This window comes from Aquila chrysaetos, chromosome 12, assembly GCF_900496995.4.
Source record: "Aquila chrysaetos chrysaetos chromosome 12, bAquChr1.4, whole genome shotgun sequence".
NCBI classification, from domain to species: Eukaryota; Metazoa; Chordata; class Aves; order Accipitriformes; family Accipitridae; genus Aquila; species Aquila chrysaetos.
The window spans coordinates 5,972,751-6,233,656 of record NC_044015.1 but is presented as its reverse complement, the minus strand read 5'-3'; the positions used below and the strand labels follow the sequence as shown (position 1 = coordinate 6,233,656).

The 260,906-nt window shown below is 46.1% G+C and overlaps 11 protein-coding genes and 1 long non-coding RNA gene across 37 annotated transcripts; 5 read left to right on the top strand and 7 right to left on the bottom strand.

Moving 5' to 3' along the window:
- Positions 1-14,715: 14,715 nt before the first annotated feature.
- On the top strand, positions 14,716-17,804 carry RPL36 (ribosomal protein L36). Of its 2 annotated transcripts, XM_030032447.2 has the most exons (4): positions 14,716-14,832; positions 14,911-15,005; positions 16,935-17,069; positions 17,673-17,804. In XM_030032447.2, exons 2-4 carry the CDS (start codon positions 14,913-14,915, stop codon positions 17,760-17,762), a joined length of 318 nt encoding a protein of 105 aa, XP_029888307.1. In that variant the 5' UTR covers positions 14,716-14,832; positions 14,911-14,912; the 3' UTR covers positions 17,763-17,804. The 2 variants fall into 2 exon arrangements, with proteins under 2 accessions (XP_029888307.1, XP_029888306.1); XM_030032446.2 differs by having other exon boundaries at positions 14,799-15,005.
- Positions 17,805-19,007: 1,203 nt separating this feature from the next.
- LONP1 (lon peptidase 1, mitochondrial) lies at positions 19,008-42,775 on the bottom strand. The gene is made up of 18 exons (XM_030032445.2): positions 42,378-42,775; positions 40,097-40,185; positions 39,409-39,528; positions 36,689-36,917; positions 36,078-36,139; positions 35,375-35,504; positions 34,901-34,984; positions 32,983-33,203; positions 30,322-30,460; positions 28,011-28,189; positions 26,753-26,840; positions 25,191-25,313; positions 24,274-24,390; positions 23,847-23,987; positions 23,596-23,761; positions 22,369-22,577; positions 20,889-21,053; positions 19,008-19,391 (listed from the first exon to the last, which is right to left on the bottom strand). The coding sequence occupies exons 1-18, from the start codon at positions 42,762-42,764 to the stop codon at positions 19,227-19,229; spliced, it is 2,814 nt and encodes a 937-aa protein (XP_029888305.1). The 5' UTR covers positions 42,765-42,775; the 3' UTR covers positions 19,008-19,226.
- A 3,443-nt stretch (positions 42,776-46,218) lies between these two features.
- On the bottom strand, positions 46,219-71,783 carry SLC1A6 (solute carrier family 1 member 6). Of its 11 annotated transcripts, none has more exons than XR_005933743.1 (12): positions 71,619-71,783; positions 60,769-61,026; positions 59,760-59,897; positions 58,748-58,952; positions 57,820-57,862; positions 56,875-57,215; positions 54,345-54,578; positions 53,095-53,289; positions 52,507-52,641; positions 50,206-51,078; positions 48,606-48,633; positions 46,219-47,944 (listed from the first exon to the last, which is right to left on the bottom strand). XR_005933743.1 is itself a non-coding variant. In XM_041128038.1 (12 exons), the coding sequence occupies exons 1-12, from the start codon at positions 64,814-64,816 to the stop codon at positions 47,913-47,915; spliced, it is 1,776 nt and encodes a 591-aa protein (XP_040983972.1). In that variant the 5' UTR covers positions 64,817-64,876; the 3' UTR covers positions 46,219-47,912. The 11 variants fall into 11 exon arrangements, 5 of the variants coding, with proteins under 5 accessions (XP_040983972.1, XP_029889662.1, XP_029889661.1 ...); XR_005933746.1 differs by having other exon boundaries at positions 60,769-61,021; XR_005933742.1 differs by lacking the exon at positions 71,619-71,783 and adding an exon at positions 64,709-64,876.
- A 25,367-nt stretch (positions 71,784-97,150) lies between these two features.
- Positions 97,151-155,035, top strand: RANBP3 (RAN binding protein 3). 5 transcript variants are annotated; one of them, XM_030032542.2, is made up of 18 exons: positions 97,151-97,252; positions 107,704-107,759; positions 120,733-120,936; positions 126,633-126,669; positions 126,757-126,843; positions 129,572-129,643; positions 130,863-130,928; positions 132,480-132,572; positions 133,704-133,807; positions 140,079-140,198; positions 140,856-140,959; positions 143,329-143,407; positions 144,325-144,427; positions 145,336-145,460; positions 147,423-147,543; positions 148,205-148,347; positions 150,225-150,405; positions 151,355-155,035. In XM_030032542.2, the coding sequence occupies exons 1-18, from the start codon at positions 97,231-97,233 to the stop codon at positions 151,396-151,398; spliced, it is 1,761 nt and encodes a 586-aa protein (XP_029888402.1). In that variant the 5' UTR covers positions 97,151-97,230; the 3' UTR covers positions 151,399-155,035. The 5 variants fall into 5 exon arrangements, with proteins under 5 accessions (XP_029888402.1, XP_029888404.1, XP_029888400.1 ...); XM_030032540.1 differs by lacking the exon at positions 97,151-97,252 and adding an exon at positions 98,447-98,489; XM_030032544.2 differs by lacking the exon at positions 120,733-120,936 and having other exon boundaries at positions 97,152-97,252.
- On the bottom strand, positions 151,221-169,151 carry LOC121233705. The gene is made up of 3 exons (XR_005933690.1): positions 168,394-169,151; positions 165,546-165,549; positions 151,221-151,233 (listed from the first exon to the last, which is right to left on the bottom strand). It is a non-coding gene; the product is annotated as an uncharacterized LOC121233705 (long non-coding RNA).
- Positions 158,043-162,031, top strand: NDUFA11 (NADH:ubiquinone oxidoreductase subunit A11). The gene is made up of 4 exons (XM_030033773.2): positions 158,043-158,177; positions 158,336-158,428; positions 160,845-160,967; positions 161,838-162,031. The coding sequence occupies exons 1-4, from the start codon at positions 158,096-158,098 to the stop codon at positions 161,948-161,950; spliced, it is 411 nt and encodes a 136-aa protein (XP_029889633.1). The 5' UTR covers positions 158,043-158,095; the 3' UTR covers positions 161,951-162,031.
- Positions 163,773-168,269, top strand: KLHL33 (kelch like family member 33). The gene is given in 6 exon segments (XM_030031647.2): positions 163,773-163,789; positions 164,495-165,022; positions 165,275-166,208; positions 166,633-166,803; positions 167,385-167,736; positions 167,738-168,269. Coding segments are annotated over 5 exon segments (2,205 nt in total). The 5' UTR covers positions 163,773-163,789; positions 164,495-164,499; the 3' UTR covers positions 167,963-168,269.
- A 1,461-nt stretch (positions 169,152-170,612) lies between the features above and the next one.
- GP1BA (glycoprotein Ib platelet subunit alpha) lies at positions 170,613-174,366 on the bottom strand. Of its 3 annotated transcripts, none has more exons than XM_030031648.2 (2): positions 174,218-174,366; positions 170,613-173,129 (listed from the first exon to the last, which is right to left on the bottom strand). In XM_030031648.2, exon 2 carries the CDS (start codon positions 173,125-173,127, stop codon positions 170,989-170,991), a length of 2,139 nt encoding a protein of 712 aa, XP_029887508.1. In that variant the 5' UTR covers positions 173,128-173,129; positions 174,218-174,366; the 3' UTR covers positions 170,613-170,988. The 3 variants fall into 3 exon arrangements, with proteins under 3 accessions (XP_029887508.1, XP_040983799.1, XP_029887509.1); XM_041127865.1 differs by lacking the exon at positions 174,218-174,366 and adding an exon at positions 173,718-174,211 and having other exon boundaries at positions 170,613-173,268; XM_030031649.2 differs by lacking the exon at positions 174,218-174,366 and adding an exon at positions 173,718-174,211.
- A 1,291-nt stretch (positions 174,367-175,657) lies between these two features.
- LOC115348666 (butyrophilin subfamily 1 member A1-like) lies at positions 175,658-185,794 on the bottom strand. Of its 3 annotated transcripts, XM_041127870.1 has the most exons (12): positions 185,330-185,794; positions 184,521-184,625; positions 183,115-183,462; positions 182,277-182,558; positions 181,126-181,230; positions 180,506-180,526; positions 179,831-179,851; positions 179,169-179,189; positions 178,621-178,710; positions 178,179-178,211; positions 177,595-177,776; positions 175,658-175,748 (listed from the first exon to the last, which is right to left on the bottom strand). In XM_041127870.1, exons 1-12 carry the CDS (start codon positions 185,346-185,348, stop codon positions 175,728-175,730), a joined length of 1,248 nt encoding a protein of 415 aa, XP_040983804.1. In that variant the 5' UTR covers positions 185,349-185,794; the 3' UTR covers positions 175,658-175,727. The 3 variants fall into 3 exon arrangements, with proteins under 3 accessions (XP_040983804.1, XP_029887510.1, XP_040983803.1); XM_030031650.2 differs by lacking the exon at positions 175,658-175,748 and having other exon boundaries at positions 176,851-177,776; positions 178,690-178,710; positions 185,330-185,789; XM_041127869.1 differs by lacking the exons at positions 175,658-175,748; positions 184,521-184,625 and having other exon boundaries at positions 176,851-177,776; positions 185,330-185,793.
- Positions 185,795-187,535: 1,741 nt separating this feature from the next.
- Positions 187,536-191,228, top strand: LOC115348668 (thaicobrin-like). Of its 3 annotated transcripts, XR_003925895.2 has the most exons (4): positions 187,536-187,856; positions 187,970-188,079; positions 188,748-189,465; positions 190,442-191,228. XR_003925895.2 is itself a non-coding variant. In XM_030031660.2 (3 exons), exons 2-3 carry the CDS (start codon positions 188,022-188,024, stop codon positions 189,266-189,268), a joined length of 579 nt encoding a protein of 192 aa, XP_029887520.1. In that variant the 5' UTR covers positions 187,536-187,856; positions 187,970-188,021; the 3' UTR covers positions 189,269-191,228. The 3 variants fall into 3 exon arrangements, 2 of the variants coding, with proteins under 2 accessions (XP_029887520.1, XP_040983808.1); XM_030031660.2 differs by having other exon boundaries at positions 188,748-191,228; XM_041127874.1 differs by having other exon boundaries at positions 187,637-187,856; positions 188,005-188,079; positions 188,748-191,228.
- Positions 191,229-199,675: 8,447 nt separating this feature from the next.
- Positions 199,676-237,898, bottom strand: MARCHF2 (membrane associated ring-CH-type finger 2). 5 transcript variants are annotated; one of them, XM_041127873.1, is made up of 7 exons: positions 237,803-237,898; positions 230,966-231,181; positions 225,196-225,395; positions 224,097-224,314; positions 219,508-219,703; positions 205,744-205,953; positions 199,676-202,667 (listed from the first exon to the last, which is right to left on the bottom strand). In XM_041127873.1, exons 3-7 carry the CDS (start codon positions 225,286-225,288, stop codon positions 202,509-202,511), a joined length of 876 nt encoding a protein of 291 aa, XP_040983807.1. In that variant the 5' UTR covers positions 225,289-225,395; positions 230,966-231,181; positions 237,803-237,898; the 3' UTR covers positions 199,676-202,508. The 5 variants fall into 5 exon arrangements, 4 of the variants coding, with proteins under 4 accessions (XP_040983807.1, XP_029887518.1, XP_029887519.1 ...); XR_003925894.2 differs by lacking the exons at positions 230,966-231,181; positions 237,803-237,898 and having other exon boundaries at positions 199,676-201,744; positions 202,435-202,667; positions 225,196-225,679; XM_030031658.2 differs by lacking the exon at positions 225,196-225,395.
- A 944-nt stretch (positions 237,899-238,842) lies between these two features.
- Positions 238,843-257,984, bottom strand: RAB11B (RAB11B, member RAS oncogene family). Its single transcript, XM_030032498.1, has 5 exons — positions 257,855-257,984; positions 251,191-251,386; positions 249,020-249,213; positions 247,274-247,354; positions 238,843-243,809 (listed from the first exon to the last, which is right to left on the bottom strand). The coding sequence occupies exons 1-5, from the start codon at positions 257,892-257,894 to the stop codon at positions 243,664-243,666; spliced, it is 657 nt and encodes a 218-aa protein (XP_029888358.1). The 5' UTR covers positions 257,895-257,984; the 3' UTR covers positions 238,843-243,663.
- Positions 257,985-260,906: the final 2,922 nt, after the last annotated feature.

Sequence of the window (260,906 nt, the reverse complement as noted above, 5' to 3'; positions counted from 1 at the left end):
ACATACTTTTACTGAATATGCCCCAACTTCTGTCAGTTCTTGTGGGCTAACCAGTATAAAGTGGATTACCATTCCCATGAGCTAATTCCTCATGTCCCAAAACTTTGGAGGCTGAAAAACTCTTACTGCCATTGTGCCTTTCGGCTACCAGGGAAGGCTGAGAAAAGTGAGATTTTCTGCCTGAAAAGTAGAAAAAACCAGATTAAAAATCTGTTGTCCATATACATCGACAGCAAAGAAAAAAAGCAGCATGAGCATAATGCAAAGAAGGGCTCTACATGAGAAGAAGGACAGATCTAGATAGAGAAACAGGAAAGAGAGCAAGAATATACTGCACGCGATACACGAAAAGAAACTTACGGAGCCAGGCTGAACAAATCGGTGCAAATGGCTTTATCCTCAAAACACAACCTAGACGATCCTCATGTTAGAGGATCTCGGATCCTAATATCGAGTACACCTCAAACTGGAAAAACTCAGAATAAATCCAGGAATTCTGGATGCTCAATACCCTTGATGCCAAAGAGCTCTAAGTCCCTCTTGCAACACTGCATATCTTTAGCAGCTGACCCATGTAACTAGTAGGTTTTCACCTGAATGCATTTGTTTCAAAATACGCATCCAATATGAAAAGAGTTGTCCTGGCTTAACAGAGTGCTCATCCCAGCTGGCTTGGGCATCATCTTTCCTAGGACAGTATTGACTGCTCCTTCACCTCTACCTCCTACAGAGAGCTGAGCACAGGGATTTCCACATGGAGTCTGCAAAGCTGGGGGTATCAGTGGGTTACTTGGAGGGAGTTTACGGGGGATAGCTAAAATGAAAGTAAGCCTATAGATCACTGCATGTGCCCTTCCTGTAGGCATTTACACAACCTCCATATTTGAAGGTCACAGTTATCAGATCTTTATCAGTGAGATCTGATAATATGTTATACAACTCAGTGTGAAACTCAGCGTTCTGACGGAATCCAAGTTGGTTTTGACTTGAATTTTCTGGAAAAGGAAGCAGAAAGAAGAGACTACAAATCCCAGAGTGCTGTGGCCTCTTTCCTCAGCAGGGCGGTCAGATCCTGCTCCATTAGCCTGCTCCGGGCAGGGAGCTACACCAAGGACAGCCCAGGAGCCCTTGGGGCCGCCTCCTTCCTCATTGTTTTCATCCGCGTCTCTGGATTTGAAGTACAGTGCGTTTTTTGAATTTTGGCGCCTGTCTGCAAACTGTAAACCAACTGCTCCTGGATCGGCTCCAGCCCCCAGCCCTGTGCCTCTTGCCGGAGCTGCCTGTGTGCAATCTGTATCATTTCAAACATCGCCACCTTCCCCCGAGCAAAGCAAAAAAGTGCCTGTAAGCATCGAGCCATGCACTTAGATTGAACTTTTTCTCTCTCAACATGCAGTTTCCAACACCAGCAAATTCGTGGAAGACCAGTTATAAACTTCGGTTACGTTAAGCCAGAAAAAAATATTTAAGGAATGCTGAAAGCCTCTGTGTAAGCATTTTTGGGTTAGCTCATGTCTTCTCTTGTGATTTGACGTGATATTCTGCGCATCTGTCATATTTTGGAAATTCTTTTAAACCTTTTGCCTAATTTTGATTGATAATGTAATCCAGATGTCAATCCCCTTTGTTCACGGAGTTTAGACCAAACTCCCCCATTATTTTTTCTTTCAGGTTTTTTAGATAATGGCTTAGAAACTTTGAAAGTTTCAAGTGTTTGGGGGGGGGGGGTGCTTTCTAATGTTACCAGTTATTTTCATAGTGCTGATACCAACTGTGTTGCAGTAAAATATTTTTTTCTAAATATACTTCCTGAAATACGCCTCAATAATAATACCTAATATTTTCTACATTTTTTAGAAGGTGCCTTTCTTTAGCAGTAACCAGAACACTTGCACACTTTCAACCTTGGCACTGGTCTCCCCTCCTTGTTAACTGGACATGTATGTTCACTTTTCCTATCTCTGCGAAAAAGAAGAGAACAGTTTGGGGGTGGGATGGGGAGAGGAAAGCATCAAGGGAGGAGGGGAAGTGCAAAAGCTGAGCGCCCACTAGACAACTGTGTTTTACAGGGAGTACGATCCATGCTTTAGTCGTGGAATTGGCATCTGTTCAAATAGGGGTCCTCTTGGATCACTCTGATGATATAGGTTAGTATTGAACCAGAGTCAGTGCTGTCATTTGTCTCTCAATATTTAGCAATTCATTTTTCATTAAGGACCGTGACAGTTCAGTGCTACCCACAGCAATTTTATAATAAACTCCCTCTGTGCTTTCAGAAGGTAGAATTGATTTGTTAGCCCAGGACACAATCATTCAGTGTTTAACAAAGGGACAATCTAGGGATATGTCAGCCTTACCTGACTGGGGTGGCAGAGGGCCATGGCAATCCCTGGGGCTGCATTCCCTGGGCTTTTCAGATTGGCAACCTGTTCGGAGCACATCAAGGTTCCTGCCTCACCCACTCCCGCAGGTTTACTTTTTGTGGAAAGCAGAGCACAGGAGAAAGCTGGTGCATGTACAGGTTCCACCCTGATACAAAGTCAGGAACTTGGAAGTGCCCTGGGCTCAGTATTGGAGCTCTAGCTCAAAGGTACTTGCAACATATCTGACTGGATAGGGTAAGAATAAATTTTTGGGATGTCAGAGAACACAGACAGCAGTAATAGGCTCTGCCTAGCACTGGAGTGCTTCTCCTATCAGATAAATGAAGCGATTACTTACAGTATGTAGTAAAGACAGAGGAAAACCTTGCGTATCCTTTGATGCAAAGCAACTTCTCGGTTGTTGACCAGTTTCCTGTACAGTTGGGTGTAACATGTTTTCTGATGATGTCTGGGATTTCATAATGACTCTGACATTTTCACAGATTTGGGGATGCAGGATTTCCACCGGTATTTCTTGCCTCAACTGCTTTAGTTTTCCAGCAGCTGCTGCCATGCCCTCCCCTTTCTCATTCTACACTTTATTGTTTGTATGTGTTTAATAGCAGGATTATTTCTGTCTTTTCTGTACTCACCTAACTTCCCCTCTGCCTCATATTCCTTATCTCACTCTCAACAGCCTGTCAATGTTTAATCGATTGTCTCAGATATTTTCATTAATTTCAGGAAGGGGCAAGGATTGAACATATAGCACAGAACATTTTCCTATCAGTCCAAATTCAATCCAGCCTCAGCATTAGTGCTTAAAACATTGCTAGCAATGACTGCAAGTCTGGAAGAAGCACTCGTACCTCACCACAGATTTCTGCTCCAGAATTTCAGCTTTCATTGAATAAAATTGCTTCCAGCAGTGTCAAGACAGAAAGCACCAAAGGAAGTAGAGAAAATTAATAGTATGTCATGTGTCATGGATGAGATCTTCTTCATCTGCTCTGAGAAAGTTTGCTAAGAAACATGTAAAAAAGAGCAAAAGGAACACAGTGCACAGTTGTGGGATTAAAGCAGACAGACAGCAGACTGTATGTAGAACAAGGATTTTTTTCAAGACAAGATACCATGCTGTAATGTGTAGAGGGTGTATTTATTTCTAATTCCAGGCATATAATGATTGGCAGGAGCCTTGAACAATAATATTCTTCTGCTACAGCATTCACCTCCTTACTGAGGCAGAATTCAACCTGTATCACACTGGGGGAAGCATTAACCAAGCCTGGGGAGCAGAATTCAGGTCTGTGCTTGGGATTGTTCACTCCTTTGTCGCAGGAAGGTGAGTGACTTTCACGGTCAGGAGGGCCTGGGTGGCCCTTTAGACTCTTGTACTGGAATCAGACCCTGGTCTCATGTGACCAAAAAGAAATGAGAATTTCATTAAAAAACCCTCTCATATTTTCCCCCTCATCTCAACAGCAAAGTGGCAAAGGAAGAAGCTGGGGGGATCAGTGCTCAGGGCTCCTCAGCTTTCCACAACTCCCCTTCGTCACTTTTCCACACAGTGATTTGCTTATAATACCACATGCTAAAAAGAGCCATGTCTGTAACACAAGAGCAATGGAGAGGCTTTCTACAGTACACTTCATTTACAGCCTTTATCAGGCAAAGGAAGTGTTGTAGTGTGTGATACACCACAGCCTTCAGTGTAGTATTAGCTACTGAGTCTTCCCCTCACTAGCTTCTCCATAGCTCAGGAATTCTTCCAAAGTAATAGGAAGACAGACTTCTTGGCAATAAAATACTGGGAAAACACCACTGAAAACAGATGAGGTGGCCAGGTAGGAACAATATCACCATTTCCTTCTAGGCAGGCTGCTGGCAGCCCTGGAGTCTGTGGAGATGGAGCCACAGGCGTTCATGTGCCTAAGTAGCTGCTATTTATATAGGTAAATAGCAAAATTAATCTAAGATGAAGGAAGGGGTTATTCATATCACCTTTAATGAAATATTGGGCCAATAATCTCTAACATTATGAGTTTTGACTTTCACATACAGAGCTGAATTTTATTCTAGTTATACTTTCAGGGATCCCAAGATAAAAGACTCCTATGCAGCCTGTCAGGGTAGCCCCAGGTTCTCAGCGCTCCATGGAGTTCAGGTTCCCTCATAACACAAGCAAGCCCCTAATCTTTTAGCCATTTGGCAGTTTGGAGAGCGTAGTGGAGGAGGGTGGGGACTGGCTCTGAAATACAGTTCCTCTGAGTTCACAAAGCTTGCTTTATCAGCCAGAAGCAATCCCAGCTCTGCTCTGAGAATCACTTGAAGCATTGCTACTCCAGTGGAGCTGTGGGAGGGGAGTATGCAGTGCTCACATCCCCGCACTGTTATTATATAAAACCTGGCACTGATCTCCAAGTTAATGAAAACAAACCCAGTGTTTTTTTCAAAACAACCATTTGGCGCCTAATTTTCAAATCCGCAGACCAACTGCAGCTGGCTCAGTGCCCATCACCATAGAGCTATTTACATATTTTCCTCCAGCAGCTGCAGTAACCTGTTATGTACTCATGTCTGGCCAGGCTGGGTCAGCCTCTGTCATGCTCTTACTGGAGATGGGTTAAGATTTCAATTTTATTCTGTTAAACAAACAAACCCCCAGTGTGTTAGGAGCTCAGTTTTTAGCAAAGAAAGGTGAAAGCAGAAACATTTGGCTCCCCTTTGAAAGATAATTAGCCCATTGTGCACTGTAACATGAGAAATGCTGCATACATCTGGGAGTGCTGAGATTCCTTAAGACAAAGCCTCTGTCAAAGGGGAAGTTTACAGAGTAAAACATATGTGAGAGGGGAGAAGACAGGTCTATGGACATCAAGAGGTATGTGCATGGGATCAATCTCTCTTGTGCATATTACATGATTAATAAAGGAGATGAAAGGAATGCTTTCTGCAGTTCCAAAGCACACTCCACCCAAGACCTCAAAAGTATTTTACAAAGGATAATTTATCAAGTTTTGTGACAAAATCAAGATGACTGTGAAGATTACTTAGGTAATGTCTGTATGTCTTGAGCTTCACAGAGTAGCTCGGTGGACCTGGCTTTCAGGTCCTATCAATGCATCTGTCTCATTGGAAAACATTTTTCCAGTCCACAGCTGGTAACAACAGTAAAGTGCCGGCCGGGGGCACAGGCTCAGTTAGCACTTGTGTTGGAGCTGCATGCCCTTAACAGGAGGGACAGCTCCGACTAACCATGAACCTACAACAGGAAGCCACTCGCTGTCTTGAGTTTGGTACCTGACTGTACAAACCTTGCCCTACCCCGCTCTCCTGCAGCCTGTGCTATGTACTGAATTTTGAAGGCCAGCAGCACCACATCATTTCTTTCTCTACCACCAGCGCACTGTGGGTGGGTGTGGGTGGGTGGGTGCAAGAATCAGATGTTTTGGGCAGCTGTGAAAGAGATTTGCTTGGATGGAGTAAATGAGCAGGAGCTACAGCAAATGAGGAGAAGCTTTAGGTTGATGGAGATATTTGCAGGCTACCTCAACACTGCTAAACTCCATTTCTGGCTATCAGACTATCATAGCTTTGTAGGATTTATTGTTTTACAGTGTCTACAGAAATCTTGCACGTAAAAGGAAAATCAGTTTCAGCTTGGCCCTGCATGGTGCAGTGTGGACAGAGTTGCATGCAGTTTTGCCCACTGGAAAGGTTGGGGCCATTACACAGTGGGAGCTGGAGAGATGTCATTTCTCGGTGGGTAATCCGCCCAAGTGCAGGAATTTCAAAGCTGGGCCTGCTCTGACTGAACCTCTGAGCTCCCTCAAGTGCAAGAGATTATACATAACTCCATGGAATCCAGAGAAATAACTGGTGAGTTAAAGCATTGAGCTTCCCAACCTGCAGAGAACTAATAAATGACATGAATTCACTAGCTGATGGTTCTTCCCATGCACCAAAGAGACCTGGCCAGTTCTCCCTCAGTACATCAGGAAAGATTGCCTCAGTTTACCAGCATGGTGTCCACCTCTGTCACTCCCAGTAGTGTGGACAGGTTCTCTGAACGGGTCTGCGATACTGCCATCATAAATGATTCAGGGCTTCATCAGTCTCTGGGGATTTACTCACACCATTAACGGACATGCTAACCCCAGGCATAATCCCCCTGCCGTAGCGTACACAGCCCAGTGCAGATGTGTGCAACCCCCGTGGCACATGCGGATGTGTCCTTAATGCCTACTTGGGGTCTAGCACCACTTTGGTGGTTGTCTTGGAGAGTGGTCTACCTGAAAACACCTGCCTGATGTGTGAGACCTGGACTCTGCTCAGCTTTAACCAGTGAGATTAATCTGGTATCTGCTGGATAATAAAGAAGCAGTTGACAAACCGTTACGCAACTGTTGCTGGGTTTGCATTTTATAACACATTTGGAGTTGAAGGCCGATGAGTGCGAGGAAACTGTGAACTGCTAAATGACCTCAGGTATGCAGGAAGGCAGAGAGATTGGTGTGGGGTTACGTGGTTAGTGAGGCCATTGGCAGCTTATACTGACAATTAAAAAAGCAGTAAAGAGTTAAGTCAGTGATGCATCCGTGTAGGGGAACACCACATCGTGTAGATAAACTGCCACTTGCAGGAGTCAGCATGCTGGAAGTGTGCATCCTCTTTCCTGTGCCGGTATCATGCTGGTCTGAACTGGTTTGGAGGGACAGAAGCGCCAGTGTGTGCAAGCCTGTCATGTCTGTGTGTTGCAGAATAGAAATCACTATCCACCCACTATACCCCACCTGCTAAGCAAATATATTTTGATCATACCTCACTCAGTGGTTCTGGTTCAGTGGCCACCCCACCCAGTTTCCCAGTGGCAGGGGCTGGGTCTGCAGGACTGGCTTAAGGCCAGAGGGGAGAATACCTCCACCCTACACTCTGCAAGGAGCTGGGAGTCCTTCCAGTGTAGTGACTGGGCACCTCAGGTGCCCAGAGCTGCTCAGCCAACCTCAGGACATCTTTGGCTGCATGACCAGAAAGCAGGACTCCCACAAGGAGAAAATCCTGTGTGAAGAATCTACATTTATATGGGCCACCCATGGGCGCTATGACTGCTTAGCCCTTTGCCTTTGCTCTCTCTTTACACAAATCTCTTGAATTCTGTTTACTTTTTCTTTCAAATAGTTTTCTCCTTCCCGCCCTGCACATTTCTCCTTCGGTGTCAACAACAGGCAGCACCCTGGCCACACCAACCAATTCATGACCAATTTTCCTGTTCGTTCTTGTCAAAAATGCCTTCTTATGTAAAAGAAATAGCAACATTTGCTTTCTACAGGACTCTAGTGTTGGCATACATACAAGGAAGGACCGACACCTCCTTGGAAGGTAGATACCCCCATTAGTCCCTTCTTCTCAGGAACAGTCTTGTAGGGTTGTCCCTGCAATCCTTGGCCTCTTGGTGGGTCTTCTTCCTAAATAACTCACTTTGGGAAGGACCTCCCGTTTGTAGTCCCCCCATCTTCCTCAACCCTTGCATCATTCTTGCTGCTTTTCTGGCTTCCTTTGGCCTGAGGACCTCGGTGACCAGTGGCTGCTCCCTGCCCTGCAGGAGGTCACAGGTATGCCCCGGACTCTGCAGATGTCCCCACCCTCCAAGGATAAAGCGTGGGCAGGTAATCCATCCATGCAAGCAAGGACTGGGAAATGTTAGAGCTCAAAGCCTTTGCTGAACATACTGTGTCATGAGATCAGTCATGTAAAAACGCTTCGTAGCTGTCTGGTGGCATACAGTGCAAGCAGACAGCACAGCTGAGAGCCAGCTCACACGCAGCTGCTCCTCTGGAATGGTGTCACTGGAGAAATGAAGGGGAGGCTCTATGCTGGGGAGTCCTTCTCGCCTCCAATGGGGCATGCCGGTCAAAGCCCTCTTGGGGTGGGTAAGAGACGTGTCCTTGCTTAGTGAGACCAGGTCTGGGTAGGTAGTGTCCAACCACAGATAGTGCCAGTTAGCTTCTCTTACGAGAAGCACCAGGGCCTGCTCGGGTAAATGCACAGGTCACCTCAGGGCTGCGGGAAAGCCTATGCCGGAGTGGTGAAGGATCCTTCACACAGGCACTCCGCAGCTTGGGACATGCCTCCTTCCCCTGCAGCACCTACACGCATCCGCCTGCATAGGGCACAGCGGTTCGTAGCAGTCGTCCCATTTGCTGGCTGTGACTGATGCCCATGTCTCTTGTCCATTCCACAGACCGAGCACCTCACCCCACCTTCCCCTCCGACCTTCTCTTCACCAGCGGGTCCTCGGCACCCCAAGGGCCTCCCGCAGGCTCCCGTGTTGGCAGCCCCTTCTCCTGTGCCCTGTTACTGCACAGGTGAGAGCTGCACCCTGGCACTGGAGCTGCGCTCCTCCCAGTCCAGAACAGCATGCCCAGGCAAAGGAGAGCCATGGAGGGCCAAGAACCTGCTGAACTAGAAATGAGAACCAGCTCCAAACCTCCATCTGAACTTTGAGGTCCTCACAGGCTCCACTGAGATGCCAGTCTGGGCTTCTGCCTCCCTCCAGGAGGCTTCTCATGGCTGGGACCATCCATGGGACCATCATCCTCTCAGCCCAAGATCCCACCAGCACAGAATGACAATTGGGCTGAGCTCATCTGGCCTCCCAGCGCTGCCCAAAGGGGCAATGCACCCTCGCTGCCCCAACCACACCATCCAGCCTTCTCCCTTATGCCTGCAGTGACACTCAGGTGGCCCACCAAGGGACTGGGGCATGGGCTCATCCCCATGGAACCCACGCATATCTATATGGCATTCGGCCATTGCAAAACATTGGCTGTCTTGTAAAAGGCACCAGTAACGCAAATGGTGGTTGCATTTGTCTAAAGTGGCTAATTCTGAGGGAATTCCGTAGGGCTGTAAATGGCCTTTCCCTCCTGATAGGGGTGAAACCTTTCCAACCCCAGGAACAGCAGCAGGTAGGGAAGGAAGGTGAGTCACTGCGGTTCTACTGAAAGGTGCGCTGGCACAGCGGGGAAGCAGCATGTGATACACCAGCACAGCGGCTGCAGGAGAAAATGAGGTTCTCTATGTGGTCCCCTACAAGAAGGCAGGAAATTTGCTTCCCAGTGACAGAAATAATAGAATATATTTACCCAAACATCCTTTTCACTTGGAAGTGATGAGCAACTTACAAGGAAGACCAAAGCTGAAGCACCTATAATTGCAGAAGTGGATACAAAATTAAGGCATTCCATTGCATGGCAACAGAGGTGAATTAGATTAGCCCAGACTGTAAAATCCAAGCATTGTAAGCCCCAGTGCAGCCTCAGAAGGGTTAAATCCTTTCCTTCAGCAGATGGAAGCAGCCTGCCTGAACTCGCAGCTGCAGATGGTGCCTCTGCTCAGGCAGAGCAGGCAGTTGGACTGGCCAGGTGGATGAAAACCATCATTCAGCAGAAGCTCCAAGGAACAGGCAGGGGTTGTTTCCCAATTCTTCCTGGAGCAGGTGGACTCGGGAACAGATGCCAGTCTGTGGCAGCATGGGTGACGCAGTGAGCCTGTGCTATAAAAGAAGCCTTTGCACAAAACATAACATTAGAAATACACATATCCTTCCCTGTTCATTGATGTTACACATAGTGATAGGGGAACTGCTGCAGGGTCGTCTGCCTTTCCTCTCTCACGAGTGCAGTTTTCGTGGCTTCCCTGTGCGTGTCTGTATGCCCATGCACACGTGCTGCATCAGAGGGGATACCACGGCTTGAGTGGAGCCGCTGGTGCCCTTGCTTATGGGGTGATGTAGGAGAAGGATTTAGCCTACTGTTTCCTCTCCTGGTTTTGGTGGTAAAAGCTGTTGGTTTCTGCTGTGGAAAGTCTTGCAAGTTACCAAATAGTTCTGGGGGGTATTGTCTGGACCCCAGTTTACTTACCAAGACCAGAGTTTTCTTTAAAGTCAGGTTCAAACTACTTCAGCTGGAAGAACGAAGGATGAATGTGAAAATTGCCCTATGATGTGCAAAGCAGTGTTTTGTTTAATAATATGCTTAAACGTAACTAATAAACCACCACCAAAGAAAGTGGTTAGAGTCTCTGATTGCCTCAAAGCAGGGCTTTAAAACTATGTGAGAGAGACAGCAAGCAACACAGTAACTGTCCGGCAGAAGGCAGCCAGAGGTTAGCCTGGCTGGGCTTAGACTGATGCAGCACGTTCCCCTGTGCTGTTGCTTGCTTGGCAAACACTACGTAGGAGAGAGACAAAGCATCCAAAGGCAGCAGAGTCATTCCAGTGGGAGAAGGATGTTTTTATTAAAAGAGGTAGTGGGGACTCTGCAGCAACCTTCACTTCCGTCCCAAGAAGCTTAAGGAAAGGCCACCTCGGTTTGGCTCTGATTGCTCCCTGGACAGCCCTGTCACACAGCAGGGACTCCACCACCACCAGCATCTCACCCAGAGAGGCTGGACGGACCCCTTCCCTAGCTCTCTCCTCCCCCCTCAAAAGAGCACAGTGGAGCATTGGTGGCAACTACTAAGTGCCCAAGCAGTGCCAGCATAGCACTGCATGCCTGTGAGAGGGGCCTTGCTCATAATCACAAGCTTCTGTGTCTAACAGCCACAGCCACTTCTTAGCTGGCAGAGAGAGATGTTATCACTTATGCTGTTCCCACATCCTCTTTTCAGAGCCCTGTTCTATCTTGGTGCATGGGGGTATTTCCATCCTTGACGGGGTCTCAGTTGCAGAAATATTGCATATGATGAACGCTGTGCAGGGATTTTTGCTGGTTGCTGTTGTGAGTAATTATTTCCTGGAAGACAGTGAGGCTCCATCACATGCAGAAACACCCTGCATGAACATGTGAAGTTGAGCTAATGAAGCACAGCGCAGACCTCAGTGCAGAACCAAACAGCCCTGAACCTTGCAGAAGTGAGTGGGGCTTTCAGGTGTTTGAGGTCCAGAAGCCTCTAGTGGGACAGCCAGGATGCACTGGGGAAGGGGCATTTCCAGAAGAAACCAGTGCACTGAGAGCAACAAGGTCTCAGCTCAAAGGGGAGGCCTCTGGCTACCTATGGGACTGGTGCTGAAGTGCTTTCACATTGGCTGCTATGCATATTTTTGTTAATTAACATAAGACAGTAGCCTCTGAATTTAAAGTAGCCTGGATTTAGGCATGAGGCTGAGCCTGTCTCCTGCTTGCCTTCCCAATGCCCAGCCCTACCAGCCTACCTGGGTCTGCTGGCTTGCAGGGTGACCCACATCGCTTGCTAGAAGACATCTGGCAGAAAAACATGGCTGGATCTTGGCAAATGCAAACACCTGCATCTTGCAAGGCCTTGGCCAAGGAGGGGTAAGAGAGGAAAGTGGAGCTATGCTGGACAGCAGCAGGCTACAGCTTCCTGACTGTCCTCCTCACTTCCAGGGAGGTGGTTAAGTTCATGCTTGGAATTACTGGGTAAAGGGCCTCCACCATTGTGCCAGCTATGGGAGTGCATCCTGTGAGAGCATCTTTAATCTGATGTTACACAACAGCTTGTTGGTGGGTATAGGCTCCACAGTGACCCTCTGGGAATTCTGGCTCCCCTAGCAGGAGGGAAGGGACCTCTGCCTTTCCATGGTTGCAAGTGGTGGATCTCAGCAAGCGTGTGTGGCTTTTTGGCCATGACAGCATGCAGGGGGCTGCCTGAAAGAGGGATGCAGTAAAATAAGCGGGTTGAGATGAGTTTGGACCTGACTTGGCTGCCTGCCTTGAAGGCCCATACCTCTGCAGTGAGCAGGATGAGCTTCAGCTTCAGAAGATGATGGGATCTAAAGCATCATCATTCAGCGGTGCATCCTGCGCCTCTGTGAGGTAGACCATGGATTGTGCTGATTCTATACTTGGAAAAGAGGAGGGAGACTAAGATGAGCCTCCTCTGACTTGTGGCAGAGAATGGTGCTCTCTTTATAAACCTGGAGCAGATGGGAGAAGGGCAAGGTGTTCACATGCTGAACTTTTCCTTCTTCCCTTGGTCTCCAGCCGAGTCCAGCTGAACTCTGGCTTTTCCAGTTCTGTCCCTGCATGTCCATGCGATGTTTGTGTATGTCTCTTGGGTAGTTCGATGCTGCTTCCATCTCCCATGCTCTGCATTTTTGCATTTAAACTCAATCCAGAATTCCCCATGCAGCCAGTCTGGCCTCCTGCTGTACTTGCTCGACTTCTGGCACACCGGAGTGGATCGTTCTCATACTCGTTCTTCTCCATTAGTTAATCGGAAATTCAGGTGGCTGCTTCATACCTACCTCAGCTCACTTCTGCTTCTCCTCTAGGCTGAAAAAGCCTCATTCCTTCTACCACTCCTCACAGGACATGTTCTCCAGGCCTCAAACATCTTCATGGCCCCCCTCTGAACTCAATCTAGTTTATCAATATTTTTCTTACACTGTGAGGCCTGAACCTAAACACAGTACTCCAGATGTGATCTAATGAGTGCTGAGTGAAGGGTACAATCACTTCCTTTAACCTACCAGGTGCACTTCTGTTAATAAAGCCCAGCATGTTCACCACAGCCAGGACACACTGCAGACGTTCAGCCTATTGTCCACAAGGACCCCCATGTCCTTCTCAGAAGAGCCAGTCAGTCCCAAGCTGGGGCTTCTGATTCAGCCCCAATCAGGTGGTTTCCTTTACCTTATCTCCCTTTTTTCTCCCTCCCATGCCCACCTGTTGGGGTCTTTACTCGTAACGGTTCTGGGAAAGTAATAAGGCAAAGAGCGTGGGGACTTAATGCAGAATACAAAGAAAGGGGGAAATTCAGATGAGATGCAAACCATTTGCAAATGCTGGGAATGTGGGAGAAGGCATTTACCACTGTTGGAATGGGGCAAAAGCTTCTGGAAACTGAAAAACTGGATTTTCTAATAGGGACTTGTGAAGGCAATGATGGGAGGCAAAGGGTCTGAAAGAACCTTTTCCTGGGGGAAAGGCAGTGTTTTGGGGGGCATTCAATGAAGAATAGGAAGGTAAAATGAGGAGCAACCTAAAGAGAGTTTGGAAACTGTACGTCTATGTGTTTGCACATTGAGTGGAAAAGAAAGTGTCATGAGTGGAATATAGCAATAGCCAGGGCGAGTCAGGGAAGAGCCCCGTGTCTGCAGCAGCTGGGTGGTTTGTGCTCACAGACCAGGCAGCAGAAAGCAGCAGCCTCCTCCTCTGGGCAAGTGTTTATTTCAGGGCCACCGTACCTGGTGGTGGTCACAGAGACAAAGCAGGTAGGGTCCCCTTCTTCTGCATACCCAGAGCTGATGTAAGCAGCCACCGTAAGATAGCTCCATGCACAACGGCAGTGGCAGGAGAGGTGACACCTCCTTCTCCAGCCTGGGGTGTGTGGCCGCTTCTCCTGAAAGAAAACCAGAGCTTAGGGATGGCAGGACCATTAGCTGCCCCGTACGATAGTTCTCATCAGTAAAGATGATATCAAACTTGGGTTGATTTTAGAGGTGCAAATAACAAATTTGGCATCCCTAATTTTTTTTGCTTGACTTTCAGGAATGTTAGAAGGGAGCAGATTGGGGGTTCCTTTTGTCTGTGTAGGACAGTCACCTTCACCCTGCAAGTGTCTGTCCATATTCTGCCCTCCTGTGGAGAAAAGCGTTAGAGCGAGACCTGTTTTATGATCTAAGGGATGAATATTCCTCACTGCTTGAATTTGTGCCCTGAGCTGGGTGACAGAGTCCAACGAGACTTTGTGTGTTAGCTGGGACAACTGCCCTGGTACGGCAGGAACAAGTCCTGCGAAGACTAGTTCTCTGGTGTGTCTAACAGCAAGATGTAAAATTCTGTAATTTGTTTAAAAACTCAAGATCTTCAATTTTTCAATTAAATTTACATTTTCAATTAAGTATTTTCAATTTTAAGAAATCAAATGGAATTGCCGTTGACAGCAGGAAACAGTTCTTTGGGTTGAACAGCACGTTCACCTCAGCTCCTTTTCAGAGGTAAGGATTTGTCCCGGCAAGAAAATCGCAACCTCCTTCATTTCAACAAAATCGTCTAACCTCTTTCTTTTGTCTGTCAAACGTGGCCAAACCGTAAAGTCCTTCCCGCGCTGGGGGCGGGCGCCTGAGGGCCCACCCCCCCCGCCCCGCCCAGGCCCGTCCTGGCTTTGGCCCCGTCTGTCCCATCCGAAACTGAGCCCGAGGCTCCGTCGGGCCCTTCCCGGGGGCGCCGGGACCCCCCCGTGTGGCCGGGACCCCCCCGTGTGGCCGGGACCCCCCCAGGCCGGGGACGCCGCGCGGGGTCGCGGCCTTCGGTCCCTCCGCCGGCGGCGGCGGCGGCGAGGGCACCGCCCGCCCCCAGGGGCCGCCCTCCCGGCTCGCGTCTGTGGTCACGGCGGTAGATAGAGCGCCCTCGGCCCCGCGTGGGCGGCCCGGAAGAGGCGCTCTCCCAGCGTTCTGCGGGTGCTCCCTCCTTCCGGTGCGGCGCCATCAGCGGAGCTGCAGGTGAGGGCCGGGGCCCGGGGATCCGCGGTTGCGGATCCGCGGCCATCCGCGGCGGGGCTGACCGCTCTCTCCCCGCAGGCATGGCGATCCGCTACCCCATGGCCGTTGGCCTCAACAAGGGCTACAAGGTGACGAAGAACGTGTCCAAGCCCAGGCAGTGCCGCCGCCGCGGGGTGAGTATGAGGCGAGCGAGGGCCCGGCTGGGCCTGCCGGCACCGGCGCAGGCCCGCTGCCCCTCCGGAGCCCGCCGGCTGGCGGAGGTTGCGGGCAGGGGCCTGTTGCTGCTGGGGTCCGCGGTTCGTGTTGCGGTGGCGTGTGTGGCGTGGAACCGGGCGCCGCCGGAGAAGGCCCGCCGATCCAACTCCGTCCCCGTTCCCCGGCGGTGGGAGGCAGACCGGCTGAAAGGGATGAGCTGCGGTTCGCAGCAGCTCAGGACAGCGGTCAGGGAGAGGTACCGTGCTGCAGCTCGGCTCCTTCTCCGGCTGCCGAGGAGAGACGGGAAGGTTCCGAACCCACGCAGCGCCTGGTGATGGCGTGGCCGTGGTAGGCTTGTCAGTGCGGCGCTGGGAGGGGCGGTGGGCCCGTGAAGGCTGCAACTGGCAGTCTAAGATCTAACTGGAGGCCTAGACTGTCTCAGTGCAAGGTGGGTGTCTGCCTACAGTAGCAGTCGGTGTAGGAGTCGAACGTGTCTTTCTGGTGGGTTGCAGAAGTATGTGCTTTGTGGGTCTTCTCCTTTCGTGGTCTCAGGGGTGCAGAGCCCTCTTCGGCCCTGAACTGCAGTGACTGGGAGCAACAGAAAACCTGCAGGAAACAGTGCTTTAAGGGTTTAGAAAGCTGGTGATGTTACACATGGAGCAGGGGATTAAATCATGGAGAGTATTGAATCTGGGAAGGTGGGTGTGGAGTGAAAGAGCTGGTTATAGGAGAATTGGCAGTAGAGCAGTCTGTAATGGAAGAATAAGATAGATGCATTTCAAACACAGCTTAAATTGAATTAGCAGTTTGTTGTGGTTTAACCCCAGCCGGCAACTAAGCACCACACAGCCGCTCTCTCACTCCCCCGCCCCGTGAGATGGATGAGGGAATCAGAAAAGTAAAAGTGAGAAAACTCGTGGGTTGAGATAAAGACAGTTTAATAAGTAAAACAAAAGGTGTGCACACAAGCAAAGCAAAGCAAACCAAGGAATTAATTCACCACTTCCCATTGGCAGGCAGGTGTTCAGTCATGTCCAGCAAAGCAGGGCTCCATGATGCGTAACCGTTATTTGGGATGACAAACGCCGTTATTCCAGACATCCCCCCCCACTTCTTCTTCCCCCAGCTTTATATGCTGAGCATGACATCATATGGTATGGAACATCCCTTGGGTCAGCTGTACCAGCTGTATCGCCTCCCAACTTCTTGTGCACCCCCAGCCTCCTCGCTGGTGTGAAGCAGAAAAGGCCTTGACACTGTGTAAGCACTGCTTAGCAATAACGAAAACATGCCTGTGTTATCAACACTGTTTTCAGCACAAATCCAAAACATAGTCCCATACTAGCTACTATGAAAAAAATTAACTCTATCCCAGCCAAAACCAGCACACAGTGAAATAGAAAATAGGCTGGGTGACTTCTGAAGTCCCTCCTAGTCTGGTTCTCTTGGTTACAACAGGTGTACCCCGCTAAACTGCCCCATAGTGACAAATACTGGGAGTTATCCAGGTTTAATGAACATGTGTGTCAATACAAGAGATTAATGCAGTTTGCATCTTTTATCCCATTTGATTAAATGCTGTGTCTAGACGTGGTGTCTGAGATGTGTAGCAATGCAAACCCTGGCTATCTAATGGTCCTGCTTTTTTAAAAAATGTTGGTGCATGCAAATGTGCAAAGTACCCAGTACTGTGATTAAAATGAAAAGATTAGCAGGTCTTGTTGCGATCACTGCGCTGCATAGCACCTACCGGGGGATTGTACTTCCTTGGGACGTGCTAATAGCATAAGCTGGTTTTGGGGCCTTAGCTCAGAGTTTGCCACAACCCTTTGTGGTCCTGTCTGGGTAAAGCAGCACTTACATTCGTTGTGATCCATACATGTTTTTCCCTCCCCCCTTTCTTATAGCGCCTGACCAAACACACCAAGTTTGTGCGAGACATGATCAGGGAAGTCTGTGGCTTTGCACCCTATGAGAGACGTGCTATGGAATTGCTGAAAGTTTCCAAAGATAAACGTGCTCTGAAGTTCATAAAGAAAAGGGTAGGTCAATCTGCCATCTTAATGAGGCTGGCAAAAACTCTGCTATTGTTAACTTTGTTTTCTGTCCTTTGCTAGGGATACTTTGTTTTTTAATTAATTCTCTTATTTTCTCAGTTGTTTGGGAAGTTACTGGTCTAATCTGAGGGAGTGGAGGGAACGTTCCTTGGGTTGGGTGGGAGAGCAGGAGATGGACATAAAGGTACTTTGCCAAAAAGGCCCTGAGCTACACGAAGCCAGACTTGCCCTGCTATTTTTGCATTATTTGCAAATCTGGTCTGGGGAAGAGGAGGGCAATACTGACGGAGGTTGGGTACCATTAACCAGGTAACTTGAAATGGAGTTCATTGAGGGCAGCCATGAGAGCTGAAAGCAGCTTCTACCTTTCCCAGAATAATTGAGTAGAACTACTACTGAGATGGGATGGTATGTAGTTCCTGGCTGGCCAGTCAAGGTGGATGGGGTTTGAGTCCATGTTTACCAGAACTTTACCATCCTGCCTGCTTTTTGAGTAAAGCAGCCTTCAGTGAATGCCTGAAGCAGCCAAGAAGTGTTAGTTGTCCTCTGCTGGGATGAATGCTGACTGCACTGCTCTCTCCCCTGCAGGTTGGCACTCACATTCGGGCCAAGCGAAAGCGGGAAGAACTCAGTAACGTCCTGGCAGCCATGAGGAAAGCTGCTGCGAAGAAGGATTGAGTTGTACAGGCTGTAACTCAATAAAGTCCTTTCTCACAAAAACAGTGTAGTGAGTTGATGGCACATCTGCTTCAGCCTGTAGGAATGGGGTATTCGGGGGCTGCTGAGGAACTGTGCTGACAAGGCCCTGAACTGCAGTAATCCAGAACTTGCATTGCTATTCTATTTTACCTGCTACTGGAGTTGCTGATATTAGAGTTGCTGGTACTAGCCTGTGATACGTTCTAGACGGGGAATCCTCCTCCTCCAGACCTTGCGGAGCTAGCCTTTCTCAGAACATGGAAGCCTCTGCAATAGCTAAGCTTGTGAAGGCTGCGATACCTCCACCTCCCAGTCCATCTCCAAACCTAGATGCTGGTAGGAGAGACATCAGTGGACAAAAATTGCTGTTGAAAATAGTAGTAACTTTGCACTCCTTCCCCATGGCACTTCATCCTGTTCCTTGTGCAGCTTTTCTTGCTCATGCATTTCCATGTGTACCCTCCATTCGTGCCCTACTTTCTACAGTATGTTATCAAATCATGGAAGAATTGCAGTCAGTAAGAGCTCCCTGAATTTCAGTGGGATGATTCTTCATTCTCCACTAAGGGCTACCTTGCTGCAAGACAGGACGAGTGCTGTTCTTCCTGCACAAGGACATGCATTTCAAGTAGACTTCATGTAACTCCTCTTCCCCTGTTTAAATTCAGTTTTTCTAGTATTTGCCTTAAGATGAAGTACTCAAGTTCTCTCGCCCAAGCCTGTGCTTACTGATGTACAACAGTCATGCTAAGACATTTAGTTCATTTTTTCACTTGGTGAACGTAATACAGCTCCTGCAGGGGCAAAGACAGTCTATGGTAGAGTGCAGTGCTAACTGCTGCTACTGAGCACATGGCTCTTCTGTCTGTGTCTGCTCTCTTTAAGGCTGGAGTTGTTTCTGATGGTATTGACCTGTGATTTAATCTGGAGAACCATGTCCCTCAGGAGCTGAATGTGCTAGCTCTGCTGAACTGTCCTAAAATTTCACAGTTTCCCCTCCAGCCTAGTACAGGCTTATAAGCCGAGACAGGGAGAGGCTTCTGAGAGCTACTCATCTACCAGCCCATCAGGAACACTATGTCAATCATAGCCCTAGTTCTGTAGAGTTAAATGTTTTTGCATAAGCATTGTTTAGAATTACAGTGAAGTAACTGAAACATCTTTAATTAGAAAAGACTAGACTAGCTCCACTGCTGGTAGCAGGTAACATGCACATTCCTTAGGTAAAATTTCACAAATTTATTGGAAATACTTAATGTGGATCATAATTCAATATTAAAGAGTGAGAAATACTTTATTCTAGCAAAGCCGTAATTCATTTCAGCAGCTGCGCAGCAGCAATAGCTCCATGTCCCACTTCAGGATTGCCCCATGTCAGCCCATTTCTGGGTGGGGTTGAGCATTAAGGGACAGACCACCTTCCAGCCATCAGGTTGTTGAATGTCATCCTCCAGTGGAATCCAGCTTTGAAAATGCTATATCAAATACCTCTTTGTAGTGCTCAACAAAATGCACTTCTAGTCCTTCTGTAATGAATCCAGCAAGGTCGTAATAATCCTTTTTATTCTCTGATGGCAGAATGATGCAGGTAACACCTGCCCTCTTCGCCTATGGGGAAAAGAAAGTTATGCCATTTGTTGAGTCCTAGAAATCCATCAATCTACTAGAAACACACTCTTCCGCTTTAGAAACCAAGAACAAGAGCAGTTATTTAGGAGCATGATCTGGCTTTACTTTGGAGAGCAGCAAGGGCATTACTTACAGAAGATGTCACTAAGAATGGATCATGTTCTAGATCTCCCCAGGCCCCCAAAACACACACCCTCTAGTCCCACCTTCTCAGCTGCAGGGACAGCTCAAGTGGCAGCAGATATTTTAGAAGGGCTATGTCAGCACATTGGGGGATTGTTTAGAACAATTCGAAAGTCTTTTCCAACTTGGGTGAGGATAAACCCTAGAATCAAAGGAGGAATTAGAAACAGCTTATGAGACCAACCCACCACATCAACATGCATGGCCCATAGCACCTTTCTACAGAACCTTTTGATATGGACATCTGCATTGGAAGGAGCACAGAAAGTGGAGCCCACTCATGAAGTGGCAGGTTTGTACCCCCTCACTTTGTGGGTGATCCTGCATTTATCCCTGTGTGGCCACTCGCACTCCTGCAAGTGCAGCCAGTCATCAGTGCCACAGACATCCCTACCATATATTAGTCCTTCTGTAATGACTACTACAGAACAAAATGCAGAATTGCCCATTTTAAAGCCACATGAGGAAAAGGAATCCCATTGCACAAGGCTGTAGCCCAAACAGATTTGGGGACAGAACACTGATGTGAATCCCCAGCTCAACAGGCTACTGAAAGAGCTAATACCATTCTTGAAGACACAAAAATGTGTGTAATGCAAGGCTTATGTAGGCAAGAGCTGTGCAGATGAAAAGTACAGAGAGAGATGCAATGCTTGGAAAAGAATTCTGAAAACTGCAAATGGTTGAAACCAAAAAAACAAGCACCATTATAAATCCAGTGCTTGCAAGAGTGCTTCAGAGAACTCGATCTGTATAGCTTACTAAAACAAACTTCACAATGGAAAATGCAAGACATTAAAAGTTCCTTCCATCTAAAACCAGAAAAACATAGGGATATCTATGTGAAATTTCAAGTCAGACAAATTCAAGCTGGAACTAGGCAACACAGCCTTAATGTTAAGGACGGTACCTTATGGATACTGTCAAATCTACACTGGATGCCCTCCTTAAACAGGTACTTCAACCCAGCACAGATTATTGGACCATGCCAGTCTGTGTTAGAGAAGACAGCTTTAACAGCCAGATGATACCTTCTACCCTTAATTCTACCAGTCTAGTAACTAGATCAACACAGATGCCCTGGCACAAAGCCTGGGGTCCCATCTCCTTCCTCACAGCCAGAGACACAGGCAAGATCCCCATGTTCCCCCAGCAGGCTTTTCCACAGTGTGTATTGAATCAGGGCTTCTCCCACTACGGGAGCAATCACTCCGGGTGTCCCAGTCACTGCTGAGCCCAGTCCAGGGCTCTCTCCCACAGATGATGGCGCAGAGACAAGAGAAGAGCTCTTACCGCAATAGTTTTCTCCTTGATTCCACCAACGGGAAGAATTTTTCCAGTTAATGACACCTCTCCAGTCATGGCCACGTTCTGCCTCACTGGGCAATTCATGGCCAGCGACAGCAAAGCTGTTACTATAGTACATCCTGCACTTGGTCCATCCTTTGGTGTTGCTCCCTGTTTTAAAGAAAAAAAAAAAAAAAAAAAAAGCACAAACCCCCTACCTTTAGCTCATTCAAAGAGTAGCAAAGCCAGACGCTACCTTTGTCATTGCTGTTTGAACATGGCCCCAATTTCATGGTGTCTCATGAAGGTTTTTTGCAAAGTGTCACTGATGGAATCCTGCTATTTGAATTGGCTGATCTATTAACAACTATGTCAATCCTCACCTTATTCGTGAGGAATAATCCATGAGTCTACAGTTTGGTTTCTGGCCCAACGCCACCACAATACTCATCAGGCTCAGGACTTTGAATAAGCAACATGAGCAAAAAAACAGAGCATGAATGCTTTGAAGCTTTTTGTTGACTTAAGTCAACCATGGAAACAAGGAGAAGAGGTCAGCATCACAAGGGAAGTGAGCATCAAGAGTTACAAAATAGTGGAGGACAATACTGAAAATCATTCAAGGCAGAGAAGATCATCCAGTTTAGAAAACCCAACAAAATCCAGGCCTAAACTAGTGACAAGTCTGGATTTATCTGAGACCAAACAGATCTTTGAGGTAAGAGCAGAAGAAATGAATGTTTGAGAGGGATTAGAGGCAAAGATAATGTCTGATGTTTTCTGATCCTCCAGGAAATGAACACACAGATAACATGAAGTACTTGGACAGACACAGAGCAAGCTGCGACAAGGAGACTGTGGACTAGGTTAAAGCATGCAATAGGTCAGAATCAAAGCTTGGGCACAATCATAATACAAAATCTGTCTAAGGTAATGCACCTGGCAAAGCCTGTTAGAGTGTATGAGCCCCTCTGAGCATTGTGAGCATTTATTTTCAGTCCCAAACACTGGGAAAATGCAATCACTGCCATTATATGGACTAGAAACCATGGCACAGAGGCCAAGAGTAGTATTTTCAATTAAGTGTAAATGACCTGAAGCCTTTATGAAGGCCTGGTAACAGAGACCTAAACTTTGGTTTCCTTGTAGCTGCATACAAGCTTTTATTCAAATTGCTTATCTCTATGCCACGGTTTCCCCACCAGCACGACAGGGCCAACAGCTACAACAAAAGTCTAGGATTCCTTACAGCATTATCCAAGCCCCTGTATTCTTGCCACATGCTTGCTGCAGAAAGGAATGGAAACATAGCTCATAAGAATGCTTTCACAAGATCCTGAGGAAAGTGTTGTCTTCTCTAGGTTTTACTGCTAAAAGGGCATTCTGTACAACATATGGACAAATGAAGTGCTTTCCAGCTTCATGTCTAGGCGGAGCAAACCAGCCTAGCTGCTATGCATGCTCTGTGAATTCTGCATCAGTTTACCTCTGGCACATGCAAGTGGATATGGGAAGACATAAGAAAGTCATTGTTGGGGTCCTTCTGCATCAGAAAGGCTCTTGCAAATGTGTAAGCTATTTTGGCACTCTCTTTCATTACATCTCCCAGTTGCCCTGTTACTTCAAGGGACCCATCCTTGTTCTCCTTGTCTTTAGGTCGCCTCAGGGATGTTTCAACAAACAGAGTGGAACCTCCTAAGAAGAAAAGAAAAACAACATCCTGAGAAAAGTTAAAGGAAAAATCAAACCAGGAGGTTTTGGTGATGCAGAAGCAATGTCAGGAATTTGGAACTGGGGCTCTCTGATGAGACACTAGCTCTTGGGTAAAGAGCAGTTGAAACCTGCTCTCTGAATCCCTTCAGGAAGGCTAGCTAGAAATCTCAACAGCACTGCACTGACAGTCTCCATTCATTGCTCTTTTGGACTTCACACTCCACCAATACGGATGCAATCCCTACTTAGTGGAAATAATCAGTTCTTATAATGGTTTCAGGCTCTTCATAACTGAAAAGTAAGATGAGCTCATACCATAACACCCTTCTAGCCAGTTCAGCCTTCCAGTATTAAGACATCTATTCAACTTCTCCACCATACTGATCATTTCCCTCTTAACTACTTCAGTTCTACCCAAGGTCAATTAGGGTATGCAGGGGTCATATCCTTTGCTGTGTGCTGTATTTCCATACTGTGGTGCATATAAGTCCCCAAGTTACCAGGGGAGTAATCCAATGAATGGTAAACTAGCCAACTGCACCCACCCCAACAGAGTGCTAGAATACCTGTATCTGCCCTTGACATTGAAAGCCAAGTCAGTGGTGCAACATCACTCAAGAGATATAGAATGCCTCAGCTGTGCCATAAGTCAGAACGGCACCTCCTGCTTTTAAGGAAGCAGACAAGGTCTTGTCCTCTCTGAAAAGGCTTATGCTTTTAGTTATTGCTGTTCCTAATGTACATGGTTCATACGGGATATGGAGCATAAAGAGAAAACATGCTGGCCTGAAGCTAAAATGAGCCTGGGTAAGGGAATAAGAAAGGGTCCTTTCTTCAAGAAGAAGTAGTCAGGATCTAAAAAGCCACAGAAGTTAATTTTACTGGTGCCAGCGGAAGAACTTCACTGGACTCAGCAGGGAAAATTCAGTTTGACTATCACATTCAATTTCTGAAAATTATACGAAGTGTAGACATTAACCCAAACGTAATTTTGTCTCACCCATAGCTGTCCAGGCCAGACCCATCACCACTCCTGGAGGAGTGGTTTCATACATGCGATCCACAGTGAAGATTGGCTTTCCTACGAAGTCCTGCAGGTTTTCAGGTGTTACTTGGACCATCTCTGCTTCTCCACTCACAATTTTATAGGCAGATTTCCTCAATACCTGAGTGAGACAGTAATTTGTTTCTGTAGAAAAAGCTGAGAAGGCTGAAGCACAGTGGTCATGGTTACACACAACTTTCCCTCACCTTTTCTACTTGTTTCTGCAGATTCCTCACCCCACTCTCTCTGCAGTACTGCTTGATGAGAACAGTCAGGACATCTGATGTGATTTTGGCTTTGTTTTCATCCAAGCCACACAGAACTCGTGCTTGAGGGACTAAGTACCTCTGAAAGAAATAATCCCCCACATACTTCTGTTAGTATTTGTGACAAAAGCCTGGTGGTCCCAATTCACTCAACTTCATTCTACTATTAGCTCAATGCCATTTTCTGGAGTCCACAGCCTAAGGAACACCCGCGTTACTTTAACTGGCTGTTCAAATCAGAGGAACTCTGTCCAAAATGCAATGTGCCTAATTTTTTTGGACACAGTTGGTTGTAAATATGTAAGCCTCAATCTGCCAAAAACATTTTATCAGATGTAATTCACAGCACACCAGTGGTTTCTCTTACCTCTGCAATTGCAAGTTTCTCTTCTGCTACGTATCCCGATACATTGATCACTTCCATTCTGTCCCGCAGTGGCTCTGGAATGGTTTCTGTTACATTGGCAGTACAAATAAAAAGTACCTGGAAGTATTACAAGATCCTATTAAGCATTTTCATTAATCTGCTGCTTTACTCCAATCAATAGTTCCTCAGGTCTGTGTTTCTCTGCCTGAAGGGCTGGAGCAAGATCACCTCTGTGGAATCTAGTTTTTATTACAGGAAAGGGTTTGGATTTTAGAACTATGTAGTAGGATGTTCCTTACCCCCCAAAATAAATGTTTAGAAATACACACAGCACAAACTGTGGAATCGGAATGGTCCGATATGGACCAGGAAACTATTTGCCTGGGGAGATCTAGATCTCACTTCTAAGTTATTTCTACCTTCTATTAAGTTAGCACAGAAGTGACCAAATTATATATATATATATATATATATATATATATATATATATTTCTAATCCATCAATTCTGCAATTAATGTAAGCTGCACAAAAAGTGCAACAGTGTGCAAAGACAACCAATTTCAAAAGCTTGACAGCAGCACGAGGCTACCTTACTTTATAGCAACTCTGCCAATCATTACATAGAAGAAAAGCTCCTGCCTTTTCTACCTGATACCACGCATCTTTGTGTCCCTAGCTCTACAGGAAGTTAGGGCTATAGGACATATGCTGGTCATTGTGTTCTGTTAAGCACGTACAGACACTTCAATTAAAGCCAACTCCTGCAGAGACAAAACTATACCACTCGTGTCTCAATCCCATCTGTCTGACTTTCCAACAGACTAAAATATGAACATCTTTTCATGGACAGGAAATCTCTGCATTGATACACATTCATAAATTCCAGCTCTACAACCTCTGCAGAAGAGAGAAATACCTTTGATAAATCCACAGGAACATCAAGGTAATGATCCAAGAAGTTAGAGTTCTGTTCTGGGTCCAACAGCTCTAGAAGGGCTGAGGATGGATCCCCTTGATATCCTCTTCCTATTTTATCCACCTATGGGAGAAAAACTTTAAATACTCTAAGAAGTTTCTCACCACAATAAATTCTCACTCAAAGATTCTTTCCAGACTCCATCTGAAAATCTTCATGTGTTTGTTCATAAACAGCCACCACCAGTCTATCTGTTTTCTGTGCATTCACCCAAGTCCCCACTATCCTACCATGTGAGCTCATGACACACCTGACAAGACACAGGACTAACAGTGTTGTAGAGAAGCACTGTGAAGTCTCACAGAATGTGCATACAATCAAAAGCAAGTGAGTTATCATGGATTAGTAGGTTACTACATGTTAAGCTAAGATAAGCTGTATTCACAGACCGAAATACTTATTCCACAGTGGGAGGACTACAGGGTGCTAGCTTGTACCACTTCCCTAATAGGTAAGCTAAGACACTCTCCTTACTCTGCCCAAAGTGCAAAGTGCCTATACACAGCCACTCGTCACAGCTCAGCTAGTGACCTTTGCTGCTTTCACAGAATCATAGGCTGAGTGAGGCTGGTAGGGACTTTGAGGTCATCTTGTCCAACCCCACTGCTCAAGCAGGGCCACTTAAGAGCCGGCTGCCCGGGACCGTGTCCAAGGTTGTCGTCTCTTTCAGCATGTTCATGTCCCTCAGAAGGAGAGGTCACAACAGGGCCACTCTCCACTGCTTTTTCTCCCTAAAAGTAGCGTTAACTAGATGAACATAATGCAATTTGCTAATACAGCCAACACAAGGCTCCTCACCAACACCACTTAAGTAAAAGTGCCATGACCTACAGCTTTCATTACCTTTTGAATCAGGATACTCGTTGGTTACATTACACTGCGACTCATTACCCAGTTTCTTGGTCCCCCATACCATTCCCAAGGCAGCTGCTGCTGGTCTTTCCCAGGCGTGGCACACAAGGAGACTAGAGAGACCTTTCGTCTGTTCTGAACACCTGCCATTATATCCTGTCCTTATTTGCTTTTCCACAAAGCAGTACGCTGGTAGCCCTGACTCACTTTATTCTCAAATCAGACCACAAATTGACTGCATCTACTCCTTACAGTCTTGCTTTAGATGTGCTGAGAGAGTGACTCTTTCTAATAATCACATAAGCAATAATGTTTTTGTACACAATGATGTTCCCACACCTAGGTAGGAACACGAGAGCTGCTGAAGCCTCTGAATATCCAGCCAGCTCCATTAGGATCCTCGCAATCCAAATAGCTACAATTTAATGAGAAGGGCACAACTGAGATATTAAAGTTGAAGTCCATTATAGGAAGAGAAAACAAAGGGTCTAAGGCATCACTGTCATCCAAAGAACTTGAGAGCCCAGCCTCATTTAAATAAAAAAACCCTGGGATTTTTAGGAGAGTTACTGCTTCACCTTTCCTATTGGGGTCAAGAATTGATACATGTTTTTAAGAGCAAAAACTAGAAGAAAGACCAGGTACATCACCTCATCGATCAGTATAAGTGGATTCTCTGTCTTGGTCTTCTTCAGACACTGGATGATTTTTCCTGGCATGGCTCCAACATATGTCCTCCTGTTTTACCAGAGACTGTATTTAGGGAACCACTGTGAACTACAGCACACATCACACAACACAGCATGCAGCTGATAGAACAGGTATATCCTGCTGGGAAACAAGTCTCTATTTCTTCTACATATATCAAAAGGATTCTCTACCACCATACAAACCACCAAGACCCACCTAGTCTGTTTCTAGTAGAGATCAGACATGCATTTTGGCAGAATACTCCTGGACTGCAGTTTTTTTTCTTTAGTTTTAACCACTTTTATATTAGAGGGAAGCAAAGAGGTACGGCTGAGAACAGAGATGTTTGAATAGTGACTTCTTGGGTTTTGGGTAAAGAAACATTAGAAAAGGGAACGCTGCATTCCCTCACTTGATAGGGACAAAAACCGGAAGATCAGTGTAAATCAAAAGATACACTGAAGGAACAAACTGCTAACAGCAAAACACAATCTTTATGCTAGAGGGAACCGGCATCCAGGAACATGCAGAAGCAGAACAAGAGGGTAACAACAGAGTGAATGCCAAGAAGCACAGAGGAGAGAACACCCTGAGAAGTATAAAATACTTTGCTTCTGCATCATATAGGGCAGAACCTCACAAGTTCAATTAACACCACAGAACAGCTACTCTTACTAGTTTGAAAACACTGCCAGTTTTGTTTTATGGTGTATGTGGAAGGAAAATAAACCTGTGGCAGGGTCTGATCTACTGATTTTTGTATTCACGTCATCTTGTTCTCCCCATGAATATTCTTGTTCCCAAGTTTTCCTCATGCAGCACCTCCCTCCTTGTTATTCAGAAACCAAGTCTCAATCACACCTGAACATGTGAATGGCCCTGTCCAAACTGTCACCATTCCCTAGCGCTGGCATTTATAGACAGACATGAATTAGCATTTGGCATCAGTCCAATGCTTTTGGGTAGCTCACGCAGTTTTTCAAAGACCTCCCATAAGCATACAAAAGAAGCAGGAAGTGACTGCGCTTAGAATATGATTATGTTCCAAACTCTGCCCTTTGCTATCCTTTTCACCTCTTCCTATATCCCAACTCCTGTTAGCAAGGGTTGGCAGAACAGTGATGAAAATTACAGACATAGTCCAACTTCAGTTAGATTCCTATTTTGACAACATTAGTAAAAATTGCTGGATAGAGAAACTGCTCAAGTTACACTGACCTGTGTCCTTTTATTTCTGCTACATCAGTCATCCCTCCAACACTGAAGCGGAAGTACTCTCTGTTTAGGGCTCTGGCAATGGAGCGGGCAATGCTGGTTTTGCCGACCCCAGGGGGTCCATAAAAACACAGGATCTTCCCTTGGGTGGATCCTCGCAGCTGGCTGACTGCTATAAATTCCTGCAGAACAGACAAAACACCAGTAGTGAAAAAAGGGCAACTGCAGCAACACCAAAACACATTTGTTATTAGGTCAAGCAATGATTACAAAATGAGCATCATATTCAAAACTGGTCCTCAAATTTGTTGGGGAGGGCAAGGGGAGAAGCTAAGTAAGGATACTGTACTGGTGCACCTCTTTTCCCTCTGGTTATTTACACACTTGGTTGTCCCTGGGTTTTGTGCTCTGTACTCATCTCACTGGCAGAAGTAGTCTCGCTCTCTCTCCACTGTCTTGGAGTGGGAAGACAGACTTCTAGTTCTTCTCCCAGCTTCCCTAGTTCTCACCTGAGTCTCTAAAGCTACAAGTTATCATCTCCTACTGTACCACTTCTTTGCCAAGTTAAGCTTGCACCTTTTCACACCCCTATGCTAGGCAACCCTCAAATAACACTCAGCAGTTGAGAAATGAAAAGATCATGGTTCAGAACTGACGTCTCAACTGCTCATGTGCTTACAGTGACGAAATCACTGTGCAAGTGAACAGAGATGTGATTCCCTTGTAACAAGCCAACTATTTAGCAAAGATGAGCCTTGATCTCTTCCCCGTACAGCACTGAACTCCACAGCAATACTATACAAGGACAATAGCACTAATCTAATTAAGGCTCAAACCTGTGTAGGTATTTCTCAGTACCTTAAAATCATCTACCTTGCTTGCATTGCTACAACTGGGGAATCTCCTATGTGTTGAATTAATCACATCAATAATCAAAGCCACAGACCTGTATGATGCAACTCTATCTATTTCTGTATAAAGGCTGGGCCTAGTCAGCATGAATAGCGCTGACAAGCAACCTAAGAGACTGATATTCAAAAGGGGTTATCTGCTTGCAAGTGTTCAACAACAGCCTTACCACAAATCATTTAAAATAATACATCAGATAGAGGGATTTAGTCACAAGTCTTGGGCATTACTAGGGAAAGAAGCCCCCTTTGGCTGTCAGCGAGGAGATACTTCACAACCTTTATCTTTTTCTAGAAGAGACTGGAACAAAACAATTTCATAAAAGCAGAATTCCAGGATGTCTAAGAGTTTACTATTCATTATATATAATGACATCGTACTGTTAGCTTAGGAGATGCCTATATGGCTTCTGTGCACAATAATTACTGAGGAGGCCTAAGTGCTGTCCCCAAGGTAACACAAAGCTCTGCTACATAGAGCATGTGGGAACACTAAGAGAAACTGCCTTACTACACTCTTTGGAAGGAAATGCCCAAGTTGAAGGCTAGCTACTCTCAACAGCTTCACCAAATCTGCTAAGCTCTCGCCACGATTTGTTAATGCAAAGTCAGTTACTGCACTGGTCTCCCCTCCCCTGGGCACTTTCATGCACTTGCCCAGTATGATACAAATCCTGCCAGCACTGGGATTGTCTTTCACTGCTTGAATGCGTTAGCTGGCTACAAGGAGGAGCCTATTCCTGTCCCCTGGAAATGAAGGCAGTTCCCACAGAAAGTCATTGAAGCTGCTGCAACCTGTTGCAAGTATCTAGTCTTACCTAAAATAGCTTCCCTAACCACAGCAAGCACAGGCAGGACATCCTCAAGCAAAAGTGACACAAGTTGTGGAACAAGGCAACACTGAAAACTACCCTGTCTGCTTATTATGAGGGCTGTATTGCACAGACTATAAACCCTTTAGCATCAAACACAACTCTGAGGGATAGGTAAAGGTTGTGAGGCAAACATGCATCTTGGTTAACTTACGCCCTCTTAATTTTGGAGTTGAGTAGAGGTTCAGTATGTTTTGGAAAGGCAGTACCTTTGCCAGTCAAGCAGAACAATTTTAATAGTCTCTGAACAAATTGATTAAAATCCAGAGACTGCTTCCCTTGGACACTTACTCACTTGCTCAGCATTAAGTAGCAGAACAGTATATTGCAGTTCAAAATCAGAATATGACCTTCATTGCCTCAAGTAATTAAACACATTTAAGTGAACATCAGAACATTCTGTTCTTTCATGCAGCTTTATGTTTGATCCATGAATTAACACAATTCAATGGAGAGCTGCAGTGTGAAACACATGCAAAATGCTCAACGCTAAGCACAGTGTCAAATGGGACACACTGCCTATTCCTGCCTTACCAGAATTCGCTTCTTGACATCATCCATTCCATAATGATCCTCCTCCAGAACTGCTCGGGCTCTGGTCAGCTCCAGGTTCTCCTCACTACACTTACCCCACGGGATGGAAGTCAGCCAGTCCAAGTAGTTCCGTGTAACACTAAGAGAAATACACAAGTGAGAGTGATTTGACAACAACCAGCTCACGACTTCCTCCCCTGCCTTCCAAAATAATCTCATCCAGAACAAGTGGGATATGAACTACTCATGGAAGGGAGACTATGAAAAGAACATCATTATCTGGGCAGCCATTGCTAACCTTTTGTTATGGTCTTCATTCCCTTGTCCGTCCATCCCTGCCCCCCTCCAAAATCAAAGCTTTTTTTCACAGCTTTTGCTTTCCCAAGACAAAGAACCTCCAACATACCATGCAAAGACCTAGATTTCTGCACACAAATTCCCTGTATGATTTTTTGGTCTTGGGCTGGTTCCTGTCTGAAGATGAGCAGGATTGTTTGTAAGCTCTGCACTACTCTCAGCTGTTTGGATCAAGTAATGAAACTTAAAAGGTAGAAAACCAGTTTCCTCTTGTTTCCCCAGTGGACCAAGACAACGTAAAGAAGAAAGATTCCTGGCTCAGAAGCAAGGAAACACAGCTGGATGTACAACACGACAGAGAAAGATTTAAGACTGGGGGGTAAGGATGTTAATGCGGAAGCTAACAGTAGAGATAATCAGTTTAAACAGACTGTTACTGAGAACACAAGTGTGTAAAAGCAGCGCTCATCTGTTCTAAAACTGCACACCCAGATCAGCGATTCAAATGTACAGGGAGGTCTGCAAGATGCACTAAACAGTAAATTGTGCACAGTCATGAACACAGAGAAGCACAGCCTCCTCGTGCTTGGCCGGCTGGTCCCAGGATTCACTCTAGGGCAATTGCCACACCAAGAGCTTTGGCTTTTTTCTCCCAAGTACTTCCTTTGCAAACTTCCTACCACTGTTACTACTTGGAGGGAAAGGTACTATGCTGGCTGTGAAGCCCAGTGTGTCCTTCCTAGCTTCCTCCCTCCTCCTCCTCGTGTATGATTATCAAGATGTTTCTCATCCAAATTACGTCTGCTCTCAAACACAGTCTTTTACTCCATAAAAGATACTTTATTCTAGAAGCAAAGATCCAGGACATTAAAGTGCTGATGACTACACTGACTGCTGTAGCACAAACCACCTCAACAGACAAACGTTCAAAGAAAGCTCAGGTTCTGACAATCTATGTCATGGATTATGTGGCAAAAGCTATTCACTCCTTTGCAATTCCAGCCCTGCCCCAACACTTCAGGGGCCACCCCAGGTAGCTTAGCCAATGTCATGTGTCAGCAACTAGCTTCTCTTCTCTCACATCTAATGAAAACACCTAAGTACAAGAGAGAAGAGCCAAAATTCAGGGCCGAAGGAATCACTGCACATTTCTTGAGGTGGAACAGACTGCACAGTTCCTATCTACAGCGTTAGGCTGCAAGAGAAGACCTAAAACGATCAAAAGAATCACAGAATCGTTTAGGTTGGAAAAGACCTTTAAGATCACCCGAGTCCAACTGTCAACCCAACGCCACCATGCCCACTAAACCATGTCCTGAAGTGCCACGTCTACATGTGTTTTAAACACCTCCAGGGATGGTGACTCAACCACTTCCCTGGGCAGCCTGTTCCAATGCCTGACAACCCTTTCAGTAAAGAAATTTTTTCTAATATCCAATCTAAACCTCCCCTGGTGCAACTTGAGGCCACTTCCTCTTGTCCTATCACTTGTTACTTGGAAGAAGAGACCAACACTCACCTCACTACAACCTCCTTTCAGCACAATAAGGTCTCCCCTCAGCCTCCTTTTCTCCAGACTAAACAATTCCAGTTCCCTCAGCCGCTCCTCATAAGACTTGTGCTCCAGGCCCTTCACCAGCTTTGTTGCCCTTCTCTGGACATGCTCCAGCAACTCAATGTCTTTCCTGTAGTTAGGGGCCCAAAACTGAACACAGTACTCAAGGTGCGGCCTCACCAGTGCTGAGTACAGGGGGACAATCACTTCCCTGCTCCTGCTGGCCACACTATCTCTGATACAGGCCAGACATACTCTTACGACAGTGGCCAGATTGAGTTCTAGCCGAGCTTTTGCCTTTCTAATTTTCTCTCTGCATGACCTAACAAGATCCCTGTACTCTTCCCGAGTTGCCTGCCCTTTCTTCCAAAGATGGTAAACTCTCCTTTTTTTCCTGACTCCCAACAAAAGCTCCCTGTTCAGCCAGGCCAGTCGTCTTCCCCAATGGTTGATCTTGCAGCGCATGGGAATAGCCTGCTCCTGAGCCTTGAAGACTTCCTTCTTGAAGAACGTCCAGCCTTCCTGGACCCCTTTGCCCTTCAGGACTGTATCCCAAGGGACTCTCTCAACCAGTGTCCTGAACAGGCCAAAGTTTGCCCTCCGGAAGTCCACAGAGGTAAACTACGATAAAACAGGAGATCTGGAGAACAATCCCTATAGCTAGGATGTGATCACATGCTACATTCAGGGAAAACAACTATGACAAAAAGAGAAAAGAAACCATTAAGGTAAAAGCTTCACAGAATTATATTCATTTCTCTCATTCTCCCAACTAACCCTGACAGCAGAGGACACAGCCATGCACTCACTTGAATTCTGAGGAGTGATTATCCAGCAAGCCCAACTTGTTCAACTCTTCGTCAATCACATCCATGACATGTTTTGGCACTACCAGCTCCTTTAGTCGCTCACGGAATTTCTCTTCTATAGCATCCTTGTCCTCTTTTTCCAGACCTAGCTCTTTCTTAATGATCTTCAATTGCTCTTGGAGAAGATATTTGCGATGTGTTTGCTTGATCTTCTCTTCAACCTAGACAAAGCACCAAATACAGTAACTATTCTGTTCCTGGTACAACCCGTCGAACATGAAATGCTTCCAAATACTTCTCCGTTATGACCTTCTCAGCAACTGAAAATACTACCTGGAAATAATTTGCAGCATGTTCTAATATAAAAAGTGACTCTGTGACATACTCTAACTCCCTCCACATCTCAGTGGCCTCCACTGGCCATGATTCAGTACTTCAATGTTTTGTTTACACTGGGGAGACCAAAAGCTGGGCAGAGTAAGCCAGACGTGATCTCCCTAGCACCAAATAGAGGGGAATAACCACTTCTCTTGACCTGCTGTCTACCCAACTGCAAATAGAGCCCAGTATGCAGCTGGCCTTCCTTGCCACAAGGACAGACTGCTAATTCATGGTCAGCTTCCTGTACATCAGGGCCTCAAAGTCCTTTTCTGCAAAGCTATTTTCTATTTGGTTGGCACCCAGCCTGTCCTGTTGTACTGGGTTATTCCAACCCAGGTGTGGGATTATGAATTTCTCTTTGCTGAACTTGAGGAGGTTCTTACTGACTCCCTGAGGGGGACCACTAGTAGCTAGTTGCAGTTAGACTTTACAGTGTCGATCATAACCTTTTCTGCCCAGTAGTCTAGCCAATTTTTTCACTCACCTTATACTACTTCCTTCCAGTCTGTAACATCCCAATTTGGTTGTAAGAATACTATGGCTGACCACAACAAAGGCTTATTAATGTCAAGGTATACAACAGTCATTGTTCTCCCTTTGTGCTCTAGGCCTTCCTATTAAAGAAGTCAAGAAGGTTGATGAGGCACAGTTTGCTCTTGGAAAAATCCCTTCTGGCTCTTCCAAATCATGTCCTCCTTCATTTGCCTGCACAGGGCTTCCAGGAGGATTTTCCCCACAATCTTCCCAGGGATTGAGGGCAGGCTGACATGTCTGTAATCTCCCTGATTCTCCTTCTTGAAGATGGGCATGGCATTTACCTTTTTTCACTTACCAGGAACCTCCCCAATCACCACAGTGTTTTAAAAATGATTGATGCAACAAAATGACATTGGTAAGCCCTCTCAGTATCCTTGGATGCATCCCATCTGGACCCACAGACTGCATGTGTCCAATTTGCTTAAGAATTCTCCAACAATTCCTACCCCGGTCCAAAAGCATTTTGCACTTAACATGAATTTTAAAAGCCCCAACTATTGGGAGTTAATAAACACGGGAACTTTTAGCTTAGTATACACAAATCTTTGTACTACTTATACTTCGTTACCATTTCGATGCAGTTATTGTATTCTGATTAAAACTTACAACAGTCTGGAACTACTGCAGTTCACAGTGGTTAGCAGAGGGTCTTTTAAAATAACATTGTGCTATTTACACTATTATGTGCTATATACAGTATTATGCTGTATATTTTTACACAGATGTTTGGTAAACTGCAGTCCTCTAGGATTTACCTGCTTGCATGAAATTACAACTTGGACACAATTTAACAGCAGATGCTATAGCCTCATGTCTTGTTACTTTTACAATGTGCATGAAAAGTCGCATTTCTAATGGAAGAAGAATATAAAATCTTAACTCTAAAATGACCTCCCTTTACAGTGTGTACCATTGTCTTGCTTTAAAATTCATCACTGGCCATACTAAGCATCACAGTGGTGGACATGATATAAATACATACAAGGTAAGGAAAACTTACCTCCCTTCCAAGACGCTGCTGAAGTTTGCTCAGCTCATACTCCTTCTTTAGAAGGGACAGGGCTTTGTAAAGCCGTTTGGGAATCTGGAAAAGATAGACACAAAATGAGTTTTCAGACACAATATTCTTGTCAACTCCCAGTGAGAAAGGGAGAATGAAAAGCTCCAACAGGTTGTCTGGGAGAACTCTCCAGCACCTGCAGATGTGGAAAGATGAAACATGTAGCAATTCCACAGCATGCAACCAATGCGCAAAAGAAAATTATTTGCCACCAAAGATGCAGAGCATCCAGCCCTTCCCTTAAGTCAAGTTATTAATGACTTACTATATCATTCAACAGGAACCTAGTCACTGGTATTAATCTATCAACAAACATAGCGCTGAAGTCACCTCTGTACCGAGGCTGGTAAAGAACATATAACAGACATACTTTTGATTCAGTTAGCATAGCTTTAGTTAAAAGCTTCATCTTACACTGGTTTCTTCCAAGATGTCTTGAAGTTCGTGCGACTCTGCCCCTGTTAGTGCTGCACCCATGTCACTCAGATAGATAGGGTTATCTACCACACGTTGTCCAGCCTGCATCATCTGAAGTACAGACTCTCTGAAAAAATGGTAATAAAACCCAAAATGCTCTGTGAACTTTTACATTCACAAGGGAGTACCCTTATGGAGTGATTTACTTGTTATGACAGAGTAAAGAAATTAAACACAGCTCAGTTTCATAGCAAAATAACTCTTTTTTTTTAAATTTGACTAAGCCAGTACTCAGTAACAAACACATCAATCACTCGATGAAAGGAACGATTGCTGATAAATAAAACCAAATATATGAAATGCTCTCTTACAAGTTATGTAAATTTTTTTGTTAGCATGCTAAGACTCTTACTATGCTCATATTACATGGATCAGACCATGACACTTATTGCAATGACCTTCACTTAGACCCAGATCACCTGCCATAGGACTTATCATCCTACCTTGTATTTTAAGTTTCACATCAGGTTTTCACAACTTCCCCTCTGTTTCCAACAATGGATAATAAATCTTACATCCCAAGACAAAATTCTAGGTGACAATTCATCAAATATCTCTTCTTCCTTACAGCAAAAGGACAAGGCATACTCCAACCTGAGAACACGATGCTCCCAAAGCAGGACAGCATGGGAAAACATACCTGTACAAGGGGTTCAAGGCAATGATATCCCGGATTGTTTTGACAATTTCTGCAGTAAGTGCCTATAAACACAATAAAAATTTAATCAACAAAGACTGGAAAAGGACAGACAAGGCCTCAGTACAAACATGACACTCCCCAACCTCTCCAGCATGGGAGCACAGAACTACAACCCCTGGTCACCCATCTGCAAGAGAGTTCTGTAATGGTACTTGGTGTTGGGGCAGTTATTCCTTCTGGGAGGCAAGGAAGGGTAAGAACGGCTATAGGCTGGCTTCCTGCATGCACAAAACTTAACTGGTTCTTGGCTAGAAGATATGATCAGGTTGACCACTCAAGTCACTTTGGAGCAGTTTGATAGAGGCTATTACACAGATTTAAGCACAGCTCAACCTCTTCATTCAGCAACTTTTTGAAGTGAACAGTTCTAAGGAATTGAGCTGTTGTAATGAAAAATCATTATTTTCATATAATCCCCTCTGTGACTGTGAGAAGGAACTGGTTTCTGAAGCCTGAAATTAAAGCCCGATTTTAGAACTCTTCCTTTTAAGCATGAAATGTAGGTGCAACTCTACAGGACAAGTCCAGGCTTGTATGATTAATTCACTCACTTTAACCTCTTCTGTAATCTGAAAATCTTCATGAACCACATTCTCTACTTCTACCATGAGAACTTCCTGCGAGGAAGCAGCTACAGGATCTAGTACCACTTCCACAGGTTGGTCCTTTGCTCCAGGCTCCTCTTCAGCCTCTTTCTTAGAGCGCTTCTGTTTCCTTCTAATTTTCTGTTTGTTCTCAGGCTCCTCAGGCTCAACCTCTAGTTGCTTGCTTATACGAATCCTGAAAGCCAGAAGAAACCAGCTACAGTCAACTGCCCTCTGTTATATGTGATTTCAGCTCTTCAGCATGAAAAGGAGTCTAAATTCTATTTTGAGTAAATTAAAATTTCAAACTTTGACAAAGGTGACTGATTGTACATGTTTTGACAAGGTTTAGCTTTTGGTTCATTTTGTCAAAATAAGGCTTGATTTAGTAAAACAGTAATAATCAAGTGGTAGATACTGATAGGACTTACTAAGTAAATTTACAGTGAGTAAGTTGCCACACAAAAAAGTTAACAGACCACTGAATTAGCCTATTGGTGCATGAATGAGAGGCCAAGAGCAGCTGACAGCACCTTTATCATAAACCGTGTTAGCTTTTTTGCAGAACTACAAAACCAGATTTCTAATGATTAAAAGAAAAATAATCTAAATAATGTTGGTGAATATACACATGCACACAAAGCTCAGTATCACAGACTGACTTCTCAGTGACAAGTTGCAGCACAAGGGCAGAACAATTAATAAAGCATCACGGTTAGTATGTCTGCTCAGGAGCTAGTTTCTGTAGCTACATGAACCAGTAACTCTGATGTGGATTCATACACTCTTCCTGTCTCTCGTGAAAAGCAAGTTCACTGTTTCACTTTAATTCTGAATATAATGTTCTGCTTTTTCAGTTTTCTGATTCTCAACAATCAGTCTCTCTGCTTTAAACCACATCTGCTGCATTATCTACTGTAATACTAAATATTATATACCATGTGTATAATGGACCTTGAAGTCATTCCATACCTAGACATTTGAAATTTTAGTCCATCACACAAAGAGATTTCCTAGATTATGATTTTTAAAGAGATCAAACCCACAATATAGTCCACAACAATTAATTGAGTATTAATCCCTAAAAGGGACAGGCTAGATCACACAGCATAATCACCTTCCAAAAAAATTAGTTTCCCTGTTACTGTTTTTAAACTTCTCTGAATTTTGCCTGCTGTGCATAGAACCTCATGTCAGATGTTTTCAATACAGATTATGACCTACAGTTCTCCAGAAAGGGATCCAAATCTTGCCCCCTCCACTGGCTTAAAAGATGAGTGCTAGACAAACACTCAGGAACTGCAATAGCCTTTGACAAAGTTGTCTTTCTTGGCTGTGAATATGGAGTCCAAAGAAATCTTCTGGTGTAGCAGACTCCCAGCTCACGGGATAATTGCAATTACGCACAGGGTGTAGGTCTTATTTTCCATGTGATCTCCTTCAAAAAATAAGTCCTCCTCAACTACTCCGACTGTCTGCCACCAGCAACTTTTGACTACTCTTGTCAACAGAATAGAGTCACAGACAATTAAGTTCAAAAACGTTTTCTGGAGGATGGGGTTGCTGGTGGTGGAAATCAGTTCCTGGGTAGAAGAACATCCCCTCGCAGTGCAACTGGAACGGAGTTTGGCAGCAGCCAGCAGGCCAGTCAGCATGTAAACAGCTCCAGATTGACTACAGAAGCTGCTGCTCTGACCCTGAAAGCATGCTAGAAGGTTTATGGGGAGAGCCAAGGGAAGGATTTAGAAATGAGAGGACCCACACTTGCAGGACACCATATTTCATTATTTTGGCTGCTGATATAAGAGTTTCCTTTCTATATTTTCATCCTGTAAATGCAGCATGCTTCTCAGATCTGATACCCAGTGTGGTTCCTATGGACATGACTTACCAGTGTTCTGTGTCTCAATCAAATAAATAAAGAACAATTTCCAACACCTTCCAAGTTATAGTGAAATATTTCTATTCCAAGTAAACCAAAACCAATAGCTGCCTATTTCCAAAATCTAATCAAACAAGGTTGTGCTTTGATAATGCAGCAGGAGGTCTAAGACTTCATTTGGAAAGGAGTTGACTTGCAAACTCACACCAATTCAGCTTCAAGAAGTACTGCCCATTCTTTGCTGTCCAGAACAAATGCAACTGAAGCAAAGCGAGTGGGAGGAAAAAAGCAACGCTTCAAAGCAAAACCCACCCTGAATCTGTCTCTCCCGCCATGTTTCTGTCCTTGTATTTTCCCTTATAATCCTATTCTCTTCAATTCAGTTCTAGGACAGGACATAATTACCGTTCTGGAATGCTTTTTTTTTTTTTCTTTAAAAAAGCAAAAATACTGGCTTGAATTAGTTCCAGAGAACTTTTTTCACCGTTACTAAACCTTGCTGTACTTGTCAAAGAAACTGCTAAACTTCAGCTTCACAAATGTTTGCTTGCATCACATGACAATTTATATGAGAATGACAGGCACTAGCTACTCCTTTTTGTGACTAACCTGTTGCATCTGCAATAATACACAGAATATTGGGGCTGGAGCACTAGAGCACTATCAGGATACATTGTGGTAACAAAGCAAAAGCTTGCCATACACAAGTTGTGTACAAGATTGCATATATGTGGTGAAAACAATAAAGGGATATATCTGTTCATAAAGAAGTCTGGTGAGATGCCGTGGAAGTACAAGGAATTACCTTCGGTGTCCCATGACTATCATACGCAACTTGTCTCCAAGGTCCTGCATTTCATGGATCTGTACAAAAGTTCCCATCTGGTAGATTTCATTCAGATCTTCCACCACATCAGATTCATTGCTGTTGAGGAAAAAAATTGGAGTAGATATTCAGAATCTTGAGAAAGCAGGTAATATTAAAAAAGAAAGAAACAACCACTGGTTGCAGAACTTTAAACTGGACTCTGTACAAAAGTTCCCATCTGGTAGATTTCATTCAGATCTTCCACCACATCAGATTCATTGCTGTTGAGGAAAAAAATTGGAGTAGATATTCAGAATCTTGAGAAAGCAGGTAATATTAAAAAAGAAAGAAACAACCACTGGTTGCAGAACTTTAAACTGGACTCAGGAGTTAAAACACTTCATCCCCACTGTTACCACCATGTAGCCCCCTTCCAAATCACCCAACTACCTGGATGGTTCATCTCCCTCCCAAATAATAACAGCCTTTTCTAAAGCAAGACTCAAGCTCCTAGCAGTGCTGGTGGTGGCAATGAAAACTGTCATAGTAAGAGGATGGTCCAAGCCTATAGACAATTTCTGTAATACTATCCAAGGCAGGGAATTTGAGATCATAGCTTTTAGTGTAAATGCAGCCTAGTCACAAAAATAGCTTATTTTTAAAAAGATCAAGAGAAACAACTTACTTATCATCCTTTTTAAGAAAAACACCAGCATAAGGCTGGGCAAGACGAACTTTCCTCCTCAGCAGCTCAACCAGCTTCTTATTTTTTACCTAGGACAACAATAGGTATGAAGTCAGAGGTGGGTTTTCCAAAAGCTTTGCACCCTCAGTGTGTAAGGCCAGGCATGGTGAAACCCTATGACAGAATTATGAAGTCTAATCTTGGATTTTTCTAGTCTTGCCCTCATTAGGGGACAGTGATATGGAAGCAGAAGAATATTAGAGAAGCATGAAATTTGAGTATTTAAAACAAGTCACTGAGTACATAAGACAAGCAAGAAGGCTGGGGGAGAAACTAGGCCTAATCTGTACAAGTCTTAGGAGCAAGAAACCTCTCAGTCACTTGAACAACACTTTGTAAGAGTTTCTGTTGCTATCACTGTTCCCTTCCCCTTCCATACCTGTATGTCCCAGCTCTCCACTCCTACTGAGGAGCTAGTCCAATCTTCCCCATCAATTGCCTGAATTCTGCCCACCCACCCTAGCTTAAACCCTCTTCTCCAAAGCCCCCTCTGCTCAATTGCTCTCCTACTCCCACCAGACTACCTGAGTCCCTGCTTTGAGTCCCAGCCAGTATTTCTTCCTGTTTTACTTTCTTATTCTCCTCTGCTCTCTCGATGCCACACATCTGCCCCTGGCAGATCTCCCAGCACCACTGTAACTGTTATCACAGCAGGCTGAACCCTCAGTGACCGAAAAAATACCTCCTCGTGAATTTTACTGTTGCACAAAGTCACACTACTGACCACTGAGTGTTCTTTCAAAGTGACGGACATAAGCTGCATTGCTCAACAATTTTGAGAATAAACACCATAGTCTTGACAGAGCAGCGTGAGCAGTACCACTGTTGTTGGCCTATTCTAATCTTGGCATACCTATTTTAATTTTGCACAACGTCTAGCAAAACTATGCTTGCCAGTGTCACAGACATTAACAGAGAGAAGAAAATTAGTAATTCCATATTCACTGTAGAGACTTCACACTGTCAGGAAATGAAGTATTAAATGGCAGCACAATGAATTTGCAGGATAAGAGAGAGCACTTAACAGTTACCTTAATGTAAGACACTGTTGACCTATGCATTGAAATTAATGACTTTTATGTAAAAGTGTCATAGGATTGCATGCCCAAAGATCATAACAGTATAAAATCTTCTCCTGCCCCCAACACATCTATGAAGATACTGAAAGTTTCACATATTAGATTTGGACATGCAGAAAAATACCACAGTAGAAATAACATTATGATAAATAACACTACTGGAATAGGAAAATATTGCTTCAGTTCTTGTTACATTTACTCCAAAATCAGATTGGTAAAATACTAGTGAGGTGCAAATATATGAGTACTTGTTCCAAAATGGCTGCATTTCAGGAGGGAAAAGTATTTCTGGTCTGTAAGCTCAAGTCACATATCAAAGATCAATTTTATGGCTCTTATATATACATATAGGGGTACAGAGGGGAAAGATCACACTCTGAAATTTTGAGATTACCATCCCCATCTCTCAGCATGCTCTCCCACCGTAGCAGCATTGCTCTATACCGAATTCATGCTTTCTTCTTGCAGCTCACAGTTTACTGCCTTCACAAATACTGTTCTCAGTGCTATGACACAAGCCCATGAAGCTAAACCAAGGACACATTTGCTTAACCTTCAGCAAAAGAACACAGAGAAGACAGCAAACTCTGAAAGACTTTCTGCACGAATCACTGCCCTTGCCCGTTAGAAGCATTACTGACTGATGCAATACTTAGGAAACCCAAAGTCTGTAACTATCCCCAAACAAACTACTATTCCAGTGTGGGCAGGCTATATAGTTAGAAATAAACACTAAGAAGCAGAAGGCTGTAGAGCGTTATACACCTTTCCACCCTCCCCAGCGCTCTACGACTAAAAGAAACCTGAAGAGACGAAGAGTGTGGCTTTGAGGAGACAAGCAGCCCTGGGAGGGCTATAGCTCATGCACCTGTGCGCATGGTCAAGGACGGTTACACCGCCCACCAGAAAACCCCGGCCGAAGGGCTGCCGCCCCCCTTCAAGGGCTCCCAGCCAAGGCCAGGCAAAGGCACGCTCGGCAACCCGCCGCAAAACCGCCCCGGAGCCGTCGCCCGCCCCACGGCCCCGACACCCCTGGCGGCGGTCGGCTCGCTCCTTCCAGCCGAGCCGGCCGGGGCGGCGAGAGCGAACGCCCGGCCCCGGGACCGCCCCGCCGGGCCGGGCTGGGCTCGGCGGCCCCTCACCTCGATGATCTTGATGAAGCGCGGGAAGACGGGGTTGCGCGTCACGGCGATGAGGGGGACGTTGGGGAAATGCTCCGGGACGAGCAGGGGCGTCAGCGCCGTCATGACCGGCCCGGCCCCGCCAGCGTCCGCCCCGCCGCCGCCGCCGCCGCTACCGTCCTCGCCGCCGCCGCCGCCGCCCTCCAGCGCGTCGCCCCCCGCCAGACCGCCAGAGCTCCGCTGGTGCCATCGCGGGCCAACGCTGAAGGCGGCGCGGGCCGGCGGCGCGGAGCCCAGCGGGGCCGGGGGAGCCGCGGAGGAGGCGGCCGCCAAGAGGCGGCGCCGCGCGGGTCCCAGCAGCGCCGGCCGCCAGCGCCCGCACAGCCGCAAGCAGCGGGCGGCCGCCATGCTGCCGGCGCGCGCGCCTGCGACACTTCCTCCGCCGCGGCGGCGCAAGCGCCGGCAGCGCCAGGGGCCCGCCTTGCCCAGGGGCGCGTGGCGGCGCGCACGTCCGAGCTCACCTGGGGGTCGCGGGTTCGCGCCCCGGCGCCGGCCGAGCGTGCGGTCTTGCGTGCGGGAGCGCGGCGGGGGCTGGGCGGGAATTCTGAGGGGACGGACGGCGGCCGAGTGCCCGCGCCCTCCTGAGGTGCCCCCTCACCGCGGCCGTTGTGTCAGCCCGGCCACCGGTGAGCCTCTCTGGTCCCCAGCAGGGGGTAGCAGGTGTGCAGAAGCTGAACCATCCCGGGTGAAACGAGTGGAGAGACGTGGAGGGAAAGGGGTGTGCAGCCAAAAAGCCAAAAATGAAAGCAGCTCCCACTGGAGAAAGGGCCCTGCTCGGGGGATCCCGTGGTTGTGTCTTCGGGCACTGCACCATCCGTTTCCTCAGTAGGCCAAGACCTCAGTGGTCACCTAGACCCGGTTGCCCAGGACCATGTCCAGACAGCTTTTGAATACCTCCACGAATGGAGACCCCCCACAACCTCTCTGGGCAACCTGTGCCAGTGCTCAGTCACCCTCACAGTAAAAAAGTGTATCCTTGTGTTAAGAGGTAACCTCCTGTGTTTGTGGCTGTTGCCTCTTGCCCTGTCGCTGGGCTCTACTGAGAAGAGCCTGGCTCCATCTTCTTTACACCCTCCCTTCAGGTATTTATATACATTGATAAGATCCCCTTGAACCTTCTCTTCTCCAGGCTGAACAGTCCCAGCTCTCTCAGCCTTTCCTCGTGGGAGATGCTCCAGTCCCTTCATCATCTTCATGGCCCTTCCTTGGACTCTCCAGTATGTCCATGTCTCTTGTACTGAGGAGCCCAGAACTGGACACAGCACACCAGGTGGTGTCACTGTGGCCTCACCAGTGCTGAGCAGAGGGGAAGGATCACCTCCTTTGACCTGCTGGCAACACTCCTTCTAATGCAGCCCCCATTAGCTGCCTTTGTGGTAAAGGCACATTGCTGTCTTGTGTTCAACTTGGTGTCCACCAGGACTTCCAGGTCCTTTTCTGCAAAGCTGCTTTCCAGCTGGGTGGCCCTCAGCATGTACTGGTGCATGGAATTATTCCTTCCCAGGTGCAGGACTTTGCATTTCTTTATGCTGAACTTCATGAGGTTCCTGACAGCCCATTTCTCCAGCCTGTTGAAAGATTAAATGAAATTTAAAGATTCAAGGGAGCCTTGAGACTTGTCTCAGTGGTATCCAATGACAGGACAAGACGCAATGGGCACAAATTGAAATACAAGAAGTTCTATTTAAACAAAGAAAAGCTTCTTTACTGTGGGAGTGACTGAACACTGGAACAGGTTGCCCAGGAAGTTGTGGAACCTACATCCTTGGAGATGTTCAAAATTCAGCTGGACAAAGTCCTGAGCAACCTGCTCTTGTTGACCCTGCTTTGAGCAGAGGGGTTTGACTAGATGATCTCCAGAGATCCCTCAGCCAAACTACCTGTACCACACAGGAGAGTCTGCATGGCTGGGAGGACAGGAGGTGTGGACTTGATTGCATATGCACCCCAAGTGCACTAATAGGCCTTAATGGCCCTGGGTAGCCTCACTTAGGGCCCCTACCTCAGACCTGCTTCATCACCATGCTATTGTCTTATGGTCTGGACTCTTGGCTGGACCTGGCCATCATCTCTGAGTCTGTGCTGCTTGCCTTTCTTGCGTACTGTGGGACTGGGCCCTGACTGGTGATGACCTTGCCCCATCAGCCATGTTACTCACCTCAGTTCCTGTCCCTTAGGGAACAGAAGACAAAAAAAAGGGATATCAAGGGGAGAACAACTAACAGCTTTCACTTTGCTCAAATACCACATCATTAATGGAATGTTTCAGCGAGTAATGTAAACTTATTATTGTTTAAGCCTCAGAGATGTCTTCCATACAACCTTTGTTTGGGGTGGATTTCATAGATGGAAGTACATGCTTGTGTGCTGTGTATGTGAAGTAAGCTTCGTGCAGCTTTGCCAGTACACTGGAGAAGGTGTATCTCTGAGGGCGTTGTGGCCCATGGATAAGGCCACACTGAAACAAGTGCACCTCAAAGTGACTGTGGCTGTGGATATGTCTATGGCACAGCAGGTAGGTATATTTCTGACGACACTGTGGCTCATAGATAAGGCTCCACTTGGAGCAGGTACAACCCTAAGGGACTGCAGTCTGTGGATAAGTCCTAGCCAGGCTGGGAGCAAGAGGAGGAGTTCATTGAAATGTTACTCCCTATAACCTGGCCCGAAGGGACCAGGGGTAGAGATTGTAATGGAAATACCTTTAAATTGTTGTAACCCATGATTTGAGTTGCGTGTTAGAGGAATTACTATAGCAGGAACCACCCAAAACAATGGAGGACAAGCCTTATAAGAAGCTGTGCAAGTGCAGCAGTGACCTGACCTAAACTGGCTTTGGTGCCCCATAACTCTATGCAACACACCATCTATCCTGTCCTGAGTGACCACCATAACAGATGGAACCCATAGTCATGGACTAAATGAACTCAGTGGACATTTTGTGGACATCTGTGGACATTTTAAAGACATTTTATAGGGGTGGTCCATAGACTAAGGGAATGATATCTCTGTATTATATCAAAGGATGGGAAGAGGGGGTGGTGGTTAATGAGGTTGTATTGGATAGTGTGGGACCTGAGCATGATGTAAATGGTATGGAATTAGGGGTGGAGAATGTGCTGGTTTTGGCTGGGATAGAGTTAATTTTCTTCATGTACCTGGTATAGGGCTACGTTTTGGATTTGTGCTGAAAACAGTGCTGATAATACAGAGATGTTTTTGTTATTGCTAGGGGTGCATAAGAAGTTGGGAGGGCATACAGCTGGGACAGGGATATTCCATACCATATGATGTCATGCTCAGCATATAAAGCTGGGCGAAGAAGAAGGAGGCGGGGGGACATTTGGAGTTGTGGCGTTGTGTCTTCCCAAGTAACCATTATGAGTGATGGAGCCCTGCTTTCCTGCAGAAGGCTGAACACCTGCCAGCCGATGGGACGTGGTGAACGAATTCCTTATTTTGCTTTGCTTGCATGCATGGGTTTTGCTTTACCTATTAAACTGTCTTTATCTCAACCCATGAGTTTTCTCACTTCTACTCATCTGATTCTCTCCCACATCCCGGCATGGGGGGAGTGAGTGAGCAGCCAGCTGTGTGGTGCTTAGTTGCCAGCTAGGGTTAAACCATGACATGGACATATGCAAAAGATGGCATCAAAGAAAAAGCTTTCGGGAAAGGCCTTGTAAAAATATGAATTTGGTATTTGACCCATGACATAGGCACATGGAGATAAGGAAGTGTAATACGTAATGCCCCTAACTTTGTAAGTCATGGTCCTGAGGAAAAAAAATAGAAAAAAACATCGTGGAAAAAATTCCCTTTATTTTTCAAATATGCAAACTATCTTTATTAACACTGAAACTCACAGCATGAAGAAAAAAGCCCTTGGGAATTAACATAGTCAAACTGTCAGAATGCTATGAACACACTGTACAGCACTGATTTCCAGCTATCTCTTTCTTCTTTGGGCAGAGGAAAAGAAGTACATACAATTTCAGGGCAGTTTTCATGGGCAGATCTGACTCCTGAAACAATGTGCACATATCACATACGTAATGTGACACATGGCCTATCATCCGAAAATCCATATTCTTCATGGATTTTCGCTCTTAAAATTAATTTTGAAGAGATGTGTCCTAATCCAAGAGCTCCTCATTTATGTATGCATTGAGATAGCTCTCTATTTCATCCCAAATGTTGCCCATCTAATCATTAGGAATAAATCTGTCTGCAAATAGGAGAAACTTGGAAAGTTTCTGCAAGTAGAAGCAGCAAGACTACAGTAAAGAAAAGACTGCATAAACTCTCAAATATCTGGTAATTTAAAAAGACAGTTGATAAAATGATTTAATAATTTCAGTTATCCAGTTTTGAAGGCTGAGTTAGTACAAGGTCAGTGTTGGGTTTGGAAGGAGTACAAACACTTCTGTATTCTTGGCTGAGCTCTTAAAGCCTGCCTCCTTGCCAAGTCAGATGCAGTGGGGATGTGGGTCCTTGGGATATGCGCTGGGAAGTCAAAGACAAAGTGGAGAATTTTGTCTATACATTGAGAAGTTCTCTTTATATCACCAGCAGGTACAACTTCAAATCAGCATGCACTATGCTCCTTCCTGGTAAACCTTGCTTTGGAAGACTTATTACTGGAATAAAGTAAAATATTCTCTGTTTTTTTAAGGATGGGATTAGTTGGGTAAATCAAGGTGGCCATCAAAATGAAGTATGCAGCTTTACAGAGTGAGACTTTAGTATTGCCTTTCCTTCTTGGATTAGCAAAAAAAAAAACCCCTCTGTGTATATGTATGTTTGTGCACATGTGCCCCTTTCATATATATATATATACAGAGGTATATATATCTATATATATATATATGCAAATTCCTGACAATACTTTACTGTTTGGGTACCGTAAGCAGATAGATAATCCCAGTCATAAACTGCTTAATGACATGGATAAACACCAGAGCTAAAAACTATCAGCTGAATTCTGAAATTCCCCATGGGAGACTCATTTGCAGTATTTGAAAATGAGGCCTCTACTTGTTTGTGCTCCATTAATCTTGTGTTGAAAGCAGGAAATCACAAATGTGAAGGCTTGGAGTGTACTACTTTGTGGGAACATCTGAGATCATGTTGATGCAATGTGGTATGGAGAGCCCCTTTTTTGATATGTTCACATGTCTGCTAACAGCAACTGAAAACAGGTTAGACTCCTGCTGAGTTTTATTAAAGTATCATTAGGATCCTTCCAGACACCTTTTAAAAATGATCAGGCTGGAAGGACCCTTTGCAATATCTCTAAACCAGAAAGCACGTGCATATATTATAAAGCCAGAAGGGACCCTTATGATCATCTAGTTTGGCTGTCTGTATAACCCAAGCCATAGGACTTCCCAGAATTAATTCCCATTTGAGCTAGAGTTCAATCCAACAATCTTTTCTTCCAATTCATCCATCAGTTTGCCCTTTATATACAGGAAGTCTCTTCAGGATTAGAATTCAATGCTTTCTTGAAAAGTTGGACAAATAGTCTGGAAAAAAAAAAAAGATGCAGTTCAATATGGACAAATAAAAATTACTGTACTTAGGTAACAATAATCAACTGCACAAACACAGGCTGGGAAATTACTGGCTAGGCAGGAGTTCTGCTTAAAATAATGTACGAATTATCATGTATTACCACTGGAGTGGAGTCAATGCTATCATGCTGTTGTGAAAAAATAAGGCACTTTATTGAGTTTTATAAGCAGGTCTGTTCTTTATGAAGGTTACACTCATATCAGCTGAGCTGTGTTAATGATAAGCTAGTGCTGTCTTAGCCCACTATAGATACAAGCTACTGCAGAGTATCTTAAAACTCTTTGATTAAGATCCAGTCTTTAGATACGGCCGTCTCCTCAAAGTAAGAGTCTAACCTCACTAAGATTTAAGATAAGATGAATAGACTTGAATTCCTTGTATGTATGCATCATGGGCATCAGCCTGATGAGCTGATGCACAGCATGCTGTTAAACTGTGGCAACTTGAGACTAAGATCTAAATCTTAATGTGCATGAAATATTCTTTCCTCAGTGCTCAGCACTAATAAATCTTTAGTTGGATTGTTGTGTCAAGTTTTAGCTACTCCACTTTAAGAAAGATGTGGAACAGCGAGGAAAAAGTCCAGAGGAGAGGAACATGAATGATTATTACCTGAGAGGGTATACAGGGTCTGTTTAGTCTAGAAAGGAGAAGAGCAGACATTATAATCGTATTCATACAAGATAAAAAAATGCTGCAAAGAGGAGGATAATAATTTGTTATCCTGCTCACTTGCCCCCTGCTAGAGCAGATCTCTTGTCAGGATAAGCAACCTGCCTCCCACAGTCAGGAAACAGCCTGCTGCTTTAGGGTCTGGAACAAAATACTACTAAATGGAGCTACAATACATTTCTATTTACCCTGCTCTATTATCCACTTTTATGTGAGATGCATTTGTCTCAGATTCCCAACAATTGCCCAGCCCATAAAAATAGAATACTCTGCCCACAGGATGTGGAATGTGGCAGCACCAACATATAATCCTGCAATTCCTGAAGGACCAAAAAGAGCCTCAGGATCTGGCTTTGGACATCTCCAGAAATGTGTTTTAGGAAGCTTTGTTAGTGCTTGGGAGCTAAGCATGGGCACTTGTGCAGTTGTGGTTGGCAAAGTTGACTCCAGATGACACCTCTGAGGTCTTCCTTCCTGAGGTCCACTTAGGTGCACCTCTGAGTTTATGGCTAGGCCTTCTGGATGAAAAGAATCAGTATGGAAAGCCAGGGTAGAGGGGTTTAAGGGATATACTGGGTTTGGAATAATGAGCAGATCTCAAGTAAAAGCTACCCAGTGTAGCTAGATCGGCTGTGCAACAGGAGGTTGCTTGCTGCTGTTTCTGAGCTTAGCCATTTCTAAAGCAGGACAGCTACTCTGTAGTAGCCCAAGAACTGCGGATCCTTTACATCCTCCTGTTTGTGTCTAGACATTCATCTACTGGACGTTCATGGACCAGGATATTATGGAGCAAGCCCTATTGGTCCTGTTCACTGGAGTGAGAGATACAGGCTGTGTTCCTGGCCACGCCAGGGAAAGGGGATAGAGCATGGATGAAGCAGGTCTCTACTTCTTGCTCGCGCCTCTTGAGATGTTTTGGATGTTGTATGGGCTTATGTCCAAGTGTGTTAAACAGAAGCTGAGCTCCATTTGGTAGGAACTGAGAAATTTGTCCTGCATTTATAAGTTTAGTGTCCGGCAAACTTGTACAAGTGCTGAGAAGTGATTGGGTACTGCCTATAAAAGATAAGGAGCTGTAGAAAGACAGAGATATTTGGAAGCACAGTCTGGAGCAATGTGACTGAAGGGAAGTCACTTCTGAAAATAGCCAAAGATGAGCAAAGGAACAGTTCCCTTAGGAGTCTTATAATGAGGAGTGAAACTGTTTTCTGAGCAAATCTCGGGTAGCAGGGAGTCATTCCTGGCATGGAGGTACCACCCAGCTGCTCAGGTGGGCAAACTGTTCTTAAACTTTGCATTTCCCCTTCTGGTTTCACCAAGAGGAGAACAGTTTGCTAAAGAGAAATGAAGTTAACTGGTGTTTGGCAGAGTTTGGTAGAGGGGAGACCTGTTTCAGAGGATGCATAATGGAGATAATAAATTCTTTAATTGTTCGCTGCTTTCACAGTCCTTTGGCAGCTTCCACTACTGAAACACCTATTGACCCCTATTTGTGCTACCAGCCAGCACAGTAAACCCTGTCCCTGCTGTATGGTCTCACATTCCTTCAGGAGCTGGGTGACTCCAGTATCTGCAGCCAGAAGGGTTGCTGGAGGAGTGAGAAGCTCTCAGGATGCGTCATCCGCATATCTGTGCAAACACCAGGACTGTGAGCAAGGAGGACACTGTGTTTATGATAAACACTCTTGGCAGTGAAGAGCTTAAACAGGAGTGCTGGGGCTCTCCAGAGATCTCCAAATGGCCAATGCTAAAAGCTTTATGTGCTTGGGGGAAAGCACCGACCAAGTGAAGGCTTTGCAGCTGTATCCTGCAGGGCAGAGTCATCATGGCAACATTTTGGTGCCAGCCCACAGGTTTTGGTGTCCCCGACCCACCTTGCCACTTAGCTGTGCTCATACTTTAGCTCAGAAACGAAGGAGCTCCTAGTCCAGCTCATTCACTGAGTCTTCTTTACTCAGGTCTAACTCTTGGACACCATAAGAATGACTAAATCAGGCTTCTGTGGAATAAAACTTTCTTTGCAGTTTAATTTCCTCCTCTTTAATGCCAGTCAGAAAGAGATGGGGGAGAAACGGGATCAGGGAAGACTGCGTGTGGCAGAGGTGGGGAGAAAAGTGTGCATCTTGGAGAGTGGATCTTTCTCTGTCCTCTACTATGGACTTCTGTTTCAAGTCTTCGCTTTTATAGCATTGATCTGCACTCTGCTGCCCAGTTTCACAGTGCTGTCTCACTCCTGGGGTGCCTGTGGATGTCATTGTGTGGGCAAACCAGGTGGGAGAGCTGCTCTTTCTCCTCTGTCACAGAATTACCAAGTTCGCAGTCCTGCGCATCCAGCTCACGCCGGGAGAGATGCTCCACAATGCCAGCCCCCAGAGAATCCCCCAGAACATTGGTGGTCGTTCTAAGGCGGTCCCTGAAAAATCAGAGAGAAAAATATGAAATATAGCTTCTTAGCAACAGCTAAGGGGATGAAGACTATTTCAAGAAACATCTTCAATGAAACCTTTTCTACTTTTCAAGTCACTCTAATAATTGACACTTCAACACTGACAGGAAAATAACTCCCAGAAAGCCTTCCTTGATTGATAGCCCTGAGCACAGGCTTCACATTCATTCCTGCTCTATTGCATTCCTAGTTTCTCACTGAAAATTTTTGACTTGCCACAAAATGAGAGAAATGTTACTGTGGTTCCACATGGACAGTTTGCTTTCCAAAGGGCTGCTAAGGCCTTTCTGCAGACTCAGATGAGCCTCGCTACATCTGTTACACTTGAGCTGCATTTTGTTTTACAAGAAGTGCAGAAATTCTGGTGCAAACCTACGACTTAGTGCTGCTGTGGAGCCAAATTTCCTCAGGATGGACAGTATACACTAAGACAAGGCACCAGATTCTTTGTGCAAAATAGCAAATCTAAAACACCCTTTTCAATGAGATATTCTCCACAACCACAACTGTATGTAAGAGCTGAAGCTATCACCAGTCCAGCAATCCATCATATACTTCAGCGGTAACAACAGATAAGACTTTTGGTACCTGATTGAAACCAACCTTTCTGGGTCAGTACAAGAGGTAACCTGGCATCTTAGGAGGCAGGGCTTTTTCCAGCCAAGTCTGTTCTTATGCACAGTTCACAGGAGAAGTGGAGGTGTTGGGTAAGACTCTGTTTCCAACTGCTCAGCCATGGCTGGGAGCAGACTTCGGCTGCTTTGGCTACAAACCAGCAATACAAGATACAGAAGAACAGAGGAAACACTGACAGTGTGTCCCTGAGTCGGGATTTTGTTCTGTTTGAGAAGACTGAGAGAGCGAGGACTGTGCACAAATGCATTCTTCAACCTAGTTCCTAAGAGCAGTCCTGTGAAATCACTTGTCCCAAGGTTTAAAAAGGAAAGAAAGCTGAAATGGAGCAAAGTAGCTGACTAGCTGCACCCATCTAAACACTCCTCAACTTTGCACAGCCCAGTTTCATCCCACTTTCCATGTTTGGTAACACAGAACCATCACTCTGCAGTGAGAATTTTCTTATTATTGGCACAACCTGTCCCTATCATTCTGGAGATAGTTTCTGGGTGCCTTTTAAGACAAAGCAAACTAAGGACATTCTGCCTGGTGACTAGGCAAGTGACCTCTGATGCCTTGGGTCATGGAAGTACATGGTGAAGTCTCCAGCATGGGCAGAATGTGCTACTGTGCAGAGGTCTCATGGATACAGGTGTGTTTTAAGCTTAATGATACAGGTTACTGAGACTGCTTTTAGCAGAGACATTGGGAGTACAGGCGAACTCTGTAAGCACTGGCAGCGAGCGCACAGCAGTGCATGCTGCTGAGCAGAGAACTTACAGAAACCAGTCCACAGCGATGATCAGCGTAATGTCTTCAGTAGGCAGCCCCACTGATGTCAACACTATAACCATTGTCACCAGTCCTGCCTGGGGAATACCTGCGGCTCCAATGCTGGCTGCTGTGGCAGTGATGCTGGAGGGAACAAGAAAGCACAGCTATCAGCAAAGGGAAGAAAAGAGGTAGTCGCATTTGCAAAAATGTCAGGAAGTAGCTCAAACTCATAGTCTACAAAACACCTTGGCAGCCTTTCTGCCCTGATCACCGAGCAGCATGGTGACACGTGGGACATCAACACAGCAGCCAGGCTCCCACCTGCCAGGCACCCATCCATAACAGACTGCACACTGCAGCTTTAGCTAAGGGATGGCCCAGACCTGGAAATGCAATAAGGCCTCAAGTGGAGCCTTAAAATTGTGGTCCCCAAATCATGTGTGCTTCTATACCTAGAGGTGTAGTGCACCCTTCCTTTCCATACTTTTTTTTTCTCATTGTATCTTCTGAGCAAAAGAGGAACCTGATCACACTTCAGATAAGACAACAAAACTGAAGCCCTTCCTGTAGTCCCCAAACCCTTTCAAAAGTCACCTTATTGTGATGATCTGCCCGAAGTCAAGTTCATAGTTGTTGACTTGTGCAATAAAGATGGCTGCAAGGGCCTCGTACAGAGCAGTGCCATCCATGTTAATTGTAGCTCCCACAGGCAGAACAAACCTCGTGATGCGCCTGTCCACACCATTATTTTCTTCCAGGCACCTGAAGGTGATGGGTAGAGTTGCTGAGCTGAAAGGAATTTACAAAATAACATGAATTCAGTACATGCTGACTTTGAAAGAGGGACTAAGCCTCTGCCTGGTTTATGACCTTACCCACCTGCTTTTTCACCCTGCCATGTGAGCCAGAGGCCAGAAGCTGCTAGGAGAAAGAACAGTCTAAGCAAGGCTTCCTCAGATATGGTGCATGCTGCAGTTGCACGTTCAGACATGGCTTTCCTCAGGGGGCTGGGACAGGGGCTGTGTAACCCTGAGGCTGATGATGCTGGTATAACACCAAAAGAAGGTGATGCTGGAGGATTCAGGGTACATAGGACAGAGCCTCAAGACCAAAACTCCTTTTCCAGCTATTTAAAAAACTTGAGCCCTTTCTCACCCCCCTCAGTGCATAAGACAAGAATAACGCATGTGAGAGAATATATCTTGCAGAAAAAGCAGAGAATTGTTTCTGAAAGAGAACATGAGCAGGAAAAATGCTGTGTGTTTCAGTATGAGAACACATGTGGGAAAGACTGTTATGTGCTTGCCAGGAAACGAATATAGCAAGAAACATGGCATCTAGTGAAACGACAGCTACCTACAATCCCTTGCTTTGGCTGTGTTGCATGGCAGTGTGAGTCATTGAACATATGGGTGTTTATGCCCAGGCCTCCGGTGAGTTTAATGCCAGCTGCATACAGTATTTGTGCTTGGGAGAGAGAAATGTGCAAATGTGTGAGTACATGTGTGTGAGGTATGTGCATGTGGAATGCTGCTGCAATTTAGTGGGATTTGATATTTGTCCTGAGCTCAGCATTTCAGTGCTGCAAGCAGAGTCACCACCGTGTTTGGTAAGGAAGAATACAGGCCACGCACCGATGGTTAGAGGTGGCCACATGATTAGGGCTCCTGAGCAGGGGAATGGGAATCTTTCCACTCTCGGATGAGCTTGGCTGGACCAGTGCAAAAGCTGCTAGTGCTAGAAATTGTGAGACCACAGTGCTGCACTGAGGGCAATGGAGTGCTAAGAAGCAGCCCCAGAGTATCCACACCAGCCCCAACCCTATTCCTATGTAGCCATCGTACCTTGAGGAGGTGCCCAGGGCTGTGATGAGGGCCTGCAGAAGCCCTGCAATGAATACCCAGGGGTTTCTGTGAGTGACGATGAAGTAAAGCAGTGGCAGGATGCAGAGGGCATGAATGAGGAGTCCAACGATGACAGTGAGCGTGTACATCCCCAGCTGACCTCCCATCACTGCTAGGTCATCCATCTCCAGGATTTTGCCGGCAATTAAAAACATGATTCCAACTGGAGCGTACCTGTGGCAGAAACACAAGGGCAATGCTCAGAACTGGCACTCACACTTTCACACCAGCTTTAATGCATGCTGTCTGGACAAATCCCCAATAAGACAGCATACCAGAAGTGCTCATTGAGCCTAATTGTTGGATGATACTTCTGGTTTCTTTTCTGGAAACCTGGAGAGAGCTGGCACTTGTTCACCACATGGTCAAAAAACAGCTCTTGTTGCATTGTCAGGGACCCCAGCACTGTTGTGTGCACAGCTTGGGCACTGGTGGAGGTTTCCTCCTCCTTCTGGGTTCCCTACATGTTTCTACAACACTCCTTGTAGAATTGATAGGGGAGGTTACGTAGATGAGTCTTCAGAGTCCCCTCCTTTCCTAACAGACCTTGGGCTGAGAGTATTTTTTTTACTGAGAGGCACAGGGAAGTACAGGATAAACAGGGAATTGGGGAGTAAAAGAAATAGTGTCCTATAGGCTCTGGGATATCAGCCTTGCTATCTTCAGATGTTCACATTTAGGGAATAGGAACATATAGGGAATCCACATCTGGTGGAGCAAGGACTCAGCACACCAACACCTGTGAAAGCAGCCATGGCTTATATAAAAACCCATTTTGAGGTACACTGCTATCCTTTATATTCCTTATGTTTTTTTTCCCCCTCCATAACAATGCATCTCATGAGCAGCAGTGAGGCTCCACAGAAAGGAAGCCATAACACAGACATGGAGAATATCATGGGCACTAAACTAAACATGGACAAATAACTGGACCAAAGAAAATCCCAGCTCCACGGCCACACCTTTCAGGGCTGGGCCTCTACAGCTCAAGAGCTCACATGCAATTCATGCACAAGGCTCAGAGGTCCACATGCCGAACTCCAACTTAGCCTGGGAGGTTTGGAAAAGTTTCAGGAAAGGATTTCACAAATATTTCATTTCCTCTGACCTTCCTCTTAGAAGACATCCTTGGCTGCAGCTAGTGACCAGATGTCCCTAGGAAAAACAAGCTCCTGGGAGATGCTCTGCAGACTGTGGCTTCAGGAAGGAGTGCTGGGCTGCAGCTGACAGTCCTACCTCCTATACCAGCTGGATTTTCTAAGTCAGGAGGTCTCTCCAGACAGTACCTACTATATGCGCACAGGCAGTTTCCTGAGTGTAACCAATGTTCTATACATCAGTGCCCTGCCTTCTTTCACTGTAAGGGGGAGCTGAGGAGGGGATGTTGAAGGCACCTTGAAATTGTCTCTGGGAGGAGTGTGCAGGTCTACTTGTTCCACTGTGCTTGTGTTCTCCCTTCTGTGCCCTCGGGCAACTCTTATCTTTTCTTAAAAAAGCAAGGCCCCAAGTTCTGGCTCATCCATGGAGGAAAAGATCCCAGAAGGACTGGGGCTCCCCAACACTCTGCTATGAGCTCAGGGTTGTTCTTTCCCTTTGTGTTTTTCTGTGTAAGGCCTGTCCCCCTATGCTGAGGATGCTGTTCTGAGATACAAGACTGTGACTAGAAGACCAGGGAAAGGAAGCTGGAGTGATCTAAAATGGGAGAGAGTGCGGGGCTGACAGATCCCTTCCCTGTCAGACATTTCCATGTATTCTGTCAGCCCTGCATCTCTCCTGTCTCGTGGTAGCTACCACAAACTGTTATTTAGATCTTGAACCCTAGATGGGTAAAGAGCTTAAAGTAACAAGATTTGGTAAAATGCTGCCTTCTAGAGAAGACTCATCTCAGCAATGCCGTGCTTATCTGGACCACGTAGCACAGGCAGCCTTACACAGAAAGCAACAAGCAGCTGAGCTCTAGAGGAGTTGGGATCTTGGACACCTCATATTGAAAGGGAGTAACTTCGAGCTGACCTTGTCAACCCAGCTCAGCTCTCAGAGCTTATGCATACAGATGCCACCCTGAGTAGCAGGAAAGTGGCAATAGGTTGTTGTGCTTCATAGCTAAGTCAGACTCCTGGAACATAGCTGGAAGGAAAGCTTTTGGTGGGAAAGCCTCACACCCTACCCCTGTTGGTAAGGCTAAGAGATCTTCCACTCCAGCTCTGTGGTCTTCCAAGGATGTTTCCAGCAGCCTCAAGGAAAGCAAGTCCTGGTGTACCTGATATTTCTAAGGTAAAAACAAAAAACAGGAAATGAAATGTGAACAAATATCCCATCCAGACTTTTCCCTCCAGCCTGATGGAGCCAAAGGAGAGCTGTGCCCATCTGCTTTTCCTGTGCATGTCATCCTTAAAGCTACCCCACTTCTCATCAGGTCAGTGGAAACTGCACCTGCAGACCTCCTGCTCCAACCGGCCGTGCTCCTCACCAGATGATAATGGCCACCAGCCTCATGATGGCTTCGTTGAGGCAGTTAAAGAACTCCCGCAGGGCCCGTCCCTTCTGCTTCATGCTGCCGATCACCAAACCGAAGCACATGGAGAACACTACCAGCCCCAGCGCGTTCACCCCATTGGCTGAGCCCGGGATGGGAATGACTTCTTCAAAGGTCAGCACCTCGGAGATGGTCCCCAGGGCATGAGTGACGTTCTCCAGGATGCTGGTGAAGTTCTCAGGCACAGGGATCTGAGTGGTTGTCACACCTGCTGTGACATTGGTGCTGTGGAGGACGGTTCTGGTGAAGACCCTGGTGCTGTACTGCGTCTTGTACTGAAAAGACACAGATTATCAGACACACTCACAGGCCCTGGTTCAGGAGCTCAGGACAACATGCTAGGCTCTTGCATCCCTTCCTAAAGAAAGGAGAGTACTGCAAGTTCCTGCTGACCTGTGTGGGAAACTTGCCTTGCCTGTTCTCAAGCTCCCCAGCTTAGTGATTTCATCAAAAAGTTCATAGAGCTGAAGGTCAAAAGAGACCATTGGAGCATCTCAAATCCCTAGGACAGAGGTATTCTGGCTTCTCTGATAACCCTTTATGCTGTTTCCAAGGGCACTAGCACTACAGAAGTGAAATATACTTGGAGAATCTGCTCCCATTTCACTGCCAGTCCAAGACTGCTACCTGAGATCACATAAACCCTTTCTGACTCTGAGCGTGGGATGGGGCAGAGGTTGAAGCCTCCATCTACAGACAGCTTGAAAAGCTTTCGTGGGGGATGATATAATACAGACTAATGACTGCAATGCCTCCTGGAGCAGTCAGATTTGGGGAAGTGTGAAGGCAGTATAAAGCAATTGCTCAGAGAAGTAGGCTGGACCATGGTCTAGGGCACAGGGTGCGAAGGGAAGTTATAGGCTAGGTGGGATTTCATACCTGTTTGAAGCAGGCTTCTACCAGGTTGGGTGGGAACATATTCCTGCAGTAGATAAAACAAGGAAAGAGTTATTGTCCTGTTTGACTAGCAAGAAAACATGGGCTTCCTGGCCAATGCCTCTGTCCTGGAGCAGTGTCTCAGGTCACAACTCTCACAATGCCAGCTCAGGCTACAGAGCAGATGGGCCTTTTCTGTTTGACTGACAGACAGAAGATGGGAATATGCTGATCTGGACCCAGGCACTCTCCTGCATCTTTTCAGACTCCCGCCGCATCCTTTCAGAAGGTTGTATTTCAGGTATGTGGAAGGAGACTACACACATACAGCACTGGGATATGGGTCCATTGTAAAAGCATCATCAAACCCAACCAAACCTTGAAACAATACCATATTACAATTTTTAATATACTGCCTTGCTCTCAGCCTCCTGTCTACAGGTGTCCTTTGAGCTCTGTTACCTTGTACCTCAGAAACATAGCTTCATACCACTTGAGATGGTACAGCTTTGCAATTCACTGTGTAAGGTCACAGCAAGGGAGGGAGAGACAATGTCTCAGGAACCACTTCCTTGATTTCCTTGGATCAGTGAAGATGGATATTTGGAGTAGCCTTTTCTGGGTGAATTTCTGAAGGACATGCAGTCATTGACAGTTTTCATTACTTGTTTTGCTGAGCACGCCTTGGCCTCTTGCATTAATACCTCTAACAGAAGAGCTGGACTACAGAGTTCTAGGTCAAGCACACAATCTCAGAGTGGCAAAGCCAGTTAGCTAGACTAAGCTAGAAGTAGTAGGCTGGGCAAGACACAGCCATAATCTCTTTCCCTAGGAGCATATGCCTAAAGCTGTGACACTTCCGAAACACATTCCGTGGAGGAGCGTAATCTCACTGATATGGTCTCAACATGAGACCATCTTGTTCACCTACCTCACCAAGTCCATGAAGGCATCTGTGGTCTGCACCTGCTCAATTCTGCCTTCTCGGTGAAGCTTGTCCTTAGATCCTTTTCCTGGGTGGATGATGATCACCATGAGGATGCCAATGAAGACTGCTATGATTGTGGTCACCATGTAGTAGACGACAGCCCGCATCCCCATCTTCCCTGAGGCTCTGCCATCCAGCGAGGCCATTCCTGGGGAATCACATAGAGAGACAAGGTGAGAAGGTCTATTGTCTTAGAAGGAAGGGGGAAGCCCGAGAAAGATTCAAAGTGTGCAGGGCACATGTGTAAGTTGGACGGGGAGCTGGGGTCTCTAGGAAGCACAACATACAAGGGGCAGACTTTGGAGCTCCGGGGTGATGTCAATATGGGAGAATGTGGCTTGTGGTTACGAAGAAGCATAGCACTGGTCTTAGGCTGCATTTGAGCAGCTCCTAAAGCTCTCAGAAGGGAAATAATCCCCTCTCAGTGCACTGGGCCTTTAAGTCCCCACTGGTGGGATGTTTCAGCAGGTGGAATGCCTTGCAATACCTTCTGCTGTCTGAAAGCTTGGATGGCTGGCATGTCTTCTATGAAGACCTAGATGAAACAAGCTCTCCAGCCAGTGATCAACTCCAGCTCTTTTGGACTGACACGAATTAACCTTCCCTAGGCTGGAGGAAACCTGAAGCTGACTTGGGCAACAAACTTGTTGACGTTTAAGGTTACATAGGATGAAATCCTTGTTAGTGCTCAAGTGTTGGGGATTGGAAACACCACATTGTGTCCTCCCCAGTCTTCCGAGAAAGCACAAGGCCTTCTGCTTCTCTTCCCCACTACTGAGCCAGCAGGAGTATGAGTGCAAATCATGTTCACTACAGCTGTAGGTTCAGGCTTGTCACTATTAGCCAAGCTAATCCAAGCACCTCCAGCTGGGGCACAAAGGGGTACTCCAACAATAGCTAGCATCTGTCTTTGCTGATTATTGCCTTGGCTGAAAGCAGCAGAAAGCATCCTCACCTGTAATCAAGCTAGAGACAATGAGAGGAAGAACCAACATCTGGAGCATACGCATCAGCAGCTCGCCGGGGAAGGAGAAATACTTGATCTGGCGATAGGTCAGCTGGTAGGGCCGAAGGGAAAATGCCAGGATGATCCCTGTGGATCAGCAAGGGATGAGAATGGAAATGGGACAGTGTGATCCAGTGGTCTGTCCCTCAGTCCTACAGTGTGGCTTTTCTCTTTCTCATCTCCTTTCAGCTCCTCCTCTCCCCAAAGGAGCAAATGCTCTTTCTTTTTCTAAAAGGCCATGATCCAGTTTTTGCTGTATGCTCTCTCTCTCCCTCTGACATATTTATATGCACAGGAGCCTTGAGCTAAACCACAGGTTTCCTCGTTGCTCTGTCTGCTGTTCCTTTGGGGTCTGTTCCCAGAAAGTTCATGACCACAAAAATGCTGTGACCAGAGATATGATCTGCCAGCCTAACCTAAGTGTGACTACACAGTTCAGAGACTTTGTCCGCCCACCTCTTAAAGCTGAGTTCAGCCAGTGAGTTAGAGACATATAGCCTGGATCAAAAGCTAGGGACAATCCACTCACTGCTGGGCAGATTTAGTTTGCATTGTATCACCTTTGCATCAGTTACCCCTTCTGGTCCTGTCAGGCTAAAGCTGTGGGATGAATCTGAAGAGCCCTTGTGCCTATAGCTGCAGTCACAAGAAGCCTCTGAAAAAACCTGGATGATTTTTATGAGGGTAGGTAGAGCTGGATCATCAAACCCTTTCTTTTGTAGACTGTTTGTAAGCTGCAGCCAGAAAGGATCAACAAGGACTTCCTCACACACACCCTCTGCAAGGTCTGTTGCTCTTGCACACAAAGGTACTCCTGATGTGAACAGCACTTTGAGCTGTCAGCTCATCAGCTTCACCTTCCCAGCCAAATCGTTATGATAAAATAAAATCTTTGTAGAATAAACAAACTTTTCCCCACATTTATAAATGGTGCCCAGTGTTGCCACCAGCTCCATACCTAGTAAGACTGCAGCAATGGTGAAGAGGACGAAGGCATTTCTCCTGAAGAAGCTTTTAGCGCTGTCGGCAGTGATGCTGTGCATCCGCTTCTTGGCCCGTGCTGCCCGCTTCTGCACCGCCTGCCGTAAGCGCTGCACCCGGCTCTCGGCATTGAGCCGCTTGGCTGCGTCCTCGTTGAGGAACAGGCTGTTGACATGGCTCTGCTCGCTCATGGTCAGCACGGCTGCTCAGTCCCCAAGGCACGGCTCTGCCTACGCTGGGCAGGGAGAAGCACAGGCAGGAAAGCATAAGCTGCAGCACCCGCACCTCGCCTTCATTTTTAGGTCATTTCCCTGGGGCCCTAAGCAGGTTTAGTGTTGATTAATGAGCTCTTCTGCTGCTCTGCAAGGAGCAGACCCCGGGGCAAGGCATCTAGAGGGCTGCCAGGGTCTTGTCACAACTGCTCTGGTGTCTCTGGAGAGGCTCTGGCCTCTGTAGCACCCAACCTGCACTGAGGAGTGGCTTGTGGTGGCCTGGGCAGACAGAAAAGGTTCCACAGCCACCCAGGCTTGTTTGTAGGAGTTTTATCAGTTTGGACAGGAATGATTTTTTATCACTTGGCAATAAAACCAGTTCCTGTACACGAACGGTTCCAAACAAGACCAAGCAGCAAACAACATTTCTGACATACCTCCTAGAAGGACAGGCCCCTACCAAAGCAGCTATCCCCATGACAGCAAGTGGCACCGGCTGTTTCTGCAGAAAGGAACATAATCCCTTTGCCTTCTGTGGAGCATCAGAATAATGCTTTACTGATTTTCCTTTAAAGCACAACAGGACTTTCAAGTAGTATCTCTTGTCAAACTCCACTGATGGGGTTAACTTGCTGTCCTGTCTTCACAAATACTAAGGTTGAGTTCAAACCTACTCCAAAGAGGTAAATAAAAACCCAGTTCTGCTCCATTACCTACTGGCTGCAAGACCTGGAGCAGCCTACTGTTCTTTAACTGTTTATTTTTTACTATTATTCCCATATTCCTCAGAACAAAAGAACAAGGGGGCTACACAGGCATAGCAGTCCACTCGAGTGCTGGAAGGCACCAGCAATCCAACAGTTCTTATCATTAGGAGGATTATTGCCTGACTATGCAGGTGCCATTTTCCTACTGTCACTGTGCCTTGACAGATACAAGGTCTGAAAATGATTCTTGTTCCCAGGAGTTTGCAAAGATAATACAAGACTAGATGAAACCAAAGAAGAACAAAGTCACCTTAGCACATCAGCAGGTGCTGAAAGACCTTTCTTTGGTGTTGCAAGTCATTTGCAATCCTAAATTTAAGTCAAAGAAACCATCACAATTGGGATTACATTCTCTATAAAGTACACATCTAGCATCTGCCATTTGGACCCAGATAAATGCCTATCATGAACTGAAGACATCGCCTTAAAGTGGAATTGGTGCATGGTACAACATTCAAGGTCATTTCCAACAGACAGATGGAGGAAAACCTCCATTCTGATAGAAGATTTGTTTGCACAGATGCTAATGCCTTCATGAGGTTCAGAGCAGTGGAGAGACACCTGAGGTGGCCCAGCCAAGTCACTCTAAGCCCTCCCAAGGCTAAGCTGTGTGAAGGCCACTGGCAAAGATTCTGGGCTTTTGCTGCAGGAAACTTGCAGTGCTGCTGTGGTCACCCAAGCTTTTGGATTAGCAAACAGCATTCTGTGGATTTTGGTCTGCTGATTCCAGCTTGACCACGCTTTCCCTTTCTTATTACACCACCTTGCTATTATCTGTTGATGGAGCCAATATACATCAGACTAAGTGAAAACTTTGCCTGTCTTCCTCCTTTTCACTGCCAGTCCTACTTTTCACAGCCACATATGAGAGAAAAAAACTGCAATGTACATATTGCTTCAGTTCATTAAGTTTGTGCCTCCTGAACTCCACAGTAGTTTAAGAAACTATGGATTCAATCCCCTGTGCCCCAGAATAGACTTGTATTATTTATTTAGTAGCTGCCCAGATATAGGGTTGGACAAACAAAATTATTAGCTGTCGGGTTCCAATGAGCCAGGACTTTCACACATCTCGTATCCTCCTGTCTTGCCAGTTACTGGCATCACTGGCTCTACAAGGAAGAGGACACCTCTCAGATCTCACCCTTTACTATCACAGACTCACTGAATAATCCCTTTTGTGATCCATCTTATCTTCTTTTGTCTGCAGGATTTCCAGAAGTCTGTCCCAGAGCTTACTGCCCTTATGGTGAGAAAAGTAACTGTCTGCACTGTCAGCGGCTGGAGGGATAGAATAGAATAGAATAGACTCTTTCAGTTAGAAAGGACCTACAATGATCATCTAGTCCAACTGCCTGACCAATTCAGTACTGACCAAGTTAAAGCGTGTTATTAAGAGCATTATCCAAATGCCTTTCAAACACTGACAGGCATGGGTCATCGACCACCTCTCGAGGAAGCCTGTTCCAGTGTTTGAATACCCTCTTGGTAAAGAAATGCTCCCTAATGTCAAGCCTGAACCTCCCCTGGCGCAGCTTTGAACCATTCCCAGGCGTCCTACCACTGCATCCCAGGGAGAAGAGATCAGCACCTCCTTCTCCATGTCCCCTCCTCAGGAAGCCGCAGAGAGCAATGAGGTCATGCCTCAGCCTCCTTTTCTCCAAACTACACAAGCCCAAAGTCCTTAGCCCCTCCTCATAGGACATGCCTTCCAGCCCCATCACCAGCATTGTGGCCCTCCTCTGGACACATTCAAGGACCTTCATGTCCTTCTCAAATGGTGGGGCCCAGCACTGCACACAGTACTCCAGGTGAGGCTGCACCAACACCAAAACCTCTCTTGACCGTCTGGTTATGCTGTGTTTGATGTACCCCAGGATGTGGTTCAATTTCATCCCATGAATGCTGGGATGTGGCCGAATGCTCGACTCTATCTAGATCCCTCTGCAAGGCCTCTTGTCCCTCAAGAAAGTCAACAGCACCTCCCAGTTTGGTATCGTCAGCAGCTTGCTAATGGGGCATTCAACTCCTGCATCCAGATAATAGATTAAAATATTGAACAGCACTGGCCCTAGGATTGAGCCCTGAGGAACGCCGGCCAGCCAGATGTAGCCCCATTCACTACAACCCTTTGAACTCTGCCATCCAGCTAGTTCTTCACCCAGTGCACCATCAACCTGCTCACCCCGCAGCTGGACAACTTGTCCAGAAGGATGCTGTGAGGGACAGTATCAAAAGCCTTACTAAAATCCAGAGAAACTACATCCACTGCCTTCCCTTCATCCACTGGGTGGGAGACCTTATTGTAGAAGGATATAATTTTCCTTTATGAACTCCTGTTGACTGTGCCTGATGATTGCATTATCCTTTAAATGCCTTTCAGTAGTACTCAGTATAATCTTCTCCATAATTTTTCCAGGAACTGAGGTTAGACTCCCAAGTCTGTAATTCCCTGGGTTTTCCCTTTTTGTAGATTGCAATAACATTGGCTAGCTTCCAGTCAGCAGGGATGCGGTGCAACTTCCTACAGCAGAATGGATTATCACTCAGCAATCACTTCTAAAAGCAGAACCATCAAAGAAAGTTTCAAACCCCAAAGACTCTCTTTCTTACTCCCAAACCACTCACGCTTCATCAGACAACCCAGCACACCTTGGTAAGGTGAAGTGCTACCTTACTTTGACATGCAAAGTTCCCATCTCTTTAGTGAAGTGAAAACAGTCGCTCTGATGGCTCTGAAATCACCCATCACGGGCTTGCTACATGCAAACCAGGCTTCCCATTCCCCATGGTGACCTGAGGAGACCCGCGCTGAACCAGGACTATGGAAATGGAGACTCACCTCTCCTCCAAACCTTCTCTTTCTTAGAGTTGGACCATACCACAGCAACGGCATGAATTCCTGTATGGGGAAGGTGGGAGCAGAACCCACACTCACCTGCTCTTTTCTCCGGATGTCTCCCCATCCACATGCACTGGAAAATGTGTTCTTGTGCAAAGAAAATGAAATTTCTATTTTGATATGGGAAAGTTCAGGATTAGTCATTAGATCCCATGTTCCTCCATGTGCTCAGCAGCCTTCTCAGAGCAAAATTTATTGCACAGAAGGAACTCACCAGCAGAACTTGCTCCTGTGATGTCCCCACCCTCTTGCTGACTTGCTCCCTTTCTCCATCTGCATATTTTGCAATACAGTGGCCCCCTCCACAGCACATTCCCTCCGCATCGCTTGCCTGAAATTGCGTAAATATTTTCTATTGCATCAGCTGGAAGTTCTCAGACTGCCACAGTAAGTCATCAAAATACTCTTGCAGATTAACAGTCTGTCAATGGTTTGGATTTTCCTTCTTCTGAGGAAGAAGGTGGCTTGGCTCTCTTGGTGAAGATTCTCCTATTTATGGCTGCTTCTCCAGGCTCCACTCTGCCAGAAACACTCAGGGAGCGCATTTTTGGAGGTAACTTCAAGGTTGGACCAGGAAGCACAGGATATTTTGCAAGAAAGTTCAGTGTTGCAAAACTAATGCCTAGTTCCTGGCAATGAGGTTTCACATAAACAGTGGAATTATGGCTATTTTAGTGACACCAGTCAGAAGATGGTGAAAGTAAAAAATGGGGAAGGAAGACTTTTGCACTATATTTTTTTGTCTTGCTCTTTGCAGATTTTTGTGTTGTTATCTTCCCATCTACACAGGGAGAAGATTTCCAACATGGGGGGAGGATGGCAATAGTGCTTAAGGACCTATAAAGAGATAGGAAACAGGAAATCTCTGAATCAGCTGAGATGTATCTGTTCCAACTTGTACTGTATGTTGAAGAACACCTCTCCTCTTTAAGCCTTGTCTCTGCTAAAGCAGCCAACATCAGAAAAGCTGAAACCATCCAGTGTGCAGCACCTTCCCATGAGCATTTTTTAAAGAGAGAAGGTAATAAAATCCTGGCTGAAGGGAAAGAGGAGCTAGCCATTGCACACTCGCCAGGAGGCAGTTTTGCTGGAGGGCTAAGTGTGGTAGCGTCAGGGCAGATTTGCATCCCCTTGTCACAAATTGCATACTTTTGGCCCCCACATGCACCCTTGTCCTTAAATACCGCTTTATTGTAAAAAGGACATAAGCAATGTCAGGACATGAAAATAATTTCATTTTCCAAAGGGTATCCTAGCTCTTCTCAGATCTGTGACAAGGGGATGCAAATATGCCCATATGCTACAACCTACTGAGTGGTTTTTTGCAAGTTTGTCTGACATTTGCACAACGGGGAATGCTAGGCACAAACCTGAGTCTGCCCATCCACTGTGGTGGTAAGGACAGTGATGGAACAGCCCTGGGAGATGGGCTGAGCTCTCTGCTCTGCATCCATCCTCCCGCTGCAGCCCAGTGGCACGTGGGGAGAGTCTCATCCCCCGAACCACCAGGAACTGAACAGCTCCAAACTTAGAAACTGAGACTAAAATATTGCACGCAGCAGAGAAACTTCTTGAAATATTATCTTGACTGTATGCTTTGACTACAGACTCTTTAAAGGCACACAGGCCCCCACATCCTTCTCCATGCCCCTCACCCAGAGAAAAGGCCAGCTTGTTAAAATTGAGAACTAGGGAGAGCAGTAGAAGACGATCTTCAAATGCATCTAATTGAAGAAAAAACCACATCAGTAAGGATATAACCTCAGTGTCAGATCAACCACATTTTAAAAAAAATATTTTGGCAAGGATCCCATACGAAAGGTTTTTAAAGCAATAGATATCTCATGGGATGAAAGGGAAGATTCCCTTATGATCACTTGTGGTGACAGACAAAACCAAAATGGGTGGAATTTCATGGCTATTTATGCCAATAGAGAGATTTCAGTTGTGAGGTCCAATAAGAAACTCTGCAGAGCGCAGAGCTATTAATCTGCTCACAAGTGACGTGGAAGATGAACTGCTCTGCAAATAAGTAAAAAGCAGTAAACACAGGAAGGATAACTCTTAAATGCATACTCTAGTGATTCAAAAAGATATTGGAAATATCACATGAAAGCACAGGCTGACAGCAAAACAGTGTTAGAAATTATTATGGAAGAAATTAGGGGACAGAAAAGAAAACGGTCGTATGATGACCTACAAATATAGAGCATACTCCACCTCTGAGAGCATGAGTGGCATCCCCAGGCCTGCCCTGCTTGACTTGCTCCGACACCATGTGGCTACGTCCTTGCTGGCCAGACCCTGCCCTGCCGCCACCTATTTGTGCTTGGCTCCCAGTCCCTTTGGGAGCTACAAGCCCATGCTGCTCCCTGACAAGGCTTTCTTGGAGGCCAGATATTTGGAGTTGACCCCTGAGGGTGTAGTGTTAACATTTCAGACTTTGTCTTGCGATAAAGTGGAAGTGCCCAGGCATGAATTATGCTTGTGGGGAATAATACAGCTTTCATGTTGCAACATGAAATGCTCAAAACTGTTTTTTTTTTTTTTTTAGTATTCAGAAATCCATATGCACATCTTAAATATTGCTATGTCACAACAACAGAAAAAAATCAAATTGTTGGGGAAAATTTTAAGTTGTTTGCTGAAGGAATTTTGCATTTATCTCAGATGCTAAGAAAGCAATTGTGAAAGCCTTCATTTTCTTCTTACTGTGTTTTTTGTGCAGGCTGAACTTCAGAAACTGATGTTTGACTTTTATAGTGCTGCCATCACTGAAATGCTCCTGCACTCAGTTATTCAAACAGCAGCATCAAGAAGCAGGCTGTAAGTATTTCTTGGGGTTTTTTTTCACGTGATGAAAGATTTTGCACTTCTGTATTGAGGCAGTTTGCATCCATGGGAGCCCACAAGCAAGTTCCTCCTAGGCGCTGCACGTGTCAGACTGTCAGCAGGGGTTAAGGGGAGTCTTTCTGCAGGAATGCATGGGCCATAAATCTGGTCTGTGCACTGGGCAGGCATGTAGACTTTCTGTCTACCTGTTTCATGGTGTCTGGGGTAGCCCTGCAGAGCCCTACGGGAATGGTGTCTAAAACTGAGGTTTGGTGCAGTGTAGTGCCCAATGCTATACATCTGTAGGGCTGCACCTGAGGGCAGGATTGTGGGGGGAGCTGGAGATGGGCTGCATCTGCTTATGCAGAGCTACACAGGTGAGAGAGGGCCCAGTTCCACGTGGAAAACGGCTCCCAAGAGGTCAGGGCAGTGGTGCTGGCCAGAGAAGGTCAGTTCTGTGTGGCAGTGATGCCCTGAGTTTCTGCCAGGGAGAACAGGCAGAGTTTGTGCTGCCCAGAGAACCCGTTTCACTGTTATGTTTGTAACCAGCAGGGGAAATTCACTGTCCAAACAGAGCTTCACATGCCTTAGCACTCCTTCACAACAGGAACAGAAACTACATTTAAGTCTACAGAAAATAAACCTACTCCATGCCTGTGCACATCTCTGCCCTCACTCCAGTCACATGCAGCAGCCTCTGCAGTCATGGGGCTGCAAACTTTCTGAGCATGAGGGGAAAATGCAGAAGATCTTTGGTCTGGTTTTGTTCAGGCAACAGTCAGGGTTAGGCTGTGCTTGGTGGAAAGGAAATGCATTTGACTACTTTACATGGTCCAGATGAAACTAAATGCTTGCAAACCCCTAACAACAGTGCAGCCTTTTCTTAGGGCCTCCATCCAGTACATCACCCCTGGGATGCCAGAGCTCTCTGGAGGTCCCAGGTGGGACAAGCACCAGGGTCCAGAAACTCTGCTCTGTTTGTGGCCAGCAGGTCAAAGGAGGTGATCCTTCCCCTCTGCTCAGCACTGGTGAGGCCACACCTGGTGTGCTGTGTCCAGTTCTGGGCTCCACAGTACAAGAGACATGGACATACTGGAGAGTCCAAGGAAGGGCCATGAAGATGATGAGGGGACTGTCAGACAAGGAGAGGCTGAGAGAGCTGGGACTGTTCAGCCTGGAAGAGAGAAGGCTCAGCAGGATCTTATCAACGTATACCTGAAGGGAGGGTGTAAAGAAGACAGTGCCAGACCCTTCTCAGTGCTGCCCAGTGACCAGATGAGAGGTGGTGGACACAAACTGAAGTAACAGGAAATTCTTCTGAAGCATAAGGAAAGGCTTTTTAACTGTAAGGCAGACTGAACACTGCAGCAGGTTGCCCAGAGATGTTCTCTGGAGGGTCTCCCTCCTTGGAGATATTCAAAAGCTGACTGGACGTGGTCCTGAGCAACCAGCTGTGGTTGACTCTGCTTTGACCAGGGGGGTTGGACTAGATGACCTCCAGAGGTCCCTGCCAACCTCAGCCATGCTGTGATCCCTCCACCTTCTGCTGATGTCCTGTGAGACAAGGCTTTACAGGACTTTTCAGACAGCACTGACACACCCTGTCCCTGGCAGTGTCCTGGAGCTGATTTACATGCATAATTAGTACACGGCCACAGTCTGGTTCCCCACTCTTCTCTCACCCCCTAACCCCTGCACAGCACTCTTGCACCACACTGAAAGATAAACAAGAAAATGCTACTTCATAGAAGTGGCCAAGTGCCATTGGTGGCTGTCGGACAGATCATGAGGACCCCAGGGGTGTCTCAGCAGAGGGGGAGCTATTGGTCAAGTGGTTCTACTGTGAGATACTCCTCTGGAACAAGGAAGGTCCTGCCCATTGGCAGGATATGGCATTATAGGGCACTTTTGCCATGGTGTGCGGGGTTGGAAAAAGTAAATGAAAAGTTCAAGTGAAGACTTAATCTGCCTTCTTGCCCTGCATTTTGTTCTCTCATGAGGCAGAGCATCAGCAATCGGCCCATGCCATGCTCCCTCTGCCTACATATAGCGCACTTGCATGGCTTTCTGATTGTTATCGTGTCCAAGAGATGTCAGCCGATTATCACATAACCAACCCTAAGGAAAGCAAAAAACTGTGTGGCCAACACAGCAGAGGAGAGCTCCAGTCTCCAGAGGGTTCAGGCTCTTGGCCGGGACAAATCCAGCTGTCACTACTCAGAACAAATGGATGAGACAGTGATTGAAATGCTGGTGCTTTACATCATTGTCCCACTATTGCTGATATCTGCGTAGAAGAACACACAAGGGGTTAATCTAATTAGTCAGTTTTACTCCTGGGACTAACAGAAGTTAGCCAAATTAGAAATGCCCACCGCAAAGTCTCTCCCAGGTTTACCAGCCTCCAGGGACTGGGGGAAAAGTGGCAATAAAATCCCAAAGCAGCGATGTTTAGTACAGCATGTACTGTCACGCCACTGCCATGGGCACAGAGTGTGGCACTCAGGTAAGCCTTGCTGCTAAAGGGATGACACTGGAAAAGCGTGTCAGAGTCAGGCATCCCCCCTCAACAACGGTTACCCCAGGCTCCCTCTTCCCTCTACTAATGCAACTCTCTTGGGTATTTTTCGTTGCTGAAAGCCAGGCAGAGACTGTGAAATATTCAGCACTTTTGAGCCCACTGCTTCTCTTGTCTCCAAGGAAACTCTGCTATTATGTTCAATATCAAAACCAGCAGGATTTTCAAGGAGGGAAGTCTTCACAGGTAGCAGCAGGGAAGCACCCTAAGGGGGAGAAAAAGGAGGAATCTCTGCAGGAGGAGAGGGGTTGGGAAGAGCTTTGCACAAGCTAGGCAGATACAGAGGGGCAAGGCATGGGGTCACTCAGAAAATTGTACTAGTCTTTCCAAGGTGGACAGCTTCTGGTGCTGGGTCACCTAGTGAGAGGGCAGAAGTTAAATAGCCCATCCTTGCGTGGAGGGAGGGAAGGCTCAGTGCTTGCGAGGAAGGGATGTGCTAGGCTGTTCAAGGGAAGGCAGGCAGGGCCATGCTTTGCCCTCAGGACTCTGCTCAGTGGCCTGACAATTGCAGTTAGCAGCTATCAAGACCTATTTGCTTTTTGGGCAGATCGTTGGCACTTCAGAGTAGGAAGCTCCAGCCCCTCCACCACCAGGTGAGTAAAACAGGTGCTTTGCAAGGACCATCTTTGCAAGGATGGCAAAGGACGAGTGGATGTCTCCACTCCCGCCTCACTTTCCCCCATCAGTAGCTCAGTGTCTGTGGCCAGGAGCATTGAATCCAGCCACTGTGCTATTAGCCGGGTTTTTTCAGTCCTGAGGACCAGGATAGAGAGACCTCACAGACCCCCTGCCTGGAGGCATCCTCAGCCCTCATGCTGTTGGTTCCTTTGCAGCCTGGCCCACTGCTTGCCTTTGGGAAGGGCAGTACAGGCTGAAAGCAAGGCAGCCAAAGTGCCTATGCTGAAAATTTCCATTCACAAGCCCAACTGGGGTGAACTCAGCCATCTTTGTGTTGCTATAGCAGCCCCTGGCAGGGCTTTCTACTCAGTGAAGTGCTAGGGCATCTCCATTTTCCACTCGCTATCTGGCAGCCAGCTCCCTCCCAGCCAACTGCTACCACGACAACAGACCCAGGAGGAGAACGGATCTGCCCAGGGTCCAGCCACTGACCCATCTCTGTAAGAGAGCACCAGCTAAGGGGAGAGGAATCTGCCACAGGCAGGAATTTCAGTCCAGCTAAGCTCTAGAGTGACAAAGTGATCATCAGCTGGTCAGCTGGTTTGGGGCCTAAGTCCGATACTCGGAGGACAAGTGCTGCTCTCCCCATTGCTCCCTACTCGTGCTAAGGTCCTCTGATAAGGTTGTCTCTCTCTAGCTGTCCACCAGGCATTTCACCCCAGCCCAGAACATACAGTCCCACTTCTAAAGCACTCCCCTCTGGGCAGTCCCCTCTCCTAAAGCAGGGTGAGACTATCCCTGTTGCTCTCTCATGCATATGCTCAGGGAAATCTCCTGCCATCCTCCTGTACTGGTTCAGCCCCTGGACCTGGCACTGCTCTTATTCATGCATTCAGATTTGCTGACAAAACCACTCACCTGGAACAAGTGCCGGTTGTCAAGCAGGAAGGGCGGCGGGTCTTTTTCGTCTTGGGGGATTATTCTGAGTTGTTTCGTTCTTTAATTCTTTAAGCTCAAAGGCAGGATGCAGGATTTTCTCCTTAGAAAGGTACAGCATTAGCAGAGAGCTCTGAGCAGTACCTCCTGAGAGAGGAAAGGAAGACTGTAATATGCTCAGGATACATGGCAGTAGGGGGTGGGGGAGTGGCATGTAGGAGGAGACTGAAAAAATCTTCGATGATTGCAGGAGACGAGAGGACAGAAAGCACCTGTCACCATGATGTTGCATACAGCCCATACTGGATGTAACACTACCAGTGTTTTTGCACTCTCTTCTGCCTCCTCACATAAGCTGCAAAGAGAGTTAGCCGTAACAGAGAGCAGGGCAAGCTGTTAAATGAGAACCAGATCTCATCCCCATCCCACTCCTGTCCCTCAGTCTGTTCCTTCCACGAGGGTGGCTGTGTGCAGAAATCCATCCAGCAGCAACAGCTGGATACCCTGAACGGGCAGGTCCTTCACCAGTCCAGTCTGTGTAAGCAGGACCTCAGAGATCCAGACATACCCCTATGGTTTGTCCAGATCAGCGCGAGGGGATGGACATGTGTCTATGCCTCAGCTGAATCACTGTAATTTCCCATTGGTGTATTAGGCAAGTCACAAGGAGGAATCATTTCATTGAGTCTGCAAAGGAAATACGTTAGCAATACAGTCTGTCAGGGAGCCAGACTCTGCTTGCAAGGAAGCAGGCAAAACTTCCACTGTCTTTACTCACTGGTCTTTTAAATATTGATTCCCGCTGCAGTTTCTTTGATAGAAGTCCTGCATTTCAAAATTTCCATTAATGCACTATGCTAAAAACACAAGTCAGGTTGCAGGTGTGAGCACCACACAGCCCATGCTGGCCTCTGAATGGGGCAGAGTGAAAAATTATGTCCAAAAAACAAGCCCCAGCACCAAGGTTACAACAGCACCTCTGTTTCTGCATGACTCACAGGGGACATAACAGTTGTTTCCTGACAGTAGCCTTCTCCTTAATTCAGGTGGCACCAGCACAGGGGCTTTGCTGCATGCTCCAGCTTCAGCATACCAACAGCGATGCATTGTGTCTGCAGCTAGAACTTGCCACACAGTTTGAACTCATCCAGCAAGGGGGAGGTCAAAGCCAAAGTGTCAGGTTATTCTGACAGAGAGTCGTGGAACTGAAATCCCCCCAAGCCCTATGTCCCCATCAGACTCTGTGGGAAGAGGAGAGCTAGACCTCTTCAGCCCAGGTTACAGAGACCAGCTCCCAACACCGACTGGCTTTTTGCAGACATTAATCATAGAATCATAGCATCATTTACATTGGAAAAGACCTTTAAGATCACTGAGTCCAATCGTAAATCAGGACGCTGATTAGATGGGACTTTGCTGGACGGGCCATTTGGAGCCTGGGGTCTTGACTCTCTCTATCATTCTCCCTTCTTTTAACTTGCTCCATCTGCCACATCAGCATGGACACAGGCCATTACTGCATCAGGAAACAAGGACACACTGTCTGCAACCAACAAATTGCTTGGTCTTCACACGACTCAGTTGCTCACATGTAAATGGAATTAATCTTCCTATTGAAGGCTGCACAAGTTCAGTGAGGTCTCAGTCATGCAAGTGTCAGCTGGGGACTGGAAACCCAAGCCCTGTACCTTGCAAAGTTTCAGTCATCTTTCCAGCAAAGCACATATTGGAATGGGCTACGCAAGATGATAATTTTATTCCAAAATTAATGTCTCTGGTTATAGGGAATAGACTACGGCGCCCTGCCTGCACCATTTATCCAAAACACTCCTGCAGAAACGTGGCTGAGAGCCAGTCCAGCCACAGAGGGAAAAGGAGGCAGATCGTGGCAGCGCAGCCTGGTACACGGCTGATCTCCTTTGCCTCCGCTGCTGGGTCCACAACACCGGCTGCCGGTGGGGCAGTCCCAGAGAAAGGACATCTCTGATTCCTTGTGCCCTTGCTTCTCTCAGTGGCTTAGCCAGCAGCTTTTCTTACAGAAGGGTACCTGACTTCACTCTTATCTGTTTGCTGGAGGTTCGGGTGACCTGCAGCAAAGAAAGAGAGCTCTTTTACTGGACAAGTGCATTTCTGACACTACCCAGAGAGGGGCAGAGCTGCCACGCACTTGGCCATCCCTCGACCAACCGCTGCACATTTCTCCCTGAATCTACCTCAGGGAGAAATGGTTGGCTACCAGTAAATAATTGTCCTTCTCCACTTCCTATGCCTGAAGCTCAGCTTGGCTCCTAGAATCTGCACTAATTCCTACCCAGTTTTTTAATCCCCTGGTTTATACCCCTAGGCCTTTTTTAGCCATAAATTCACAGTGACAAATGCCTTAAACCTTCTCCTTCAGCAACTTTTTCCATGTTTCATTTTGACTTGCACCTGTGGCAAATTCCAGACACCTTCAAGTTATTAAATAGGACACAGAGCAGCAGTCTGAAGCTATGGAGGAGGTGAAGAGCTCTGCTCCCTTGGGATGGAGATGCCTGATGCCCAGGCAGAGACTTTCCAGGGTGGAGCAGTCCTTGGGGAACAAACCCCACGGTGACCTAACTCCCCCAGGTCTCTCCTCTTTCTACGAGTGCCAGGCACACTTGATCATCCACATCACACAGAGGCCATGTGATAACCGTAAGTTATCAACAACGGGTAAAAAGGAAACTCACAATGTCAGTCTTGTGAGAGGCAATGAGAAAAGACATGACAACTGCACCTCATGTCACTTAGGCACCTTATAAAGGGTCTTCTGATGCTATCCTTGCACAGCCGTTTGAAGATAAAGGAAGGGCTTGTTGGTAAACAGCCTGGAATAGCTTTCCCAAATTAGCTCCCTGGTGATTCTCTCCAGAAAGCACCTTTCAAAATTATTTATGCTAATCTCACAAGTGGACTAAAAATGTTACATAGGGACAGGGCAGTTTTTCACCCATTCCCTCTTTAAACATGCCCTCAGTCTGTATCTCTGCCCAACTTGGAAAGACCTCAGTCCTAAACAAGTGAAGTTCTGGGCAAAGGACTCTTGAGACAGATTTTTACAGAGTGTTTGTGTGTCTAAAAGAGAGGTTTGCAGGTCCAGTAGAACAACTACTTGTTTATCATCTCTTTGTTTTTTAAGAAAGATATTGATTATCTATTGGATCTTTAAAAAGCAAAACACCTAAAGATGGGCTAAGGGTTGATTTATAATGTAATGATAAGGAAAAAACCCACATGTGAATCTCTGTTAGCATGCAGTTATGGCAAATTCAGTTTGCTGTACATAACCTGGATGAGGCATTGCAGGGCTGGGTTAGAAAAACCCAAGCAGATGGCTGTGTCCACCATCCCACGGTTTCACTGTCTTCCAATAAGCACTTACTGCATTAGCCTTTTGAAAGGCTTCAATTTGTCTGAACTGCTGGAAAAAAACCACCACATTAAGGAGCATGCTGTAATGAATCGCAGGTATAAGTGTGCGCAGCCCTGTCACCTGAACATGCAGGTGACTGGGAGAATGTACGTGAACCATCCTTACCTGGACGTGTCATAGGAACATGGATGTTTTCTGCTGGAGTGCAGAAAGCTACTGGGATATTCCTAGTTGCTAATTGTCGCAGGGAAAGATGTGATTTTCTTGTATGTTAAGCAATCCTTCAACCCTTCCTTTCCTGGATTTTGCAATTCTGTAGTCTTGTTCTCCTTGTTACAGTAACCTTAATTTGGGGGTTGGGACTAATTTTGTATCCTGCACTGCTGGCTTGGCCCAGGGAGCAGAGTCCAATTATGCAGCTGTGACCTTGATTCCAAGTTAGCAGAGTTTCTGCAAATGAATCTCCTCTGTGTTTCATAGAGCTGCTCAAATAATGGAATTTCCTTCCTATGGGAAATGCCAATATTTCAACATTTATTTTTGCCCTATTTTGGAATAAAAAGTCAAAATTTCAACTCTTGTAACACATGAAGTTCAGGGAAATTCAGAAATGTAAATAAATGTTTTGGATCAGACTGATGTACATCTACTCCTACCTGAGCTGTAATATTTCTTAATGTGAGTGCCTCTCATGATAATTTTTTTACCTCCTTGGATAGACTGCAGCTCTCATGATACTCTGCAGTGTCCCCCTGTAGCCGAGCTGCTATGGTGCATCATCCTCGATGCAGCCTGGAGGGAGAGCAAAGGCCAAGGAGAACAGGACCAGGAGGGCTAAAAAAGAAAGAGCATGTGATGCAGTTCTCACTGATGGCACCTACTGGGACATTTTGGTTAGAATTTCTGATGGGACAACGAAACAAAGAAAGTGATAGTTAAAAAATGGTATATCCAATGACAAAAATTATTACCCTAAATTTTTGACTGCGTCGTTTCAACTGATGAATGAGACAAACTCCTGAAGTTTCTGTTGTTCAAAAGGGCCCTCATTTTCTCCTTGGTTCTGCTAAGAGGGCCCTCATTTTCTGCTTGGTTCTGCTAAGAGTGTATGTGATTGAGACGTTTCAGCTATTTTGAATTGCAGCTCATGTTCCCTGCTTCTACCAGGTGCACAGGGAACTTGTGCTGCACATTTCTAGGGGGCAGTTGTGCTTCAGGAGTTTGTGTGATTTGTTTTGTACCATTTTTTTAATAAATCTCAGTATATCACTATACAGGCCCAGCCAGGGCGAACTGCAGATGCCTAAGGTGGTTGCTCTGGTGATGCCTGAAGTCTTAAAAACATCATTTTGTCAAACTGTTTAACAAATTTTACTGACACTTCCACTGGAGAATGAATCCCCTCCTCCCTCCCTGGTGGAAACTCACCCGGATTCCCCCAGCATGACAATAGGTGTGAGGAGTCATTTAGCTTTTCTTCGCTGCCCTAATCCACCTCTGACACTTCCTTCCAGCCCCATACTTTTCTACTGGCACTACAAACTGCCTAGCAGTTTTTCTGCCCAATGTATTTGAAAGAGGCTTAATTTAAGTTTCATGCCATAAACAAGTTCTTTCTAAAGACCTTTGTTTTGGCTTGCCTTACTGTATTTGTACATTTAACTCTACCCTATTTTATATTTCACACATGACTTGGGAAGGCAGCTTTCTTCCATGGTTTGTGCAGCACAGAGACAGTTCTAATGGCAATGTGGCACTGTTTTTTCATTTCTTTTTTCCCATGAGCAGACTGCGTCTATCCTTTCTTCCCACCACCGCTCTGCCTCCTGCAGTCTGTGCTTGGCTGTGCTTTGTACAGCACAAAGAGCTTCCCCAGTTCTCATGCTCCCAGGTTTTGCAGCTCTCTCCCTGTTCACTGTTCCAGTTTCTGTGCGCAGTGGAGTTTCAGCACAGATGCTAACAGCCATCAGCTGCCTGTTTGTATATTAGCACAGAGTTTGTGTTCTTTGTTGAGATGGACAGAAAATCACTTTCTGCTTCTGCAGTAGATCAGTCACAAAAGCAAAGTACCAGAGCTGTCGCTTCTATGCTCTACTGGCATTTTAGCTATTGACCAACTGTTTTACACATACTATGAGATGTGTCTTTTTGCACTAGGCGGTTCTCTCACAGTCACTTACTCACAAGTTTTGACAGCTGAATTCCAGATGTGCCCAATTGCTCTGGCTGCTCTGGGGACAGATGAGTACTGCAACCTCACAAGTGAAGTCACAGCACGTAGGAGCATTTCTCAGGGCCCATCTTCATACACCATTTGAAGCACTATGAAACACATCCTGCCAGAATGAGGGATGGCATCACTCCCAGGGATTGCCCTTACAAAGATACTACTTCTTACCGAAACTCTCACATGCAAATTCATTCAATGAGAATATTTCCTGCTGTGGAGAAGGGTAGTGTTCAATACAGCACAAGATGGATGTGCCTTGCCACAGCTGCACTGGGAGGAGGGAGAAGCCAGGGTAGATATGATCGCTGGGCCTTTCCCTGTCCCTTTCTCCACACCCTTATTTCTGAAAACCACTATCTGCCCAGCAAGAGGCAATTCAGACTGGCAGGTTATCTGAATGCCCATAATAGACTGAAATTAGTGTGATCTGTTCTTATCTCTTCATCTCCTGCCTTTGATCCCACTCCATTCCTTCTGAGTGATGCTTTTCAAATAGTGAGGCTCAAAACTGAGGTGGTTTCTTCCATGGTCCAGGATCTTTTCTGGGGATAGAATCATAGAATTGTTTAGGCTGGGAAAGACCTTTAAGATCATCAAGTCCAACTGTTAACCTAACACTGCCAAGGCCCCCACTAAACCACGTCCCTAAGCACCACATCTATATCTTTTAAATACCTTCAGGGATGGTGACTCAACCACTTCCCTGGGCAGCCTGTTCCAATGCCTGACAACCCTTTCAGTAAAGAAATTTTTCCTAATGTCCAGTCTAAACCTCCTCTGGCACAACTTGAGGCTGTTTCCTCTTGTCCTATCGCTTGTTACCAAGGAAAAGAGACCGACTCCCACCTCGCTACAACCTCCTTTCAGGTAGTTGTAGAGAGCGATAAGGTCTCCCCTCAGCCTCCTTTTCTCCAGGCTGAACAACGCCGGTTCCCTCAGCCGCTCCTCGTAAGATTTGTGCTCCAGGCCCCTCACCAGCTCGGTTGCCCTTCTCTGGACACGCTCCAGCACCTCAACGTCTTTCCTGTAGTGAGGGGCCCAAAACTGAACACAGCACTCGAGGTGCGGCCTCACCAGTGCCCAGTACAGGGGGACGATCACCTCCCTGCTCCTGCTGGCCACACTATTTCTGATACAGGCCAGGATGCCGTTGGCCTTCTTGGCCACCTGGGCACACTGCTGGCTCATCTTCAGCCGGCTGTTGACCAACAACCCCAGGTCTTTCTCTGCCGGGCAGCTTTCCAGCCACTCTTCCCCAAGCCTGTAGCGCTGCATGGGGTTGTTGTGACCCAAGTGCAGGACCCGGCACTTGGCCTTGTTGAACCTCATACAACTGGTCTGGGTCCATCGATCCAGCCTGTCCAGATCCCTCCGTAGAGCCTTCCTACCCTCGAGCAGATCAACCCTCCCTCCCAACTTGGTGTCATCTGCGAACTTACTGAGAGTGCACTCAATCCTCTCGTCTGGATCATTAATAAAGGTATTAAAGAGAACTGGCCCCAAAACTGAGCCCTGGGGAGCACCACTTGTGACTGGCTGCCAACTGGATTTAACTCCATTCACCACAACTCTTTGGGCCGGGCCACCCAGCCAGTTTTTTACCCAGTGAAGCATATACACGTCCAAGCCATGAGCTGCTCCAGTTTCTCCAGGAGAACGCTGTGGGAAATGGTGTCGAAGGCTTTACTAAAGTCTAGGTAGACAGCAACCACAGCCTTTCCCTCATCCACTAAGCGGGTTACCCTGTCATAGAAGGAGATCAGGTTGGTCAAGCAGGACCTGCCGTTTCATAAACCCACGCTGACTGGGTCTGATCACCTGGTTGTCCTGTACATGCCATGTGATGGCAGTCGGGATGATCTGCTCCATAACCTTCTCCAGCACCAAGGTCAGACTGACAGGCCTGTAGTTCCCTGGATCCTCCTTCCAGCTCTTCTTGTAGATGGGCGTCCCATTTGCTAACCTCCAGTCAACTGGGACCTCCCTGGTTAGCCAGGACTGCTGATAAATGATTGAAAGTGTCTTGGTGAGCACTTCCATCAGCTCCCTCAGTACCCTTGGGTGGATCCCATCCAGCCCCATGGACTTGTGTGCGTCTAAGTGGTGTAGCAGGTTGCTAACCATTTCCCCTTGGATTATGGTGGTTTTATTCTACTCCCCGTCCCTGTCTTCCAGCTCCGGGGGCTGCGTACCTGCAGAACAACTGGTCTTACTATTAAAGACTGAGGCAAAGAAAGCATTAAGTACCTCAGCCTTTTCCTCATCCTTTGTCACTATGTTTCCCCTGCATCCAATAAAGGATGGAGATTCTCCTTAGCCCTCCTTTTGTTGCTAATGTATTTATAAAAATATTTTTTATTGTCTTTTACAGCAGTAGCCAGATTAAGTTCTACTTGGGCTTTGGCACGTCTAATTTTCTCCCTGCATAACCTCATGACATCCTTGTAGTCCTCCTGAATTGTTTGCCCCTTCTTCCAAAGGTCATAAACTCTCCTTTTTTCCTGAGTTCCAGCCAAAGCTCTCTGTTCAGCCAGGCTGGTCTTCCCTGCTGGCTCGTCTTTCGGCACATGGGAATGGCCTGCTCCTGTGCCTTTAAGATTTTCTTCTTGAAGAATGTCCAGCCTTCCTGGACTACTTTGCCCTTCAGGACTGCCTCCCAAGGGACTCTCTCAACCAGGCCCCTCAACAGGCCAAAGTCTGTCCTCCAGAAGTCCAGGGTGGCAGTTCTGCTGACCCCACTCCTTACTTCTCAGAGAATCGAAAACTCTACCATTTCCTGATCACTATGCCCAAGATGGCCTCCAACCATCCCATCACCCACAAGTCCTTCTCTGTTCACAAACAACAGGTCCAGTGGGGCACCTTCCCTAGTTGGCTCACTCACCAGCTGTGTCAGGAAGTCATCTTCCACACACTCCAGAAACCTCCTAGACTGTTTCTTCTGTGCTGTATTGTATTTCCAGCACACATCCAGTAAGTTGAAGTCCCCCACGAGAACAAGGGCTAGCGATTCTGAGACTTCTCCCAGCTGCTTATAGAATGTTTTATCTGCCTCTTCATCCTGGTTGGGTGGTCTGTAACAGACTCCCACTATCATACCTGCCTTCCCCTGATTCTTACCCATAAACGCTCAACCATATCATCACCATCATTAAGCTCTAGACAATCAAAACACTCCCTAACATACAGGGCTACCCCACCGCCTCTCCTTCTTTGCCTATCCCTTCTGAAGAGTTTAAAACCATCCATTGCAGCACTCCAGTTGTGCAAGTCATCCCACCATGTTTCCATGATGGCAACTATATCATAGTTTTCCTGCTGCACAATGGCTTCCAGCTCCTCCTGTTTGTTGCCCATGCTGTGTGCATTGGTGTAGATGCACTTCAGTTGGTCTATTGATCCCGCCACCTTTTTGCAGGGAGAAGGCCTAATTCCTATGTGACTGTTCTCAGGCGCTTCCATGGTTTCTAACACATCAATAACCCTTGCATCTTTGCTGCCACATGGATCTCCATCCCCTGCCTCCACTGACACGGCAGACTGAAGCATTTCGCTAGCACACTGTCCCTCAAACATTGCCATGCTGCCCCCAGGCTTACCTCTAGCGAGCCTGGGATATTCACCTTTACAGAGTTTTTCTCATTTTGCTCTTTCTCTTCTCTGTTCCCTCCACAGCAGCTCTTTCCTGCTGTTCTTCCCCAGCTCCCCAGCCTCCCTGCCACCACAGCTGAGTGATGTTGGGGCAACCAAGAATGGTTGGGGAGAAGGGAATGCCACCAAATTTCGGAATAAGAGTTGGGCTCTCAGGAAACACAGGTTATTAGGTTGGAAGCAGTCACTGTGGAACAGCCTCTGGCTTGAGTGATGTTAGCAGGTCCCTGGGAAGCCACGGAGGGGGAAATTTAATCTTCAGTGCAGGGTAATGGCATCCCATAGGACAGCCGTGGTAGCAGGAAGGCCAAAACTGAAAGAGCAGCTGTGTTGAGAAGAAGCTGCAGAGCTGCATGTAGGGTATACCATATTGTTTGACTGCCATTTTTATGTAGTCAAGCAATACAAAAATATTAAACAATACTTCTTGGCAGCAGCAGCAGTCCTCTAAACACTAGTGGACATTATTATTATTTGTTCCGAGTGTGGTTTGTTTTGGCGCATGAGACACTGCAATACAGCACCTTCATGTACACCCTCCTTCATATTAATAACCTGAAATGTCTGAACTGGCAATTAATTACTTCAGGGGAATGGCTTGCATGGCTTTTCAACACCAGCATGCGACTTTCTTTTGGGCATCCTGTATTAGTGAGTTGTACAAACTGGAGAAAGTCAAAAAGCCCTACTGTTGCTTCAATTAGCTTTCTCTGATACTACTGTGGGCTAAGTCTGCCTTCTCTGAGCTGGGAAAACAGGATGGAAATGCTTTACTTCTGCTGCTCTGATGATTTATTTGTCCAAATTTAACTTGGCCCATTTTCTTTGGCATTCTCTGCCTGGTATTACCATTAGCGTTGTGCTCTTCTCCAACGCTCCCAACGCTGTATGTGTGTATATGTATTACAAGGACAAAAGGGACCAATTGTGATCATCTAGTCTGACCTCCTTTTTCAGGACAGGAATAGCCCTGTGTTAATTAATTTTCTTTTAAGTAGAATATACTATTTAGAAAAAATTCTGAACCTGCATTACTCTCTTCTGGTGGCGATGAATTCACCACAATTCCAGGCAAATTATATAAGCCTGGGTCTACCTGACCCTGGAAATTATGCATGATAATTAGGAAGAAGCAGTCAGCTGCTGCTGTAGAGGAGCTGAAATGAACTTACTAATGTTAATGGTAATACTGTCATTGACACACCAAGAGGCTGTAGTTTAATCAATGTGGATATGCAAACACTCATGCATACAGCACCTGCAGACACAGTCTTAGAGGCTAAAATGCAAATGAGATCTGGCATATGAAAAGCTTAGTCAAGGTGGATGACCCTGCAGCAGTCACTGGGACAGCAGCACCTCCAAGTTTCTTCCAGATGCCCCCTCAAATCATCGCTTCCCTCAGTGTAGATTCATGTGGTTCCTCCTCCCAAGTGAGATCTTAAGACTACAGACCCAAGTGCTGTGTTGACTTCTGGGGTCTGACTTTGCAATTTGCTTTCCATTGGGAGTCTATCCAGTTTCTCAGTGGCTTTCTGGAAGGAGAAAAATTCAAAACTACAGGACTTCAGAGAAAGCAGAGCTCTAGAGGAAATCTACACCCTTGGCTTTCCTTCACTGAATTGCAGAATCCTCTGAAACCAGCTGCTTTCAGCCACTCCTGATGGACTTTGTTTTTCATTCTCTCAAGTTCTCTCTAGGAAAAGCACACTCTACCTCTCTCTTCTTGAGAGACTTCATTTCACTCTTTTTATGACACCCTTCTGTCATGTTTCTTAGGCTCCTAATTTGACAAAACATCTGTTCACCTTGGGATAGAGCCTTGCCGTAAGACCCTCAGGCGGAGAACTCAAAGGTTCCCAGATCCAGCAGGAATATTTTCATCTTCCCCACTGTGGAGCATCTCCTGGAAGCTGTATCAGAAAGATACAGAATCTCCTCTTAAGGACTGCAGGTGATATTAAATGCATCTCTTTGCCTATCTGCCTTTGTAGTCAGAGAGTGGTATCTTATATCAAAGTTGTATTTAGCTATCTGCCTATCTTTGGATCTTGTCCAGTCAGCAAGATCTCTGCCAGATGACTCTTTTATAGGTGTAAATACATTAATGAAGTCTTAAGTCAATAAATCATCTTTCAGATTAACAGTTGAATACGTTGAGCTTCATAAGCTTTTCCCCTCCTGTTACATCTTTGATCACTTTGAACCATTTCAGGGGCAAGTATGGCCTTCCCTTCAAGCATTTCTCCAGAGCTGGTGTCTCAGTGATAGTTTTGCCCCATTTGGTGCTACAGTAGGATCTGCTGGGCATCCTTCACCCACTGAGACTGAACGGATTTGATGCCTGGGTCTCCCTGGCACACGCAGGCAGCATGCACACACAGTACCGGGCTGTGATTCAGAAGGTCTACGTACGTGTGGAGGGTGCTCTGAGCTGGCCGTCCCCTGCCAGCACGCAGCATAGCCATGTAAGGGATCCCTTCTGCCTCTAACTCAGTGTCCTTGCCGAGTTCCCAGACAGGGACTTTTCTCCCCATCCCCTATCACGGATCATAAAGCAGACGGGTGAAGTGGTGGCCCCACATGCCTGTGGGTGTCAGGCTGAGCTCACGCAGGGCCCAAGTCCTTGCACAGAGAAGCTTGGAGTGGTGCTGGCTGCACGCTGTCAACAGAGGCAACGCAAACTGTCTCACAGCTCATTACAGAAACTGAGCCAAAGGGAAGGCACGTTCCCAGCTTATCAGGCCACCTCCTCTGTGAGCTCTCTGATCTACTTTTCCAGTGATTGTTCCTGACCTAGGAGAAGCCCCTGAGAAATCTCACAGTTCATAGCCTGCAGCTAAACGGGCATCCGCAAGCAGCCACGGTGGGGAGCCAGGAGCATGGCACATGCAGTCTGACTAATCAGTTGGAAAATTCCACTCCTCTTCGACGCAGCAGACCATGCTGAAGTGCTTGGGAAGCAAACCTTGCCAGCGGTGTGTTTATCTCCTCACCAGGCTGCTGCTCTGCTTTGCTCCCATGAATTGTGTCATATTTGCCAGGATACCTGCGCTATCTGCTCAGCCCTCTTTTAGCACTGCGATAAGTAGCAGCCCTGGAACGGCGTCCTGCCTACTTTGCTCTGCTTTATAATATTTTTTTTTTAGCACTGACAGTCAATACAGAGTGACATGAAGAGTGAGGCTCCAGAATGGGGACGCCAGCAGACCTGACCTCTCCTCCAGCTCTGGCTAAGCTGAGCACCAGCAACGAGTTCCTCTGATGCTTTCACTCCTTGCACCTCTGCTAAGTGATCAGCTCTAGACAACCTCTCTTTGCCCCAGATAAACTAAAAACTTGCTAACTTGTGTAAAATTGGTCAAACAATTTACAACGGTCTCTTCTTACTTGAAGACCATGAATGATAAGGTAATGCTGATAAATGCTAGCCTTTCAACACTGAAGGAATCCCAACTGGCTGAGGATCTGAAAGCTTTCATGTGCTCCCAGCCCCCATCTCTCCCTCTGCCTTATTTGCGCACATTTTCCCTCTTCTTGGTGCATTCACACGCACGCACACGCTCTTACCTTCTGAATTTGTGGCTGTGCTCGCTGTAGGTTTGTTTAATCCCCAGTTAGGAGGTGAGAAAAGCCTGCGAGTGTCTGGGCAGAAAGCCGCATGCTACAATGTCGCTCAGGTCACCAGCATACACCCAGTGCTAACCAATGGGAATAAATCTCATGGGAATTACACAGCTGTAAATCCTGGAAACTATGCTTCACACTTTGAATGTACTGTTGCTCGTTTTCTTGCAGTACTATGCAATGAAATAATACAGAAACCTATGGATTTAAGCAGCAAATAAAGAAATAAACTTTATTCAGACTTTCCCCCCTAACACTCCTAAAACATGGTGTGTCTCACTTGCTAATGGTCACAAGGCACCCTGCTGCTTCTGATCATGGGACGCACAAGGAAATGCAGAGCAAGCGGGTCCACAATTATCCAAGGGACCAAACGTCCACCTTGCAGCAGTAACATGCTCTTGATGCTGAAGGGGAGCGAGGCACAGGCAAGAAGCGCTCTCTGAAGGATTTTACTTAGGTACTCAGTAACAAGGTTATTTGATAAGGCTTCAATTCCATGATATGCTTCCCCTTAGACAGGTTTTTAGATGCATATATAAGTTTCATCCACATGTTCAAAACATTACCTCAAAAAAGAGTTGATGGGGGAGGTCTGTTAGCACTTTCCAGGTCAGCTAATTTAAAATACGGTATCAGAAGAGAGACTGAAATTTAAAGAAGTGATGCTTGCTCAGTCTAACCAACATTTCCAGGCATCTAGCACAAAAATTAATTCTTGAGTTCTGGTTAAAATGCGTATCTTGCATAGCTGTGGTAGAAAATGTGAAAGACTAGACCGAGTGAAGTGACACAGTCAATATCCTGCCTTTATTTACGTGAAGCCCCAAAGCAAAGCTGCTTCTCAGTTAGAAGTGTGTGAGGTTCTGTTCACAAAACCTGGATTTGTGTAAACTTTGTAAGAACAAATTATATTAGAGATATCCCACACCCTCATCACCTATTCCTGTGACAATGGGAAATCACACAAAATCTCTGAAAACCAGAAATAAGAAGGAGTATTTCCTGGTCTGTGCAAGTCCCTTAGCACCTTTAATGCTTCCCTGGATCAGGAGTCCTGCCCACATTTGGGATCTCCTGTATGAATAACAAAGTCTTCATGCAAAATTGAGCAGCAATCTAAGTATTACCTTTACAGGGTTCTCACCATCCCTTCACACTGTAGATGTAGAGTAAAGCCTGGGGAGGGTTCAGGAGGCAGGGGAGAGCCCAAATTGGCTCAGGAACCAATGTCTGCCTGCTCAGATTGAATGACAGCATCTGCAAACTCCCAACTGCAGAGTAAAGCCAGGCACCAAGCTTTTGAAGATGGGAAGAAATCCTTTGGAGAGGAGCAGTTAGCCACAAGCGTCCCATCCACAGCTTGCTCCTTATTCCTTCTTGTGCCTGTGACTTCTGCTGGCCCCTGTGTGCGAGGCCCTCTGCCACCCCTCCAGCACCCGGCCACTGCCCAGGGCCAGGCTGGGAGCCAGGGCCAGGACAAGCTGTGGTGGGGAATGGATATCTCCCGGCTGAGCGCTATGCACAGATAGCAGCACAGCGAGAGCAGATGGCTGGCAGGGCTCAGATCCCGCTCACTTGCTGCTGGGAGATGTTGGGCAATGGTGGCTGACGGCAGCAGGAGCTGCTGGAGGGGAGAAGCAGAAAGGAGCCAGGAGGCCTGAAGTCAGGTCTTGCAATGCTGAGAGCTGAGGGAGACGGAACTTGTCCTGGGGATAAAATTGACTACAGCTGATAGTAATGCTCTCTGCTATTAATAATGAACCATTTGCAAAGTCAAAACACAGGAGGATCTTCTCAGAGCGCACAGGGGTCCCTGGGAAAGGCCAAATGAACTCCATCCCGAGCCCTGAACGCTAGTTGTGACTTGCAGCATGGGGATGGCACCGACGCCATTCTTGCTACCATGTCTGCTGGCCCAGGCTGATCCAGCTGCAGAGCTGCTCACCATGCGTTTGCTCTTGCATGGTGCTGTGTGGCCTCTTGCAGATGCACTGCCTTACTGGGAACGCAATCCCGGACAGCTTAGGTGATGCTACATTGTGTGGTGCTTCTATATCCCACATACCGATGTATGAGAGTGTTGCTTATTTTTCTTTCAAGAGATTGACCACTTCCCTTAACTCAGGCTGCCTTGGCACCACAAGGTCCTCACTGAAGGCTATGGTGGGATCCTTCTAGAAAGGTCTTGCTGTGCAGCAGGTCATCAGTGGAGACAGACAGTATATCTGACCTCCAGCAGAGTGTCCTGTACAACTGTGTAAACATGGGCTCTACAGCCAGCAGCCACAGCACAAACTCCCACACACAGTATCACAGGGTGCTGCATGTATAAATGCTTTTCAGCAAATGTTCCTTTTCTCCTTGGGTAAGAATGATCATTTCCATATCTACAGTGAATGATCACCTTAGAAAAATGCAAGAATAGTCTAAGACGCCAGCACTGTTTCAACAGAGAAATTACCTTTATTGTAATATGCCTTTGAGAAACAGCTTTACAGATAAATGGTTTTTCTTTTTTTTCCCTGCCAAAATAATAAATACCTTACTGAAGGACCCATTTGTGCCTCACCATCCTTATCAGCAGAATGGCAACAATGATCTGAATACCCTTTGTAAAAGATGCCCACTTCTACTGGTTTAAAGCAAGAAAAGTTTAGCTAGTGGAGTCTGATACTGGATTTGGACAGAGTATTGCTGTGAAACTCGGTGTAAGGCTGTTTTGCAAAACTGAGGAAGGAGGCTGATAGTACATTTTGGTCATGTTTATACTGAACTTTAAAAGTTCTGAAAGTTTTTTGTTAAAAAAGATCAGCAAAAGTGTGTTCTTTTGGGCCTTGTTTACATCAAAATCCATGTTTTTGTCTTTCAGGAAACTCTTTTTGTTGTACAGAGACAGTTGCCTCCTCCGCATAAAACTCGCAACTGAAAACTTGTGTCATCCACCCTAGCACTTCATCAGTGCGAGTCTGCATGTTAGTACTTAGCTTGGAAAAAGGGGGACTGACCTTCCTTTAACCCAAGATGGCACCCAGCAGACGTGATGCAGAAGAAAACAGACTCAGATAAACAGGTAAGATAGTTCATCTCCAGCGTATGAAGTGACACCCATCTGCATATGTGGCTTTGGGATGAAGGAGTGCTGCAGCTATGCGCATTGATATGTAAAGCGTGTCACTTTAATAATGTGGATAACTGTGATATTTACTGAACTGCTGAGATAAGGGCATCTTTGCTCCAGAATCAGTCTCTGTAGTTACAAACACTGTCCTCACTCTGGGTCCCAGACAGGAGTGCAAAACCCTGTGCTTGCTGCACAGCTTGCAAGCAGCTGCTGGGGTCTAACCCTGCTATCCTCTAGGGAAGCCTATTCCATATTTTAAAGCCTTTTACAAAGCTCTGGTAGAGCTGTGGGGCTCTTTGGTGCTCAGGGGTCTCTCTGCAAAGACCCCTATACTTACAGCTGCAGACCCCTCCTCACAGGGGCAGGTTGCAAAGGGTTGTCCAGTTCAGCTCCCTGAATGGTGCTGTTTTCTGGCAGAGGTGGCAAATGCAGTGTCACTGGTTTCTTTAAGTTTCCACTGCCCAGTCCAGGAGCACAGGGTGTGTTTTGGCCAGGAATATTTGGTGTCATCTACCCTGGTCAATAGGAGATGCCTGCATTATCCCAGTTGGTATGTTGCTGCTGCCCCTGATTGGCCCCAGAGTAAAATTTTAGGGGTGGGTGATAGAGATAGTCCCAACTTGTCAGTGAGGTAGGAGTTTGTTGCTCATCTTGTGTCACTGCATGAATCTATCATTATTGACTATATCCTTTCCCTGTACAGGTCTGGTATGCTGACGTTTCCCCATAGCTTCTCCAGTATGATGTCTCTTGGGCAGTGCCTCCTATAATCTTCCTGGAGATAAGATGTGCTGGTGTAAGTGGTGGCAGAAGCAGTGTCAAGAGAGACTTCTGACAAGTTGCCTGGCCTCTCTGCTCCTGCCCTCTCCTGTGGCCATAAATGAGGGCAGGTGTGCTGCCATCTGGGTACCTTGGGATCTTCCCCCACGCCCTGACCTAAGCATCTCCAGTGCCCTGACACTTCATGCTAGCTGGTGTGAGACCATGTGCCCAGCTCATCCACTTTGGCCGAGCAGAAAGTTGCTGTGTCCATACCTAATGCCTCCCAGGGGCTAAACTGCATAGGGCTGTTAACCAAGGAGGAGTGTGTTTGGGTTAATACTGGGAAGGCAGAAACACATCTGAAGCCCGTGGTGACTTGCAGCTGCCCAGGCCGGGTCCTGAGAGGGGTCAGTGTTGCTGTAGTTGGTGGTTAACATAGGTATAGTGCCCTGGTTGACAAAGGTATAGTGCCCTGCTCGACAAAGGTATAGTGCCCTGCTCAGCATGGCTAGGGGACCAAATACTTACCCTGAGCTGGAGTCAGAGCTGATCATGCAGGGCCCCTCTGAGAGGTCTTTAGCCAGATGCCTTTGTGCGCCTCATGCTCTACTTACTTCAGATTTTTCACTGACATTTCAAGTCTAGGAAGGTGCCATTTAGAATAAAAATTGGAATCCACATTAATCAGTGATTTCCCAAGAAAGCATTCTAACCACCTAATCACAAAATTGTTGTGGGAAAAGTCATGATAGCTGACAATCCCAACTAGTGACACCCTTAGGGACAGACACTGATTATGAGACACATTGGCACCACATCCCAAAGCTTTTATTTTGTCCTTAATATACACTACAGTTTTGAATGTCCGCAGTTTATATTTCTAATTTTCCCAATTGTTTTTGATGATATTTTTTTCAGTGCTAGATTTTGAAGCCAAGACAGGCCTCAACTGCTTTTATGACAGGCAAAAACGCTCCAGACTGCTGGAGACTCTTTAAAACATAATGGAAGTAAAGACAGAAGAAACCAAAGGTATGGACTCTTTGCAGGTGTATCCGCAAACTTGTTTGTTAAATAATTGCCCTGGAAGAGCCACCCTCCTGCTATACAGCCCTTGCAGACTTGAACCTGTGCACTATATGCCTCCAGATTTATGGCCTTTCTTTTGTCGATTAGTACAGCACCTCTAAACTAAGATAGGCTGAAATCCTGTGATCCGGTGCTACAGCACCGGGTACTAGAGCAGGTAGCCATTTAGAGATGCTGAACAGAGAGGCAAGAACACAGTGAAGTGTATGAGCATAGCCAAAACCAAAGAAATGAAATTTTTCAGTAAGAAATTGTGAAAAATCAAGTGCTTGCTTCCCCATCTAGTGGTTATGTTCAGAAGGAAGAATACTCCAGTAAAAATCAGCTGCTGGCCTCTGGAGGCTGGGGCTGTGTGCATGCACCTTTGGGAGAGAACTCTAGTATCAAACACCACAAATGTGGTCTTACATGTTTTTGCATATTGATCCTATTCAGATGGACAGGCAGTTGCAGTTATAACTGTCCACATCCTCTTCTCCTTCTATTTGCACATCTCATTTCAGACAGTCTTTTAAGAATGAAAAAGATCAAATATATCACAGAATCATAGAAAGGTATAGGTAGGGCAGGACATTTTGTGCTTTAACTTGCTGCTTGAAACAAGGCTGGCTTCAAAGTTAGATCAGGTTACTCAGTCGAATTTGGTCCAGTTGAATTTGAAACTCTCCAGGGATGGCAATTCACCACCTCACTGGTCTGTATGCCAGTACTGCTCCACCACCTTGGGAAAGCACTTCAAGAAAACAAAGTCCTAGGAAAAAAATGCTCTCCAGTCCTGTCAGAGAATGGGTGTAAAACTCCCCTTTTTGCTTGCATGCTGTGCTGGCTGCAGAGGAAAATGCTGTTTGCACTTCAGCTCTTAGGTTTTGCCAAGCACAGGCTCAAACTGCCAGGGTCTCCCAGCAATGCAGGGAGGTGAGTGAGATTTCTAAGCCTTTTAGTTCAGCCCCTGAATAGCCCTAATTACTGAAAGCCTTGCTCACAGTTTCAGGCTCTATCGTCATGCAGAACCCACACAGAGCTATGACGACCACGAGCGCATTGATTCAAGTCCTGGACCAGTGTGCCTGCAGGGTCAAAGCTCAGGAGCAGCATTCACGTTGCAAGTGAGAGACGTGAACTACAGCCTATGAACCCTTCTAAGGCATTTCTTTGTGAGTGGGCTTAGTTGCCCTTGCACACGTACACTTTGCTGGAAGCGAGCCACAACTTGGAGCAACCCAGCTTGCTTCCTCCGAGAGAAAACATCAGCTTTTCCCAGGAAGGCAGCTTCAGTGATCCCCCATGGCATTTTAGGACTGTGCCCACAGATCCGGTGTTTTGACATCCCTCGTGGCAAGCAACACCTGGCCCTCTGATCTCAGGGCCCAGGAAGCCTCCTTGTTATTATCCTAGACCACCATCTAGTGGGTGCTGGTGATCACAGCCACAGGAGAGGGCTACACGATGGCCCGTGGAGACCAAGTTGCTCTTCTGAGCTGACCCATAAGCAATGCCTGGATGAGCAGGGCTGTGTGCCAGCAGGAAGCCATTTAAATTGTAGAGTTTCGCTCAGCTGGGCTATTTGTTACATGCAAAGCAATTAACACAAAAACATTCCCCTTCATGTCAGTGGTGCACTGCCCTATGCTGTTACAGGGTCTGCAGTCAAACGTGCATACAGTTCCTCAAAATTCTGTGTAAGCTCCCCAATATTCCCATTTTTTTATAAGCCAGGTGCAGTTCTACAGTGCATTGAGCATGTGAGTAGCTTCACTCATGAATCAATCCACTGATAGGACCTATTGATCCTTTCACCGTAGCAAGTATTTTACCTCGTAGATTTTCACTCTGAAATCATTGTGAATCCTTGCAGAGGCGGCTATTAGAAGGAACTGAATTTAATAACAGCCTGAAAGCCTTCTGAAACTATACCAGATGCCAGAGAAAAGGCAAGGTGTAGGCTGTATAGGTGGTTGGTTCCTCACATGGGCTTCCTGAAAACTGCCAGAAGATGACCTCTTTCCTTACAGCTGGAGAAAGATTGATGGCTTTCCTTCCTCAGCAAAAAAACTTATGGCTCAGTCCTCCCTAAGGGGGAAATAAATGTTTCATAAGAAATCAACCTGCTGAGTTAGAACCCCTGAAAATATTAATGGTGGTAACCAACATCTCTGTCACATTGTTAAGGACCCTCACAACAGCTTATGTGCAACTATTAGTTTCCAATGACAAACCACTGCCTTCATAGTTGCAGGTGCCTTGAAATCAGGCCAACAGATGTGTTTTCTTTATTGTTGTAATTTCCAGCAAGCAAATGTTTGTAAATCTGTGGCTTGGCAGATGTTCAATAACCCAATGTCATTAACACAGCAGTTTCTGGCTGAGCGTCATGATACCACAGAACATCTCAGCCATAACAAGAGGGATCAGGATTCTAACAAAACATTCTGAAGTAGGTCTAGAAGACCCACAGAAATTGCCTGGGAGGTGGGAAAGACTGTGACACTGGTCAACTGAGTTTGACATAAAGCCATGCTGCTGTTGAAAAAGGAAGCCCTATCCTTCTTGAGGTTGCTTGTCCCTGCCAGATCTCTCGTGCCATAAGGAATGAGTCCTCTGAGAAATAACCCCATCAGTGCAGAGACAAGTTTAAAAAAACAGGTTTTCAACTGGATCGATTCCAGCAGAACCTGACTTACACAGAGTCCTGGATATGCTTCCCAATTAATAATGGTCACTGTATCACTGAAAATCATAGAAGTGCTGGTAGAAGGGACCTCTGGAGGCCTCTAGTACAACTTTCTGCTTGAGCCAGGTCTACTACCAACAGCAGACAAGGTGGTATATCTACTGACCCACACGGTGTGAACATTTAGTGATTACCTTCTTGTCCAAGGCACTGATAGAGCAATAGAGTTGGAAATGAGATCATGATTACCTGTGGTGCTGTCTTCACTCTAGAGTCTCTGTTTCTTTCCCTGGTGATGAATGCTTACAGCTATGGATCAAAATGCCAAGTGATGTTATTACTATCATGCTATGGAACACAACACTATGTAAATCTTTCAGGGTCTCAGCTCATCCAGATTACAGAGTCTCAGAAGTAGAAAGCCTTCAAACAGTGTGAATTGAGGTTTTTTTTTTTTTTTTTTTTGAGAGCTCTACCATGGAAAAATATTTAATTTGTCAAAGTCATAGTGACTTTTAGGCCATGTCCCTTTAGAAATGCTGACCTAACAATAGTACTAATCAGAAAGTATGGCATTTATAGTATCTTAATGGCATGCACCCAAAATAGATTCTAGTTATATCAGCAAGTTGACAAGCTCACAGGGTACAGATAACTCTTGTAATTAATTTCTAAAAGTCACAGGAACTGTAAAGTTGGTGTGGGTGGAATTTACTTTTTATTGAAATAGTAAAGTGCCAGGATCACATTTACCCTGGTATTATTATAGACATACTTGGCAAATTAAATCAGAATCTGGCCTCCAAACTCAGTTAGGATAAAACTGTTAATTTTCCTCTCTTATGTTAATGATGCTGGAGAAGTATGGGCTCTAATTAGAACATGAATAGAGAACACACTGTGACCTGCTGGCTCTTGAGGTCTAGTGAGTGTAACTTTCTGAGGTAGGTTCTTGCTAAATCACTTCCCTTAACTAGGTCACACCACCCACTATGCTAGTACCACGGTAGCACAGTACAGTAATTCCTATAATTAAAGTTGCCCGACATTTCCATGACAAAAGCATGTTCACAGTTTTTTATAGGTTTAACAGGCTTTAATGCTCTGAAGTGAAATTTTCTGTAATGGATATCTGTATCAGAATAAGGGCTTAAATTAAAAATGTAATTATTGTTTTTTAGATAATCACATAATGGGTAATTACTCTCACACCTTTTCAATATTAGTGTTTGGCTCAGTTTGTAGGACATGTCTGCTTTGGGACAGGAACTTAATTCCATAAAAACTGGAGCTAAGTCAGCCACATTGCGTATCCCTGAAAATTATGGTTCCCGCATGATTAGAGACATGCTAATGTTTTTGGCTAAATTCTCTGCAAATTGTCTGCACCAAATGTGATCCAGTTCTCCAGGGAAGAGGCACAGACAAGGTCTAGACCCATACATAGACTCAGGCTGCCATTTGGACATCACACAGCTGCCAGCACTGGTCTCTAGCCCTGTAAGCTGCCAGTGGACATGCACAAAAGGAAAAAATCTTACAAAGCTGTTCAAAGTCTAAGGCAATGATCAGAGGAGATGATAAAGTCAGCTTTAAGTCAGCTGGGATCAAATAAAAAACGCTGCAGCCTAATGACCAGAGTTTCAGTAGTATTGCCTGGGGCTAATTCTGATTTAGCAGTGTTGGTGTTCTCCATTGGCTCACTATGACAACAGGTATTCAAAGACCTGACCTAAAGGCCTGTCTGCCAGCTACTTTCTCCTTGCTTTCTGCCCTGCCTGCTCTCAGATTCCAGTACTTGCACTGTTGGGTAGGTGATCTGAGACCTCAGACCTCCTATTCTCTTAGGTGCTTGCTGGATATTTTCTTGGCTGTTGTTAGTTGTCAAAAGTTGCATTTAGTCTCTGAAAAGTTATCTTTAGTCTCTCAGTGCAGCTGCAGCTTTACCCATCATGATGAAAATCCTGTTTGTGTGTATAAGACTAACACTCAAAATCTTACACGAAGAGGGCATTAAGGTTGCTCAGCTTTTCATAGTTGCCTTGTGAATAGGATGTTTGATAGACAGTAACGATAGCCCAGTTCTTTCAAAGTTTTTTCCTCTTCAGGGAGCAGATGCAATGGTGTTCACTGAAGAGTTAACTGTCCAACCTCCCTTTTTAGCCTCCTTACAGAGATTATGCATCTGGCTTTGCATTCAAATACTTTGTAGTCAGACTCTGCTCCAAACACAGAATAATTAATTAATATTAATTATTATTAATTTCCTTGAACGATTTTCTCTGCCATGTCCCTTTTCAGTCTTGGATCCTCTCCAGAATTTAGATGCTTAATCCCCACAGGAATAAATGTGTTCAGCAGCCTTGAGAATCCAGGACTTTTTCTAGACAAACAATAATTTTCCAAATGTCTTTCCCATTCTTAGCTCCAGAAAGGAGAATTTTCTGCTCAGGCCTAACCCAAATGTTTCTGAAGCTTTGCTATATGTCCTCCAGGTATCTGTGGATACCACGGCCAGAGCCATACTTTCAGAAACCCTGGGGATGACTTGCTCAGGACCATGTAACACATCAAATAGTGGCAAGTTTATTTAAGCCAGGGAAGGATGGCAGGACCCATCTCGGGTGAAAAGCAACACTCTTAATAGTATTTTTTTCTGCCTTGGTAGCCTGCTGAGTGCGAGATTAAAGAGAGTCTTCTGTTGCTTAAAGTGCCCCCCTGAATGCAGATGTGGTGTTCCCTGATCTCCACAACCTTCTGAAGATGATAGAGCATGTCTGCTCAGAGACATCCACCAGCTTTCAGACCCCTCCGACACAGCCCACTGGTTCCATGGACTTGTGTGGGCTGAGAGTTCTCAAGAGATTCTTGACTTGATCCTGTCTCTGTCTGAACCCTGTCTCTAAGCACAGAGGCCTGGGAGACTTCCTTGGTGGAGGGTGAGACAAAGAAAGCATTTGATGTCCCTTGCAAGTTTCAACTCTACTTGAGCTTTGGCTTTCCTAACAACATCCCTGCATGCTGAAGAAGTATTTCTATATTCCTCTTTAGTAGTTTGTCCTTGCTTCCGTCTCCTGTACACATATTCTTTTGTTCATTCACAAGTTCTATGTTTAGCCATGTTTGTCTCCCCACACATCTACTTAATTCCCTGATTGCTGGGACAGACTGCTCTTGTGCTTGGAGGAAGAGGTCCTTAATGAGCTGACAGCTCTCTTGAGCTCCTTTGTCTTTCAGAGCTGCCTCCCACAGAATCTCACCTCACCTATTCCCGAATAACCCAAAGTCAATTCTCTTGAAGGGTCTGTAGTCTGCCATTTGCCTTTCTCACTCCCCTCAGGATCCTGAATGCCACAATTTCATGGTTGCTACAGCCAACACTACCATTGATTATCACATCCCCAAACAGTCCTTCCTTGGTTATGAGTACCAGATCCAGGAGGGGGTCCAGCTGAACCGGATGGCCTGTCCAGCAAGCCTGCTAAGTATTTGTCCCTAACACCATTTAGAAACCACCTGGATTTCTTGTGCACACTGTGTTGCTGATTCAATAGATAATGCAGCTTGCACTAGTAATCATACAACTCCAAATAGTATTGTTTGATCTACAGAAAAGTTCGACCAAATGCTGACAACAGATATTGATTTAAAGATAGGTATCCTGTATTTTTTTAAATCAGTGCCATTCATTTTTTTCTTACTAACTTTTGCCAGTTCTACTATTGTATTCCTGATGGAAAATTCTCCTAGCAGTTAAACCAGATGGTTTAGATACATGGTACTTGCAAAAGTGATCAGGACCCGGGCCCTCAGATTCTGCTCTGCGCTAGCATGATAGCTTGAGGGATGTATTCAAATGATCAGGCACCATGCACGCTGTTCTTACACTGTGCCACCACCTTGAAGCAATCATTAGGGGTAAGACTAAAGTCTGCCTCTGAGCTAGCTGCTGACTCCCTTGCTAGTGAGTAAAGACCTAGTCAATGCAGTCAGGGGAGCTTCGGTGCGCTGACCGAGGAAGCCAGCAACACATGGGGCACCATCAAGAGAACAAGAGCACCAGAGTGTGGCTATATACTGCATTGTACTGTATACAATATACAGCATCATTCTGTGGCCATATAAAGCCTTGGTTCACCTACATTTTGAGCAGAGTGTGCAGTTCTGGCAACAGTAGAGTTGGAAGTCACAGAGAATAGCAAATATTGATCTTTGGGATGGAGCAGCAGCCTTCCATAAACTGAAAGTGTTCTAACTCTTCTGCCTGGAGAAAAGGCTAGGAAAGGTATAGTCAAGGCCTATCCAGTCACAGAATAGTTAGCTGAATGGAGAATTACTGTCCGGTAAATCCCACAGGACTGTAACTGCGAGGCACTAATGAAAGCAGTAAACGGGAATCGAGGATCCATTTAACTCATGGAGTGAAATTCTGGGTCCTGCAGCCATGGGAGGCTACAGAGGCAGGCCAGAGGGCAGGGCCAAGCAGGGAACAGAAAGATCTGTGGGCATCCGGTCTCAAAGGCCCCAGACCGATGAGTGCGGCTGCTAGGGGCCTGCACGGGGAGCGGGCCGCAGAGAGCGATCGATCGGGCTCAAGTGGGTCCCCATAACCTGCCGCCACAGACGAACCGCAGCCAGGCTACCCGCTCGAGCCCGGCCCAACCGGCACCGCGGAGACCTCGGGCTCAGTCGGTCCACCCTGCCGAGCCGGAGACGGCACCCGAGGGACGCCCGCACCGCCGCACCTCGGCCGGCCCGGGACAACCCGACTCCGCCGCCCCGGCACCTCAGCCGGCTGACGAGCCCCAGCCCGCGCACTACACTGCGCCCCGCCCCGCCCCACCCCCGCGCATGCGCAGCGGCGCGCCCCGCCCGCCCCTGGGCTGCCGAGCGCGCCCCGCCCGCTGCCCAGCCGAGCCACCCGCGCATGCGCGATACCGCCACGGAGCGGCGTAATTGCCGCATGCGCTGCCCGGCGGGGCCCGCTGTAAGTGGAAGCCGTCCGGCCGCGCGATGCATTGTGGGCGTGATTGAGGAAGTAAAATGGCGGACCTAGCGAACGAAGGTAGGCGGGCGCTGGCGGTGCGCAGCGGTGCCGGCCGCGGGCCTGCCGCCGGTCTGGCCCGGCGCCGCCGCGGTCCCGGCTCCGACGCTGGCCCCGCGATCGGCTCTCAGAGGCGCGCCCGGGCGCGGGCCCGCCCTCGGAAGCGCCCCCTCCCCGCGGCCTCTCCGTGCCCCGGCCCCTCTGGGGCGAGCGGCCGGACAAAGGGAGCGCCCGGCCGGGCCGCCGCGCTCCCCGCCGGCCCCGCTCTGCCCTGCGGGGCCAGCTGCGGGGCGGGCGTCCGCGCTGCCGCGGGGGTCGGCGGCGGCGGGCAGCGCGGGGCGGCGGTCTTGGCGCTGCGCTGGCAGGTGCCTCCCGCCGGGCGGTGGCACCGGGCTGGCGGCGCGGCGGCTCCCGGGGGCGGCGGCTCCGGCGGGTCCGTCCTGCCGCGCTCCCTGCGTGCGGAAAGCGTGCCCTGCCGCCCCCGGGCGCCGGGGAGGGAGCCCCGCCGCTGCCGGAGCGTGGCGGTGAGCGCCGCGCTTCTCCCCTGGGGGAGTTCTGAGCCGCTTTGTGGCCCTTCTTGTCCGGTTGCTTTTTGCGGTCGTTCTCCACAACTTTGGGGCTGTTGCAAATCTTTCCTTAACTTCCACTCACGTTAATCCTTCCTCTAGCTAAGGGAATAGTCGAGGCGATTATGTAAACCTAGGTGAGGTATAATAGCACGTAAGTTATTTTTTAGCTGAAAACTTCTGAAGTAAAGAAATAGTGGTTTTGTTCTTCTCTGAAGAGGGTCAGGAAGACATGGGCTGCACTACTGTACGATATGGGTATTCTGCTTCGAGGTGTGTGGAATGTTGTTTAAGCGACAGTGGGCATCAGCAGTTTGCCTTTGAGAATTCCTAACTTTCTGCAAAGTCTCTGCAAAACCAAGTTAGCCCCAGCTGTCTCTGTTGTTTCTCATCATTCTTCTCGGCTAACAAAAGAGGAGGGGAAATGCCCAGAACGAGGGGAATGAAAGTGTGTGAGGCCCCTTCTTTCAAGAGTGTTTCTTACATATGAACTCTGTACCAGTGGCAATTACAGTTCTGATGTTAAACAGCAGGAAGCAAATGTCTATTGTAGGTGTAGCTTTTGAAGATGAATTCTACAAGCACTAACCACATAATTACACTTAAGTTATTTGACAAATTCTATGATGCAGCATGTCTTGGGCTTTTGGCTCCCAAACTCAAGATGAGCTGTCGGTGCCCAAAGAGGCATGGTAAGTGGTCTCAAGAATGGTAGTAAGTAGTCAGATGTGTAATGACTATAATGACCTTATAATAAATTTTGAGGATTTATTGTGGTTTTTTTTAGAACCAGAAGTTTGGGAATGGCTATCTTAAGTCGTGCAAGCCCCTAACTTTACCTCCCCATTCTAGTGGGAAATGTTAAGCTCAACCATGAATTGCAAGTTATTAATGTTTATTACATCTTTTGGTGCTGACTTGTCACGTGTTTCTACTACTACCTCTATATTTCTGCAGAATCGTGTAGACTGTCTTGGGGGGGCTGGGGGCGTGTGTGGTGCCATCCTTACTTTTTCACCTGATTGTCCTTTTTCTCTGTTCTCTTCAGCCCCTTTCCTGACTCCAGTGACATCCCTCACCTGCTGATCTCTTTAGTTTGTGCTCGCATCTCCTTCCAGAGTTCTCATCTTCATCCTTTGCTGTTCTGTTTCTTCTTGCAATAAGAATGTGATATAATCTTTTGTAAGATTAAGCAAGATCAGCTTGCTTCTGAACTGTTGTCTCTTCTGCTCATTCTGTTATCATTGGCTGCATTGTCTGGTGTTAGTTTTCCTTCCTCTGGTTCCATTTTTGAGGTGTCTGTTCTTTGTATATCAGTGCAAATACACATACTTTCTGGAATTAGCATTCTTCTGCTGAAAGTCAGTGGATTCCCTAGTCTTTGTTTGCCTTCTTTGCTGTCTGACATGGCAATGATCTTCTCAGGTGAATTTGATTGTTTTCTCCTCATTCTTAAACACATCAGTCTGTTAATTTTTCCAGTACTGTAGGTGAATGTTTTATTTCCTTGTACCCAGGTATTTTCATTTGAATACATAAAGTGACTATTTTGGTACTGATAATTCTTTGATCTTCTGTTTCATATCAATCGTCTTTTGTTTGAAGTATTTGATAGCTAAATGTTCATGTTCACAAACTAAGCGTGGTTAAAACAAAGCTCTTAATATTCCTTAATCTTGGTTGATCTCTACAACAGTGCTGTCTCAATCACACTTCATTGTGAGGTGTGAAGCTAATTATTCTTTGACACATAGTAGACACAAGTACCTAGAAAGAGGTTTCAGTCATTCTTGCAGATTGGTTTTGCTTAGCGTGTTTGAACAATAGCTTTTCTTGTCTGTTCATGCAAGTGAAACTCACTTAGACTCTTTACCTGTTTGATTACTGCAACCAACCTTCTCCTGGCCTTGAAAAGTGCTTTTGTTCTGCCTCTGTCCTTTCATCTTACTAACGCAAAGCTCTTTTAACCTGTTGCTTTTACCATGGCACCCCTTTGTTTCAATTAATTAATTGTTTTTTCCTTTTCCAACAGTGTATTAGTTATCTTTACCTTCTAGATTCTGATGTCTCTCTTGGTCTATTGTCTGTCTTAAATCACCACTGAGATGTCAGTACTGCCTCCAAGTAACTATTCTACCAACGTCCTTTAAGCCTTCAAAATATTTTAATGGATGATCTTTCTGTGATGCATTTCTTCAAAACTACAAGCATTCCCTCTGATGTTCTCATAACTACTTAATTTTCTTCATTCTAATTGTTCGTGAATTTTTTCCATTCACTTGTCTTTCCTTTTTCTCTAGTGAGTTGGTGAAACTGTATACCTACCTCTTTGTAGTGGTTTGATGGCAAGCTGTATCTTGGCAGAAGGTTGTTGGATTAAGGGTGTCCTCTGCTGCAGAGAAGGGGGGTGAAGGATGGTCCCCCTTCACTTGGTGAAGGTGGTCCAAGTGCCACTTTCGAAAGAAGTTTGTACTGTGAAGTTTCCTAGGAAAAGGTCCTGGTCTTGGCATTGCCCCTCATCTTGAGAGATTAGCTGGTAAGTGTGGAGCTAATGAAGAGGAGGCGAGAGTACCTTCTCCCCGGCTGTGTGAAGTTCAATTGATTTTTGTCACAAAGATTTAGTGACATTGTGATAAAGGCTTTGGGGACTGGTGTTTTGAGAAGTTTGATTATTGAAAACCAGGATTTTGGAATGGTAGGCATAATTGTTATTGTTACTGTTGTATAAAGTAGTTACTGAATGGTATTAGAAATTTTACCTGAAGTCTTTGGTATTATGTTCTTTGTTGGTATTCTAGCTGGATCATGTCTTAAAACTGACACCTCACACATGTGGCAGTGAAGTATCATGGAGAACTAGACAACTTCCTGTCAGGCATATATTCACGTGAATCTGCATGCTTTTCTCATTAATTTGCTGTTAATACACAACCAGTAATTTGTTTGTATATAACTTGCTGCTGAAGCTGCTCCTTAGATGATAGGATCTCCTTGTGTTGAGAATGAATTACTTGTACCTTTTCCATGACTGAAAAATGATAAAGTTTTTCTCAGGGCTAAAATTTATGGCTTTCTTCACATTTCCCTTTCAGGAGGCGCGTGCACCGCCTGTGTTGGCAAACTCTCTCCTTAGACACCAAACACAATTTATTTTACTTTGTGAAATTGCTAAGCATATAGTTCATGATCGTAACAAGCTTACTGTGTGTATAACTGCCTTAAATGTACAGAAGATGAGAGAATTGAAGCAGTTCCTCAAAAAGTATCATTCCTTTGCCAGACTTGTATGATGCTGACATCACTTCTGTGCTGTTTCTGGTTTTTTTGTTTGTTTGTTTGGGTTTTTGTTTTGGTTTTTTCTCTCCCCCGACTGTATAATTCTACTTGCCTTATGGTAACTTTTGGAGAGAGGAAGTTCTGTTGTTACTTTGAGGGGAAAAGCTGGCATGGACCAATGTCCCTGACATTTGTAGACCCTATAAACAAGATCTTTTTTCCAATGGTGATTTACTTCAGATAAACTAGTGGACGCAAAGTTAGGCTGAGTGATTTGGTTTGTTGTTTTTTGATTTTTTTTTTTTTTGAGATGTCCTAATAATTCACACCCAAATGCCATAAAGTACTATTTAATTTACAAGAGAGAACTAAATACTTTAACAATTTTTGTCAATGCTTTTTGGAGTTCTTTATAAATATTTTATCCACATTGCAAAGTAGTTGGGCTGCCTCATGGTTTTCTTCTTCCTGTCATGTGAAAATAAGCTACTTTTTCCATTTCTGACTTGTAACATTTGCTTTATGTGAAGTACCTGAGCTGAAATAGTAAAATTACCTAATACAGAGGGCAATTTATTTCTATTAATGCCAGAAGGGCTTGGGAAATGAAATAACATGTGCTCTGCAAACGCAAAAGGTTTGTGCTTTAAATATGGTGTGTAGAGTTCTTATTTCATCTTAAATATGTAAAAGGCATTCTACCTTCCCATGCCAGCTGTGGAAGTACTGTCTGGAAGTAGCCTGCTTACTCATACTCTAGGAGACAAAAAAATAAAGGGTTTGAAGGTGAACGAGAACATCAGATGTTTTGTCATAAAAAGCAACTTATCAAAGTTTTGAAATGGAAGTTAAGTATCTTTTTTTCCAATGTCATTTATAGTCACCATGACACCACTTGTGAAGTCTGGCTATAAATGAGCCAGTCATACTTCATGTCAGAAAGTACAAGAAACGTGATTGGACTTTGCTTGTGGGATCTTTTTGGATATTAGCTGTTGGTATGGTAGCTTGCTCATTGCTTTTGGTCTATTCGTAGCTATTGGAAGAGAAGAGTCTTACTTTATTATCAACACCTTTAGAATTGTATAATGCTGCAAATTGCCCGTATCTCTTAATATGTTTTTTAAGCATGATTATTCTGTTCTTTATAACTTAAATAGTATTAAGGTGAAAAAACATTTTTGCAACCTGAGCTGTTCAAATAAGCATAATTAAACTTAACTTTGAACTTAAATTTTTCTTGACCCTCAGATAAACCTTTCACAGGCAATAAATTACCACTGAATATTTTTGGTGAGTTAACAACCTAATTGCTGTTCTCCTTTTTAAGGCTCTTTCATTGTTCACAGGTATGATCTACTTTTTCTCTCAGGTGATGTATTATAAGGAGAACAACTGCTCTGACTTTAACTTAACTTGTATGCCTTTAGTGTTGAAGATTGCTTCTTCAGATCTAAGCAAGGACTTGCTTGCCTGGAAGTTTGTCAGTCGTTTTTTTTTTTCTGCCTCTCATACAGGTTTCCATGTAGTCAGGCACTATTGCACTTTAAATGTAATTTGGAGTAAATTTTAAAAGAAAATATTTGAAACGGTGTAGTTCTTGGCTTTAAAAATAGATTCACTGCATACTAAACTTGCTGCAGTGGTCTGGTGAGGGCTTGAGAGTTGTTTTCATGACATGGGGCCTGGGTTCCTTCTAAAATCTTAAGATTAACTTGAGTTGCCAGGGTGGCTGGTGGTCTGGGTTGCCTGACCTGTGAGGAGAGGCTGAAGGAACTGGGCTTGTTCAGCCTAGAGAAGAGGAAGCTTCAGAGAGGCACATTTGGAACTTTCCAGGGTCTATGAGGAGGTTATTGAAAAGGCAGAGCCAGGCTCATCACAGTGGTGTATGTTGGAAGGACAAAAGACAAAAGGTGAGAGGTGGAACAAGATGTTCAGACTGGATATAGGGAAAAAATGGGGGGTTGGTTATTTTTTTCATTATAGGGACAGTCAAGGAATAGAAGAGATTACCCTGGGAGGCTGCTCAGCCTCCATCCTTCGAAGTTAAGACCAGACTGGATAACCTGATTAACCTGGTCTGACTTCATAGCTGACCTTACTTGGAGCAGGAGGTTGGACTAGAGACCTCCTGTGGTCCCTTCTAACCTCAATTATCCTGTACTCTTATGGTCGAGACACAATGGTCTCGGTGGCAGAGGAGAAGAATGCTTTCTTGGCCTTTGTCACTGCTTTGCCATGGAATTTACTCTGTGAGCCTGGTAACTATACAGGGAAACGCACCTCTACAGTATACCAGGGTTGTTTTTTTTCCCATTTTGTGCAGTATTACATTGTCTTCTCTTAATTTATGTGGCCTTCAAATGTGGATTCAAAAGGGACATGGTTTTTGCATCTCTGCACTCAAAATACCAGTTGGATTTTTCAATAATGGGTCATTTCATGCTGCAGTGAAGGTTTAAAACTGTGTGTTGCAAAAATAACTATTGTGGCCGCCAGAGGTGCCACCAACTGCTATGGTTACATTGGTGTGAAGGGGGGGAGAGGTAAAACAAAGCCGTGTTTTGTCCAGTTGCAGAAAACATGGTTGACATCACAGAATTTGGTACAGCTACAAATGGTCATGTATCTGAGTTAAAAATCTCACATTACAATATGACTTGAAGACGATACTTCTGCCTGAGCCACTGAGGTAATATTTTCTGTTTCTGTGGTTTGGTTTCCAAGGCTTGTGAAGCAAGCTGAGTAGGTTTAATAGTACATACATTTTTCTGACAGCAGGTAGGGCATATATAGATAGTTAATGACTCAACAGTGAAATATGCTAAAGGAATTTAGCCTGTGAAAGCCAGCTCTTGAGGTTTTTGTAATTATTCATGCAGGTTGAAATGTCTGAGACTTATGAATAAACTGCAGGAAGATTAGGGACTTACTGTCTCAGTAAGTATGATAGTAATTACTGAAGGTCTGCTTTCCTTCTTACATGCGTGGGCTTTCTCAGAACACCTTTACTGAGACTGACTTGGTTAGAAAATTGACACTGTTTCTGCATCTCCAGCTCCTTGTTTTGCCTTGTTTCTGTCTGTTTATCTGGAGAAAAACCAAGTCTGTTCCACAATTTTTAAGAACTATATACTGTGTCTGTTCATCTCTCAGGTGAAGGAGAAGCTGTATTCTTTTACACGTATTGTACCTGAAGTTTGAAGGTTGAGGTGGTTTTTTTTGTTGTTGTTGTTTCCTTTCCTTTATCCTGCTTTATTTTCCCTTTAACTTGATGACAGTCCTGTGGACCTAATGGATCCATTTTTCTGTAGGTCATCCTTCAGATACCTGGGATGGAAACATGCTCGCTAAGTGAGAACATGACTGTCTACCTCTGATCTTGGCTAGTACAAATGACAGTGTAATTCTCATTTTCAAGTAGCACTTAATAAACTGCCATGTTCACCATGTGGGGAAAAAAACCCCAGTAACTATGTAACTATGCATTTCTGTTCCACAAAAATAAAACCTGTTGTAGTGGTTCTTCAGTTGATAGGAAAACATGGTTTGTGTAAGTGCTTTCATAGGAAAAACTTTAAATACTAGAGAGCTTTTTATCTAGTACATAAATGCATTCAAAAAACATAACTAGGAATCAGAACTGAAAGCTGAAGCCAGACATTTGAATGGGAAATTTGGCACTGGAGTTTTTTATGAGGTAATGGATGATCAAGGGCAATAATACTTTGCTTTTAATGTCTTCAGTAATTGATGTCTTTGAAAATGTTTCCCCAAAACAATAAGGCTCAGAAAAATATGCAGTGTTTAATGAAGGTGGTCAGATTCGGTGATCTAGTGATCCCTTCTTGCCTTGGGCTAGAATTAGGGTCACGTTTCCAGCATTGTGGTCTTGTTGCAGACTTTAGAGAAGACACGGTGAACAAATGTTTCCCTGTAAAGAATGTGCCTGACTAAGCACTGGTATAGTTGGTAGCCATGGGTGCCTGCTATCTTGTCATTGTTCCTGCCAGATGCCATCATATTGGTTGGTCTCACAGCCAGCAAGAGTAGTAGGAGATTCCTAGATCTTGAGTACTGGAGGACTGTGTTCCTTCAGTGGATAGAAACTCTCATATGTTGCACAAGAGTGTTTTCTTTTCCACCTTGACTAACAGGACTGGTCATAGTTTGTTTTACTAGCTTCTTTTCCCAGTCTCATTTGCCATAGCTGGACACAATCTCAAATATTTTATTTTTTTCACTCAGTTTTCTTCTTTGGTTCTTCCATCCAACGATTTATTTTTTTTTGTGAGCTTTCTGCTGTTCCTGGCATCCCTGTTCTTTTTTTGCTGAATACTCAGTTTTCCATCACCAGATTCCATCTCCTATTTTGTCCTGTTCCTTTGCATCAACTTCTTTGGCTCCCCATTCTAGTCTTTTGCCAGCCATCCCATGTTTCCTCTGCACTTTGCATTGTTCTTGGATCTGTTTTTTGGTTTTTTGTTTTTTTTTTTTTTATTGTTTGCTTTCTACTCTCTCAGTACTTCAGTCCTTTCTTAAGCACTAAATAGACAAGTAGTTCTTTTCTGTTTGGTCCTCTTTGGTAACTTTGGTAACTGTGGGATTTGGTACAGGAGTCTCTTGTATGTTGTGCATTACACAATGAAGTCCTGCTTTTGAACAGATCTCCAAAAGGGAAGAAGACCAATACAGCATTTTATTGACTGGTTTGGCAGTCTTGGATAAAAGTAGTTTGGTAGAATGCATGCTACTTGTTGGTGTAATTACAGCATTAATGAATACTAAAGTGTACCAAACATGGTATAAAGAAATTAACATCACTTTGAAGTAAAGGGTTAAAAGCTTGGACCTTACATGAGCAGAGCCTCTGACAAGCAGGTTATACTGAGGCCAAGGGAATCAACAGGCATCCCTGGCTTGTTTCAATAAACTGGTTTTTGGGACAGGTATAGCAGTTAAGTCTTTGTTGATGACCTTCGTTAGTTAGTAGATTATTTTTCATTTTTGAAATAGATTGTCTGCATTGTTCTCATTAATGAGCATTTCTAAGATTCAGCAGTATTTGATGGATAGAAGAACTTAGGGAAAGAAGAGCAGGAAAAATGCTGAAGTAAGGAGCTTTATTTCACTATTATTTTACCTTTTGTAGAATAAGTTACGCTAGTCTTGCAAAATCAGTCTTGCAGTGGTCTTGCAGGGTTATCCCTCTGAGTTAGACCCACAGAAGAGTGGAAAGAGGCTTTTCCACCCTCACAAATAAATGCACAGAGCTCTTGGAATAATTTTAATGACTTTTACATATTTGTCAGGTAAAGTTTCACTTTTTCAGCTAAGCTGATCTAATAGCTAGCAGTTCCCAAATGGACAGTCTCATCCCCTTTTCCTTACATGCTGACCCAAGTGCTTTACTGATGCTGCAACTGACTTATGGAGGATTTTGTGATGCTGTCTTTTTTTTTTTTTTTTGCAATGTAATTCTTCTTGATGGCTTTATTTCTTTTTTGTGGTAGCCTTTCAAGTTCTAAAAGTTATAACATTTTGATTTTATTAAATGTCTAGTCTTGTTTGTAAGATTGAATAATTGCAAAGGTAGAACTTTTGCAAAGAAATTAGCCAAAATGCAGCTCTTCCAGAATCCCATTGTTTCACAGCAGTGTCACTCTCAAGACAGACTTAAATGTTGTACTCATCTTTAGCCCTACAAACATATAGGAGGGTTGCTGACTGCATAGTCTATGTGCAGTTTCTCTTCAAATATAACTCATGCACAAGGTCTATCAGTTTAAGCTCTCAGGAAAGCTCACTTCTGCTTTATTCCCCCTCCCCCTATTTTTTTTTTGTCATTAAGGACACTGAGGTAGTTTTGAGGCCATTAAGGACAATGGAAAGCATACATTCATTCTAGAAATTCATTCTGTTCTTGAAGACTAAATGTTGATGTGCTTATTTAGAAAATAGTGTCCCTCTAATATTTGAATCAGAACTTCAAGTAGAAAGCAGATGTGCTCTTAAATTATGCAGAAAGAGTGGTTCCCTCTGTAATAATATGCATGGAATATTTGGTTTAAATTGTAGACCTGCAAATGTTGAAGATTTAGGACTTTTCTAAAGGTTTCAATGATAATGAAATACAAATATAATCAAGTATCAGAGTTAGGTGACCTTCAAGAAAGGGGTATGTGGGCATGTACAGCAAAACTCCCTTTACATTAATGCATTACTATGGGGAAGGAAAAGCCTTTGCCAGCAAAACTTATGTTCATGTGTTGTTATGAACTTATGAACATGTGTTCAAAAAGTAAATTACTGCAGCAAAGGGCCTTTTCCTCCTGATATATCTAAGTACGGTAAAAGTACTGGTTTGAAATTAAGAGATCTGGAGGGAAAAGACAAATAGCTTTCAGATATCAGTTGTATTGTTGTTCTTAAAACACTCCTTTTTCCTTTTGAAGATCAAGTTCTTTATAATTATATAATGTTGCCAGGAACCAGTGGAAACAATTTGTGTAACTGAGATTTAACTGATTTAGGGATTCATTTTGGTAAAAGCATCATGGAACATAACATTTTCATATTAGTCAGTAATGAATGCGGTTGGAAAAAAACCAATGATTTCTTTTTTTACAGAAAAGCCTGCCATTGCTCCACCTGTCTTTGTATTTCAGAAGGATAAAGCACAGAAGGTAAGGAGATGTTGATATGTTTTTTGTTTGTTTGTTTTGTTCTGTAGCCCTGAATCATTCCATGGTGAGCAACTGTTTGTCTATATTGTTTTGAAGTTGAAGATGGATAATAGAGCATTAACATAATTAATAGGCATAGAGTGAAGAGGTACTGGAGGGCTAAAAGTGGGAAGATGTATGATGGTGGCATGAAATGGGTAGCTCTTCAGACAGAAGATGGACCAAGTCTGGCAGAAAAAGTATCTTCAAAACTGTATCATGAAAGGAACAGGTGGCAAAGGAGTGCTGACAGTTGCAGTTGCATGAGAAAACTCTGTTATCAGAAAAAGAAATGTTATGGTTAAGACAAAGCAAAGCATGGTCTAGATTATTGCTTTTCACCTTAGTATATTTAAATGTATCTCATTTCTTTAGTTAGTAAGCTGTGAAGTGTCTAATTACCTTGGAAAAAGGTAATCCTGTTCCCTCACCTGTCCCTCTACCCCTGCCATGTGTTCCTGTCCCCTGCCTTTGGGTCTGTGGTAGCGGTTCCCTCACCTGTCCCTCTACCCCTGCCATGTGTTCCTGTCCCCTGCCTTTGGGTCTGTGGTAGCAGTTATACAGCACAGCTCCAACTTACCTCAACACTGTAATCTGCTGGAAGGCGTTCCATGGGTGAGCTTGTGTTGTACCAAGAGGTTGATAAAACTCATCCTGTGGCTGCAGAAGGAGTAGAGCTCAGGAGAGAAATGAGAGCTGAAGGAAGGAGCAGGACCTTCCCTTCAACAGAAATTGCTATTAAATTGAAAGAGGTGTAATGGAAAACCATGGCCATGTGGACCAAGTGCAGTATAGTTTGCATTCCTTTTCACTTTGAAAGTGATATACAAAATGTTATGGTGTAATGCTAGGGTGTAGTTTTTCTTACTTTTTTTTTTTTCCAAACAGTAAGCCTTCCAGTTTCTTATATTGTAAAAAATATTTTTGGTAGAAGAAATTGATAAGAATCCCAATATATTGCGGTATTTAATTCTGCCTGATTAATAGTAAAAGCTGTTAACATTTGGCAAACAAAAATCATGGTTACCCTTGTTTCAGCTGAAGCTGGTAGGAATCAAGAGAAGTGTACTCATGTACACATAATTAAGTTTTTGTTGAATCACTGGATTGTTATATTATCTGTGCAATCAGAAAATCTTCTCAAATGTTTGAATAGAAATACTGAAGCATTTTGCAGTTGGTAGCTTGCTTTGGTTTGGAACAAGTATGACTCAAACTTTCTCATGGGTTTAGTAGGCATATTCCTCAGCAGGAGCTTGAAATCTTTTGCAGCTTGGAAAGGATTTAAATCTGCCATTCTTCTAATATTAGCTAATCAAATATATCTTGGAGTAAATAGTTTTGAGACGTTCCTTCCAATTCCATTTTTTACAATCACTGTTTACAAGTACTTTGGAACAAAGGGAGGGCTAGTATTTGTGCTATCAGTTTGGATCACACTGTTTCCTTCTAGGAAACAGCTCCCAATCACCTTCTGTTGCTTAGACTGTTCCTGAAGTCCCTTCTGAGTTGCACTATGGTGAGTTTTCTCCCCAGGTGTCCTTTAACCTGGCAGTGCTTCCACAGTTAGTCTGGAAGCAGTGATCATAGCAATGTGCAACCCGGGCAGAGCAACATGGTCCTGTGTCCTTTCTTTGCTGGCCTGGTCCTTCAGTGCTAAGCTGGCAGGTCTCAAGTTCCTTCGTGTTGTACCTTCTGCTTCTGCGCAGAGTTCATACCTGCAGTGGCCTGCATACAGTGCATGCCTTCAGTGTTAGGCTGTGCAAGCTCCTATGTTGGGCTGTGGGACAAACCTGTTGCACTCTGGTATGTCTCAAGAAAATATTTGTAAAAAATCTTAACTAAAGGCTTAATGGTTTTTTGGGCTGGCAGAGAGGATCCAGAGTTCCAGGAAGAGGGATCTGTGATTTAGTCTTCCCAACTGCTTCTGATGATGCTGAGGACTATGGTGATGTTGAGTAGTTATCTGTGTGCAGGACAGCCTCTGCCAAGGCACAGCCAGAAAGCCTGACAGGTGGGGTGGAGGGGACTGTGTGTATTGAGGCCTGTGGGTGAGCAAAGCATCTTAAAGGCACAGGGGTTAGAACTGAGTTAGAAATTGATCTAAATGCTAAGTGGTATTGGTGCTCAAGAGGGGGCTAGCCATGGTCAGTATGGGCATGGAATAGGTGTAGCTTGGCTGGACAACAGGGCTTGTTCCTTGAAGCAGATCGTGAGGAGTCTACCAGTGGCATCTGGCATTTGGTTGCAAGTTTCCAAAGTGTATTACATCTATTAACAAACAAATGCTTATGTTAAACTGTGTAATGTGTGGAGATGTACAACTTTCTTATGGGGGGGTGGGGTGGTGGTTAATAATCATTTTAGTTGCTTATATTGTGTGTATTTGAAACTGGAGAAAAAGAGTGAGAGAAGCATCAGTGCTGTGCTTCTTGCCATTTTATTAAATAAAGGGCCAAAGCCTGCTTGCTGCTTGTGCCAGTAGCTGTTTTTGGTAGTGTTGACACAATAGTAATAGAGTCAGAATGCGGTGCTGTCAGCCGAAAGTAACAGCCACTTAATATACGCTGTATATATCAGAACCTAGTGTTCAGGCCAGCTGAGTGTCCCTTTAATCAACTTAATCAAGAAAAGGTCACTCAGGTTACACACTGATCGAGTCCTTTCACTGTATTTTTGGAGAGACTAACAGCTAACTCTGACCTTTAATGGTTAACTCCATTACTGTTTCCATACAAGGTGCCTGGTTAAGTGCATTGCCTCCCACAAAAGATTATCCTTATTAAAGTTAACAGGGGAAATCTATTAACAGAGGAGTTCTTCCTAGAGCAATGTTTTGAAGAAAATGCAAAAGTAACTTCAAAATAGTTGACAAACAACACAATTCTAAAATATGTAATTTTTCTATGTACATTACAATTTTAATTTAGCAAAATGTCTGTCTAGTCAAGTTGGCTTTCTTCTGGAGCTGTAAGCAAAGTGTTCATGGAGGCTTTTTGGTGCCAACACAGCAATCTGACAGTAAGCTGAGAGTGAGGAGAAGGCATTGCATTGTGTATTCAAATAACTGTCTGTGATGATTGTTTAGATGTTTGCCTAGTGGTCTTCTGCATCAAACAGGACATCCCAAGCAGAATTATTTTGTTGCAGTGTCTCCAGGCCCTCTCAGTATTAGGACCTGTTCAGTGGTCTTAACTGACTTTTCTGGAGCTAACATTGTCTACTATTAAGTTAAACAACATTACTTTTTCTAGAAATCTCTACTGAAGTTTGTGCTCGTAAGGTGTCAGACATCTATTTCTCCATTAGAAGTTGGAAAATACTCAGCATGTTGTAGGACAAAATGCATACTGGTCTGGAAACTAATTTTTTAGCTGGCTGTTCCAGCTAAGGTTGTACACATTTTAGTAAACTTAGTGTAACTAAGAAAAGGTGACTGTCTTCTGAGAGGTATGGAGGGTGCTGCTTACCAGGGGCTTGTGTCAGGGATGTAACTGAGAGACTACCAAACTTCGTACAGTCCACTGACTGTTATCCACTGCTGTTTTTTCACGTGGGCACTGGTGATACAGCTGGGAGCAGTCTGAGGAATATCAAAAAGGATTACAGAGCCCTGGGAGTGATGGTAAGGGACTCTGGTGTGCAGGTAGTTTTTTCATCAATCCTCCTGGTCAAAGGGAAGGGGTTTGAAAGGGCCAGTTGAATCTGGTGAACCAACAAATGGTTACGGGACTGGTGCCACAGCCACAGGTTCAGCTACTTAGACCATGGGACTTAATTTGAGAAACCTGGTCTACTGGAGGCTGAAAGGGTCCATATGTCAGAGAAGGGGAAGAGCATCTGCAGTCATAGACTTGCCAAGCTGGTGAAGAGGGCTTTAAACTAAAGTTGCCAGGGGAGGGGAACTTCAATCCATCCCGCTCCTACCAGTTTAATGCCAGTGCCATTAATAGATGCCCAGAGACTGAAGAGGGATCACAGGTCAGCAGGAGAACACCTGAAGAGCAGTACAAAGGAACGTCAGCCAGTAAGTCAGCTTCATCAGGGGCCCAACTTAAATGCCTCTAGGCAAATACATGTAGCATGGGGAATAAACAAGAGGAGTTAGAGACATGCACATGCTTGCAGGGCTATGATCTTATTTGCATCATGGACATGTGGTGAGATGGCTCCTATGACTGGAGTGTTGGAATGAAAGGATACAGGCTTTTTAGGAAGGACAGGCAGGGGAGATGAGAAGGGGGTGTTGCCCTCTGGCCAGCTGGAGTGCATGGACCTCTGCCTGAGAATGACTGAGAGCCTATGAGTCAGGATTAAAGGGAGGGCAGGGACAGGTGACATTATAGTGGGGGTCTGCTACAGGCCACCCGACCAGGAAGACCAAGCGGATAAGGCCTTCTATAGACAGATAGGAGCAGACTCACATTCACAAGCCCTGGTCCTTATGGGAGACTTCAACCACCTTGATATCTGTTGGAGGGACAACATGGCAGGGCGTAAGTAATCCAGGAGGTTCCTGGAATGTGTTGATGACAGCTTCCTTCTCCAAGTGATAGAGGAGCCAACGAGGAGAGGTGCTATGGTGGACCTTGCTCTCACCAGCAGGGAGGGGCTGGTGGGGAGTGTGAAGCTCAAGGGCAGCCTTGGCTGCAGTGCCCATGAAACGGTGGATTTCAAGATCCTTAGGGAGGAGGGCGCACAGCAGGCTTGCTACCCTGGACTTCAGGAGAGCAGACTTTGGCCTCTTCAGGGATCTGCTTGGTAGAGTACCATGGGATACAGCCCTGGATGGAAGAGGGGCCCAAGAAAGCTGGTTAATATTCAAAGATCACCTCCTCCAAGCTTAGGAGCAGTGCATCCCAACAAAGAAGAAGTCAGGCAAAAACACCGTGAGGCCTGCATGGATGAACAAGGAGCTCCTGGACAAACTCAAAACACAAAAAGGAAGCCTCCAGAAGGGTGGAAGCAAGGACAGGTAGCCTGGGAGGAGTACAGAGAAATTGTCTGAGCACCCAGGGATGAAGTTAGGAAAGCTAAAGCCCTGATAGAATTAAATCTGGCCAGGGAAGTCAAGGGCAACAAGAAAAGCTTCTATAGGTATGTTGGTGATAAAAGGAAGACTAGGGAAAATGTGGGCCCTCTCCAGGAGGAAACAGGAGACCTGGTTACCTGGGATATGGAGAAGGCTGAGGCACTCAACTTTTTTGCCTCAGTCTTCACTGGCAAGTGCTCCAGCCACACCACCCAAGTCACAGAAGGCAAAGGCAGGGACTGGGAGAATGAAGAACCATCCACTGTAGGAGACAACCAGGTTCAAGTCGATCTGAAGGTGTGCAAATCCATGAGACCTGGTGAGATGCATCTGTGGGTCCTGAGGGAACTGGCGGGTGAAGTGGCTAAGCCACTATCCGCCATATTTGAGAAGTCGTGGCAGTCTGGGGAAGTTCCCACTGACTGGAAAAGGGGAAACGTAACCCCCATTTTTAAAAATGGGAAAAAAAGGAAGACCTGGGGAGCTACAGGCCAGTCTCACCTCTGTGCCCAGCAAGATCATGGAGCAGATCCTCCTGGAAACCATGCTAGGGCACATGGAAAATAAGGATGTGATTGGTGGCAGCCAACGTGGCTTCACTAAGGGCAAATTGTGCCTGACAAATTTGGTGGCCTTCTACAAGGGGTTACAGCATTGGTGGATAAGGGAAGAGCAACGGACATCGTCTGCCTGGATTTGTGCAGAGCATTTGACACTGTCCTGCACGACATCCTTGTCTCTAAATTGGAGAGACATGGATTTGACAGATGGACCACTGGGTGGATAAGGAATTGGCTGGATGGTTGCACTCAAAGAGTTGCAGTCAGTGGCTCAATGTCCAGGTGGAGAGCAGTGATGAGTGGTGTTCCTCAGGGGTCAGTATTGGGACAGGTGCTATTTAACATCTTTGTCAGAGACATGGACAGTGGGATTGAGTGCACCCTCAGGAATTTTGCTGACAACACCAAGCTGTGTGGTGCGGTCAACACGCTGGAGGGAAGGGGTGCCATCCAGAGGAATCCTGACAGGCTTGAGAGGTGGGCCCATGGGAACCTCATGAAGGCCAAGTGCAAGGTCCTGCACATGAGTCGGGGCAATCCCAAGCACAAATACAAGCTGGGGTGATGAGTGGATTGAGAGCAGCCCTGTGGAGAAGGACTTGGGGGTATTAGTGGATGAAAAACTGAGTATCAGCCAGCAACGTGTGCTCACAACCCAGAAAGCCAGTCGCATTCTGGGCTGCATCAAAAGAAGTGTGGCTAGCAGGTCGAGGTTCTATTCCACTCTTGTGAGACCCCACCTGCAGTACTGTGTTCAGCTCTGGAGCCCCCAGCATAAGAAAGACATAGACCTGCTCAAGGAGGTCCAGAGGAGGGACATGAAGATGATCAGAGGGCTGGAGAACCTCTCCTATGAGGACAGGCTGAGAGAGTTGGGGTTGTTGAGCCTGGAGAAGAGAAGGCTCTGGGGGCAACCTTATAGTGGCCTTCCAGTACTTAAAGGGGGCCTTCAGGAAAGATGGGGAGGGACTCTTTATTGGGGAGTGTAGTGATAGGATGAGGGGTAACAGTTTTAAACTGGAAGAGGGTAGATTTAGATTGGACATAAGGAAGAAATGTTTTACTGTGAGGGTGGTGAGGCACTGGAACAGGTTGCCCGGAGAAGTTGTGGATGCCCCATCTGTGGAAGTGTTCAAGGCTGGGCTGGATGGGGCTTTGAGCAACCTGCTCTAGTGGAAGGTGTCCTTGCCCATGGCAAGGGGGTTGGAACTAGATGATCTTGAAGGTCACTTCCAACCTAAAACATTATGATTCTATGATCAGAACCTGCGGTTTGTCATGTTTATTTAGAGGGGACAAAAAGCACATCGTGTTCAGAATGATGCCTCTTAATTTTTACTTTCAGTAAGGAGGTTCTGGTTGTCTTCTTTCACAGGTAAAAAAAATAGGATTAGTCTATCTGTTCTGATTTTCATTATAGATATCAATTAATGGTGGTTGTAAAGTTGGCTGTTTCCACATTTGTCGAGTGAGTCTCCATTTTCATTATTTTCATATCTCCTTAACTCTTTGAGAACTATTTTTACAATGTGTGAAATAGAGTTCTTGCAAATATCTGAATGATAGCATCCAAATATCATCCTTGTTTATACACTGCTATTCATTTTTCTGACAAGCAGAGCTTCTAGTGGTGATACTGGTTGGAAAATTGCATCAGCTTAGGAAGACTCATAGCTGTTAAGATCTGAAAGCAACATGAAGTCCTAACCTTGCTATGTTAAGCATAGAATGTTACTGTTACTCCATTATCTGTCCTGATAACTTGTACATGAACTATACTGTGCTTTTCATAGCACTTTTTGAATTAAAGTTTTCAATTGATAGATATAACTTTTTCTATGATTAATTTTTGTCTCTTGTTAGACTTGTGTTTCTGCTCTGAAACTAACTTTAACTTCTGCCATAAAACCATTTCATGACAGTTTCTGGCTGTAGGTTACTTGAAGTCATTTTATGAAGTTAACTTTTAACTTGCGTTTCTGAGGTCAAAGTATGCTGAAGTCTTTCTTGCATTTACACATTAAGTAGGTATAATAGCTCAAACAAATTTAGCCAGTAGTGTTGTAAAGAAACAATTTGTCAAAAAATGCTTTTAAATTAGTGTCCTTTGTTCTGTGTGAGCTGTGGTATTCTTCCAGTCGTTGATTGCTGCAATACGAGGATCATCATGACTCCTTAGTCATGAGTACTACAAAAGGTACTCAATTCAGCTTTAAAAAATGTTTTTGCACTTTAAAACAAGACATGATCTAATATGTAGCTTGCACTGTGTCCTCTTCCCTCCACCAGCCTGGGTTGGAGGTAATGGTAGAATATAGAAAAGACGACTTTATTTCTAGCTTGTTATGTAACTAGTTTTGCTCAGTGTACTGCTTCCTATAGGTGAGTTGGTAGTGACGAGCTTTTAAGGATGGCTCTGAAGGAAGATAAGTTACACGATATTTTGGTCATGTCCCATACGTAAGTGGTGCTGCAAAATTAAGGTATAACTGGCAGCTAGGTGGTAAAGGGGTGGTCCTTGGAGCGAACAAGGATTTACGTCTTTAAGTTGTTAGATCTGTTGTCGTGGTTTTAACTGTGGAGCTTTAAAAATAGATGTGGAGTTGTAAAAGTGATTTAAGTGATTAGAAAGATGGCATTCCCATGTAGTCTGGAGAGCAAGATCATGAATTTAGAAAAGAGGAAGTTGTATTAGACAATACATAAAGTAGGGATTGGTTGAAGTCCTGGTTTGATATAGTGTGATTTGGAAATGCCTGGGTTTTGGTGGTTTGAGGAGATGGATGATTAGAAAATGTTGTTTGTGCTATGGGCATGACTTGTAGGTTTAGGATGGTGGCAGAGAGAGAACTGTGGAGGAAGTCACTTGGTTAGGGAGAGGCAACAATATTTCATTTTCCAGGCTCTCTTAGCATTGTTAGCACAGCTGCCAAGAGGTTTTGTTAGGAAGACCTAGTTGAACTGTGTTGTAAGTCAATAGTATACTTAAGGAATTAAAATTAATGCTTAAGACTTCATGATTGTGAATATATTGCTACCCTGCTGCACTTAGAAGAGCAATCATAAACATATTTGGAGAGGACAGTTGTACAAGGCAAAGCTTAGAGGCATATAGAGAGGCTGATAATGTCAAAGGCTACCGAGATTACCAGCAAGAGTTGTCCTCAGCTCTAAGCAGGTGAAGATTGTGAAAAGATATACCAAGGGTAGTCTTTTTCGGCCATTGGATATGGGTGCTAGTTTGGGGAAAATGAGGAAAGGAGGCATAAATAGCTCAGCTTAGAATTGGGAGGAAAAACTGACCCAAGTGTTTGTGCCAGTCCTTATAAAAAAGGAATATTATTTCCTTGCCTATATTTGGTGGTTTTAGCATCACGTTAATCTTAGCTCTTATGTATTTCTTCATGTCTCTCCTTATTTCCTGCAATGCAGAGGAAGCCAAATCTCCAAGTAGACTCTTACATATTTAGTCTAGGTGTGTTATTTTTGTGTTTTAATAAAATAGATGTTGTTTGATCTGGCTGAGCAAGGTGAGTTTGTGTAGCTGGCTTTCTAACATTATTAATATCTCCATTGATCTTTGCCTTAGTATTTAAGAGACAGGAACAGATTTCTGCCAAGTTCTTCCTAGAGGTGTACTTATAAGGAATGATTCCTCTAGAGAAGAGGAGGCTCAAAAAGACACACAAATTATCATAGACATAAAACATGACAGCAAAAAGGAAGAGAATGAACTGTTTTTCACCAGCTCCAAAGAACTTCAAACAAGAACTTAGATCAGAATTTATGAAGTTAAGAGATTAGAAAACACTTCCAATAGTAAACATGACTGAAGACTAAAATTAATTTGAAGAGCTTGCAATTTCCCTTGGATGTGCTTTTTTGAGAACAGCTGTACAAACTTCTGTCTGGAGCAGTTTTGGTTTGACATATCCTTGAGGTCTTTGTTGGTTTTGTCTTCCATGTCTGAAATCACATACTATTCACAAAATTCTGAAACTTGCAGTAGTTTTTGATCCACCTAATATGTATTTTTTTTTAAATATAATTTTATGTATTGACCTGGCCAAGAAATTCTCATCTTGGCATCAGATTTTTCTGCATAAAAGTGGTGATTGGCAATAATTGTTATTTTTGGTTTGTTTCTTTTCTGAGTCTTGAAGCACATATTCCAGTTTTGCTTAAGATAGAATTCAGATTTATGCTGGAAGCTTACCTTGCTTATTTCACTTATTAAAATACTCACCATGTATTACAAAAATTACTAAAATCTGATGCAAGTTTACTTAGCCTACTTTGAGATGTTCTGAACTGTATTGATATGAATTACTTGCAAAATAATTTGTCATTTTCACTTCTAAGTATATAGCGCAAGTGTGCATGGAATGTTCTTGCCTCTTCTTGCATTATTAGTAATTTTATGATCTGTAGCTAGAAGTCAGCATTAATTGCTGGTAAGGCTTTTTTTTTTCCTTTGAATTTTTCCTATTCCTTGCTGAACTCAAGCATGTGAGCTACTACCATCCACATGATCCTCTGACAAGGGGTTCAGCAGGATGGGGTTTTGTCTCCTTTAGTTTTGTTGGGGTTTTTTTTGAACCTGTTATAGCCTGGTTTAATTTGATGCCTTCCAGCTCTTGCTCTGTGGGAGTCACTGCATTGCCATCCTATATGGCACTCCTGTTTTCATAGTTATATTCCTGCTCATTTTCCCTCCAAATTCTGTGTGTTATGGCTGAAGAATAAGGTCTTTAGCTATTTTTATGTGGAAACACTTCCATACCCTCTTCCTATGCATTATTTTGCTTCTTATGGGCACTGAATCTTCTTAGTCATCTTCAGCCCCAGAGTCTGTCTGTCTACAGTTTCCTCATCATTCCCTGTTGCCTCCAGATCCCTGGTGATGGTTCGCTCATCCTGAGGTTCATTCTGGCTGTTGACAAGGATGGTCTCCCCCATCCCCATTTCCTAGTACCATTCTGGTTATAGCTTTCAGATTTTCCCCACTGTGGTTTTTAGGGTGTCTGTCGCCCCTACCCCAGCCCCCCAGGTTCTTCAAAGGCTGTGTGAATAATGGCAGGGTTGCCTTCATCGCCTGTACGGCAGTTGGACTACGGCTGTGGTCTGTTCAGTCCTACTGCAGTCATCTCTTCTGTAGTGGTCTGGCACTCTTGACCACTGGAGAAGTGGGAAGTCTTTCAGCTAGGAAGCCAAGTGAAGTTGGTTATGCTGCCAGCTCTCTTCTGATCCTCAGGCTGAAAGCTTGCAGATTCCAGTAACTATTGACAAGGTGATACAGGTTTAAATGTTTAAACTGTTCTGCATGTACCTGAAAACTAGAAACCTGACTGGATCAGCGAGACCTGAATGACCTCCCTTGCAGAGGGAGAGCTGCTGTTGTATGTGTGGCCCTGCTATCTCTGCTCATTGCAGATGAACTGCCTCTGGCCCTGTGGATGGCCAGAGAATCTGGTTTGGTGAAATCGAAGAGAGATGGGCGAGAGGTTTGTGTTGTGAGGTACGTGGGGAGGATTTGGGGTAGCAGAGTGAGAGGACCAGAGGACACATGCAATGTAAGCTGAGAGAAAAATCCCATCTTCAGTGCTGCTGCTTGCAAAATTGCTTTTGTGGTTAGTGTGATGCAGGTAACTTGTGACTTAGTTCTTGTACTTTTTTTATGGCTGTCTCCCCTTGAAGGGAAAGAAAACAGTTTGAGTGACATTTGGAATACTGTTAAGTTTGAAAGTGAGGGTTAGCACAAAAAAGGGACTAGGAGTAATGGGTATAAAACATCGAGTGGAGGACTGAGGTGTCTACCCCTTGTCTTTATGTATGAATAACATACGTATGTTGTAAGTGCTGTGGCCAGTTCCAGAGAGCCTTTTCATGCTCTTCTGAGCCAAAGAGGTAAGAATAGCAGAATGCTAGACTTGTCACCAAAAATTAAACCAAAACATTTCTTTAACTCTTCTCTCTTGTTCTGTGGGATTTTAAGTTAGTGTTTGGGTCTGTTAGTAACAGCTTCATAGTAAAACCAGAAAATTTTGAAAATACAAAAATCCAGCATCCTCAGCTTTACCTGACATAATGTTATCCCCCTTAAATATATTTTGACTATTTTGAGCCTAAATTATAGTAATTTCTTGCAAGATTTAAAACTTGAGTAACTTCACTGAACTGAAATGAACCTGCTGATAAAATTGCATGTTTTGCTGTCTTTTAATAATTGCTTCTGTTTGAGGACAGGCCAAGTCATAGCTGAAGAACTTTGGGCCCTTAAGATTTAAAAGCTGCTGTTTATTTTTGAGGTTGCTGTTTACTATGGCTTGCATGGACCTGGGCAATGATGAGCATTTTTAGTCTCTCTTCATTCTACTGAATGCTTTCTGAGAGCAAGCAAAGGTCACTCAGAAGCACGTAACATCTTTGCCGAACCACTTGAATCTCCAGATACTTCACCATAAGATACCAGGAGGCTTGGCCCACAGATTGCAGCTGGGAGAACGTCTTTGGCCTGCATGTTATCCATGGGCTATAACTTAGTCCTTTATCACAATACAGTTGTTCAGGCTCAAAACCTTTAACTTTTTCATTCTTCAAATGTGTGCAGAATATGGTAATGCTTAACTTCTGTTCTACAAGTGGAGACCTGCAGTATTAAATGATCTGAGGAAATGTAAAGAGTCTGTGGCAGAAGTTCAGCAAATATAAAATTCCATTAGAGTGCACTAGCTATCCTATCACCACCCTCCTTGAAATAGATATGCAAACTTTTTAATTTACAAAAGAAAACATTGGTGTTGCTTTTCAGATAATTTACTGTCACATGAATATGAAAGGATTGTGTGTCTTGTGAATGTTATAATAATGAATTTCTGTGGAGAATTTTATAATCAATCCCACCTCCCTCAAACATTGTCTGAAGAAGCAGTGAAGGACAGTTACTTACAGTAATTGTCTGTTTAATTCTTATGTCTGAATCTGAGGGTAAAAACAATTAGCTGTCCTTTAGGCGTTGAGAGAAGGAGGAGTTAAACCCCAACAACCCCATGGCTGGCAAAATGCTCTTTTGCCAGGGACACTGACATTTTTAGCTAACTTTCAAAAAAGTGCATTTGTTCCAACTGGTGCTTTTTGTGGGGAGGGGAAGCTAATTCAGTCAGCAGGTTCTGTTACCTGGTTTGTGTGTATTTTAATTGGTGTCTCAGCAGCAAGCAATTCCTTCCGCCATACTGTGAAAACAGTGGAATTTAAAAAGGGATTAGCAGATCCTCTCACTAGGACGACTGCTCTCTCATGTTGCAGCCTTGCATTGAAGGGACGTTGTCTTTTCTGCTCCCAGTCCCCTGCAGAGCAAAAAGGTTTGTCGGATTCAGGCGAGGACCCCCAGGGAGAGGTTGAGCCCCCCCACCATGGTCTGGGTCACAAAGAATCAGCTGGTGAGTGCGACTCTGAGCACCCTGCTCCCGCTGTTGCCTCAGTCAGTGCTACCCCGAGTCCCACTTCTGAAGCCCAGCTTGCTCCTATTCAACAAGAACTGGCAGGGGTAAGTGTGAACCTACCAAGTACTTCTGCTGCTGAGGGGATTAAAGAAAAAAAGTCCCTTTAACTAGGAGGAAACTGTTACTGTTAACTTTAGGTAGTGCAGCTCACTATCTGTCTAGTTCTTTGATCTCAAGCGTTAGTCCGCTCTAAGCTGTTGTTCCAATTAGTAGAAACGAAATTTGTTTGGGACTCCCTAGCGGGTATAATTATAGAAGATGCATCAAGTATTAATTTTAAAATTTAGGGTGTAAACTGTGTTTGTTAAGGAAAAGAGCTCTTCTAAATGAGTGAGAAAGTGGGTATATATGAGGGATTTGCTTCAAGCAGTTAGAGAAGGATTGTTTATTCCCTCTGAGCCGTAATGCTGCAGCTTGATAAAGTGAGCAGCTAATGCTGTGTTTCCATTAGATATAAACAGGAGCTTGTCATGCCAACCTGTAATGTACTTAACAGATTAAAAGCAGCAAGAAAGATGCTAAAGCAAAATTTTTCAATTTAGGTACTTGGGGGGGGGGGAAAAACCAATCAGTACCTTGAGGTAGGAAAAGCTGTCAGTGCTGTTAATTTAAGATTTTTCTACTGGTGGTACAGCAAAATATTTTTTGAAAGATTAGATGACTAAATGACTGCTACCATACAGTCTTTTGGAGTGATTTTACAAGTGTTCCTATCTTTCTGGTTGGTGGAGCGTGTTGTCTTGGTGCAGTTGAATGTCACTGCTCATTGTGACTGCACACTAGGCATGTACTCTTTCATAGATCTTTCCCTGTTAAGGCTGCTCCACACAATACCTGCACCCTTTTCTTGCATTAGGGGGTTGGGGAGGGGGGGGTGTTTTGTTTTTTCCCAAGAATGGGCCATTTCAAGTAAACCCAGTGCCGAATGGATTGTCATGACAAGGTACAAACAGCTGTAGGTTAAGCACCTTTCAGTGTCCAGACTTCTGCTTGATGACCTGCTGCAGAAATTTTTCTATTTCAATTTTCTTTTGAAGGTTAAAGTTTTCAAGGGTTGATATTTTACAATATAGGTGGTAAATGTAGTCACAGACTTTTATTTCAGTTTTCTATCGTTTGAAATTGCCAGTGTTACTAGAATTGGCCGAGAGAACTGTATTAACCAGACTTTCAGGAAAACTGCAGCAAGTGGTCATTATCTTACACTTGTTCTTAAAGAGCAGAAAATCTTACCCCAGTTAACCCAGGTCTGAAAGAAATTTAAGAACCAAAAATGCTGTTGGGGAATGTATGCAGTAATTCTTGGCTGCATCCTTGAACTTTACTCCATTCACTTAAATTTATGGAATAGTACAGTGCTCGGTATAGGCACGTAGCTGGCCTTCATATGCACTGGCAAATGTTCTTCAAATTATCCCAGTTTCTTAGGGTAAAACTGTCTCTTGCATCGACCTTCTGTATATTTCAAGGTATCTTCAGAGTGCTCATACTGGTTTGCTGGAGCAGAAAGCTTCATGTAATCTTCCCAGGACCTCAGGAAGATAGATGAATTGAGACTGAGTTCTGAAGAAGAGACACTGCATATTTCTTGTTTACTTGGTATTGTCTGTACACAGACAGGCAGATATTTTTGCTAAGACATTAATACAGTGTGGCCAGAGATATGGCCTTCTGCAGAGCCGATTGATGTCTTGACTTCCAGCTGACCCAAGTGAGCCTAAAGCAACATGTAGCTGTGCCAGCAGGACTCCATTGTTTAAGAGATTCTGGAACAGCCTTTAAGAAACAGCCATGGCAGTTCAATAATGTTTATATATGTGCAGAGTGTCTGGATTGCAGACTTGCTGTACCATGCTCTGAAGTCCTTCTATATATGACTTTTTGCATCTTAAATGTATTTTTCAAACATAAATGCTGTAAGTGTACTCCTACAGATTTCACCTAATTATGTTGACTTTTTTTGCTTTACCTGAATTCTCCCTTGCCTGTTTCTGCTCATTATTGTGAATAAACAAAAACTGACAGATTTGTTGATGTTTGTGTAAGTTCTTCTCTTAGTTTGTTGTAATGACTGTGTGAGGAAGTAATGGGTATAAAGAAGCAGTGTTTATACTTCAGTATGGGATGGTTAAATTGCTTTCATCTGCACTTTTAAAAAGCAGTTGGTAGCCTTTAAAAAGGTAATTTGGTTAATCAGAAATGTGTCAGAGTTCTAGGAGCCTCTATTTAGAAATAGTTGTAACTTTTCTGTAGCTGGATTTCTAAAAGTAGGGGGAGAAGGGAATAAGTGAAAAGTGGCTTCTATTAAATGAGGAGTAAATTGTAGGTTGGATTTTGATGTTACTGGTTTAAGTGTCTCTTCAGCTTCTAATTTCAAAGAACTGAATGGAGAGAAGTTGAGTCGCCCCAATGGTTCCTTATAGGATGAGATGGTCCTGGCTTTCATTTCTGGTGTATAGTATACTTGTGTAAAACATGTATTGCTGTAAAGTACGGATTGAGTAACCTGGAAAGAGAGGCCTGAAATGGAAAGGCTGGACTGCTGTTTATAATCACTGATTGTAATCTGATGGTTTTGCAGTCTGTCAGGTAAACTGTTTGTCATGCCTATATTCTCCCTATTTTTGTTTAGTCTCCCCAGCTTCTCCCGAATAAGCAATGCTGGTAAGCAACTTCTGGCTGCAGCAGTAACTTACTTGATAGTATGGCTTCATAAGAAAATGAAGCTTGTGCTAATATCGTATATCTATGTACCCCCACCCCCATGCCATTTACCTTTAACTCTCTGTCAGGGCTGTCCAAAGGTGCTGAGAGGTATGGAGAGCTTGGCTCTAGATTCCTCTATGGTTTGTGGGTAGAGGCAGATGAGAGAGGAGAGAAAACATCTCGCTGCCTCAAGCATTTGACTTCTCATTGCAGGTTATCCCACATTGTTTGTCATCTAGGTAGGATATGTGGGAAATAAGGCTTCATTAGGTCATGTGCATACAGCTTTATTTTCTTGAAAGCCTTTCGTCAAGGATGAAGGATTTAGGAATATTTTTTCAAGATCTGTAAGAGCAAATTGGTCATTGGTGAAAGCATTATTATAGTGAAAAAGCATGAGATTTATCCAAGGTTGGGACGACCTGATAGGTGAATGACCAAGTAACAGGGAGTGAATATTGACAGCAAGTTTTTTAATAAAAGCAAGGAAACAGAGTGGTGTGGGTCTCTTACTGGATGCTGAGTATAACAAAATTAAAAAATAGTTCCCAGTAGTGTTGGTGACTCTGCAGTGGAGTAACTTGTGTGTATTCTCATTCATTTGAAAACAGAAAATTGAACCTGGATATCTTAAATGCTCAGGTAGGAGTTTCAGTACTGAGGTAGACATAAATGAGGTTCTTTGGCCTGTCTGTGCTTGGGGATCAACCTAAGGGATTATGACTTTTTCTTCCCTGGCCTTTAAATTCCTGAGTCCATAAAAAAATTTAAATCTGTTGTTGCATTTTTCTGGTGGGAGTTATTTGCAAGGTCTGTCCCAACTTCCCCAAGCAATAATTGACAGTGTGAGCTGTGTGTGAATGGGTAAGGATGGGAGGTAACATACCAAATGATCTAGATATTTAGATGCCCATGTAGGAAAAAATACATTTGGGAGAATGGGAAGTCCTTTTTTAATTCTGTGCAGCATCTACTTTGACTAGGGTTGGCAATGTCAGTAACAGCTGTAACACTTGTCATGTGGACTCTTGCACAGCTTTAATCTCCTAAAACTCTTGAACTAGGAAGCATGGAAATCATTCAGAGAGAGTAGATACTTAGCTCTGCTTTGTCTTCAGTAGGATACAGAGTTGCTTTTGGATATTGATGCTCCTTGCCCACTAAATGTAGTGATGGTATATTTAGTTGTACTTGATCAGTTAATGAAATTATAATGATGTGATAATTTGAAGCTTGTGCTATACAGGTTTGACTTTTTCGTCTGTGTTACTTGAGCATTGAGAATACAGTACGTATTAGTAACAGCTTAAGAAGTTTTTGAAGTTCAGGGGGAAATCATTTGTTGATTTTTTTTTTTAAAGGATTTTTGCACATAGAGATCTGCAGTTCCATTCATGCAAATTTTTTACCAAATGGTTTCCTTTTGCTTTCAGGATTTTTGCTAAAAATTGAAACAAATTGCTGGTGTATGTGACAACCCTTTCTGTGCAAAATAGAATTTTTTCCAACTTCAGATGCTGATTGCTGAAACAGATAGATGACATCATGGTTTTCCACTTTAGCCTTATCTTTTGGGAAACTAGTGTATGTTGGCAAGGGAGATGCCTAATAAGATCATCTTCCAATAGTGTGGAGTACTTCACCAATTATCTAGGAAGAACATGGATCATCAAATACAGTATGAATGCAGTTGGGCTGATAGATATGTGTGGAGGTTGTGTTCCAGAACTGTCAATAGCTTTTCATTCCCCACGCTGAAGGTTTCAAAAGTACTTGACTAGGATGCTAGTGAGGTAGCTATTAGTTTTTCTGTTAATGTAAAACAGAACAGAAAACCCCTTAAACTTAATTGCATAGGCAAAATGCAGTGTAAATGGGTTTTTATTAGCATTGAGTGAAATACTGATAGTATGGTAATATCTGGTTTCTAAATATATGCAGTGCTAAATAGAAAGTTTTGTACTTTCTGGTGTTCTTACATCCAAGGTATGTCTTTCAGATCATAGTCCTGTGCAGCCTTAACCAGTCCTGTTGTGTGTTGCCCGATCCTTCTGTGTCTGCCTGTTCTCCATGCCGAAGTATGACTAGTTGCAGTGGGGAAGGCTGAGTTCTGGGGCTGCAGCAGGCTCTGTCCGTGAGCAGAGCTTGGCTGACTTGGGGAGGAAGAGCAGAAGTGAGACTATGTGAAGAGGAGGTGTCTGTCTGTGTGGCCTGGGGCAGGAGTGGGATGAAAGGGTAGTGTTGGACTGGGGAGAAGGTCCAGTATGTTAAGAGGTTTTGTAATGACATGAAGATGGTAATGCTGCCCTAGTCACCTTCTGTAGGAATCCATCATGGGATTATGTTTTGCAGGAACAAGGGAAATTATATCAGCTGAGGAACTGGCAGAGCAAGTAGGAGGAGAGACACCTAGAAATCCTCAGGAAAGATGTGAAACCTTTGTTCAAAGACTTCTTGAATATTGTGATAGACGGTAGCCTGTGATGTTTCCTGTTCTGTTCCTGGTACTGTGGAAGATGCTAGGAGCCTATCCATTGCTAATTTCTATCAACACATCATAGTACTGGTTTATAGAGTGCCCTTTGAAAGATATTCCTCCAGTCAGTTACATTAGTTAGGAAGAGTGCTTTGGAATGAACTCTCAAATAATGGGTATGTTCATGATAAGCTTGGAACTTCTATGATATTTTTCAAAATCAAACCAAATTTGAAAATTGTCATTTTCAGATTTTCAATGTGTAGAAGATGTAACTGTAATAATCATTGCATACTCTCTAAGGATATTAGTGTTTGGATATGAATTTTCAGGTATCTTATTTGTAAATGAAATATTTTGAATTAATATTATTTAATAGTGTCTGGGTAAAACTCAATATGCCTACATGTAAGTCATAAAAAAAATGCTTTGCCTTGAGTGTGTATCACTGACAGTAAAGAAAATCTCTAAACTGATGATTAAAACATTTGGATGTGTCCAAAGAGATTGAAATGTTCAGTATGTGATTTTTGTTTTATCACTGTCATCTGATTTCAGAGATCAGCAGATGGATCAAGTCCAGAAGATGGAGATGGTAAGAGATTTGATTGTCAGATTAAAAAACACAAGTATTTGTCTCTCCAGGATTTTGTGCATTTTCTCTAATTGCTTTTTTCTGCAGAATCTGATCGAGAGGATGGGAGCTACTGTCCACCTGTAAAGCGTGAGAGGACTTCATCCTTAACTCAGTTCCCTCCTTCTCAGTCAGGTAAATGTTGCTACACTATTATATATGAGGTGGGTTTCCTTCTTACACTTTTTTTTTCCCCCAGTCATGTCAGCAGTCTTACTACTGTATGCTGTGCTTTGGCTGAAGACCACAGCAGCCGTGTACTCTTGACTTTTTCTATGGTCTGTGTTAGCAAATTCAGTGAAGCCCAAAGGAGTTGATAGATACGTTTTTTAAAATATTTTCTATCTGTAAGTTTATATATATTTGTAGTTTCAGCTTTTAATCTTACACTGTTAAATTGAAGAATTTACCAGAAATCTTTTTGATTTGTTGTGATCAGGTTGCTTCTTAACAAATTCATATAAATGCTACCTTTTTCTTAGTTACTTTGCTGCCAGGCAAATCTTCCAAGTCTCAGGTCGTGCCTAAGTTGTTTTTTTTTTTTTTTTTCCTCCCATTCCTTTAAAGTGGAGAGAATTCAGTGCATTTCAGCAACATTCTCACCTGGCAAATGCAAGAGAGAATGACTGCTGCCTGTTTGTGTATACAGTCAAGGCAGCAAAATCACTGGGAAGGCCAGGGGTATATTTCTGCAATTCACTTACACGGGAATGGTCATGTTTGATGTTTGTGTTCACCCACAGGAACAGTCTTTAAAATTTATGCCTTCTCTCTTCACAGACAATATGAAGTTTTTAGCTTTGGTCAAGAATTATTTTAGCTGAGATACGTCAGTGCTAGGAGCAGGTTTGGAGACTTAAGTTACTTTGTTTCTGCCATCTTAGTTGAAATAATGGAGATGAGAAAAACAGTAAAGGAGAGAACAGTAAAAAATATTCCTCTAACATACAGCACATTTGGGAAGTGTGACTAAAAGATGAAAACCTAGTTATTTTGCTCTTAATTTTAAAGAAATAAGTGATTATGGAATTTAAAATGTAGTTGCTGATATTTTATGGGCACAATATTCTCATTTCATGCTGCCAGTGCTAGTCAAGGGAAGAATCCCATCTTAAGATCTAGTTTTTCTGGTGTGCAGCTTAGTGGGTTTCAAGGTGTAGTCCTGTTAATTGAGTACTGTTCAGGGGACCAATGTTGCTGCTGTCTGCATGCCAATCACTCTTAGTAAAAGAACACTGTCTGCACAAAAATAACAAATAGGGGTTTTTTGTCTGTAGACTTTCTGTTAGGATAACAGAATGTGTATAGCCTGTTAGGAGCTTGCTTGCTTATTAACTGGACCTTAGATTCCGAGGTTCCCTGCAATCACTAACTCTTCTAGTCTGTAATGCCTTTACGTTTTGAGATTAGAATCTGTAAAATCTCAGATTTTGCTTAATGCTAACATTTGTGAAGAAGTGGAGGAAAACAATTTATTTGACACTCTTACGGTTAAATACTGGATGTTTCAGGATTCCACGTACTTTCTCAAGCATTTGCTTGGCTAATGCATTTTGACTACATACAGTCATTTGACTGACTACATACATCCCTATTTGACTCCCTTGCTCTCTTCTGATGTGTGGTGTTGTCAAGCAGTGTCAACTTTGATTGGAATTGCGACTTCCATAAAGGCTTCTTTGAATATTGCTGACAGTATTTGATGGCCTTGGTTTACAGAAAATCTTTCATTTTCCAAACCTCTTAAATTTTTTGTGGGGTTATGTTTCTCTTAAGGGTAGGGAAATTTTGCTTAGATGAAACCTGCATCATGTTTAAGATTAAGGCAGACCATAATAAAAAGAGAGAAGATGGAATTAAAGGAAAGAGACAAACATTAAAAAAAAAAACCAAACTCTAAAACTTAATTACAAAAGGCAAGTGCTGCATCTTATGGTATAAAGGTGTTCAGAGATGAGTTTCCTTTTTCTTTTCAACATACTTAAGCTTCTTCCATGGCCTCATAAAAGCTAAAAGAGCCGATAAATATAGTTGTACTTTACCTCATGCAAGATAATCTCTTGGAGGCAAAAAACCCCAGCCTACTGTTGTTGCCTTGTGACTCTTTATGCATCTACCTCCTGCTCTGGTCATCATATTTCATAAACTGCATTGTCTGTGATCCTTTGTACAACACCAAAAGTACTTCAACTGCTGAACAGGGCCTTGACCAAACTACTTATTATTCGCTTCTCTAGGTCCCAGCAAAGTGTGGAAAAGAAACACTGTCCTTTGTTCTTTTCAAACATTTTTTGCTCTTTTGTTGACTGTTATGCTTAAGTGTGACATCTGCAAATACTCTGATGTACTCTCCTTTGTTCTGTAGAAATTTTGTCCTTGCAGGCCAGTTCAAACAAGTTGCTTAGCTCTTAGGGCAAACTATGCTATCCCTCTTAAGCCTTTTGAGGAGCACAGGTGTTAGCTTCCACTATTTAGCAGGCATTACACTCCTTTCTGCCCTTTCTGCAGAGGCCTTTTGAAATGTTATATGTATTTTGTAATGATACTATACATTCTAACATCACTTTTAATTCCTACTTCAGATACAGTTCAGACCAGGAATCCTGTGTTTATCTTCCCTCCAGAATAAATGAAATTTGCTCTTTCTCTGTTTCAGGAGAAACTAAGGGGATTTTATGGACAATAACCTGTTACTTCTGTGGCTGTAATGCTGTTTTAGTTTAGAAGAAAGAAAAGTCTAAAATAAAACAAATTACTAGAAAAATAATTTTCAATTTGCAGCCTTAATATGTCTGGGAACAGAGTTTATAATTAAGAACAACATACACAACTTTTCTTTATTTTTCTTTTTCCTTGACTGCAGTAACAAAGAACAATGTCTTTATGCCATCAAGCTTCTGCGAACCCTCGACAGGCAATTCTGACTCAGAACCAGGTGAGATTCCTCATTTTTCTGATTTTTCTCAGCAAACTGCTGTTAGTCTGTCATGATCCAAAGTATTCTGATACTTCAGAAGTAAGACCCTATCTGGGAGAACGGAAGTGGTAATGATTCTGATCTTAGAGTTGTTCTCTTGCTCGTTTCATTGCTTGATTTCATGCTTGCTGGAGGTAATTAAAATAACAAGTATCAAAATTCTTAAATGCTTTGGGAGTGGTGGTGGAAGACTGCAATGTGACTCTATGCCTGCCTGTTAACCTTAAGATAAAACTTAAGGGAAATTTTCATTTATCTACTTTGGATGCTGGGTTTTTTGATGCTGAAAATCAAATCAACCATAATCTATGGTCATGATGATGTTCAGCCATGACCTGTGAACTCTGTGTTGACAGTACCACTTACTTTGTTGTTATTCTGCAGTTTGGTTGTGTTGGTATTGCTGTATAGCAGGACATTTGTTATCTTATGCCTAAATGGCATGAGAATAATTAAGTACAGTAAGATGGTAAGGTGCTGAGTTGTCTTATTCTGAGCACAGCCATTATGCCCCTAAAATGAAACATTTTATAATTATACCTTGTAAGTTCTTAGGAACTAATTTTGTAATAGCTGTGGATTTATGAATATTATTTTTTTGAGATTTTGGTATTTTCTCTGAAAGCCTTAACTGTAGTGAGTGCAAGCAAAGGAATTTTTTACCTTCATACTATAAAAGCATAAGGTAAAAGCTAATGGAATTACAAGAAACTAATATTAACCAATTAATTTTAATTTAATTTATGATAATTAGCAGTTGTGTGCTTGTTAGCAGCTGTCATGTTCAGTGATGCTTTTGATTGTCCTTTCTTTAGTTTGATTCTCACTTAAAACCTCTGCTGCCTCTGTTAAACCTCTATTAAGTCCTTCATGGAAGGAACTCCATTTCTCTTATGAAAATAGTCTGTTTCGTGTTTCTCCTGAAAAACAATTTTTTTTTTTTCTTGCAACAACTTGTGTTTCTGTCTTTGTGATGTATATTTGCTATGATGATCACTGGAAATCCAGACTTATTCTGGAGGAAGGGAATTTGTTCTTTGGAAATCTCCTTATGACTTTGGATATTTGTATAACTTGTGGGTTGCTACAGTAAGGAAAGCATGAGGAATTCTGTGACGGACTGAATGTATGTAGTACGTTACAGCTATGTCCTTGCAATTTTGTATTTTGCTTCTAGAGGAAAAGAGCAGTGGATTCCGGCTAAAGCCACCAATACTTATCCATGGTCAGGCACCTAGTGCAGGTGAGTTCAATGTTTTCTGCAGCAGTAAAAAGAAACCAGTTCAAGCATCTTATTTGAGTTTCCTCAAGCTGCTGTTATAACTGGAAGGTAGCAATACCTGTGTTTATGCAGAAAAAAATCTTGTATTCTCCAGAGTGGTTATGCCCATATCCACTGTGTAATGTGTATGGATGCATTGAAATTTTGGCTTGTATCAGTCATGCATTTCTGAAATGTATCTCCCAGTTGTCTCTGCTTAGCATGCTTTGATTCAATTCTTAAGAGTAGTCCTGGGCTTTGTGAACTCAATTTCTTTGGTAGCAAACTGGAACAAAAGGAGTGTTCCAGGAATGCACTGAACAAGTTCCAGCCATTAATGGGCGCTCAGTCTAGGACAGGCCTAGAGCAAAGTCTGAAATGTTGTTCACTCCCCACTTTTTCCTCTCCCTGACTTTTGACGATAGTGTGGAAGTCGGGTCCTTGACCCTACCTGTTCTGCTGTACAGTTTGGCTTTTAATGAGTTTCCTGTTTGCTGATGTAGACCTAGCCAGTATGGGAAAGACATTAATATTACAGCTCCTTAGGAGTTTGAGGAAACAAACCAAAAACTATTTTGGTAATGGAAGCTATTATTTGTTATATATGGAAACTGTTTATTTTGTTTGCAGGAAGAGTAGTAAATTTTAAAAAAAACAAACAAGTGTTTTTGAGCTGACATGTGAATGTTTGAACTTAGGATAGTTGTTATATTTTGGTTGTTGTCATGTCCTTTGAATATGGGTGGCCTGAAATGGAACTAGTTGTAGAATATTCAGCTGAGTTGCTATGAGTGATTTCTGTTGCAGTATTTTATTGGATCAAGAGTTCATCTTTATTTTGTTCAATGAAGAAAACTCAACCTTTTGGGATTGCCATAACCTTACAGAGTTGATGTTAAGGTGGTTTTGGTTCTGTGGGGTTTTTTTTGGTTTGGTTTTGTTTTTTTTATTAGGGTGTTCAAGGTCAGTTGGCTTTTTGAATCAGTGCGGAATTGAAGAGTTGTAGTGCTGTGTATCTTACTATAGCAAACCAAGGAGGCCAGGTTAATTAAAAAAGCCAAAAGGTTGTTAAATGAAACAACATGTAAGACTATTACACTACCAATACATTTGATTGTATGAAGAACAAAAAAAAATAATGGTTTACCAGTATCTGGAAATGACTTCATTGGAAGGAGAAAAGACTTGGAATGTGTAGTTGAGTAATATGTCAGTCAAATAGGATTGCTTGTGTACTGTTCATTTCTCTTACATTTTGACTTTTATTTCTGAGTCAGTCATAGACTCTCTCTGCTTTCCTGGATAAGGTAGAGAATATATTTTTAAAGTGTCTTTTAAGGCTATGAAGTTGTCTTCTCTATTTGGGACTAATTCTATCTTGAGGCTGAGTGAGGGATGGGAAAGAAGCGGGCGGAAGCTTCTTAAATGTCTGGTTTTCCATTGTATGTTCTGTTGGAAACAGAGAAGATTAGATGAAGCTGAATTTTTCAACTTTAAAGGTTTATATCTCTTGAAAAAACTTTGTACTTGCAGGTCTCCCTAGCCAGAAACCGAAGGAACAGCAGCGAAGTGTGCTGCGTCCAGCAGTATTACAGGCACCACAGCCAAAAACTTTCTCGCAGATGGGTGAGTAATGCTTTTGCTTTCTAGAATAGTGCGGAGGGAGAACAAAAATACAAAATCTGTTTAGTGTAGCACTTTGTTTTCATTCAGCATCTGCCCTTGTTTTTCTAGGTTTTTCCTTTAAGAAAAGAAGCATCTTAAATGTTAAGTATATCTGTGTTATATAAGGGATAACACAGTCAAACCTTCAATTTTTGTGTAGGATGACTGTCTTATATTGCCAGGCCTCTAACTTTGGTGTAGTCCATGCTTGGTTTTTGGAATAAAAAGACTTTTAAGGGTGTGGACTGGCAATCTCAAATGACAGCATTGACCATGGTGTAATAAGCTACTGCTGATCGATTGAACAGTACTGATAGACTTCAGGTAGCTGCACAGTGATGTAAAATGCCTAAATCACTAGGAGATGCCTTTAGGCTTGGGGACCATTTTGGAGTTGAGACTTCAAGATACGATTTTAATTCTTAAGTTTGGTCATTTATATTATGCTCATTGTATTGTTATGGAATTTGATACAGCTAATAAAAATAGGCAAGATTGAAAACTGGAAGTTAAAGCAAAAAAACTTTTCAAGGTGTCTATGTCTCCTAAACTCCTATGTTTCCCTAGTACCCCACCTTTTGTTATTTGGAAGTTCAGTTGAACTGAAACAGAAGTAACTTCAGTTAATGCTGAATCTGGCATAGAATCAAACATTTCTAGCTTGATTTCTTGGCGTGCCTGTTGGCACAGATTGGATTCTACATAGGACTTAATATTGGGGTACAAATTTTCAGTGGGAGTTCAGTATGTAAGTAGCTAGATCAGTCCAAAGAGGAGCCCTGCTGGCTGTGAACAGTATTAGATAGGAGCAGGGCGGTTGTTTGAAGTTGTATATGTTGAAGTCACTGCAGCATTTGTATAGATTAAGTGACTTTTTGCTGACTTAGTTTTCTGCATTTGGAATTTTGATTCTGCTAAGAATTGCTGAATTGTGGTCCTTGTCTCTTGCAAAATAGTATGGGAACTCTGGAGTTTACACTGCAATGTTTCATGGGCTTAAACAACAAAACAGCATACAATTTGCTATAGAAAACTTTTAGGACAATCTAATTAGCTAGAGAATTTATGTCATTTTCTCATTTCTTATTGCAGTTCTCAGCAGTGGCACTAATGGTGTAAATATCCCGCCAGATTCTGCAGCCACATCAGAATCACTAAGTAATGCGACACTGAAAAGTTCTGACTCTGAAGACAAGGTGAGTTGAAGAAGGATTGGAAGCACACTCAAGGTGACAGACCTTAAAATAGTATTCTCTGAACAGTGCAGTTTCATCAGTGATAGCCCCCTTATCTATCCATATTATGGTAGTACACTTCAGGTGTAGTAGTGGATTTTATACTGTCCTAATAGTATGCTATATTTATCTTTACTAACTGAAGAACTGTAATAAAGATTTACTGAATCCACAGTTTAGGATGGTTTTTCATACCTACTTTCCTTCACAAAATATAAAAAAATTGCTCAGTTCTGCTTCTGCTCTCATTGATTCCTTTTAATCTTTCTAACTTTTTCTAGTCTTGCTGTAAAATCTTACTACTGCTTGAGTGATGCCATTCCTACCATAGACGTTGAATTCCTGTAATTCAGGCATCTTGGTTCAGTGGACTGATAGTCAGAATACTACTTTTTCATCTGATCAGATTGCATGAAGAAATACAGCTTCCTCCTGCAGATTCATCTCTTACTCTGTGTGCAGGGAGTCAGGAGAGTAGGGATTCGTCTTCAATGAGGCGGGGGGAAAAGCTATCATCTCCTCCAGTGGCTGTCACCAGGTCTGACTGGTGGTCCTGTCAGGCCAGTGACTAGGAAGCATTTACTGAATTCCTGTTCCCATCTGAAAAGGCTTTGTTTTTGAGCTGGGCAAACTGAGCGGTTTATGCTGCATGTGTTCAGTCTTCCTTCTCAGACTGCCTAGCGAAAAGTGATCCCCTGCCCACAGATGATGGCTTTACTGGTGTCTTGATTTCTAACAATTGAATGTGGAATGGTGTTGGGAAATGTGAGAGTGGAAAGCACAGAGGCAACTGAAGTGAACGAGTAACACAAAGAAGCTTAGAGACAGGAGCTGATAGTAGGTAAAAAAGCAGAGGCAGCAAATAAATTTCCTAAGGAAATGGTGGAGGGAGAATGCAGGTATGGAGGAGCTGAAAAGCTTCAACTAGAGGGAAAGGCATCTAAGTGCATTAAGAGTTGTTTGTTTGGTATCTTGAAAGGAAAGTAATGAAATAATTTCTTCCCTGTTCTGTGTAAAGTGTGTCCAGTCCTTTCCTTCCTGCAGGTATTGAGCTAACTGTTGGCATCTTAAGATATGTTGACTGGGAGCATGAAGAGGATGTTTGGGGATTTTGAAGGGTGTGTGGGTTTTGGGGTTTTTTTTTGGTAGCTTCATTAGACAGTGGGTTGCTTTTTGATGTCACACTGAGCATAGAAGTAGTATTGTTAACAGTGCAAGAGTGTGCAACAGTTTACTTGAAGTCTCAATTTTGAAATCTGAATATCTCGGCAGAAAGACTTCCAAGTGTGAATGGCTTTTTAAGGTTTAGTGAAAGACTACTGCCATAATTAAGTAGCAATAAGTAAGTTCATTGCATGGATCAATATGAAGTCTTTGTGGGCCATGCTTGTTAACCTCTGTGTATGTCATTAGGGAGACCCTCTATACATTTTTAACATCCAGAAGTCCTCTTGACTTTTTTTTAATCAAAGTTCAGGAATACTGACTTGGGAGGAAGTTTTTTGATAGAAGAAAGCTCTTAAATCTAGATGTTAAGGATTGCTGAAAGCTTATTATTAAATAGTATAAAGCTTCGTAACTGAACATTTGCAATTTTACCAAGGAGTGTGATGGGATAGTCTTCATTGTGTTGGCATTTGTAGTCAGCTTCATCTGCCCAAAGCTTTCTGTAAGTAATTGGAGTTCATACAGTAGTTGTGTTAAATTCTGGAGTCTCTCTGCAGAATATTAGATTGCTTGATAAGAGTGAATGGTTACTTCTGGAATTAAAAGTTTCATATTAGTAATTGTTTGTGCAGATCTGTGGCATAGGTTTGATGTACCTATGAGAAAGCTTCCTTCTGAGGGGAAGTACGTGGCATTTTGCAGTTATATATATGAGCCTGGTCTGCCCTTATTAGAGCAGATGAGAGTCATGGTCTTAATTCACTGGCAGAAAAGATTTTTCTTTGAGGTCTCTGTCTTGTGCTTATACAAGGTAGCAGAGTGGGAACATTCTCTATCTGGTTGTTGTCCTACTCTGAGCATCTCTGTGGTGACCTGGACCTATTTTGGCTAGGCCTTGTCTCTTTGTCTTGAAAATCACCAGGAAACTGCAGGAGCCCTAAGCAGCGTAGTCCTTAGATGGGTACAAGCTACAGCCTTCTATTCAACCTCCCTTGACTGGTGGGAGAGTCTCGTGACAGAAGGTCATCAGATGTGCAGGGAAGCTTGATAGGCAGCTGTTCAAGACTACCATGCAGCCCTTGGCCTTTTTGGCAGCAGGGAGATACTGATCCTTATCCAGAAGGAGGAGAACCTGTTAAGGAGATCCTAGGATAATGATTTTTCCTTTTTGTTCAACAGAATGCTCCTTTACCCTGTCTGCACCATTCAGTGGTGGAAGACTACTCCCAGCAGGCAACACTGGCCCATTTCTGACTACCAGCAGAAAAAGGATGTCTTTGAAATGCCAGAATTAGAATCTGAAGGCAGATGATACAGCTAGGTTATGCAGAGGTTATGTCCCTTAAACATAAAATGGGATTTGCAAAACTCCTTTGGACCCAGTTCAGCGTTGTTTTCCCACTGCCTCTTTCCCCTGCGCAATATGTGCGGAAGGTGCCATGGCTGGCAGCCAGTCTGAAGCACCTGTAGGCAACACCCTGCGTGAGAAACTAACAGGAGGAATTGGAGATCTGTGTGCGGCGGCAGTTCTATAACCTCACTGGGATCACGGATAGAAGAGGTTCAATTGGATAACTGGAGTACTGCATTGGATACATATGGGCTTTTTAGGAAGTAGAGCAGGAAAGGCAAGAAGGGGATGTGTTCTGCTATGCTCAAAGAAGCTGCTTGAATGCAGAGGCTTTGGTTTGGGAGAGGTGCTGAGTTGGTCAAGGCTTTATAGGTTAAGATCAGAGGGGAAGCCAACAACGTGGAGATTAAGGTGGACCTTCACTAGAGTTGAACCAATCGAGGAGAAAGTAGCTAAAGCCCTTGGAGAACTAGAAGCTTCACAATTGCAGACCTTGGTTCTAACAGGGAACTTAAAGTACTTTGACACCTGATAAAATGGCAACATGTCCTCATGTAAATACTCCTGGAGATTTTAGGAATAAGGTGAGGACAGTGTTTGGTTTGGGTTTTTTTTTTTTTTAATGCAGGTGTCAGATAAGTTGACCAGGGAGGTACTCAGCTGGACCTGGTATTCACAGCAAAGAACTGGTTAGAAATACAAAGGTTGAGAGTAAGCTGTGTTTGCAGCAGCTATGAGATGGAGTTTGAGATCCTGGGGGAAGTGGGGAAGCTAAGTAGTCAAATAAAGACCCAGACTTCAGGAGAAAAGACTCCAGCTTGTTCACTGAGCTTGTTGGTAGGATCCTGAAGGACAGAAGGGCTCAGGAGAGCTTCTTATCTTTATGGACAACCACCTTAGAGAATGAGTAGTTTATCCCAACGTGCAGAAAACTGTGCAAGTGTGGCAGGAGGCCAGCATGGATGAACTGGGAGCAACTTAAATCCAGAAAGGGAGTGTACATAAGTTGGGAAGGAAGTCAGGGTACCTGAGAAGTATACAAAAAGATTGTCTGGACATGTGGGGAGAGAACTGGGAAAGCCAAAGTTTAGCTGGAGTTGGAAATGTCCAGGGATGAAAGGGCTGCAAGAAGGGCTTCTACTGGTGCATTAGCAGCAAAGGCAAGATGAAGGAAAAATGTAGGTCTGCTGCCAAATGTTGGAGGGAACCTACTGATGAAGGACATGAAAAAATCTGAAGGAGTCAATACCTTTGTCTTGGTTTTTACTGGAGAGGTCTGCTGTCAGGTCTGCCAGGTCCCTTGTCCTAGAGGAAGTTTGGGGGAGTGAATTATTATAGTAAATTCACTTAAGAACCATCTAAGACAGTTTGACTTATACAAGTCCATGGGACCAAACAGGATGCATCCATGGGTGCTAAGGCAGCTGTCTGGTGTTTGTGTGAGACCACTGCCTATTATCAAAACGTTGTGGTATTGTGGGTGATCCTCATTACTGGGAAAGAAGAGAACATGGCACACATTTTCAAGAAGGGCAAGAAAGAGGTTCCAGGGAAGTAGAAACTGCTCAGCACCTTCCTCTTCCTTCCTGGTGAAGGAGTCCTAGGATATGAAGCACCTTACAGTGATTGAGAACAGCTAGCAGGGTTAAAACATGGTGACCAACCTGATTTCCATCACCCCCCCTGCACTCTGATGAGATGGTTGCCTGTGCAGAGAGCAATACTTGTTGGTTTTTACTTCAGCAAGGTCTTTGACATGGATGGTCTCCAGTATCATTGTCATAACCAAACTGGAGAGAGATGTACTGGTTAGGTAGAATTCAAAGTGGGTGGAAAATTGGCTAAACCAGTGAGCTTCAAGGGTAGCAGTCAGCGGTTGAAAGTCTGATGGGCGGTCAGTTACTAGAGGCATTCCTCTAGGGCTGACATTGAGGTCAATACTGTTTAATGTTTACATGAACAACCTGGTAAGGTGGAGTGAAGCTTGTTAAGTTTGTGGATGCCAGTAAATTGCAAGAAGGGGAAAATGGTCAATATGTTGGAAGGCAGGGCCATTCAGAGGGATTGCAGCAGGCTGGAAAAATGAGCCAAGAGAAATTAAGTGACAGTCAACAAATGCAAAGTCCTGTACCTGGGATGAGATAACCTATGTGTCACAAGGACTGGAGAGTGACTAGCTAGAAAGCAGCTATGCAGACAAGTGCTTGGAGATCCTGGTGTTGCATGAAGGATGTTGAGACAAGTTCTCATGTACAGAACTTAGTAGCGGGGTCTATAGCTGATAGTATTCCTTCTAAGGGTGACAGTTATTTTATTTTGGAGGAGGGGAGAGCAAAAGGGGGAAGAAAACGGAAGACTTTCCACGGGTCAGCCAGGAAGACAAGTGACAGGGGTTTCCCAGACAGGCATCTTCCCACTGGGCATCCTCTCCAGTGGAGCAGGTGGTACCCCATAGTACTCTTCTTATAGTAACTATGTAGTTTTCATCAGGATATGCTCAAACTTCCTACTGTTTTTTTTTCTGCTTATGATGCTGTTAATGCTTATTGGAGCATGCTTTGATGAGGGGCAGCTGCTGTGTGCTGATTAGTTGTTAGGCTTTGTGCATGCATATTGTTGGGTCTTCTAATGTAAATCAAAAGCTACAGGGTAGGAAATCAGGCGAGAAGAGGGAGGGGGTGATTCCCATGCTGGTTGCAATTGCTTCCCAACACTACTATAAGGGTTTCAAGGTGCAAGGCCCTGAGTATAATGGGATGAGAACTGTAGTATGAGAGTAATAGGGGAAAATACTGCCATGGCAGCTGCAGTGAAAGGTTACAGAGCTACTAATGGAAAGTGGGCTGCAGAGGTGCAGGATAGAAGGTGGTCCTTAGCAGAACAAAAGGTTCAGGAACCTTGAGGTCCTGTGCAACGATGATGAACAAGCTGAACATGAATGAGTAGTGCATCCTTTTATTGATTAAGAGAACATACTGGGCTGCTTTACTAAGACTGCAGCCATTAGATTCAGAAAAGTTATTATTCCCCTTTACTTGCCACTGGTGGGTGGCATCAGGAGTATTGTGTATAGTTTGGGGCTTGCCAATATGTGAAAGATGCTCAAATCACCAAGGTGACTAATGGCTGGAGCACCTGATGTCTGATGAAAGAGTGAAAAAGCTGAGTATGTTTTGCTTGGACTAGGGGAGGGGAATTGAATTGTTCTCTTCAACTATCTAGTGGTGGGCTGTAGCAATATAGAATGAGACTTGGAAGTGCCTACCAAACAGATGAGAGGCTGCAAGTGTGGGGAAGAGCGATTCTAGTTGGGTATTAGGACAGAACTATCATATTTAGTGCAGTCAAATGTTGAACCAGGCTAGCAAACTGTAAAACTGCCATTCTTGGATTTTTTGAGACTTGACTGTACGAGGTGTCATGTAGCCTAGCATAATTTTGAAGTTGATGCTGCTTTGAGCATGGTTTAGACCAAATGATTGTTAGAGATCCCCTTGAACCTTAACTGTTCTGTGATTTTTTTTTTTTAATTTTTTTAAGATGTTTTAAACAACTGTGGAATTTTTTTTTAAATGCAAAATTTGCCTTGTAGCTCTAGAGATGTTATCGGCTTGTCATTGTAAATGACTGTGTGACTCACCATGTCATAACATGTGTGTTTTGTTTAAAGAAGCTCAATTACCTAGGCTAAAGTTTTCAATTTCTTTTCTTTAGGCAGGAGAATGTCAGAAAAAAGAGTCCAACAGTACTTCAGATGATGACAGCTGTGAGAAGGCAGAACTAAACGCACAGCAAGCATTTGTATTTGGGCAAAACTTAAGAGATAGAGTTAAGGTAAACACATGTTTGTTATCCTGACTAAGAGTTGATGTATTTAAGTGAGGATAAGAGGCAGTGGAACAGATCATTCATTGGCACGAGCATTACACACTGTTTATGAAGTACTATGAAGCCACTATGTAACAGGGTTAAAACCTCCATGTATATATGCAAAAATAGAAGCTGTGAACACAGTTCAATTGGCTGTTTAGTAAAAAAGGTCTTCCAGACATTTAATAAATTAATTAATACTGTTTAGTAGCATAAGAAGCTTTTTCAAAAATAAACACATCTGCTGCAGTCGTAGGTAACATCTAAACCTTGGTGCAACATGTTTTCTCTTACGTTTTGGGTCAGAATTAAGTTGAAATGTGTTCCTAAGATGCTCCCATGCAACAAAGACTTCACAGAAAAGGTGAGAAAAGAAAAGTAGGGCAGCCTGAGTTCAAACCTGTGCATGGAGTAATTGACTGGATTGTTAGTACCTCCTGTTGAAGACAGGTTTGTGCAGGTTTCCTAGCATAACAGAAGAAAGTGTAATATTGGGATATAGGCTTATATTGGTTTATTGTAGAAAGTGTTTGTGGATGGAACTTTGTCTTGAGAAAGAATGAGCTGAAAATTTTGTGGTCAGTAGTTAAAACTGTCAATATGTACTTGTTCTTTTTATAGCTAGGAGATGAAAGTGATGAAACTGCCGATGTACAGAATGTTGGCCTTCCTACATCAGACGTACCTTCTGCAACAAATTATTTTCTACAGTACATCAGTTCCAGGTGAGACTACAGGGAAACCTATAGGACAGTTTTCCTTATTCTGTGTTCAAAATTATTTGTGATTCTGCTCTTTATTGGATGCAGGGCTTATACTGGGTCAGTGGGAACCCAGGCTTCTGAAGAATGAGGTGGCAAACTTCAGATCTGGGGGAATCCTCAATCATCTGGTCAAGGGAGATGCATTTGACACCATTTACTTGACCACGTCCTCACCAAAGCCTCTTCAGAAAACTAACAAGCATAAGATGAGAGAAGTCTTCTCATGAATGATTAGAAAGAAACAGTGATGGAATAAATTGGAGCTACCAGTAGAGTCCTGTAGAGATCTATGCTGTATTTGTGGTGTTCAATGTTTCATATATGATAAGGATAAAGGGAAGAATAGTTTAAAAAAAAAGTCATTTGTTCATGATAATAAGCTTTTCAGAGCAATATAGAGGGCCTGTATGAATAAGCAGGAACCTAACTGTGGGAGGTCTTTGAGAGAATTTCTGATTAGGCAATAGCATCAGAAGAAATTTGATGTAGGTATATGTAAAGTGAGGCAGCCAGGAGAAAACTGCTAATTCTATATATACAGTGGTGAACTTTGACAGTCTTCACTTAAGGCTAAGATGTTGAAATGGCTCTGTGAAAATGTTAGCTCAGTAGTGCTCAAAAAAAAATCAAGTAGTATTACAGAAAGATTAGAAAACAGAAGAGAATTTCTTAATACACAGAGCTGTGAATTCAAGTAATAACTGGAAAAGCATGGGGGGAAAAAAATCCTGCTGAGAGCAAGAGTGGAGCGACATCTCTGCTCCTGGAAGAATCTGAACTGCAGATTTTTTGAGGCCATGAAATAATTGTAGGAAAAGCACCAATGTGTGCTTGCCTTGTCCTTATATTCTGCATTTTTAAGACCTTGTTGTTCACCGTGAAGTAGGCACTCGGCAGTTTTGCAGTCTTAATCCCTTTTGACATTGAGCTTTTCAGATGATGCATTGGAGAGGTAGAGAACACCACAGAGTGACTCTGTGAATGCCAGGTCAATGCCTTTCCAGAGACACTGTCAGATTTTTTTAATCCTTTTTGGCAGACAATAACTTCTAATATGTGGGCTTCAAATACTGGAATATTAGTTTGTATCTTTCAACTCATATGACATCTACTGCCATATTTTGATTGAGTCTTCACTTTGGGAGGATTTATTCATGGTAGGTCAATTGCCAGAAACCTAGTTTGGGGCTTGCCTTTAAAAAAAAAAAAAGCATCTAAGTGGAGTTGGCTCTGCTTTTTAGCTGAGATGGCAAGACATTATGGCCATCAACTTGTAAAAGGAAAATTCCTCCCTTTGTGTAACATGCTGCTAGTCCTTTAAAAACTGTAAATGTGCTAGGTCACGTGGCAGATATTGGTAGATCATATTGAGTTCCCAGTTGGCATTTGGAGCTCAGAACCGTGGTATTTAATTCCCGTAGTAGGCAAAAATTCCTCCCCCTGAGGACTTCCTCTCTTCTTTGAATCTCCTTATTCAGAAGTAACAACTCTATATGCATGATATAAAGGTTTGTTTAGTTCTGCTTGAATCATGCAGTGACATGTGCCCCTATTTTCCAAACTTAGTGAAATGCACATAGGCTTGATGTCAAGTGGTCTACATTCTGCATGTTCACTTAGTAAGCATCTTGATGTCTTAGAGGCATGCCTGAAGGGAGGGCAGATGAACAAAGACTTCTTAAGTTTTTGAGTCTGTAAAATAGTAAAACTATTGTCTTTCCTAAATGGGATTTTAAAATCTGTTAATAAAAATGCCATATGGGAGGAGGATGCTTATTCTATAAGGGAGGGTTGAGATTTGATTGTGAAACTTTTTGGGGAGGCTGTAGCATTGCAGTTAGTCTAATAAAAGGCATTCATTACTTATCCCTGCTACCTTTGCTTCAGTTATGATATTGCAAGTGGTTTTGTTTCAGTTCTTTCCCTTTCTGAGAAAATTGACCTAAAAACATGTAATAATTCAAGTTTGTGCATATAGAATACTGTTTAAAAAAAAAAGTATGTTATATGATTAAACAGGAAGCCCTCACTTAGCATTCAGCATTGCTTAATATGTAATTAGATATCTAAAGGGAAGATATTTACAGTGACAAAATAATTTGCCATGATTCTGAGAGAATTCTCATTCTGTAAAACCAGTATGTGCTCTCATACTACTAAGTTGAATTAATTTTTGCTTATGTTTATGTCAACCAGTGCTTAGTTTTTAAAGCCAGTGACAATTGCTCACCTTTTGAGGAATTTTATCAGTAGAAGACGAACACATATTTTCCTGACTTATAAAACCTGTTTTGTTTGGGTTTTGTGTTTTTGTTTGTTTTTTTTTCCAGTGTAGAGAACTCTACAAACAGTGCAGATGCATCTAGCAACAAGTTTGTTTTTGGACAGAACATGAGTGAGCGAGTCCTAGTGAGTATCCACTGTGTATGAAATGTTGTAATTTTGTGAGTAGTTTGCATTATGGATTCTCACTCAGGAATTTTGAGAACCTTTAATTATACCTGTCACTGGAGCACAGTTTTCTTTCAGTGGTTTCCCTTGTAGGTAACTTATTTTGAGTGCAGCGTGGGGGTTTCATTATGAGCTATTGTCTGCAACAGCAGTGTTGTCCAGGATTTCCCTGCCAAGCTCTACCAGTGTGAGGCGATTCGAGTGCCTTCTCTGTTGTGCACGTGGTTCCTAAGTCCAAGCACTTTATGGCACAGCTTGCTTCTTTAAATGGCTTCTTCGGTATAAGTATTTGAGGGTATTTTATGTTTGCTGTCCTCCAAATTGAGGAAAGTTCAGTTGCATGACTCCCCCAGTGATGGGATTTCAAGTCCAGCAGTAAGGCAGATGCCTCAGTACTGAGGTATGATTCAGGAAATTCTCTTTATTGTGTACTGACCTAAAGTATAAATTCTAGTGCCCTGCTGTTTCCTACTGTTGTTTTTATTGCTATGCTGGTACAAAAGGGAAACATTTAATGCTGTGCATTCTTACCTGTCTTAACTGCTGAGCAGGGAGTTCAGTCAAGTATGCCTTGAGTTGAACTGTAGCTGAAACTGGTTTGCTTTGTTGAGCATAACTTCAGAATAAGAGTTGAAATTTGGTTTCAGTTCAGGGGAAAATAATTTGAACTAGTTTTCAGGTCACACTCCATTCAATTCCTTGGCTGGGGTAGTAGGATGGCTTTTACTGTGAAAGCATGTCATCCCTGGGATTCTTCTTTTGCTGTATGGTTTATAAACACTAGGGCTTCCCTCAGTAATTGATCACTAGTCTTGTTCTGCAAAACTAGTGTATACTTTCTCTCTTCTCTTTACCTCCTCTTCTTTTTGCAATAGAGTCCACCAAAATCAAATGAAGGTAGTACAGAGAGTAATAAGGAGAATGCTGCTACAGAGTCTGGGTCTGAATCGTCTTCTCAGGAAGCCACGCCAGAGAAAGGTGAAAAACAAAATATTATTTTAGGAATGGTAGTTAATCCTTGTTTAAATGATTGCATTTTTCAATGTCCTGTTACTTTATAAAAACAACATTTTTATGTTGCCTTTACTGTCTCCTGTAACCAAAGATGCACGTTAGGGGTGGGAGGTGACATGGTGGATGCTATAGGTTCTCTTGTCCTTTTCTCTTTAATATTAAACACTTACAGGCTACACTGTCTTTTTCATGGTTGTTCTGTGGTATTGGGAGTATCTTCAGCAGAATGAAAGTAGAGGGAATTAACATAGCCAGTACTTGGATGTACAGAGTGTAGAAGAAATGTGGCAGACTGTTTTTTAAGAATTCTATTATACTTCCAGTGACTGAATGTCTGAGTCAAATGTTTATTGTATTGAGTGGGTGTACCAAATGTGTTGCTTGAACCAAGAACTGTTTGCTGGGTTCTAGACTTCTATGACTCTTCAGATTGGCAAGATTTTCTGGAAATTTTGGGAGCTATGGGCTTTCTCCACCAAACTGCTTGCAAGCCAAAATAAAAGCAGAAAACGAATCACACTGTACACCTGTAAGCACAACTGTGTACCTGGTAGCAGTATCGGTACTGCTGGAGCACCTACAGATACGTAGGTGTCCATGTGTTACCAAAGGTTTTGAAATACTGTATGTGGGGAGAAAATCTTTCAATAGCTTACCTCTTCTGTCCCTTGTGTCATCTTTTGCTTTTAAAACAAGTCTTAAAAGGCAAGCTTTTAACTTCTGCTTTAAATTTCAATCCTATTTCTAATGTTCTATTAACATCTGTGTTCTGTACTTTTATTTCTTCAAATTCTGGTATACTTGTGTGAGACCTTTATAAATCTTACAAAATTATATGCTAATCATTCTCAAACTTTCAAAATGTTGTTCAGCTAATAATATTTCAGAATCACTGGCGGAGTCTGCAGCAGCCTATACTAAAGCAACAGCAAGGAAATGTCTATTAGCGAAGGTAGAAGTGATTACTGGGGAGGAAGCTGAAAGTAATGTGTTACAGGTAAGAAATGGGTAAAGTAGAGGAACTTTGAGTTTAAGGGGATTCATACGGATGTCCAGTGAATGCACACCACCTGATGCCCTACAGCTCAGCCATCCTCTGTATCTCTAATGTATTTTCTTGTGTTAAAATGCAAACTTTGGATATTTATTATCAGATCCTTACTTTGTTGTTTCTTAATTTCCTCTTTCTGAATAAATTTTAGTGTTTGGGCCATCCAGATGATCCTTAAGCATACTTTCCTGAATCCATCACACAAAAGCTCCTGTCTCCAAAACAATTATTTGAAGAAAATTGAAATGAACTAAATATTTTTAAGTTCTTTAATTATTGTACTACTGAAGATTTTTTTAAAACTCTGAATAGACTATTATGCCAGCAGTCTGGTTTCTTGCGTAGCAGAAACCATAAAACAGTACTCAGGAATTTGTCTTGAGGTACTTAACTGCATTAGTGACATTTTAGAAGGACATTTGGTCATGACTCTAGACTCCTGATTCTAATCGTGATTTATTTAACGTTGTAGTTATTCATTAACTTAAATATACTTACTAACTTCAGTATGTTCTTAATAAGAACATGCAGGATTTTCATGTAAAACTAAGTGGTATATATATTTTTTTCTTCCTCTCTTTATCCTTCAATTATAGTTTTTTCTTGATCTTTTAAGTTACTCAGCACTTGAACAGCATTATTTTTTAAGGATAGCTTTTTGTTCTTACAGACATGCTGGTCTATTCTGACACCAAACAGATGCACGGTGTCAGTAACTAATGCGTATCAGTTAACACTTGTATTATCCTACAGAATAATAATCTGTAACGTTTGTCGTCTTGGACTTCTTTTTGCCAGACATGAATGGTCTTTAAGTAATTGTTGTGGTACTTCTCTGTTTATGTATAATTCAGAAACTCCTGGATGCCTCATGTAATTGAACAAGACACTGAAGAAATGAGAGTTGTGTTTCACTTAGGAAAACCACAACTTTTAGCAGTCGTATACTTAATAGAGGACTGATTTGCATGAATATGTTGTAACTTAAGACCTCTTGCCTAATTTATGTTCTTTTTTCCAGTGAAATTTAATGCACTGGAATCCCGAATGGGACCTGTATGACAGAACTATGTTAATGTTGCAGAAATGAAGTCTACAGAGCTAGGTGTTCTATGGTGGAGGAAATGAGAGAAACGGAGGGAACAAAAATGGAAATATATTCTCCACCTAGTGCATGCATGTATGTGGGGAACTTGAGGGGTGACAATTTGAAGTATGAAACCTCAGCAGCGACAATGAAGATGGATTAGAGAGGAGGATATAAAGTAGAGATGTTTGGCAGAGCAAGAAAAAGGGAGCTTTTATGGGAAGCAGAAATAGCGCTACCATTAGAAAGTACAAAAGGTGTACTTTTTCAAACTGATGAACCAGGAAGGCAGGAACAATACCTTTTGTTTATTCATGACTTTGTGTGGGTCAGGCTTTATGAATTGATAATGAGCTAACATGTTTGTTCATCCTTTCTTCCTTAATACAGGAAGAATTTTGCTTTGCTTTCATTGTGCTGGGTCTTCCCAGCAACAAATACCACATTCCATGGTGCAAAGTGCACCTAAGACTTTTAAAAGAATTGACTGATTTAAGATGATAGATGTCTCTTACCCAGTCTCTTATCACAATAAGTTTCCTCTGTGGAAGTTTGTACCTTATCTGAAAACTGTTATTGTTGTTTGATCTTGAACACAAGTATTCTTTAAGAATATATAGCTTCTGTTAATAAACCTTATGACAGCATATTTTGAGGAATTTAGTGCAAAAGAGAGGGTGACTACTTTGGTTTCCACAGCTATGAACCGTTTAAAATTCCAGTATGAAATCTGAATATTTTTTTAACCAGCTGTAGGTAACTGAATATGAAATATATTACTTCAATCAACCACTATGCTATAGAGATATTTTCTGTTACAGATTCAGTGCAAGCTGTTTGTGTTTGATAAAAACTCTCAGTCTTGGGTGGAAAGAGGTCGAGGACTTCTGAGACTCAATGATATGGCCTCAACAGATGATGGAACATTACAGTCTCGGCTGGGTAAGAGGAACCAGGGGAAATGAGGTACTGGATGACAGTCAGTGCTATTTTCATAGGATGCTTCCATGACACACAGCAGCATCTGCTTTAGGTTATGTCTTAGCTACAGCAACTCAGAAGCAGTTTAGACCTTTTCTCTTGCTTCAATTTATGACCATTTCCTCCAAAGAGAGTATCTTTTTCATATACTCCTATTGTAGCAAATGTTCCAGTTACCTTTTTTTTTCCCATAAAAGCAAACTGTATTTATTAGCAACTAGAATATTTGACTAGAAATTTATGGTGATGTTTTTCAGATCTGGGATCTTAGCTCTTTGGGACAGGGTGCTTGTGGCAGGGGAAGTCTGTTTGAATAGTGCACAGTTGTTCAGACTGGCAGGAATGTGCATTAGCCTGAGATTATCAGCTTGGATCCAACCACTGAACTTTGATGTATTAACACATAAGACTTTGCACTAAGTATCTTTAGATATGACTGATAATCTTTAATAGCCTGCATTCTTCTGATAAAACAGGAATCTTGTCACAACTGTTAAAGGGCTTTCCCTTGATACTCTTCGTAAAGAGACTTAAACATTCACACAATAAAAAGCCATCTTTGCTGTTTTGAGCTTCCTGTTGTGTTTTTTTCCACCTAACTAATCTTGTATGTTGGCTTTAGTGATGAGGACTCAGGGGAGTCTCAGGTTAATCTTAAATACCAAGCTCTGGGCCCAGATGCAGATTGATAAAGCCAGTGAGAAGAGTATCCGGATCACCGCCATGGATACAGAGGACCAGGGCGTTAAAGTTTTTCTTATATCAGTGAGTACTGGTTTTTGTTTGCATCTTAACCTTCCTACTAAAATTGCTTGCTTAAATTGTAGTTGAGATAACATTCCCATTCTTCTTTGCACACTAACTCCTTACTACTACCCCCACCCCAAAGACAAGGGGCTTGGCAGACTTTGCTTGTCTGAAAAGCCTTACTAGTTGTGAAGAAATGCCATGTAAAAGGCCACCCTAGGAAGCCAGATTGTCCAAAGCATTGACCATGGAGTCATGGGATCTGTTCCATGGCTACTGAGACTATAACTGTAGTGTAAGATTAATGCAAATCATTTTTTGCTATCAAGGGAAATAAGCATTTTGTAGATTGCTGTGTAATAGCTTAACCAAAATGAGGTCTACCAGAACTTGTAGCACAGGAAAGCTGTCATTGTCTATCTACAGTGTGGGTGGATGTATAGGTGCTCACTGGAAGTGAAACAGTAGATCTGTCAAGAACATTGTGTTAGTAGTTAAGGATAACACATTTTAACTTTGATTTTCTTTTAATACAGAGTATTCCAAGCAGTAGCAGGACAGTGAAAGTGACTTCTGTGCTTGCTTAACAGGGAAACAGCAATCCCAATTAGAATTACTAAAACACTTGGGAGATCATGATACAGTCAGCAAGAAAGAAAGGTCATTCCCTAATATCTGCTAAGAGCACTTACAGATTTTGAGAGGTCTGAACACATTCTTTTGACTTACACTGGTTCTACACAAGCAGTTGCTAAAGAATTAAGTGTTCTTATGGATCAGAAATTAAGAGAACAGCAACAAATAGTCAGCTTCCCCTGTGACATTAGATTTGTAGGACTGGGATCTGGAGTCCCAGAGTGGAACTTAATGATACTGAATATCCATTGATAAAGAAAGAGCAGTGAAATTAATGGATAACTTCTCAGCGTTTTTCTAGATTTGAAAAGTTTGAGTTAATCTGTCATCATATTATTCACTATTGATTTTAGTATTGATGAAAAGTACCTTGTATGGAACAGCTTATTCACTACAGCTCATTGCAGGGGAATTTTGCAGATACAGAGGTTACAGACGGGGAGGATGGAAACAATTTTTAATGACAATTGGGATCGTTACCTTTAAAGTTAACTTGGGGTAACAGTAATAGTAGTTAATATGAGGACTTAATTGACATGGTGAAGACAGAGTTTCATAGTATTCGAAAGGAGTTCCCTTTTAAATAATATCCATTAAATACTTGGTTTGATAAGCCTAAAAATTGATTCTTTTGAAGGCATGAAGTGGCCATTAACCTTTGAGTAAAAAAAACATATATTCCTGGACAGACACAAATGCTTCCCTCTGAAACAGCTGATCAGTATAAAAGAGTGTAAAAAAACCAAACTGGAATAATCACCTGCCTGACTGCATGTCCATTCAGTTTTCTCATTATATCTTATGCTGAAACTTTGTCAGTGCATCATGAAAACAATTAAGTGGCTTGATTACGATTAACTAATGTGTGAAGTTGAGTGATTGACAAAGCTGGAAAAATCTGTGCAAGACAAACTTTTTAATTAAGGATCTTTTTAGCATAAGCTTTTGGGAGGTGTCAGGAAAGCTGTGTGACTGCTGGTTGAAGAAAGTTATACAAAATCAGCTAGTACTCATGTTAGCCAGAGAAAGTTGGTGCTGAGTGGAGAGGAATATACCCTCATCATCAGAGTTTAGTATATCTAGCATCTTGCTATGTATACCACAACGCGTTCTGACCTAGTTTGAAAAACCCTGTATGAGAAAACTGAAAAGAAGATTGTGAAATTTGGCATGACTGGTATGTATTACGTAAGCGGTGTTTTTATTCTGTTGTAATTCCTTGCACCTTTTTCTTGTTTCTGAATATTAAAAAAATGTAGGCAAGCTCTAAAGATACAGGGCAGTTGTATGCTGCATTACACCATCGGATCTTGGCCTTGCGGAGTAGAGTGGAACAAGAGCAAGAAGTCAAGAATGTAGCACCTGAGCCAGAGGTAACGCAATCAAATGAGGAAGACAGTGATGATGATGTCATTGCACCTTCAGGATCAGTTGGAAGTGGTAAGCAAGAAAGACAACAGTTTCCTGTTTTCCATGTGTTTTTCTCTGTTGTTCTTTAAGGCAGACTGTCTTCTCTGTAATTGTATATTATAGATGTACTCTGGCCTGTTACTTCTCACAGGTGTTTGTGGAATAAGACTCATTGCACGAATTGCCTTTCCGAATGCAACTGTTTCTTGTTGCTTCTCCAAACTGGTAAAAAGGCCCCTGTGCTGCTTCCATCTGAGTTACATGTCACAGTTTAGCAGAGGTTATCTGTGCTTCAATTAGTTCTAGTTTTGTTTACAGGATTTTTAAGGGGTGGTTGTGAGTTTTCATTTTTGCCTTCAACCTGGCTAAGGCTTGCACATAAAACCTGAGATGACTGTCTTGGGCTACTTTCAGCCCACAGGATCCAGACTGACCCTTGAGTAGAATGCTATTTGGAAAGCAGAAAGTTTACAAAGGGGCATGGAAAGAGTGTGATTAATTTCATTGTACATGAGGAGACCATAATTTAAGAAAAGCACTAGTCTTCAGTTTGAGGAAGGCTTCCTTCTGTACTCCTGATTTGGGAGTCATCTGTGCTTTGTGTTCCTATGGCTTAGAACATCCAACCTTTGACAGAGACTAGTCCTCCATCCTGATTCACTGCAGGGAAAAAAAGAAGGGAATGAATATGAACAAAAGCAGTAGGTAGATTGAAGAGGCTGGAAACTGAGCTTTTAGGCTCTGGGATGCTACTGGGATCCCCAAACCAGCTCAGTCAAGAACATAAAATTCTGCAGTGGACAGAACTTACTCTGGAGAAGGAAGATGTAAGGGAGGGGAAGGGGGAACTCTACAGTGCTCATCTGTCATTGAAATCCTAAATCTGAGACTTCTGTAGGCTTCTCAGGTAGGGCTTCTTATTGTAAGGCAAGAAACAAAAGATACTTCTTATGACAAAGAACTACTTTGTTTGTTTCAGGTCCTAATGATGAAGGTGACGGGCAGAATGTTGGCAGCACATAGCAGATGTGAGCCGATCCGCTTGCAAGGCTGCTATGAACACCATCTTGCAGGCATCTCTGGATACCCCAGGCCAGCTATTATTTCAGGCAGTGTTGAAGGCTCCAGGACTTCAGAACTGTGCATCCCTGTTCTGTTTGTTTGGTTTTTTGGTCTGGATCAGTAGATTCCACACAAAAAAAGCAGACTTTGAAACTACCTGAATGTGGTTTGGGACGTGAAAGCTCATCATATTGATGAGCCAAAAAAAAAAAAAAACCAAACATTTCCCCTCTTCCTTGTAATTGAAATGGCACATTACAGCTTGTCACAGCTTTTCATTGGGACCTTTTGACTGTTTCTTCAGTAGTTCATGTCTTGCAGGCCTCCGAGATAAAACTTTCCGACACAGTTCCAACTCGAATTCTGCTTTAATAACCCCTACTCCCCCTTATGAGTTTTGGCCACCTGCAGGGAAACCATGTCCTCACCAGTTCCTACGCTCACTGACTGCCCTTTTGGGTTCATTCTCTTTTTGGACTGCAGATGGGGCAGACCATGTTTTTACCTTTTAATCCCAGAGTAGGTTGTGGACACCATTGTTCCCTGTCTAGTGGATTTGTAAACAGAGAGAAACAAAACATTGTGGTTCACCAGAAAAGCTTTTTTAATGCGGTAATAAGAGACTTTAAAGTCCACAGGATGTTTTGCTAACTCCTTTTCTTTCTTCCCATTTCATTATTATTATTTGGGGATTTATATTGTGGTGATACTTTTTTATTTTAGTTTTTCAATAAGATGCTCTTGTGTGTTGAAAAAGTGAAACTATTGTTTTGTACTGTTCTTTTCTGTTACTATTTAAGGGAGAGCTAAGCCACTATATATAATAGATGTTGCATACAATTTTTCTTAGAAAATTATATGTTTCTGTGGCTACAGTAAAGTGTAGGAGGCATACAGGTTACACCTTCAGAAAAGTTGATGAGGAAACAGCTGTTAGCCCTTGGAAGAATAAAATAGGCTCATTTAATGAGCTCTGTCAGCCGTTAAAATAAATCTGTATAATAAAGCAGCTCTCATTTAATGGCTTGATTCAACAAGCCATTTAAGCACTTGCCTGACTTAACTACATGTGAATAATCTTACTGAAGTCAATGCAACTATTCATGCTTAAAGTTGAGTACATTTTTAAATATCGTGCTGAATTAACGGCCTTAAATAGAAAATTAACTTCTAACCCTTCCTGTCCCTGTTCTGTTTCCTGAAGTCTTGCAGCATGAAGAAAAAGGTAATATTGCCAGCTTTGAATAGTTTGGGCTGAAGGATATTGTATTCTGTTCCACCAAAATAAAAGCAAGAATGTGTTTTCCTGTGTGTAATTCTGAAGTACTCCTACTGTAACCATAACTCACTTTTTGCTTTGGATGTTTTCTAATCACTTGGGCCTTTTGTGTGACAGTTGAGTTTTATTTTGTTATTAAAACATACGGTATATTCTTGTCCAGCAAAGTTGGAATTTGCTAGTCACTAAGAACAGTGACCAGGTCACTTTTGCTATAAATTCCCCAAACTTTTCTATTTCCTTTATAAATAGTTTACTGATAGATAATTTCTCATTTCCTTGCTCTTTCTCCTGTAGGTTAAGGAGATCTAAAATGCACCATTTAAAATTAAAGGGGAAGAAGCATTTAATGTAGCATGAATTGAAAATTAAATCCCAGGTTGTAGCACAAAAGCAACTTTGAAATTATTCACATAGCAAAACAGTCCTTATTGCCTCTATTTTCATGAAAGATGCTTTTCTTCACTGGGAGTCAAGAACATGTTTTTACCTGTTATCTGTTAACCACTGTTGGAGACTTAAGTTTTTGGGGCAGGGGGGTGCTTTGCTTTTCCTGGTAGCCTGTTGAAGGAACATCTTGGATTACTTTTCTGGGGAGTGAAAAGGGCTAATGATTAGCTGTGCCACTGCATTTGTGATTTCTCTGGATGGTCTGCTCATGCCTTTTTGCATTTTGTTTTTTTTCCTCCTTAGCATTACGGGTTTTTTTTAACCATGCACAAACCTATTGGACCCCTTCTCATGCAGCTCATTAACAGAAGCACAGCATGTTTCTTAATACCCACCCACACAATTGTTTCTGCATCACAAGGTCTGGGGAACTATTGTATTTTCAAATGTGATCTGCATTTTGGATCTTGGATCTTTTTTACATGAGAGAGATACTCAGATTTAAACTACTCTTTTCAAACACTGTTGCAGCATAAAGCTGCTTGTTGTTGTCAGCATAAAGAAAATTAATAAGGTGTCTTGGTCAGCAGGGCCTACTTGTGGAGAAACAGGTTTTACTTCATGGTCCCAAACTCCATGGGGTCTATGCAGAGTCTCACTTTGAGGTGCGTTACCTAAAATGAAATTGATGGTGCATGAAGATTCAGAAAAATGGAGTAAGCTTGCTTGCTTTGATGAGGTTTAGTGGTGGTATACAATCACCTACAGCATTCTAAAAAAAAAAAAAATAAAAATCTGGCAACTATTTACTGATACAAATTTTATTTCAGCTGGAATCTTTGCATATATGTTTATAGTGAAGAGGGAAATATTACTGTGAACCACTAACAGAACTGGCCATAGATTGAGTTCAGGCCCTGCCCAGCAAGATGTAGTTATGCCAAAGCAAAACTCTTATTTCACTCTCTGCTTTAAGCCTTAGTAAACTAGTGACAGGTTAAAACCAGATGATGCCCATGTGTTTTGAAAGATTTATGTAAGACTCCTATCAAAATGTATGTGGGAACTACATTAAAACTTTCATCAGAAAACAAGCAAACAAAACACCCCAAGCCCTGTGTTGTATTTCCTGTGCTGGGCAATGGCTGTTAGAAGGGAGGTTGACAACAACCAAGTTTGCTTTCCTACAGTGATCTTCCCCTTCCACCACCCTCCTGCTGCGTCTTTGCTCTTAGGTCTGTTGTTAACATATGTTACTGTATTTCTTGTTCTGGCTGCTGACTGATGTGGGCACAGCCTTTCAAATTTTCCAGGGGGAAAAAAGATACTGAAGAGTGTAATAAAATTGAGCACATCTGATGGGGAAAATGTTGCAAGAATGGCGGTGTTACTAAAACCGGAAGTAAACCTCTTATCCGTAAAATTAAAAATAAGATTACACCCACAGGAAATACAAACATTAAGGTAAGAAAATGTGTACTTACAATATCTTTCTGTAGTCCAGTTCCCAGTGCAAGATGCACTACTTCAGAGAAGACAGGGCAGGGAAGGATCTAAATAAACTAGTCCTCAGCAGTCCTCCACTGAAACCAGGCTGGGCAGATGTCCAAACTGTTAGAAGCCTGCAGGAATAAGAAACCTCCAACTTTGTAATGACTCTCTCCCTTGTTCCCAGTCACTGAGGTATCAATCAATTCCATTGCTTAGGTATTGCTGCCATTAAATGACTGTTCCTAATGCGTCCCATTCTGCAGTTTGACTGGCTTCTTGTTCTCCCAGTGAGTGTAGAAAATGGTTTATTTCTAGAAACGTTACATATTTGAAAGTTTACCATGTTTCCCCGTAATCTTCTCTAGTTTTAGGAATTCCAATTATGATAATTGCCATAATTTGTCATGCAAGATTTCATTAAACTGACTTTTCACTGTGTGCTTTTCTCCCCTTGTTCTTTGGTCTTTCTGTGCACTGACTTGCTTAAGCTGAACTCTCAAGACCATTATGCGGGTAGCAGATAAATTCAGACAGAATGTATAAAGGTATTTTAACTTTCCAGGGTAATTCTTTTCCTCCTGTGAAGATTAGCACAGAGCAACAGAGGTGCTGAGAGAATTGCTAAGCTAAACTCTTAAAGTCAGTCTTAATTCCTATCTGTTAGGTTATGGTACAGTATCTTGCAAAGAAATGCTCAAAGATAATTTCTGTAAATGAAAGTCTCTCATTTAAAGATAGTATTCAGAGTTCCCTTTTGACTAGCTCCTTTCAAGGGCTTAAAGATATGAAAGCTGAATTTGTTATCAAGAACACTGGTAGTTCTGTTGCTGGGGGTAGGCAGTGAATGCCTTTTCTAAGGATACCTGTGAATTAAATGAACCATTCCTGATTGCACTCTGGTGGCTTACCTTTGGCTTCTAATGAATCCTAGGAAAAGCAAAGTATTAAATGTTGTATTTGATGTCCTCCTGTTCAAGAGACCAGAAGGAATCAGTCAAGCCCCAGCTGCTGCTGGTAACAGTGATCCGAGCAGTTCATGCCAAGCCTCAGTCTCTACTAATTGTACACATGGGAAATGCTTTTTATATTGACCACTGGAAGGTAGCTCACTAATTGTAGTCCATTTTGCAGACAAGATAAGATTCCTGTTCTGGAGAGTTCAGAGCGTGAGTTTAGATGCAGATAGGAGGTCTATTGAATAAGGCCATACAAAAAGCTGCCAAAAGAGAGGAGGATGGGGAAATGTTTTGAATGTGACTTGCTGGTGGGTGGTTCTGTCCCAATTTCTAAAGTTTCAGAGGCAGAAGGAAACTAAACAGAGGCAGAAGGAAACTAAATTATCTGTAGCTTGTAGTATGATGGCAACTCCCTCCCCACATTTAACAGTTAAGGGAACTAATACTCTCTGTATTAGCTAACTGGTTTGTAGCTGTAGTCTACAGTTAATTGTAAAAGACTTGACTCCAAGTTAGATGCTTTAAGAGTAATGTTACTTACCTAGATTGATTGTGGCTTTCCCTGGAACTTGCCTGTTCGTAGTATGGTAACTGTTATGTTTTACTGTAACAGTTCTCTAATGAGTACTAATTGCCTAGGCTGTGTTTTACACCATTCAGAAGCCTGAGGACAGGCTTCTGAAAATAAACCATAGCAGCAGTGTACCAGTCCCTAAGGTTAACTGTGGTCTATAGGTGAGGCATGTTAAGAGCTGCACAAAAACAGGTGCTGTGTCTTGCAGCTACATACAGGCACATGAGAAGTCAGGAGAGTCTCGGTTCCACCTCACTTGTCTGTGGAAGGAGTGGTATGAATCCCCTCCATGTAATACACACTCAGAAGAGCTTTTAACAGCTGCTTAAAGCCTAGAATGCTATTCATTACTTAACGGTGTAGAGTCTTATCCTATGCAAGACTTAGTGGCTTCCATACGTTTATATTGGGGAATGAGCATTTGCACCATGTGCTGCCATGCAGCCATGGCTTTTCTAGTCCTGCTCTCCAAACAGTCACACAGCCCGTTGTCAGATGTGCTTAGAAGGGACTTGGCAGGAGGAATAAAGCTGCCCTATAAACTGCTTTCTTTAATAAACTGCCAGTGAGTACTTGATCGGTGCATTTGGTTTTGTGTTTGTAAGAACAGCCACTTTTGGGGGCACAGAGGAATCAGTAGAGTGTCCTTGCTACAAGGGACAGTGCAAGACCAGACTGAGCCTCACTCTGTCACTAATATACCCCATACCAACTCATTCTAAAACCAATGCTTGAGCCAGATCTGGAATGAAGACGATGTGCTGCCACCGCAGCAGCTCTCTGGTATGCCAAAGCCAGGGGCCGAGTCACAGATTGCTACAGTCCTGTGATCCCTGGCTGTCCCCCATTCTCTCCCCGCTGGCAAGGCTGGGAAAGTTCGGACCTCGCTGCCACCTGGCATCCCCCAGTGCTGTCCTAGGAAGTAGAGTAGTTGTAAGTGCTGGTAACAAACAGCTATTTACTGGGATAATTTGGGGGCAGTAGTGAGCTGCTTTGAGCTCCTATCCCAGAAAAGGGGTGCTGTAGAGGACTCCAGCATAACTGGGAAATGCACAAAGTATTTAATGAGATTTTCACATAAAGGTGAAAGAGAAGTAGATGGGTGAGAGAAAGCTTGAGCTAAGCATCAATCCAGTTACGGCCTTCTTCCATTCAGCTGCTGGAGTTGTTTCAGTGGTGGGGAAAACAGAACTGGAAGAGCTTGGCTTGAAGGGATGTCACTGAGGAAGCATGGTAGTGAGTTGTTGAATGTTTTTATTAGCAAACTGAGAACAACTGGAAAAATAAATACATACAGTACAGCCTACACTACAGTGTGGCCTAGGTAGGTGTGTCGAAACATCCTTATTTTTTCCTTCTGAAATAATGGAGATACAAGTATATGGAGACAGCCAGAGAATTAGAATAGAGTCTTGAAAATTCATAAAAAATTATCCAAGTACTATTTAGTTATAATTGTAGCTACTACACACACAAAACCAAACAAAAACGGCAAAACCCCACAAACCACCCCAAAACAGCCAGCATTGAAAAATTAAAGGATCCGAGCTACGGGAAACGTATGTCGTTTGGGTTTAGACACAGAGCTGCAAGATCTGAAGGCCCCTTAAGAGCCACGGACTGGGTGCGAGCTGAAAACGTGAAACGCCATTGCTTCTCTGACGGATTTCCAAGGGCCCCCTCGAGCGGCCGCCAGCCGGCGGCAGGACGGCGGGCACCGGGGAGCGCCGGGACGAGGTCCGTGGCCGGGGGACCGCGCCGTGCTGCGGTAACCCCGGTACCGGCGGCAGCACCTCAAGCTCGCTCGGCCTGCCCCGGCGCCGCCTTCCCCGCCGTGCCAGACGCCGCCTCCCGCCCAGCCTTCAGGGCGGTGCGGCGCCGACATGGCGGCCGGGGCGGGGCGGGGCGGGGCCGCGCCGTCCTCTCGCGAGAGTTCGCCGTCGCTTGCGCCTGTGCCCTTGCGGCGCCATGGCGGGCTACTGGGACGGCCCCGAGGGTGAGGAGTGCCCGCGCCGCACCTGGCTCACCACCCGCGTCGGCGCCGCCGCGGGTGAGGATCGGGGCGTCCGCGGCTGAGGGGGTCGGGAGGGCGGCGGCGAAGCGGGGCCCGGGCGGTTACGAGGCGGTACCGGCGGGAGCCCCGTCACCGCCGGCCGCCCCGTCACCGCCGGCCGCGGCTCCGCTGACTGACGCCGTCCTGTGTTGCAGGCTTGGTCGGGACGGCCTACCGCATTATACTGCTGCAGCCCAACTCGGCCCTGGCCGCTTTGCAGATGGCAGCCGCGGACAGCGTCACCATGGGTAAGGGCCCCGGGCCGCCGTCCCCTCCGGCCGGCGGTGGCGGCGACCCGCGGGCGGGCGCTTCCCCATCGGTCGGTCGGTCTCCCGGGCCGCCCTGCCTTTGCCTGCCTCCGGCGAGTCCACCTCTGCCTTTGACTTTGTGCTCGGTACTGGTTGGTGTTCCTCCTCCGCACGCCTCGGAGGCAGATGGTTGTTTTAAGGACGGAACCCAAGAGCCGCAGTGGTACAATGACTTGAGAGATGTGCAGAGCTTCACAGTTCACATTCCCTTTTGCTGTATTTCATCTAACACACTACCTACATGTCAAACCATAATAGACTAGAAGTTACGCACACGTGGGTAGTATTTTCTGCTGGATAAGGTAACACCAGTAATATGGGTGATGGGGAATGAAAGAACTTCTGGGTTAATGCTTGAGATGGAAGGACAGCCGTGTCAGCTCAGGCTGAAGATGCATCTGCAGCAGTCTCTGCCTCCCATGTTCTTTATGTAAAGACATGTTCTTTATTTGAAGTTTAGGTGATGCATTTTTTGCAATCTAGAGTAAAAGGTACTTAGTATTTGCAAACCAGCTTGTTTAGGGCCAAAAGTACAGTGGAAGCAAACTCGTTTTTTTACTTCATATATTTAGGCATTGCACTTAATAAATCACACTTGAAGAGCAAACACAATGGTTTTGATGGCAAAAGGAAAATAAATGTGGGGTTTTTTTTCCATCATGCTGTGTAGCCAAGAAGAAACCATGTAGTTGTCTTGAATCATCTTTGTTTTGCAAGAGAAAGTGGACACTGAAGGAATAAGCAGGCAACTCGGGGGGCTATTCCAGATACAGGTGCAGATCCGCAAGGCTGAAGGTCCCCCAGCCCCTCAGCAAGTGCACAGTTTTCTTCTCACCAAAATCTTGTTTTTCAGTCTAATTTAATGGCTTATGTCACCTCTGTCTCTCCCTGTGCACTAGTGCTCTGAACCGGAAGCTGGTTCGGTTCACAAGCAGTTCAGATCTGCATTTTTGAGTTGTTCAACTCTAAAACAGGACCTGGAATCTCCTGTAATGAGTTGAGCCATAGAAGGTCATTGTGACGGACTGGATAATGTAACCAATTATGACTTCAATAAATCCCATAATCCTAAACCAGCATATTGAATCCTCTTACCAATTCTTGAACCTGAGGAAGGCCTTATCCTGTCCACTGTTAAGGGGCCAGACCTCATGGTCTGAAGTAATGTGTTTTGCCTCCAGACTCCTGTAGCCCAAAGCAGAGGAAGCAGGGAAGCTGAAATACAGTCCTTGGTCTGTGGGTTTTGTTGCCTCAGTGCTCTTTTCAGTTGATTTTAGGATCAGCATAATTGCATTTTCTGCTGAAAAACTGCAGAGGTTTGTAACGTGAGCTTGCGGTTTACTAGTTTACCAAAGAGATTGAAAATTTTTATCCTGGACATTTTTGTTGTTCCCAAGAAAGATGAATTGAAATCTGCGGATGCTGCCTGGTAGCCAGTTTCACGTTTCGTGATCAAGAACCTGTATTACAAACAAAAAAAGCTTCTTTGTGTATTTGCTTGACGCAGTTATTTGCCAAAGTTTGCAGTTATATTGATGTAGGGTCTGATGGGATGAGGTGTGTAATTCAGTGGACAAGACAATGCTACTTTGCAGTTTCTTAGTTCAATTCAAAATTCTTAATTCAATTTCAAAATCAGTTTACAAAAAGAATAATTTAAAAACTCAATCCATTTTTCTACTATCCAAAAATCATTGCAAGCCCCAGGCAGGCAGAGGAGTAAAGTCCCAGGACAAACCAACCTTAAGGAGAGCAGACCCATCTGAGTTTCTCTACCTGATTCCCTGTGAGGCTGGATTCACAGGGTCCTGTGAGCTGAGTTTCAGCACGGAGCTGAAAGAGAGCTCTGCTCTCTCCTACACCCTGGGGGAACGTGCTACAGAGAAAGCTGCTTCTCTCGTCTCTTATGATCTGGCTGTTCAGGGCCTGCCCCATTGTGTCATCTGGAAGGGCTCTTATTAAGTCTAAGCTAATAACCAAGCTGGATGTGGTGGTGTTTGTCCGTAGCCATTTGAATGCACCTGCCTTGTGTGCTGGCAGACAGCAGGGTTCCTGGGGATCCAGCTAATGGCTGAGCTGGACCTGCTTGCTCACAACCTGCGTGGCACACAGGTGGCTGCATGGCTGGACCGGAGGAGGTACCAGAAGGAACCGGCTGGGATTTGTATAATGCTGAGTCTCACCATAGTGGCTAGGATATGATGCCCCTGGGTAATCGAAATCAGATCTTGCTTCATTTTCCTCTTTTTTCCCAGAGGAGCTGTTGTACAGTACTTTGCGTCTCAAAAATGTGCTTTGTATGTAATTCTCAGTTCCTTGAAGAGTTTTGGTTTGGTTTTTTACCTCTTGTTTACAGCTACACTAGGAGCTGTGTTTGGCTTAACTACCTGCCTCAGTGCCCAAATCCGAGAGGAACCAGAGGATCCCTTGAACTATTTCATAGGAGGCTGTGCAACAGGAGCTGTCTTAGGTGCAAGAGGTAAATGTAGATAATGCCTGTAACAAAGTGAACCCTCTCTCTTTCTATTAGGGAAAAATGTAAAATAATCTTGATGTCAGGCTTATTTGATAAATATTCATCTCGGCATCTGAATTCCATTTCATGCCAGTTTCGTTGATGCTCCATTGTACAGGTCTGCTAAAATAAATACTGCTACAGAAGGACACCAGAGATAACATCAAGCTGATTTACAGAATGAAAAGAGAGTTGACCCAGTACTGCCAATTATAACTACCAGTCATAACTTGAAATTGCAAGATACGAAAAACTAATTGTGGAAATCCGTATTTTCTTGGCAACAAATGTGATTTATTTTACACACAAAATATAATCTAACATCTGCCTTGTGAATTCTCCATGCACTCTAAGGGACAAGCTGTATCTTGCTGCTGTTCCTCCTATGGCATCTTGTCAGGGTAGATTAACTCCTGCAGGTATTTATGCAGCTCTGTTTTCTGTAGGCATTCAGACTCAGTGTTAAAGATGTGAAGGATTTATTTAAGTTGTAATTGTGGTGAAATAGAATTTATCTTCAGTTTTCCTAGTTGCTGAGCTGATGAGAATTTGAAGCAGTGGTTGTTACTTTTGTCACTGAAATAAGCAATTTAAGATTGCCTATGTAAGGAGATGGGGTAGTGGATTATAGAAATTGGTATTTCAAATTGCAAGCTAAAAGGATGAGAACACAATTTAAAAATTAGTCACTTTTCTGATTTCTCTTGGCAAACAATGTCACTGATGGTGAAGGGACTGTGAGTAGCTCATGGAAAAATTGCAGAGTTTGTTGAGATCTACTGTATAGTACTTGTGCCCTAATAGATCATTTACAGTTTGATGTGTTTTTTCCAGTTCACAGTTACATGACCGGTACCACTGCATGTTTGGGGTTTGGAATTACCGCTGCTCTAATGAAGATAGGTAACAAGGAGGGCTGGAGGCTGACGGGACCTCCCAAGCTGTAAATGTAGCCTTTCCCCCCTGCGAACTGTCTTTTGAATGCTGTATGTAATAAGATGTTGTGTAATAAAGATACTGTCAAATCAGCAGTTGTCACAAAATTTTGATGTCATCCAGCTGTTTACAGTGTTCGGGCTGAGACACAAAAGAGGTGGAGCTGTTGGAGAGGAAGCTTCATCTGCTGCTCCTGCTGAAATTTCTATGCGGAAGTCACTTTGCTTCTATGTCTATATTGTGCATGCAAGCTTGAGAGGTACAATTACTGTTTTCAGTCTGGTCTTTTGGGAGTTGTTCTTGTAGTTTTGAGTGGGTCCTGCAGGATTTTTTGGCAAGGGTTGGGATTGCACTGCACTGAGACGAGTAAGATCAGTAAGGGTTTGGAGTCAAAACTTCTGAAGAGGCACTTGGCTCTAGGTTGATGATGAGGAAGTTGGGGTGGGGCAAGTAGGTATAGATTGCCCATAACAAGGTGTTCAGGAGCCCGGGGGCTTTCTCCAATAAGCATTTAAGGAAGGCTAGAGCCCACAGCTTCAGGGTTAGAATGGGGGAATAGCTGAGGTTGGAAGGGACCCCTGGAGATCTTCCTCCTCAAAATTGGAGCAGGTTGCTCAGGGCTGTGTCTGGTTGAATTTTCTGTGTGCAAACAGGCACATCCAGCAAAGCCACCAAAAAGGTGTAGAGGGTTGAGGCACAGGATGCACAAGGAGCGGTGAGAACTGCATCATTCAGTCTGGAGAAAAGAAGGTTGAGGGCTGATCTAATACCATTTTTTCACAGCTTAATGGTTACAGAAAAGGCAGGCTCAGGTGCACAGTAAAGGATGAGAAATAACAAGCACAAGTTGCAGAAAGGGAAATTCTAAGTAGATGGAAGGAAAAAAATTCTCACAGTTGGGATAGATAAGTGCTGAAAAATGGACTTGGAGAGGCTGTGAAATCATCTTCGGGAGGACACAATTCAACCAGGCACGTGGGAATATGAGGGTACAGGGACAGGACATTTGGGGATGGGGATTGGAGTTAATGGAGACAGGGAAAACTGGCACTAGGGGAAGCAGGGATGTGGGGTAGGGGAGCACAGGGAGGTGTGAGGGGAGGGGACAGGAGAGAGGGGAACAGCAGACAAGGAGATTGGGGGACTCAAGGACAGCAGAGGGGACAGAGGACACAGGGGGACATGTGGTCACAGCCATGGCAGGCTGTGCTGCTCCCTGATATGTGCTCTCTGTGGGCACGTGGGGGTCCCAGGGGGTGCAGCATGGTCCTGGGTGTGCTTGGGGCTGGGCCAAGGTGGACCAAGGGGCTGGTGTCCCCCTGTGCTCCCTGGGGGAGCCCCGGCTCTTCAGCGTGGGGGTCAGTGGGGCTGGGCTCCAGTTCAGGAGCGCAACGGGTGGTGGTGGAGGTGTCACCACCCGTGGTGCTGGGGGAGCAGGGGGGTTGTTTCTCCCCCACCCAAGGACTTTTGAGGGGGCCCTGCTTCACCCGGGGCTCTGGTGGTGAGCAAGGTTTAGGAGGGGGCTGATGGGCCAGAGACCCCTAACAGGGCCGGGCCAGAGACCCCTAACAGGGCCTGCCCAGGGTAAAACCTGGAGTTTACAGCCCTGCCTGCACCTTCCTGCTGCCCGAGAGGGGGAAAAAACTCCCGGCAGCTTCCACCCACCCCGCTGCCTGTCCTCAGGGGACCCGAGTGTCCCTGCTGCCCTGTCCTGGGACTCCGGCGCCTCGGACCTCCCTCTGCCTGGGCCTCTCCCAGCTCCTGGCCGAGGCCACGTGCCCTGTCTGTGCTATAATTACCCGGGGAAATTCCTCTGGGGTCACAGGAGCTTCCCGGAGCGGCGGCAGGCGGTAAGGGGGGACGAGCGCGTGGCACGGCACAGCACGCGGCAATGTAGGACATGGCATACAGCAAGCACAACGCTGGGCTGCAAAGCGCGCGGCTTGAGCGAGGACGCGCAACACCGTGCAAACACAGCGAGCGACACGTGAGGTGCCACTCGTGATGGGGTGGGGGGGGGCCAAGCAGCATGCCACGCGAGGATCAGCACACCCTGACAGTAAGCGGTGCAAGAGGGAGCACGACGTGCAACGTCAGGCACAACTCGCAGTGCGATGCATTGCGACATGCAATAGGCAGCGCGACACGCGACAGGCAGCGCACAGCAGGCGCTGCCACGCACCAAACGGGTGGCACAGGTGGCTTTGCTGGGGAGCCGTGCCAGGTGCCAGCGGCTCTGCCGCTGTTGGAGCACCAGTAGTTTCGACTATGGGGCAATGGTTAGGGAAGGGCTTGGTGGCTTCTGCTATAGGACAGAGGGTTTGATCATCGACAGCGGACTGAGCTGTGGGGCAGCAGCGTTGGCTGTGGGTCAGTGGCTTCATCCTGAGGGTTCAGCAATGAGGCAGATGGGGGACTTCGGTGATGGATCCAGTGGCTTTCACTATGGCAGTGCCAGCAGCAGGACCCCGTGTCCCCAGCCAGGACCCCTGCCATGGGCCAGAGGCTCTGGCTGTGGGGACGGCACCGTGATCCCCCCACTCTGTGTTCCACAGGCAAGATGTGGGTTGCAGAGGGGCCAGCCCCAGCCCAGTGGAGCCTGCGGGACGGGGCCCACGCCAGACACTTCCTGGCCACCGCCGACCACCTCCGCACCGCGGGACTGCTGGTGGACGTGGCTGTGGGCCCGGAGGGCGACATGGCCCATGCCGTGGTCCTGGCCTCCATCAGCTCCTTCTTCCTCCGCTTCCTGGAGAGCAGGACCAGAGAGCTGCGCCAGGGCCCCCCACCCAGCGTCCCCCTGCCACCTGGGGCCACGCTGTGGGGTTGGCGGGCCGTGCTTGCCTTCGCCTATGGGGGAACTGTGCCCCACGGCCGGGAGAAGGAGGTGGAGGAGGCTGCCCGGGTCCTCGGGGCCCCCCGAGTGGTGGCTGCCTGTGCCCCGCGGCTGGAGAGTGACCCCCAGGAGGGGGGTCCCGAGCCCCTGGAGGAGCAGTGGGAGACGCTAAGAGCCATGGAGCAACTCCATGCCAGCGGCCTGGGCTGTGACCTCCAGCTCTGGGCAGGGGACGAGGTCATCCCAGGTGAGCCGGGGGTAGGGGTCCCCCAGGAGGGGCTGAGGAGGAGGGGGACGGGGGACAGCCGGGTCCCCTGCCAGGCATGCTGGGGGCTGAGGCTCCGGGTACGGATGAGGAGCTGGAGGTGCCCACAGGGCTGGTCTCCTCGGGAGAGCTGGGGCTGTGGTGGGAGGGGGCCAGGACACCCGAGTTCCCAGGGGGCTGCCCAGTGCAAAGGGTCCCCTGCTGCCTCCCACCATTCTTCCTCCTTCCCTCCAGTTCAGCGCCTGGCCCTGAGCTGCTCCTGTGATTTCTTCCGGGCCCTCTTCACTTCCCCCATGCGGGAGGCCACCCATGACCCCGCTACCCCGCTGGCCACGGGGCTGTCCCCAGCCGAGCTTCGCCTCCTCCTCTCCTTCGCCTACACGGGGGCTGTGGCAGGGCCGTGGCCTGCGGTCCTGGAGGCAGCCGAGACCTCCCTGCGCTACCAGGCCTGGGGGCTCCTCACCCTCTGCCTGGATGTTTTCACCCGTGGCCTGACCCCAGAAACGGGCCTGGACGTGCTGGCCTTTGCTGTGGCTTACGGGCTGGCCCAGGTGGGCCGCGTAGCAGAGGACTACATCTTGGCCACCTTCCCCAGTGTGGTGGCCACACCGGCCTTCCTGGATCTTCCTGCACCCCTCCTAATCCGCCTCCTCCGCTCTGACGGTCTCAATGTCCTCCATGAACTCGAGGCCTTGGAAGCAGCATCGCGGTGGCTTATGGCCAATGGAAATGGCCAAGAGGATCTAGCCAAGGAAGTCCTGTCATCTGTTCGCTTTGCCCTCATGTCCGGCCGGGAGCTGAAGAAGGTCCCATCGGTGGCTGCAGGGGTAGCTGACCCAAAGGTCCTCCGTGAGCTCATGGTAGCAAGTTTGGCCCCCGTGGCCCAGCTGCCATGCCGGGTGCGTTCCTTGCAAGAGGTGCTCGTGGTTTGTGGTGGAGACAAACTGACGGCCAACCTGGCTGCCCGGAAGCCCAGCAGACACCTCTGGTTTGCTCACCGCTACCTCAGTGCTGTGGGTCTGGTGAAGCAGGTGGAGTGGCGGGCACTGGGACACTTTCCTGATGGCCCACGCTTCCGCCATGCTGTAGCTGTTGTGGGCAACATCCTCTACGTCTTGGGTGGAAAATGCTACTACGGGGTCCGTGACACCCTGGCCAGTGTCTACAGGTGAGAGCTACAGAGGACCTAGAGGTTGCATGTAGCACCAGGACATTGTGGGATCAGAGGAGGTGTTGGTGGAGCCAGAGCTGCCCCATGGACCCAAGGCTTTGCGGCATTGCAGTTGGTCAAGTGGCCCCAAGGCATTCTGGGATTGGTTGGGTGTAGGACTGGGAGGTGCCTTCCCACTCTGGAATGTGACAGGCTTTTTGGGGGTAGGGCAGGGAGGCTCCTACCTGGAGATGCCTTAGGGCATTATGGGTTTGGTATTGCCCAGAAGGAGGGGATATTCCCATGCAAGGAGACCTTGTGGCTCCAAGGCTTTATGGGATTGGCTGGTTGTAGGTGGGTTGTTGCCCTTAGCAGTGCCCACATCACTTCATGGAATTGTAGGTAACAGGTAGTCTCTTGCCTCTTTACCTCTCAAACCCAGGTATCAGCCTATGGATGATTCCTGGGAGCGCCTGGCCAGCATGACCTGTGGGCGAAGCTACTTTGCTGCTGTGGCACTAGGGGATTTCATCTATGCCCTGGGGGGCAGCTCAGGGGACATCTACTGCACAGACACTGTGGAGTGCTATGACGTGGCCAATGACACCTGGAGGTGAGACTGCTCCACATAGACTCCTGCTTTCCCCTGCCCTAGGAGGCCCTTGCTTTGGCCAATGGTGCCCATTGAGTGGTCCTTGGGTCACTGATCCTCCAACGGAGAATGGGCCTACAGTGGCCTTTGGGAGAGGTCTACTAGGTGTTGAGCAACCATGTCCCTTGGGGGTCACTGGGTGTTGGCCAGTGTTGCCTACTGGGTGGTGAATGAGTTTTTGGCAATAGTATTCACTGAGGGTCTGTTGGCCACTTGCCAATGAGACAAATCATTTAAACATTTTCCAGCTGTGTTCATTGGGTGCGCTGTTGGGTGTTGGCCAATACTGTCCATTGAGGGACTCCACCGTGGGTTGACCAATGATGTCTTTTGGGGTCTACAAAGTGTTGAACAGTGATGCCCCTTGGGCATCCATTATGTGTTAGCTGATGCTGCCCACTGAGGCTCATTGGGTGTTGGCCAGCGTTGCCTGCTGAGCGGTCAATGGAGCCATGGCTCACTGGGGAACTCCTGGGCAGGCAGTCACCATAGGGTAGCCCTGCTTAACCTGCCCTTCACCCCCTCCCTTTCTCCTTGCCCAGGAGGTGCCAGGCCCTGCCAATGGCTCTGTGTGGGCACGCGGCGTGTGCCCTGGATGGTACCCTCTACGTGTCGGGGGGGTGTGACGAGGCGTGCCAGTGCCAGGCGTCCTTGCTGCGCTACAGCCCGGCTGCGCCTGCCACGCTCCTGGCCCCCATGAATGGCCAGCGAGCTGGCCACATCATGGAGGAGGCGGGTGGGCAGCTCTATGTGGCCGGGGGGCTGTGCCAGCGGGACGGGCAGACTGGCTACAGGGACCAGCTGGCCTTTGAGGTCTACAGCCCCAAGCTGGACATCTGGGTCCTCCTCAGCCCCCTGCCCCATGCCCATGTAGCTGGGGGCGCAGCTGTGCTGGGGGGGGGAACTGCTCATACTGGGAGGGTACAGTCATGAGACCTACAAGGACACCCACTTGATCCACGCCTACCAGCCGGGCACCCGGCGCTGGATCACCCGGGGCACCTTGCCCCATGCCTATACTGACCTCCAAGCCTGTGTCCTCACTGTACCCCCTGCCTTGCGTGGCCCCAGCTGCGTTGAGGACCCCTTGAGATCACCTGAAACCCCCAATAATACCTAGGGGGGCTTAAAAGCTCTGCACCCCATACTGGGATCCCCAAGTAGCATCCATGGGCACCTCTATGGGACAAAATTGCTCCCAGATCCCTCTCCCAGAATGGGTTCCTCCTGTGTTTTCTTGTAACCCCCCTGCCCCCAGGGTACATGCCGTAGACTGTAGGGACCCCACGAGACACAAAGACTCGCCACATGGCAATCCCATGCCTCCAGGAATACTCACTCCCCTGCCCTGAGCCCTTCACTGGGAGCTGGGGATCCCCCGATTTCCTCCCACACTTGGGTTGAATAAAAGTGGCTCCTGAACTGCCCATCTGGGTCTTGTTGTTTCTGCTGGGGAACCCAGACATCCAGATGCTTCTTGCAAGGAGCAGGAGACCAATGGCCTGAGTGTCCTGGACGGGTGGTGGGGACCAGGAGGTGGGTGGAGGGCACTCTGGGTGCCTGTGTTCATTGGGCATGGGCGAGGGTGTGCCTGTGTCTCGGGATTGAGAGGCATCTTGGGGTGCATGGAGGATCCTGAGGAAATAAGAGAGTTCTGGGGGTGCCAGGGTTGGCGGGGGCGGGGGGTAGGTGGCAGGGTAGATAGGGGGCATTGGGGGGTCCTGGGGGCTTTGGGGTTCCTAGGTGGTTCTGGGAGGTCTTGGCTTCCTGGAGTGACCTGGAGTGCTTGTTGTGTGGAGAGGTGGGAGAATCCTAAGGAAGACTTGCTAGGAGAGGCGTAGGTAATGGGGATGCTGGGAGATACTGGGGTACCAATGGTACCTTTGGGGAGGGAATTGGGGATCCTGGGATGTGCAGGGGAGGGTTGCATGTTCTCATGGCTGTCCAAAATAGTATTTTAGATGTGGTCTAATGAGTGCTGAGCCGAGTGAGATAATCACTTCCCTTGGTCTACTGGCTATGCCCCTGTTAACCCAGCTCAGGCTTCTGTTGCACTCTCTTTGCCACCAAGGTGCACTGCTGGGTCTTGGTCACCTTTCTGTTGACCAAGACACACAGGTCTTTTTCCATAGCTCTACTCTCCAGCCAGGCTGCCCCCCACCAGCACTGTTGTGGTCTTCCTTCCAGGGTACAGGATTTCGCATTTTTCCTTGTTGACTTTCATCAGGTTTCTGTCAACCCATTTTCCAGGGTGAATGGTGCTCCCTGAATGGTAGTCCTGTTGGAAGCATACTAACTGATCCCTCCCAGCCTGGTGTCATCTGCCGATGTGATAAAAGCACACTCAGTCATTGATAAAGACATGAAGCAGAAGAGTTTCCAGCACAGCCCCATGTCGTACTCTACATGCTACCATCAGCCAAGTAGAGTATTGAGACAAGGGTAGAGTATTGATCCATTAACCACTAGCCACTGGTCCTGACCTTCACACCACTTTTTACCTGTCCAATTCTCCAGCCATTCAGAACTTGATGGCCTAAGTTGGATGCCATGACATTGTGGGAGAAGTGTCGAAAGGAATTCAAATCTTCTGAGGAGGTGAGAGCTGATGCATGCTGCCCCACAAGAATGTGAGAAACAGCACCCTTACAGAACAAGAAAAGGCATCCTTAAACGTGCTATACAAGACCAGAAGGGGCTGAAAAATGTCCGAAGATGTAGTAACAGTATCTGACAAAGGAAAAAAAAATCAATGTAAAGAAACAGTTCAAACTGAAGTAATAGGGCTCTCTGGGGTCACTGGGGTCTCCCTAAGGCCATCCATGCCTCCCTAGGATGCTCTGAGGGTATCTGAGTTCTCTTGGGCTGTTGTAGTCATCTCTAGAGTTGTTCAGAGGGATTCTGGGTCAAATCTGGGGTCTCTGGGGCTGTTCCTGTTAGAATCATAGAATCATAGCATTGTTTAGTTTAGGAAAGACCTTTAAGATCAAGTCCAACTGTTAACTTAGCACTGCCTAGTCCACCACTAAGCCATGTCCCTAAGCACCACATCTACATGTCTTTTAAATACCTCCAGATGCACTAGCACACATGAGCTTGACTAGCAGACACATTTGCATAGCAGGATGCTTATCTCAGCTGGCCAAGCAGAGGCACACATATCCTTCTGTGGACCAAGTAATTAATCTGGCAGAAGGCCTGCTAACCCACAGTAGCTGGACGATACGTTTGGGACAGTGAGAACTGGAACAGCGTTTGAGACTGCAGAAGTGATTCATATGATCTAGTTGCTGCATTTGTGCACCAGTGCTGGGGCCTGCCATTTGACCCCTGCCAATGACAAGCTCTGTCTCCTTCTCACATGTCCCAAAATGTCTGGGTGACTTCTGCACAGGTGGTCACAAAGTTTGGCCAGCCCCTGGATACTTTGTCCTAGTGTGATCCCTTACAAGTCACATCCATCGCCCTCTGAAGCCTCCTGCTCTCCTCCCCCATTTCCAGCCATCCCATGATGGGTCATGCAGAGGCATCGACACCTACCATTTCTTAAACTTATTACATGACAGTGGGACATGCAGTGGGATGTTCCCACGTGATTCAACCCCACATGGAAAGATCACACATTTGGGGCAAAAGTCAGGAAGCTGGGTATAAGTGGACTTTTCCTCTTTATCGTCACTATTCCAAGTACTGAAGACAATTTAGCCATTCACTGTACCCTGCCAGAACTATGGGAGGTCCAATGAAAGGAAACTAGCACCCATTTGAAATTCAGGCAAAGAGAATATTTATTTTGTGATTAACAACTTGGCACTGAGTTGAAAGAACAGCGTAACTTTATGTACATCATTCAAACAGAAGCAGGTGGGACACAGAGTACAAAGTAAGCTCTGATTTCCCACATTCACCCCAAAACCAGACAGCGGCAGCCGCAAACTGCCACTTGCCCAGTTTAGGACATCTTCTCCCCCTGCCAAGTATGCAAGTAATTATTGCAGATCTAGAAACCTCAGGGTGTGTGAGAGAATACTAGAGAAAGGAGCTGGATGGCTTCCCCCTGGGCAAGCAGATCTTTCCCTTGTAAAACAAGGGTACGTGAAGCAGAGCCACGACCCTCCATCTCTTTCTCTGAAAATACAGAAGCATTTACAAGGTGTTGCCAGCATATTTCACTCTGACATCACCGATGGCCTTGACACCCCTGTCCAGGCTGTAAGCAGAAGGGGACCTCAGGGAGCTGAGGTTTGTGACCTTCAGTTTCCTGGAGAAAGACTTGAACGAAGCATTCGGAGGACTATGGTGGACCCACAGCTCCTTTGTGGTGCAGAAGGAGGAACTTGCAGGAGGACTGCGTTGCATTCCCAGGTCTTTAATCGTGCAGTAAGTGACCTCGGGGCACAACTCTACTTCCTTGATGGTACAGAACGTGGGGCGCTGGAGGGGGCTTTTGAGATGCATCACAGGGCTTCGTGTTGACTCCCTCCACCTCATCAGTGGATACTGCACCTCTTGGGTCTGCAGGGACTTGTGCCAGAAGGGCCGTCGCACCAGACACATCCACGCCAGCCAGCCTGCCAGAGCCAGCACGGTCAGGACCAGCAGAGCCAAGGAGGCCACGTAGAGCACCCAGTGCAATAGGCAGCAGTGCCTCAGCACCCACTGCCCCCACTGCGGACCCTCCCCACCTACCCGTGAGCGCAGCACAGGTACGGCCAGTCCTGGGATGGAGCACGGGCACAGGGGGAGAGGTGCAGGCTGGGTGAAGAGTGTGGTGTCCAGGGGAGCTGGCGGCGTTGGGGCATGAGTGGAAAGCATGGTGGTAGAGACCACCGGTGTGGTTGATGTCAGAGGAGGAGATGAAGATCGGACAGTGGAAGAGGCCTCTAGTGTGGCAGTAGAAGGCACTGTCGTGGAGGTGGTGAAAAACATGCCAGTGGACACTATGGGAGTGGCACAGGTGTTGGTAGTGCTGGCGGTGAGGGTGGTTTGGGGATGGCTGCTGATGCTGAGAGGTCTGGTGCTCACAGCGGTTGGCAGTGAGGTAGCAGAGACAAGGGTGGTGGGTGTGTGCGGGGTGCTGGCGGGGGCTTCAGTGAGAACGGTAGCAGTGCTGGGGGTCTGTGTGGGTGTGACGGTGGGACTGGCTGGCGCAGGAATGGTGGTGCTGGGAGCTCTGGTGCTTGCAGGCATCGCAAGTGAAGTGCTTGGGGCAAGGGTGGAGCTACAAGGGGTGCTGAGGGGAGGTCTTCTGGTAGCGAGGGGAGGCCAGGTAACAGCATGGGGCATCGTAGTGTGTTCTTTGGTGATAGATGGATGTGGGGGGGAGAAGGTGACCATGGTAGCTTTCTCCATTGTTTCTTCCTCATCACCATATTCATCCTCTTCCTCCTCATCCACATCCCCCACGTCCCTGCAGTTGGACTTGAAGTTGATGACAGGCTTCCACTGATGCTCGGGGGGGCTGTGGCACAGCACCTTCCTGGGGGCAACCTCGACCTTTGTCTTCTCCAGGCCCCGCTCTGGCTGATAGACACTGTCACTGTTCTGCCGGATCCAGGTTTGCAGGTAGCGCAGGTTGCAGTCGCAGTGCCAGAGGTTCTCAGTGAGGAAGACATACATGAAGAAGTGCCCCTTGGGGAAGAAGCCAGTGGGCAGAGTCTGCAGGCGGTTGCCTGAGAGCCAGAGGGTCTGCAGCGCTTGCAGATCCTGCAGCAGCTCCTTGGGGAGCTCCTCCAGGTGGTTGTCTGAGATGTCCAGGTCCTCGAGGGCCTTCAGCCCCACAAAGACCTCCTGGGGCAGCGTCCGCAGCTGGTTCCCTCGCAGGTCCAGGTCCTTCAGCTGTGGCACAGCCCTGAAAGACCCCGGGGCCAGTGTCACCAGGCTGTTGTGGGCCACAGCCAGGTGGGTGAGCTTGGGCAGGCCCTTCAGGGCAGGCAGGGCCCTCAGCTCATTGTGGGAGAGGATCAGCTCCTTCAGGCTCCGCAGCAGGGGCCCGGTGCGCAGAGACACCAGACTGTTGTTGGACAGGTCGAGGTCCTGCAGCTCGGTGAGGTTCTGGAAGGCGGTGGTGGAGACGGACACCAGGTGGTTGGCATTGAGCAGCAGGATGCCCGTGTCCATAGGCAGGCCTTTGGGCACCATGCTGAGACCCTGCCCTGTGCAGTTCACCTCCAGGAGGTCCTTGACGCTGTTCATCTCCGACGGGCAGGGCTGGCTTGGGTCGGTAGTGCCAGCTGGGGGCAGCAGGGCCGGGAGGATGAGCAGGAGTAGGGCAGGGACCTGCATGACTTGGAGGGGAGAGCCAAGAGATGTGGGCACAGGCAGGCACATACCTGCATGTCACCTTTCTTCCCACACAAGCACCATTCACAACAGCTGGCATCCCCCGCCAGACCTCTGGGAGCCCTCTGAAACCCCAGCTCCTCCCTGGGAGGATGGAAGGGAGACATGAGTCCCACACCTACTGCCAGCACCCACCCCATCATCTTGTCCTTGGAGGGCAGCAGGCTCAGCAAGGAGATACCATCTCTGCCCTTTTGCTCACCTCATCCTCCTCCATGGGAGGGAGAACCTGATTCAAGTGCCTCCTCATGGCGGTGCCTCCTCTGCCAGGGTGGCATTGCTGCCCTCACCGCTGCAAAAGCAGTGGCTCTGTGGTGTTCACGTTCCTGCATACCCACATCCATCCCAGCCCAGACAAGCCGTATGCTGGAAAAGGCTCCCTGAATAAGCTCTTACCCAACACCAACTGAGCCCTCTGCTAGATTTGGGTTCACAAAGTAGGAGCACGAGTCATGTGAAAAGAGCTTCCCATGCACAGAGGTGGCTACCCCGAGTTCCCAGCCCCTGATGGACACCGCTTCCCTGGGACTCACCCGTGGACCGTCCAGCGTTTGCTCTCCTGCCGCTTTGCCTCCCTCCTGCCCGAGGACCAGGCGCTGCTCTGGCGGCAGCGCTAGCAGGGGGGGCTGCCCAGACCCTCTATCAGCACGCACAGCTGTGGGAAGGGAGCTGCGGCTTCCTGAGCAGCCAAACCCATCTCCTGTCCTTCAGCACAGCCCTCGCTTCAACTGCGCTGCCACACCACCGTCTCCTTAGAAAAGTCTCAACCAGAGACCAGCTCCATAATTTCTTGTTTCTGCACAGTAAAGCAAGGGAGGGTTGCACCCAGGAGGAGCCCTTGCATGACCCCTTGCCCCCCAAGCTGCACCTTTTTACAACCTGGGAAAAGGGTCCCTTACACAAATGTCTGCCCCTTCCTCTGCTTCAAGGCAGCTCTTTCTCAGCATGCTCTGGGCTTCAATCCTTGAGGCACCTCAACCTGGCGACCGCAGCCCAGTTGGCATACCAGCAAGAAACAGTTTCTGCACATTACCTCAGCCAGTTGTTTGTGGTGTAGATGAGGGATCCTTTCTTTCTGGCTTGCCAGGAAAAACGGGGTTGGCTCTTCTGGAGAGCTCAGAGGCGGCTTTAACATTTGTGGGAGAAGCCTCAGCAGAGACCAGGCAAGGAGATTAGAGGCAGAGGAAGTAGCTCGGTTTTGCAATTCCTCCTGCTGTCTGTTCCTGCAGCCAAGCTGTCTCCACTTCCCTGGCCCATAGGTCACTCCAGAGCATCTTGGGCTGCAGGGCTGGAGGGTCACCCAAAAGCTGCAAGGGAAGATGCTACAGAAGAGAGGACATACTGGTTTTCTACTGGTTTTCCATTCTGTGGATTGTGGTGGGTCTACCCCAGCCAGCAGCTAAGCACCCACCAGCCATTCACCCACTGCCTCTATAGCGGTATGGGGGAGAGAACTGGAAAACTAAAAGTGAGACAAAAACCTTTGTGGGTCAAGATAAAGACAGTTTAATGAGTGAAGGAAAGAGGGAGAAAAATAGTGATGCAAAAGCGTTCACTCATCACCTCCCACCAGCAGATCGATGCCCAGCCAGGCCCCTTAGAAAAACTTCCTCCCCCCAGTCCACTTGCTGCAGGGGCATTTTAGTTCAGCTTGTAGTAAGAGCACTGGAGGCAGCAGCAGAGGCAGAACTTGGAGGACAATTTTTTGGCTCTGCATAAGTAATTAACAACAGAAAGCAGGGGATAGGAAGGGAGAGAGCAAATGTAACCTTGGCCGCCTTATAGGATCGCAGGGATTAAGCCTGTATGTGGTTGCCCCTCCTCCACAGCACTACTCTTACCCTCACCCTGGACATACAGCATCCCCCATGACACCACCAGTTGGCCTTCCACGCCACGGACCCACATTCCCAACCAACAGCCCTTATCATGGCTTCTGCCTCTCTGTCTCCCTTTTCCAGGTGGATGAATGTACTAGGACACTCTGAACCTTCAAAAGGTCCTTCAGCCCACGTGCTTCACTCCCTGAAGGAGAAGGAGCAGAAGACCCAAGCAGTCCACTGCGACATGTCTTGCTGAAGGGGAAGAGGCACGCTGTACCAGCAGAAAGGGGTGCACAGGTCAGGAGTCATCTGCAGGCACACTCTTCTCATGGCTGGTTACGAGTAATGAGGAGGAGGCCAGGAGAGACCCTGGGGTTCTGACGTCCAGGTGGGGAGAGCAAAGGAGCAGGGATGAAGTCTCCTTGCTGAACCTGCTTCCCTCAAGTGAAGGCAAGAGGGAGATGAGGGTTACATCAGCCATCCTACTAGCGACGATGCTTTTGCCTCACATTTGCAGTCCACTTTTTCATTTCTGCCCTAGGTTCAGCTTTTTGTCCAGCCCATCAACTTCTTCTTCTGCTCTAGAGCCTGTTCCCATGCATCGGGGGTCGATCTGCCATGAGGTTGTTGCCCCAACCTTGATTTCACCTGCAGACAGTTTCGAGTGGGTGTTTGGAGGGAACAAAGTGATCCAGGCTGTTCCCCACTGCCTTTAGCACCTCACCAACACGATATGTAACTCTGGGAAATAGGAAGGAGATCACGAGGTGATGGTGCCCGAGGGTCATAGAAACATGCAACTTCATCACCCCCAGCTTGAGGAGCACGGTGCTCCTTCTCCAGTGCAGAAAGCAGGGTCCGTATCTTCACCTTCCCACAGCCTTCTTTAGGGACATGAACCACTCTTCAGAGCCCTGGCAGCAAGGGCCACCCTCGTGCTGCCTGTCCCTGTAGACTTATGACACTGTTCACAGGAGGCTTTGGAACTCTCTGTCACTGGGTCCTTCGCCAAGCCCCTCAGCTACTGCAGGTCTCACAGCTGGTTTGGCTTCTGCTGCATCGTGTGGGCTTGTGCATGGCAAGGAAAAAAGCTAAGACATGACCACCAGCCTCTGGGAGCATTACTCCTGGGGGCTGGGCAGGCCTGGAGAGAAAAGTGAAAGCCCTCTTCGGGGTCCTCCATGGTGGGAGGATGGAGCTGCCCTGGGCTGAGCATGAACAGACCTATCCTGGCACACATGCAAGTGCATCCTCTCATTTCTGAGAAGCCCATGAATTCAGCAGCAATGCTGAAGCCTTCCCTTGGGAAGGTCCATGCTTGCTGGACATCACTTGAATGGAGGATCTGGTGTGAAAGCATGTCTGGCCTCAGCAGAAGCACATACTTCTATCCTCCCCTTGCAGGTGGCAGTTTCCACTGCAGCAAAATCTGGAATTGCCCGGAAACATGCCGCAATATGAGATGCCCTTCTTCATATGAATTTTTGGTTTCTCCAGTTTCATTTCAGCCCTCATGGGACATTCTGGGCTTGCTCCAGGCTCCTCAGTACTGTAAGCAAAAGCAGCTTTTCCTCCCCCAGAATGACCGACTAAAGATGGGCTCCATCTCACAATGTTAGATGCCTCCAGGTCACAGGTGAGCTCGTCACCTGGGCTTGTGCTGCAGGCAGGCACAGGGACAAGCACAGCCATGGACCAATCCCACTGACATGCCTTCAGTGCCTCCTGCAGGATGCAGTGAACCATTTTCTCAAAAGTGCCTGCAACTCCCCACAGGCTAAAAGGAGGTGGAGACAACGTCTCAGACACAGACATTTGGTGCTGACACGCGCGCAGACAAATTCTGCTGAAGTAACTTTATTTGGTAGGTTTAAAAAGTGATCCCTGTTGCAGGAGTGTCTTTTCAGTGGAAGTGTTGTTCAACAGGTAAGAGAGCGAGGATGAAAGGCGACAGTCACGAGCTGCAATCGGGGAAACTCTGACCAAACATAAAGGGTTAATCCTTCCCCTTAAGGGAGGTGCAGCACCAGGACAGAGGTCCAGAGAGGTAACAAGATCTCCACCCTTGGAGATCCTACACAATTCAGCTGAACAAGGTCCAAAGACACCTAAGGCACCTTTGAGGTTAGCCCTGCTCTGAGCAGCTGATTGCAACAGAAACCTCCACAAGTTCCTTCCAAACTAAATCCTTCTGTGAGTCTGAACTCCTGAGGTCCCCTCAAAAAAGCCTCCTTTTACTCTCTCCCCTTCATCAGGGCCACATTTTGAGCCACGTCCCAGGACCCAGCCAGACCCAAGGGTGGACTCTTATCCCCTCGAATGATGCCAGTGGAAATGTGAAGATGGGAATCTCCTTGTCAACACTGAAAAATGTAACCCGTCCCTCTTCGTAATCCAGAGAGACCCGAATCCGCTTGGGAGTCTGGATTTCAGGAAGGAGAGTGCGATTAGGGGACGTGAGAGCTTGGAAGTGCCCTGCCCACTGCCCCAGTGCCCAGATGCCCTGCTCAGGTTTAAACTCAATATCGCCCTTCCTTTTCACATCTTGTCGAGAGACGCCCACAGTCCATCCTCCTCCATCCACCACCTCCACCTCCCAGTAGTATCTCCCCGAGGTGAAGCCTTCACGGCCCAGCACACAGCGCCACGGGTTAAATCTCTCAGGGATGTCGGGGAGGTCCTGCAGCGTGTCTTCTCGTTTCACACTTTTGCAATCGTCAGACAGGACAAGGTCACAGTGGGCTGTGTCTGGATCCAGAACCACCTTCACTGCAGGACAGATGGAGTCAACACATCAGGGCAAAGCTCACCCTAGGAGAGATCTTTGCTGGGGCTGCATAAGGAAGAAAAAGGGTGCAAGCAATAACTGGCAGGCTGTGGCAAGGGAAGCTGCACAAGATAACAATATTAGTGCAAGGAACAAAAAATGAAGCAGAGAGATGACATCAAGTGGAGAGGGAAGAGGATCGTCAGTAGACCTCCAGGCTGAAGAAGTCCCCATGACTCTAAAATTTGGCCAGCACTGCTCACTGAGGACCAGGACTCTCCAGATTTGCCTAAAACTGGGGCATGCACCAAACGAATGAGGGGTGTGAGGGAGGGCAACTACCAGGAAGGGAGATTAAGGCAGGGAAGATGATTCAGCACCTTGAAAGACCAAACTTTAATTACCTTCTTCTATAGGCACTGCGTATTTTCTCCATGCTTTAAAAAAAAAAAAAAGAAAACCACAGATGAGAGGTAATCTGAACACACTTGTACTGGATTAGCTCAGGATAATGATATGCCAGTGTAGCTGCACGTTTTCTGAATTGTTGCTATATTTGTGAAAGTCATCTCACACCATGTAGCTTCAAAACTTCAACGGCTAGCTACATGAAAGGACTCCATTCATTTTCTACAAATATAATCACGCTGCCTGTCCTGATTCAGACGTATTTATGGCCTGTTTGTACTTTCTTTGAAAACTGAAAGCATTTTCTTCTTAGTATAAAAGGATTACAGGGAATAGCTTAAAAACACATAGAGAGCAAAGAAAAATAACGTTTCTGAAATGAGTTCAGTATTTTCTACCTCTTCCTTTCCCAAAGGGAAAACCAAAACCAGGACATACATGCAAAACCCAGATGAGAAAATGGCCCAACTGAAAAGTCTCCCATGTAGGAAGGAGAACAATACTCACCAAGTTCTTCAGCTTGTTTCTCTGAAAAAGAAGATAAATCAGTACATATGGGCTGTGGGATATTGATTTGGATATAACCTCTCCCATAACCACCTGCACGTGCAGGAGGGCAGGCTTCTGCCAATGCTTGAAAATGCAAAGCCCTCTCCCACCCCCAGCCTCGAGCTCCACTCTGCAGGTGATGGTGCAGGTTGTCCTGCTCAAATCTGGGGCAGGAAAAGGTCTCTGGGACGTCCCTCACCTACAAGGGGCCCTGTCCCTGGGCACTCTCACCCTGCCTGTGCCACCCATCCCCGAGCCCAGACACGATCTTCAATGATCTTTAATTTTTTGATTCTCAATTTCACTCTCTCCTTCCCCCCCATCCCCCAACCACTTTTTGGTTCACTTCACACTTTAAAAGTGTAAACGAAAAAAAGACCACCACTCCATACAGACTCTGTAAAAAATCCTTTCTAAGGAAGAAGAAAGAGACTCACCGATTTCTGCATCACGGTCCTCTGAACAACAAACAGAAACACACGAGTTACTATTTGACAGCATCCCTTCCCTGAGACCCCAGCTAAATGACCACACAGGTGAGGAGCGGCTGTGATGAAGGGGGCAGTCTGCTGATTTACACTCTGACTGCAAGGATGCTCATGACTCCTGAGTGAGCTGACCTGTATTTATTTTCCCCATCATTTATTTCCCTCTGCATTGGCACCAATTTAGCAAAAGCTCATTTTTAATAGCCAAAGGACTATTACTTGGCAATTCTATGAGCTACAAGCAAGTGAACAAATAAATAAAAATATATGCCCTCTTCAAGTGTTTTGGGTTTTTTTTGATTTCTTGGTAATCAAACTACATTTTCATAAGAAAATTCTCAACAGCTTATGTTTCTGTAATCTTCCCCTAAAAACCAATAACTTTTCAGTACTATTCCACTACTTAAATTAAAATGAGAGTATTAAAAAGCATTGACAGCCACTCAGGGAAAAAACTCTAATGACTTTTCAGAGCGAATTTTCACATTATTAGGGGAGGGGGAAGTAAAGTATCTGCCTGAAAAGAACATTTGGACAGAATGAGAGGATGAATAAAAAAGTCTGAAAGTTTTACAGAAGATTTCACTGGGAAGACAGGGAGTGAGACTTACGCAGTGCTGCCTCTTGCATCGCTGAAAAGCAAAACCAGAACAGAGCATCACCACCAAAGCTGATTCCTTTTCCCCTGAGACACTTGTTGGGGTGGGGAGGAGGCTGAAATTGCTTATGATGGAAAAGCTTCAGCCCAGGAGCTCCTCAAGACCTTTCTTCTCAAGACTTTTGGAGATCTTGCCCCCCCTCCCTGAACCCACCTTGGGCAGAGGCCAGCGCTGCCTTGCTGGAGACCTGAGCAAGGGCAGGTGAAGATGAAGGGGCAGGTTTGCATCAACAAAGGAGCAGCATGGGGTTAAATCTCACCTTCAGTGCTGCCTAACCTTTCCTGTCCCTGTGGTTTTTTTAGTGCTGAGACAAAGCTGAGGCCTGTGCAAAATGAAATGTGCTACCCCAAAGCTTCCTCCAGCTTTGGGAAGAACCTTGACAACCCTTTGAAATGCGAAGTTCACTGTTGGTAGAACATCTGTTCACGCTTTCTTTGGTTATACAATGGTTTTCCTTAAAATTACAACATCATTTCATAATTTCATCATTTCATAAATTAATTTCACAATTTCTTATAGCTGCTAGCCAAACCATTTCCCTCCCCCACGTCCCCGAGAAACATGCCCCATGAATTCTTCCATTTGATGGAATTCTCCAATTTCTGGAAAACGGAAAGAAAAGCTTACCTATTTTTCGCTCATGCTTTCCTATGAAGGAAAGAAAGAAACGTAAATAATTTTTAAAATCATCCCTTCCAAAGAGCACTGATTAAACCACACCAGGAGTTACAGCCCCTTGCAAGGCAGAAAGGCCACGGGGTCTGGAAGTGCTGCAGTGCCTGTACAACCCACTGGCTCCATCTCCTTTTGATAAGAAATAGAGCATTTCAGTTTCCTTTATTCCTCTGTATTATTTACTCCCAGAGGGGTCTTTCAGAAGGAAAGGAAGCCCTGCCAGGCCCCGAGAAGTGCCAGGGTTTTTTTGCAGGGCCAGGCAAATTATTGCTCCATTTCTGCGGGCAGAATCCACCCTCGGCTGGGGCAGAGGAACAGCTGGCTCACGCTGCTTTTATGCCCACTTCCTTCTTGGCTACACTTTTTGTTGGAGAAACAACCTTTCTTTTCTTGCCAGAAATTAAATCCCTGGGTCTTTAAGTTCCCTGGCACTGTACACGTGTCCAAGACACTGAGACAAGGCTCTGGGACCATCCAGGCATTTCTCAAACCCACTTGTCTGTCAAAACCAGAGGCAGATGCATAGGACGGCTGCCCAGCCCCCTTCCCCAAACACCACACCAGGATGATACCTTTAATTTTAAATAGATAAGCAGCAATAATAAGGAGAGCGACCACAGCAACCAGGACCACACACAAGGCAGTCATCCAAGGATGGGCGTTCTGGAAAAAGGGATCTGAAATATAAAATCCCCAAAGGGGTTAGGTTACTTTGCAAGTAGCAATGGGAAGTAGATTATTTCTATTTCATACAAGCTCATCCCAAGCAGGTCTGAATCCCAGCTAGGGCAAAAATCAGCTCCTGACTGTACTCCACAAACCAATAAAAAATAATATTAAAAAAAAAAAAATCCATTTTGGCAATTTAGCAGTTGTCTGACGGTGACGTTTTGTCTGCCTACATTGTGGGGGATTTTTAAAAGGAAAATGGATTTCTAACTAAATTATTTCTAGTTAAATCATGCTTTCTTCTCCTTTGGAAAAAAAATATTCTATTTCTTTAGGCAACATAGGATCAGAAACAGGGTAACATATGCATCAACAACAGCACTCCAGTGCAGAGCAGTATCACCAGAAGAAAGGTATGGGCCCCCCCGGGAAATAAAGTCTCCCAAAATTGTTCATTCCCAAAGTAAAAAAGGAACAGGATGCAGATGAAAAGCACGTGATACTGGAGTGCTGTTTGGTGTATGGTTAGTCCAGTTCACCACTGCATCTCTGTTCTGATATATTCCCTGCCCCAAATCAATCTTCCAGTAAGAAAGGAGTTTTTCTGTGTGATAAGAAAAAAAATACAAATATATTCAATATATGCAGATGCTAAAATGAGACAGAACAATTTATTTCTCATACCAAACTAGTAGAACAGGATTTCACAGCAGGTGAGACTAAGGGCACGGGTCGGTTTCTCCTTTTTTGTTTGGTTCCAGTGTTACGAATGTTTGTATTTAACCCAGGTGCCTACAGAAACTCCGCTACAATGCGGGTTGTCTTTTTTCCCCCCCTAAACCCACACTTCAAGACAAAACTGGTGAGTTTTGGCAGCACACCTGCACAAACGCTGCCAAAAGCCGCAGCTGTTTGTACACGCAGCGTGCAAAATACGCGTGATGCACTGAAGACACAGCCTGCAAAACGCACCTGAGATTTTCTGCCAGCGGCGCTTTCCAAGTGCAGCTCCACTGGGAACATTAACAGGGCGATGCCCTCGTCCTCTGCTCACCTGATATGTAAAAAGCTGATCCCTGTTCTTGGCTGTGCAGGACATGTCGAACCGAGCAAGAGAGTTTCTGGTTCGCGCCCCTGGTGAGGATTATGCTGCTTTCCGCTGCAAAGAGTCCGCTCTTATCCTGGGTAACGTTTTCTGAGAGGGATGGGAGATGCCGTCCGTGGGGATCTTGCCACAGCACCTGGGGCTGCGGGTACCAGCCGGCTGAGCGACAGGCCACGCGGATGCCCCCGTCCTGGTAGCGCTCCAGCGTGATGAGCGGGGCAGAGCCGCTGGCTGCGGGAAAAGAGAGACCCCTGGGTGATCCCACGGGATACTGGATACTGGGGGAATAAGGTGGCCTGGCTGTTCCTTTCGCTGACAAGAAGGGCTAAACTTCAACATAGACAAATCCCAGGGTTTTTTTTAAGACGAGTGTCACCTGGAGTCGGGACATTTCTTGCAGTCTTTTTTGCATAACTCAAAGATCTGCTCTGGAGCTTACTACTGTGGCAAAATAATCTGCAGGCCTGGATATTAAAATATGGAAGCACGAACCAAGACATTCTTACTTTATTACCCAATGACAAATTTTTTTCTTACACCCAGTTATATGAAGAAAACAATATCAAGAACACTTCTGAAGTAGGTAGCATATCTCATGAGCTCCTTACAGCTGCTCCGTTGGGAATTTCACCTCTCTGAGACATTCCTAGTATTTTCAACCACGACACTTAATAAAACCCTATTTCCAAAGCAACCATCTGAAATTGCTTCTGGGAAGAAGGACAGGGAAGAAAAGAACTGGCTACAAGCAAGTAAAACAGAGGTACCAGGGACACGGACTACAGACCTGTCACCTTCAGCTCCACCACAGCCTCATCGTAATCCGAGTCACGGCGAATAAAGCAGGTGTAATTCCCTCTGTCGGACAGTTGGACACGGAAAATTTTCAAGTCCACGCTGCCCTTGGCGAGGCCGTCCTTCAGCAGCTCGGTGCGCCCTTGGTATTGAAGCATCTGCTCCCCATACTGGTCCTGGCCCCCCTTGTAGCGATGCACGAAGGGCGAGAAGTGTTCCCGAAACCAGATCACCTCCGTGTCCCGCGCGCTCTGCTCTGGGGAGAAGCGGCAGGGCAACACCACATCCTCGCCCATGGCCACGGTGATGGGGCCAGGGGGTCCTGTCACGTTGAGCAGAGCTGGGAGAAACCCCCAGGGGAAAAGAAATAACCATGAGTTTGCTGCGGCGGCTGAGCTGGGAAAGCCGGCGGATGCTGCTCCGTGCGGTTCGCGTGCTGCCGTGCCACGCCACCACATTGGCAGCGTAACCGTGCCGGGGGAGACGAGGCATTGAGGGGAGGGCTGGGAGAGGGACCCCTGCCACGCGGCACGGTGAGTAGGCTGGGGTCAGGCTACCACCCGTTCCTCTGCTTCCCTGTCCTGCGCTACCGTGAAAGTTCTTCAAATTCCTAAAAGGTTATTTGTTCTCAAGGGGACAAGTGCTGCCCATGCTGCTCAGGGTGGGAGAAAGCAGGATAAGGAATGAGGGAAGTGGCTGGAAGGTTTCTGGGTGGTTGGCTGGAGAAAGCAGGCAACTTGGGTACAAATAAAACTCAAATATCCTCAGCTATTCACACCTATTACAAGAGAAAATAAAAACATCTCAGGTGCTCTGGGCACCTTTGGAAATTTAAAAAAAAAGGCTTATTAATAAGCTGGCCACTCAGCTTACAGAGAAAGTGGTTTCTGGTTGCGGGGAAACAAAAGCAAGTCAACTTTTTTTTTGGCCAGGGCTGCCCTGAAGAAGCTGCTTCAGGTCAGCAATCTAACAGAAAAAGAGGGCAGAATATTTTTTAAGATATTTTTTCATTGTTTTTTCCCTTTTTTGGATTGGTTCTGCAAAGGGTCCAGTGCACCCTGGACACAGCCCAGTAAAGAGGTGACATGCTGGGAACGTGCTGCAAGCAGGGAAAGCAGGGAGGGAAATAGCAGCAAACCATAATCAACTCATCAGCATCGTCTAATCTCCATCTGAGTTCAGCGAGGTTGTGTGAATGCCTGTCCTGACATGGCCAGAGGAATAAACCAGGATCCAGAGGGATGCTGGCGCTTTCAGAAGTGGACAAGGTTTATGGCAAAGGGCCTGACCCTGCTCTGTGCTCTGCCCTTCACGGGGAGTTGCTGCACTGGCAGTCGGGAAGATACTCAGGTTGGAAGCAATGCCACAGGGATCAGCAAGAACCAGGGGGATCCCTACCTGACTGCAGCTCGTGAACTTGGAAAACTAAACCACAAATGATAAAAGCCAGCAGAGAGCAGCGGAGGTGGAAACTGGAGAGCATCCTCTTCACTGGAGCACAACCTGGAGATGAGGAAGGAGAGGGAAAGGGCAAAAGGGAGGAGAAACAAGGGAATAAAAAAAAAAGGCAGAATTCACTTTTAAAGGGGTTTATTGCAGATTGTAGCTCCTTTTTATAATGTCTAGGGAACAGTCACAGATGCTGAAGGTTGAAATCAATTTTCCATCATCAGCCTTTGCTGATGCTTGGAAGACTTTGCTTGCTGCTTTACATACAAAGTACCCAACTGGTATAAAAAGTTGTAGGAATTTCCCATGGGGAAACAAAGGACAAGCTGCAACATCTCCTCTAATTCTATGAAAAAGTGGCAGTTGTTTTAATATGGAGCCCTTGCTTTTCTTATCCAGCCATAAGAAAGAGATGGTAAGGCACAGGATGAGAAGGAGAAACCCAGACCAAATGCATGTGGAGCTGGGGCTGTGCGCTTCTCCTCTGGGACAAATTCAGGACTCAGCTAATAGCTCATCCCCTGCCACCACACTGAGGGTGGGAGGAGGTCTCAGACCAGGGAAAGCAACATAACCAAAACAGTAATTCAACACCCAGCCAAGATGGGACCTGGCCATTCTCTGAACCCCACCTCAAACCCTCTTATCACTCGCTGACTTAGTCCTGGCTTTGTTAACAAGAAGTGAAAACTATGACCAATTTTGGCAGATGGCAGAAAGTGATTTCAATCTGCAGCATTCCGAGAGATGCCACATACCTGGAGGCTCCGAACTCATGGGCTCAGGGCTGGGGCAGCGGCTGCTCGGCAATCATGTAGCGCATCCAGAGGGGCCACCCCGATCCGAGCTATGCATTTCCCTGTCCAAAAATGAAACAAAAACGTCACGCTGTGTCCCAGCCTGCCAACTGTTTCCTCCTGCGCTGCCTCCACTCAAAAATGAAAGTCACCGAGTCATTTGGGTTTTTTTCAGCAATGCTTTTGGTCAAGAAATGCTTTTCTGGCAACATCGACAGGCACAGCCCTGCCACAGACCCCCTCCATGGCTGCGGATCGCAGCCTCCTCCCACAGCTCCCGCTGGACTTGGGAGGGATTGGAAACTGGCAGCAGTTTGCACGTTCCCTTCCCGGAGGGAGTGGGAAGGAGGAGGGTGACTGAGCTGGGATTCGCACCCAGAGGCAGTGCCGGGGTGGGAGTAAAGCCCAGCACTAGCTTAACAATTGCTTAAAAGCAATTCCTGCCCCGGCCAAAAGGTGAGGCCGTCGAGGATGATTTGTTCGGGGAAAGCTGCTGCCCTGAGATGTGTTGCGAAGGCAGCCCCGCAGGGCGCTCAGCCCAGCCAGGTCCAGCAACCTCCCGTCCCCAGCCAGGAGCGTGGGCGCACGCGGGAGGTGAGAGCATCTGCTCAGGTAAAGGGACCCGATCAGGGACCTTGCCGAAAGGGATGACAAGTTAAAAAGGAGATGATGAATGAAGCGTACAGAGACACAGACCTGGCCAACAAATGATAGCGGAGATAAGTGTAATAAAGCAACCTCATCACTCATAATATCGCTGGGCTATGACAAATCTGCAGGCATCACTTCAGGAGGGGGCCAGCCTGGCTTTTGCAACTGTAAGGATGCAAAGCTGGGGGTCCCAGATGCTGGGGGGTGTCAGTGGAAGTATGTGAACAGCTAAAGGCACATGCAGCGGAAGGGAATCGGGGAGGACAAGGTGGGGGACAGACAGAAAAGGGTGTAAAAGGGACCAGTCGCGGGTAAAACGGAGCCAGTCAGCACGCTTGGCTGGCTGGTGAGTCGGAGTCCCCGGGTCCAGGCAGGGGTATCAGGCAGGTGGAAGGTCCACGCTGGTGTCTGGGAGGCCCACGAGTGTGGGGTGCCTGTGGGGTGAGCGTGCGAGTGCTGTGTGTTTGCAGCAAGCGTCAAGCTGGACCAGCTGGTGAGCTGAGGACCCGTGGGGAAGGCGAAAGGGCCTGGGGTCCGGGCAGACAGAGAGGCCGTGCTTCTCCTTGAGGGATCTGCAAACGTGCACGTAAACGCAGAGAGTGTTGCGTGTGTGCCTGCACTAGTGACCTCCTGCCTCTGCCAGCCCCGGGGACGTGGCTGATGTGGGTCTTGCAGGTGGGTGCTGCTGAAGGCAGCCCCTTGCCTACGGCAGGCTGTGTGACCGGCTCTGTGTGTGTGTGTGCGTGTCTGGGATAACTTCGTCACCGGTTGACCCTGAGATAGGAGGTTCAACAGCAGCTGCTTGCATATACTGGATGCGAGCAGCGGCCCCCACCGTGCCATGCCCGTGCCACCACGCGACGGTGGTCCCTGACTGAATGGTGGTCCCTGCTGAGCCAGTCTGTCCCCAGCCGTGCCTTCCCAGGCCCCTGTCCCAGCGCCAGGCAGCAGAGCCACCTGGCAGCCGGTGCCCTCACACTCTGCTTTGCTTTGTGCTCGACCGGCGGCTTTCAGAGAGATCTGACAAAGCGGAGTGGGTGCCACCTCCCAAGTTCCCTAAGAGCAGGGGTGAGGCCATCACTCCTGGGCACATGAAAAGCTGCCTAGAGAACAAAGAGGTGGGATGCAAAGCCCAGCACCTGCTGTCCCCCATTTACCAGTTGAGCAATCGAGGCAACACATGCCCTGCAAACATCTCCACCCTGAAACCCACTGGCAGCGTGACAAATCTGGGCAAGCGGTGCCTGTAAGGAGCCAGACCTCTTCCCTCATCACAATACGCAGCCTGGACACCCAGAGGTGGCCACCGGTCTCTAGCTGGTGTCCCCAGATGACATCCCACTGGGCTGGAGGTGCACATGGTGCCGCTGACCTAGGAGGGCTTTAAGCCACAGGAAGATAGAGCCTTTTCCAGCTGTGCAGCAGGCTCTTATCACCCACCCGCAGCTGGCCAAAGGGAGGGGAGACGCGGCAGATCCCGTGATACAAACAAGACGGAGGCACTGCAGGAACGTTGAGAGGGAACTCCCAAATTCAAGTGTTAGATGAGGTCACACGCCCGCCAGCAGCTTCAGGGCATGGGAGACTGTTGCCAAGAGGAGGGAAGGTGGCAGCTCCAGTGGTGTGATCCCCCCAGAGAGGCGAAGGTGCTGGACTCCCAGCTGTGCTCTCCAGACCACTCCAGCCCCTCTGGACTTTGATCTGTGCACTCGAACAAGCTGGAAACGCTTTGCAAGCCCAGTCCAGCCATGAGCTGCTGAGGAGATCAGGGGAGTGGAGAGCAGTCTGAAGACCTTCAGACCCATCCAAAACCTCCTTTCCTGGAGCCAGCCTGCAGGTGAGTGCTGGCTGTCTAAAAAGTGCCTGAATGCTGTGACTTTTCCATCATTCCTTCTGCTTCTTTGTCATTTTTAGGCAGTCTCTGAGTCTTTTAATTTCCACTTTCAACAGGGAATCCTGCCTCCCCATCTGTTGATTTTCTGCAGATGTGCTGGTATCCAGGATGGAGAGAGAAGAGAGTGAGACCCTGGCCAATGAGGTGGAGGAGATGAGTGGAAGAGGTGGGTTTTCAGAAGGGAAAAGGAGGGGGAACTGTCCTCTGTTGAGGAGAAAAATGCATCCTGCTTCTGCTGTGGAAGAGCTATTTAGGGTCAAAGCACCCGGGGCTTGTCCCAGCCTGGGCTTGTCATGGGGTTGAGACTTGGTGGCTGCAACACCCGCAGCTGAATTCCTCGTGCTTATCTGTAGACCACACCACCAACACCAAAGACACCTGAGCTGCCATCCTTGGCTCCCTCCATTGCCCACAGAAAGAAACAGGAATCTGGGGCCATGGGTCGTTGGTCTTGGGGTATCGTCTACGGCGGTCTGCACCGGTTTGTGCCCAGACGTGCCTGTTTTGCTCTGGCAGCGCTAGAGACACCCAAGCTCAGGTGCAGGTGTCTGCACAGCAGATGTGCACCCATCCACTCAGGTGCATCCTCCTCCAGGAAACTGAAGTCTCCTTGGCCAAGGATCGCACGGAAGCTCCTGGGTGAGGAGCAGGGGCAGGATCAGGGCAGCTCTAAGTCTGGGGCAGTCCAGCAAGAGGGGGTTTCCCACCCCACACTGGACATCTCTGGGCAGGGGAAAGGAAATCGCCCTGTCCCTTCTCTTGCTGGGGTGGATGCAGCCCCGATGCACCCCTGGGGCTGCCTGTCCTGAGCAGCTTCTCCTCCTCTGTCCCCAGCCGACGTGACCCTGGACCCAGACACCGCCAACCCCTTCCTCATCCTGGCTGGCGACCAGCGAGGCGTGGGACGGGGGGATGAGTGGACTTCGCTGCCCAACAACCCCGAGCGGTTCGACACGGAGCCGTGTGTGCTGGGCAGCCAGGGCTTCACCGCAGGGAGGCACTGCTGGGAGGTGGAGGTGGCCAAGGCGGGGGACTGGTGGGCTGTGGGGGTGGCCCAGGAGTCTGTCAGGAGGAAAGGGGTCCTCAGTTTTACCCCCCAGGAGGGGATCTGGGCCGTGGGGCAGTGGTTTGGACAATACCATGCTTTCACTGATCCTGACTGGACCCCCCTGCACCTTGCCTGCCTCCCCAGGGCCATCCAGGTCTGCCTGGACTTCACAGACGGGCAGGTGGCATTTGCCGATGCTGAAAACAAAGCCCAAATCTTTGCTTTCTGCCTGGCTTCATGTCCTGGGGAGAGGCTATGCCCATGGCTCTGGGTGGGGATGGACTCATGGCTCAAGCTGTGTCCCTGACGTGGAGGGAGCGTGGGTGGCAGGAGGGGAGACTGGAAAGGTGAACACCATCATCTTGGGGCTTGCTGCTGGGAACTGGGAGGGTCCTGCGTCCTGCCAGCTTCTCCTCACGTGGTTCCTCTGGCCACCAAGTGGGAGGACTGTCAGGTCTTGGAGATAGACACCACCAAAGAGGCTCCTTCATCCCCACCACCTCAGCTGGCACTGCAGAGACAACGGGGAGCACAGAGATTCAGTGCATGGAGGAGCTTGGTGCCTGGTGGCCCGAAGGTAGAGGAGTGGCACTGAGTGTCGGGGCATTGCAGAGCTGCTCTGTACGAGGCCATGAAAAATACAGCATGTTCAAACTCTTTAAAAGGTGCTGGAGTAGTGTCTCTGGCTTTTTTTAATTAAGCTTAATGATCAAGTTAAAAAAACCAAAACCCTGAACATAGCTGGATGCTGGAGCTCACAATAACACTTATCTTCTCCATACATCCAAAGTCTCTCCTTGCCTTATTTCCAGTTCTCACTGACATGTGCATTAAGCACATTTCTTACAGCAGAGCACTAGTAAAAGCTATAGGGACAGCCAAGGAAGGTAAGCAAGAAACTGAGAAGGGTCTGAAGTCCACGGGCGAGGCAATGCCCACAGACCTGCCATTCTCTGATCTCCCCCCATCAAGGTGTCCTTTTCCTCACATAAAATAGACTAGACGAATAGTTCGGGAGGAAGGAAACTACAATGATCATCTAGTCCAACTGCCTGACCACTTCAGGGCTGACCAAAAGTTAAAACTTGTTATTAAGGGAATTGTCCAAACGCCTCTCAAACACTGACAGGCATGGGGCATCGACCACCTCTCGAGGAAGCCTGTTCCAGTGTTTGACCAGCCTCTCAGTAAAGAAATGCTCCCTAATGTCAGGTCTGAACCTCCCCGGATGCAGCTTTCAACCATTCCCAGGTGTCCGGTCCCTGGATCCCAGGGAGAAGAGACCAGCACCTCCCTCTCCATGTCCCCTCCTCAGGAAGCCACAGAGAGCAACGAGGTCACTTCTCAGCTTCCTTTTCTCCAAATGAGACGAACCCAGAGTGCTCAGCTGCTCCTCAGAGGACATGCCTTCCTGCTGTAGATCAGCTCCAGAGAACTGGGATTTTGGGGAAATGACGTTCAAAGGACATGCTAGACCTGGAAATGGTGTGTGGGGGTCCCCACTCCCAGGGACCTTGCTTTGTCCTCTCCTGCTCTTAGCAGAAGAAAAGGTGAACGTAGGCAAAGGGGAACATTGCCTGGGTCCAGTCTAGATTTCTTCTCCAGCCATATTGCTGGCTGGACCCTACTCAGCTGGGCACAGGCAACAGCGCTTGTCTCCTCCAGTAGCTGGAAAGAGTCGCAGCACTGGGTCAGGCACAGATATCCTGCCCTGGTACTAGGGGATGGGCTCACCAACCTCTCCGCCACGGTATGGGGACAAGTGACATCCCATCGCACCTAGACTCTGCACATCTGTGAGACCAGCAATCCAGCAAAGCAACCCAGGGGACCATCCAAGGAGCTAATCCCAAAAGCAGGGGCAACTCATGCTCTTGGCAGAGCACAGAAGAGGGGCAAATCCTGGTAGGAATGGACAAGGTCTCCAAATGGCTGCCTACATCTTGGTACCAGCACGTCCTCAGCTCCCGGTGCCAAAGCTGACGTCGTACCCACGCAGGAGGAGGGGGAGCTTACCCCTGCTGGGGCCGTGGCTCTGCATTTACACGAGCACACTGGGAGAAAGGCAAGATCCCACAGCTGAAGCACAAAAGCAGCTGGGTACGGGTCTGTGAAGAACTGGAATCAAACCCAGCAGGTCACCGTGGGCTTCTGGGCACAGAGCAAAAAGAAGGGGTGGGCTTCACCCTTAAGCAAGTTATGGCTTTCACAGATGCTTTTTCACAACCTTCCTTTTCCAGAGGTTGTATTAAACATCCTAGGCAGAATTTGTGTTTGTAGCATTGTTTTTCTTCACCATTCTTTGAATCCTTCCCCTTCCACTCCAGACCCCAACCTCCCTTTCACAGGTCAGGTTTTTCAACAGGAGATAGAGCCAACGTGTTTAAAGCCCTTCTTATCTGTCAGCAAGGTCTTGTGGGATGGGATTTAGTTTCACATTTGTTTGACCAGCATTTGAACTTTGGTTATTTATATAACTTTGGTTATTCATATTTTTCACTTCTACCATGCAATACCACGAATCCTGGCAGTTCTACAAATCAGCAAGTCTCAAACCAGCAATTCCTACAGACTCTTCCTAAACTTCAGCAAATTCCTAGTATTAATTCTTTGGCTGGAGAAGATGTAAACCTCTAAATTTTTCCACTCCTTTTGCTGGAGTTTTGCCCTCTCACACCTGGGGTCTTACAAGCCACAGCATTTCTATTCCTCCTTTAACTCAGCCTCCTGTTGGTGCCAGTTGCTAGAGGCCACTTTCCAGCTGAATTGATACTCTCCAGAAAGTTCATTCTAATTTTATTTTATTGTATTTATTTTTTTTTTACACAACAGCATCAACAAGAAGAGACAGCAGGTCTCATTGGCTAGGTAACTACTCAGTCCCGATGCTCTAACTGCAATTAAATTTCTATTATAAGTGATGGCCCTGGTGCCCCCAGTCACCCTGTCCTTTCAGAGCAAACTTGCAATCACAACAAAGTGCAGAAGCCGTGAGCCAAAGGCACTATGCCCTAGTGTCTGTGCCTTAGTGTCACTACACATCAGTCAGTGGAGAAGCCAACCAGGCTTGCAATCAGAGACCTTAGAAGTGACATGTCCTTGACTGTTTCCCCAGGGATAGACCTTCTTGGTAGAGTCATACTGGTTCATTAGCCACTGGAAAAATGAAACATGAACATCAGTGGGGCATCCCTGGTATCTGAGGTATCCAGCTTTGTTCTGGGGCGGGAATCTTTGCATTCCCATAGCAGCAGTGATATAAGGGAGAAAGCAGCACATACCTGCTCAAAACGTCACCAGCGTCCTAGACGGGAGAGACAAGCAGCTCAGTGCTACTTATCCTGCACACACATTCCTCACGTTCCCCTTACACAGTGAATGGACACAGCAGCAAGGTAGAGATTAATAAGTAAGATAATCAAGGTAAGATTAGCCTGTCGCATGTTTCTGATTTGCTGGTGCCTCGTGCTGTTTGCCAAGACAGCACTGGTGTTTCAGCAGACCTCACCTGCAGGGACTTGTGCCCTGATTGCTGGCACTCCTTCTCCTTGATCAGGCCATCCAGATAAATAACCTTCTTGGAGGATTTAGCAGCATTTTCTTTCAATCTTGTTTCAATCTGCTTCTCCAGCTCTCCCAACCCAGCCAGCAGCAGGCACTCTTGTTCCTCCGTGTACTGTCGCAGCTGCTTAAATTCAGAGGCAATCTTCTGCCTTTCCACCTTCACTTTTTCCTTTACAAGCAGAAACAAATCTCTCAAGGGAAGGCGGGACCACGGAAAGGGACAGGCAGCAATTAAAAGCATCCACAGCTTTTACTTTCTGGTGTGGAGCATGACTGTGATTCCCGGGGTGCTTATCATGCACCAACAGCTGGACACAACGATTCACTCGCCCAACAACAAAGGCCAAGAATCGACTTTTCTTCACCGTCCCCAAATGAAGTTCTTCCCAGTAGCACAGTGCACCTACCAGATAGTCCTGACAGATCCATCGCTCCTTCCTTTCCCGTTTCTCCAGTTCTCCTTTCTCTCTCCTGAGGCTCTCCAGTTGTGACTGTATTTCCTCCTGGAAGGAGAGACACCCTTTCGGAGCTCCCCACCGCCCACATGTACGCTTTGTGTCCATAAAATAGCCCATTCCCTGGGTTGGACATAAGCAGCCTCTGGCACAGGGTCAGCCTTTGGAGCTGTGAGTCCGGGATGCTCGCAGGGGTTGGTAGGACTGTGAAAAGTGGTGAGGGAACATGCAGGGGAAGGGGACTGGGGAGGAACCAAGGAGGAATAGGCAGCAAGGGGTATAAAAGGGACTGGTCCTGGGTAAAACGGAGCTGGTCAGTGCGTTTGTCTGACCCAGCCCTGCACCTGATCACTGCAGTCTGTCCTACCTTCTCATTAAATCCTTTCTCAACTGTCTGCATGATCTCACTCTGTATCCCGTGGGTGTGAGTGCTGCAAGGACTAAGTGCCAGCTACTGGAGGGACCAGTGCCAATGGATTTGGTGGCAGCTACTGCAATCAGATGGGGTGTGCAGGCACCCGGGGGCTGTGGTCTCAGCTCCTGGAGTCAGTGGGGTCTCAGAGCAGCTCCTACAGCAGGCGGGGGTCCTGAACACCAGCCACTGTGTCTGGAAGGGTGTGTGTCCCCAAAAGCAGCTACTGGGTGGGACCGGTGTGGGTGATGTGAGTGAGGAGCTCAGCACTGGCAGCTGGAGTGGAACCACAACCCATGTACCTGGAGAGAATCCCTGTGAAGTCAGATGCCAAAAATCAAAATAATATTAAAGCCTGATTACAACCACTATCAGCACCCTGGTCTGGCAGACAGCAACATGCCAAGGGACGCTGGAGAGGCCACAAGGGCAGGAAATTATAATACGTCATGTATGTAAACTGCACAACACAATACAGAGGACAGACTCCCATTACCCTTATGAAAACTTGATAAATGTTATGTCAAGCCACAAGGCATGGGCAGCAACAGGAAGGCAGCGGTTAAAAAACAAACAAACAAAAAGCATAGAGGGTGTAGCTGCAGCTTTGACTCCTTGCAGAGAGTGTGGGCTTTTGCAAACCACAGACTAGAAAGCTTTCAGACAGGTATATAAAAACATCGCATTAGCAAAGAATGCCTTAGAAAGCTGTGAGCAGATAAAAAGCTATGCAGCACAGGGACTGCACACAGAGTAACCCCCAGCCCTCGCACGTCATGACAAAGTGCCTCGGTAAAAGAGGTAATTAGAGCGGAGAAGGCAGCCTTCCCTCACCAACATGAAGCAACGGTCAAGAAAGGTGCATGGACGTGTCCCGGCAGCCTCCCCTCGTCCCCCCTTGGGCTGGCCCAGCCACTCCGCGGTGTTGCCCAGTGGCCAGCTGGGCCAGAGCGTGCGGCCAGGGAAGGTCTCCCGGTGCTGGGGACAGGAGGGGATGGTGGCCCCGGCCCAGCTCCGGGCGATGCAGCCCTGGCACAAGTTCTGCCTGCAGTCCAGCGTCACCGGAGCGCAGGAAAAATCCAGGCAAATGGAGCAAGTCGCCTCCTCCCGGAGCTCCTCGGCTGCAGCCATGGCCGGGGCACAGCAGGGATGCCGGGCAGAGGCGCTCGGGGTGTTTCGCTTTCGGGAAAAAAGCAAGCACGGCTGCTGGGATGAGACCCCGGTGGCGGTGGGAGCCCCAGCAGCTGCGGGACCCTCCATGGCTGTGGGACCCCCAGGCAGCTGCAGGTCCCCCCGGTGGCTCTGGGACACTGCCAGCTGCGGGACCTCGGGTGGCACAGCACAGCCAGAGGAAGACAGACCCCCAACTCTCCTTCTATCCTGCCCTTATTTAAATTAAAGGGGGGTCTGGTGTTTAGATTTGGATGACTTTAACCCAGAAGGAGACCTGCTGTCCTTAGCAGGATTTTCATCCAACGGTCACCCAGCTAACACTCTCCAAACCCCCCTTCCACAGACCAGCTTCCCTTTTTCCTCTTCCTCCTATCTCTGCGTTGCCCACAGTAGTTTGTTTTTTTTTCCCTCCTTGCCTTTTCCTCCTTTGTAGGTCATACAGTTGCAAAGACAAAGTTTCTTTCATTTTTCTGTTGCTTCATTATGTACTTCATCATGTTGCACGTTTGCGAGGCAGATAGGACTCTCCACCACGATACTTGCAGCTCATTTCAGATCAGCTGCATCTTTCAACAACATTTCCCCTTGTGCTCCACTTTCTACCCAATGCGGTGGTTCACAGTCCTAGGGAGTGATTGCTCTCAGCCCAGATTAACCCCAGGATTATTGCTTTTGGGTGTGCTGTTCCACTCCCCCATCCCCCCCATTTATTTTGAGCTCAGGCAGCTGGTTAAATGCCTTTAAGTATCACCAGTGCTGAGAGTATTTGCATGAATTAGCATGCATGTCATTGATAGCCATTTTGTAGGAATTTAAAGATATTTAAACAGATTTCCTTGCCTCTTTCGTCTGCTCCTTCCCCTGCCACGCGGATGCACGGGCCACTTGTCTACACGCACTGGTCTCCCAGCAGATCAGGTGGGTGAGTCCAAAGCCCTTCACTGAAAGTGTTTATCACCTCTCCATTAAAGGCAGGGCAGGCGCATGAGCAAAACTCTCCCGGTGTCACCCCCAGCCAATGTTTTCTGTGTCAGACATTGAACTCTCTGTATTAATCCATAATGGTGTGGAGGCCAGAGCCCTGGTGTGTCCCTGGACAACCACAAAGGAGCAAAACTCTGCCGAGATGCTGCAGGAGGTGGCACAGGCTCCCTCAGTGAGGGACTTCGCTGCCAACCCCTCTTGAATCCATCGTGGCCAGTGCCTCCTTGCTAGCGTCTGGGTCCAGCCCTGCACACTCTAACATCTCCTCCTGTTCCTTCTCATAGCTCATGGGTCGCATCTGTGAAAAGACATTGCGCGCACCCCACTTTGGAGGTTTGCTTCTAATTAAACTTTTCGCTCTTCTCTTAGTCCCCTCTGGTCCCGTTCCCCAGCTGGGTTGGCAGCGCTGGGATCTGATCCCCTCAGTCCTCACTGCCGGGGGGGAGTGCTGCCCTGCTGCCTTTCCTTGGGGACGAGTGCTTGGCCCTTGGAGGTGACCTGGCCCCAGATGCCACACTCGCCGCTCAAGCGTGGCTACCGTGAGGGGATGGGGAGCCGACGCCAGGGTGCCGTGGCAGGACGGAGCTGCGGAGGCGCCGCATCCAGCGGGGCCGTGCAGGTTCCAGACGTTCTGCCATCCGACCCTCTGATGAGGGATTTCACCTGCTTGGTTTGAAGTGGCATCAGAAACGAAGGTGCCCAGCTGGAACTGAAGGCGACAGGTTCGTAGTCGGTGTCTGCCTAGTTTAGCAGAGAAAGCTCTTAAAAATGAAGTAGCGACACATCAGATGGCAGGGGCCGCTCCTGACAGTGAAGCTGCTTGCGACTTTTAGGAAGGGGAGTCTGTTTGCTGCCAACCAGGACACCTCTGCTTGTTTGGTTTGGGTTTTATATCCAAGAGGGTCCAGGGCAGAAGCACCCCAGAAATAAGCAGACTTGGGCATTTCTATTCTCTTTCCGTAGGATTATATGGAGGTGGTAGGTAACATTGCAGCTGGAGATTGCGCCCTATTTCAAGGGTTTTTTTTTCCCTCTCACCTATTATCCTTCTCTCTTTAAGAAACTGAGAAGCACATGTGATCCTGAAATATAGACTATCTCTTAGTTTGATACTGGCTTGGAATAAGATGGAAAAGCTTGTTCTTCTCATTTAGCCTGTGCAAAATAATTGCAATTCCTCATTGCTGTGGTTTCTGGAATCTGAGAGTAAATCTCAGATGTTGAAAACATGCATAGCTTAGCCCAGTTTTTCTTTTAATGCCATTCTGGCCACGGGGTCTGGTCCTCACATCTCTGTGGAGAAGAGCCAAGGAGGCCTCCAAGTTGTGTGCTGACCAGCTGGCTGGTACCCAGAGCCCCAGGTCCTGTGGAGAGATCCCAGCCATAAGCACGTACCTGCAGAGTCCCAAAACCAATCCTGAAATGTGAGGGGCCTCTCTGAAGCACAGAGCACCCTCCTCGTCATGGGAAACACCCCAGAGGACTTGTCCTGTGTGTGAGGAACACCTACCTCAACCAAGAAGAGGAAACTGCTTTCTGAAAGCCAGCTTAGTCGCCCTGACACAGGCAGGGTGAGACAGGAGGAAAGGTGGGTTTCTCAACAGATTGGTGTCCTGGATCCTCTTCACTGGAATTTTGTGTTTTGGAGGGTGTCCTAGTTTCAGCTGGGATAGAGTTAACTGTCTTCCTAGTAGCTGGTACGGTGCTATGTTTTGAGTTCAGTATGCGAAGAATGTTGATAACACTGATGTTTTCAGTTGTTGCTAAGTAGTGTTTCATCTAAAGTCAAGGATTTTTCAGCTTCTCAAGCCCAGCCAGCGAGAAAGCTGGAGGGGCACAAGAAGTTGGCACAGGACACAGCCAGGGCAGCTGACCCAAACTGGCCAGCGGGGCATTCCATACCGTGTGACGTCCCATCTAGTATAGGAACTGGGGGGAGTGGGAGTGGGGTGATTGCTGCTCGGGGACTAACTGGGTGTTGATCGGCGGGTGGTGAGCAATTGCACTGCGCATCATTTGGAAATTCCAATCCTTTCATTATTGCTGTTGTCATTTTATTAGTGTTATCATTATCATTATTTGTTTCTTCTTTTCTGTTCTATTAAACTGTTCTTATCTCAACCCGTGGGTTTTGCTTCTTTTTCCCGATTTTCTCCCCCATCCCACTGGGTGGGGGGGGGGAGTGAGTGAGCGGCTGGGTGGTGCTTAGTTGCTGGCTGGGGTTAAACCACGACAGAGGGTGAGAAAAGGTTTAATGGGTTCCTTTTTGCTGTGCCTCCCCACCCCCCAAAAATCAACTCTTTGGCAGCTGAGTTGCATAATTACAGCATTTTGGTGAGAAACACAACAATTTCGTGTAGTATTGCACCGTGAAGACAGTGTTTAAATTCAGCTCTCTCCTTGTGCAAGAGGCATCTCTGCATTCTGGTGCCGCTGCAGGTAGGAAGCCTTCAGGAATGCATAGGTCCTTGAAAAGCAAGGCTAGACTAACATGGGTCCTCTAAGGAGCATGTTTCAGGGAAACAAGCTGAGCCAGGAGTTTTTGTCCTATACCCAGGGTCTGCGTGGACAGCACATCACGGCTGTGACCAAGCGAAGGCATGGGGCCAGCACTCGATGCGCTGCCTCATCGGCCGGTGGCTGGACACGGAGGGCAGCGGGTAACTCACGAAGCCCACGGTCCCGTCGGCACCAAGGTGGTGTCTGTCCTGGCAGCAAAGGTAGAGCAGGGTGTTGATCAGACCTACGTGAGCCTCCCTGTTGCTGGTAGAAAAGGCTGCGGTGACAGGCAGCGGAGGCACCTCAATAAACAGGTTTTTCTCAACACTGGTCTGTGTCAGAGATGCTTCAAACAAATCGTGCTCAGATCCAGTACGTTCTTCTGAGCAGCCGTGAATGAAAGCGGTCCCTGTTAAAACGTGTCTCCTTTTCTAATGGTGAGCCCTCTTTCTCTGGGTTTTCTGTTTCTTTTACACTGTTCTGGCTGCTGCTGCTGCTTTTTCTTCTCCTCGTCCTGGGCAGATTGCTGTGTTGCAGCACAGTTTTATTTTAAAGGACTGGGGTGAGCCTTCTCCTTAGGAACGTGGCACTCTCTTTTAAAGCTTGTTTTTCTTTTAATATAAACAAGCCCAGAGCCCTCTTGATTTACCAGCTTGTCCAGGAAACATGGGTCTCATCCAAGGTCTTGCCCAAGGCTAAGGCCTTGTCCAGGGCCTTGGAAACATGTTCGAACATTGTTTTTGCAGTGTCTTGAATGGCACTTTTAACATGCAGCTTAACAATTTCCATCCCCCCCGCCTCTTCAAAAGCAGTGCAGCCTTTCTAACCGGGCTCTGCAGTACAGGTCCAATGCCCACCCCATGGCCAGGGGCTAAGGGCAGGGCTGGGACTGCAGGAGGTGTTGGGGCTCCTCATCGCACCATGGAAAAGGGACCGATGGGTGCCTGGGTCTCTGCCCCGAGGTGCCAGATCCAGCCCTGGGCAGGCATCCTGCTCCACACCACACCGATGCTGGCCCCGGGTGGCTCTCCACGCCAGCTGCGCAGCGTGCCCCAGGAGCGTGGATCAGCCTCTCCAGCCACCGGCAGCTCTCGCACGCTGCAGCCTCAGACGCGGCACCCGGAGGCATCGCCAGGGCTCGGATGAGAGCACAGCCTGGCAGACAGGCCCGGCGTCTCCCACCACCCTGGAGCAAAGGGCTGGGCTGGACCGGCCGGCTGCGGGGCAGACTCTGGTTGGGCAATTCACTGGGGCAGCACCAGCAGACAGCGGCGGGAGCCACTGCAGGGCTGCAGCACAGGGAGCACCGGGATCGCTCCGTGCAGCCCCACACCCACCCTCTGGAGAGGCCAGAAGGACGCCCTTGGCCCGGACATCACCTCCTTGCTTGGCCCACACTAGGGAGACTTCTGTGCACAGACAAGAGAAACCTGCCCACAAATGACAAAAAGCCCTGGGTTTTGTCCAGCTTCGGCCCAAATATGAAACCTTCTGCCAGGTCTCCAGGGGGCAGGTCAGGAAAGCTGCCCACAGCTCCCCAGGAAGCCAGCACACAGGGGTCACTATCAGGGAGGTAGCCTGACCTCTTCAGGCCCTCCCATCTCCAGTAACAACACAACAGCCCAAAGTTTGTCTCACTTTTATTTACATAATTGCACAGCCCGTTTCCCCATGACACTGGAACGTGGCGGGTCAGAGACACTGATTTCCCACATCCATGAGCTGAACATCTCCTCTGGGAAGGAGGAGAAAACTCAAAGAGTTGCTATTGGGTTTTGCAGGGGCACATGCGACAACTCCAATTATTGGCAACTACGATAAAGACAATGAAGCTGAGAGTGAAGCCATGGCCGCGCAGCAGCACAGGGCCGGGCCCCAGTTGCCCCCAGCCAGGGACTTCTGGCTTTCACAGTTGCATATTTGGATCAACAGTGGGTTTCCTAACCAAAACACTGGCTCCATTAAGTCCTTACTAGGGGAACGTGGTATGGGAGTGCACATCCTTCGTTACCTGCCAGAACTAGACACGTTGCAAGACCAAGCTCCTGGGAGGCAGCCAGGGCTGGGAAGGTTAAACCAAATCCCCAAATTTTTCTTCACTGGGAATGTCCTGGTAATACAAGGTTTGTTGGGGAGGGGCTGAAGAAAGGCATACCCAGGACAAGGCACAGAGCAGTGGTGCAGCTCTCACTGCCAAGGGAAGGGGTGCGTGGAGGGAGGCAGCGCCTGCATGGGATCTCCACTGCACATGCTGATTTGAAGCAGGATGCTACTGTGCAGGGACTGTAACTGCAGCTAGGCTGAAGAGGCCTCTCTGCACTACAAGCCTCCAGGAGCACCTGGGGACAAGTCATCCCTGCACAACAGGGAAAAGGGAAGGTGCCCATGCGTACGTGGCAGAAGGGGAGAGACAGGCAGGGAAGCTGGCAGGGAGGGAGCAGAGGAGCTCAGCCTGGCTGTAGCAGAAGATATTCATCCCGTGATCAAACGAAACCCTCATGCTCAGAACAGAGACCAGCTCGGACCAGCCCACAGGGGCCCACAGCTGGGCAGAGACAGGCTGCTGCAAGATGTGCTGGGATATCACCGAGTTGCATGAGAAAACCGAGACAGGAGATGGAGGAGAAGAGCAGACACAAACCAGGCCACAGGGCTGGAGCAATCCTATTAGGAGAGATAGGACACTGGCCCCTGCTGTTCATGCCACCAGCTACTTCCAGCCTAGGGTCAGGGAACAGGGAACACATAAGGAAAAGCATCCTGCTTTGCAGCTAGAGAAAAGGAAGAATGGCACGCAGTGCTTTGAATTCAAGAAATTGCAGGTCTCGATCTAGCGGGGCACTGGACTGATCCACTTGGGTTCAGCAAAGAAGCGGAGGGACATAGTGTGTGATACCACCACCCACTGCAAGGACTCAGGCAACTTGGAGCCTGCCTCCTCCCTGCTATCTACCCTCACCATTGCAGGAGTGAGCGCCAAGGGTCACACCAAGCAGCCACACGCACCACTGGAGCACCCAGCAGGGCAGCACCAACACCAGCATCCTTATGGCCTGCCCCACTCATGGGGCTGAGGAAAGCACAAGCACAGGCATCATCTGGCAGGGTGGGGAGGCAGTAGAGAGGCAAGGACTAAAGCCAAACTCAGGGAGACCCTTGGCAGATTGGGCACTCCAAGACAGAGGAGCTTGTTAGCTGGGTGTGCTGGAAAAGCAGGTGGATGAAGGAAGAGGAGGAATGCTGGCCCCGCAGGAGAAGGGACTCGGAGCCTGTTCTCTGTGAACCAGCGAACTTGGGGTGTTTCACTACAGGCACGCAGTGCTTTCAGGGATGAACCAAATCACAGTAGCTCCTCCAGCTGCTGCCCAGGAATGTGCAAATAAAGCACACAGAGAACAGCCGAGGCCACCTATGTCCTGCCCAGCAGCTGCAGAGCACGGCCTGTCCCATAAGGTATGTGTGTAACTGATACTACAAGAGGTCCAGCCTCAAGATGGTGAAAGGACATCAGCAAACAAAGACTCCAACTCTCACCTTTTGGGGTCAGGAAAGCTCCTTTCTGAATCTTTTAAAAGCAAAAGGCAATGGTGGGTTTAGCTAGTACGAGCCATCACTTCCCGCCCTCAGATCCTCCATCTACCTTTGCCAGACATACCAAGAACTGAGTGCATCCGAGTCCTGGGGATGAGCCAGGATCTGCAAGGAAAGCATTTTGTGAGATCACGTCTGCCCAGGAAAAGATTTTCTCATTTTGAAACTTATTTTGAAATTCTCAAAATTACAGTACTTTACAATACAAAATGTCTCCATTCAGTATCACATAATTTTACTCCTTCTGGGATTATAATAATTATTAAAAACACACAACTTTCTAGAAAGGACAGAAACACCACGAAAGAGACCAAAGAGTAATGGGAAAGGCTGCTGCAGTATTATCAAAACCAATTTAGTGCAAAGGAGAGGGGGACTTTCAAGAACAGTGGATGAAAAGTGTTCTTTATATGCTCATTTGGAGAAAAGGCATAGATTTAACCTCTGAATGAGATCAGGCTGCCAGCTTCTATACTGAAGCTTAGAACATCAACACAAAAGGACTGAAACACAATATGCATGGCCATTAAAAAATAATATTATATATAGATATATATATAGAGAGAGAGGGAGATATTTTCCACATATGGTATTTAGTTATAGGAAAGTGTCCCTGCAGACAGGCGTATTCTGCCATCTGGCTCTTTTAGGCCATTTCACATGACAGACATTGATTATCCGTCTGTTTGCCATAGTATAAAGTACGTGCTGACTGCAAAGTCCCTTCAGGTGGGACAATTGTTTTCTAGTGCCTCCACAGTTGCCATGTTTCCTGTGCATGCGGGGACACCCGACCTTCTTTGCTTCTGCCAGCCGCAAAGGGCTGCCCTCGCCTCAGCAGCCACGTGGCGCAGCGGCCAAGGGACGGCTCAGACGGTGGTTTCATCCGCGGTCTTCTTCATGAGCTTGGCGGAGAGGAGGGAGTGGGGCACGGGGTGAGGGCTCCGTGAGGCTGGGATCATCAAGCGGACTTTCTGGTTGGTCCTTCGCCACTCCGAGTACAGCTGGCAGTGGTAGCGGAACGAAACCTGGGGGGCAATAATGCATCGGTCTGGTTACCAAACCCCCATCACAAGTGCCGAAGGCCGTAGAGGGCCAAGTTAGATGCAGTCACCCATCCACCCTCTGCGTGCTCTCTGCATATTCCTTCTCAAGCCACCAGCACCCCCCAGACAAGGGAGACAGCACTGACCCTGAAATGGTTTGGGGCACTTCCATGTCCCAAGCCTTTGACGAGGAATCAATTAATTTCCGGTAACACCAGGCTGAGCGTGGCACAGCCAAAGGGGCTTTCTGGGCAGCACCAGGACAGAGGGACAGAGTTGGCTCAGCTGGGTTTGGGTACCAGGCCAGTGAGATGTGGTGGGGAGGAATCACAACTTGCCCTTTCACTCTAGCCACGGGCTGAAGTGAGCACCTTGGCTGGGCAGAACGAGGGGTTCTCAACAGGACCAGCCCCAAGTGGCTGGATCCAACCAGCCTCCTCCCATCTCACAGATCCTGGAGGATCTTCTCTGCCCTTTGCAAAAGCCTTCTCTCCTTGGTCTGCAACAACAGGACATAGGTTGGACTCATTTTTTCTGACAACACTGTAGCCTGGGAGACTTGTCCACCTGGAGGAAGATAGGAGAGGATGCAAAGGCTGGAGGGGACCTAACCAGAGGCATGAGCTGGTCCTGCAGTTTCAGAGCAGACCTGCAAGGGGGAGCTTCAAGCTGTGCTTCCCCAGCGGGCTGGACTCCTTGCTGTGTCCTTTTGCAATCATGAACACTACAGATTTTCTCACAGCTCTTGCTGATTCCTTAGCTTTGAAATTAAACTCTTCTAGAATTTCTTGAGGAAGGAGTAAAACCACCATATATTTCCTTCCTATTTATTTTGCTAGAAATTGTGAGTAAGAAAATTAAATAATGAATCCAGTGAGTGACTCATCAAAACCAAGCTTTTGTACTTTGTACAAGAACAGGAAACATTTAGCTGGCAAGCAGGAAGTACCAAGAAGCGTATCTGACAAGGAAAAGTCAGTATTCCTATCACTTTTGGATAGGTCTCAGACATCTGCTATGAGAACTGTGCCATGGCATTGAGATAATTAGCTCATTGATCTGTGGACTCCCCTTTTTCCTGTTCTAGAGGGACAACTGCGGGAATAAGGTTGTTTGCTGATAAATGAGAAGCAAATGCATCTCGCAGTCTTCAGAGACAGCATATGAATGGGGAGGTAATGGTGCAAACCTCAAGGAAAGCTCCACAGGAAGGAGCTGCAACCTTGGCCATGGCTTCTCTCGCAATCCTCACACTGATTACAGCCACCACCACCCACCCATGTAACAGCCCTTTGTACTGCACAGCCCATGACTGCACAGAAGAATTGCAGTTGAATATGGTAAATGTGAATAAAGGGGCTTCAATTAATGCCCTTCTCTGTTCAAGGAAATGCAAAGCACAGCAGAACTAGAGCCATTTTAGTCAGGACTCATTATTTCACAAAAAAACCCCATTCTTCCATTTCCTCCAAATTTCCAGCTCCTCCAGACCAGTCCTGGGACAGAGAAGATGGAAGCACTTCCTCTTAAGGTTTCCAATTTTAGCTTGGCTTTCTCCAGAAATCAACCTTATGCAGCACATACATGCAGCAGTGGAGACGTTCCTCAAGAGCTGCTGGTGCACTGCAATCGCTGCATATTTTGACAGAAACACTGATCAGGCACTCTTGCACCCCCCCAGAGCAAAGGCTGCAGCACCAGCTCACCCTCCACTGGCACCTGCATCCATGTGGGAGAGTTGCAAAGAATGTCCTAACCCCGGAGAAAGCTGTTACTCTGAGACATCAGAGCATGAGATGGCAGGGAAATGAGCTGTGGCATTTCCACTGCCCACAGAACTGCCAGCTTTTTGGGGTCCCACTATTTCTCCTCCAGTAACTGCACTTCTTCCCTTCCCAAAATGGTGCCTCCCAGCAAGCAGCTGGAAAAGGGTATCGACAGGGCATGAGCACACACAAACAGGGCTTTGAATAGGAGAGCTGAAATGAAGATCCAAACCCAGAAACCCACCTAGCAACAGAACACAAAAGAACTGAATGGGAAACAGCGGGATGGGAAACTGAATGGGAAGTCCCCGGCCTGGGAGCCCCAAGGACTCAGGGAGCAGCAGGACAGGGAGCTGCCCCCCAGTCCAGCTGTTCCTCTGGGCTCCCAGCTGGGAGCACTCACGGATGTGCTAACATAGCAAATTCACATTTGCTTTCCTGCTCTTTGGGGCTCGCCCCAAGCTGCAAGCTCCTGGCTGCCTAATTCAGCATGTCCAAAAAGATGTAAAGCGAGGCATCTGCAGGAAGCTCTTTCCCAGCATGGATCAGTTCAACACCCAGTGTCAAGTGTAGGTTCCCAGTAATCCCCAGTGCCTCCAATCCGGCAGCACAGCTGTAAAGCCACAGCAGTGGGCCAGGGCAGGCTGGCAACCCAGCCTTGGCTCAGGCTCAAGTCCAAAAGCCCAGTGTGCGAGAGAAGTCAGAGGTCTCCCTAGGGCTGGAGTATTCCTTGAGCACATCCTTCTGTGCTACTGACATCTTAAAAATACTGTGTAGGACTTTGTTTAGTTGTGGGCCACAGAGACTGCCAATGGCCAGTCTGCACCTCCTTCTGGCGTGGCCAACCTGTGCTGGGCAGCACAAAGCATGGAGGGACATGAGGGCAGATTATTTAGGGGTCAAATATCAAATAACCATCTGGGTATGAACTTTGTGTTTCTTCTCAAAAATAGGAACACACACAACACCTGGACCGCTGCCTGCCGCCAGCAGCAGACCTTCCCACCCAACCCCAGCCACACTTGGGCATGTCTGCGCCCAGGTACATGACACCCCAGGGAACACACCTCCCATGTCAGTCTGGAAAGTAGATGATCAGGATATGGTTTCTCATTCTCAGCAACAACTTTAGCAGCTCCCGTTAGAAGATAATTAAATGGATGTTCAAGAGAAAGAGCCCTAGGTTTTCTCACAAGGGGAGTAAGAAATGGCTGGCTGCACTGATGTGGTGCAAGCCAGTACTTCGATCCCCCTTTTGAACAGAAGCAAGGCCCTGGGCAGCAGACACTTACCAGCGTCCAAAGGACGTAGATTGTGAAAAGTGCTATAGTTAGTGCTATGAGTCCGATGGCCTCCAGTCGGCTGTTGAACTGCAAATGATCCTGGGCTCCGCGCAGACACAACCAGCCGGAGATTGCCGCCAGGGGAGTAATGAACAGGAAACACACCATGTCACAGAAAAGGGTCCTCTTCTCATTGCGGGGACCAGGATCCTTCAGCCACTGCCAGAAGGAAGGGAGAAAGGGCATTAGTCAACGGCACGCAGAGCACACAGCATGCTAGCAAAACAGGACTGCTATGCTGGGAAGCTCTCACATGCTTTTTGCAGTCTATACGTACCTGGTGCATGTACTTAACTCACATAAACCTTCACAAAAATAGAGCTAGAGAGCTTCGAGTATATTTTCAACAACCAAAAAGGGAAAGGGAAGAGACAGCTGAAGAATATGTGCAGGGCAAGGCAGTAGTAAATGCAGGAGCTGCCTGGGCTCTTCACTGGAGTAGCAAGAAGCAGGCAGTAGCTAGCAGCCAGAGGAAGGCCGGTTCAGTAAAGCCTGGCTTAGTAAAGGTCTGACAGGTCTTGGATTGAGCTTCAACAGAAACATATCCAGGACTCTGCAACTGGTGTAGAGGCTATGGGAAACTGGGGCATTGGGGTCTGTGGCCAGGCCAAGCCAAAAGGGCAACTGTCCCAAATCAGTCCTCTGGTTCCTTTTGGAGAATCATGGCATTTTAGAGTTTCGCTCCTGATTTAAATCAAATCTGAAATACCCAGGTCCACCTGAGAGACTGTGCAAGACAGCTCTGGAGAAGGAATGCTCTCAAGGGTATGGGCACTGTCCTTGGGGCTTGAGCGAGCTGTGGCAGTCCAGGGCCATCAGTAGGAAATGCAAACATCCATGCACCCAGTATTTTCACTGAGATGATGACAGAGAGGAAAAAAGCATATCACTTCAGCAACTAAGAAACCAAGACTGGAGGGGGAAAAAAAAAAAAAAAAAAAAAAAAAAAAAAAAGAAAAGCAAAAAGAAAGTGAGTAACTAGCAGGAAGTTTTGCACCTGAGTGGACAAAGCATGACAGCAGCCAAGGGGCCATACTCTTGGGCTGGCCCTGGCAGAGGAAGGTAACACAAACCCATTTTCTTTTACAGAACAACCTGCGCCCAAATCCGCATCTTTCTCACAGAGAAAGCCTTTGACCATTTCTAAAGAGAAAGCAGCACAGCTGTCAGGTGAGGAGAGACACAGAACTCGGCTGGCTGGGGGAAGATGCCCCATTGCTTTCTCCCAGATCTCAGTAGATCACAAGTGACCACGAAGGGATGAGGCCTGATCATACAGACACAGCTGCTGAAAACTCCACCTTCATGACTGCAAAATCCCAAAGACCTTTCCACTGCTGGTGGCCAGCCACTGGCCACCACGTTACACACATAAGACATCTACCAGGACCAGGACAGAGCCAATTCTAGTGTAGTCCTTCCCATTTTCAGGCTTGCTTTCTTGCCTTCCAGGCAGTAAGTGATCTGTCACAGTGGAGGTTACTGTACTTTGCTCTGTGTTACCAAGAGGCTTTGCAAGCACTTCCATCTTGCAGCTCTCAAAAATTAGCAGGTTACAGAATGAACGCAGCTCTGTTGCAGGCAGATTTCCCTCAACAGGCAATTTCTAAATGTTGACTACTTTCAGGAGTCCCAACTTGCTTCCAGTGTGGGTTCATTTTAGATACTTGACTTTGACAACAGCAATTGTTCTAGTTTTCCTGGGATTATGCTATTTTCAGCCTTTCCTTTCCTTTTTTAGAACAGCAAGCAGCTGTGGTTCCTACCAATACCCAGAGTTGTTACACCACATTTTTACTAGTGGTTCTGTATGCTGGGCTGCTGGATCCTTCCTCCTTTCCTGCACAAGGATGACTGGTCTCATTTAGGACTTTTTTTCCTCAAAAAATATAAAATAAAATTAAAAAAAAATTGGAGAACATGATTGAAAAGGCACAGTCAGAGCAGGGATATATCCCCAATATATCCCCAATATCCCCAAGGCAGCCAGGGCCAGGCAGGCACATCCTACTGCCAGACTTGGAATAGGGTGCCCACTTTTGAACAGGCAGCATGAAAAGGGACCCGTCTGAGAACTACGCACACAAGTCTCCTTCCCTACAGGGGAAACCACAGTTTAAAGAGCAATACAGAAGGGGTGGTGGCAGGTATGCAAGAACTTAACGAGACCACGTGGATCAAAACAGAGCACTGGTAGGTAGCCTGAGCACATGGCTGGCCAGAAAGACAAGCAGAAAGTGCTGGCGCAGAAGGGGAACATGGAAAGGTGCACACGTTAGTGCAGATTTAACTACAGAGAGAGTCTAACGTGAGGGATGTACAGCGAGACACAGCAGAGGGGTGAGGACAGGGTGAGAAGCACAGACAACTTTTGTTGAAATGGGAAAGAGAAGGGGGAGGTGGCAAATCTGGGCAAGGAACAGCAACGTGGCTGGGGTGGTCGGAGCCACAGCAGCAGCACGCTCTGCAGTCACCTGTGATAGGAAACTGAGCTGGCCAAGAATGGAGGAGAAGATGCTGCAGCAATAGATAAGAGCCTGGCCAGGAATGTCAGGTGGAAGGACTGATAAGCAAGATATTTTAGAGAAGTGACCTGAAGCGTCTGAAAGACCCAAGCAGAGCAAGAACAACTGAAGCTAGAGAGCAAGCTGGGAGCTGAAGAGCACAAGACAGATCTGGGGACAGAGCAACAGTCCTGCAATAACAGAGGGCAAGTTAGAAGCATATTAAAGCCATTCTGAGCACGACTTGATGGCCAGACAGTCAGAAGGAAATTTCAGAGCAGCCACAACTGTGGTTTGGCCAGGAAGAGCTAGGAGAAGGGAGGCAGACGTGCAAGTCACCCCTTGTGTGGCTCTGCAGAGGAGATTAGTGGTGATGAGCTGTGTGGGGAAGATAAGGACCACACACGCAGTCCTGAGCAACCGTAAGAGGAAGCGAGGGTGGATGGCAGCTCATCTACGCAGTAAAGCTGCTCCTACAAACAGTGCATTGGAAGCCCCATCATTTGAATCTCTTGCCATGTGCCTGGCTTTCCTCACTCCAACCAGCACAGTGCTGCCTCAGGTAAATGCTGAATTACCCCAGCTGGACCAACAACCCTCTAGCAGAAATCCCAGAGCACCCCATCCCCTGTAAGAGGACATCTTGGGTCACTTTTGACCCTCATACAATAAGAATCTCTGGGACTGAAGGCAGATAGGTATTTTACTGCATCTTAGTCTATTTATATTCCTTGTGACCTTTGAAACTCCTTCTTCCTCCCTAAGATGGGAGCCAAACATGTAAAGGCAGGAAGCAAATTAATTTCCTTTTGAAGCAGTTGATTTAGTTTGCCAATATGCACTGACACAGTAAAAAAAAGAATACAATAAGCCACCCTAAGGGCGCAGTGTTTCTGGCACAGCAGCACATCACTGCATACGGGACTTAAAATAAACCTTGCAAACAATCCAAAAAGTGGTCAGTCAGATTAAACAATTTTTGTAGGGAAAACTATCAAGTAAACATGGGAAAGCAACAAAAGCACAACTTGGTCTTCTTCCAGGCCAAGTCCAAAAACAATTGCTTCCATGCTGCAATCACATGTGAGACTAAAGGGAAAAAGGTAGAACTGGCTGCTTGCTGCCCACTTCGGCTATGAGTTGGGTCCCAGACCACCCTGCTGGAAACAACCTCCCTCTGCTTGTGCAACAAGAAGTTATTCCAGGTACAATCATATTTCTTTGTCCTCCAGCATGATCCTGAGGCTTTCCCAGATGTTCTTTCTACTGGGATCAGCAGGGCTGTGGAAGGGAGCTCATTTCTTGGACCCACGGCAGGGCTATGGGATGATGAGTATCTGATCTTTGGATGTTGCAGTGCCCATAAAACTAGGGTGAGCCCAGGTGACAGAAGGCAGGAGGAAGGCATGCAGAAAAAGGCACCAGGACATCATCAGCTCCTCTAGAAGCCAAGAACAGAGCTCAAAGTACAACAGAACAGTCTCCCAGACAGTCCATGCGAGCACCTGCTACTCCGCATGTCTCAGAGCTGGGCTGCATTCTGCCACTTGGGACCAAGAAAAATTGACTGATGAGGGATCGTCCCAGCAACACTCAGCACCTTACAGTCTTTCTGGGGCATTATAAGTGGGTGTTTTAGAATAAGCTTTCATTGACTTTTACAGCTTGCTCACCTCGTGTGGCAAAATGTACGCGGCTGTGAGCTATTAGCCCCTTTCATAAAACACATTGCATGCAGCATTCTCGTGCCAGCTGATGGCAGTCCCATGGCAAGCAGGATCAGCACAGTACAGAACCAGCAGTCTCCAGCCAGCACGTGCTCAGGTCTCTCCCAGCTGGACCACCCGCTCTCGTGAGCACCATTCAGGACTAGCATGACCTGCCAATCTCACCAGCTGACCCTGCCACAAAGCTCCCCATGTGCTTCACAGCTACAGTATGACGCAAGCCACAGCAGCAACAGGACTATCAGCTGTGTTACAAAACATCCTGTGTCCTTTCTGTCCACCAAAGTTAGCTGGTGGCTGCTCAGGCGCCTGTTGATTTTCCTTTCACTGCTGACCTGGTGCCTGGCTACGTAAGCCAGAAAGGAAAACATGACCTTGATTCACAGCAGCACGATTAGCCCTGTCCCTGCCCTGAGAAACACGTCGAGTCAAAAAGCACAGCTTCAGAAGAGGGACCGTCACACCTCTTCTCTGGGCACCCACCAAAATCTCCTTGCAGGCCACTGAGCTCCACGGGCAGCCCCAGCAGGATGGTCCTGTTTCCTTTACCAAGGTGGGGAGGGATGTTTTCTGATGGGGTACCCAGAGTTCAGGAAGCCAAGACCCAGAAACACCCCTAGCCCTGCAAGCAGAGCAGTTAAATGCTGCAGAGCAAAGTTGTCCCTCCTCATCCTCCTTTCCCCATGGCACAACTGGCTGCCCTCAATGCTCCACAAACCTCAACAAGCTGAATCTCTCCTTGAACAGGCACGAGAGCCTTCCCAACGCACTCAGCCTGGCTCCAGCCACCACAAAGAACAGGGCACTGGGCTGACCCAAGGAAAACAAGAGCTGCAGGAGCACCAGAAATGGTGGACAGGAGAAGAACTGGCCCAAGCAGTGCTGCAGGTCACCAGGACACTTTCCTACACAGCAGCAGGTGTTTCTGTGGTTGGTGTCACCATGGGAATTGCCGTGCCACAACATGCACAAATACGAGATCACGGCACTGCCAGCAGCTGCACCTCAGAGAAACCCCACTGGTAGCAGGTCCTCTAGATCCTCAGGATACAGACAGGGCTGGACAAAGTGGTGAAGATGGACGTGTAAGGAAGAGACTAGCGCTGATAAGTGCCAAGAGCACAGGGATGAAGTGTTTCTAGTTTTGTCCCCAGAGAGGCCGTTCCAGCTTTGCAGAGCAGTGCCAGGGACTGCACAGAAAAATACCAAGAGGATCTAGGGTGGGATCTGAGAAGAGCATCTCCAGACAGCAAATGCAAGTAAAGAGAGAAAGGAAAAGATGAGAGAGGAATGGGACTCAGCTGGAGCCAAAAGTGATTTGTTTTTCACTAGATACAGGAGTCTAACATAGGCCTGCACTGAGAAAGGAGGGAGACAAGCTGAGGAAGGGGGTAGAGGAGCACAGATGAGACAGAGAACGGTGCAGTGAGTTCAGCAGAAGAGTTCAAGGAAAGCAGAGAAAAAGGTCTGTCTGCAACGAAGATAATGCTGGAGGAAGGGTGGGGGAGAGTTTACATCACATCTCAGTTCTCTGAACTGGAAGGGGGCCAGTGATCACTGCACCGGGTGCTGCACCCAGAGGCAAAATTTCTTTTCCTAGTAACATAAGCAGAATTAATAAGAATACCACTATTACTCCCTGCAAACCTCACTTTGCTTGTACCGCAGACATCCCAGCAGCACCTCCCACAGCTACAGAGGTACGAGACACTAGTGAGATGGAGCAGAAAGACAGCACATGGCAGACCCACGGGAGGTGTCCCATACTCCAGTGTGACCCAAACAACCTAACAAACATCTCTGAGAATTTCAAACATGCTTTGTTGCAGGCGACAGTTGTGTTTGGAAGCCGTACTTTCCTTATGAGACAAAAAAAAAAAAAAAAAATACACCGACCTATATAAAATATCCAGCTTAAGTGAACAAAAAGCATTAGCAGTCAGTGAAAATAAGCATCTTTTAATCAAAACTGCATAATAAAACACAAAGAGAAACAGTAGGAACAAAAAACTGGCAGTCTTTCCTGTACTGCATAATACACTTGGAAGGAGCTGTTTTGCAGAGGCATAGACACACACAGATATTACTAAAGCTGCCCTTTCTAAATAAAGCATGTTAACACACATATTGCAGGAAAGCACCAGCACTGAAGACATGGAAGCAGAATCTTCTTGGGGCTCCATCACGAGACCTGCTTGCAAGGACAGAAATATGGGAACAAAGGGTGTGGCTAAACTGTTCCAGTGGTGGCTGATTCACCAGAGAAATCTTTTTTGGAATTAGTGAGCTGTCTCAAATGAGTTTTGCTTTAGCAAAGGTATTAAATGCTTAGAGAAGCATTATGAACAAGTCATGCATAACACTCATTAGCTTTTACCACCAGGAGACATTGGCTTTCCACAGCCTCGTAATTTTAGCAAAGCCAGAGCCTTGGCCTCAGCACCAGAAATTCATGCCCACTCTCAGATCTAAGTCCGGTAACCCCTAGGTTCCTCTCCCCAGGATTTACATGATGTGTGGACAAAAATACATCCTTCCTCTTTAACACGGACTGACATTTTGCTGGGATTAAACAGCTGCTGCTCAGCCGTCTGCCCGAGCTGCCAGCCCAGGACATTTCCACACAGAGACTTCGGCTGTTCAGCACGGACCCGTGGCACTGATTGCCCAACACCAGGATTGCGCCAGGCCGAGTAGGCAGCACAAGCTAAAGGAGATGGGAAACCAAAGCTGACTCGCAGCATGGGCAGATGGCCTGAAATGGGAGTCTCTGGAGACTGGAGGTGTTGTTTTTCTTAAGCCCATTTAGAAACACTCAGAGGGGACAAAATTAACAATAGGTTAAAGTTAAAACCCTTTACAAGAGGTCAATGAAATGAAAAGAGAAATGAGAGGGTCAGTGCCACAGCAAAATACACAAAACAAGGCAGCCATGGAAAGGAAATACTTTTGCTGGTAACCTGGGAAAGCAGAGAGGGCAAATGGGCAGGAGTGGGCTCAGGTACACAAAACACGGACCGACCCATGCTCCCACCTCACTTTCTGGGCAGTGGGCTGCAGCCAGGGAGAAGACCAGGAGCTGTGCAGAAGGACCACACTTCCATGTGGCTGTAGAAACAAAGCCACAGCATCACCCTTGATAATGCTTTCTAGAAATACACAATACATCCAATACAGTACCAAATGTCTCAATCCATGCAGTTCTGCCTGAAATCCTAGAGGACAAAGCATCTTTAATGAGGAGAGCACTTTGTAAGAGAAAATAGGTTTATGATGGATTTAGCTTCAGACCAAAGAAAGAAATTTACATGGAAGGGAGAACACTAAGCGGGGGGAGGGATATTTAGACTCATACAACGAGCTGTCTCTAACAGCACTTACCTTGGTTCTGCTAGAGCCAGAAAAAGGCAGGCACCTTCAGACAAGCTAACCCATCCTAACTTAGGTTTCTAAGGAGGCAGGAATTAATTGATCACAAGAGGCATTTCCTTCTCTCCATAGTCTATAGAGCTCTAAAGAACAAGGTTTGGCTGAGGCTAATTTGAGGTGTAAAAATTTAGGGCAAATAAACCCAACTCTGCCTAGAGAACTGTGTGACCATCCGTGGCCTGGGAGAAAGAGCTGTCTAGACTGAAGCAATGCTTCATTTGCAAAGGAGCTCGTTCTTCTACAATGCTCTGACAACAAAGATACTGATGTTTCCTGAAGATGAATCCTAGGCAGTAACTGTGCATTGTCTGTGCTTTACATTGTTGGAAAAAAGAAGAAACCACCTGTTCCAGGAAAGCTGTATGCACTGCAACTTTTGGTTTGAACATTTAATCTAAATACCTGGAAAACTTCAGCAGTAGGTAACACAAACATATTTTGCACTTTTTGACTATGCCAGCCATGCTGGCTAGAGTCTCATTGATTCGGATCACTTCCCCATAAACATCTGGATGACCATTAAACTAACATTGATGTAGGAAAGTCAAGTACCGGAAAACCATCCCTCTCCAAGGCTTGGCCACCTCGTTCTTTGCTGGGGACATGCTCCTCACTCGAGAGCCCCACTCCACAACCCTTTTGTGCTGGAGACCATTTCAGAGCGCCAAGCAGAAGCCACTCTTTCCTTTCACAGCACAGGCACCGGCGTGGTGGCATCCCACACCCCTGGCTACAGACCCTCCCCAGGCACCTGGGACCGCAGTTCAACTCTCCATCTTCACCTGCAGTGGTTCAAAACATGCTCCCAAAAAAGCACTCAGCCCATCAACCTCACAGCCTAACAGTTAACAACAGTCTTTCGTGGTTTTTTTCAGCTTTCAACCAGCTTCTTAGTTAAAAAATAACTGAACTAGGCTGAACTGCAGGAGATATCCTCCCTGCACCCGTGGGCCAGCCCATGGCTGCCAGAGCTGGCTCCGGGCTCAGACGAGTCCCCCACTCCCGGTTCAGAGATCAGGCACACTGGCAGCAAACACTGTTACTATTTTTACATCGAACAGACCACAACATAAATAAATGGCTGCTTGAATAAAAATCCAATTCTATTAAAAAATTCTCTTTAATCCATGCTGAACAAGGTTGCTGTCTTCCCTCCCTAAAGAGGCTGCAAAATTAAATTACTGTTTGTGAAGTGCTCAGATATCACAACAATAAGTAACCCAGAGAAGCCCATGGGGAAATGAATTAATTTTGTCTTGTGAATGGGGATACAAAAGAGCACATAGCCACACAACACAGCAGGATAAACGAAGTTAGCTAGCAGGCATCTTTCACCCGTGCACGGATCCTGGAAAACGCAGTCTGTGACCATGTAAAGACCACACTGTAATGCAGATCTACGAGAGGACTGAAGTAAAAACTAAGGCAATTTTGGTTGTGGCATTTCCTGACTTCCAAGAACTTTCTGCAACTTCCGCAGAAGCATTTCAACTCGATCATGTAGCTTCCCAACAGCGCTCGCCAAAACGCCTCCTCCAGTCCACAGTCAGCTCTCAGCCTCTCTCCTTCTGAAGGCTCTTCAAACACACATAGACAGAGCTAGTTCCTCTGTGGGGCTGATGGCCCATTCCCACGAAGATCAGCATTGCTGACCAGTGACCACCACAGCCACTACGAGCAGCTCTAAATCTCCCCAGCCTGGAAAGGTAGGACACAGCAGAGCAAACAGCAAGAGCTAGCTGCTTTCTCCTGTGAGAGAGGAGATTCAACATCAGTAGGTAGCATGTCACCTAATTCTCTTGTGGGTTTCACAGTGACCACATGACAGCAGAAGAGAGCTACGATGCCTGGATAGCCTTTCACACCTGGGACAGACCCTTTCATCAACACCACTGCCATAAAGTATGCTCCCGCATTGTTCCCAGTCCTAGTCTCCAACCCATTTATCCTCCTCTACTCACTAATTTCTATGTTGACTTCCTAGTTTTACTTGGTGAACAGCAGATTTTTTTTATCAGAGATACTAAACAGCACACTCGCACATGAGCATCACTTCCCCGAAAATTTCAAAATGTTCCCCACCCCTCCCCGCAACAAAGGAGTGGAGAATCTCTCAGATAAGGCGGCTGAGGGAACTGTGTCATTTTTAAATGACTAAGCAGCCTCTTTCCCTAGTCGCCTTCTCAGAAACACATGAGCAACTTGGAGATGACACTTCCCAAAAGTATTTGGTAAAGAGTTTTGGCCCAATCTGGTGTGGGGATGAGATTACACCAGACTGCAGACAGAGGGTATTAATGGAAAGTTCCAGCAAGCTGGCAAGGTGGTTATCAGCTCTTTCAGAAGAGCTCTGCACTAAGGGCAGAGCGTCTGCTAACAGCAGGCGCGCTTTTGAAAGTGGCCCAAGTTCTGTAAGTTGGCCTCTAAGTGAACAAAAAGCCCAAACAAACATCACATGGTGAAGAACACTCATTGTCACTACTTCCAACGAGCACAGATTTCAGTAGCACAGAAGCTCAGAGCAGTTGTAACAACTCCCAAGCAAAACGAGAAACTGAAGTCCGGGACATTTTCCCCAGACTCCAGGCAGGGACCAGAGCATTTTACAGCGTGGTGGAAATAGTACAACAAAAATAGGTGGTCTTTCCAGCCAGGTGAGCCACTTCACTCTAGCAGGAGCCCTCCACTCGTGACATGCCAGGTACGCAGTGCACATGCTGATCAGCTGAACTAGGCTGTATGGACACCTGGTACACCTGCATGCCTCAGCCACAGCCCACATGCTGCTCAGTGCACTTTGTGTCAGGCTCACAGCACTCCATCGCGTGGTGGGGAAGTGCTGCTGGCCCCTGGGAAAGAGCAAGAGCAGGCTGCTGCCAAGGAATTTATTAAACCAGGCTACAGGCTGCTCCTCAAGCCCGGGAAAAAGCTTGCTGCCAATGAACTGCAGGCAAAGGAATTGCTCTAGGGCCGTATGATGATGGCGAGCTGCACGTTAGATTCTACAGCAGGGATCACTCTCACTGGCTAACTGCTGACTTTTCATCAAGTGCTTACCAGCCTCCAAACTCAGACAGTGTTGATGGCACTTTATGCAAGCTGTTCCCCTAGCAGACACAGGAGACACCAGAACAGGGCAGATCATCCCCTTCACTGTGCTCAAAGGCAGTCCCCAGACATGAGAAGTAACAAATAATTCGTGTCCCAAAGCCTTTGACACCTATCAGTAACGGTTTGAGGGGTCTCTTCCTCTCTGAAAACACAGTGGTGTTTCTCTTGCATTTGAGGCTCATTAAATGCTGCCCAACCATCACCTCTCAACACTCAGATTGCTTGTTGGTCACCACACCCTTACAGGCTCCAATTCAGAGGCACTCTTCACAGTTTTCAACAGGAATTAAAATTTGATTGTCCCAGGCTGCTCACTCATCCACCTTGGAGTACAGACAAGGCGGCAGACAGAAGACCCATGACTTTCCTGTTGCACTGTCCCAGCAAGCTCCTCTTGCCTGCTGGAGGCACAGACACCAGTGTCAGAGGAGAAACTCCTCCAATATACACTGGTCTTTGGGCTTTTATTCAAGTATGCAGTTTTCTAAGCCTGTACTTGTTACGAGGTGCTACAGCATCTGTGAACTACAGCTAAACGCACTTCCACATGTTTGTTTCTGGGCATGAATACTTTACTAGCTCTTAAGCTAAAACATCTGAAACCCGCACTCAAAATTTTGGCCCGCATAAGCCCTAACAAGCTCACTGTCACTGAGCTTGCCTGCAATATGTCCTCAAAGCCAAGATACAGCCCTTCCCAAATGTTTTAAAGCAGTGGTTTTCAACCTCTGAAGCAACCATTTGAGAGTTTTTGGTCAAAGAGCCATTTTACATGTTTTAGCAGCTGGGAGAAAAGCACTAAGACTCAGCACTAACCACTGATGTAGTGCTCTTTTACAAATTGCTCTGCTAAATACATGGTTTGGTTTAGTGCTGTAGTCTAAAGCCTTCTCCTGTCTGGGGCCATCAAGTCACTGACAGTCAGTTATAAATTAAACAATCATTAAAACTGAGTATCAATTTTGCAAACTGAAGCTTGAATGCTTCCCCAGTTGGGGGACTCTTTTCCCCTCCAAGGCTCGCTGGGCACCCAGAGGAGATGGGATTGTGGGAAGGAGAGCTGGGACTGCAGGAAGGAAGAGGGGGCAGGTATCATTTCCAGAGGGAGATGGGAAGGGAAAGGAAATAACCTCTAGAATTGATGGAAATGGAAACAGAGATGGGAAAAACAACTTAAAATTCCAATTGTGACTCAGTTTTAATCTAACTGATGGAGCAAGGGGAAGGACAGAGTGGACAAGAGCAGTCACAGTTACAAAGCAGAATTAACCCCTGCCTCCCCACACATACACTTTTGGTGGCAGGCACCAACAAACCTCCAACAGCTGGCAGGTAACAGGACTCTGTTGTTAAGAATCAGCTCACAAACCTTCTCCTGCAGCCTCACTGATGACAGTGCAGCAGCAGGAGCACTGCTTTGCATTGGTTTGAAATGCTATCAACAGGAAAAGTAACTTCTGAAACAAAAAACAGAGCTATGTGCCGTAGTCCAAACACAGCCAGGGAGGCATGTGATGAAAAACGCTGCAGGGACAGGGTACATGCAAAGAAGTGAAGTATTTGCAGTGGCAGCTCCCGATGACCCTTTGCCACTTCTCTCATTGCTGATGGCTGCAGGACTGAAGGGCTCCCAAAATTGTTAACTGTAAATCCCCACCCACAGACTGATGCTTCTCTGCAGTTGCACATTGTGTTGAATGAACACCCAAGCCCAACCTAGCAGCAAACTGACAAGGGAAGAGCCTGTCTGCAGTTTCACAGGCAGCAAATGGGATCTGAATGGGGTGCAGGCAGCAAGGGCTGCAGGACCTTGCTTTGATCTTCCAGGTTAGACCTCAGGTGTGCCAGCAACACCCTCCTACGTGGTCCTGCAGCACCATCAGAAACGGTAGGCATATCAACATCACCTGCTCACCTGCCAACACAACTCTCACATGTTTAGACAGATTAAACCATCTTCTAATACAAACTGTTACAGCCTTTTGTACTGTAACTCACTGATTTACTTATTCCTCTTTGGGGACGTGCACGTGTATTCTGAGGTCAGAAGATGGCCTGGTCCAAGCTGCCCTTGTTCCCCACATGTAAAGGGCTTCATTACAGGCAGCTGCTAAAAACTTTGGGGGCCAAAGGACATCTGAAATGTGAGCACAGCAGACCGCCTAAACAGGGGAATGAAGAGAGCCTTGTGATAAAAAAACAAAACAAAACAAAAAACCAACCCACCAACCAGAGTCTGGATTGTACCTTCCAACTCTGGGAGGCTGATGGACCCGTCTGGAACCTGGCCCCCCTAAGGTCAATGCAAAGAGGAACATAAGGACTGGCTGAGCCTTGTCCTGCTTTCTCCTTCTACTGGGTGGAACACAGGGCAGCAGCAGGGCACCACAGCTCAGCAGGAAGGAACAAGACCCAAAGGCTCTGAAGCACGCATTGATATAAGTCAAGGGAGGACATGTCTTTTATGAACAGTATCAACAATCGCCACATCTCACTTTTCAGAGCAGAACATGACAAGGAAGTCACAAGCAAGAGCTGCACTAATGCAACACTGTAAAGTAAGATTAAAATTAACAGGAAAAAGGAATATTTCTGAGAACTTCATATTTCAGTCGGTGGTGTGGTGACCTCTGCATTTCAATGCTCAGGCATTAAAGTATATCTACAAGTGCCATGTTTTCCGTAGTCCTACAGCCTGCCACTGGTAGGTAGCATGTGTGGGGTTCACAGGTAAGAGTTGGCCCAAACACCGCTACTGCATTCTTGCAACTGTGTCACTTGGTCTGATAAGAAACTTAATCTCTCTAAACAAATTGTTCTTTGTGAGTGCTAAGGTACTGCAAGGAGGAGGAGACAGCAAGAACCACAAGGATAGTAGGGCAAATCAGTCATTTTCTCTTAAATGGTAAGGAAATAAAAATGAACCAGGAAGAAAGTGGTACCTCTGTCAAAGGTCTTGGTCTTCTCTCTACAACAAATTCTGTGTGGCAGAGCTCACAGTAACTTGTGTTGGAGGAGGATAACCATTTTTCCAGGCAGCTCTTGTGCACGGTGCCCAGTGTTCCTGTGCAGTCACACGGGGAAAGCAGTCCCTCCCCACTTCCACCTTCATGACAGATTCGACAGATGGGACCGTCACTAAAGAGGCAGACAAACAGAATGAAATCACCGTCAGAGCAGGCAGAATGATACAGCCACATCAGAGAACAGGGTCCGATCCCACCAAGCCCCAGAATGGTGCAAACACAGCAGGCAGCACGTGGCAGAGCACGCGAGGCGTGCTGCGACTCTCTAAAGCAGCCTGCTGCAGCAAGAAACCAGTCTCAGGGGAGCGTGGAGGTGCCTGGGACATTTTAGGTCAGTAAAATGTGGAAGTTGTGTTGATGAGCACCACAACCCCCATAAGAAGCTGGCACGTCAGCAGGGCCAGCTCAGCTGGCCACAGAAGGGACCGCAGCACACGTGTCCCACAGTCTCCAGCTCTGCTCACAGCAGGCAGAGAGGCTGACACCAGACTCAAAACCAACCCTGAAGCACTGATGCAAATCCAGAAGCCCAAAGCAAAGCTGGATGACCCACGCTAGTCACAGCGTGCCCCCAGCCACTTGGAGCCACTCAAGAGGTTTGTAATCATGTAGCATTTATCAGATCACCTATCCACTCTCACCCCATCTCTGCTCTGCATCGTGGGTTTAGCATAAGGAACAGCGATATCTAAAGACACAACTACATTGACTCTGGAAGCTCAGCTCTCCAAGGACACAACATATTTCATGGCAAGCAGTCACCCAGACTAAGCTCTTGACATACAAACCCTCTGCCCATCACAGTGCAGTAACTCACTCAGCATCCTATCTGCACACTGCCATACAGAGAACTGTTCTGCACCGTTTGGGCCTTTAACTGGCTGCAGAAATGCCTTGGTGCTTCAACAACAACCACTTCTCACCCCCTCCTTGGCTAGAAGTTTCAACTACAGAATCAAATCTCTTTGATCATGCTCAAGATCTGCTCTCTTGGGACCTCACAGAACCAGAGATGCTTATCAAGGGAAGTATGAAACACTTTCAGAGACACTTGAAACCTCCCCCACAGGAGGCCTGCACTGCTGATCACACTCGAACCACCCATTTGCTCCCAAGCTGTTCCCTCACACCTCTAACTAGCACCACTGACTGTGGACTATTAGTGCTACTGCTCCAGCACCCAGAAACTGTTAGCTCGGGTGTATCAGATGATACTCATGCAAATTTTCATCACAGACTAAAGTCATTGTCTTTGCACCTATGTAAACTCAGAGCAACCAGTGTCCTCCTGTAGCAAGGACTTCCTCTAGCTGCACAAAGAACCAAGTCCTTTTCACTTGAAACCTCTCATTTGCTTGTTTTGTGTACTATCCCCTAATTCTTGTCCTGTAAAAGACAATGTTTTTCACACACCCCTGATTTACAGACCTCAGACCTCCATCATAGCCTGCTCAGTCACCTCTTTCACAAGCGGAAGAGTCCTAGCCTATTCAGTCATGCCTTAGACAGAAACACATCCACCTTTCTTATCACCTTCTCTATCCTTCCTTCTACCTCTTGCATTTCTAAAACATCCTTTTAGAGCTGCAGAGACCAGAGCTACAGTTTTCAAGATGTGGGCACACCAGGGATTTTTGCAGTGACTGTGTTCTGTTCTTCATTGCTTTCCCAAGTCTTAGCACCTTATTTGCCTTTTGGTCGCTGCTGCACATAACTGTCACATGCCCAAGATCTCCTTCCTCCAAACCCACAAACACATACGTAAATCCCAGACTGTTGTTCTTCATCTGCATCACTGCACGCTGAACTGCAACCATTATTTCAGCCTGCAGTCATTTCCAATAACATTCAGTTCCCTAAACTCAGGCATCTAGTGCCATTTTAGGTCCAAGGGCATCCCAGCTGGCATCTGAAGGCACAGGTTTCCTAGAAGCCCTGTGCCACATCTGCCAGCTCCATAATGAGGATGTCTTGGGCTCCCTGGGAAACCTCAAATGGCTCTAGACACCAAAGTTCGCTATTCTCAGCAATTCAGTACATCTCTTCAGTGTTCACTGTTCATCAAGATCATTTAGGAATAAAATGCTGGACAGCAGAGGCCCAGTACAGGGCTACCCTCCCTGGAGCATGAAAACAAGCCACTCACTAGCATCTCACTTCTTTCCCACCTTCCAACTAGCCATTTCTTTCACACAACAACCGTTCTCTTACATTCATAGATGCACAGATTTGGGGTTGGGAGGAAGGGTGAGAAAGGAACATCTTTATTTCAAAGACCCTATTGCATGTCCTCTTGAAATCCAGGTGAGCTTTATCAGCTATCACCTTTTTCCACATATTGCTGACAGTACAAAAGCCACACTGATCCCATCTCACAGTTCATCCTCCACTGCTATTATGACTTTAAAAAAAAACCAACACCTGACTGCAAAAGAAGTTTGTGGGATTGCAACACAACAGTCAGAACAAGCAATTTGCAATCTTCAAAAGTAGTAGTGCTACTTCCATTAGTTTGCACAACCAGACAAAACAGAAAGCAAGAGCAAGACAAGGAAACACAGTGCAAGGAAAAGGAGCATACTGGGGTAAAACATTGGTGGAACATGAAGGGAAGAGAAGAGCCAGCAAGAAAGTGCACATCAGCTCACTAAAGCAGAAGCAATACTCCTCTCCTGGTGCACCACAGGAGATCTCTACCACTTCCAACTCAACGTTTAGCAGGTTTCATCCCAATTGGACTTTTTAATCATATTTAGGGCTGTGAAGCAATGTACACCCACTGCACCATCCCCTTCTCTCTGCCAAACATCACTGGTTAACCACTGACCCTTGTTCTCTCCTCATTTTCATGTGCCTTCAGCCACGACAATCCCTGCAACAGGCATTTGGAGAGGTGGTGGAAACTCCATCCTCAGAGATACTGAAAACTGCATCGGACAAGGCTCTGAGCAGTCTGATCCATCTTGGAAGCTGGCCTTGCTCTGAAAGGAGGCTGGACCAGATGTCCTCCATAATTCCCTTCCAATCTGAATTATTTGATCATTCTGTAACCTTTATTGCCATAAAGCTCAGTGCTGTATCAGAGCAACAAAATTACAGTCTACTCACACAGCCTTAGTGACAGGGACAGACTGAAAAAACCCCAAGCCTCCAGTGCTCTCATGCATCTGTTATTTCCTAAGAAAAGCATCTGTAAGATATTTCATCCGTTCTCTTCCTGTTTGAGAAGTTTCATATTTCCAGTGCATTAATATAACCTTGGCTACCAATAAACAATCCAGAAGGAAAAAAATTTGCTGACAGTGCGAGAGAAAAAAAAAAATTTCTTATCGGCCTCCATTTTCCTTCCTTCCTATCCAGAGGGGGAGGGGGCCTGGTCACACTCCACATGATACACCCTCGAACACAGTTTTCCAGCAGGCTGTAGAGACCGTATCACTAATTTAACCTTTCGGTACAGTCACACTGCTCCTGGCTTTGGTTTGCTAAGTGCTGGTGACAAGGAAGAGAATGAAACCCACCACCACCAAAATGAACAAACTGGTGTCCCATGAAGACACATGAGGAATCCTGTTGTTTTTTTTTTTTAACATGTAATCCCAGGCAGTCTCCTCAGCCAATTTTTACACCTTCACAAGTTTTAAGGGGTCACACAACTTCTCGCCCAGCCTATCGGTTGTCAGAGAACAAGCTCAGTTCCTTTTGCATTTTTATTGACCTGCTCCAGGTTTGCTAGATACAGCAATTACGTTTGCCTCAGTTCTCATCTAGCTTTCCTCCCTCACATTTGCAGTCACCACTTTAACACCTCATCAATGTTTGGTCAAATACATTGAAAAAAATAACAGCTGTTCAGACAGGATTTGAACACAAAATGTGACCAGTCTCACTAGCTGGACTGAACAATGCCGCCAAGTGTCCTCTGCTCTGGAAGCTGCTCAAAACATATGATGAGAAGCCACATCAGTAAGAGTGAGCAAGTGAAGCTGCCACACATCCCCTCTAGCAATAGCTGGACACTGCAGTTCCTGCAACACAAACACCCTCCTCTCTCTGGGGGCTGCAAATCGACACCACGCCTTTACTCCATGACCATATCTTGGAACAGGGGCTGTGTTCCATTTTCAGCCCTTAATCACCTCCATGAACGGCAGCCCTTGCTAACACAGCGTCCCACCTTCACTGCTGCTCAGCAAGGACTTGGCAGAGGCACACAGCGAGAGGCCACCTGTGTCATCACATGCTGGAGCAGCCGCAGACCTGGGGAGTTTTGATGAACACACGAGTCCCAGTCCACCAGCACATGCGACCAGCGTGAGCTCCCGCAAAGAGAGCGCAGGCCTGGGAAGCATCTGGCTAATGAGGATTTGCACTCGGTATCAGTGCCCTGGCAAACTCCTTCACAAACAAGACTGTTGTCTCCCTCCACCCCTAGAGCCACAAAAAAAGGGCAAAAAAAAGCCCAGGTGCAGTCATCCCAAGCCCCTTCCCTGAGGCAGCCTTACCTCTGTGCGCCCAGCGCCTTGATCACCGTCGAGAGGAGCCGTCCATCCTTGGCGGTGACCTGCGTGACATACTGTGGGCGACCGATGTCGGAGTCCTCCACCGACTTGGAGAGGGCAGCACTTCCCGGGCAGTCGCACAGGGAGCCGGGGAGGTGGCAGCAGTCGCCCGTCGTCATGGCAGCTCCAGGCCCCTCTGCCCCAGGGACCTGCACGGAGACCTGCAGGAAAGGCACCGCGGTGAGAGCCCGGTACCATGGACCACCCGGCCGGGGTGCAGGTCCCCCCTTTGCCACCCTCCTCCAGCCCCTAGGGCTGGCAGCGCCCTGGGGCCCCAACAACCACGGTTTTGCTAGACTTCTGTCCCCTTTAATAGGCTTTGTGAGGCTGCCTTACCATAAAATTAAGGCTCCAAGTGTCCTACTTACATAACTTAGTGTCAGAATTGCAAATTTGCCTTTCCCAGAGAGAATTTCTGGTACCCACCCTTTAACCTGATGAAGCCTTTCAAACCCAATGTGCCAACACAGAGATGGGGAAAGCAACCAGAAGCCCCACGGGCCTGTGTCATTCTGGCTAAAACTTTCCTGAAAACTTATGTTCATACCCTCTGTAGAAGTTGCCAAGTTTCACCTGAACATGGCACTTAAACCGCTTTGCATGGCTCCGTTCAGGGAAGCCCTTCTCTCAGCTGCATTCAGGTGCTTTCTGAGCCCTTTAAAGCCTGTCCACCAGACTCAAAAGGCTCACCCTCCACCCCACCTTTGATTTTCCCTTTTTTTATTTCTTTACAGAAATGCATGCCCTTCCGTTTCCACACCCCATGTGGTGTGTCCCAGCAGTGAACATGCGGGTATTAACCACGCACAAGCACTGAAAATTCTCCCAGAGCTCCACAGAAACAGCAGCAGGCCAGTTTTCCTCCTTTCCCTTTCAATGGTTCAGACCAATCATGACTTTTATACAGCCACGTGCAAACAGCAAAGCACACCACCATGTTTTCGGCACTTCTGCAGTTTACCCAGCAAAGAATGCACAAAGAACAAGCAGTGAATGCAAGAATCAGGGAGAAGATGCAGAGAAAAAGCCCAATGTGACAAACCAGGAGCTGGCTCAGATAAGCCACGTGCAGACGGGAGAGCTCTCTGCCTTTGAGGGAAGGCAGCAGCTTGCCCAAGCTGCCAGCAACAGCCATGTTCCTCCCTGGCAGGGGTTATCTCAATCCCAAAGACAGGCATGCTTTGCAGATTCAGAAAAATCCCATTTTCTCCAGTCTCCTTTAGCCTGGTCCCTAAGAGGCAGCTGTGCAGAAATAAAGATCTGGGGTTACCATTAGTCACAAGCTGAACACAAGCCAAAAAAATCATACTGCTGGTAAAGACCAAAATCCTCGCGTCTGTAAACAGGACTGCCTTATGTAAGGCATGCACAGTAATCCCTGTGCACCAGTGCTTCTGGGATCATAGCTGGAATGGTGTCTCATCCTGGTGGCTGGATTTCAAGAGAGAAACAAACCCATAAAAGAAGTTCAAATGAAAGCAATGAAAAAGATAAAAGGTCTGGGGGGCAAAAAAAAAACCCCAAACGACAAAACCAAACAAAAATAACCTCAACCCCCAAACTTACCAGAGAAATATGAAAAAAATTAGGTTTGTTTAATTTGGGGGGGGGGGGGGGGAGTGGGGAGTGTGTGGAATCATCAATCTCCATCTCCTGGAGGTAGGAGGCGGCAAACAAACCTTCGCCATCGCATCCAAGGAAATGCTTTTTTGTTTCGAGATCTCTGTGCACAACAGGAGTCAAACATTCCCATGAAACTGCAGTTTCGTCAGGTTCAGCTAAGCCTAAATCAAACTAAAATAGCTAAAGAAAATAAGGGCTTGTTCCTGGTTGGAGGCTTGGCCAGACTACAGAGGAAGAAAACAAAAAGCCAGTACAAGAACGTGAAGCCCTGAAAACACTGATTTGGGTAAGCACAAGTGTTCTTTCATGTCTTGGAAATTAAGCAACTCTTACACAACCAAGGGCTTCATCTGTCAGGACGGCTCCCTTCGTGGTGAATGTGTTCCAAGAGGGAGAGAGCATTTCACTGGTGTCTCATCACCAGACACCAACTTTGGTAGCGTTCCCTCAAGTTACAGAATATTTTCTAATTTCTAGTAGAAAAGTATCTAATCTCTTTATTAAAGCTGCTCTTGCTTACTATCTGTAATCCTTCTTCTGCATATGAAGAGGAATAGGCTTGAGCTTGTGGGCTAGTCAATCCACACTGAAACAAATGGGAATCTTTCAATCAACTTAAAAATGAATTTAACAGACCCAGCATTGCCTTGACTCAGCCGCTCTCTCCACCTGTGCAAAGAGCACACAGGGTTAGAGCCACTTTTCTTATCTGTCCCCCTTTTTTTTTTAAAAAAAAAGGCTACAAGCTCTCCAACTTTAAGGAGCAAAAAGTAAGATGATAAATGCTATTGGAATGACTTAAGTCAGCTGGTTTGCAAGTTAAGGAGTTCTTTCAACTTTAAAAGCCTCTTACTGAACCAGGCATGAGAAGATACATGCTTTTAATAAAAAGGTCGGTTCCATTTGTTCAGCCAAAATGTTGTTTATTTTTAAGTCTAGAGGAAAAAGGTCCATTTTGCGTATTGGAATAAAACTGCCCTCACTCCCTGTGTCCTGGGAGTATTTATACCGAGGCTCTTTGTGCTCCACATCTGACAGATACAGGCAGCACTGCGTCCTTGCCCTGGCAGCCCTATTCAGGGCTGAAAGGGAATCGCCACCCTGCCGTCCATCAGGAAACGCGCGGTTTTCTATTACAAGTTATTTGGCGCTTCCTTGTCGGGGTCCATCCCAGGGTGGAACCTGAAGTCACTGCTTTAATATCTGACTCATGCCATTCAGCAAATACAAAGGAAAAGCAGCAAGATTTTCATGGATACAGTTAGTGAGGAAGTAACCGAAATCCAAAGATAACATCTGCAGTGCACTCCAGTTCCAATTTCATACCCAGCTGAACATGAACCACAGTGTACAGCCAAGCCAGTCCCTTTCCTGGCTCCCTAAAGGCTCAGCTCTTCAACACACAGCCTTCTCTTACAACTGTCAACAGCTCATTGAACCCAAACCCAATGTTACAGCAGAAACACCAAAAACTGGGAGTCAGAATCAAGACCCAAACAGCTGGTTTGAACCACACACTGTTTTTTTTCTGGGCAGCTGTGATTTCTGAGCCCATTCCTTAGCGATACATTTCTTGTTCTCATTAAAAAAAAAGTCTCAGAGTCATTAAGTTTATTATCAATATCCCCTCTGCTGCAACAGTTAGACATGAGCAAATAAATCAGAAGTCTCTTCTCAGCAACATTTTGTATCCTCAGCTTCTGAGCAGATCCAGGATATAAAGGGCTGAGTTTGTAGAGATTACTCAAATTGAAGAAAAACAAACCCTGTTTGTGGAAAGTTGGCTCAGAAGAGCAAGTTATGCACTAGGACTCCAAAACTCAAACACGTGCAGCAAGATGAGCCGGTTCCTCAAAGAGCAACTAGTGCTTCTTCGCTGCTCCAAGGCAGGGACCACGGTGCTGGTGCAGGATCCTGCCTGCTATGTGGCTTATGCAAAACACGCCAGCAAAATTTGCTTGTGAGTCTGTTAAAAACCCTTGTCAGTTTGTTAAAAACCCTTGTCAGTCTTCAGGCATTGTAACAAGATATGTGATCCAGTTTATACCATCCAAAGGGCAACAGGGGTTTCAAAACTCCCTCAAATGACTGAACAGCTCAAGACTGCAGAGATCAGGCTGGACCACTGCTCTCCATCCAGAAGACATGCCCAGCAGGAACAAGCAGAAGACAAGGAGCTAAAGGGTCCCCCAGCTCCGTTCTGCATATTTAGACTTTGCAGCCGAATAAGACAGTTATTTCTCCCAGACAGGGAAATCATAGCAGGCCAGATGAATACCTTGATCAAAGCCAGAGAGAGAAAAGCCGCAGTCAAGATGAAAAAGACAATAACAAGAAAGGCTAAGGCCAAATGATCACAGTAAAGGGCAATTGTTAGGTGCAGGTCATGGCTCCTCTGGGCTGCTCGTGGCCTGTCTACATGATGAACACCTCAACTGGTGTAAACCCTTGGAGCAATTACGAGGCTTTGACAGGATCCAGAGCAAACTGGAACTAGAACCAGCTCCACCTTGTTCAGGTGCAGCTCATACGCACCAGCTTCTGTACAGATTAGCTTCCCTGGATTATCTCCACTGTCCTAGTTTCAGCTGGAATAGAGTTAACTGTCTTCCTAGTAGCTGGTACGGTGCTATGTTTTGAGTTCAGTATGGGAAGAATGTTGATAACACCGATGTTTTCAGTTGCTGCTAGTAGTGTTTCATCTAAAGTCAAGGATTTTTCAGCTTCTCAAGCCCAGCCAGCGAGAAAGCTGGAGGGGCACAAGAAGTTGGCACAGGACACAGCCAGGGCACCTGACCCAAACTGGCCAACAGGGTATTCCATACCATGTGACATCCCATCCAGTATAGGAACTGGGAAGTGGGGGCGGGGAATCGCCACTTGGGGATTAGCTGGGTGCCGGTCGGCGGGTGGTGAGCAATTACACTGTGCATCATTTGTACATTCCAATCCTTTCATTATTGCTGTTGTCATTTTATTAGTGTTATCATTATCATTATTCGTTTCTTCTTTTCTGTTCTATTAAACTGTTCTTATCTCAACCCGTGGATTTGCTTCTTTTCCCGATTTTCTCCCCCATCCCACTGGGTGGGGGGGGAAGTGAGTGAGCGGCTGCGTGGTGCTTAGTTGCTGGCTGGGGTTAAACCACGACACTCCACCAAGAAAAAAACTCAACCTCCTGGCAAGGCTGTCAGCAGCTAAGTCTGTTGCTCTCACTGAGCAACACATTTCCCTGATTACCGTAACCAAGACCTGGCACCTCACTACAGTGCTACCAGGAGATAACCAAGTTATATAGCCAACATAACCGACCCATCTGTACATAAGTCCCTTTTTTTTTTTTTTCCTCAATTCAGCTAGTAACCCACTCACTGTGTGCAGATCGCCAAAGCTCCGACTGGGACTCACACAAGCTGACATTTAACCACCAGGAGCAAGGCTACTCAGTCTGCTTTCCAAATCCATTTTAGCTAACTTGGGTATGCAGACACTGAGTCTTCTTATCATATGATCCTGCAAACATCATCAGTGAACTGAAGGTTTTTAGTTGCTAAAGGGCATTTCCAAACATCAATGCTTTCCTTTTCACCATGAAAACTGGATTTCCCAAATCCTGGGGCCCTAAGATCATCTGAACACAAACTTCTTGAGGGAGACAAGTACAAAGAATTGCTTTCTTCACCACAACTAAACACCTGCTCCCACACACCCTGTCTCATCCAGCTAATGCACATCTTTCCACAGCCCAAGTCCAATCCCAGGCCTGCAACATGTTTTTCAGCACCCAGCTCTGGCTACTCCAGGTGGCTGCAGTTCCTAACTGATAAACCTGTAGCCCCCGTGCTCTGGGCAACTTGCAGGGTACACCCTCCTACACATCATGGAGGGCAAGCTCTGGCCTCCAGACCCTCACACCCACACTGATTACATACCCTCACATACTGCCACCAAAGATATGCATGGATGGGATGTGATGAGTGGCCTGAAGTGCTCCCTGCTACTGTTAAAAGGTTGCATAAGTGGTTTAATCTAAAGAAAACAACAAAACAACAAAAAACCCCAAGAACTGGTCCCAAACTGCTGCAGGGCTTTGCTTTTCAGTTTTGTTTGTTTAAACATACTCCCTGCTGAGGGTTGAAGACCGCAGCATTATTTCATTCTTTAAAAAAAAAAAAAACCACAACAAAAAAACCCCCATGATTTTGTACATCAGTTATCTGACTCCCAAAAGTTACCCTGCAGGTCTGCTGCATAACACCATAGAAGTACCTGAAAAGCCAGCAACAGATCTGCCCACACTTGACCCATCAGCTGAAGACAGCTCTAAAGCTTCACAAGATGTGCCCTCAGGCACAGAGCGGGGAATTCTGCTATGAGACCTCACCGCAACTCTTGCATCGCCCAGGACTTGGGAAGAAATCTCATGAGTCATATGCTCAGAAGTCATCTGAACGCAACGGTCCTACAAGTCAGGGTGCAACGAGCCCTGTCTAGTGAGAAAAGTGGCGCAGCATCTTATGACACATACCCCAACATTCCAAGTAAGATCTGATGCCACACAACAGCTTTTAAAGCATTTTAAAATTTGGCAGGTAAGACACAGAAAAGCATATCACTCCCCAGGAGCTTCTCAATTTCCTGCCTTGCCTGCAACATTTGGTTGACAATCGTAGCTAAAGAAGGTGCTGTAAAAACTTCAGCATTAACTTGCTCTTCAGACAGTGCCAGTGGAGCAATGCTGTGAATTGGACAGACCTGACGCCAGGCTCAACACAAAACAAACCCCAAAATGCTAGAGAGAAAAAAAAAAGAAAAAAAAAAAAAAAAATCAAAGGACAACATCCTGGGAGCTTGTGAACCTTCTAATAAAGCTTCACACCAGGAACCTCCTCCTACACCTTTAACAGCAAAACATACAGGCTGAGATACTGTAAAGCACCACTGCTGTCCAGAGGCTTACCTGCCTCATCCCTAAAGCTGAATTTCAAACATTCACAAGATACTCCAAGTTTAACCATGTAACACCCAGGAGGTGGTTAGACACTTCCAGGAAGCGGCCTTTTTGGACTCCTGATTTTGTCACATTTGTACATTATCTACCACTGCCGGGAACTCAACTCAGCTGCCTCTCAACTATTCCAATAACACAACTCAGCAGCAGTGAAATAGTAATGCAAGCCTTCACTTACCGAGCTCCTGCTGAGGACAAATGATCAAAACTTCTCTAGACCAAGCCACTATTTAGGCATATTCTAGAAACTCTCTGAAGTCTTGATTATTTAGACTATGGTTTGATGGCAAATGAGTTTGTTTTCCAGACAGAGATGAAGAGACAGTCTTCCACAGAACGTGATTTATTCATTTTTTTCCAAACGGACACATTGCCAGGATCTGACTTCTATTCCCTGTTGGTAAAAAAATATTGCAGTGAGCCTTCGTGTTCAATATACGGTTGTTTTCCAAAGCCTGCATCCACACACATCCCTCTTCTACAAAACTTTCGGCATATTTGATCAACCTGTGCAGTAGCTGCACTTCTTCACCATGTCTTGCAGCACTGGCAAACTACCATCTGGCAAAGATCAAACCCATGTGGCACATACCCTGTGGCTCTCAGTGGGCTCCCCGCTGGAGTGAGCCCTAATTTTCAAACAAGTCCATTAGGGATGGGCCTCGTGTGAACACAGCAGAACTGCGACACAGCAGGGCTCCTGTTACCCCAGATTTCAGGGTACCTATCATGTTGTTCACCCCCTTGGTTTTCAGTCAAACTTTATTTTAGAAGAGTGTTGCCTAATATATAATATGTTACTCAATATTCAAAAAGAAGAAAAAATGTTCAAGTTTACATGTTAAGAAAAAGATCAGTATAAAAATGAGAAGCCTAAAGAATGATTTTTTTTTTTTTTTTCTTGCTGTAAGCTTGTACTTGGGAAAGATCAGGCCATGGGTTACAGCTGGAGTGCCAAAATGAACAGTTATCTCAGATCTTCTGCGACTTGTTATCTGCCACGAGACCATCTGAAAGGAAAGTTTACTACACTTTAATTACCAACATCTGGAAAAACAAATTGCAACATTAGAAGAAAATTCTTTGCAGAGGGTATCTCCAACCAAAAATCAGCCATTCAGCCATCTTAATAACAAGTTTCATAAGGAAACAACTGAAAACCAGCTGGGACATGAGAAACACCTGCTGCTCCTCTGAGTATTCAAAAGACATCAGCTTTTAGAGGTGAACAGCAGCACAACTCACTATGCAATGCAACTGCATAGACCTTGTGCCCACCTCCCTCTGCATTTTATCCTCTCTGCAGGGAAAGAGAGGTGTATTAGTAAGACTTGAAAGTTTTACTGAAGTCATGAACCAGGGTGAAAAAAAAAAAAAAAATCAGTTATCATGCCCACAAATCAATGCTTGCAGAAGTGCTACCCATCAGTGGGGAAAACAACCGTCCCACCACCCACAAGCACATCCCTGCCCTGCTCCCGCCTAGCAGTGCTGCCTCCTGAAGGCACCAGACCATGTGTCCTCTACTGAAATAACAGCAGCAACAACACAAGAATACTTCTGCTTCCTAGCCCTATCGCTTCAGAGAGCTCCCCTTTAAAGAGAGGCAGCATCTGCAGCAATGCCAAAGCTCAAGGGCTCCCCAGTCCTATGCAGTCACTTGCCAGGCAGCTTCAGTTTATTCAGAACAAATGGTTTTCCAGCTCTGGGTAATACATCAGAAAAAAACCAATTTTAGTGTAGCAGTAACACATGCACCAGATTAACACAGAAGCGCCCACACAACATTGGACAGGTCAGTCCCTCAAAGGGCATTACTCAGAAGGATGCAAAACATTGATTCAGGATCGGGAATCCCATGCCAGGAAGAACTTGCATTCTCCTCACTGTTTTCCTCCTTGGTTTATAAAGCACCATTTATACCATTACACAAATAATAACGCTCTTCTTGGAGACAAACTGGAGCTGGAACAAACTGCCTGCCAGCACACAGCAGCCCTGCTCGCTCCAACTGCTCAGAGCAGCGCACGGCCGGCATGCAACGACCGCTCGAAACGAGGCAGCACGCTGATCTTCGAACAGATATTTGAACTGGAATTTAACTTGCCTATTTATGTTTTTCAACCTAGCTATTTCACTATACAAATCTCTCTAGCACACTCAGTTTTCAAAGACCTTTACAGCAAAGGCACCACCACAGCCTTCAACCCCACTACCCATCTACATCTGAAGAGCTCCAAAGCAGGCACCACTGAGAGCATCCTCTTTCTCCATGGTCAGCCAAAGAGGATTAGCTGATCCTAGCTGATTTCACCAGTATCTCCCTTCTGCCCACTCCTTACCACTACAAATTTCCTCCTCAATCCTGAAGTGAAACTTCACAATCGATATCAGTGCTGCAAAATCCCAGTCTCTCTCCCCCTATTAAGTTTGCAATGTTTTGCTTAGGCTGCATTTCTAGTTCTTCTGGAGACACAGGCCCCAACTGATTTGTCTACAGGGAAGTACAAGAAAAACTGGGAGGAAATAAAAGTTGAGAACAGTCCAAAATTGTAGTTTACTTTTTCCCTCCCACCACTCTCAAATCTAAACCCAAACAGCTTTCAGCTGAAACAGGACTAAAGCTCTCAAAGCTTCAAACAAAGAAATAGGTGTTAAAGCTAAGACTGCAAGAGCTTGGTGCATTTCCCTATTTGCAGAGGAGTGCTTTAGAAACAGGTTTGATTTGTTTGTACTTATATTTGCCAAGCCAGTACTGCTCCTTGCCCCCTCGTTCCCTCATTTTGGGAACAGCAGGAGAGTGTTTCCTTCAGTCTATCACTGACTTCATGACAACTGATTAAAATTGCAAGAACAGTTACAGCATGCTTGCCCTTGAGGTTAACCACACATAATCATCTTGTGTTATATCATGAATTGAAGAGTTTAGTTAGAATTGGTACGTAAAATCCGGAAGAAAAAAACAAAACAAAACAAAAAAAACCCCACAACTTACAGATGCCTATTTTGATTGAAAATGGGAACAAATCACAGATTCCAAACTGTAACACCGCTCATCCTAGAGAGGTCTGGGGCAAGGAATGCATTTGAACAGCTGACAGGTAGGAAGAGCTGCAGGTCAGTACAGCTCCTGTCAGGCTATTCACTTTACTAGAGGATACAAAGTGTTCTGTCCCTGCCCCAAGACACTTTGTCAGTCCATGCCTTCACGATTTTCCCATTCTGCATTTTCCCATCAGTCCTCAGAGCTCTCACAACCTGTAACTGTCACAGCTATAGAGAGACATATTCCACCACCAGGAAAGGTGGCCAAAGCCGTAAGAAGCCCAGTAGCGACTTCCCCACTTCTACACAGCGGGATAAACAGCCGAGCGCCCTCCCAAACACTCAGCAAGTGGGTAACCACATCTCCCAGTAGAGCTGCATTTGTTGCTGCTATGCTGATGAACTAGAGCCGACCTGGTCTAACTACGGCAAACACGGCATAAAGACGACAGAGCAAGCGTGATTGCATCCTCCCCGGGGAAAGGCACTGCTGCAGTCGGAGCTGGGAAGAGAACGAGACCAGACTTGGAGAGCTGGACAACCTGCTATTCACGTGCATGACATTAACGCTCTCAATAAGCCACGAACTGTGCCTCAGCACAGATTAATCCATGGTTTTAGCACCAGAGAAAACTGTTTTACACAAATTTCATGGAAACTGCTTGCCTACCCTTCACATTGATTCGGTGCTGTGCTCATTTCCTTCACACACAAGTGACCCATGGCTTTATTTTTCATACGACTTGTCTTTTACATCACAGAGACTGTGGGCCCATTTCTTACAAACTTAGAAGTGGTTAGTGTGTCTTCAAGGGGACAAACGTAAGTAAACGGTGATCACTTCTCTCTCATGGGAAGGCTTTGAGCTAAGAGCATACAGAAGCATGAGTTAACCAGAGTAAATAAGACTGGGGGGCAGAAAAGACACACCAGTTATGAACTTTAATCTGGAGGAGAAAAAAAAAAAAAAAACAACCCAACTGTTTAGAAAACGGAAACTCCGAAATTTCCAAATATCCAAAGCTGAGTCAAGTGGAGGAAAAATAAACTCATCCTGTAGTTTATAGTTCAGGATGCCTGATTCCTCCCTTCATCTTCTAAGAAGTAGTTCTGTGTTTTTTAGCGTAAAAAGCCAAGATACTTTAAACAATAGTGAAAAAAGCCCCTAAATACACATTTTACTTTGTATCTCTGCCTGCAGAACTGTTACAAAGTTCCATCCTAAGGACCTGCAGCAGTCCCTCAGGACTAACAAAGTCTCAGAGCTCATATCCAGCCTCAACTTGCCCAATTTGTGCTGGATGCATTTGGGGTTGATTTTGGTCATTCTGTTTCAAGGAATCTATGGTAACTTCCTCCCAGGGAAACATTGTGTCCTGCACTTGCTTGATACAGGCCAGCATCAGTAACCTAGAATGGGAAAGCCCCTCTTCCAGCATCTATTAAGGCAAGAACTCTGTCGGAAGCTGTTTACAATTAGTACATTTGTAATACAGCTCATCTGCATGGTCTCCTTGGCATCCAGCATGGGGTGACCTCACTCTGCAGCCTCAGTGCAATTCCACAGCAAAAAAAGGGCAAACACATCAGAAACAAGAAACTGTTAGTTCCAATGCTTTTTTTTTTTTTTTTTTCCTGTTTCCACTTAAAGGCTGCCAGTGGTGTTAATTAGCTAACCACACACAGACAACCCAGGTTTTACAGCTGGTATTTAATGTCCATGGTATACACATTAAGCCCACACTTGGCTGTTTCCTGTGCCACCTGGTCCACTCCTGGCAAAGTTAAGACTTTCTTACTGATGGAGGCTGCCTGTAATGCTCCACAACGCATGCTTGGGGGTAGTTAGACCTTGTGTCCTCAACCGGAGTTACTAAATTCACTGTTACAGTGCATGCGAGAAAGGCATTTTCCAGTCTCAGCTCCTTTCCCTTCAAGCCTGTTTCCGAAGGGTGACATACCATCACAGTTTCAAATGCACCTGGAAAACCAGAGCTCTTCTAGCCCTCCAAACACTCTCCCCTGCAGCTGTCTCCACAGTCCTTTGGAGATGCAAAAAAGTATTCAAACACTTAAGCCTTGGAAAGACAAGGCTAACATCCAGCTGTTAAAAGGATTATTCTGTGCATGTGCGAGCTTGGCAACTGAGCAGGGTTGTATGTCCCCATGAGCAGGGTGGATAAAGGGGACTGGCCATGGCCATCAGAGCTGACCTACCGCAGCCGCATCACAGGCATTCTTGACAAGAACCTGGAAAAAGTTCGAGAAAGTGCTAGAAACTGTATTGGAAGGGAAAGACACAGAGATAAATGCTTGCTGGAAGGAGAGTGGAGCAAGAGAATGAGAGTCCCAAGGAAAATGAGGGCTGCTAACAGGAATGGCTGAGAGGGGAATACAAACAATCCCTTGAGTATGAGCAAATAAAGGACACAGGGTGGGATGAGAAGCACATCTCACTGACGGTTCTTCTCAGACACACATCAGGGCAGGACAGCCTTATCCCCAGACACTGCAGGGACGGTGAGCTGAATACAAACAAACCTGATGAAAAGCCAGAGCTGCTCTGGTTAACCCTGGCATTTCCAGTTAGTCATCAGCACTGACTTGAGAGACACCCCACCTGTCTGCTTGTAAAATCTGAGCTCTGCACAGCTTCCTCCGAGACAGCAAGTCACACAACGGCCTGAACTCTCGAGGCATCAACACCATATAGCGCAGATGCGTCACCCTACGTTTAGGGGGTCAGACGCAGATGTGTCACCCCACATTTAGCCACAGGGTCGTCCCTCAGACAAATCCCATAACCGAGGAGTTTTGGCCTCTGTTGCTAGCAGTTAAGTTGTCTCAAGAAAACTGCTTTAAATGAGATGGAGAGATTTATAGGTCCCAGTTTAAGAAAAGTCAATCACAAAATCTAAGCTTATGCCACAGAGGAAGCCAGCTGGTGCTCCAACACACAACTGTAGCAAGTGCTTCAGTTCTGCTGTGACACTGAATTCATTCTCTTGGGGAATCTCTGTTACAAGCTCTACAAGACAGTGCATTCCCTGTCATGCCACACAGTGCTCAGTAGGTCAAAAATATGCATTACAACAACAGCCAGTAACACTCCAAAAGAGGAGAAAAAACAAGCATAGGAGCCTTTGCAAGTGGACATCTTTTCCTCGTAACTACTTATGCCCATGGCAATGAATTCTGATGAGCAGGTATGGAAAGTTGCTGCTCCAAACCTCCAGGCCTACAACATTCTCCTCCCAGGTTAAGCTTCTACGCAACACCCCCAGCTTTTCCACGAAGGGGATAGATGTCAGCCCCCTCCCCGTCCTCCGCCGGGAAGAGCCGCAGGCCCGCAGGAAGGGGCCGCGGCTCTGCCTTCAGCAGGCGGCGGAGGCACCGCACGGCCGGCTCACGGCACCGCGCTGGAGGCGAGAGCTCGATAAAAGAGCCCGGTAGCCCGGGGGGGCAGCTGGCTCGCACGGCTGCCCGGGGCCGGCGCCAGCTGCTCCTGCGGGAAAGGCCACGCCGCAGCCGGGAGGGCGGCCGCGGAGAGCGCGGCCAGGTCAGCCATCCTCCCCGAGACCCCGCGGCGCAGCGCGGCCCAAGGCACGGCTCCGGCACCCGAGCACGGGCGGCGGGACGCTGCCGGACACCGGGGCGCTGAGGACACTCCTCCGCGGCGGGGACTCCCTCCCCTCAACCCCCCCAAAACGGGGCTGGGGGACCGGGAGGACTGTCAGGGGCTCTCGGGCCCCCACCTCCGCCGCAGCCAGACCGCGGCCCGGCCGCCGCGGGCCCAACCGGGACGCCGCTCCCGCCGCAGCCCCGCACCGGAGAGCGGCCCGGCCCGGCCCGGCGCCGCACGGCGGGCAGGCCGCGGCCCCCGGCCGGGAGCGGAGCGCTGGGTCGCGTCGGGCCGGCGGCGGCCGCTGCCCCCGGCGCCCTGCAGGTGCCGCCCCGCCCCGCCCGGTACCTGCGGTCCCGGCGCCCGCGGCCCCTCAGCGCGGCTCGCGCCGCCCCATCGCCGGCTCCTGCGGCCGCCGGGCACCGCCCACCCGCGACCGCCCGCCCCGACAGCGGCGGCGCCGCCGCCCGCCAATCCCCGAGTTGTACCGCGCGGACGCCGGCGCCGGCCCACCCAATGGGCTGCGCAGAACCCGGCCGGCGTCGCAACGCGACCACGCTGGCAACAGCCGCTGGCCAATAGCGACCCGGCAGGGCGGCCGCGCCCCGCCCCCCGGCCAAGGGCAGGCGCGCCCCGCCCCACCGCGGCCCGCGGCCCGGCCCCGCCCCCGTCGCCTCAGGCCCCGTCGCCTCAGGGTCTCCCCGGCAGCGCGGGGCGGCCCCGCCGCGGTGCCAGCGGCTCCGTCCTCGCCCCTACACGAGGCTTCGGGAGGCCCGAGGGGAGCGAGCGGGGAGGCGACCGGCGACGCGGCGGTGCCTCCTCCCCTCGGGCCGCCGCTAGAAGGGACCCGCCCCCCGGAGGATCCGGCGCGGCCTCAGGCCTCCCTCCTCTGCCGCAGTCCTGCGCCTCAGGTCTCGGCCGGCCTCACACCCGCCTTACTCGGAGTAGTTGTTTCTGGAGCAGCAGGCAACCGGACTCCTCCGTCCCTCCGTGGAGGAGCACCAGGACGCGGGGGCGTGCGGCCACCTCCGCGGGCCGTGCTCTGGCTCCCCGGGAGCAGTGACCACTCTCGCTGCCGGGCCGGGTGCGAGAGGGCAGCGGGAACCCCTCCAAGGACTAATGCAGTGTCCTGAAGCGATGGCAAGAGCCCTCTCAAGAACATCTGCTCCCGGGGGTAGTGGATACCAAGGGTAATTAACTCCTGGGTCTGGACTGCTGCTCCCTGCAGGGGCACAGCCCCAAACGTGCACTCCCTTGGCCATGGCAGGGGTACCCATGCTAGTATCAACCACAGCGCTTGGGCTTTGGAGCCAGCCAGGTACCAGGTCCAAAATTATGTTCCCACCTTATTCTACAGCTGTGCTTGGAACAGAACTTTACACACACGGTATGATTTGGCAATCTTTATATCCACAATACATCATAACCATGCACAAAAATCAAGTGATGTGTATATTTACAAAGTGAATTGCACTTAACACAGGAACCAGGAATAAAAGTAAATGAAAGGAACCTCTCTTCTGGGTTGCATAAAGGTCCAGTGCTATTTATAGCCTACAAAGCCTAATAGACAACACTACCGTGCATTATCTGACCAGTTTAAAATAAGAATTACTGTTATTTATTGAAACGGTGCAGCCCTAGAGATACTCATTTCATGGAAACATTCCATTAATCACTGTTCAAGCTCTATTATCTATTAAGACTCTATTAAAGAGTCTGCAAGTCAAAAGAATCCAACCTCAGCCCTGACTCACTGTATTTTACTTGAAGGACAGTTAGTCTTCACCTCTTAATTGTCTGGTTTTTCTTTTCTTATTTGAAATTCAGGCCCCTACCTTTAATACTGTTTTTCCTAGATTTTTATGAAGGAAAAAAGCCTCCCTAAGTGACTGAGTCACTTCATTAGGATCTTTTTTCTTCTACAGAGTCCAGAACCTCTAAGCAAGTTCTTCCTTCATGCTTGGAAGGGAAACAATCACCAAGCACAGGTAAGACTCAATCATTAACAGCCCACAGACAGATCACATCCACAACTTCTGGAGCAGTACAGCATGCAGGAATCAAAGCGTCGGGAAGCGAAAATACCTACTGTACATTTTTCCAAGCAGCTTTTGGTAAGTGACCTACTCAAATAAAAGGCACAGACCAATCCTTACCATCCTGGCACGTCCAGCTGAGAGAGCTCTCTTCTGTTCGCACAAGAATATCCCATTACCAGCCTTTCCACAGACTGCGGGGTCATTACAAGTGATCTAACAGAACAGCACCCCAACAGGGGGGATCTCTAGGATGCAGCAGTCTTTCTACTGCTTCTAACCTGCTAGAAGTGCTGAGAAGCAGCCACAGGGGGAAGAAGGGATCATAGTGCCTTTTCCTTCTACCAAATTGTGATGGTCTCTGCAGCACACACAAAAATTTTTAACAAAGTAGCAGGCAGTCACTCATCAGCTGGGTTTTTACAAGTACAGAGCTTTAAAACGTTCCCATGAATCAAACTATCTTGTCCTGTGCAGGCTGTAGACAAACCTTCGGTAGGGATCCCAGACCTTAACTCCTCTAGTCTGTAAGCATCTGACTCAACAGGAAGAAAAGTTGTTAGATTGAGGCAGTCTACTCAATGAATTTATTCTACCAATTACCTGTTTGTGTGCTCACCACCAAATCATTTTTACATGTGAATTTTGGCCTTTACTCTCCCCATAATAAACAGAGTAGTTAGCAGAAAAGACTCCTGTCTAATACTGCATTGGAGGACCTGTTCTAAATATCAGCAGGAGCCTTCAACTGAGGTTTGTATTACTGACACTGGGCGGTAAGCACCCAGTGCTTTTTAGTGTTATTTTTCAATAGTTAAGTGAAAGTCATCCTCAACATCCAAGTAAGGCAAGCATAGGACATGTTCCTTCTTTCACAGGCAGCATTCCTGTCATCAGGAGTTTTACATAAGCCAAATTCTGCACTCAAACCTCTTATGGCAGATGGAAGACAGCTGGAACCTTTTCTATTTTCCTGACAGCAATACTGAGAGACACAGAGCCAGTGAAGTTGCAGTATGAAGCTGTCCAGGTGAGGTTACATTTAACTGTTCTTTTCACATCAGGAAAGCATGGTTAAGGAGTCTGGCCTATTGGAGAGCTTCTTTGAATGTCAGACAGCTCTTCAACAGTTCAAGCTTCCTCAGGATTCCTCCAAGTCTTCCCCTCTGCAATTTCAGTAGCCATCACCAACAGTGGGTTGGGCTGTAGCTATAGTTTCTGAGGAGTGCACAATGCTTTCAGCAGGACACCAGAGTACTCAAGATCAAAAGCATTTTCCCCTGTCTACGCACAGGAAGATGGTTCTACCAGGCAGAACTGGTGCACTGTCCTTTTTCTATTGGCACTAATGGCCCTGTGCTTAGTCTAGGCAAGAGCGTCTCAAACCCACAGAAGGGCTGCATCTCTAACTGCCTGGAGAGCAGCACAGCAATCTGGGCAAGAGTCAATACCTAGTCTAATAAACTGAGTGACAACAGCAGATAAAACCACCGCTTAGTTTACAGTGCTCACATAAGCTATGTATGTGCATGCACACACGTTTCCCATGTCTTGGCTATACCGAACAGTCCTGCAGCAAAAGGCAGTAGGCCTTTCCACGTCACACAACAGGTCTCCAAAACAACCCAATCCCCCTAGCATGAACAGCATGGGTCCAAGATCCACCTGCTCTGAGGGGGCTTTGGTCAACACACAATGAAGTGGTACAAGGTCTCTTCAATACCCATATAATTTAACAGCACTTAAGCCTTGTGAGGCACGTGAACCTTTTGTTGGGACTCGGAGGCAAAGTTCAGAGCATTCCACAAAGTCAAAGACTAAAGAAAATCTCTTTTAAGAGACAAGGAAGTGACTAAACTGCTTCTCAGGTTCTTATACCAGGCCAGATTGATTCTAGAAACTTCATGTTAAGTACAGGATTTGCAGAGTAAACACATTAATACATCACCCTGAACTAGTAAGTCTTCTTAACAGCATGATTCTTCCTCATGCTATTCAACTCGTTTCTTTATAAAAAGTTTTGTTCAAAAATTAAGGAGCCCAGCTCCACGAGTGTCCACCTGTTCTTGAATGAAATATTTTCACTATCTCAGAATTTTCCACTCTCTCTGATGGTGTGCTCATCTGCCAGCCTTCTAAATACTGATTGCACATCACATTCTGGTCTAGGACCACCAAAAAGGAGACTACTCCAGTTCCCACTGGCTGCACCTCCTCTCAGAGGATGCTGTTGAAGTAAACACCATGTGTTGAAAGGGCTTCCTGACCTGGGACACCCTTAGGACAAAGCACTGTGATGCCTAAAAAGGAATCCATATCCTTATTCAATGGGATTAGGCTGCAACCATGCACCCCTTCACCTTGAATGTATCCTCTAAACAAAGTTGAAAAGTCGAAGTGCTAGGCACCATGTGCACCCTTTGCTGTGAACTGCAGCCCTCTAGGTGCATACAGTACAAAATTAAAGGCATTGGTCTGCAAATCTTATAAAAGAAAAGCCATCAGAGTTAACCGCCCTTAATTTTATTACATAACCAGACAGAACAGTTGAGACTGGAATGTCAGATTTCCCCTTCAAGCACAATTCACAGTTTCATATTTGCTTTGTATCAGAAAAGAAAAATCAACTCACTAATACGCAGGTAGGATTCATCAAGTGAGGTACAGTCTCAGAATACAGAGCAAAAATTCACTGCAAATTGCTTCACTAGCCTTCAGAGAGCAGCAGATGGTCTCCAACTCTTCCTTTAGATAGTTCCACCCCATATTTGCCTCACCATAACATTCAGCATATACCAGAGGGGATGCAAGTGTGTAAGAGCTAGTGAATGATGAAAAGCCATCATAGAAGATTTTCACAAGCTAGCAAGAGACTGACTACACATGTTGTGATAACATTCTTCCCATTCAGCAAAACAAAGTATTATAGTAGTTAGCCCTGCTGATGACAAATTTGTTACATCAGGTGAAGTACAATCATTTGAGAATTACAGTCTGCAATTCAGTAAAACAGAATAAGAGGAAAACAACAGGTTAGTAGTTATTATGTGAAATCTTAATATTACGCATTTTAGTAGAGGTCAAGAAGATTATGCACAAGGTCAATAGTGAAAGATCATGAAGAGAAAGTTCAAGATGCAGAAGTTTTACAAAATGTATAAAGTATTGTGTTTCTCTACAACAACCAAAACCCTTACAAGTGCAGGTATATACATGACATGAAAATATTGCTTCACTCACTCAAACAGGGGTAGGAGAGATCTAGAGAAAAAGCAGCATGCAAAAAAATCCTGGGACTATAGAAGATCCTGCTTTCAGACACTGATCTACAGTACAAAATAAGCCTACTTGTACAGGTTGCAAAAGGTTTCTGAAATCAATATGCTGGCACTTACTGTACAATAATGTTAACTGATTAACATAAGCCATGAATAAATATTAAGCCACTTCATAAAGCCTGCACAAGCAGCACAGGCATTCATGGTGGCAGAGAAAGCAATGCAGACATACTTCATTGTTCCCAAATAAAACAATAGGGAAAGATTTCCCAAGCAGGAAACAGTAAACTACACAGCTAGACTAACTGTATTAGGGGTAATTACATACTAAGTAATGTTATTTTCAACAGCTTTCTTACCTGTGTGCAGCCACTAAAAACCTCACTGTGAGACTTTATCAGGACAGAAAACAGAGCATTTGGTAGGATAGCTATTTTCTTTTAATTTCTCCCCCATGTTTACAGAAACACAAGAAAAAAAAAATATCTAACTATGGGAGGAAAAAACCTTGTCACCTAAATGTAGTTATTTCTTCAATAATAGTTATAGTCAAGTCCCCATGGCTTCTCTCCCAGAGAAAAAAAAAAAACAAAACCAAAACCATTTGAGGAGAGTGTTTCATGGGATAATATCCAGCAGCAGATGTTCCAACACAAACATGTCTATCAGATCAGTGCCTACATTTCAAGCCCAAAAGTCACCACATTGAAGGGGATTTCAGAGGGAGGGGAATGTTAGCCCTACAATTAAAGCTCTAAGGTGAAAGAGGGGACTTGGGAATGGGGTAAAGGAGGGAAGAGGGAGTCACTGAATCACAGGAGATAAGAAGTGCACACAAGTTTCTAAATGAAGCACAGACGAAGTGAAGGGCACAAGAGTCATCTACAGGAGGTCACAGGTTCTGACAGCACTGGAGTTTGTTGGATTTCTGTCCATCGGTGGTTGGTGGGACACTGATGTCAACTACATTGTTGCCAGGAGACTCATCATGTGCAGACCGATCTGCAATCTGCTTCTGTGAAACAATGCGGTAGATTTCTGAAATGAGAACAGACTTGTTAGAGCCCAGAAAGACATTACCTCCAATGGAGCACATGCACATGTCAGAGCAAGCTGTCAAAGAAGATGCTAGAACCCAAGAATGAGAAGATTTTAACTTGAGAGCTGTGAAAGGGAATCTAGTCTGACCAGCCGTGGCATGTAACATCTGGCTGGCTTTCCAGCTCTGTAATGGATATGCCAGCTCTGTCTGGAAAAGTTATTAAGACAAGATTCCCTACTGTCTTCCACAACAGCACTTCCTATCATGTTCTTTTTCAACAACTCCATGAATACAGAGCCTTATTAAAAGGCTTTTTAAATGAGAAAGGAACAGGAATGCTCATTTCTGAAATAGGGAATCATATTTTTGATTAAAAAAAAGGGCAACGTAATCTAGAAACACCAATCAACAGGATGCTTGCAAAACATCATTGCGCAGCAGCAATGACGGTATCTATTTCACACTAGCTTCTGGCAAGCTGCTACTACCAAATGACAGAAATGCCTACTCCTCTCTGCTACAAATCAGTTCTCCCACCTATGACAGTAAAAAGCCACATGGCTCCATAAAGCCCCACATTGATCTGAAAATACTTTTCCTGAGAGAATTAATTCATTTGACTCAAATTAATTTATGCCTGAAAGCACACAGATCCACAAGGCTGTAACTGCTGAAGAGAGACTGCCAAGTTAAAAGCTTTCAGAAACAAACCATTTCAACTGCATAGTTAGTAGAAATAATTTAAGTTGAAAGGTTTTTAAATTACTTATGTCACTGACTATAAGCCCTTGTTCCAACTTCCCTCCATTGTGAGACAGGAAAAGGGCAAGTACCTCCCTGGAAGTCTGTGGTAAATATTACGGTCACATTCATACAGCCACAGCCTCAAAACAGCAACACCCAAAATCTTTAATAAGGATAAAAAATCATGGGGCACTATGTGGGTTTTATTTATTTATTTTAAAGAAGCTGCACATATTTACGTTGTTTAAAATGGAAACCTTTAACCCAAGACTGATCTCATTGCCACTGGCTACCTTCAGCTCTTTCTGCTGAAGGGGATGAAGAGAGCTGTACAGAGATTGTCACATCTCTCTTGTTTCATGCTCAGTGGTATATTTTAATACTAGCTGTTCAGAGTCATTCCCAAGCCCTCTTTTTCTTTGGGGTAGCATCTGTTTGGTTTGGGTTTTTTTTTTCCCAGTCTTTAGTGATCGCTCAAACTGGTGGCCAGTAAGGAAACTCCTGTCCTGCTTCTCCCACCCTCTTCCCTCCTCCAAGTCCCCTGCAGCTGCTCCCAACTCACTGCTCTACACAGCATATTTTTCTCAGGTTTCTTCTCCTCCCTTAGAAGGATGATTGTCCCCCAGGTAACCACTTTAGGAATAGCCTTTTCAGGACTACTCAGTCTTACCAGCCACATCCCCACTGTACCTGAACTGGACAATATCAACACTTTTGGGAGCACAGGACACTCCTAAGAGATAGTGATTTGAGTTCAGTTTGCCCAGGCCTGACCTCAGCTCCAGTTCTGGCTCCCTATCTGTTACAGCACACTGTATTGGGGCTCTCTCCTAGAGCAACCATAGGCCATCTTCTCTACCTAGGGTCAGTCTCAGGACAACACTGCAAGGGAAGACAGGATGGACGCTGACCGCTGAACTACGCTCAGAGCACTAAAACCATGGATACCATCTCAAAGTGCCAGGCAAGTTGCCTCGGATCCAGCCAAGTGTCACAGATAAGCAGTGAATCTGCTATAAGGCTGCCCGGCACAAGAGACAGTCCCAGCTCAGGCAGCAGGCAGTCTTCTCTACAGCTTTGTCTCAACAGCAATGTTCTCCAGTTGCTTCACCAGTAGCTCTAGTAACTTAACGCAAATCTTGCTGGGCAGCAAATATAACGCATTCCTAGTCTGGCAGGCTTTTTACTTATAGAAGCAGCTTGGCTATCGTTTTTCTCCTGCCTGCTTCTTCTTGGTCATCTTCCTTTAATTGCAACACATTTCTGGTACCAACAGATTTGGCCAGCACCAGCTCTAGCGATCCCAACAGTTCTTACTGCTTCCCTGCACACCTCTGCAAAAGAAACCTAAAAGAGTCTGCCTTACAGAATTCACCATATTAAAACTCAGCTTTTTTCCTAGTAATAGGCTCATTCATACATAATCAAGAAACAATAATACAAAGCCAGTTCTTCGGTCAGCATTCAGTAAGCAACATACACCAGACACTTCCTGATAATCAAGCAGAACCAGAACAAAGGCTCATTCTCATTTAACTGAAATCAGTATCTGGTCACAACAAAGCTCAGAAAATGCTCATCTTGAGATGTTGCAGGACATGTAAATCAGGCACAACTTCAGAAAACAGTGTACAGGGGTAAGACTATAGAAACAGTTTATCCGTCTAGAATTCAGCTATGGTAAGCAATAGTCAGGAATTGGATCCTGCCAACTGTTCACGTTATGGATCTTAAAGAGCTTTTCAAGAGATGGAACAAACACCCTAACAAATTATATGGTGTTTTCTCCTCTTTAGGACAAGATTCAGATCTCATGGGGCAGCCAGAGGTAGAACAGTAATCCAATACCTGTTTGATAGCCCTCTTCCTATTTAGATATGATTTTTAAGGGTTCTTTGCCAATTAGCAATTACTTCATTTTAGGAGTGGAAGACTATGCTTTGAAACATCAAACATGCAGAACACGGAGTGGAAGGCAGAGTTGCTCAGGTTTATCAGAGTTTGTCAGCTCCAATTCAGCAGTCCTGCAGGCCCATGATGGTTTCCTTCAGACATCCTTGGGTGCAACAGCACCATGCTTCCCAGGACTCTGCTTCCGAGGATTAGCACTCAGTACTAGCTACTCTGCACTCAGCCACATCTACAGCAGTTACACGTGCTGAGGAACATTCTTGGGCAGTGGAAGTCATAAGCCGCGGCCTCATTTTGGCCTCTGACCACTATCACATTCTTAGACAATTCCTGGGACTCTTCAGGGACATTCCCAGAAGGCAGTCTGCATGCAGCTATGCTGTTAGTGCATAGTCACCTACAACCCTTGCCATCATCTGAGAACAAGAGTTTAGTAGTCTGGACAAAAATACTATGTACCAGTCTGCTTTGGTGCAAGAGAACACACTGGAACTTTTAATTTCCTAGCATGCCTGTGGCTTCACTGCCTAGATTTTGTGCAGGCACAGAACTACTAGTGCCTTTACAACAGTGCTATTGCAATAGCTTGAATTCATGAAACATCAGGAGACTAGAAACCTCCAGATTCTTGGGCAGAAAGATATGCGTGGGGTGGGAGGCAGAACACAAAGGCAAGATTAGAAGGCTTGCAAACTAACCATCATTCCCAACATTCATTTCCAAAACATTCTAGATAACTGCAAAACATGCCCATGAAGAAGATCCACTACCTCAGGAGGTCCTCTGAATCCATAACAAACCATACCTGTAAGGATGTTCTTGAAGGCTTCTTCTACATTTGTTGAATCCAGAGCGGATGTTTCAATAAAAGATAAGTTATTTTTTTCTGTAATAAATAACAAGTTGCTCAGTTAAAAAAAATTAATAGCACTTTATTTCACCTTTACTTTGAGGTTTTCACCTTTATTTTTAGGCCAATCAGCCAGGGCTCAGTCTTTTTTTGTTGTTGGGGGTTTTTTTTGTTGTTTTTGTTTGGGTTTGTTTTTTTTACTGTTACACTAGGAACAACTTGGTGTGCCATTTATTTAGCTGCTAGCATTTCAGCAGCATCACCTGTGACCACTGCCTTTCCATAGTGTGAAAATGTTTTCCTCACTGCAGCCCTTCTTCAGTCAAGCAGTACAATATTATTCTCATCTGGCTACAGATCACACCTAGAAGTACCTTGAGCCAGAGCACAGGCAAAAGCATGTTGGCTGCAACAGGAGTCACAATTCCTGCAATCCCGAAAAGATAAACAGACCTACACTTTCCTAATCAGACCCCACCTCCAAATTACAATAAAGCCCCTGGTAATACAGTCTATTTTCTTCTTTCCTCTTACAATGCAAAAGATATATTTTTTTTATTTAAAAAAAAAGATTGTGATTAACACCCAAACATGACACCTAGAATGGTACTGTACCACCTGCCCAGAAATAGGCAAATTTCAGTCACAGAACTTAAACAGCAACACCTGTACCATCACTAGCTATTTAAAACAGCCTTAGTAGGAAATCGGGGACAAAAAAATAAGATGTTGAACCAAGAGATCAAAGTAATGCACTATCTAGAGTGCCTACTAACTTGTTTTGCTTCTCTTATATAGACTTTACTTCTCATTCATCTGAAAATTTAAAGTGGTTTTATGAACCACAGGGTACTTGCTTACTAGCAAACTTCAGAAAACATGTTTAAGCAAGCCCTAGTAACATTCCTACAAGGATTTTAAAGGCTATACATTTAAATTCCACCACCAAGCTTGATATCCACACAAAAGAAAGCTGAATGTCCCTAGGCCTATAAGGGCAAAAGAGTATTTGACCAGTGCTCGGCAAGATGAGAGAGAGAAGTAATGCAGTGGCAGCAGCTCACATAACCCACTTGATTTCTCCCAACAATTGATAATCTCCAAGTATGATGATCACTGCATTTAAATGAAACTAGATGACACTACTATATGCATCAGTGCTCTGGAGCAGAAACTAGACCATCTCAGAGAAAGTTCAGTACTCATTCGCAGCTGTCCACATTGATACGTGCTCAGTAGAACTGGGCCTCTAGGAAGGCAAGAAAGACATTTTGTGTTGTGATATTTTATATTTCTATTGTGACATTTTCTCTTCTAAATGTTGCCTACTGTTTCTAGCCTTGCTAAAGGAAGTGTTTAATCTTCAGCTATCAGGCAGCTCAAGGACAGTGTTTCAAAAACATGTACTACCACTAGATTTAAAAAAAAAACAAAACACAACACCAAACAAACAAAAACCAAAACAAAGAAAAAACCACAACACAACCCACCCCCCAAAACAACCACACATGCTATTTAATAAGCGAAGATATTTTCATTTAAAACAAAAAACAAAACAAAAAAAACCTTGAATACCTTTTTTAGGGTAAAAAATAAAACTTGAGGTGAAAGTTCAGTCCTGGACACCAATAGCATGATTACAGCTTGCACCAACATCATCAAGTTCAGAAAGCACCAACCTAGACCACACTGTCTACAAACCTGCAAAAGCCCGGGCCTCATCAGTGGGCACAGCTCTCAGATGGCGGAGGTCACTCTTGTTACCCACCAGCATGATGACAATATTGTTGTCTGCATGATCTCTAAGCTCCTTTAGCCAGCGCTCCACATTCTCATAGGTGAGATGTTTGGCAATGTCATAGACAAGAAGAGCCCCAACAGCACCGCGGTAATATCTGAAACCATAAGGCACATTCCTTTACAGAGAGCTCTGAGTTATACCAACAAACCTGGTATCTCTGGCTCTTGTATACTGGTTACTACTAAAAAGTTAAAAACATTCCCCCTGCTTTGGAAAAAGTTGTGCTGATGCAAATACTGTTGTTGGGGGGTTTTTAAGCCTAAAACCAAGTTCCGAATGCTGGGATTTTTTTAATGGCATTCCCAAAAATTCCAATGTATGTAACAAAATGCTGAAGAGACTGTGGAAGTTATGACATCTTCAGTCTGCTAAAACAGTGTGCAAGAAAACTCACAATGCATTTCAGAATCGGTACTGCTAGAAGGTTTTTGTGAAGTTATAACTTATCTTTCTGCCAGAAAAATAGTCCTTAGTAAAATGTCAGTATTTGTTGCTGATCTTTCAAATACCTCCTGTTCCTCTTAAAAATTAGAGAGGGCGACTCTGGGCTATATTGACACTTATCCACAAGCCCGTAATGCAAGAACAGAGTTTGCTCCCTCACTGCATGTTTGGGCCCATTCCAAGGGCTCAAGACAGCACAAGCCAATCTATACCAGCAATCCTATAACGTCCATATCTCTCTTCCACACAATCCTAACATTTCTCCTCTGCTCCACCAGCCCCTGTTGGACATGTCGTTGAACCGATTCAAGGCATCAAGTCAGCAGAAAACATTCACTTTTTACTGCTGCTTGGCGTTCTGCTGGCTTAGCAAGCTGAACTGGCCTAGCAATGTGTCAAGCAAGAGCTCGTGCCAGTACAAAGGAGAGGCAGGATCACAGGACTACAGATGCACTCATTCTCATCGGCCAAGTCTGTTGCTGAACAAGACTCAGCCAGCAGTTTTTCTGCTAAGCTTCTACAGCAGTAAGAACAATTTAAGGGTCACAAAAAAAATTCTGAAAAACACGCTAACAATTACGGAAAAGATGCAATTTGAAATCACCACTTACATCTGTTTCTGCCTTACATTGTTTTTGCATTCCTTCCCTATAGATTATTCCCTTTGAGCTCCATGCTCTTCTATTTTTCTCCCACCTATTCTGCATTACCCTATTTTACCTCAATGAAAAAAGTTCCCCTTACCTTGAGTTTAATACAAATGGCTCAATCTGTGCATGATTCAGAAACAAGTTTGTGCCTTTAAAAACTCATGTACATCTGTAACACTACAAAATTTCAACTCACTGATCAGACTATGCCCTGGATAACTAGGCCTGCCAATAGAGTTTTCTTTTTTTTTTTCCTCTAAAAGATACTTTTGCCTACTAGCTGCACAGAAGTAGGTACACCCAGAGGTTACATCTCAAGACACTGCTTGGATTAACAAGGTGCCGTACATGAAAGCTTCTCAACACCACTGTTCTTAATAGGGATGTGCCTAGTGCTGCAGTCAGCGTTATCACAGGTGCCTATCTATTTACCAGTTATTCAGCATGGACTCTTGGACCTAATTTTCAGGGCTGTGACTAATTCAAAGTCATTGAGATTTCAAGGGAGTTTGTGGCTGCAGACTGCCCTAAAAATACCCTCAATCTCAAGACTGGGGGGGCAATGAAGACCAGAAGCCACTGGCATTATGGTAAGCTATCATGCCTAGACCAAAACTTGATGCCAAACAGTACCCAGCTTCCATCAGAAATGACACTCATTCCACATGATGAAGATAGCACATACAGGGCAGGTAAAAAAACCAGATCACAAGACTCAAACAGAATTTCCCACACTTTTCATTTAAGCTGTCATTTTTTCTATAATAGTATCATTAGAATCTAAAAATTACTTTAATTATATTAATCAAGCAACACAGAAGTATTTGCTATCTTATGACTTGGATCTACACTGAAGTCTGTCGTAATGATTTTGTCATGTGTCCCAAATACGTTTCATTAGTTCTCTACCCATAAATTTACTGGTACCATCTCTGCTAGAATTCTGCTGTTACACTGAGCAAAGACATAGTACTCACGCTGAGGTAATGGCACGGTATCGTTCCTGTCCTGCAGTATCCCAGATCTGTGCTTTTATCGTCTTCCCATCCACCTGGATGCTCCTGGTGGCAAATTCCACCCCAATGGTGCTCTTACTCTCCAGATTGAACTCATTGCGTGTGAAACGTGACAGAAGATTACTCTTCCCGACTCCAGAGTCTCCAATCAACACAACTAAAAGAAAAAACATTATTTTTGAAATTAAATCTTCATACCAGCATTTACATAGTGCAGTAGTGCTACCTCGCTGCTACATTGCCTTGCAGGCAGGACCCAGAGGAGCTGCGCAACCAGATAAACATAGGAGAAAGTTATGCTGACAACACCTCAGACTTTACTACTCACAGCTTGCTTCCCCAGCCCCAAAACAGCCCCAAGCCTTTTTGTTGCTAGCAGCTGCTCAGCTCCTTAGAGATGGAAATGAGAAATTGCTACAGGGACTGTCAGCAGCTACACATTGCTTTGGAGGCCCCAAGCCATGGCAAGTAATTAGAGGTAACTAGATGTCCCTTGCATACTCGACCTTTTGCAGAGGAAGGCTGCAACCCACACTTCAAGAAACACTACAGTCAAGAACATGGCAACAGGCAACCTGTCTGCCTGACAAAAGCCTGTGTACAGTATAAGCCTACTCTATTTTTATTAAAAAAAAACAACCAACCAAACAAGCAAATAACCAACAACACAGAAAGTAAACAATTATTTGGAGTCCCTGTTGGGGTCATACAGGGTGTTCTATTTCAATAATTTAATTCATAAATACGTTCGCCACAAAAAGGGGAAAATAGGAGACATTTGATACTACAAGCAAGATACAAAGCAAAGCAGAACTTCATCCAGCAAAATGAGTTCTAGTAGATTGCATGCAAAGTAAAAGATGAGCTAAGAATCTCTGCCTCCACATGAGGTGTTGCCATGTTAACAGAAAAATGTTAGTGCAGAGAGATCTTTAGTACACAAAACCCAGCTTTACTGAAAGGAATTGTGAAACCAAAAGGTACATCGTGTATGTAGTAGGAGTGTCGCCCTACTTTGGGGCTGAAGCTCCCTGCTGATCCCGAGGCACACCTCTTTGCCATTCCTGCTTGAGCAGGCTGCTGCTTCATACTCAGCCACGCTAGACCGAGCTCTCCATGAGACCTTCTCATCAACAACTCCAACGACAAGATGCGTCATACTAGGTTCTTTACTATGCAGCAAGTGTAACTACACACATTTTCTTAAATCCCTGTATTACTGACTAGAGCAAGAAATAACTAAAGGGAAAAAAAGACTAAAAACAACTTAAGTCTCAGCAAATACTGTATCATATATGACTTTGGTATTCAAGCTAACAGTATCCTGGCTTGAGCAGAATGAAGAAAGGCAATCTCAGTGAGGTTTCTTCAACCTTGAGAATATTTCCTACTTCAGTTCAAAGTACAGATTTATTGATCTTCCTCATTCATACAATCTGTTTTTCCTATAGAAAAGCAGACATGGGCAGAAAACACTCCTGATCCCTCCACAACAAATTACAGAAGACTGTTCTCATTACACACTTCCAGAATGAGCTCACCAGCGTTCTCCCAGGGCCAAGGATCATACTCGTCTCTTAGTGTTATTACAGCTTTTTTCTGCTCAGGCCATTGTTTCAGGATACAACTCTGGCAGCACACTGCTCCAGTTCACATACCTTCCCACCCCTGCTAGCAAATTCCAAAACTTCTGCTGTAGCCCTCCGTTACTCTGCTGCGACAGCTCCCGAGCTGCCTGCATAGAGAGATATCTGAAATGCTCCACACTCCCCCCCCCAGCATTTCATCCGGCTGACAGCACAGATAGTCAGACAATTGTGCTAGCACAGCTGAACAGTCAAAATACAACAGAGGCAGGAACGGGCAGCCAGTGGATCATGGCAAGGCGCCACAACTCCCCACCCGGGATAGCTTAAATCAGCTCCTCACAGTGCTCTCTCTGCCTGCACTGGCAAACGGCCTAAACCATTTTTTAGGGTATGAGAACAGATATATAAAAAAAGATTTTTACAATGAGTTCTAACTCTAGGATTTTGTTAGCTTTATTTTCCAGACAAACAGTTTTTCATCACTAATTCCACGGGGTGTTCCAAGAATGGGCCGAAGGTCACCCATCTTGCACAGTGATCTGCTAGCTTGGAGTACGCTGTACCCTACAGCAAAGCGCTGACCATAACGAGAAGGAGGTAAGAACATCCACCACACAAACTAGACCAGCTTGGAAAAACCCTGAAGCTTCCAACTGTTTCCGAAGGGAGCTACCTTCTCGTGAATCTGCAGCTCAAGAAAGCAGAGCCATCTCTCCACGTTCTAGCCACCTCCTATCCTCTGGCATTTTAAAATTATCAGCTTTGTGCATAAACCGTGCAAACAGCTCTCAGGTCATTAACTCCATCTGTCACAGGAAGAAAATTCAGGGGGTCCTGTGCTACTTTAGCTCGTTACTCGTCTCTGCTGCAATCTGGCAGCAGGCTCCCCTTTACCAGGCTGCTCCATATTCTAGCACAGCTCATAAGAGAGCATTTTTGAGAAGTTACTGGATGCAGAAGTAACAAAGGAAGGCAACCAGATCCCAACTCAGTAAATAATGTGCTCTCTACCTTATAGTCTCCAAGTGTCTCTTGTTAATACTCAGTCTTGAGCATTAAACAAGCATTTTCACCTTCAGGAGAAAGACGCAAAGACTGGAGGCCCACACGCAGACAGAACCCACAAATTTTGTTTTCTATGGGAATTGAGCAAGAAGATACTTTCAAGATTCTGGACTAAGTGATTAGATCTCAGAAAAGTTCCTGAATATGGGAACGGGTCACCAGACAACATTGCCCGTTCAAATGCAGAAGTCTCGACAGAGTAGAAAAGAAAGTTCCAAATCAGATCTAAGAGCGTGAAGACTCCTTAAACACATCTCACCAGAATTGATGAAGTCACACTCCCTAAACGGCCTTGAGGGCCACACTGGTAATGGAAAGATGCACTGGTTTTAACCTGGAAGTGACCTGAACCAATAACCAGCACCAATCATCATCAGATGGCTCGAAGTACACAAGCAAGCCACGTTTAGTGCCCTCTTTACATCCTGAATTGTGGTGCCGCTCCTTAAGTCTTTCCTGATTTTCTCTCTCCTCCACCACACTGCTGGTTACCGTTCACCACATCACCCATCTGTCAATGGCAAAGCATGCAGATCTCAGTCACCATCATCACTCTGCTTCCCGTGTCTTGTTAGGCCTCACAACACAGACCTACAGCTGCCTAAGCAGAGCACAATCCTGCTACCCGGACACCCACTTCGTACCTTGGGATCCTGGTACAAAGCAAGCAAAAGACAGAATTAAAAATCCAGGGCAATACATTGTTGGTAAGAAAAAAAAATAAAAGATCAAGGTTATGATAGAATTTTAAATACACTAGTTAATTAATCTGGCAAAAAGAATATGTTCTTTTGAACAATCAAGAAGATTAAGACCCTCTCTAGCAGAGACCACATAAGCAGAGTTCATTATAAATATTAAGCACATAAGGTTGCCAGATATTGATGACTAATATGACATGCATTTGTTTTTAATAAGCACAGCCTTTGTTAGGCTTAAGCTCTAATCAGAGCAGTCTAAATTCTCACAAAGGTAAAAGAAATCTCTTTTTTCTACGGGTGTTTTTTCTTTCCTTTTTCATGAGCCAGCATACATCTGCATGACCTCAAAATTAATTTTTAAAATAAACACTGATAATAGCTAATCTTCTTGAGAGGAAAATTAATGTACAGATCACATTTTAATAGGTACAAGGCTTCCAATATTTTAACAACAATGAAAAGGTCATGAATTCAATTCCAGATCCAACCCATTCAAAACTCATCATGAAAAGTTCCTGCTTTTTAACCATCTCAGCTACAAAACTAATTGGGAACAGAGCCGTGAACCGCTGGCTTTGCTTGGGTTACATCACTGGAACACGTACAACAAGATCCTCACAGCCTCATTATTCTGCGCAGCTCTGCATACAGAATTCAGCTTGTTCTCCCAAAGGTTGGCTCAGTCATTTTGTTAACAAACAACATTTTGTTGTGATCAATAAAATAAGCAGTTCTGACTGTCGGGATGCACACAGAAGAAAGGGAAATTGGGAATAAAGATAAAGAGGCAGTAGTCTAGCAGAGCAGCTTTGACTATAACCACACTCGCATCCCCAGAGCGCCACCAAACCTTAAATTAGTTTTCGCCTACTGTGTGCTAGACCTGATAAGCCAATAATGTTCATGTCTCCTGCAGCCCTATTGAAACGGCCGGTCCGAGGGGAACAGTGAGCCAGCTACACACAGAAACTGTTGCTACAAACTCCTTGGCCATTTTCACCCCTGAACAACTGTTTTATAGGCAGTATTTCACATGAAGGAGACTAACAATAAATGGGGCTCTTTGCCTTTTAAACTTAAAGCTGTTTTATATAATCTATGCTAAATGACAGAAGTTCCTATACAAGCAGTTCTAGATCTTCCATACACAAAAAAGTAAAAATTATGACTTTAAAGCAACACTGCATTCAACTGGAGTTATCCTAAATAATATTACAATGCAAGGATGCAAATTTCTCAAACAAGCGACAACTGTAAAAGCTAAAATCAGAGTCCAACCAAACTTCATTTGGAAATAAGTGGTAGAGGAAATGGTCAAACCTTAAATTTAATAAAAATAATCCTTCCCAGACTGCAACCCTCCTCCACCATTATTTCTACCTCTGAGCACTGCACGTGTCTGGTAGAAGAGAGTTCAAAAGCCATCTATGTAGCTAAGAAGGGGCTAAAACAGAAGTCAATCAAACCCCTGGATATTATTTTTTTCATTCTGTCAATTCCCCTTGATATTTAATTCCATTTTTGGAGGGGGCAGAAGGGAAAGGATGGGGAGTTGGGCCTACAGCAGAGACCTCATCCCACTTGGTCCCACTTACATTCATTATTTCTTGCCTAGTCCCAAAAAGCCTAGAAGGAAGGAAGGAAGCGATGAGTAGATAGGGAAGGGGTTTTTTCTTGGTTTGTTTATTTTTTAAAAAAACATCCACACAACTACCCCTACCCAAAAGATGCACAGAAAAGGACAATTCTCTCCCCCACGTTTCATTAAGTCCTACAAAGTATGCCAAGTTACTTTGCAGTATCAACATAACAGCATGGTTCATGACCAAATAGCTCCAGGTTAAGTTTCACTCCAGATAAAATTAAAAAACGCATTTCGAAGCAGCATAAGTATTTTTAAATATGAATGCAGTTTTGCCTACCTAACTGACTATTCACAAAAAGAAAAAAAAAAAGAAATAAATTTTTTAGGCTTTCAAGTTCCTGGCTATTAAACCATTTGGGAAATAGATGGGGGAATGACTTCAGAAGGAAACTAGTGTAGACCCAGGCAGTTTAGCGTATTGGAGGCTAGCCTTCTGCTTTATAGGCAGAGAAGAAATAAGGGTTTCCCCTCACCTCTGTCTTGAAGACGGTAAAACAAATACACCAAATGGGCAAATACATCCATAAAACATTTCCAACAGATGAGTAATTGCTCTTTCCTTTCATCAACAAGCAGGTGTGGAATCACTGCTGCCCTTGTTAGGGTTCACATACACACAGCGTGTCCCGACACCAAACTCCTGGGAAATTTTCATGGCAGCAAGCGCCCACCCACGCCCCTCCCAGACCTCCAGAGCACCCACAGACAGGCAACCTCAACCTCGCCTTTTGTAAGAGTGAAGTCTTTGGACGAATCTACGGGCTTCAGCCACGCTACCACAGGAGACCAAGCGTAAAACCGGTTGGGAAACACGACGGTGAACGTTTTACACCCATCCGCACCATTCCTTACACCTCAAAGGCAGAGTTGTGGGATGCTCCGGGGAAAAGGTCAGCCCGAGCATCTTTACACGTGCAGGACACCGACCTGCAGCAACCTTCGCACACGCACGACACCCACGACAATAAAAACCACCTGAGCCAGCGCAAGAAGAGCAGCACTCAACCCACCCCGCACTTACCTCTTTACTCACACAACCCCTGCACGCAGCTGCTGGACAACCCAAAATGTCACAACTATGGGGACGGAGCTATTAAAACAACCCCAGGTTGTTTTAAGCCAAATTAACACCGTTAAGCTTCCTGGCTTCGGTTCTTAGGGTTCGGTCAGCAGCCTGCGAAGGAGCTCTCCACCGAAGCCGAAGTTTTTTCAGCTCCGGCTCGACGCCGGGGGCGATCTCCACACCGCCGGCACCACCGCCCGAAGCCCACCGCCCCTCCAGCCCCCGGCCCAAGCCCTCAACCTCCCCCCGCCCGGGGCCGCGCTCCCAGCGCTGCCACCGGGGATCGCAACCGCCCGGCCGCCAGCGCGCAGCCCCCGCCGCGGCGGGGCGGGGAAGGCCCGCGGGGGGCTCCCCCTCCGCAGCCCGGCAGCGAGCCCGGCGCCGGGCCCAGCCGCGGCCGGGGGCGGCGGGCGCTGCCCGCAAGGCCGCCCCGCGCACAAAGGCCGCGGCGGCCGCCCCGGGCCCCGCGGCCTGCCGGGCCGGGCCGGGCCCAGCGCCGCCGCGGGCCCGCAGAGGGGCGCGGCCGCCCCGGTGCGGCGCGGCCCGCGGACGGCGGCGGTACCTTTGAAGAGGTAGTCGTACTCGTCGTCGCGGGTGCCCATGGCGATGGCGGCGCCGACCCTCTGGCTGCCAGGCACCGACCGCGGCCCAGCCGGGGGGGGGGGCCGCTCCCGCCGCCGCCTATCAGCGGCCGCCAGAGCCCGCAGGAGGCGGGCGGCGCGCCAGACCCATCAACGACGCCCAATAGGCGACGGGCGCGCCTCTGACTGGCGGGCGGCGCTGTCCAATCGAAGGAGGGCAGCTGGGGAGGGGCGGTGCTCGGGTGCCTGAGCCGGGACCCTGCGAGACGAGGCGGTGCCGGGGCCCGAGTTGGGGCGGGGCCTGGGGCGGGAGGGGCGGGGTTTGGTGGACGGGCGGGGTCTGGGGGCGGGGCCTCGGCGGGGGCGCGCAGCGCCGAGCACCGCCCGGCGGCGGGGACGGGGGGGGCCCGGCCCGGGTGTCAGCGCAGCGCAGAAGCCGGGGGGTCGCAGGCAGGGACAGGGGGGGTCGTGTTTCCCCTAGAACCACCGCAAGCGATGCTCGGCTGCCGTTCGAGGCCATCGCACCCTGCACGCCCGAGCTTTGCTTTTCTCTTCGGGCTGTTCCCCGGGCTGGGCCAGATCCTGCCCTGCGCAGCTCTCAGGGTCTCACCTTCCTGTGCTAAATACCAGCAGAAAATGCTGTTCTGGCAAAAAAAGCCCCGCACGGTGACACAACTTGTTCCAGGAAAACATTTCCCCTTTTTTTTTCCTGGCATGGCTTGAGGCAACTTCCTGAACGGATCCGTGCTAACGGCAAAAGGCCGTTTTGCCCTTCGCCTTCCCGACAGCAGAGCCGCGACAATTCATCCTGCGAGCGCAGGGCCGGCCTCAAAGGGCCGCTGGGAAAACCCGGGGATGTCCCCCCTGCTTTGATGAGCTCTCTTCCAGCGTTGGCCCTACGCAACGCGTCCCCACGCAACGTGTGCAGGCCGGCATCGCATCCGCTGGTGTAACGCGTTCGATTTGCGGTTGTGACAAACCCTCACGGGGAAGACGAGAGCTCCCTCCCTTCTCTCTCTGTGACGTGCGGGGAAACTCGCTCTGCTCATTAAACCCATTTCTTGCTTTCCTGGGCTGCGTTCATCCCAGTTCGTCCGCCCTACTTTCCCCAGAGGAGTCTTTAGCCAGCTAAAGGATTAGTGTGTCTCCAGCATCACACAGGAGCAAGGCTGAGACAGCAGGGAGGAAAAAGATGGCTTTGGACTTAGTTTTGCCTGCCGTGGGAGAGGCCCAGCACGTGAGAGGGGTCGGGGTGGGGGGAGACAGTGGTTCAGACCCTGTGGGCTGTGCGGCGCTGAGCTCTCTCGACTTCCACCAGATACCTGAACACCCTGGGCAGGTGGGATCGTGGTTTCTAAGGGGTCCTATTTTCCAAATACGAGTGCTAATAAATGTGTGGGAGCATGTGAAGAGGCAGCACCCAGACTAACAGCTACCTATCGGCAGGGGTGTCCGGCTCCTGCTCAGTGAAAATCATTCTTTTTATGACCCAGGCTCTGAAAATGGGGTAGGAAACAGAGCATGCTGCAAACACATTACATTCCCACTCCTGTGCTGGGAAGCCATCTACGTATCTCCATCACATATCAGGCAATGGAAACAGCTGAGAAGGAAAGCCAAAAATTCATAGAACTAGGGAAGATGCCAACTCCAGCCTAGCAATGGGTCGGGCCAGTTGCTCCTCTCTGACAGACAGCGATTGCTGAGGAAGCAGGGAGGAGATCTTTCTTTTCACCTTTTCTTTGCAGTTTTGATGGTCACATGCAGCATGGGGCATTGGACTTTTAATCCTTCCCATGCCGAAGTGAGTTTTAACAACCAGGATCTGTAGGAAGGCATTATCACTTTCTCCCATTGATGCTGTTCACATCCCTGCAGGACCACAGCAAATGGCCCTGTTGGGTAATGACTAGAGCACGTCCAGGGATGTTGAGCATCCAACTGATGAATAGTTAAATAGCATCAGGAGGAGCAAAGCTGGAACATGTTGGATGCAGAATCTCCTGGGAAGGAGAATTATCCCACACTGAGTTTCCCACACCTGATGATGCCGCATCCAGTGAGCGGCTGGGTGAAAGGAGGGAGAGGAGGATGGCTTCTTGCTGGTCTTGCAAATGAGGCCTTCACTTCCCTTGCTTTGTTTGGGTTAAAATGGGCAAAGCAGAAGTAAACCATCTTACTTTCATTATCACAAATGATGTAATTGATTCTGAGCTGAATATTGGATGTGTATGGGGGGATAAAAAAAGCCCAAAGCTATTTTTTATCAGTTTGGATGGAAATCACTTTCTTCTTTTCTTCTTCCAGTGCCTGGGAATTGTTGCCATTAAGTTTTAACGAGCAATATATGACAGAGGTATCCTCATGAGTGCTGTCCAGCTCCAAAATCCCCTGGGGCAGGGTTTTGGCGAAGATGATGACTTGGTGTTAGAGGAGGAATGCTGCCCCGGGGTGATGCAGAGTGAAGTGTGAGCCCGGGAATCCCCTTGTTCTTTGCCCTCAGAAGTCCTCCAGGCTCATGGTATGTTTTGCGTTGGAGAATCAGTGTTGTGTCACCAAAATCAGCCACGTGTCACCAGTTGCTGACAGGGCAATGCATTTGCAGCCCCTTTCTGGAAATCCCATGTGTGCCCTCAAATTGGTCACAGGCCATCAAGCCTCAGGCAGCAGAGATCCTACAAGCCCCAAATATTTTCTTAAACTATGCTGGGGCACACACCCTTAAAAGCAGACAGGCATATACCATCTGCTTCTTTTTTTACATGATAAAAACTAGCTTAGAATGGTCACCCAGTATGCTGCCTCTTGTCCTGGGTGCCTCAGAGCCTGTGGTGCCCTGGGGTGTAGCTGCCTGCCTGGGATGCTTGAGCCAGGAGTTCCCCTTCCCACCCATTTAGTGGGATCTGGGTGTCTGCGAGCACCCTCAAGGGAGCCAGCCCAGAATACTCTGCTTGGAAGGTGGCCCTGGTAAGAGTGCAGGTGCTTGCAAAGCCGTGCCAGACATGTCCACGGGAAGCTCCAGTTGTGCTCAAC

Coding starts and splice junctions, on each gene's coding strand:
- RPL36 (XM_030032447.2), top strand. CDS start 14,913: ATGGCGATCCGCTACCCCATGGCCGTTGGCCTCAACAAGGGCTACAAG. Junction 15,006..16,934: donor GGCAGTGCCGCCGCCGCGGG/GTGAGTATGAGG, acceptor CCTTTCTTATAG/CGCCTGACCAAACACACCAA. Junction 17,070..17,672: donor TGAAGTTCATAAAGAAAAGG/GTAGGTCAATCT, acceptor TCTCCCCTGCAG/GTTGGCACTCACATTCGGGC.
- LONP1 (XM_030032445.2), bottom strand. CDS start 42,764: ATGGCGGCCGCCCGCTGCTTGCGGCTGTGCGGGCGCTGGCGGCCGGCG. Junction 39,529..40,096: donor TTTCTTAAAAAGGATGATAA/GTAAGTTGTTTC, acceptor TTTCCTCAACAG/CAATGAATCTGATGTGGTGG. Junction 33,204..34,900: donor AGCAGCGTCTTGGAAGGGAG/GTAAGTTTTCCT, acceptor TGCTTTGTCTAG/GTTGAAGAGAAGATCAAGCA.
- SLC1A6 (XM_041128038.1), bottom strand. CDS start 64,816: ATGACTAATCCTGAACTTTCCCATATCAAAATAGAAATTTCATTTTCT. Junction 58,953..59,759: donor TGTCTCTAGCTTGATTACAG/GTGAGGATGCTT, acceptor GTGATTCCCCAG/GAATGGCCTCGCTGGATGGC. Junction 54,579..56,874: donor CTGGTGGCCATTATCATCTG/GTGAGGAGCACG, acceptor TTTCTGCCACAG/GTACGCTCCAGTTGGAATCA.
- RANBP3 (XM_030032540.1), top strand. CDS start 98,462: ATGAGCTGTCGGTGCCCAAAGAGGCATG. Junction 140,960..143,328: donor CTACAGTACATCAGTTCCAG/GTGAGACTACAG, acceptor TTTTTTTTCCAG/TGTAGAGAACTCTACAAACA. Junction 144,428..145,335: donor GGAAGCCACGCCAGAGAAAG/GTGAAAAACAAA, acceptor AATGTTGTTCAG/CTAATAATATTTCAGAATCA.
- NDUFA11 (XM_030033773.2), top strand. CDS start 158,096: ATGGCGGGCTACTGGGACGGCCCCGAGGGTGAGGAGTGCCCGCGCCGC. Junction 158,429..160,844: donor CGCGGACAGCGTCACCATGG/GTAAGGGCCCCG, acceptor TCTTGTTTACAG/CTACACTAGGAGCTGTGTTT. Junction 160,968..161,837: donor AGCTGTCTTAGGTGCAAGAG/GTAAATGTAGAT, acceptor TGTTTTTTCCAG/TTCACAGTTACATGACCGGT.
- GP1BA (XM_041127865.1), bottom strand. CDS start 173,172: ATGTGCCTGCCTGTGCCCACATCTCTTGGCTCTCCCCTCCAAGTCATG.
- LOC115348666 (XM_030031650.2), bottom strand. Junction 183,463..184,520: donor AGTTCACGAGCTGCAGTCAG/GTAGGGATCCCC, acceptor GGTTTCTCCCAG/CTCTGCTCAACGTGACAGGA. Junction 179,190..179,830: donor GATGCAAGAGGCAGCACTGC/GTAAGTCTCACT, acceptor TTTGTTGTTCAG/AGGACCGTGATGCAGAAATC.
- LOC115348668 (XM_030031660.2), top strand. CDS start 188,022: ATGGAGAGAGAAGAGAGTGAGACCCTGGCCAATGAGGTGGAGGAGATG. Junction 188,080..188,747: donor GGAGGAGATGAGTGGAAGAG/GTGGGTTTTCAG, acceptor CTCTGTCCCCAG/CCGACGTGACCCTGGACCCA.
- MARCHF2 (XM_041127873.1), bottom strand. CDS start 225,288: ATGGCTGTTGCTGGCAGCTTGGGCAAGCTGCTGCCTTCCCTCAAAGGC. Junction 224,315..225,195: donor CTTATCTGAGCCAGCTCCTG/GTTTGTCACATT, acceptor CCTTTCCTGCAG/GTCTCCGTGCAGGTCCCTGG. Junction 202,668..205,743: donor TCTACGTCCTTTGGACGCTG/GTAAGTGTCTGC, acceptor ATTGCCCCCCAG/GTTTCGTTCCGCTACCACTG.
- RAB11B (XM_030032498.1), bottom strand. CDS start 257,894: ATGGGCACCCGCGACGACGAGTACGACTACCTCTTCAAAG. Junction 251,387..257,854: donor GTACGACTACCTCTTCAAAG/GTACCGCCGCCG, acceptor TTTTTCTTTTAG/TTGTGTTGATTGGAGACTCT. Junction 243,810..247,273: donor CTTCAAGAACATCCTTACAG/GTATGGTTTGTT, acceptor TTCTCATTTCAG/AAATCTACCGCATTGTTTCA.